This window comes from Sturnus vulgaris, chromosome 1 (assembly GCF_052056855.1).
Source record: "Sturnus vulgaris isolate bStuVul1 chromosome 1, bStuVul1.hap1, whole genome shotgun sequence".
Taxonomy (NCBI): Eukaryota; Metazoa; Chordata; class Aves; order Passeriformes; family Sturnidae; genus Sturnus; species Sturnus vulgaris.
In genome coordinates, this window is record NC_142243.1 from 36460316 (window position 1) to 36704108 (window position 243793).

Below are 243793 nucleotides of genomic sequence, written 5' to 3' on the forward strand. Positions count from 1 at the left end.
TGGAGACTTGTTCTGCTGTGATCTCAGTAAAATATGGAACCAGAGAAGTATACGCCACTGACGAATATTGAATGGTGAATCAAAGAATTGAAAACAATGTTAAAATGTCAAAGGGTGTAACAGTGTCTGCAACGGATATGCTTATGCATTTTGGAGTAAAGTGAGTGGTCCACTCCTGAAGGAAATGCTGATTTACGTTTTCAGAGGGAATCCAAGTGATATTCTTTCAACTAGTTTGTGGTTACAGAAGTAGCTTATCTAAATACTGTCTTGAAAGAAATAAAAAATGTACCAGGTATATGTTATGACTGTATCAAACAAGCATCAGAAAGTGACAGATTCTATAAATACCGGCCTGCTGGAACTACATGGAAATAAAGCAAAGGAAAACATAGACAAAACTTCAATTCATCTCTGTTGCTGTATATTAGAGAGATGACTGTGAGGTAAAGCCCATATGATCAATCCCCTTGCTTTTCACGTGTCAGATGTTCAGATGTCAGCATTGTATATGGGTTCCACTGAAGCGACGCCAGGCTATGAAGGACTTGCTTGTGGTGCGCAGCCCAGCCTCACTGCATCTTCCTCAAGGCAAGAACTTAGTGAGTGCTTGCCTCTTTTCCTGGCCATGGCCCTGGAGGAGGTCCAGGCCCAGATGATGCCACTGAAGGAGATGTGCGCTCAGCCCAGGGACGTTCAGCATGGGCTCCCCCAGGCCCTAGAGGCCTCGCTGCTGGTCACAGCAGCCCCTGCCTGGCTCCTGCCTGCCCACACCGTGGGCATCCACGGCTGCTCGGGGACATGGAGCTCAGCTGGTGCTGGTGCCGTATGGGCTTTGCTGGTGGTACCACTGAGACACAGCTGTGAGAACTCAATTTCTTTATTTGAACAAAAAACCAGGGCTAACCTCTGCCCTGGTGGACAGGGGCTGTCCAACTTCAGTGGGGGTGGGAGAGCAGGGCCAGGGGGCTTGGGGGCAGGGGTTCTCGTTTTGGAGGCATTAGTACTGGGACGTGCTGAAGGTGAGGGTACATCCACGCCAGGGCAGCTGGGGAGAGCCGTGAAGAGCTGCTATGGCTCAAGTTCTCAGTGCTTGAGCTCTTCGGCTGGTCTTCTGAATCTTCACAGGAGCACCTGTGGAGAGAGGAGTGTCTGAGGCTCCAGCTGCCGCTGGCACACAGGGCCCAGAGCTGGCGAGGCTCCCCAGCACGGCTGGAGCTGCAGGCCCAACTTGGCCCAGCTGGACAGCTGCTCCTCAAGGCCCCGGCGAGCAGGGCATGGCTCTGGGCAGGCTCCCTGGCCAGGAGCGGGCCCCAGAGCGCGTCTGCCTTTCAAGGCCAATCTGGTCCCTGCTCTTTCTCCTCCCCACCTTGCTTTGCCTCTGCCCGCTGCTCGTGGGGCTGCTCTTGGCCTCGCAGCCTCAGTGGGAGCCAGCACTGGCTGCAGCCCCAGTGGGCTCCCCAGGAGAAGGCCCAGCAATGAAGAGGCACCGGGCAGCAGCAGAAGCCTCAGCAGAGTTATTTGGACAAGCGCTGACCATCCTCAACTCCACAGCAGCCTGACTGGGAGTGTTTCCTATCAGCAGCCCTTAAAAGAAGCTGTTTGAGGCAGAGATCAGCAAAACACTCACCGTTTCCTCTTCCAGCAATACCAGATTCCGGCACAGCATATCATCAGGAACAGTGCTCCACCAGCCACGATGGCCATGAACTTCATCAAGCACGGTGTTCCCCAGCAGAAAACTCTTCTCATGCTTTCCGAGGTCTTCTCAGCACGTGTTGACGTGCTGACTGCGTCTGTGGGGGCAATGAGGAGTGTGAGGCCGTGCCGTGCTCCACTGCTCAGCTGGCAGCACGGTGGATACGGCCAGGACGTTCTCTGTTTCCCCCAGAGCTGGGGCCTGCAGGCACCTTGCCACGTCCTGGCACAGGGCTGCTCACTCCCCAAAGCCCTGAGACTGCGTGCGACAATTGCTCTGTGTTATGCCGGTCTTCTCCAGGCAATATGTGTCCCACAGACATGGATAAGGAAAATGCCCAGGGTTTTGGAGCTGCTCCAGGACCCACCCTTCTCCAAACTGCTGCCCCCCCCCCGCCCCCGATAATCTGGGAGACCAGGAAATTTCAGGGGATCTAAGGCCGTGCATGGCCCGTGGGGCACTTTGGGCTCCCTGTCAGCCGATGCCAAATGCCTTCGTGCAGAGGCTGGCAAGAAGCACCATCCAGGCCAGCCTGGGAACCAGCCCTGCACGGTGTGACAGCAGCAGTGCGGCAGCGAGGCTGCCATGGATCCCTTCCCTCTGTGGAGAGCATGGCGCCTCCTGATGTGCAGAGAAGGCCCCTGGCTGCTGATTCTCAGGAGAAGGCTGAGGGAAATGCACCCACCCTGATGTCTCTCCACTTCACTGAGGATTTGTTCCAGGTGTTTGGATTCCTCCAGGGACTTCCTGTTTCCTTTAGGTTTGTTCTTCCTTCTCAGGGGAGCTGAAGAGAACGTATTTCCATTTCAGATGAATGGGTGCCACAAAAGCAGTGCTCAGCCTGTGGGGTCAGCAGGAACGCACTACTCACGCCTGTGAGGGGAGCTGGGCCTGCGTGCAACATCCATCAAAGGACTCGGGAAAGTCCTCCTTGCAAGCACACCTGTCATGCAACAGCCAGAGAAGCTTCTGTCATCTCTGCTGATCTGCACGGGCAGCACTGAGCTGCAGGAGCTGTGAGGGGATTGCACAGGCCGAGGGCGCAGCTCTGTCCTGGCCCAGCTTTGGGCTCTGAGCTGGCAGGTCCCCCAGGGGCAAAGGCCTTCACCTACCCTCCTCATCTTCCTCATCATCAGGCTTAGAAATGGATCTGAGTTGTGATTCCCGATGACCTTCATCAACAGATTGACCTACAAGGAAAGGCAGGACAGAACAGCTCCCAGCACTGCAGGAGATCCTCAGGCTGCCTGGGGCGGGCAAAGGAGCCACGCAAGGCACAGGCCTGGGCCCTTCCCATCCCATCCCTTCCCTTCCCTTCCCTTCCCTTCCCTTCCCTTCCCTCCCCTTCCCTCTCTGCTCTTCTCCGGGGCTGCACAGAGCACATGGAAGGAGACACTGGCATTGCACATGGGAAGAGGATTGACAGCTAAATGCTCCTTCCTCCCACTGAGAGCCATCCTGGACACAAGAGTAGAAATTTCCAGGCCAAGATTTCCAGAATCCATCCAACTTCAGAGGATCTTAAGGGCAACGCCACATGAATATTGCTCTGGACACTGTTTACACTTGGACAATGATGATTGTGTTAGGAAAGAGTTGCTGAAAACTGACCTTCACCAAGCTCCGAGAACCTGAAACCACGGGTTACCAGCGTTTGCAAATGCTGCAAGTCACGACCCCAGTCTAGAAGGAGCACAGATGGGAAGCGTTCCATGCTGTGCTGGGATCCCCTTCACCAGGGAGCTGAGCACTTCACTGCCAAGCAGCAGAGATGGCAGCTGAAGGCTCAGCAGGCCTCAGGCCCAGAGGCACAGCAATTACCTCTTGTGACTGTGCCTGGCTTCGCCTCCCTTCCTGCAGCAGAGGCTGCCAGTGAGCCACTGCTTTGTCCGGGAAACTCAGTGTTCAGCACAGTCTTTCTTTGCATCACTGCAGCAAGGAAAAGGGACAGGTGGATCAGATGGACTTGTTCTCCACTGGGGAGGTGCCATCTTCAGGAGGCAATGCTTGTTGAAGTCACGTATAAGGATCAGGAGGAAGGCCAGGCTATTGGGGCTGGCCAGGGCCTCCCTCCTCCAAACAGCTGCCCCTCCTGATGTGCTGGGAGACCAGGAAATTTCTGGGCATCTAAGGTTGTGCGTGGCCCATGGTGCAGATTGGGCTCCCTGTCAGCTGATGCCAAATGCCTTCCTACAGAGGGTGGGAACGGGCCCTGCAGGGTGTGACAGCAGCAGTGGGGCAGCGAGGCTGCCATGGATCCCTTCCCACTATGCCCGGCACAGTGTGTCCAGATGTGCAGAGAAAGCCCCCAGCTACTGATTCTCAAGAGAAGGCTGAGGGAAATGCACCCACCACGGCGTCTCTCCACATCACTGAGGATTTCTTTCAGGTTTTTGGATCCCTTCAGGGACTTCTTTTGTCCTTCTGGTTTGCTCCTCCATTGTGGCGGACCTTAAGAGAAAGTATTTCCATTTCAGATGAAAGGATGCCACCAAAGCAGCGCTCAGCCTGTGAGGTCAGCAGGGAGACACTACTCACCCCTGGGATGGGAGCTGGGCTTGTGTGACTCAGCCAGCAAGGGCCCATGAGGAGTCTTTTCTGCAGACACACCTGTAACTCAACAGCCACGGAAGCTTCTGACACCTGCTTCCTGCCATTATGTCAAGGATTATTTCTTGGTGGGATGCTGAGAACATACCTGCAGGAGGCTTCAGAGGCTGAAAATCTTCATGAAGCCAAGGTGCTGGAGAAATCTTCCTAGCCCGCTCATCTAGAAGGGAGGACAGGTGAGAACCATTTCCATGGTGTGCTGGCATGCCCTTCTACAGGGAGCTGAGCACTTCAGGGGGGTGAGCGAATGCTTTGTGTCTGCACTGCCAAGCAGCAGAGATGGCAGCTGAAGGCTCAGCAGGCCTCAGGCCCAGTGGCACAGCAATTACCTGCTGTGACTGGTCCTGGCATCACCTCCCTTCCTGCAGCAGAGGCTCCCAATGAGCCACTGCTTCCTCCGGGAAATGCTTCCTTCAGGACAGTCTCTCCTTGCATCTCTGGACAAAGGAAAAGGGACAGCTGCATCCGATGGAGTTGTTTCCCAAGGGGAAGATGCCATCTTGAGGAGGCAATGCTTGTTGAAGTCATGTCTAAGGTTCAGGAAGTCAGTCCAGCGTTGGAGCTGGGCCAGGCCCCTCCCTCCTCCAAACAGCTGCCCCTACACCTGATGGACCCCGAGACTGGGAAATTTCTGGGGATCTCAGGGTGTGCATTGCCCGTGGTGTAGATTGGGCTCCCTGTCAGCCAATGCCAAATGCCTTCGTGCAGAGCCTGGGGAGGAGCTGCATCCAGGCCAGCCTGGGAACCAGCCCTGCACGGTGTGACAGCAGCAGTGCGGCAGCGAGGCTGCCATGGATCCCTTCCCTCTGTGCCGGGCATGGCGTGTCCAGATGTGCAGAGAAAGGCCCCAGCTGCTGATTCTCAGGGGAAGGCTGAGGGAAATGCACCCACCACGACGTCTCTCCACATCACTGAGGATTTCTTTCAGGCTTTTGGATCCCTTCAGGGACTTCTTGTGCCCTTCAGGTTTGTTCCTCCCTCTCGGCGGACCTTAAGAGAAAGTATTTCCATTTCAGATGAAAGGATGCCACCGAAGCAGTGCTCAGCCTGTGAGGTCAGCAGGGAGACACTACTCACCCCTGGGATGGGAGCTGGGCTTGTGTGACTCAACCAGCAAGGGCCCCTGAGGAGTCTTTTCTGCAGACACACCTGTAACTCAACGGCCACGGAAGCTGCTGTCACCCGGTTCCTGCCAGGTTGTCACTGATGAGTCTTTTAGGAACATTTCCAACATACCTGCAGGAGGCTCCAGCTGCATGAAATGTTCAGAAAGCCAAGGTATTGGTGAAACCTTTGCAACCCGCTCATCTGGAAGGGAGGAGAGACGAGAATCACCTTCTGCCTTAGGGAAGTGGGCACTGCAAGGGGGTCGGCTAAGGCGGTGGCAGGCAGATGTGAATGGACGTGGCCAAAGCTGCGGAGGGGCCTGGGGAGCTGTGGGCTGCCTCTGGTCCCTGTCCACACTGTTTGCTGGCCCTGGACGACATGCGTGGAGAGGAAAGCGGGGCAGCCCAAGGCCCCTGTGGGCTCTCTCCCTCTCCCAGAGGAAAGCCTCCCTAAAGCCCTATGGAAAACCATCCCCAACGCTTCCTGGGGAGAAGGGAGCGCTGTGCCAGGAAAGGGGATCTGTCGGCTCACCTGCTCCCTTCGCTCGCCGTGCAGCTGCCTGGGCAGCCCTGGCAGTCAGGGCCAGTGCCAGGAGGAGCAGGAGGAAGAGGCGCAGAGCAAGGGCCATGGTGCCTTGCCCTGTGCCAGTCGTGCAGCTCTTGCTGCCACCGCTGTCCTCACGCCGCTGTCGCAATGTCAGCACCGCTGCCGCCGCTGCTGCCGCCGCAACAGTCGTGGGCAAGGACTGACTGCTTGGTGGTTGTGGTGCTGTGCAAGCACAGGGCTCTGGGTCCTCTGTGACCTCAGAGCCTGCTGTGACGTCAAGGCTGGGGCAGGATTTTGTGGGAATGGATCTCAAGAGCTGCCCTTCCAGTGAGGAGAGTAGGTGTCTGCAGGCAGCTGCATGCAATCTGTATTTTGTTTCCCAAGACCAGAGTTATCTGACATTGGCCAAGTGAGAGATTTCATGGTTCTACCTGCAATAGCAATGTCAAGTCCAAAATTCAACTCGCATTGCTGATTCCCACTGTTGCAGGCAGCACCAGCCCCATGCCAAGAGTGACTCCGTGCCGTGCACTCTGCTGGCCTTTGGCCCATATTTAAAAAGTGAAGGGCTTGATGTCCTAAGTTTTAAAAGGAATGCAACACTGGCCATCAGCATAGCTGCATGCTTTAGAGGAGACCCAAACCCACTGCACACCTTATGGGTGTCCTCAGCCACCCCAAAATCCCCCTGTGTGCCTCACGAGAGACCCCAGAGCCCTGCTTAACTTCGAGGTGTCCCTCGGCCCCTGCACACCTTTGGAGTTAGCCTAAATGAGGGGAAAAAACTGATCGTTGGGCTAAGATTTTACATTGTGGAAAGTATCATGTGGCACAGCAGCTCCACTGGGATTGTGTCTTGTTGGTTGACTTGGGGATTGAAGAAGAATGGCTTCTGTCTTCATACGACATAAAAGGAAGAGGTGTGGATGAAAGGACTTGAAGAGCGTTGGTGTTTAAAAGAAGGAAGCCAAGAGGATACAAGATTTGAACTGGGAGACAAAAGTAACTCATGTTGCCTTAAGTGCTTCTTTTAAAAAGCTTCAGTAGAAAAGAGTTCGGCAATGGTGGAATTTTCAACCTCTCTTCATTTGAAGGAATAATTCTCATCATTTGAAGCATTTGTTCCCTTTCTTTACCTCCCACTCTCTTAGGTGTGGCCTTGGAGCATAAACTGACTTAGCAGTGTTGGCACCTTGCATTTGTTTATGCAGGTCATAGGAAGAGTGAGCTGCATTAGTACCAGCATTTAGATGGAAGGTGCACAGTATTCCTAAGTCATAGAATGCCTGCTCTCTCATAGTTACCTTGGCCTCTAAATTGTTTTGTATATTCTTTGTGGGGGTTTTTTCTCTGGGTTTTTTTTTTTTTTTTTTTTTTTTGGTGTTGTTTTATGACTAGCTATAAATAAAAATTGTAGCAAGAAGTCTACTTTGTTCCATGTAAGAGAAAGGGGGATTCTGAATCGTTCCTTCAGTCTTGAGATGTGTTAAGGAATTAAATTTAGTCACTGTACAGCTTGGTTTCAAAGCATACCTAAATGGAATTTCCTTAGTAAAACAAGAATGGAGACTTGTTCTGCTGTGATCTCAGTAAAATATGGAACCAGAGAAGTATACGCCACTGACGAATATTGAATGGTGAATCAAAGAATTGAAAACAATGTTAAAATGTCAAAGGGTGTAACAGTGTCTGCAACGGATATGCTTATGCATTTTGGAGTAAAGTGAGTGGTCCACTCCTGAAGGAAATGCTGATTTACGTTTTCAGAGGGAATCCAAGTGATATTCTTTCAACTAGTTTGTGGTTACAGAAGTAGCTTATCTAAATACTGTCTTGAAAGAAATAAAAAATGTACCAGGTATATGTTATGACTGTATCAAACAAGCATCAGAAAGTGACAGATTCTATAAATACCGGCCTGCTGGAACTACATGGAAATAAAGCAAAGGAAAACATAGACAAAACTTCAATTCATCTCTGTTGCTGTATATTAGAGAGATGACTGTGAGGTAAAGCCCATATGATCAATCCCCTTGCTTTTCACGTGTCAGATGTTCAGATGTCAGCATTGTATATGGGTTCCACTGAAGCGACGCCAGGCTATGAAGGACTTGCTTGTGGTGCGCAGCCCAGCCTCACTGCATCTTCCTCAAGGCAAGAACTTAGTGAGTGCTTGCCTCTTTTCCTGGCCATGGCCCTGGAGGAGGTCCAGGCCCAGATGATGCCACTGAAGGAGATGTGCGCTCAGCCCAGGGACGTTCAGCATGGGCTCCCCCAGGCCCTAGAGGCCTCGCTGCTGGTCACAGCAGCCCCTGCCTGGCTCCTGCCTGCCCACACCGTGGGCATCCACGGCTGCTCGGGGACATGGAGCTCAGCTGGTGCTGGTGCCGTATGGGCTTTGCTGGTGGTACCACTGAGACACAGCTGTGAGAACTCAATTTCTTTATTTGAACAAAAAAACAGGGCTAACCTCTGCCCTGGTGGACAGGGGCTGTCCAACTTCAGTGGGGGTGGGAGAGCAGGGCCAGGGGGCTTGGGGGCAGGGGTTCTCGTTTTGGAGGCATTAGTACTGGGACGTGCTGAAGGTGAGGGTACATCCACGCCAGGGCAGCTGGGGAGAGCCGTGAAGAGCTGCTATGGCTCAAGTTCTCAGTGCTTGAGCTCTTCGGCTGGTCTTCTGAATCTTCACAGGAGCACCTGTGGAGAGAGGAGTGTCTGAGGCTCCAGCTGCCGCTGGCACACAGGGCCCAGAGCTGGCGAGGCTCCCCAGCACGGCTGGAGCTGCAGGCCCAACTTGGCCCAGCTGGACAGCTGCTCCTCAAGGCCCCGGCGAGCAGGGCATGGCTCTGGGCAGGCTCCCTGGCCAGGAGCGGGCCCCAGAGCGCGTCTGCCTTTCAAGGCCAATCTGGTCCCTGCTCTTTCTCCTCCCCACCTTGCTTTGCCTCTGCCCGCTGCTCGTGGGGCTGCTCTTGGCCTCGCAGCCTCAGTGGGAGCCAGCACTGGCTGCAGCCCCAGTGGGCTCCCCAGGAGAAGGCCCAGCAATGAAGAGGCACCGGGCAGCAGCAGAAGCCTCAGCAGAGTTATTTGGACAAGCGCTGACCATCCTCAACTCCACAGCAGCCTGACTGGGAGTGTTTCCTATCAGCAGCCCTTAAAAGAAGCTGTTTGAGGCAGAGATCAGCAAAACACTCACCGTTTCCTCTTCCAGCAATACCAGATTCTGGCACAGCATATCATCAGGAACAGTGCTCCACCAGCCACGATGGCCATGAACTTCATCAAGCACGGTGTTCCCCAGCAGAAAACTCTTCTCATGCTTTCCGAGGTCTTCTCAGCACGTGTTGACGTGCTGACTGCGTCTGTGGGGGCAATGAGGAGTGTGAGGCCGTGCCGTGCTCCACTGCTCAGCTGGCAGCACGGTGGATACGGCCAGGACGTTCTCTGTTTCCCCCAGAGCTGGGGCCTGCAGGCACCTTGCCACGTCCTGGCACAGGGCTGCTCACTCCCCAAAGCCCTGAGACTGCGTGCGACAATTGCTCTGTGTTATGCCGGTCTTCTCCAGGCAATATGTGTCCCACAGACATGGATAAGGAAAATGCCCAGGGTTTTGGAGCTGCTCCAGGACCCACCCTTCTCCAAACTGCTGCCCCCCCCCCGCCCCCGATAATCTGGGAGACCAGGAAATTTCAGGGGATCTAAGGCCGTGCATGGCCCGTGGGGCACTTTGGGCTCCCTGTCAGCCGATGCCAAATGCCTTCGTGCAGAGGCTGGCAAGAAGCACCATCCAGGCCAGCCTGGGAACCAGCCCTGCACGGTGTGACAGCAGCAGTGCGGCAGCGAGGCTGCCATGGATCCCTTCCCTCTGTGGAGAGCATGGCGCCTCCTGATGTGCAGAGAAGGCCCCTGGCTGCTGATTCTCAGGAGAAGGCTGAGGGAAATGCACCCACCCTGATGTCTCTCCACTTCACTGAGGATTTGTTCCAGGTGTTTGGATTCCTCCAGGGACTTCCTGTTTCCTTTAGGTTTGTTCTTCCTTCTCAGGGGAGCTGAAGAGAACGTATTTCCATTTCAGATGAATGGGTGCCACAAAAGCAGTGCTCAGCCTGTGGGGTCAGCAGGAACGCACTACTCACGCCTGTGAGGGGAGCTGGGCCTGCGTGCAACATCCATCAAAGGACTCGGGAAAGTCCTCCTTGCAAGCACACCTGTCATGCAACAGCCAGAGAAGCTTCTGTCATCTCTGCTGATCTGCACGGGCAGCACTGAGCTGCAGGAGCTGTGAGGGGATTGCACAGGCCGAGGGCGCAGCTCTGTCCTGGCCCAGCTTTGGGCTCTGAGCTGGCAGGTCCCCCAGGGGCAAAGGCCTTCACCTACCCTCCTCATCTTCCTCATCATCAGGCTTAGAAATGGATCTGAGTTGTGATTCCCGATGACCTTCATCAACAGATTGACCTACAAGGAAAGGCAGGACAGAACAGCTCCCAGCACTGCAGGAGATCCTCAGGCTGCCTGGGGCGGGCAAAGGAGCCACGCAAGGCACAGGCCTGGGCCCTTCCCATCCCATCCCTTCCCTTCCCTTCCCTTCCCTTCCCTTCCCTTCCCTTCCCTTCCCTTCCCTCCCCTTCCCTCTCTGCTCTTCTCCGGGGCTGCACAGAGCACATGGAAGGAGACACTGGCATTGCACATGGGAAGAGGATTGACAGCTAAATGCTCCTTCCTCCCACTGAGAGCCATCCTGGACACAAGAGTAGAAATTTCCAGGCCAAGATTTCCAGAATCCATCCAACTTCAGAGGATCTTAAGGGCAACGCCACATGAATATTGCTCTGGACACTGTTTACACTTGGACAATGATGATTGTGTTAGGAAAGAGTTGCTGAAAACTGACCTTCACCAAGCTCCGAGAACCTGAAACCACGGGTTACCAGCGTTTGCAAATGCTGCAAGTCACGACCCCAGTCTAGAAGGAGCACAGATGGGAAGCGTTCCATGCTGTGCTGGGATCCCCTTCACCAGGGAGCTGAGCACTTCACTGCCAAGCAGCAGAGATGGCAGCTGAAGGCTCAGCAGGCCTCAGGCCCAGAGGCACAGCAATTACCTCTTGTGACTGTGCCTGGCTTCGCCTCCCTTCCTGCAGCAGAGGCTGCCAGTGAGCCACTGCTTTGTCCGGGAAACTCAGTGTTCAGCACAGTCTTTCTTTGCATCACTGCAGCAAGGAAAAGGGACAGGTGGATCAGATGGACTTGTTCTCCACTGGGGAGGTGCCATCTTCAGGAGGCAATGCTTGTTGAAGTCACGTATAAGGATCAGGAGGAAGGCCAGGCTATTGGGGCTGGCCAGGGCCTCCCTCCTCCAAACAGCTGCCCCTCCTGATGTGCTGGGAGACCAGGAAATTTCTGGGCATCTAAGGTTGTGCGTGGCCCATGGTGCAGATTGGGCTCCCTGTCAGCTGATGCCAAATGCCTTCCTACAGAGGGTGGGAACGGGCCCTGCAGGGTGTGACAGCAGCAGTGGGGCAGCGAGGCTGCCATGGATCCCTTCCCACTATGCCCGGCACAGTGTGTCCAGATGTGCAGAGAAAGCCCCCAGCTACTGATTCTCAAGAGAAGGCTGAGGGAAATGCACCCACCACGGCGTCTCTCCACATCACTGAGGATTTCTTTCAGGTTTTTGGATCCCTTCAGGGACTTCTTTTGTCCTTCTGGTTTGCTCCTCCATTGTGGCGGACCTTAAGAGAAAGTATTTCCATTTCAGATGAAAGGATGCCACCAAAGCAGCGCTCAGCCTGTGAGGTCAGCAGGGAGACACTACTCACCCCTGGGATGGGAGCTGGGCTTGTGTGACTCAGCCAGCAAGGGCCCATGAGGAGTCTTTTCTGCAGACACACCTGTAACTCAACAGCCACGGAAGCTTCTGACACCTGCTTCCTGCCATTATGTCAAGGATTATTTCTTGGTGGGATGCTGAGAACATACCTGCAGGAGGCTTCAGAGGCTGAAAATCTTCATGAAGCCAAGGTGCTGGAGAAATCTTCCTAGCCCGCTCATCTAGAAGGGAGGACAGGTGAGAACCATTTCCATGGTGTGCTGGCATGCCCTTCTACAGGGAGCTGAGCACTTCAGGGGGGTGAGCGAATGCTTTGTGTCTGCACTGCCAAGCAGCAGAGATGGCAGCTGAAGGCTCAGCAGGCCTCAGGCCCAGTGGCACAGCAATTACCTGCTGTGACTGGTCCTGGCATCACCTCCCTTCCTGCAGCAGAGGCTCCCAATGAGCCACTGCTTCCTCCGGGAAATGCTTCCTTCAGGACAGTCTCTCCTTGCATCTCTGGACAAAGGAAAAGGGACAGCTGCATCCGATGCAGTTGTTTCCCAAGGGGAAGATGCCATCTTGAGGAGGCAATGCTTGTTGAAGTCATGTCTAAGGTTCAGGAAGTCAGTCCAGCGTTGGAGCTGGGCCAGGCCCCTCCCTCCTCCAAACAGCTGCCCCTACACCTGATGGACCCCGAGACTGGGAAATTTCTGGGGATCTCAGGGTGTGCATTGCCCGTGGTGTAGATTGGGCTCCCTGTCAGCCAATGCCAAATGCCTTCGTGCAGAGCCTGGGGAGGAGCTGCATCCAGGCCAGCCTGGGAACCAGCCCTGCACGGTGTGACAGCAGCAGTGCGGCAGCGAGGCTGCCATGGATCCCTTCCCTCTGTGCCGGGCATGGCGTGTCCAGATGTGCAGAGAAAGGCCCCAGCTGCTGATTCTCAGGGGAAGGCTGAGGGAAATGCACCCACCACGACGTCTCTCCACATCACTGAGGATTTCTTTCAGGCTTTTGGATCCCTTCAGGGACTTCTTGTGCCCTTCAGGTTTGTTCCTCCCTCTCGGCGGACCTTAAGAGAAAGTATTTCCATTTCAGATGAAAGGATGCCACCGAAGCAGTGCTCAGCCTGTGAGGTCAGCAGGGAGACACTACTCACCCCTGGGATGGGAGCTGGGCTTGTGTGACTCAACCAGCAAGGGCCCCTAAGGAGTCTTTTCTGCAGACACACCTGTAACTCAACGGCCACGGAAGCTGCTGTCACCCGGTTCCTGCCAGGTTGTCACTGATGAGTCTTTTAGGAACATTTCCAACATACCTGCAGGAGGCTCCAGCTGCATGAAATGTTCAGAAAGCCAAGGTATTGGTGAAACCTTTGCAACCCGCTCATCTGGAAGGGAGGAGAGACGAGAATCACCTTCTGCCTTAGGGAAGTGGGCACTGCAAGGGGGTCGGCTAAGGCGGTGGCAGGCAGATGTGAATGGACGTGGCCAAAGCTGCGGAGGGGCCTGGGGAGCTGTGGGCTGCCTCTGGTCCCTGTCCACACTGTTTGCTGGCCCTGGACGACATGCGTGGAGAGGAAAGCGGGGCAGCCCAAGGCCCCTGTGGGCTCTCTCCCTCTCCCAGAGGAAAGCCTCCCTAAAGCCCTATGGAAAACCATCCCCAACGCTTCCTGGGGAGAAGGGAGCGCTGTGCCAGGAAAGGGGATCTGTCGGCTCACCTGCTCCCTTCGCTCGCCGTGCAGCTGCCTGGGCAGCCCTGGCAGTCAGGGCCAGTGCCAGGAGGAGCAGGAGGAAGAGGCGCAGAGCAAGGGCCATGGTGCCTTGCCCTGTGCCAGTCGTGCAGCTCTTGCTGCCACCGCTGTCCTCACGCCGCTGTCGCAATGTCAGCACCGCTGCCGCCGCTGCTGCCGCCGCAACAGTCGTGGGCAAGGACTGACTGCTTGGTGGTTGTGGTGCTGTGCAAGCACAGGGCTCTGGGTCCTCTGTGACCTCAGAGCCTGCTGTGACGTCAAGGCTGGGGCAGGATTTTGTGGGAATGGATCTCAAGAGCTGCCCTTCCAGTGAGGAGAGTAGGTGTCTGCAGGCAGCTGCATGCAATCTGTATTTTGTTTCCCAAGACCAGAGTTATCTGACATTGGCCAAGTGAGAGATTTCATGGTTCTACCTGCAATAGCAATGTCAAGTCCAAAATTCAACTCGCATTGCTGATTCCCACTGTTGCAGGCAGCACCAGCCCCATGCCAAGAGTCACTCCGTGCTGTGCACTCTGCTGGCCTTTGGCCCATATTTAAAAAGTGAAGGGCTTGATGTCCTAAGTTTTAAAAGGAATGCAACACTGGCCATCAGCATAGCTGCATGCTTTAGAGGAGACCCAAACCCACTGCACACCTTATGGGTGTCCTCAGCCACCCCAAAATCCCCCTGTGTGCCTCACGAGAGACCCCAGAGCCCTGCTTAACTTCGAGGTGTCCCTCGGCCCCTGCACACCTTTGGAGTTAGCCTAAATGAGGGGAAAAAACTGATCGTTGGGCTAAGATTTTACATTGTGGAAAGTATCATGTGGCACAGCAGCTCCACTGGGATTGTGTCTTGTTGGTTGACTTGGGGATTGAAGAAGAATGGCTTCTGTCTTCATACGACATAAAAGGAAGAGGTGTGGATGAAAGGACTTGAAGAGCGTTGGTGTTTAAAAGAAGGAAGCCAAGAGGATACAAGATTTGAACTGGGAGACAAAAGTAACTCATGTTGCCTTAAGTGCTTCTTTTAAAAAGCTTCAGTAGAAAAGAGTTCGGCAATGGTGGAATTTTCAACCTCTCTTCATTTGAAGGAATAATTCTCATCATTTGAAGCATTTGTTCCCTTTCTTTACCTCCCACTCTCTTAGGTGTGGACTTGGAGCATAAACTGACTTAGCAGTGTTGGCACCTTGCATTTGTTTATGCAGGTCATAGGAAGAGTGAGCTGCATTAGTACCAGCATTTAGATGGAAGGTGCACAGTATTCCTAAGTCATAGAATGCCTGCTCTCTCATAGTTACCTTGGCCTCTAAATTGTTTTGTATATTCTTTGTGGGGGTTTTTTCTCTGGGTTTTTTTTTTTTTTTTTTTTTTTTTGGTGTTGTTTTATGACTAGCTATAAATAAAAATTGTAGCAAGAAGTCTACTTTGTTCCATGTAAGAGAAAGGGGGATTCTGAATCGTTCCTTCAGTCTTGAGATGTGTTAAGGAATTAAATTTAGTCACTGTACAGCTTGGTTTCAAAGCATACCTAAATGGAATTTCCTTAGTAAAACAAGAATGGAGACTTGTTCTGCTGTGATCTCAGTAAAATATGGAACCAGAGAAGTATACGCCACTGACGAATATTGAATGGTGAATCAAAGAATTGAAAACAATGTTAAAATGTCAAAGGGTGTAACAGTGTCTGCAACGGATATGCTTATGCATTTTGGAGTAAAGTGAGTGGTCCACTCCTGAAGGAAATGCTGATTTACGTTTTCAGAGGGAATCCAAGTGATATTCTTTCAACTAGTTTGTGGTTACAGAAGTAGCTTATCTAAATACTGTCTTGAAAGAAATAAAAAATGTACCAGGTATATGTTATGACTGTATCAAACAAGCATCAGAAAGTGACAGATTCTATAAATACCGGCCTGCTGGAACTACATGGAAATAAAGCAAAGGAAAACATAGACAAAACTTCAATTCATCTCTGTTGCTGTATATTAGAGAGATGACTGTGAGGTAAAGCCCATATGATCAATCCCCTTGCTTTTCACGTGTCAGATGTTCAGATGTCAGCATTGTATATGGGTTCCACTGAAGCGACGCCAGGCTATGAAGGACTTGCTTGTGGTGCGCAGCCCAGCCTCACTGCATCTTCCTCAAGGCAAGAACTTAGTGAGTGCTTGCCTCTTTTCCTGGCCATGGCCCTGGAGGAGGTCCAGGCCCAGATGATGCCACTGAAGGAGATGTGCGCTCAGCCCAGGGACGTTCAGCATGGGCTCCCCCAGGCCCTAGAGGCCTCGCTGCTGGTCACAGCAGCCCCTGCCTGGCTCCTGCCTGCCCACACCGTGGGCATCCACGGCTGCTCGGGGACATGGAGCTCAGCTGGTGCTGGTGCCGTATGGGCTTTGCTGGTGGTACCACTGAGACACAGCTGTGAGAACTCAATTTCTTTATTTGAACAAAAAAACAGGGCTAACCTCTGCCCTGGTGGACAGGGGCTGTCCAACTTCAGTGGGGGTGGGAGAGCAGGGCCAGGGGGCTTGGGGGCAGGGGTTCTCGTTTTGGAGGCATTAGTACTGGGACGTGCTGAAGGTGAGGGTACATCCACGCCAGGGCAGCTGGGGAGAGCCGTGAAGAGCTGCTATGGCTCAAGTTCTCAGTGCTTGAGCTCTTCGGCTGGTCTTCTGAATCTTCACAGGAGCACCTGTGGAGAGAGGAGTGTCTGAGGCTCCAGCTGCCGCTGGCACACAGGGCCCAGAGCTGGCGAGGCTCCCCAGCACGGCTGGAGCTGCAGGCCCAACTTGGCCCAGCTGGACAGCTGCTCCTCAAGGCCCCGGCGAGCAGGGCATGGCTCTGGGCAGGCTCCCTGGCCAGGAGCGGGCCCCAGAGCGCGTCTGCCTTTCAAGGCCAATCTGGTCCCTGCTCTTTCTCCTCCCCACCTTGCTTTGCCTCTGCCCGCTGCTCGTGGGGCTGCTCTTGGCCTCGCAGCCTCAGTGGGAGCCAGCACTGGCTGCAGCCCCAGTGGGCTCCCCAGGAGAAGGCCCAGCAATGAAGAGGCACCGGGCAGCAGCAGAAGCCTCAGCAGAGTTATTTGGACAAGCGCTGACCATCCTCAACTCCACAGCAGCCTGACTGGGAGTGTTTCCTATCAGCAGCCCTTAAAAGAAGCTGTTTGAGGCAGAGATCAGCAAAACACTCACCGTTTCCTCTTCCAGCAATACCAGATTCCGGCACAGCATATCATCAGGAACAGTGCTCCACCAGCCACGATGGCCATGAACTTCATCAAGCACGGTGTTCCCCAGCAGAAAACTCTTCTCATGCTTTCCGAGGTCTTCTCAGCACGTGTTGACGTGCTGACTGCGTCTGTGGGGGCAATGAGGAGTGTGAGGCCGTGCCGTGCTCCACTGCTCAGCTGGCAGCACGGTGGATACGGCCAGGACGTTCTCTGTTTCCCCCAGAGCTGGGGCCTGCAGGCACCTTGCCACGTCCTGGCACAGGGCTGCTCACTCCCCAAAGCCCTGAGACTGCGTGCGACAATTGCTCTGTGTTATGCCGGTCTTCTCCAGGCAATATGTGTCCCACAGACATGGATAAGGAAAATGCCCAGGGTTTTGGAGCTGCTCCAGGACCCACCCTTCTCCAAACTGCTGCCCCCCCCCCGCCCCCGATAATCTGGGAGACCAGGAAATTTCAGGGGATCTAAGGCCGTGCATGGCCCGTGGGGCACTTTGGGCTCCCTGTCAGCCGATGCCAAATGCCTTCGTGCAGAGGCTGGCAAGAAGCACCATCCAGGCCAGCCTGGGAACCAGCCCTGCACGGTGTGACAGCAGCAGTGCGGCAGCGAGGCTGCCATGGATCCCTTCCCTCTGTGGAGAGCATGGCGCCTCCTGATGTGCAGAGAAGGCCCCTGGCTGCTGATTCTCAGGAGAAGGCTGAGGGAAATGCACCCACCCTGATGTCTCTCCACTTCACTGAGGATTTGTTCCAGGTGTTTGGATTCCTCCAGGGACTTCCTGTTTCCTTTAGGTTTGTTCTTCCTTCTCAGGGGAGCTGAAGAGAACGTATTTCCATTTCAGATGAATGGGTGCCACAAAAGCAGTGCTCAGCCTGTGGGGTCAGCAGGAACGCACTACTCACGCCTGTGAGGGGAGCTGGGCCTGCGTGCAACATCCATCAAAGGACTCGGGAAAGTCCTCCTTGCAAGCACACCTGTCATGCAACAGCCAGAGAAGCTTCTGTCATCTCTGCTGATCTGCACGGGCAGCACTGAGCTGCAGGAGCTGTGAGGGGATTGCACAGGCCGAGGGCGCAGCTCTGTCCTGGCCCAGCTTTGGGCTCTGAGCTGGCAGGTCCCCCAGGGGCAAAGGCCTTCACCTACCCTCCTCATCTTCCTCATCATCAGGCTTAGAAATGGATCTGAGTTGTGATTCCCGATGACCTTCATCAACAGATTGACCTACAAGGAAAGGCAGGACAGAACAGCTCCCAGCACTGCAGGAGATCCTCAGGCTGCCTGGGGCGGGCAAAGGAGCCACGCAAGGCACAGGCCTGGGCCCTTCCCATCCCATCCCTTCCCTTCCCTTCCCTTCCCTTCCCTTCCCTTCCCTTCCCTCCCCTTCCCTCTCTGCTCTTCTCCGGGGCTGCACAGAGCACATGGAAGGAGACACTGGCATTGCACATGGGAAGAGGATTGACAGCTAAATGCTCCTTCCTCCCACTGAGAGCCATCCTGGACACAAGAGTAGAAATTTCCAGGCCAAGATTTCCAGAATCCATCCAACTTCAGAGGATCTTAAGGGCAACGCCACATGAATATTGCTCTGGACACTGTTTACACTTGGACAATGATGATTGTGTTAGGAAAGAGTTGCTGAAAACTGACCTTCACCAAGCTCCGAGAACCTGAAACCACGGGTTACCAGCGTTTGCAAATGCTGCAAGTCACGACCCCAGTCTAGAAGGAGCACAGATGGGAAGCGTTCCATGCTGTGCTGGGATCCCCTTCACCAGGGAGCTGAGCACTTCACTGCCAAGCAGCAGAGATGGCAGCTGAAGGCTCAGCAGGCCTCAGGCCCAGAGGCACAGCAATTACCTCTTGTGACTGTGCCTGGCTTCGCCTCCCTTCCTGCAGCAGAGGCTGCCAGTGAGCCACTGCTTTGTCCGGGAAACTCAGTGTTCAGCACAGTCTTTCTTTGCATCACTGCAGCAAGGAAAAGGGACAGGTGGATCAGATGGACTTGTTCTCCACTGGGGAGGTGCCATCTTCAGGAGGCAATGCTTGTTGAAGTCACGTATAAGGATCAGGAGAAAGGCCAGGCTATTGGGGCTGGCCAGGGCCTCCCTCCTCCAAACAGCTGCCCCTCCTGATGTGCTGGGAGACCAGGAAATTTCTGGGCATCTAAGGTTGTGCGTGGCCCATGGTGCAGATTGGGCTCCCTGTCAGCTGATGCCAAATGCCTTCCTACAGAGGGTGGGAACGGGCCCTGCAGGGTGTGACAGCAGCAGTGGGGCAGCGAGGCTGCCATGGATCCCTTCCCACTATGCCCGGCACAGTGTGTCCAGATGTGCAGAGAAAGCCCCCAGCTACTGATTCTCAAGAGAAGGCTGAGGGAAATGCACCCACCACGGCGTCTCTCCACATCACTGAGGATTTCTTTCAGGTTTTTGGATCCCTTCAGGGACTTCTTTTGTCCTTCTGGTTTGCTCCTCCATTGTGGCGGACCTTAAGAGAAAGTATTTCCATTTCAGATGAAAGGATGCCACCAAAGCAGCGCTCAGCCTGTGAGGTCAGCAGGGAGACACTACTCACCCCTGGGATGGGAGCTGGGCTTGTGTGACTCAGCCAGCAAGGGCCCATGAGGAGTCTTTTCTGCAGACACACCTGTAACTCAACAGCCACGGAAGCTTCTGACACCTGCTTCCTGCCATTATGTCAAGGATTATTTCTTGGTGGGATGCTGAGAACATACCTGCAGGAGGCTTCAGAGGCTGAAAATCTTCATGAAGCCAAGGTGCTGGAGAAATCTTCCTAGCCCGCTCATCTAGAAGGGAGGACAGGTGAGAACCATTTCCATGGTGTGCTGGCATGCCCTTCTACAGGGAGCTGAGCACTTCAGGGGGGTGAGCGAATGCTTTGTGTCTGCACTGCCAAGCAGCAGAGATGGCAGCTGAAGGCTCAGCAGGCCTCAGGCCCAGTGGCACAGCAATTACCTGCTGTGACTGGTCCTGGCATCACCTCCCTTCCTGCAGCAGAGGCTCCCAATGAGCCACTGCTTCCTCCGGGAAATGCTTCCTTCAGGACAGTCTCTCCTTGCATCTCTGGACAAAGGAAAAGGGACAGCTGCATCCGATGCAGTTGTTTCCCAAGGGGAAGATGCCATCTTGAGGAGGCAATGCTTGTTGAAGTCATGTCTAAGGTTCAGGAAGTCAGTCCAGCGTTGGAGCTGGGCCAGGCCCCTCCCTCCTCCAAACAGCTGCCCCTACACCTGATGGACCCCGAGACTGGGAAATTTCTGGGGATCTCAGGGTGTGCATTGCCCGTGGTGTAGATTGGGCTCCCTGTCAGCCAATGCCAAATGCCTTCGTGCAGAGCCTGGGGAGGAGCTGCATCCAGGCCAGCCTGGGAACCAGCCCTGCACGGTGTGACAGCAGCAGTGCGGCAGCGAGGCTGCCATGGATCCCTTCCCTCTGTGCCGGGCATGGCGTGTCCAGATGTGCAGAGAAAGGCCCCAGCTGCTGATTCTCAGGGGAAGGCTGAGGGAAATGCACCCACCACGACGTCTCTCCACATCACTGAGGATTTCTTTCAGGCTTTTGGATCCCTTCAGGGACTTCTTGTGCCCTTCAGGTTTGTTCCTCCCTCTCGGCGGACCTTAAGAGAAAGTATTTCCATTTCAGATGAAAGGATGCCACCGAAGCAGTGCTCAGCCTGTGAGGTCAGCAGGGAGACACTACTCACCCCTGGGATGGGAGCTGGGCTTGTGTGACTCAACCAGCAAGGGCCCCTGAGGAGTCTTTTCTGCAGACACACCTGTAACTCAACGGCCACGGAAGCTGCTGTCACCCGGTTCCTGCCAGGTTGTCACTGATGAGTCTTTTAGGAACATTTCCAACATACCTGCAGGAGGCCCCAGCTGCATGAAATGTTCAAAAAGCCAAGGTATTGGTGAAACCTTTGCAACCCGCTCATCTGGAAGGGAGGAGAGACGAGAATCACCTTCTGCCTTAGGGAAGTGGGCACTGCAAGGGGGTCGGCTAAGGCGGTGGCAGGCAGATGTGAATGGACGTGGCCAAAGCTGCGGAGGGGCCTGGGGAGCTGTGGGCTGCCTCTGGTCCCTGTCCACACTGTTTGCTGGCCCTGGACGACATGCGTGGAGAGGAAAGCGGGGCAGCCCAAGGCCCCTGTGGGCTCTCTCCCTCTCCCAGAGGAAAGCCTCCCTAAAGCCCTATGGAAAACCATCCCCAACGCTTCCTGGGGAGAAGGGAGCGCTGTGCCAGGAAAGGGGATCTGTCGGCTCACCTGCTCCCTTCGCTCGCCGTGCAGCTGCCTGGGCAGCCCTGTCAGTCAGGGCCAGTGCCAGGAGGAGCAGGAGGAAGAGGCGCAGAGCAAGGGCCATGGTGCCTTGCCCTGTGCCAGTCGTGCAGCTCTTGCTGCCACCGCTGTCCTCACGCCGCTGTCGCAATGTCAGCACCGCTGCCGCCGCTGCTGCCGCCGCAACAGTCGTGGGCAAGGACTGACTGCTTGGTGGTTGTGGTGCTGTGCAAGCACAGGGCTCTGGGTCCTCTGTGACCTCAGAGCCTGCTGTGACGTCAAGGCTGGGGCAGGATTTTGTGGGAATGGATCTCAAGAGCTGCCCTTCCAGTGAGGAGAGTAGGTGTCTGCAGGCAGCTGCATGCAATCTGTATTTTGTTTCCCAAGACCAGAGTTATCTGACATTGGCCAAGTGAGAGATTTCATGGTTCTACCTGCAATAGCAATGTCAAGTCCAAAATTCAACTCGCATTGCTGATTCCCACTGTTGCAGGCAGCACCAGCCCCATGCCAAGAGTCACTCCGTGCTGTGCACTCTGCTGGCCTTTGGCCCATATTTAAAAAGTGAAGGGCTTGATGTCCTAAGTTTTAAAAGGAATGCAACACTGGCCATCAGCATAGCTGCATGCTTTAGAGGAGACCCAAACCCACTGCACACCTTATGGGTGTCCTCAGCCACCCCAAAATCCCCCTGTGTGCCTCACGAGAGACCCCAGAGCCCTGCTTAACTTCGAGGTGTCCCTCGGCCCCTGCACACCTTTGGAGTTAGCCTAAATGAGGGGAAAAAACTGATCGTTGGGCTAAGATTTTACATTGTGGAAAGTATCATGTGGCACAGCAGCTCCACTGGGATTGTGTCTTGTTGGTTGACTTGGGGATTGAAGAAGAATGGCTTCTGTCTTCATACGACATAAAAGGAAGAGGTGTGGATGAAAGGACTTGAAGAGCGTTGGTGTTTAAAAGAAGGAAGCCAAGAGGATACAAGATTTGAACTGGGAGACAAAAGTAACTCATGTTGCCTTAAGTGCTTCTTTTAAAAAGCTTCAGTAGAAAAGAGTTCGGCAATGGTGGAATTTTCAACCTCTCTTCATTTGAAGGAATAATTCTCATCATTTGAAGCATTTGTTCCCTTTCTTTACCTCCCACTCTCTTAGGTGTGGACTTGGAGCATAAACTGACTTAGCAGTGTTGGCACCTTGCATTTGTTTATGCAGGTCATAGGAAGAGTGAGCTGCATTAGTACCAGCATTTAGATGGAAGGTGCACAGTATTCCTAAGTCATAGAATGCCTGCTCTCTCATAGTTACCTTGGCCTCTAAATTGTTTTGTATATTCTTTGTGGGGTTTTTTTCTCTGGGTTTTTTTTTTTTTTTTTTTTTTTTTTGGTGTTGTTTTATGACTAGCTATAAATAAAAATTGTAGCAAGAAGTCTACTTTGTTCCATGTAAGAGAAAGGGGGATTCTGAATCGTTCCTTCAGTCTTGAGATGTGTTAAGGAATTAAATTTAGTCACTGTACAGCTTGGTTTCAAAGCATACCTAAATGGAATTTCCTTAGTAAAACAAGAATGGAGACTTGTTCTGCTGTGATCTCAGTAAAATATGGAACCAGAGAAGTATACGCCACTGACGAATATTGAATGGTGAATCAAAGAATTGAAAACAATGTTAAAATGTCAAAGGGTGTAACAGTGTCTGCAACGGATATGCTTATGCATTTTGGAGTAAAGTGAGTGGTCCACTCCTGAAGGAAATGCTGATTTACGTTTTCAGAGGGAATCCAAGTGATATTCTTTCAACTAGTTTGTGGTTACAGAAGTAGCTTATCTAAATACTGTCTTGAAAGAAATAAAAAATGTACCAGGTATATGTTATGACTGTATCAAACAAGCATCAGAAAGTGACAGATTCTATAAATACCGGCCTGCTGGAACTACATGGAAATAAAGCAAAGGAAAACATAGACAAAACTTCAATTCATCTCTGTTGCTGTATATTAGAGAGATGACTGTGAGGTAAAGCCCATATGATCAATCCCCTTGCTTTTCACGTGTCAGATGTTCAGATGTCAGCATTGTATATGGGTTCCACTGAAGCGACGCCAGGCTATGAAGGACTTGCTTGTGGTGCGCAGCCCAGCCTCACTGCATCTTCCTCAAGGCAAGAACTTAGTGAGTGCTTGCCTCTTTTCCTGGCCATGGCCCTGGAGGAGGTCCAGGCCCAGATGATGCCACTGAAGGAGATGTGCGCTCAGCCCAGGGACGTTCAGCATGGGCTCCCCCAGGCCCTAGAGGCCTCGCTGCTGGTCACAGCAGCCCCTGCCTGGCTCCTGCCTGCCCACACCGTGGGCATCCACGGCTGCTCGGGGACATGGAGCTCAGCTGGTGCTGGTGCCGTATGGGCTTTGCTGGTGGTACCACTGAGACACAGCTGTGAGAACTCAATTTCTTTATTTGAACAAAAAAACAGGGCTAACCTCTGCCCTGGTGGACAGGGGCTGTCCAACTTCAGTGGGGGTGGGAGAGCAGGGCCAGGGGGCTTGGGGGCAGGGGTTCTCGTTTTGGAGGCATTAGTACTGGGACGTGCTGAAGGTGAGGGTACATCCACGCCAGGGCAGCTGGGGAGAGCCGTGAAGAGCTGCTATGGCTCAAGTTCTCAGTGCTTGAGCTCTTCGGCTGGTCTTCTGAATCTTCACAGGAGCACCTGTGGAGAGAGGAGTGTCTGAGGCTCCAGCTGCCGCTGGCACACAGGGCCCAGAGCTGGCGAGGCTCCCCAGCACGGCTGGAGCTGCAGGCCCAACTTGGCCCAGCTGGACAGCTGCTCCTCAAGGCCCCGGCGAGCAGGGCATGGCTCTGGGCAGGCTCCCTGGCCAGGAGCGGGCCCCAGAGCGCGTCTGCCTTTCAAGGCCAATCTGGTCCCTGCTCTTTCTCCTCCCCACCTTGCTTTGCCTCTGCCCGCTGCTCGTGGGGCTGCTCTTGGCCTCGCAGCCTCAGTGGGAGCCAGCACTGGCTGCAGCCCCAGTGGGCTCCCCAGGAGAAGGCCCAGCAATGAAGAGGCACCGGGCAGCAGCAGAAGCCTCAGCAGAGTTATTTGGACAAGCGCTGACCATCCTCAACTCCACAGCAGCCTGACTGGGAGTGTTTCCTATCAGCAGCCCTTAAAAGAAGCTGTTTGAGGCAGAGATCAGCAAAACACTCACCGTTTCCTCTTCCAGCAATACCAGATTCCGGCACAGCATATCATCAGGAACAGTGCTCCACCAGCCACGATGGCCATGAACTTCATCAAGCACGGTGTTCCCCAGCAGAAAACTCTTCTCATGCTTTCCGAGGTCTTCTCAGCACGTGTTGACGTGCTGACTGCGTCTGTGGGGGCAATGAGGAGTGTGAGGCCGTGCCGTGCTCCACTGCTCAGCTGGCAGCACGGTGGATACGGCCAGGACGTTCTCTGTTTCCCCCAGAGCTGGGGCCTGCAGGCACCTTGCCACGTCCTGGCACAGGGCTGCTCACTCCCCAAAGCCCTGAGACTGCGTGCGACAATTGCTCTGTGTTATGTCGGTCTTCTCCAGGCAATATGTGTCCCACAGACATGGATAAGGAAAATGCCCAGGGTTTTGGAGCTGCTCCAGGACCCACCCTTCTCCAAACTGCTGCCCCCCCCCCGCCCCCGATAATCTGGGAGACCAGGAAATTTCAGGGGATCTAAGGCCGTGCATGGCCCGTGGGGCACTTTGGGCTCCCTGTCAGCCGATGCCAAATGCCTTCGTGCAGAGGCTGGCAAGAAGCACCATCCAGGCCAGCCTGGGAACCAGCCCTGCACGGTGTGACAGCAGCAGTGCGGCAGCGAGGCTGCCATGGATCCCTTCCCTCTGTGGAGAGCATGGCGCCTCCTGATGTGCAGAGAAGGCCCCTGGCTGCTGATTCTCAGGAGAAGGCTGAGGGAAATGCACCCACCCTGATGTCTCTCCACTTCACTGAGGATTTGTTCCAGGTGTTTGGATTCCTCCAGGGACTTCCTGTTTCCTTTAGGTTTGTTCTTCCTTCTCAGGGGAGCTGAAGAGAACGTATTTCCATTTCAGATGAATGGGTGCCACAAAAGCAGTGCTCAGCCTGTGGGGTCAGCAGGAACGCACTACTCACGCCTGTGAGGGGAGCTGGGCCTGCGTGCAACATCCATCAAAGGACTCGGGAAAGTCCTCCTTGCAAGCACACCTGTCATGCAACAGCCAGAGAAGCTTCTGTCATCTCTGCTGATCTGCACGGGCAGCACTGAGCTGCAGGAGCTGTGAGGGGATTGCACAGGCCGAGGGCGCAGCTCTGTCCTGGCCCAGCTTTGGGCTCTGAGCTGGCAGGTCCCCCAGGGGCAAAGGCCTTCACCTACCCTCCTCATCTTCCTCATCATCAGGCTTAGAAATGGATCTGAGTTGTGATTCCCGATGACCTTCATCAACAGATTGACCTACAAGGAAAGGCAGGACAGAACAGCTCCCAGCACTGCAGGAGATCCTCAGGCTGCCTGGGGCGGGCAAAGGAGCCACGCAAGGCACAGGCCTGGGCCCTTCCCATCCCATCCCTTCCCTTCCCTTCCCTTCCCTTCCCTTCCCTTCCCTTCCCTCCCCTTCCCTCTCTGCTCTTCTCCGGGGCTGCACAGAGCACATGGAAGGAGACACTGGCATTGCACATGGGAAGAGGATTGACAGCTAAATGCTCCTTCCTCCCACTGAGAGCCATCCTGGACACAAGAGTAGAAATTTCCAGGCCAAGATTTCCAGAATCCATCCAACTTCAGAGGATCTTAAGGGCAACGCCACATGAATATTGCTCTGGACACTGTTTACACTTGGACAATGATGATTGTGTTAGGAAAGAGTTGCTGAAAACTGACCTTCACCAAGCTCCGAGAACCTGAAACCACGGGTTACCAGCGTTTGCAAATGCTGCAAGTCACGACCCCAGTCTAGAAGGAGCACAGATGGGAAGCGTTCCATGCTGTGCTGGGATCCCCTTCACCAGGGAGCTGAGCACTTCACTGCCAAGCAGCAGAGATGGCAGCTGAAGGCTCAGCAGGCCTCAGGCCCAGAGGCACAGCAATTACCTCTTGTGACTGTGCCTGGCTTCGCCTCCCTTCCTGCAGCAGAGGCTGCCAGTGAGCCACTGCTTTGTCCGGGAAACTCAGTGTTCAGCACAGTCTTTCTTTGCATCACTGCAGCAAGGAAAAGGGACAGGTGGATCAGATGGACTTGTTCTCCACTGGGGAGGTGCCATCTTCAGGAGGCAATGCTTGTTGAAGTCACGTATAAGGATCAGGAGGAAGGCCAGGCTATTGGGGCTGGCCAGGGCCTCCCTCCTCCAAACAGCTGCCCCTCCTGATGTGCTGGGAGACCAGGAAATTTCTGGGCATCTAAGGTTGTGCGTGGCCCATGGTGCAGATTGGGCTCCCTGTCAGCTGATGCCAAATGCCTTCCTACAGAGGGTGGGAACGGGCCCTGCAGGGTGTGACAGCAGCAGTGGGGCAGCGAGGCTGCCATGGATCCCTTCCCACTATGCCCGGCACAGTGTGTCCAGATGTGCAGAGAAAGCCCCCAGCTACTGATTCTCAAGAGAAGGCTGAGGGAAATGCACCCACCACGGCGTCTCTCCACATCACTGAGGATTTCTTTCAGGTTTTTGGATCCCTTCAGGGACTTCTTTTGTCCTTCTGGTTTGCTCCTCCATTGTGGCGGACCTTAAGAGAAAGTATTTCCATTTCAGATGAAAGGATGCCACCAAAGCAGCGCTCAGCCTGTGAGGTCAGCAGGGAGACACTACTCACCCCTGGGATGGGAGCTGGGCTTGTGTGACTCAGCCAGCAAGGGCCCATGAGGAGTCTTTTCTGCAGACACACCTGTAACTCAACAGCCACGGAAGCTTCTGACACCTGCTTCCTGCCATTATGTCAAGGATTATTTCTTGGTGGGATGCTGAGAACATACCTGCAGGAGGCTTCAGAGGCTGAAAATCTTCATGAAGCCAAGGTGCTGGAGAAATCTTCCTAGCCCGCTCATCTAGAAGGGAGGACAGCTGAGAACCATTTCCATGGTGTGCTGGCATGCCCTTCTACAGGGAGCTGAGCACTTCAGGGGGGTGAGCGAATGCTTTGTGTCTGCACTGCCAAGCAGCAGAGATGGCAGCTGAAGGCTCAGCAGGCCTCAGGCCCAGTGGCACAGCAATTACCTGCTGTGACTGGTCCTGGCATCACCTCCCTTCCTGCAGCAGAGGCTCCCAATGAGCCACTGCTTCCTCCGGGAAATGCTTCCTTCAGGACAGTCTCTCCTTGCATCTCTGGACAAAGGAAAAGGGACAGCTGCATCCGATGGAGTTGTTTCCCAAGGGGAAGATGCCATCTTGAGGAGGCAATGCTTGTTGAAGTCATGTCTAAGGTTCAGGAAGTCAGTCCAGCGTTGGAGCTGGGCCAGGCCCCTCCCTCCTCCAAACAGCTGCCCCTACACCTGATGGACCCCGAGACTGGGAAATTTCTGGGGATCTCAGGGTGTGCATTGCCCGTGGTGTAGATTGGGCTCCCTGTCAGCCAATGCCAAATGCCTTCGTGCAGAGCCTGGGGAGGAGCTGCATCCAGGCCAGCCTGGGAACCAGCCCTGCACGGTGTGACAGCAGCAGTGCGGCAGCGAGGCTGCCATGGATCCCTTCCCTCTGTGCCGGGCATGGCGTGTCCAGATGTGCAGAGAAAGGCCCCAGCTGCTGATTCTCAGGGGAAGGCTGAGGGAAATGCACCCACCACGACGTCTCTCCACATCACTGAGGATTTCTTTCAGGCTTTTGGATCCCTTCAGGGACTTCTTGTGCCCTTCAGGTTTGTTCCTCCCTCTCGGCGGACCTTAAGAGAAAGTATTTCCATTTCAGATGAAAGGATGCCACCGAAGCAGTGCTCAGCCTGTGAGGTCAGCAGGGAGACACTACTCACCCCTGGGATGGGAGCTGGGCTTGTGTGACTCAACCAGCAAGGGCCCCTGAGGAGTCTTTTCTGCAGACACACCTGTAACTCAACGGCCACGGAAGCTGCTGTCACCCGGTTCCTGCCAGGTTGTCACTGATGAGTCTTTTAGGAACATTTCCAACATACCTGCAGGAGGCCCCAGCTGCATGAAATGTTCAAAAAGCCAAGGTATTGGTGAAACCTTTGCAACCCGCTCATCTGGAAGGGAGGAGAGACGAGAATCACCTTCTGCCTTAGGGAAGTGGGCACTGCAAGGGGGTCGGCTAAGGCGGTGGCAGGCAGATGTGAATGGACGTGGCCAAAGCTGCGGAGGGGCCTGGGGAGCTGTGGGCTGCCTCTGGTCCCTGTCCACACTGTTTGCTGGCCCTGGACGACATGCGTGGAGAGGAAAGCGGGGCAGCCCAAGGCCCCTGTGGGCTCTCTCCCTCTCCCAGAGGAAAGCCTCCCTAAAGCCCTATGGAAAACCATCCCCAACGCTTCCTGGGGAGAAGGGAGCGCTGTGCCAGGAAAGGGGATCTGTCGGCTCACCTGCTCCCTTCGCTCGCCGTGCAGCTGCCTGGGCAGCCCTGTCAGTCAGGGCCAGTGCCAGGAGGAGCAGGAGGAAGAGGCGCAGAGCAAGGGCCATGGTGCCTTGCCCTGTGCCAGTCGTGCAGCTCTTGCTGCCACCGCTGTCCTCACGCCGCTGTCGCAATGTCAGCACCGCTGCCGCCGCTGCTGCCGCCGCAACAGTCGTGGGCAAGGACTGACTGCTTGGTGGTTGTGGTGCTGTGCAAGCACAGGGCTCTGGGTCCTCTGTGACCTCAGAGCCTGCTGTGACGTCAAGGCTGGGGCAGGATTTTGTGGGAATGGATCTCAAGAGCTGCCCTTCCAGTGAGGAGAGTAGGTGTCTGCAGGCAGCTGCATGCAATCTGTATTTTGTTTCCCAAGACCAGAGTTATCTGACATTGGCCAAGTGAGAGATTTCATGGTTCTACCTGCAATAGCAATGTCAAGTCCAAAATTCAACTCGCATTGCTGATTCCCACTGTTGCAGGCAGCACCAGCCCCATGCCAAGAGTCACTCCGTGCTGTGCACTCTGCTGGCCTTTGGCCCATATTTAAAAAGTGAAGGGCTTGATGTCCTAAGTTTTAAAAGGAATGCAACACTGGCCATCAGCATAGCTGCATGCTTTAGAGGAGACCCAAACCCACTGCACACCTTATGGGTGTCCTCAGCCACCCCAAAATCCCCCTGTGTGCCTCACGAGAGACCCCAGAGCCCTGCTTAACTTCGAGGTGTCCCTCGGCCCCTGCACACCTTTGGAGTTAGCCTAAATGAGGGGAAAAAACTGATCGTTGGGCTAAGATTTTACATTGTGGAAAGTATCATGTGGCACAGCAGCTCCACTGGGATTGTGTCTTGTTGGTTGACTTGGGGATTGAAGAAGAATGGCTTCTGTCTTCATACGACATAAAAGGAAGAGGTGTGGATGAAAGGACTTGAAGAGCGTTGGTGTTTAAAAGAAGGAAGCCAAGAGGATACAAGATTTGAACTGGGAGACAAAAGTAACTCATGTTGCCTTAAGTGCTTCTTTTAAAAAGCTTCAGTAGAAAAGAGTTCGGCAATGGTGGAATTTTCAACCTCTCTTCATTTGAAGGAATAATTCTCATCATTTGAAGCATTTGTTCCCTTTCTTTACCTCCCACTCTCTTAGGTGTGGACTTGGAGCATAAACTGACTTAGCAGTGTTGGCACCTTGCATTTGTTTATGCAGGTCATAGGAAGAGTGAGCTGCATTAGTACCAGCATTTAGATGGAAGGTGCACAGTATTCCTAAGTCATAGAATGCCTGCTCTCTCATAGTTACCTTGGCCTCTAAATTGTTTTGTATATTCTTTGTGGGGGTTTTTTCTCTGGGTTTTTTTTTTTTTTTTTTTTTTTGGTGTTGTTTTATGACTAGCTATAAATAAAAATTGTAGCAAGAAGTCTACTTTGTTCCATGTAAGAGAAAGGGGGATTCTGAATCGTTCCTTCAGTCTTGAGATGTGTTAAGGAATTAAATTTAGTCACTGTACAGCTTGGTTTCAAAGCATACCTAAATGGAATTTCCTTAGTAAAACAAGAATGGAGACTTGTTCTGCTGTGATCTCAGTAAAATATGGAACCAGAGAAGTATACGCCACTGACGAATATTGAATGGTGAATCAAAGAATTGAAAACAATGTTAAAATGTCAAAGGGTGTAACAGTGTCTGCAACGGATAGGCTTATGCATTTTGGAGTAAAGTGAGTGGTCCACTCCTGAAGGAAATGCTGATTTACGTTTTCAGAGGGAATCCAAGTGATATTCTTTCAACTAGTTTGTGGTTACAGAAGTAGCTTATCTAAATACTGTCTTGAAAGAAATAAAAAATGTACCAGGTATATGTTATGACTGTATCAAACAAGCATCAGAAAGTGACAGATTCTATAAATACCGGCCTGCTGGAACTACATGGAAATAAAGCAAAGGAAAACATAGACAAAACTTCAATTCATCTCTGTTGCTGTATATTAGAGAGATGACTGTGAGGTAAAGCCCATATGATCAATCCCCTTGCTTTTCACGTGTCAGATGTTCAGATGTCAGCATTGTATATGGGTTCCACTGAAGCGACGCCAGGCTATGAAGGACTTGCTTGTGGTGCGCAGCCCAGCCTCACTGCATCTTCCTCAAGGCAAGAACTTAGTGAGTGCTTGCCTCTTTTCCTGGCCATGGCCCTGGAGGAGGTCCAGGCCCAGATGATGCCACTGAAGGAGATGTGCGCTCAGCCCAGGGACGTTCAGCATGGGCTCCCCCAGGCCCTAGAGGCCTCGCTGCTGGTCACAGCAGCCCCTGCCTGGCTCCTGCCTGCCCACACCGTGGGCATCCACGGCTGCTCGGGGACATGGAGCTCAGCTGGTGCTGGTGCCGTATGGGCTTTGCTGGTGGTACCACTGAGACACAGCTGTGAGAACTCAATTTCTTTATTTGAACAAAAAAACAGGGCTAACCTCTGCCCTGGTGGACAGGGGCTGTCCAACTTCAGTGGGGGTGGGAGAGCAGGGCCAGGGGGCTTGGGGGCAGGGGTTCTCGTTTTGGAGGCATTAGTACTGGGACGTGCTGAAGGTGAGGGTACATCCACGCCAGGGCAGCTGGGGAGAGCCGTGAAGAGCTGCTATGGCTCAAGTTCTCAGTGCTTGAGCTCTTCGGCTGGTCTTCTGAATCTTCACAGGAGCACCTGTGGAGAGAGGAGTGTCTGAGGCTCCAGCTGCCGCTGGCACACAGGGCCCAGAGCTGGCGAGGCTCCCCAGCACGGCTGGAGCTGCAGGCCCAACTTGGCCCAGCTGGACAGCTGCTCCTCAAGGCCCCGGCGAGCAGGGCATGGCTCTGGGCAGGCTCCCTGGCCAGGAGCGGGCCCCAGAGCGCGTCTGCCTTTCAAGGCCAATCTGGTCCCTGCTCTTTCTCCTCCCCACCTTGCTTTGCCTCTGCCCGCTGCTCGTGGGGCTGCTCTTGGCCTCGCAGCCTCAGTGGGAGCCAGCACTGGCTGCAGCCCCAGTGGGCTCCCCAGGAGAAGGCCCAGCAATGAAGAGGCACCGGGCAGCAGCAGAAGCCTCAGCAGAGTTATTTGGACAAGCGCTGACCATCCTCAACTCCACAGCAGCCTGACTGGGAGTGTTTCCTATCAGCAGCCCTTAAAAGAAGCTGTTTGAGGCAGAGATCAGCAAAACACTCACCGTTTCCTCTTCCAGCAATACCAGATTCCGGCACAGCATATCATCAGGAACAGTGCTCCACCAGCCACGATGGCCATGAACTTCATCAAGCACGGTGTTCCCCAGCAGAAAACTCTTCTCATGCTTTCCGAGGTCTTCTCAGCACGTGTTGACGTGCTGACTGCGTCTGTGGGGGCAATGAGGAGTGTGAGGCCGTGCCGTGCTCCACTGCTCAGCTGGCAGCACGGTGGATACGGCCAGGACGTTCTCTGTTTCCCCCAGAGCTGGGGCCTGCAGGCACCTTGCCACGTCCTGGCACAGGGCTGCTCACTCCCCAAAGCCCTGAGACTGCGTGCGACAATTGCTCTGTGTTATGCCGGTCTTCTCCAGGCAATATGTGTCCCACAGACATGGATAAGGAAAATGCCCAGGGTTTTGGAGCTGCTCCAGGACCCACCCTTCTCCAAACTGCTGCCCCCCCCCCGCCCCCGATAATCTGGGAGACCAGGAAATTTCAGGGGATCTAAGGCCGTGCATGGCCCGTGGGGCACTTTGGGCTCCCTGTCAGCCGATGCCAAATGCCTTCGTGCAGAGGCTGGCAAGAAGCACCATCCAGGCCAGCCTGGGAACCAGCCCTGCACGGTGTGACAGCAGCAGTGCGGCAGCGAGGCTGCCATGGATCCCTTCCCTCTGTGGAGAGCATGGCGCCTCCTGATGTGCAGAGAAGGCCCCTGGCTGCTGATTCTCAGGAGAAGGCTGAGGGAAATGCACCCACCCTGATGTCTCTCCACTTCACTGAGGATTTGTTCCAGGTGTTTGGATTCCTCCAGGGACTTCCTGTTTCCTTTAGGTTTGTTCTTCCTTCTCAGGGGAGCTGAAGAGAACGTATTTCCATTTCAGATGAATGGGTGCCACAAAAGCAGTGCTCAGCCTGTGGGGTCAGCAGGAACGCACTACTCACGCCTGTGAGGGGAGCTGGGCCTGCGTGCAACATCCATCAAAGGACTCGGGAAAGTCCTCCTTGCAAGCACACCTGTCATGCAACAGCCAGAGAAGCTTCTGTCATCTCTGCTGATCTGCACGGGCAGCACTGAGCTGCAGGAGCTGTGAGGGGATTGCACAGGCCGAGGGCGCAGCTCTGTCCTGGCCCAGCTTTGGGCTCTGAGCTGGCAGGTCCCCCAGGGGCAAAGGCCTTCACCTACCCTCCTCATCTTCCTCATCATCAGGCTTAGAAATGGATCTGAGTTGTGATTCCCGATGACCTTCATCAACAGATTGACCTACAAGGAAAGGCAGGACAGAACAGCTCCCAGCACTGCAGGAGATCCTCAGGCTGCCTGGGGCGGGCAAAGGAGCCACGCAAGGCACAGGCCTGGGCCCTTCCCATCCCATCCCTTCCCTTCCCTTCCCTTCCCTTCCCTTCCCTTCCCTTCCCTCCCCTTCCCTCTCTGCTCTTCTCCGGGGCTGCACAGAGCACATGGAAGGAGACACTGGCATTGCACATGGGAAGAGGATTGACAGCTAAATGCTCCTTCCTCCCACTGAGAGCCATCCTGGACACAAGAGTAGAAATTTCCAGGCCAAGATTTCCAGAATCCATCCAACTTCAGAGGATCTTAAGGGCAACGCCACATGAATATTGCTCTGGACACTGTTTACACTTGGACAATGATGATTGTGTTAGGAAAGAGTTGCTGAAAACTGACCTTCACCAAGCTCCGAGAACCTGAAACCACGGGTTACCAGCGTTTGCAAATGCTGCAAGTCACGACCCCAGTCTAGAAGGAGCACAGATGGGAAGCGTTCCATGCTGTGCTGGGATCCCCTTCACCAGGGAGCTGAGCACTTCACTGCCAAGCAGCAGAGATGGCAGCTGAAGGCTCAGCAGGCCTCAGGCCCAGAGGCACAGCAATTACCTCTTGTGACTGTGCCTGGCTTCGCCTCCCTTCCTGCAGCAGAGGCTGCCAGTGAGCCACTGCTTTGTCCGGGAAACTCAGTGTTCAGCACAGTCTTTCTTTGCATCACTGCAGCAAGGAAAAGGGACAGGTGGATCAGATGGACTTGTTCTCCACTGGGGAGGTGCCATCTTCAGGAGGCAATGCTTGTTGAAGTCACGTATAAGGATCAGGAGGAAGGCCAGGCTATTGGGGCTGGCCAGGGCCTCCCTCCTCCAAACAGCTGCCCCTCCTGATGTGCTGGGAGACCAGGAAATTTCTGGGCATCTAAGGTTGTGCGTGGCCCATGGTGCAGATTGGGCTCCCTGTCAGCTGATGCCAAATGCCTTCCTACAGAGGGTGGGAACGGGCCCTGCAGGGTGTGACAGCAGCAGTGGGGCAGCGAGGCTGCCATGGATCCCTTCCCACTATGCCCGGCACAGTGTGTCCAGATGTGCAGAGAAAGCCCCCAGCTACTGATTCTCAAGAGAAGGCTGAGGGAAATGCACCCACCACGGCGTCTCTCCACATCACTGAGGATTTCTTTCAGGTTTTTGGATCCCTTCAGGGACTTCTTTTGTCCTTCTGGTTTGCTCCTCCATTGTGGCGGACCTTAAGAGAAAGTATTTCCATTTCAGATGAAAGGATGCCACCAAAGCAGCGCTCAGCCTGTGAGGTCAGCAGGGAGACACTACTCACCCCTGGGATGGGAGCTGGGCTTGTGTGACTCAGCCAGCAAGGGCCCATGAGGAGTCTTTTCTGCAGACACACCTGTAACTCAACAGCCACGGAAGCTTCTGACACCTGCTTCCTGCCATTATGTCAAGGATTATTTCTTGGTGGGATGCTGAGAACATACCTGCAGGAGGCTTCAGAGGCTGAAAATCTTCATGAAGCCAAGGTGCTGGAGAAATCTTCCTAGCCCGCTCATCTAGAAGGGAGGACAGGTGAGAACCATTTCCATGGTGTGCTGGCATGCCCTTCTACAGGGAGCTGAGCACTTCAGGGGGGTGAGCGAATGCTTTGTGTCTGCACTGCCAAGCAGCAGAGATGGCAGCTGAAGGCTCAGCAGGCCTCAGGCCCAGTGGCACAGCAATTACCTGCTGTGACTGGTCCTGGCATCACCTCCCTTCCTGCAGCAGAGGCTCCCAATGAGCCACTGCTTCCTCCGGGAAATGCTTCCTTCAGGACAGTCTCTCCTTGCATCTCTGGACAAAGGAAAAGGGACAGCTGCATCCGATGGAGTTGTTTCCCAAGGGGAAGATGCCATCTTGAGGAGGCAATGCTTGTTGAAGTCATGTCTAAGGTTCAGGAAGTCAGTCCAGCGTTGGAGCTGGGCCAGGCCCCTCCCTCCTCCAAACAGCTGCCCCTACACCTGATGGACCCCGAGACTGGGAAATTTCTGGGGATCTCAGGGTGTGCATTGCCCGTGGTGTAGATTGGGCTCCCTGTCAGCCAATGCCAAATGCCTTCGTGCAGAGCCTGGGGAGGAGCTGCATCCAGGCCAGCCTGGGAACCAGCCCTGCACGGTGTGACAGCAGCAGTGCGGCAGCGAGGCTGCCATGGATCCCTTCCCTCTGTGCCGGGCATGGCGTGTCCAGATGTGCAGAGAAAGGCCCCAGCTGCTGATTCTCAGGGGAAGGCTGAGGGAAATGCACCCACCACGACGTCTCTCCACATCACTGAGGATTTCTTTCAGGCTTTTGGATCCCTTCAGGGACTTCTTGTGCCCTTCAGGTTTGTTCCTCCCTCTCGGCGGACCTTAAGAGAAAGTATTTCCATTTCAGATGAAAGGATGCCACCGAAGCAGTGCTCAGCCTGTGAGGTCAGCAGGGAGACACTACTCACCCCTGGGATGGGAGCTGGGCTTGTGTGACTCAACCAGCAAGGGCCCCTGAGGAGTCTTTTCTGCAGACACACCTGTAACTCAACGGCCACGGAAGCTGCTGTCACCCGGTTCCTGCCAGGTTGTCACTGATGAGTCTTTTAGGAACATTTCCAACATACCTGCAGGAGGCCCCAGCTGCATGAAATGTTCAAAAAGCCAAGGTATTGGTGAAACCTTTGCAACCCGCTCATCTGGAAGGGAGGAGAGACGAGAATCACCTTCTGCCTTAGGGAAGTGGGCACTGCAAGGGGGTCGGCTAAGGCGGTGGCAGGCAGATGTGAATGGACGTGGCCAAAGCTGCGGAGGGGCCTGGGGAGCTGTGGGCTGCCTCTGGTCCCTGTCCACACTGTTTGCTGGCCCTGGACGACATGCGTGGAGAGGAAAGCGGGGCAGCCCAAGGCCCCTGTGGGCTCTCTCCCTCTCCCAGAGGAAAGCCTCCCTAAAGCCCTATGGAAAACCATCCCCAACGCTTCCTGGGGAGAAGGGAGCGCTGTGCCAGGAAAGGGGATCTGTCGGCTCACCTGCTCCCTTCGCTCGCCGTGCAGCTGCCTGGGCAGCCCTGGCAGTCAGGGCCAGTGCCAGGAGGAGCAGGAGGAAGAGGCGCAGAGCAAGGGCCATGGTGCCTTGCCCTGTGCCAGTCGTGCAGCTCTTGCTGCCACCGCTGTCCTCACGCCGCTGTCGCAATGTCAGCACCGCTGCCGCCGCTGCTGCCGCCGCAACAGTCGTGGGCAAGGACTGACTGCTTGGTGGTTGTGGTGCTGTGCAAGCACAGGGCTCTGGGTCCTCTGTGACCTCAGAGCCTGCTGTGACGTCAAGGCTGGGGCAGGATTTTGTGGGAATGGATCTCAAGAGCTGCCCTTCCAGTGAGGAGAGTAGGTGTCTGCAGGCAGCTGCATGCAATCTGTATTTTGTTTCCCAAGACCAGAGTTATCTGACATTGGCCAAGTGAGAGATTTCATGGTTCTACCTGCAATAGCAATGTCAAGTCCAAAATTCAACTCGCATTGCTGATTCCCACTGTTGCAGGCAGCACCAGCCCCATGCCAAGAGTCACTCCGTGCTGTGCACTCTGCTGGCCTTTGGCCCATATTTAAAAAGTGAAGGGCTTGATGTCCTAAGTTTTAAAAGGAATGCAACACTGGCCATCAGCATAGCTGCATGCTTTAGAGGAGACCCAAACCCACTGCACACCTTATGGGTGTCCTCAGCCACCCCAAAATCCCCCTGTGTGCCTCACGAGAGACCCCAGAGCCCTGCTTAACTTCGAGGTGTCCCTCGGCCCCTGCACACCTTTGGAGTTAGCCTAAATGAGGGGAAAAAACTGATCGTTGGGCTAAGATTTTACATTGTGGAAAGTATCATGTGGCACAGCAGCTCCACTGGGATTGTGTCTTGTTGGTTGACTTGGGGATTGAAGAAGAATGGCTTCTGTCTTCATACGACATAAAAGGAAGAGGTGTGGATGAAAGGACTTGAAGAGCGTTGGTGTTTAAAAGAAGGAAGCCAAGAGGATACAAGATTTGAACTGGGAGACAAAAGTAACTCATGTTGCCTTAAGTGCTTCTTTTAAAAAGCTTCAGTAGAAAAGAGTTCGGCAATGGTGGAATTTTCAACCTCTCTTCATTTGAAGGAATAATTCTCATCATTTGAAGCATTTGTTCCCTTTCTTTACCTCCCACTCTCTTAGGTGTGGACTTGGAGCATAAACTGACTTAGCAGTGTTGGCACCTTGCATTTGTTTATGCAGGTCATAGGAAGAGTGAGCTGCATTAGTACCAGCATTTAGATGGAAGGTGCACAGTATTCCTAAGTCATAGAATGCCTGCTCTCTCATAGTTACCTTGGCCTCTAAATTGTTTTGTATATTCTTTGTGGGGGTTTTTTCTCTGGGTTTTTTTTTTTTTTTTTTTTTTTTTGGTGTTGTTTTATGACTAGCTATAAATAAAAATTGTAGCAAGAAGTCTACTTTGTTCCATGTAAGAGAAAGGGGGATTCTGAATCGTTCCTTCAGTCTTGAGATGTGTTAAGGAATTAAATTTAGTCACTGTACAGCTTGGTTTCAAAGCATACCTAAATGGAATTTCCTTAGTAAAACAAGAATGGAGACTTGTTCTGCTGTGATCTCAGTAAAATATGGAACCAGAGAAGTATACGCCACTGACGAATATTGAATGGTGAATCAAAGAATTGAAAACAATGTTAAAATGTCAAAGGGTGTAACAGTGTCTGCAACGGATATGCTTATGCATTTTGGAGTAAAGTGAGTGGTCCACTCCTGAAGGAAATGCTGATTTACGTTTTCAGAGGGAATCCAAGTGATATTCTTTCAACTAGTTTGTGGTTACAGAAGTAGCTTATCTAAATACTGTCTTGAAAGAAATAAAAAATGTACCAGGTATATGTTATGACTGTATCAAACAAGCATCAGAAAGTGACAGATTCTATAAATACCGGCCTGCTGGAACTACATGGAAATAAAGCAAAGGAAAACATAGACAAAACTTCAATTCATCTCTGTTGCTGTATATTAGAGAGATGACTGTGAGGTAAAGCCCATATGATCAATCCCCTTGCTTTTCACGTGTCAGATGTTCAGATGTCAGCATTGTATATGGGTTCCACTGAAGCGACGCCAGGCTATGAAGGACTTGCTTGTGGTGCGCAGCCCAGCCTCACTGCATCTTCCTCAAGGCAAGAACTTAGTGAGTGCTTGCCTCTTTTCCTGGCCATGGCCCTGGAGGAGGTCCAGGCCCAGATGATGCCACTGAAGGAGATGTGCGCTCAGCCCAGGGACGTTCAGCATGGGCTCCCCCAGCCCCTAGAGGCCTCGCTGCTGGTCACAGCAGCCCCTGCCTGGCTCCTGCCTGCCCACACCGTGGGCATCCACGGCTGCTCGGGGACATGGAGCTCAGCTGGTGCTGGTGCCGTATGGGCTTTGCTGGTGGTACCACTGAGACACAGCTGTGAGAACTCAATTTCTTTATTTGAACAAAAAAACAGGGCTAACCTCTGCCCTGGTGGACAGGGGCTGTCCAACTTCAGTGGGGGTGGGAGAGCAGGGCCAGGGGGCTTGGGGGCAGGGGTTCTCGTTTTGGAGGCATTAGTACTGGGACGTGCTGAAGGTGAGGGTACATCCACGCCAGGGCAGCTGGGGAGAGCCGTGAAGAGCTGCTATGGCTCAAGTTCTCAGTGCTTGAGCTCTTCGGCTGGTCTTCTGAATCTTCACAGGAGCACCTGTGGAGAGAGGAGTGTCTGAGGCTCCAGCTGCCGCTGGCACACAGGGCCCAGAGCTGGCGAGGCTCCCCAGCACGGCTGGAGCTGCAGGCCCAACTTGGCCCAGCTGGACAGCTGCTCCTCAAGGCCCCGGCGAGCAGGGCATGGCTCTGGGCAGGCTCCCTGGCCAGGAGCGGGCCCCAGAGCGCGTCTGCCTTTCAAGGCCAATCTGGTCCCTGCTCTTTCTCCTCCCCACCTTGCTTTGCCTCTGCCCGCTGCTCGTGGGGCTGCTCTTGGCCTCGCAGCCTCAGTGGGAGCCAGCACTGGCTGCAGCCCCAGTGGGCTCCCCAGGAGAAGGCCCAGCAATGAAGAGGCACCGGGCAGCAGCAGAAGCCTCAGCAGAGTTATTTGGACAAGCGCTGACCATCCTCAACTCCACAGCAGCCTGACTGGGAGTGTTTCCTATCAGCAGCCCTTAAAAGAAGCTGTTTGAGGCAGAGATCAGCAAAACACTCACCGTTTCCTCTTCCAGCAATACCAGATTCCGGCACAGCATATCATCAGGAACAGTGCTCCACCAGCCACGATGGCCATGAACTTCATCAAGCACGGTGTTCCCCAGCAGAAAACTCTTCTCATGCTTTCCGAGGTCTTCTCAGCACGTGTTGACGTGCTGACTGCGTCTGTGGGGGCAATGAGGAGTGTGAGGCCGTGCCGTGCTCCACTGCTCAGCTGGCAGCACGGTGGATACGGCCAGGACGTTCTCTGTTTCCCCCAGAGCTGGGGCCTGCAGGCACCTTGCCACGTCCTGGCACAGGGCTGCTCACTCCCCAAAGCCCTGAGACTGCGTGCGACAATTGCTCTGTGTTATGCCGGTCTTCTCCAGGCAATATGTGTCCCACAGACATGGATAAGGAAAATGCCCAGGGTTTTGGAGCTGCTCCAGGACCCACCCTTCTCCAAACTGCTGCCCCCCCCCCGCCCCCGATAATCTGGGAGACCAGGAAATTTCAGGGGATCTAAGGCCGTGCATGGCCCGTGGGGCACTTTGGGCTCCCTGTCAGCCGATGCCAAATGCCTTCGTGCAGAGGCTGGCAAGAAGCACCATCCAGGCCAGCCTGGGAACCAGCCCTGCACGGTGTGACAGCAGCAGTGCGGCAGCGAGGCTGCCATGGATCCCTTCCCTCTGTGGAGAGCATGGCGCCTCCTGATGTGCAGAGAAGGCCCCTGGCTGCTGATTCTCAGGAGAAGGCTGAGGGAAATGCACCCACCCTGATGTCTCTCCACTTCACTGAGGATTTGTTCCAGGTGTTTGGATTCCTCCAGGGACTTCCTGTTTCCTTTAGGTTTGTTCTTCCTTCTCAGGGGAGCTGAAGAGAACGTATTTCCATTTCAGATGAATGGGTGCCACAAAAGCAGTGCTCAGCCTGTGGGGTCAGCAGGAACGCACTACTCACGCCTGTGAGGGGAGCTGGGCCTGCGTGCAACATCCATCAAAGGACTCGGGAAAGTCCTCCTTGCAAGCACACCTGTCATGCAACAGCCAGAGAAGCTTCTGTCATCTCTGCTGATCTGCACGGGCAGCACTGAGCTGCAGGAGCTGTGAGGGGATTGCACAGGCCGAGGGCGCAGCTCTGTCCTGGCCCAGCTTTGGGCTCTGAGCTGGCAGGTCCCCCAGGGGCAAAGGCCTTCACCTACCCTCCTCATCTTCCTCATCATCAGGCTTAGAAATGGATCTGAGTTGTGATTCCCGATGACCTTCATCAACAGATTGACCTACAAGGAAAGGCAGGACAGAACAGCTCCCAGCACTGCAGGAGATCCTCAGGCTGCCTGGGGCGGGCAAAGGAGCCACGCAAGGCACAGGCCTGGGCCCTTCCCATCCCATCCCTTCCCTTCCCTTCCCTTCCCTTCCCTTCCCTCCCCTTCCCTCTCTGCTCTTCTCCGGGGCTGCACAGAGCACATGGAAGGAGACACTGGCATTGCACATGGGAAGAGGATTGACAGCTAAATGCTCCTTCCTCCCACTGAGAGCCATCCTGGACACAAGAGTAGAAATTTCCAGGCCAAGATTTCCAGAATCCATCCAACTTCAGAGGATCTTAAGGGCAACGCCACATGAATATTGCTCTGGACACTGTTTACACTTGGACAATGATGATTGTGTTAGGAAAGAGTTGCTGAAAACTGACCTTCACCAAGCTCCGAGAACCTGAAACCACGGGTTACCAGCGTTTGCAAATGCTGCAAGTCACGACCCCAGTCTAGAAGGAGCACAGATGGGAAGCGTTCCATGCTGTGCTGGGATCCCCTTCACCAGGGAGCTGAGCACTTCACTGCCAAGCAGCAGAGATGGCAGCTGAAGGCTCAGCAGGCCTCAGGCCCAGAGGCACAGCAATTACCTCTTGTGACTGTGCCTGGCTTCGCCTCCCTTCCTGCAGCAGAGGCTGCCAGTGAGCCACTGCTTTGTCCGGGAAACTCAGTGTTCAGCACAGTCTTTCTTTGCATCACTGCAGCAAGGAAAAGGGACAGGTGGATCAGATGGACTTGTTCTCCACTGGGGAGGTGCCATCTTCAGGAGGCAATGCTTGTTGAAGTCACGTATAAGGATCAGGAGGAAGGCCAGGCTATTGGGGCTGGCCAGGGCCTCCCTCCTCCAAACAGCTGCCCCTCCTGATGTGCTGGGAGACCAGGAAATTTCTGGGCATCTAAGGTTGTGCGTGGCCCATGGTGCAGATTGGGCTCCCTGTCAGCTGATGCCAAATGCCTTCCTACAGAGGGTGGGAACGGGCCCTGCAGGGTGTGACAGCAGCAGTGGGGCAGCGAGGCTGCCATGGATCCCTTCCCACTATGCCCGGCACAGTGTGTCCAGATGTGCAGAGAAAGCCCCCAGCTACTGATTCTCAAGAGAAGGCTGAGGGAAATGCACCCACCACGGCGTCTCTCCACATCACTGAGGATTTCTTTCAGGTTTTTGGATCCCTTCAGGGACTTCTTTTGTCCTTCTGGTTTGCTCCTCCATTGTGGCGGACCTTAAGAGAAAGTATTTCCATTTCAGATGAAAGGATGCCACCAAAGCAGCGCTCAGCCTGTGAGGTCAGCAGGGAGACACTACTCACCCCTGGGATGGGAGCTGGGCTTGTGTGACTCAGCCAGCAAGGGCCCATGAGGAGTCTTTTCTGCAGACACACCTGTAACTCAACAGCCACGGAAGCTTCTGACACCTGCTTCCTGCCATTATGTCAAGGATTATTTCTTGGTGGGATGCTGAGAACATACCTGCAGGAGGCTTCAGAGGCTGAAAATCTTCATGAAGCCAAGGTGCTGGAGAAATCTTCCTAGCCCGCTCATCTAGAAGGGAGGACAGGTGAGAACCATTTCCATGGTGTGCTGGCATGCCCTTCTACAGGGAGCTGAGCACTTCAGGGGGGTGAGCGAATGCTTTGTGTCTGCACTGCCAAGCAGCAGAGATGGCAGCTGAAGGCTCAGCAGGCCTCAGGCCCAGTGGCACAGCAATTACCTGCTGTGACTGGTCCTGGCATCACCTCCCTTCCTGCAGCAGAGGCTCCCAATGAGCCACTGCTTCCTCCGGGAAATGCTTCCTTCAGGACAGTCTCTCCTTGCATCTCTGGACAAAGGAAAAGGGACAGCTGCATCCGATGGAGTTGTTTCCCAAGGGGAAGATGCCATCTTGAGGAGGCAATGCTTGTTGAAGTCATGTCTAAGGTTCAGGAAGTCAGTCCAGCGTTGGAGCTGGGCCAGGCCCCTCCCTCCTCCAAACAGCTGCCCCTACACCTGATGGACCCCGAGACTGGGAAATTTCTGGGGATCTCAGGGTGTGCATTGCCCGTGGTGTAGATTGGGCTCCCTGTCAGCCAATGCCAAATGCCTTCGTGCAGAGCCTGGGGAGGAGCTGCATCCAGGCCAGCCTGGGAACCAGCCCTGCACGGTGTGACAGCAGCAGTGCGGCAGCGAGGCTGCCATGGATCCCTTCCCTCTGTGCCGGGCACGGCGTGTCCAGATGTGCAGAGAAAGGCCCCAGCTGCTGATTCTCAGGGGAAGGCTGAGGGAAATGCACCCACCACGACGTCTCTCCACATCACTGAGGATTTCTTTCAGGCTTTTGGATCCCTTCAGGGACTTCTTGTGCCCTTCAGGTTTGTTCCTCCCTCTCGGCGGACCTTAAGAGAAAGTATTTCCATTTCAGATGAAAGGATGCCACCGAAGCAGTGCTCAGCCTGTGAGGTCAGCAGGGAGACACTACTCACCCCTGGGATGGGAGCTGGGCTTGTGTGACTCAACCAGCAAGGGCCCCTGAGGAGTCTTTTCTGCAGACACACCTGTAACTCAACGGCCACGGAAGCTGCTGTCACCCGGTTCCTGCCAGGTTGTCACTGATGAGTCTTTTAGGAACATTTCCAACATACCTGCAGGAGGCCCCAGCTGCATGAAATGTTCAAAAAGCCAAGGTATTGGTGAAACCTTTGCAACCCGCTCATCTGGAAGGGAGGAGAGACGAGAATCACCTTCTGCCTTAGGGAAGTGGGCACTGCAAGGGGGTCGGCTAAGGCGGTGGCAGGCAGATGTGAATGGACGTGGCCAAAGCTGCGGAGGGGCCTGGGGAGCTGTGGGCTGCCTCTGGTCCCTGTCCACACTGTTTGCTGGCCCTGGACGACATGCGTGGAGAGGAAAGCGGGGCAGCCCAAGGCCCCTGTGGGCTCTCTCCCTCTCCCAGAGGAAAGCCTCCCTAAAGCCCTATGGAAAACCATCCCCAACGCTTCCTGGGGAGAAGGGAGCGCTGTGCCAGGAAAGGGGATCTGTCGGCTCACCTGCTCCCTTCGCTCGCCGTGCAGCTGCCTGGGCAGCCCTGGCAGTCAGGGCCAGTGCCAGGAGGAGCAGGAGGAAGAGGCGCAGAGCAAGGGCCATGGTGCCTTGCCCTGTGCCAGTCGTGCAGCTCTTGCTGCCACCGCTGTCCTCACGCCGCTGTCGCAATGTCAGCACCGCTGCCGCCGCTGCTGCCGCCGCAACAGTCGTGGGCAAGGACTGACTGCTTGGTGGTTGTGGTGCTGTGCAAGCACAGGGCTCTGGGTCCTCTGTGACCTCAGAGCCTGCTGTGACGTCAAGGCTGGGGCAGGATTTTGTGGGAATGGATCTCAAGAGCTGCCCTTCCAGTGAGGAGAGTAGGTGTCTGCAGGCAGCTGCATGCAATCTGTATTTTGTTTCCCAAGACCAGAGTTATCTGACATTGGCCAAGTGAGAGATTTCATGGTTCTACCTGCAATAGCAATGTCAAGTCCAAAATTCAACTCGCATTGCTGATTCCCACTGTTGCAGGCAGCACCAGCCCCATGCCAAGAGTCACTCCGTGCTGTGCACTCTGCTGGCCTTTGGCCCATATTTAAAAAGTGAAGGGCTTGATGTCCTAAGTTTTAAAAGGAATGCAACACTGGCCATCAGCATAGCTGCATGCTTTAGAGGAGACCCAAACCCACTGCACACCTTATGGGTGTCCTCAGCCACCCCAAAATCCCCCTGTGTGCCTCACGAGAGACCCCAGAGCCCTGCTTAACTTCGAGGTGTCCCTCGGCCCCTGCACACCTTTGGAGTTAGCCTAAATGAGGGGAAAAAACTGATCGTTGGGCTAAGATTTTACATTGTGGAAAGTATCATGTGGCACAGCAGCTCCACTGGGATTGTGTCTTGTTGGTTGACTTGGGGATTGAAGAAGAATGGCTTCTGTCTTCATACGACATAAAAGGAAGAGGTGTGGATGAAAGGACTTGAAGAGCGTTGGTGTTTAAAAGAAGGAAGCCAAGAGGATACAAGATTTGAACTGGGAGACAAAAGTAACTCATGTTGCCTTAAGTGCTTCTTTTAAAAAGCTTCAGTAGAAAAGAGTTCGGCAATGGTGGAATTTTCAACCTCTCTTCATTTGAAGGAATAATTCTCATCATTTGAAGCATTTGTTCCCTTTCTTTACCTCCCACTCTCTTAGGTGTGGACTTGGAGCATAAACTGACTTAGCAGTGTTGGCACCTTGCATTTGTTTATGCAGGTCATAGGAAGAGTGAGCTGCATTAGTACCAGCATTTAGATGGAAGGTGCACAGTATTCCTAAGTCATAGAATGCCTGCTCTCTCATAGTTACCTTGGCCTCTAAATTGTTTTGTATATTCTTTGTGGGGGTTTTTTCTCTGGGTTTTTTTTTTTTTTTTTTTTTTTTTGGTGTTGTTTTATGACTAGCTATAAATAAAAATTGTAGCAAGAAGTCTACTTTGTTCCATGTAAGAGAAAGGGGGATTCTGAATCGTTCCTTCAGTCTTGAGATGTGTTAAGGAATTAAATTTAGTCACTGTACAGCTTGGTTTCAAAGCATACCTAAATGGAATTTCCTTAGTAAAACAAGAATGGAGACTTGTTCTGCTGTGATCTCAGTAAAATATGGAACCAGAGAAGTATACGCCACTGACGAATATTGAATGGTGAATCAAAGAATTGAAAACAATGTTAAAATGTCAAAGGGTGTAACAGTGTCTGCAACGGATATGCTTATGCATTTTGGAGTAAAGTGAGTGGTCCACTCCTGAAGGAAATGCTGATTTACGTTTTCAGAGGGAATCCAAGTGATATTCTTTCAACTAGTTTGTGGTTACAGAAGTAGCTTATCTAAATACTGTCTTGAAAGAAATAAAAAATGTACCAGGTATATGTTATGACTGTATCAAACAAGCATCAGAAAGTGACAGATTCTATAAATACCGGCCTGCTGGAACTACATGGAAATAAAGCAAAGGAAAACATAGACAAAACTTCAATTCATCTCTGTTGCTGTATATTAGAGAGATGACTGTGAGGTAAAGCCCATATGATCAATCCCCTTGCTTTTCACGTGTCAGATGTTCAGATGTCAGCATTGTATATGGGTTCCACTGAAGCGACGCCAGGCTATGAAGGACTTGCTTGTGGTGCGCAGCCCAGCCTCACTGCATCTTCCTCAAGGCAAGAACTTAGTGAGTGCTTGCCTCTTTTCCTGGCCATGGCCCTGGAGGAGGTCCAGGCCCAGATGATGCCACTGAAGGAGATGTGCGCTCAGCCCAGGGACGTTCAGCATGGGCTCCCCCAGCCCCTAGAGGCCTCGCTGCTGGTCACAGCAGCCCCTGCCTGGCTCCTGCCTGCCCACACCGTGGGCATCCACGGCTGCTCGGGGACATGGAGCTCAGCTGGTGCTGGTGCCGTATGGGCTTTGCTGGTGGTACCACTGAGACACAGCTGTGAGAACTCAATTTCTTTATTTGAACAAAAAAACAGGGCTAACCTCTGCCCTGGTGGACAGGGGCTGTCCAACTTCAGTGGGGGTGGGAGAGCAGGGCCAGGGGGCTTGGGGGCAGGGGTTCTCGTTTTGGAGGCATTAGTACTGGGACGTGCTGAAGGTGAGGGTACATCCACGCCAGGGCAGCTGGGGAGAGCCGTGAAGAGCTGCTATGGCTCAAGTTCTCAGTGCTTGAGCTCTTCGGCTGGTCTTCTGAATCTTCACAGGAGCACCTGTGGAGAGAGGAGTGTCTGAGGCTCCAGCTGCCGCTGGCACACAGGGCCCAGAGCTGGCGAGGCTCCCCAGCACGGCTGGAGCTGCAGGCCCAACTTGGCCCAGCTGGACAGCTGCTCCTCAAGGCCCCGGCGAGCAGGGCATGGCTCTGGGCAGGCTCCCTGGCCAGGAGCGGGCCCCAGAGCGCGTCTGCCTTTCAAGGCCAATCTGGTCCCTGCTCTTTCTCCTCCCCACCTTGCTTTGCCTCTGCCCGCTGCTCGTGGGGCTGCTCTTGGCCTCGCAGCCTCAGTGGGAGCCAGCACTGGCTGCAGCCCCAGTGGGCTCCCCAGGAGAAGGCCCAGCAATGAAGAGGCACCGGGCAGCAGCAGAAGCCTCAGCAGAGTTATTTGGACAAGCGCTGACCATCCTCAACTCCACAGCAGCCTGACTGGGAGTGTTTCCTATCAGCAGCCCTTAAAAGAAGCTGTTTGAGGCAGAGATCAGCAAAACACTCACCGTTTCCTCTTCCAGCAATACCAGATTCCGGCACAGCATATCATCAGGAACAGTGCTCCACCAGCCACGATGGCCATGAACTTCATCAAGCACGGTGTTCCCCAGCAGAAAACTCTTCTCATGCTTTCCGAGGTCTTCTCAGCACGTGTTGACGTGCTGACTGCGTCTGTGGGGGCAATGAGGAGTGTGAGGCCGTGCCGTGCTCCACTGCTCAGCTGGCAGCACGGTGGATACGGCCAGGACGTTCTCTGTTTCCCCCAGAGCTGGGGCCTGCAGGCACCTTGCCACGTCCTGGCACAGGGCTGCTCACTCCCCAAAGCCCTGAGACTGCGTGCGACAATTGCTCTGTGTTATGCCGGTCTTCTCCAGGCAATATGTGTCCCACAGACATGGATAAGGAAAATGCCCAGGGTTTTGGAGCTGCTCCAGGACCCACCCTTCTCCAAACTGCTGCCCCCCCCCCGCCCCCGATAATCTGGGAGACCAGGAAATTTCAGGGGATCTAAGGCCGTGCATGGCCCGTGGGGCACTTTGGGCTCCCTGTCAGCCGATGCCAAATGCCTTCGTGCAGAGGCTGGCAAGAAGCACCATCCAGGCCAGTCTGGGAACCAGCCCTGCACGGTGTGACAGCAGCAGTGCGGCAGCGAGGCTGCCATGGATCCCTTCCCTCTGTGGAGAGCATGGCGCCTCCTGATGTGCAGAGAAGGCCCCTGGCTGCTGATTCTCAGGAGAAGGCTGAGGGAAATGCACCCACCCTGATGTCTCTCCACTTCACTGAGGATTTGTTCCAGGTGTTTGGATTCCTCCAGGGACTTCCTGTTTCCTTTAGGTTTGTTCTTCCTTCTCAGGGGAGCTGAAGAGAACGTATTTCCATTTCAGATGAATGGGTGCCACAAAAGCAGTGCTCAGCCTGTGGGGTCAGCAGGAACGCACTACTCACGCCTGTGAGGGGAGCTGGGCCTGCGTGCAACATCCATCAAAGGACTCGGGAAAGTCCTCCTTGCAAGCACACCTGTCATGCAACAGCCAGAGAAGCTTCTGTCATCTCTGCTGATCTGCACGGGCAGCACTGAGCTGCAGGAGCTGTGAGGGGATTGCACAGGCCGAGGGCGCAGCTCTGTCCTGGCACCTGCAGCGATGCTCCCCTGGCCCAGCGTTGGGCTCTGAGCTCGCAGGTCCCCCAGGGGCAAAGGCCTTCACCTACCCTCCTCATCTTCCTCATCATCAGGCTTAGAAATGGGTCTGAGTTGTGATTCCCGATGACCTTCATCAACAGATTGACCTACAAAGAAAGGCAGGACAGAACAGCTCCCAGCACTGCAGGAGATCCTCAGGCTGCCTGGGGCTGGCAAAGGAGCTTCTTTTATGATGCTGCATTCTCTGCTGTAGAATGAGTTGGCATTTGTGCATAGGTAAACTATACATAATATGATTTATTTTTCCGTGTGTCTGCAAAAACAAATTCTGTTCATTATTGCTGTTTCAGGTGCTAAAAATACTTACAGAGATAAAGATGATGTAATATTGACATTGCTTTTGGAGCTCATTTGCTTATCTACACTCGCATTTCTATCTCTAAAACCACAGGTGGAACTTGGGAAAAGAACAAGTTACTGATATTATAATATTTTTAACAAAATGCATTCAAAGTTAATATTTTAAAGTACTAACTTAAAGAGGTGTTTGTTTTCCTTTGAGCATGCTTAACTATGTAGAGACATAAGTATGAAGAGCTTCCTTAAGTATGAAGAAAATCTAGAGATTTCAAGTTTTTTGTTTTGAATAAAAATGCTTAAGAACCTTAATTAAATAAACAAAGCATCAGTTGTACTTTTTTAACCTACCACTTTCTGAAATAGACTTATTATACATCATGTCTTTAAGCTAGGTGATTTTGCAATTACTACTGGATTGCATTTGATGAAAACAGGCAGGTATTGTACTCAGATTGGCTACATGAGTGTACATCTACTATAAAAACCAAGTCATCAATGAATTGTGTAGTGTCAGAAGGGCAGTTCACTCTGTGTTCATTATGTAGATCATCAGGCTGCCTGTTCTCATCATAAAGTATTGAATTTTACTGAAACCATTGGCTACAGATGTACATTAAATTACATCTAAAATAGCTTTCACGCTATATTACATTAAATAATAGTGTAATTTGATAAAAATTACAATTACCCAACTTAGGTCTGGCCTTTCTTCTCACCTACTCAGTAATAGCTCAGAGTATTGGCACACCACTGGCCTTCAGGTTCCCAAGCATGCCACTTAATTCAGAGCTTATATGGAAAAAAAATTATATTTGAAAGCTCTTGAGACACTGTACATGATTGCAGTCTTATTACTACACCTCTGTACAGACCTTGTTAGGCTGAATGGCTCACATTGATCTTGTTTCTAAGCCTGTTTGGGATGAACTAAGCAGGCATTCTAGGGACTGTGGCTCCTGTGGCTCCTGCAAACTGTGTACCACCATTGCCTCAAGGTGCGTAAGTTTTCTCAGAGGTTGTCAAAGCTCAGTCCTTGGCAATCAGAAAGCCTGCAGTGAGGTGCTGCACTTCAGAGGTTGTGTTTTGTGTTCTTGTTTCTTATGTAATTGCTTGGCTGGCAGAGCACTCACCTGCTGCTGGGGTGGTCGGGCTTTGGTCCCTCTGCCTGGGCATCTTGGAATGCTCAGCCACATGTCCTCGAGACATGCATGGAGCTGCATTCCACGCTTTGGGGAACCGCTGGTATATAAAAATGAATGGATATTCTTTATGGTTAGAGCATAAACAAGTTGCAGCAGGACCTGTCACCTGGGGAGGTGTGTATTGAGAGGATGAAATTCAATGTTTAGGTCCTTGGACTAAATTTTACACTCAGGGTCACAAAGTGAAATGTTTATGTTTTGTGATGTCAGGGACTTTCACTTCCCAGATGGATGCTCTAAAAATCTGTCATTGTGCCACTTCCTCTTGTTCCCATTGTCTTTTCTGTTTGAAATCCTCTGTTCTAAAAAGAGCACCTTAGTGGCCTAAATGCATGTAGAGGCGTGGATTTTCCAGTCTAGGAACTATCACCTCAAAGCTGCAGGTGTCTTTAGTCATGGAGACAGGCAGGATCACAGGCGCCCATCTCCAAAATTTGCATGGGCCAGTGTGAGGACGGTTCATCTATTGGCAGGTGGAAGGAATGTCCTTCACTGTGCTGCAGCCCCACACTTGCCACTTGGAGAGCGTTGGCAAGTCCCTGCCTTGGGCTCTAAGTGTTCTTAATTCCGCTGGACCAAGTGGTATCTAAACATCTTGGAAGCTTGGTGTTTAAATATTTTTCAAGTACTGCCTCTGGGTCATGATTCACTCTTTAGGTCATAAAGTTCACTCTCTGCTTCCTTTCCTTGAGGAGCTGTTTCCAAACTTTGCACTATTCATCCTTTCCTCTGTCATCCTGATCTATTACATTATCAAATTCCTGAATCCTGTTGCTGTCCCTATCAGTGCTAGTGGTTATTGGAACTGCCGTTTAAGTAATTTTATGATAAATTTGCATGCATTAAAAGCACTGCAGTTCAGGAGTGATGTGCATCTCTCTCCATGTCTGATTCAAGATTCTCTGTTCTTCTCCAGAATTCTGTTTTGTTGACAGTGCTGTCTTAGTCACACAGCTATTTCTTTGTTGGTACCTTGAGAGGAATAAAAAAGTTATCATGGATGTATTCTTCCCTCCTTTTGCTTTTAATCCATTTTCTCCAGCTGTCTCTGTCTCTTAAGTGCCACAGATGACAGCTGGGATTATTTCTGTTTTTTAAACTGCTAGATACTTTGTTTTCTGTTGCTAGGAACTCCTGGATAAACTAAACTTTGTGTAGTTGCTTGTAGTGGTTATGAGCAATGTTTCAAAACAGTTTTATCTGTGGTCTCGTCAATCCCTCAAAATATCTGGCAGGTGACCTTGGCTGCGACATGAATAGTATTAGGAAATGTATTGATGAGGTGGTTGTTTTGGTTTCAGTAATTAAGTCTTATGAGGCACAGACAGTCTTTAGGGAAAACCCTGTAATGATGACAGGACAAGTTATAAACTGAAGATTGGCATGGTCTTCATTGTGTGAGAGATCCTAGAATGACTGAAAGTTGCTTCAGCACAAAAACTGTAGCTGCTGCCTTGGACTGAATTACACATCTGCCCTATAGAGTCAGTGTCACTTTGAGCATGCTGAACAGCAAGAACCCTGTAAGTCTCATGAATGCCAAGAGGTCATTCCTGTGTTTATTCAGATACATGCAGCTTTTAGTTTGAGAAATGTATTTCTCTCCCAGGTCTGTGACTGAGAAATCTGGAGCATTAAGGAGTTTCAAAGTGCTTAATTCTAACCCTGAAGTACCAGGCAGGAATGTCATTGCTCATTTATGTGGGACTGTCCTTTGCCACTTTTTCCAGGCAGGAGATATAAATAATAGAGAAACAAGCTAGGCTTAAAATAGAACATAAACCTCTGTAAAGAAAAAAAATTATTATTTTTTTTTAAGTTAAGGAAATTTGCTGTTGTTTGAAAACAACCCTTATGCCTAAACTACACGTAATGAGATTCTGAGAGCCAACCCTGTGCAGTATCCATTGCAGGTGTTTGATCTGCAGTTGGAAATAAAACAGTCCTCTGCAGGGTTATTCGCTTTTACTGCTCTCTTGAGAACTTGAACAAAGCAAATTCTGCTGTCATTAAAGGTGCAAGAATAGTATGGTTGGTTAATTTTCTCAAACATGGAACAGCAAATATTAAGGCCGCTCACCTTACTAATCATTGTTTTCAATGAAACGCTTTTCAGATGCTTATAAATTAGATTACAAAACCAGGACTCTGCATTTTTCATTTAATGAAATTAAACATACAGCACATGTGCACTGAGCTGGAAATGCATTTTGTAATGGATGGTTTTTCTTTGAACATCTGTTCAGCATAGCAATCGTTAAAAGTTTTCTTTCACTTTCTCCATTTAAGCAATTCTGATTGGCACTGGAACATACTTCTAATGGAAAACGGTTTCAGGGAGTATCAACATGCTTCTTAAAAAATTTTGATAAAGCTGGAAAAGTAATTTTTTGCGCTGTGCTGGTTTATAAGAACACTTCTAATTAAGGTATCTTAATATAAAATTATTTTTAATTCAAGTGTTATTTCAGACTAAAAGTTAGCTCCTCAAGACATGTTGCTTTCAGAAAAAAAATCCTAGCATTTTTCAGTCTCAGAAAATGCAGATAATGAAAGCACAAATTTCTTAAATTCCTTTCTTATGAAATTGATTGCAGTTAAGTCATATGTTGCTGATATATTTGTACTTGTTTTAATAAGCACAAATAGGTATAATAGAGATAGCTAAACAATATTCTTTTCCCATTTTTTATGCTTATATATCCTTATAGACCCAAGCTTTCTCTAGTAAAGTGAGACCTCTGGGTTATCTCATTGCTTTAAGAGCAATGGTGAATCACTTTTCCTTCCCTTCCTGACCAGATCTTGTATTCAAGTTCTTTCTAATGACATGAAGGTTCTTTGGAAACAGTTAAATGATGCGGTCAGCCTTGACACTCGAGTCCAGGCAAGCCCAGCTAGCTCCACTGGCTGCCAACGTCACGAGTGGGCCACCTCCCAGGTTCCCAGAACCAGGAGTGTGGCTAGGGCTCCAAGCCCCCTTTGGCGGCTCACTAAGTCGGAAGGAAAGTAAAGGATGAGAGGGAGACCTTTCTAGGTTCCAGGATAGGGTTTATTGGAAGGGCGGGGAGCACAACCGGAAGCAAGGGAAGAGAACCCAAACAGGCGAGGAGAATGGGTTTGCAGTAACTTAAATGAGGGCCCTCCCCCGAGGGAGGGTCCAACACATCAACCGATTAGGGGCAACAGTGGTGTAATACAAGGCGGGGTTACATATTTACACAACCAATAAGGGGTGACATAGGCAGGGACTTCAATATAGTAACAAATCATAATCCGAGAAGGGGATGAATGATACAGATTTCTCTAGAACAAAGGGAGGGGCCAGGAGGAATTGACAACTGTAGGGGCAGGGATTAAGGTGAAAGACAGGGAAGGTTCTGGATAAAGGGGCGGGGTTTGGGGTGACAGACAAGGGTAGGCGCAGTAAGGGGAGAAACCATCTTGCAACAACATAGGGGTACAACTGGGGGAAACCATTGTAACAGGAAAATATCACAACCAAACAACCTTCAAACAAAACATAAACCACAACAGTTAAACCCTCTCAGAAGTTCCCTTCTGAGTCACTGCTGTATTTTCTGAAACTCACGACTTGAAGAGTCCTGTCTGCTCCAGTCCAGTTCCATGTGTTTCAGTGCAGCTTCTTTAGACTATCGTGGGTATTTTCCTGCTAAGGGGAGGGATGTGTGAGTGCTGTGGGCAGTCTGTGTGAAGAGCATGGATGGGTGCTCTGGTGAAGGAAGCTTTGCATAAAGGAGTGCTGTTAATGTCTTGTACACTTTGATTAGGGCCATGTCGTATGGAATTTATGTAGTTAATTGTGCATTGTGTTTCTTTGGTGTTCACAAGGACCCTGTCAGCATGGTATAAAAGCATTATATTCTGTATTGATAAATTTGGCAAGTATCTATAGGACTGTATAAGGATTCAGACAAAAGCTTGCTTTCGACTGCCTTGCTTTAGAACCTGTTCTCTCTCTAAGTAGGGTAAAACTCAAAAAATAAAATGCACATACATGTATGCAATAATACAGGATTATTATTTTGTTAGCATTCAAAACTTTTTTTTTTTAGTTTTATATCCATCAAAAGGACTAAAAATAAACTCTGGAAGATTACTTAGAGTAGCAAGAGCAAATATTAAGGCATTATTAGTATTTTCACCGTGATGATGCCAGTAAGAACTTCCATTTTATTGGTCATCACACAGACTTTATTGAACTACTTGATGAACTTTCAGCTCTAAGTTGAAACCTGTTTCAATGTTGAGCAAAATCATACTGATAGATTATTTTTTTCTCCCCCCATCCCTTTGTTTACCAGGATGGTACAAAAGAAAAGAGACAAAGGAAGAAGACTGTGTCATTCAGCAGCATGCCCACGGAGAAGAAGATCAGCAGTGCAAGTGACTGTATCAACGCCATGGTGGAAGGCTCTGAGCTCAAAAAGGTCCGATCCAACTCCAGGGTGTATCACCGATACTTCCTTTTGGATGCTGATATGCAGTCTCTCCGTTGGGAGCCTTCAAAAAAGGATTCTGAAAAAGCAAAGATTGATATTAAGTCAATCAAAGAAGTAAGAACAGGAAAAAATACAGATATCTTTCGCAGCAACGGAATATACGACCAGATATCGGAAGATTGTGCATTTTCAATTATATATGGAGAAAATTATGAGTCTCTAGATCTGGTTGCTAACTCAGCAGACGTTGCAAATATTTGGGTTACTGGCTTAAGATACCTGATTTCTTATGGAAAACATACTCTAGATATGCTAGGAACTACTCAAGATAATATGCGGACTTCGTGGCTTTCACAAATGTTCAGTGAATCAGATGTAGATAATCTGGGCCATATACCCCATGTAATGCTGTACAATTTATAAAAGACTTAAACCCTGGTTTGAAAACAAATAAAATTGAATTAAAATTCAAGGAGTTACATAGATCCAGGGAAAAAACAGGTACTGAAGTAACAAAAGAAGAATTTATCGAAGTTTTTCATGAGCTTTGTACCAGACCTGAAATCTATTTCCTGTTAGTTCAGTTTTCAAGCAATAAAGAATTTCTAGATACCAAGAACCTCATGATGTTTTTGGAAGCAGAGCAGGGTATGGCACAGGTCACAGAAGAAATAAGTCTTGAAATTATTCAGAAATACGAGCCAGCCAAAGAGGGCCAGGAAAAGGGTTGTCTTTCTATAGATGGGTTTACAAATTACCTTACTTCACCAGACTGCCACATATTTGATCCGGAGCATAAAAAAGTTTGTCAAGATATGAAACAGCCTTTATCTCATTATTTTATAAATTCATCTCATAATACATACTCGATAGAGGATCAGTTTTGAGGGCCTTCTGACATCACGGGCTACATTCGTGCTCTAAAAATGGGTTGTAGAAGTGTTGAACTGGATGTATGGGATGGTCCAGATAATGAGCCCGTGATTTATACAGGGCACACAATGACATCACAAATTGTCTTCCGTAGTGTGATTGACATTATTAACAAGTACGCCTTTTTTGCTTCAGAATACCCTCTTATTTTGTGTTTAGAAAATCATTGTTCTATTAAGCAGCAGAAAGTGATGGTACAGCACATGAAGAAAATTTTGGGGGACAAGCTGCATACACAGTCTCCAAACATTGAAGAGTCTTATCTTCCATCACCGGAATCACTTAAAGGGAATATACTAATTAAAGCAAAGAAGCTTTCTGCTAATTGTTCTGGACTAGAGGGAGATGTTACAGATGAAGACGAAGGAGCAGAAATGTCACAGAGAGTGGTGAAGGAGGGGGTAGAACAGCAAAACTCAATGACAGGGAAACGATTCCAGCTCTGCAAAGATCTTTCTGAGTTGGTAAGCATATGTAAATCAGTTCAGTTCAAAGAGTTTCAAGTTTCATTTCAGCTCCAGAAGTACTGGGAAGTGTGCTCTTTTAACGAAGTGCTTGCTAGCAAATATGCCAACGAAAACCCAGGAGACTTTGTAAATTATAACAAACGTTTTCTTGCGAGGGTTTTCCCCAGTCCTATGAGAATTGACTCTAGCAATATGAATCCCCAGGACTTTTGGAAGTGTGGTTGTCAGATAGTAGCAATGAACTTTCAAACGCCTGGCTTAATGATGGACCTTAACATTGGTTGGTTTCGACAAAATGGAAACTGTGGCTATGTCCTTCGTCCTGCTATCATGAGAGAAGAGGTTTCCTTCTTTAGCGCGAATACTAAAGACACCGTGCCTGGAGTTTCACCTCAGCTGCTTCATATTAAAATCATTAGTGGGCAAAACTTCCCGAAACCCAAAGGATCAGGTGCCAAAGGTGATGTTGTGGATCCTTATGTCTATGTTGAAATACATGGAATCCCTGCTGACTGTGCTGAGCAAAGGACGAAAACAATGCATCAGAACGGGGATAATCCAATTTTTGATGAAAGCTTTGAATTTCAAGTAAATTTGCCAGAGCTAGCTATGGTGCGTTTCGTAGTACTGGATGATGATTACATTGGGGACGAGTTTATTGGGCAATACACTATTCCCTTTGAGTGTCTCCAGACTGGTTATCGGCACGTTCCTCTGCAGTCATTGACTGGTGAAAGCTTAGCTCATGCTTCCTTGTTTGTGCATGTGGCCATTACAAATCGAAGGGGTGGTGGGAAACCTCACAAGAGGGGCCTCTCTGTGAGGAAGGGCAAGAAATCAAGGGAATATGCTTCTATGAGAACATTATGGATTAAAGCAATAGATGAAGTATTCAAGAATGCCCTCCAACCTATTCGGGATGCTACGGATTTGAGAGAAAATATGCAGGTACAGTTTCATAATCAATTTATTGGTTCATATGTGTACCTTTGTACTATGATAAATATGGAATACATGTTTTTTTAAGTATCTTGTATATTGAACGATTTGAGTCTAATTCTGAACAGCTCTAAGAATGGATCATTCCAGAGGAGTTGTTTAGATGAGCTGTCCACTGATGTAACCTTGAATGCACGCGTATATTTTGTTGAATGTCGAAATGGAAATATGACTCCAGTGTTTGAACTCAACCCTATTGACTCATTCTATGTCTTTGAATGAATATTAGAAATACACTGAAAGAAAGTATGGCAATATTTTAGTTTTAAAGAATTAAGCAGAAATGTGGGAAGAGTACACAGCAGATAGAAAAGGGAGACTTTAATGCTTATCAGAGACCTTACTTGTAAGTCTAAGAATAATTTCACCAAAGTTAGGTTTTTTCTTTAGTCCTAAATAGAAGGCAGTACTTTCAAGAAAGATCCATTTGTTTTCCATGATTCTTCCTAGTTATGTTAGAAATCCATGGCATTAGCACTAAAGTATTAGAAGGCATCTTCTAGAAGAAGTTGTCCTACTTTAAATGTCATGTTAGTAAAACACATTGAATTTAAGGAAAAAGTGCAGTCTGAGGTGATTTGTTTTGTGGAAGCCAAGAGATCTCACTTCAAAAATGTGTTCCTTGGAGATTCTAGGTGAATAACCCCTTTTAGAAATGTATTAAAATTGAGTTGTAAAGTTACATTCTATTTAATACAAGTTTTAACTTTATTTATGAACTTCTGATGGAATACTAGCAGTGATCAACAAAATTAAGAGTTGTCATTTCAAATGGACTGACCTATCAAATCCTCTTGGTGTTATACAGCGTTAAGGGAAAAGAGATTAAAAGAAATGTCTAAGATCTGATTCTGGATTTTAAAGTCACAGCAGTGTATATAAATTTTCTTAATGAATAATTATATTATATTAAAGAGATTCTAATAGAAATACAATTTTAAAGCTAATTTTATATGAAATAAGAAATTAGTACATCATTATGCAGCTCTCCCATTCCACTTGGTATATAAATTTACTCTTTTAAAAGATAATTTAAAAAATACAGGAATGATACTTTGACTCATAAATGTTTCAAATTACAGGCTACATGTAAAATGAACATTACCTGTAGTTAACCTACTGAAGGCAAGAATTCTGTCATATGAAGAATACTGTATTTTAAGATACTTTTCAAGGAAGAACTGAGTTGAGGAAGCAGTGAAAACATGAAATTTTGTGTAGCTACATTGAACTCGTGAATGTGCATGCTGCAAAATGCACAGCATAATGATATAATTGAAAACAGACTCTACAGTGGGGTTTCTTTGAACATGAGATATTAAAAGGTGTTTTATGTATTTTATTCTGTCAGTTTGAAAGATGTGCTATCAACTAAATTTATCATTATCTCAAAATGCTGTCAAGAAGTTATTTTAGGCACATGAGGGAAGATTAGTTTTTCTTAACTTTGCTAACAGATTATATAATGTGAACCATTTAAGCTCTGTGTAAATAAGTTTTTATAGCTAATACAAGCAACAAACCACTCAATTAAAATAAGTATCAGTTTATGTCAGGGAATGCGAAATTGTTTAATTTCTATGCCACTGAAATTTTGTGTTATAAATTGTAATTATTTTTGTGACCGTTATATTCTCATAATATGCTCAGAAGCCAGATTATAAAGGGCAAAGTTGGTTAGTTTGATTTTTTTAAATATAAGGTGGAATAAGAAGAATAAAGAAAATATGCAACAGTGAGTTAATAGCTTCTCTAAATCCATATAAGAATAGCCTTTTTTGTTTCTTTTGTTCCTGTATTACCATGACAAAAACTGATGTAATAACTTGTATTAATCACTGATAGAAGTATAATATGAGTGATTGAACTGGGTATGATGTTGCATGTTTAAGTTACTGAACAGTATGAGGAATGGTCTCTGAATATAGAGTTGGAAGTCCAAAGGCAAGAGTTAGAGTAGTAATACGTATTAGTCCTGTCCTGCCTTATATATTAATGTATATGTACGATCCCTGGGTCCTTGTTAACCTCTCTGTAAAGCAGTTGTTCATAATGGCTTATCCATGGTACTTCTCTCAAGCAAAATCTGTTTGAATGGAGCTCCCAATGTCTGTCTCTTGAGCTGTGTAATTATTGTGTCATGGAAGTGTACATCAGCTGATAAAAGAAGCTTCTGTTTCCTGGTCATTTACTAAAAGTACACTCTAAGTGACTGGGTAGGTGCAATTTAGTGTTCACATAATTTTGCATGAATATGCTGTACATGCATATTTTCAAGTCTGCTTTGGTATTTTGTCTGATAAAAGGACAGCAAAATATTTCACATTTGATTGCTGTTTGAGTTCAAGTTGGCATTATATCATTCTAGGAGACAATGTCCACAAATGAGTCTTATCATGCCAGCAAGATGGAAAGTGATTTGGATTAAAATGAAAATTTGTACTGGATACTCTGCCTGGGTGCGACATGAGAGAAAGGAGCACTGAGCACATTTGTAACTTAAATATACCATATTTTTGTTTTTAATTCCTACAGGAAGACAAACTCCAAACCTGCCATAGGTCACCAGTTCCCAGTTGGTACAAAAATCCTAAATTCTGTACAGTGCTGACAATATTCCCATCATGGAATGTCAGTGGCTACTTGGAGTCACACTGTATTTCCAGTGCTGTAAACTTTCTTCCAGTTTAAACTTAGGGCTTTATATTCTACTGTACTGGATATAAAACATGACTGTAAGAAATCTTAGGGAAAGGTACAGTAGTCAGTATTTAAGCTGAAGAACCTTTAAAAATTCACTGAAGTGTGACTCTGATAGGAATACACCAATAGTGGAGTGCTGGGTTTGTGAATCACACCAAATGGGAGCCTGCAGATCCACAGCACGTCTGGACTGCAGTTCAGGTATGTTTAAAGTTACAAATGTGCTGAATTCCTCCTTCTACTTCACTTTGCTTAATTGGCACATTCAGCATCTAATATTTTTTTCTCTTGATGGCATTTAAAAGTGTCTTAAAATTTTTCAAAATATACAACCACTATGCTTTAGAATCTCATTATTTCCATAGGGAATTTTAGCCATGATAGAGAGGAGATATACTTGTTCTAAATAGATGTTTTTTTCTGTGGCATGTACTACATTCCTCGAATTTTTAGCATTTTTGTAAAATATGTGTGATATTGATTGGTTTGAAAAATGCCAGTTCTTCAGGGAAAAGCTGGTAATTGTAGCTCAACATTGTAGCTCAAGTATAATAGGAAAGTATTTTATCCTGAAACAACAAGACTTAAATTTTCATATTTAACTGTAAGGGAAACTCTTTCTTTCCTTTTTGCAGAATGCAGTAGTTTCATTCAAAGAATTATGTGGCCTCTCTCCTGTAGCAAATCTTATGCAGTGCATTTTGGCAGTGTCTATGCACTTGGTTGGGCCTGATAACACACCCTTGGTAGTAGTGAATCTCAGTGATCAGTATCCAACTATGGAGCTCCAAGGGATTGTTCCAGAGGTCTTGAAAAAGATTGTAACAGCATATGAAATGGTGAGTAGTTTTTTGTGCTTGTCTTATATTGTCTGTTTGGAAGAGTTTTTAAATATATCTGTATTATACTGTAGCATGCCTGTTTTAAAAGTAATTTTAACCTGTGACTTCCTATTCCCTGCTTCATTACTTGTGCTTGGAAGTTATTCCCATGAACAACTACAGCAATTGGTAGTGTTTTAATACAGAGTAAAACATAGAGATTATTAATATGCTGCACACAAACACGTTTGTACACTTCAGAGGGTAAAATGGTTGTAACCAAGAGGATTTAACGTGAAGAAGAGGATGTATTGATTTACCAGTTTTTCAGTATTTTGAAAATTACTGTATATCTATAAACCTCTTACTACTTTACATTTTCCACTTTGTGGACCTTGGTTTATTTTGGTTTTGACTCAACACAGAATACAGAAATATCAGGCACTGATTTCAGGTATTGTAGTTTTATGAGCACCTTGACATGTAAAATTCTACACATGCTCTTTTATTTTCCTTGTCTCTCTCTTTCTTACAGATGTCATTCGATTAGCCATTTTTACACATGTAAGCAGCTGTAATGTTAACTTCATTATGTTTCAGTAAATACATAAATTGTGTCTTTAGAGACTGGAAAGTAAACATGTTGCAAGAAAAAAGGAAGGAAGAACTAATATACCAATAAATACTGATTTACATCTGCTTTGCATTAATCTGAAATGTGGAAAAAAGGTCCAGAAGAGTGTGATTTGAAATGTCTTCCTTACTTCCAGTGAAGTAATCTGGCAGAGTGTAATTGATTCTTTATTAATTTATTTAATGCTTTCTTTCACGTGTGCAATAATTTTGTGTGCTATAATGAGAAACCTCACCCGGCAGCACCAAGTCACTTGCCAGAAAAGAAATGGAGAACAACCAACCAGTAGCCCAGTTTGATAAGTATCTTGTAAACTGCTTTCTAAAGAAAAAGTAGCTTTAGAATTATGCTATACCAAAGTCAAAAAAACACTCATTGGTAATTAGCAATTTAGTCAGAGTTTATGTAGTTCAGTGGTGCCGTAAATATGACAAAATCTGGTTGGAATGATAGCACAGCTACAAGAAGATAGTGTGTATCCTCTTAGTGGTGGCTTACAGGATATCACTCTAATTAAGATGTAAACGAGCTTGACTGTTGGGATTGCAGCTGCAACACATAAAGACATTCTGTTTTCTTGATGGAGATGTCTCTACCTGCAGTTTGTTCTGATGTGGTGATGCTGCTTGTTAGTTATTAAGCTATTCTAGGTAGGTAAAATCCTAGTTCTGAATCTGGAATGAATTTTTTGTTTGAATATCACTTAGCCAAAGGTGACTTGTGACTCCAGAAATCTTTACAATCTAAGTTGGGTTTGCTCTTTGTCTCTCACGTATGTTTTTCCCCACACACATCTTATACTCTATACATGATTTGAATATTTCTGTACTTGAGAAATCTATACTTTACTTGTACCTGTAAAAAATAAAAGATGATTTTACTGGCAAAAGAAGGGATCTTCTTGTCCCTAAAATGTAAATATTCAATTTCAAACAAAGAGTATTATAGTGCTTCTAGCTCTAAATGATATTGAAGATAAGTAAATTTAAGGTTATTTTAATCAAATAAAAGTTATAAGTTAAAATAATGAGATTCGTTTCAATTTGTGACATTTGGGTTTTGCCAACACTCCGTTCAGTTTGACAGAAGATTTTAGGCAATTAAAATCTGAAGGGTATGCTGGAAAATGAAGTCAGCCATGGGAGACATATTCCCATGCACTTATTTCTGAAAGCATATTGTGAAACAGTGGGAGACATCTGTATCTGTAGAAATGTGACACTGTTTAGTTCATATATTGGTATTTGCTATAGTGGCAGAAGTTTAGAGTCTGACAGCTTTATACTTTGTGGGGGGGATTGTATGATTTTGGTATATATCAATATAATGAGCCCTCCAAAGGAGAAATCTTACCTCATTAGTTTTCACTTGGGGGATACTTTTGTCACGATTAATTAATACGTGGGTGTAAAATTCTACTTAATAGTAAGAGTTCTTTATCCCGAATTGAGAAAGGGTAAATGTATTGTCCAAGTTATGATTACCTACTTGTCTTCCTTTCTGCTGGCTTAGACCTCAGTACAGGTCAGAATTATGTAGCTGTGTGATTCCAGTGTGTCAAGTGCTGTAGGAAATCGTATGGATAACAAAGAGTCCAATGTTTATGAAACAAACCTTGATAGGTATCATAAATTCATGCATAGGCTGTCACTACCTGGTGTGTCCTCTCAATGTGGCACACGTAATGGCGTTCTCAAAGCGTGATTGTTTCAGGTTTATGATATTTTTAGCTAATGAAGGAATTCTTATGTGCCAGAAATACTCTCTTTTGTATAAAATTATAATGAACATAGAAAGTAACACTCAAGATTTTAATTATTCAGAATCTGTTGTCATTGGGAGTGCCTGAAGGACTCATTGTTGCTCTGTCAAGTGAGAAAGGATGCAAGACCTTAACAGCAGGACAGTCAGTCCACCTTGAAATAATTGCAAATAAGTGCAATACTGCAGGGGCACATGGAAAAAAAGAACATCTTCAGTGTAACATGGGTTTTTTAAAAGAAACAATGAGGTAAATGATAATAAAATAGTGTATTAGTAGATACTTGGGGTTTTCATCTTTGAACGAATAGCACATAGTACTTTCTTAAATTGTCTGCATTCACTGCAATATTAATGGAGAAGCTGTTAAGTGATCAACACTACTAGTCATGGGTTAACCCTCCTATCCATATTACAGGAACTGGGGTATCTTTTCAGAATAATAAAAATCAAATATAGCTAGGAATTTTTGAGAAAGGCAAAAGTTTAAGGTGTATATTTTTCTTTAGCTTCTCCATGCTCCTGACTATTTTTCACCCTACCGTCTTTTCACTGCTTAACAATGTTTTATTTTTCCCTCTTGTTCATGAACTCCAGCTTCCTTTATGTGATACTTCAGCATGCACTCTGTTGGTGTCATCACACCCATCACTGATCAGTGCTGCAGACTGAAGCTTGGAGTTAAGGCAAGTGCCTCTTTCACACCATTGCATGTTATTTTTAATGTCTTATAACCTTTAAGATAAACAGTAAGTAAACTTTAAAAGTTATACTATGGCAAGAGAAAAAAATAAATCATCTTGCCCTAAGTCTGCAGCATTATTCAGTGATGAGTATAATAGCACTGCAAAGAGATGCTAGAGGACCATACAAATAAAGCCAGATACTGTTGAGAACTCTCTGTTGGCTCTTAGTGGAGGATGAAGTGTCCCATCCACTGAGGATAAGGTTTTCTGAACTTTGGAAGCAGGCATTTACTTCTAAGAGAAAAACTAACACAGAACATGCAGATAACTGTACCTGTGTGAAAAAGAAGTAGTGCTGCTACAGTAATTAAGATGTTATTAAATCCTAATTAGATAATGCTGCTAGTTCCGCTTTTGGTTTTTTTTTCTCAGTTTTTGGGGGTATTTTAAATTTCTTTTTTTAATTTTGAGGTGATTTTGTAACTCAGAATGTCTACAGAAAGTGTATTTGATTTAAATGAAATCAAACAAGATGAATAGATTTTGTATATACACCCTAGGGATGGACTTGAAAGCAGGTCTGTGTTTATTGGTGGTGGGGGTTGTGAGATAATGAAAATGAGAGGTATTAAAATAGAGTGACACTATTAAATTGAAAAACAAGATATCATTGGGGATGAGCAGTGCTGTAGAAAGCTTAAATCCGGTTACCTTATTTTTGGCTCTTTCCAGCTACTGACTGAGTACAGCAGATTGCAGGTGCAATCATGCAGAAGTTAACTTCATGTTACAGAGTTGGAAATTTCAGCAATCACGTAAACCAAATAAGATAGCTTATATTTTGAACTTGAACATGTCCCTCCCATTGGAAAGCAGATAGTTTGGCACTGTACCTAGTAGAGTTACAGACTGGACTGATACTGATAGGGCTTTATTAAAAGCCTATCTGAAAAGGACTGACTGTCAAGGTTTGGATAAAATGTTAGTAGTCCTCTCATACTTCAGCTACTACTCAAAATCTTAAATATTCTCCACTTTTAAAACTCATCTTGATATTAATATAGATTGAGTGGAGCACTTCTGTCACTGTCAGGTCGGACGTGACATATACCTGCACACTTGAACAGAATAACAATGGTGAATGGCGAAATCTTTATTATGTGTGTTCTCCAGTTTATATACTCTTAACAAGTGTGATCTTAAGTCTTCTTTATTGGGCATGTTGGATTTAATCTCGTAATTCTGTAGGAAGCAAAGGGTATATCCACTGCCTCCTAGACAGGGCCTAAGAAAGAGTGATTAGCAGATCCATTTTGAGTTATACTTGTAAAATCTGTATTAGTTACCTGTTGTTGATGTAGGTCCTTGGTTATGGTTAGTATACAAATACGGTAAGGAGGATTACAGTCATCATGCTGTGATTATAGATTTGTGTCTTGAGAAAACAAGTAGAGCACGACTTTTAGCGCTGGTAGTTTGCTCCTTAAACTGAGTGAATATGCTGCTTCAACTCGTGCACAGGCCTGAATATTCAGTTTCTGATTGTGTCAGAGGAGCCTGAGTTCAATGTCATCAGTCTCCCGTAGTAGAACTCAATCTTTGGGTATCACATGATTTTAAATCGCACTATAACCTCTGCTCACCACTTCAATTGTACACTTGAAGAAAATTCAGATTTGTCCATGTAGTACCTTTCCTGAAGAATATGTGAGTGGTAGAGACCATGAAAGCTGTGTTCTGAGCCCAACTGCTTCAGAATGTTGTTCTTGAGCCCATTTCTTTGAAGTTGAGCTCCATGGGTGCTCCATGCTACAGTTCACCTCTTAGCATTATCTTGCTTATGAAGAAGAGAACTTAATGCTTCACACAGAAGATTGAAAAGCTATTATTCCTTGCTTTTGTACTTGAGAGCATAACTACATAAACAAAAGAAGAAGATAAAAGTAGTCAAAAGAACAGACATCACAGACACTAAAGATACCGCCTGGGGAGTTTGAAGTAAATATGTGCCACTTATCAAAAAACACTTGGGAAGAACAAAACAGGGAAGGTTCTCATGAAAAGAAGACATATTCCAAATAGATGAAGTCATGTGCAGATGGGGAAGACAGGATCCATATTTAATCCTGCTATAGTTAAATAAGAAATTGAAGAAAACTGACACTGAAGAATTTAAAAAATTGTCTGCACAGTCTTAAAAATAACAGAAACCTCTTTTCTGAAAAAGCAGAAACAGAAGTCAGTCAAAGATTATGTAAGACCACTAGCTGATTAATGCTTAAGAGAAAGCCTCAGCTAAAGAGGCAAAGCCACAATACTTAATTAGTTTTTGCATCCATACACCTGTAGAGATTGAGGTTTCACATGAAAAGCTTCTTTATGAAAGACTGATTGGAGAATTCATCTGTAAGTGAAATGCTGACAGAAGATGTTTCATAGGAGAGGCAAAAGACTGGGAAAATAATACACCAGAAAGAGGAGATGCCCATTTAAGACTTCTGAAAGATCTCAAGAGTTGATGTATCAAAACTGCAAATTGTTGTGTGTATTCTCTCACTTGAAACTGACTATCAAAGTTGTTAGTGTGGTACCAGTGTTTTAAGAGATTTCCAGAGAAGATGATGAAATTACAGATCAGACAGGCTGACATCTGTACTGTGAAAATGGGTAGAAACTGTTTTTAAGGAGAAAATTAGAGGAAACATGGCGAAATGTGTCATGTTGAAGAAGAGTCAATACAGCTTTTGTAAAATTAAGGACTCATTAATCCCTTGGAGTTCTTTGATGTCAAAAAGCATGTAGACACAGCAGATCAGTTTGGTTAGATTTTCCAAAGCATCTGACAGTTTCCTTTCAAATGCTCCTATTAAAATAAAGTTACCATTAAATTTTTAGACTTTTAAAGTTATTAGATCTTTTCCGGATAGCTCAAGTGAATGTCGGACTTAACCTGGTGCTCCAGCAGGAAAAGAGCTGTTAAAGACAGTTACTTGTGTTGACTTTTGCATTAAGGGTGTGTTTTTCCAGTAAGTGGATTAGAGATAGTAGGTATAGCTCCTGCAAGGTTGATCTAGCTGAAGTAGCTAAGCACTCTGGAAGCTGTATGAATTAATGCTGCCCCCACATTTGCAAAGATCATTGAGGTGTGAGGTATGTAGCTGCTTAGACTTTCAACAGCTTTCTCAATCTTCATGGTAGATTGTTATAACACGTGTTAAAACAGTAAATTTCAAAGTTGGCAACACAAATGCAGTATTTAAATTGTGATAACACACAGTGTCTCACGGTTTCTATGATTGCCTCTGGCTTTCTACAGTATTGCTTACTTTCATTATTAGTGTCTGCAGAATAGAAATGTCTTCATTTAAGAAATAAATGGATATAGTTTGGTGGTTGGAGATCTAAACATAATTCATTGCAATTTAATATTGCAAATAGCCCAGGTAGTGTTTTTTGCCATGTTTAATAAATTATAGTAATTGCAGATCCTGGTTTTTGAGATGAATTGAAATAGTTACTGATTGTGTAGCTGTTAGTGTGTGGCAAAAACTGAAAACAAAGCATTCATGGAAAATATAGTGAATAGCTTGGCCAGTTGCTTCAGACAGAGTTGTGCTGCTTATTATCAGTTTTTATTTTCCTGTTTTATAACAGCATGAAGGTTGTAATTACGCTTCCAAAAGCAGAGCTGCAGATGATAACCTTAGCTTATGCTGGGCTTTTTCAGTCCACAAAGCAAATGTCTAATTTTGGATACTCAAGACTCCAGTGCCAAATGTTGTAAAGTATGAGCTTTTTTGCATTGATTGAAAAGCTCTGATAATGACAATTTAATGCTTCTGTGAAGTCAAGATTTCTGCATTTCTTGTTGAAAGCATGGACAGCAAAGCTTTTTGTCTCCTCTCACTAATCCCATTATGCCTAATGGCTGACTCACGGTATTCATAAGAGCATAAAATAATACGGCTACTTAGGAAGAGGAGTTTGTGTAGCTTTCTGTCCTGTTTTAATGTAGTCCAATGAAATGTTTATGGAAGAGCATAAAAATAGGTCAGATGCATAGCAACTTCTCATATGTATTCCATATTTCCAATAGCAGTTCTCTTTCTCAATAAACTTTAAATTGAGTTTTGTCTTTTTGATTTCATCTGTGTGAAAAAAATTGTGGCTATTAGAACTGCTACTGATAGTTCTCATTTCAGAAATAACCTATTAACTACCTGTTAATTTTTTCACAAAGACGATAGATTTTTGCGTCTTAAATGTGTGGTGTGCTTTTCTTGCTAAAATTAATGTTCATCCTTGATGTTGCAGTTCTGTCAGTGAAGGTGTTTTCTCTCACTGAGTTTCATCAGCCAGACACAGTTTATTTTGATTTTTTGGTTGATTTTTCCATTTTAAAATGCAGCCTGTATGCTACCAACCAGTTCCACATGCAGATGAACTGAGGATAAATCTTGGGGTTTTTGAAAGATTTCTTTCCCAAGGCCTATGTTAAATGTGATATTTAAAATATTTACAGTTAAGTTCAGTTACATGTTTTCCACAAGTGAGGGCATAAACACAATGTTTTATCTTCTATTAGAAGACCTGTCTGTGTGAGCCTAGTAGAAACAGATCTTGTTCAAATTCATCTGAAATTTAAAAAGTGGTTTCAAATACATGCATGTGTACATACATGTGAGCACTTGCATTGGTCTACATGTTGTGAGTTCATAGCGCGCAACTCTTTCGTAAAACAACAAATCAGACAACAAACTTTGAAACATTAAAAAAAGTCTTAAAGGATAGTCTAGACATTGACATATTTAGTTTTAAGTAACCATCTTAATGAGAGAGTTCTGCTTTGCTGAGAAGGAGGATAGATTTTTGTCAGTACATGAGTTTCGAATTTGGTTTGTGAGGACAGCATCACTTAAGTGATGAACTCTTTACAATGCAGTTCTATCAGTTTGAACAACAATTGTGATTTCTGATCATCATCACTGGCTTTTTAATGTAGGAACAATATATATAATAATGCAGGTCTCCAATCCTCATTGAGAATTCTGGACTAATCATTTAGTGTTTATTTCTGACCCTCCATAATAATAATTTAATTTTTAAAATGTATTTCTTGACATTTGTCAAATCGTTAGAATAACTAGGTAAAATGCTTACATGATTTAAGCAACAGAGTTTGAAAAATATAACAAATAGATCAAACTGTCAGTCTGGCCTCTTGTCCTGGTTTAGGGCAAATGTAGGGGAAAACCTCCACAAGGAGCCCCCAGAAAGCAAACCCCCACGATTCCTCCCCCCACCACTGGGTTCAGGAAGAATTTCCTCAGAGAGGAGTGGAAAAAAACCTGTTTATTTAACAAGCAAAACACTCCCCAGCACAAAAAAACCCCAAAACCCAACACCAGATGACAAAAAACTCTTTCACTGCTCTGAAGGGATGACAAACTCAGAAAGTCTCCGGCCAGTGGTCGCCCAGTTATGGGTCTCCGGCACTGGGGGTGACTGCTGCAGGTCACAGAATGCAGACTCCCGGTGTTTCTTAGTGTTTCCCAGGTCCCCTTCTGGAACAGGTTCTGATGGTATCCAGGAAAGGGAGAGGAAAAAAAACAGTCCAGGGAAAAAATTGGACTGCCTAGCTAAACTAACTAATAAGCAAAAGCAAAAAGTAGGAGCGAAAGTAAGCGAGCAAGCGAGCAAGCATCTCCTAAACACAGACCATGGGGGAGGTGAACGAGACAAAACAAACCTCCACTTTCAGAGTCAGTCCTGAAAGCACAGGACATAATACCAAGCACAAACAGAACACACGATTGGGGATACAAGCACCATAACATCACCCTAGGACACCTGGGGTCCTAGTAAGAGACAAGCAACAGAAACATGGAGTTCTTATTTCTCACTGTGCTGCCAAGATATTTTTCACCTACATCTTCTCGCATTCTACTTATTGGTGAAAAGGGAGTGGTTAAAAGGGGAACTAACTAATTTGGGACTGTCCACTTCATATAATTGTCTTAAAGCAAGACAGTATATTTACAAATGCTGCTACTGTCCACAAAATTAATGACTTTATGTTTTAGTGACTTTGTGAAACACAAGCTCTGTAATCATCCTGTTGCAACACCCCTTGCAAAAGATGAAAATGCAGTTGTCCCTTATATCTCTGAAAGCTCTAACAAATTACTACCATGCTGCACTGTAGTTGATTGAACTACTTGTGGGCTTCCAAAGTGAGACAAGTATGTAAGAAATGGAGCAAGCAGTAGGCATAGAACTAAACGTAGTAAACCATCGATCTGTTTTGACTGTTGAAAGGTCTTGTAGAAATTAATTTCTTATCTCTTTGACTGTGCCAGTAATGTCATGGCTGTTAATGCCAAAATTTAGTGTTGTTTCCCCATAACAAAATACTCAAAGGCAATCCACCCACTCAAACTCCACTGATACAGAACGTTTCTTAGCATCTCTATGGTTTAAGTGCTGGCAGTGAAAGATCTAAAAAGCACAATCTTTAGCAAATCTGGAGTGACATGAATGAAAACTGTCAGTCTGTGTGGATGACTGTGCCTGAAGTAGCAAATAATATTTGATTATGTTATGGTGGGGATTGGGAAAAAGTAAAAAGTTTTTCTAAAGTCTGCTCTCTGATTCAGTTTTCTGGTGGGGCAGAGAGTTTGTCACTGAGGTAGCAACTGTATGGTTGTCAAGAACACATGGAATGTGTCAAAAATAGTAATAAAAATATAAGCAGTGCTTTGTGATTTCATAATGGTGTCACAAGCTATAGCCAATATTGAAATTTTCAAGTTGGGTTGAGGATTAGGAATAAGCAATATTAGGGAGTAGCATAGAAAGAAAATGTGGTACAAATAAGAGGTATTTAGAGAAAGAATTGAAGATTAAACATGAAACATTTGCCATGCCAGTGAGATGCTGTAATAAGTAATTTTATTTCCTGCTTGGCATCCCCCCCCCCCCCCCCCCCCGCCGCCCCCAGCTATTATAGTTGGTATTTGTATATATCGCTTAATTGCATTCGTTAACGCAATGAATAGGAAAGATCAAATGATGAAAACAAACAGGAAGCCCACAGAGGTCTTGGGAACCAAGAAATTGTGCTCAGGAGGTGAATACTAGTCCACGTCTGTAATTGCATCTTTCAGATTCGAAAAGCTAAATTATGTTATAATGGTTCATGTATGTGCAAATACTTTCAACAGGAACGGTCACAGAATTAGGGACGTGTTACCAGAAAGCAAAAAGGTAATGTAGAGCAGTGGAGCAAACAGGAGAGAGATCTTCCTGTCCATTTTAACACTCAACACGCTATGTCTGCTTTGAGAGAAATGAAAATAGTTTTATTTTCTAAAAAGTGTCATAAAATTGATCATTTTCAAAAGCAATGGTATCTGGCATTGTCCTGGATCCTGTCCTCTGTTGTTAAAATTTGTGTCAACGTTCATCCTGAACAGAAACTGTTCTCACTCTGTAGCAACTGCTACTGCAATTGTCAGAGTTTGGGGATAACATGAGCCATTATCTGAACACAGAAGGGCATTTCTTGACCTCCTAATTACTAAATCCAGCAGAATGATCCTTTCCTGGGCCTAACGACAAGGGTGGAGGGTGAGAATAGTAACACAAGATGGGACAACTTCTGTCCCGGACCTGTAAATTTACATCACTTTAGACAGAAGATGAGATCAGACCTTCACTGCCACTACAGCACTGCTCATTTGAATTTGAATGAAGTTAAAGGCTTCATTAAAGTAAAAGGCTTCAGTTAAAGGCTGATGTCTGCCAAAAGAAAGAGAAAATATTATGACCATATATTGGAACAACTTCAGTGTTTTTACCCAGCACTATAAAGGGAAACAAAGTGAACATCTGTTTTATTTAAACATTTGTTTTAAAAAAGAAAATGTCACACAAACTCATACCATATACATGCATATAAGTATAAACTTCAAGTCTTTTAACTGAAAGGAATTCACAAGGGATTTTAACCCATATAGCAAATTTATACCAACAGCTTTGGTGGATTTCGGGTTTTGAATATTTCCTTCTCTATATCAAAAGAAAAATATGGGTGAAACACATGTTCTTTGTCTCCTATCTTTGAGAAGTCCTTTGGAGCCTACGAATTACACAACATCCTTTTTTCATAGGGCCCAGGAGTATGCAGAACGCTTTCTACTTGGCCTTGAGTAAAATAATGTCTAAGAAATCCCTGAAGGAAAAGGTTCAAGACTTCTTTCTCTTCTTTTGTATTATTCTTAAGAGGGTAAGTGTTGTTTTAAAAGTAAACATTCCATTCACCCAAAAGATGTGTTTTCTAATTTTGTAGCATGTGGCTTTAGGGATTTTTTTAAAAAGAAATTCTATTGTGTTGGTTACAGATCACCTTTAATGCAGTGATTCAGACACCAAAATCTTTGTTTAAAAGGTGGTGTTTGCATCAATGGGCCCAAATTATTTTCAGCACTCATAGGTCTGAGAGTGCTAGCTGATGTCAGCATTGATATAAGCAGTTGTTATGCAGATCTCACCCCTTTTAGCTCTGGTATTTCGTGAAACCTCACAGCTTCTGACCAGCTCCAATCCTGAAAAAAACACCTTTTTTTTCCCCTCGAATGCCTTTAAATACCAAACTTTTGTAAATGCCCCAAATCAGCATATAATTTAGCAGCAAGGAAGAAAAGTAGAAAGAAAGTAAAACCAGGGCTTTCAATATCTTGACAAACAAGTAACTGTTCAAACCTGGATGCTGTAGGCTATTACTTTTTCTCATCTCTGCCACTTGTTCCTTGTTTTGTGTTCAACTGAAAGGGAGAAAAATAGGTAATAGGCATAATTGACTCATTTGATTTTTCGTGGTATTGAGATTGAAGTTAAACTCTTGCCATTTCCTGCAATACATTCTCGATGTATTTGTTAACAATTTATATTGCATTTTAGGGACTAAACAATGCCATTTTGATATGAATATATGGACTTTTAGAACAAATTTTTTAAAACTGACCTAGCTGTTTTCTTTTTCTCCTTCATTTTAAAATTTAGCTCTAAGGGAGGCAGAACCAATTAAAGGAAATTTAGAGTGGAAGATGTTAAAAATTTGAGAATATAATCCAATATTTTCCTAGACTGGTTCCTAACTGTTATAGGCAGGGGTTTTTTTTGGTTTTTTTTTTGCAATGTCCCCATCTGCAATGCCTTCTCTCTTCTCTAGATATCTTCCACGCTGCAGATCTGGGTAATGGAACAGGGAAGAGGCAGAAGAGTAGGGTTGTAGAGCGGGATTTCTCCTCTGAGCTCTCTAGGCACACTTTACTACTACAGTCTGGAGGAGAAGAGCAGTGTGCTGAAGGCCTCAGTGATGGGTAAGAAGAGTCTGAGACACAGCATTTCCTTCCTGCTCTCAGCCTGTGAACCTCCAGGGTACTTTCATTAGGACAAGAGACTAAAAGAGGCATCAAGAGCTACACTGTAAGGGAATAATTGGTTTCATGGCCAAAGGTCTTGTTGGTGATCTTGCTCTTAGAAATGGGTTTGACATTGTTCTATACTGCAAGCAAACAGTGGAGTAGAGTGTAGAGACAGAGTAAAAATGACTCTTAAAGTTGAGTTACCAGTGTTTTATTTCAAACTGAGAGGGAATTTTAAGTTAGGTTCCAGCAGAGTTTGTCCTAAGGTCATTTCTATTTCATATTATAATTAAACACTTGGATAGTAGAGAGAAGAACGTGCTTACAAAATTTATGTGTCAGACCAAGCTGAGAGAGAGGGCAAGTACTGTGAAGGGCAGAACTATCTTAACAAATTGGAATCATGGTCCACAATCAGCAGGATAAATTCACATAATAGATCTGGAAAATCAAGGCTAAAGAAATCAGAACTCAGATACACAGAAACAAAACAAGGAATGACCATCTGTCAGTTATACAGCAGAGGGAACCCAGAGCTTATGCTGGATAGCAAGATAAGACAGTGATACAGCAGTGGCACAAAAGAGTGAAATAACGTCATTTTGGGAAATACTTGCAGGGAGGTCATGAATGAAATAATGAAACAAATTATTCTGGTATGCTCAACACTGGTGAGACCTCAGCTGGAATGCTGTGTTGGCATTTTGCATGACTCTAAAAAGATGGAGACAAATGTAGGAGTATGGAACAAATGGTCAGGTTCAGACTGTGTGGCTACCCAAGGCCTCATCTACCCCAACATTTCTGTGAAATAATAGCTGAAAGTTTTATCTTCTGTGTGCCAAATGTACTTTGCATATTGTACTTTTATAACTTTATGTCTCGGTTTGAAAGACAGGTATGGTCTAAGGAAAGGCAGGAGCCCCTTTTCTGCGATGCAGCGTGCAACTCCCCTCCCTTTTAATTATTTTAGGTCCAATTCAGACACCTTCAGGCAGGAGATATGGGGATGAGAATAACAGTTCTTTACTGGTATTTAACAAAGCAGAAAAAAAACAACAACAGCTATAAAAATTGGCAACAGAAACAGTCTAGCTCCGCTCCAGTCCCTTCTGGCCGCAGGCCGTCTCCCTGTGCTGTTACCGGTGCTGTGGGGGCAGGGCAGGTCCCGCGCAGTTGAAGAGGGCTGGGTGATGGCGGCCGCGGCCCAGGGGAGAGAGGGGATGGGGAAAGTTACTCCCCCCTCACGGTGTCGGTCGTGGTGCTCAGCAGAGTGTCCGGAGGTAGTAGGGTGAGCTGGGAGAGCAGCAGAGCGATGTCCAAAGGCAGGGAGCGTGGATCTCAGCGCTGGGATGGCAGGGGAAGATGCCAGAGCAGAGCCCAGGTTGTCTTCCCACTCCAGGAGCCAAGCGAGAGCGCGAGCCCAGCTCCAGACCCCCCTATCCCACCTTTCCTTTTCCGGTTCCCCCCCCCTCCCCCTCCAGCCACCCCCCTACGAGAGAACATTATCTGTCGTTTTAAGGTGTAGCCACAATTACTTAGCATAACAATGGGAGAAATTCCACAGAAAGAAAAGCGAAGCATTCAACCCCCAACATTATCCACCCCTGAATTTCTCCCATACTAATATGCTATATCAAATTAAACTGTTACATTATATATACATACATGCAGTTAGAGACATAGGCACAGTACTATAGGTATTTCACCCTAAAACAAGGTCTCCTTGGGGTATGCATCTGGTCTCTCCATTCTTTTGCATCACCCACCAGGTGCAACCTGGTCCTTGAGCGAATACAACTCCATGGATGGGATTGTCTTTGCTGGAGGCAGGATTCACCCAAACATATTTTCCTAGCATACCTCTCATGTGTACCACTGGAACCTTATCTCCATTCGATATTCCCAAGGGCTCAGATTGGGCAGGGCCTGCTCGGTTAGTGGAACCTCGGGTGTTCACTAACCAGGTGGCCTTTGGTAGATTAATCTCCCAGTTCTTGAAAGTTCCCCCACCCAGTGCCTTCAAGGTGGTTTTAAGCAGGCTATTGCACCGTTCAACTTTCCCTGCAGCTGGTGCATGGTAGGGGATATGGTACACCCACTCAATGCCGTGTTCTCTAGCCCAGGTGTTTATAAGGCTGTTCTTGAAATGAGTCCCATTGTCTGACTCAATTCTCTCAGGGGTACCATGCCTCCAAAGAACTTGTTTTTCCAGGCCCAGGATGGTGTTCCGAGCAGTGGCATGAGGCACAGGGTAGGTCTCCAACCATCCAGTGGTGGCTTCCACCATGGTCAGTACATAGTGCTTGCCCTGGCGGGTTTGAGGCAGTGTGATGTAGTCAATCTGCCAGGCCTCTCCATACTTATATTTGGACCATCGCCCCCCATACCAGAGGGGCTTCACCCGCTTGGCTTGCTTGATGGCAGCGCACGTCTCACAGTCATGGATAACTTGAGAAATACTGTCCATGGTTAGATCCACCCCTCGGTCTCGTGCCCACTTATATGTGGCATCTCTGCCCTGATGACCTGAGGCATCATGGGCCCATCGAGCCAGGAACAACTCTCCCTTGTGCTGCCAGTCTAAATCTATCTGCGACACCTCTATCTGTGCAGCCTGATCTACCTGCTCATTGTGTCGGTGTTCCTCATTAGCCCGACTCTTGGGGACATGGGCATCTACGTGACGGACTTTCACAGGCAACTTCTCTACCCGGGTGGCAATGTCTTTCCATTCATTGGCAGCCCAGATTGGTTTTCCCCTACGTTGCCAGTTAGCCTTTTTCCACCTTTCCAGCCATCCCCACAGAGCATTGGCTACCATCCATGAATCAGTGTAAAGGTAGAGTTTTGGCCACTTCTCTCTTTCAGCAATGTCCAGGGCCAGCTGAACAGCTTTGAGTTCAGCAAGTTGACTCGATCCACCTTCTCCTTCGGTAGCTTGTGCAACCTGTCGTGTGGGGCTCCATACGGCTGCTTTCCACTTCCGGTTCATCCCCACGATGCGGCAGGAACCATCAGTGAAAAGAGCATAGCATGTTTCATCTGCTGGCAGTTGGTTATATGGTGGGGCTTCTTCGGCCCGGGTCACCTGTTCCTGTTCCTCTTCGTCGGCAAGGCCAAAGTCTTCCCCTTCCGGCCAGTTGGTAATTATCTCCAAAATCCCAGGGCGATTCGGGTTTCCAATACGGGCACGTTGTGTGATGAGGGCAATCCATTTACTCCATGTGGCGTCAGTGGCATGGTGGGTTGAGGGAACCTTTCCTTTAAACATCCACCCCAGCACTGGCAGTCGGGGTGCCAGGAGGAGTTGTGTTTCTGTGCCAACCACCTCTGAGGCTGCTTGGACCCCTTCATAGGCGGCCAAGATCTCCCTCTCCGTCGGAGTGTAGTTGGCCTCGGACCCTCTGTAGCTTCGGCTCCAGAACCCCAGTGGTCGGCCTCGCGTCTCACCAGGCACCTTCTGCCAAAGGCTCCAGGACAGACCATGGTTCCCGGCTGAAGAGTAGAGCACGTTCTTCACATCTGGTCCCTTCCTGACTGGGCCAAGGGCTACTGCATGAGCAATCTCCTGCTTGATCTGGGCAAAGGCTTGCTGCTGCTCAGGGCCCCAGTGGAAATCGTTCTTCTTGCGGGTGACCAGGTAAAGAGGGCTCACAATCTGGCTGTACTCAGGAATGTGCATTCTCCAAAAGCCTATGGCACCTAGGAAGGCTTGTGTTTCCTTCTTGCTGGTTGGTGGAGACATTGCAGTGATCTTATTGATGACCTCACTGGGGATCTGGCGCCGTCCATCTTGCCACTTTACTCCCAGGAACTGGATCTCTTGGGCAGGGCCTTTGACTTTGCTCTTTTTAATGGCGAAGCCGGCTCCCAGCAGAATCTCAATGATCTTTTCTCCTTTCTGAAATACTTCCATTGCCGTATCCCCCCACACAATGATGTCATCAATGTACTGCAGATGTTCTGGAGCTCCACCCTTCTCCAGTGTAGCCTGGATCAGCCCATGACAGATGGTGGGGCTGTGTTTCCACCCCTGGGGCAGTCGGTTCCACATGTATTGCACACCCCTCCAGGTGAAAGCGAACTGAGGCCTGCACTCTGCTGCCAGAGGAATGGAGAAGAATGCATTGGCGATGTCAATGGTGGCATACCACTTTGCTGCCTTGGACTCCAGCTCGTACTGCAGTTCCAGCATGTCCGGCACGGCAGCGCTCAGCGGTGGAGTCACCTCATTCAGTGCACGATAGTCCACTGTCAATCTCCATTCTCCTTCCGATTTACGCACAGGCCAGATGGGGCTGTTGAAGGGTGAGTGGGTTTTGCTGACCACCCCTTGGCTCTCCAGCTCACGGATCATCTTGTGGATGGGGATCACGGCATCTCGATTCGTCCGGTACTGCCGGCGGTGCACTGTTGAGGTAGCAATTGGCACCTGTTGCTCTTTCACCCTGAGGAGTCCCACTGCAAATGGGTTTTCTGATAGCCCAGGCAGGGTGTTCAACTGCTTAATGCCCTCTGCTGCCACAGCAGCTATTCCAAAAGCCCACCTGAGTCCCTTTGGGTCTTTGTAATAGCCATTCCTGAGGAAGTCTATGCCTAGGATACATGGTGCCTCTGGGCCAGTCACAATTGGATGTTTCTGCCACTCTTTCCCAGTCAGGCTCACCTCAGCCTCCAGCAGAGTCAATTCCTGAGATCCCCCTGTAACCCCAGCAATTGAAACAGGTTCCTTTCCGACATGTCCTGATGGTATTAATGTACATTGTGAACCAGTGTCAACCAATGCTCTGTGTTCCTGTGGCTCTGATGTGCCAGGCCATCGGATCCACACCGTCCAAAAGATCCGGTTTTCCCGTGCCTCTCCCTGGCTAGAGGCAGGGCCCCTCTAGCCCTGGTTATTATTTCTCTCCTGGGCATACATACTGGAGGTTCCTTCAAGGGGATCTGACAGATCATCCTCCCTTCTGTAATACCCTGCACCTCCATGGGAGGCTGAGGCTACCCTCACTTTAGTGGAGTTCCCTCTGTTGGTGTTCCCCTCCCTGATTTGGCGCACCCGTGCTGCCAGGACAGAAGTGGGTTTCCCATCCCACCTTCTCATGTCTTCCCCGTGGTCACGTAGAAAAAACCACAGGTCAGCACGTGGGGTGTACCCTCTCTCCCTAGCTGGGGGGCGTTGGGCTCTACTTTTGGGGTCCATGACTCTCACTGGTGCTGCACTGATCTTCCTCACCTCTTCCCTTATCTCCTTCATCTCCTCCTTAAACTCCTCTCTGAGGTCCTTAGCCACAGCAGAGACATGAGCCTGCACTGGGCCAGCCATCATACTCTGATAATTCCTGAGCCTGTTGGCAACAGAACCCACTGTCACTTGGTTGGTATCAGCATCAATCATTGCAATAAAGGGGGTATATTGAGATGGGCCCAGGTTTGCCAGATTCCACAACATCTGCCCTGTGCACCTGACCTTGTCAGGGTCATTGTCATGCTGTCCATCCCTCCCAAAGAGCACCTCCAGTACTGCCACTTCTCTCAGCTTTTGGATCCCTTCCTCAAGGGTATTCCAACGTGTTCTCTGGTGGTACTCCTGCATTCTTTCCCTGTGGACAAATCTCTCTCTCACACTCATTAAAAGTCGCTCCCAGAGGGAAAGGAGACCTGTCTCCCTTACAAATACCTGGTCCACACCTGAGTCCTGGGTCAAGGCTCCCAAATTCCTTGCCTCAGTACCATCCAGTTGCACACCTGTACCCATAAGGTCCCAGACCCGCAGTAACCAGGTTGTAAAAGCCTCACGGCCCCGTCGTACAATGTCTTTTCGCAGGTTACGGAGACTCTCGTATGACAGGGACTCGGTGATGATCTCAACTTCTGGCTCCCCTGCTGGTTGTGAGGGGCCCCCTTCCTGACCCTTATTATCTAGGTGCCTTGTTTTCATCTTAGACTTCCTAGTTTCCACAGGGGCAACTGCTGCTGGCTGTGAGTGCCCTTGCAGTTCAGCTGGAACCTGGACAGATGTAACATCTGTGGGTCCCACTGCTGCACCACCAGAGTCTCCCTCTTTAAGGCAGGGGGAGGGTTTCTCACCAGCTGGGGAGAGGTACTCCTTCAGCATCTGGCCCATCTCACATATCTCCTTTGCTAGCACCCCCACCCATTCTGGGTGGTTCCTTTCCGAGGTGGGCTGTGGAGCAGGGTCAAACTCTGGGGTAATATCCCTAGTCTCTGGGACAGGATCAGGCTCTGGGGTAACCTCCCTAGTCTCTGGGACAAGATCAGGCTCTGGGGTAACCTCCCTAGTCTCTGGGACAGGATCAGGCTCTGGGGTAACATCACTAATCCCTGGGGTAGGTATCAGGGTTGTTATCCAAGTCAATCTCCCCTTATCTCTGAATGTTAGATAGAACAGGTTTAACAGGGATATAAGCAACACTAGCCACAATATAATGTCATTAGCATTTAAAGTGGATTGGAACCCCTTGAAGACTGGTGGGGTGAACTTCAAAAACCCTGTGATGGGTTGAGAAAAAATTTCACCTGCTGCCACTTCCTCACAGTAAGTACCATTATTGAAGTAGCCCCAGAAACACACACTTAGAGTGTGATAGCTCTGAATCCATGTGGCCATCTTCCAGAGAAAATTAAAAATCCATGAATTCCTCAACTGATCAACCCACATAATAAACTGGATAATAGCCACAGTAACCTTGGTTATGAAACTCATGTTTAAAAAAGGGCTTGCAAATGGGAGAGATATAGCAGTGACCACATGGAGGCCAATCCAGGGTAAGCTGGACAGCATGGTGTCACCTACCACAAGCTTGGGTAATTTAAGAACTGTTATCCCCTTTTCTACCCCTCTCTCAATGCCCTCAGGCAATGCCCCACGTTCCGGGCGCCAAAATCTGTCTCGGTTTGAAAGACAGGTATGGTCTAAGGAAAGGCAGGAGCCCCTTTTCTGCGATGCAGCGTGCAACTCCCCTCCCTTTTAATTATTTTAGGTCCAATTCAGACACCTTCAGGCAGGAGATATGGGGATGAGAATAACAGTTCTTTACTGGTATTTAACAAAGCAGAAAAAAAACAACAACAGCTATAAAAATTGGCAACAGAAACAGTCTAGCTCCGCTCCAGTCCCTTCTGGCCGCAGGCCGTCTCCCTGTGCTGTTACCGGTGCTGTGGGGGCAGGGCAGGTCCCGCGCAGTTGAAGAGGGCTGGGTGATGGCGGCCGCGGCCCAGGGGTGAGCGGGGATGGGGAAAGTTACTCCCCCCTCACGGTGTCGGTCGTGGTGCTCAGCAGAGTGTCCGGAGGTAGTAGGGTGAGCTGGGAGAGCAGCAGAGCGATGTCCAAAGGCAGGGAGCGTGGATCTCAGCGCTGGGAGGGCAGGGGAAGATGCCAGAGCAGAGCCCAGGTTGTCTTCCCACTCCAGGAGCCAAGCGAGAGCGCGAGCCCAGCTCCAGACCCCCTATCCCACCTTTCCTTTTCCGGTTCCCCCCCCCTCCCCCTCCAGCCACCCCCCTACGAGAGAACATTATCTGTCGTTTTAAGGTGTAGCCACAATTACTTAGCATAACAATGGGAGAAATTCCACAGAAAGAAAAGCGAAGCATTCAACCCCCAACACTTTACCATTTTCACCAAGATTGCATGATTTCAGAGCCCATTTGCCCATTGCAGGGGCATGAAACCAGATGTCCTAATTTAGTAGAAGTCTGTGTTAAGTTTTAATACTGACTTCACTAGACCAGGATTTAGCTTGAAATATTTGTCAAAATGTAACACCTACTTTTCAGTTTTGTTTTATCTTGTATTTTTATTCTTTCATTTGTGGAAAATATAAGCTGTACATAAATGTAATTATTATTATCAGCATGAAGGAGTAATTGGGTTTTGGTAAATAAAGGTAGGGCTGAAATTTAGCAGATTCTTTTATAGTTTCAGTATGGTTGCCTTTTTGCCCTAGCCATGTTCTCTGAGCCCTAAATTTAATCTCTTTAAGAAACAATGATTTATTGTTACTTCTTGAGGATTAATTCTGGTTTATATGGATTTGAAAAAGGATTATGCTAAGCATTTTTTATGATCATGTCATTTGTAACATTTTTATAACCATTACTTTCTTTATTTTTTCAAATGCATTAGATGGTGAAATAAACTTGTGAGATTACCTCTGCACTCAGCTGTTCAACAGTATCGGGTAGATTACAGCTGTCAAGGAATTCCAATATGGTGATTTATATGAGGAAGAAATGGTAGAAGCCTCATGAAGTTCAATGAGGATAACTGCAAAGTTCTGCACCTGGGGAGAAACAACTCCAGGCATCCCCATGGTGGATTGATGCTGGCTGGATGTCAGGCACCCACCAAAGCCTCTCTATCACTGCCCTCTGCAAGAGGACATGGAACAGAAAATATAGTGAAGGTTCATGAGTTATGGATGGGGAGAGATCACTCACTAAGTACCATCATGGGCAAACCAGATTCAACTTAGGCATGTTAATTGAATTTATTATTAACAAAATCAGGGCAAGATAACAAGGAGTAAAATAAATCTTAGAAGCACCTTGCCTCCCTTTCCCTCCTTCCCAGCTCTACCTCCTCCCCCTCAGCAGTGCAGGGAGTGGGGTTTATGGTCAGTTCATCACATGTTATTCCTGCTGCTGCCTGGGGAGAAAAGTGTTTTCTTTCTGAATATCAGGAAACACGTTTTTACTGTGTGGGTGACTGAGCACTGGCACAGGTTGCCCAGAGACATTGTGGAGTCTTCCTTCTTGGAGACACATATTCAAAAGCCGTCTGGACATGGCCCAGGGTGACTTCTGCTAGGTGGCTCTGTTTGAGCATGGAGGATGGACCAGATGACCTCAAGCCATCCTTTCCAACCTCCACCATTCTGTGAGTCTGTGTTTATGTGAATACATCGGAAATAGAAGGAAACTTCATCTAAACAGTGGTTGAAAGAATAGGACACTACAGAGCCAAACAGTGTAAAATAGCAAGACCCATATAATTAAAAGAAAAACAAGTTAGTTGTTGTACTTCTGTGAACAAATAATCCTGAGTGAAATTATTAACAAGTAAGAACATTCATCTTATCAGCAGATTGCTGGGACATGTCTAGGAATGTTTTTGTCTCCTAGATGACCTTACTGTCCTTGCTTCTTTTACATAACATCAGTTGAATCACTTGCCTTTATTTTTCTGAGCTTTACTCTGAAATTTATATAGTTCCTTTCCAAATATAATACCTTCCTTTTATATTTAAATTTAAAGAAAGGAACTAATTGTGCCCTTTTCATAATGAGTCTTCATGCTGTACTATATTTGGAAAGATTAAATACTTAGTTATTTCTCTCTATTTACTTTGCCAAACTCCTTTAAAGAAGGCTTTTATTTAATTTGATAATAAGCCTCCTAAAAATAAGTGTATGTCCACCTTTGTACCTGGTGTAATGTGAAATAAGGTTGGTTTTAGATTTGTTTGTCATATGTAGTGTTGACTGTAAGGCAGACCATTACATTAGACTAACTGCCCTCTTGTAATGGTTCATTTAACATGTACCATAAGATTTTTTAAAATTATTATTAATTTTGAACAATTTAACCAATATCAATTTTTCATTAGGGAACTACTTCATCCTCCTACTCTTGGAGGCATTTCTATATCTTTGTAAGGTTTTCTACTTAGAAATTCAAAGGTAGACAATTCTTCAAGGCTTAAAATTTTTTTACTGTGTGTTCTTCTGAACACAAGTCCCAGTCCATAAATATAGTTGTCCTGGAGATTTTATTTTCCCTCTTCCACCACTTGAAGTTAACACTGTACACCAGGCTACATAGTGAGTTTGTATTTTCAGCTCAGAGTAAATTTATCCTTTCTGTTTCTTTACAGACTCTTCTTTTCAAAGTTATCCTTAAGGGATCACTTAGTAGAGCTTTAATGTTACAAGCTTTGTTCCAAGCAGAATTTACACCTAAAAAGCAAACTGTAAATGTAAAAGTTCTGTTAAGTCTGATGGGTAACTTCAGAGGCTAGAATAAGTGGAGCATTTAGAACATGAACTACAAATCAGCCTTTTATCATTTCACTCACATTGCTCACAAGTTCTTCTTTGTCTTCTCAAGTACCTCCCTTAGAGTCCCTTGGGTTTTTCTGAAGGCATATCTAGAGATCATAGAAACTTGTGAGTGCAGAAGATGTCAGCATTCCTAGATTAATTGCCCATTGCTCTCAGGTACAGAGCTGTATTTTGGATTTAGGATGAGAATAATGCTGATAAGACGCTGATGTTGTTAACTTGTTGTTAAGTAGTGCTTAGTCTAAGTCAAAGGACTTTTCAGTGTCTCTGCTCTGCCAGTGTGGAGGTGCACAAGAAGCTGGAAGGGAGCACAGCCAGAACGGCTGATCCAAACTGGCCAAGGGGATATTCCATTCCACACAACATCGTGGTCAGTGTATAAACCGGGGGGAGTTGGCTGTGAGAGGCTGATGGCTGCTCAGGGACAGGCTGGGCATCAGTCAACAGGTGGTGACCAATTGAATTGTGCATCACTTGTCTGTCTTGGGTTTTATTCCTCTCTTTTTTTTTCATTTCCCTTTTAATCATTATCATCATCCTCATCACTGTCATCATCCTCATCATCCTCCTCATTCTATTTAATTTCAGTTATTAAACTGTTCTTATCTCAACCCACAATTTTTTTCTTCTGATTCTCCACTTTGTCTCACCAGGGGAGGGAAGCAGGAAGTGAGCAACCAACTGCAAGGTACTTAGGTGGTGGATGGATTTAAACCAGGGCAGTAGATGTCTTCTGCTCCATGAGGGAGAAGTCTGTGCTGTTGCAACTGCACTGCTATGGGCAATTCAGTCCCCGGGCTACTGGTAAACATGACAATCATACTCCTTAGTGCTGGGCAGACCTGTCTTTTGTGCATATGTAGTTAACCATACTGTAAATCAAATCTCTCCATCTAAAAAAATAGCTGTTTAAAATAATTATGTATTTGGAATATGTGGCTATTTGGTATTTTCCATTTACTAAATTACTGCCCACAGATGAGTGTGTCCATGATCTGAAGGAGTTGTCTGTTAACTGGGAGATCATAAAATTAGGAAGCAGTAGAATGAAGTTCGTTTATATATGATATAAAAATAGCATTAAAATATGTATTTTAATGTGTAGCATGACATTTTTTTTCCTGATGGAGATAATAGTGAAAATAGTGATATTTATTAGTGAAAATGGTGATATTAGTGAAATACACAGAATTTTAATGTTGAATTTGCAGTTCACTTCTTCAGATAAATGTAAAATCTTCATACAGTGATGCTTCTTTCTTATCCTTTATGTGTACAATTTGCTGCATTTTGAAACTTGTATTTATCATAAAACTGAATGCATACTAAAATAGACCAGAATGTATCTGCATTCATTCATCACTGCAATATTTTCTTGTGCAGCTCCACACATCCCTTTCTACCTCTAATGCCATAAGACCTTGCTTTACCATTTATTCACCCTTAGTATCTGATCTTTGTCTCATAAATCATTTTGACAATGAGCTAAATCCAAAATATACTCTATATTAACATGGAATTATGTTTTGCCTCTTGGGGGCTGTTGAAAAGTACATAAAAATAGACAGATTTTAATTTTGTCATTTCAGTTGCTTTCTTTCCTGTGACCTTTCTCACCACGACTCTTATTTTCCTAAATGGCTTATTGTTGTATCACTTGATTCCAAGGTTTATTTTTCTACATCTGTGCTAATTTTCATTTGCTTCTTGGTTCTTTCAGCCCTTCCAAGGCTTTTCCTGGCTATTCGTACTGACATGCATGTTTTGACTTCCTTAAATTTGTGCATGTTGGCAAGTCACTTCATTTGAAAGAATTATATGTATTTCTTCATTTGCTCATGTATTCAAAAGCAAAATGCTTCTCTTCACTCTTGACACCAACTCACATGTGGTTTGCTTAAAAATTTGTTTCAAAGCAAAATAAAAAAAAAAGCTTCACCAACCAAAGTTTTAAGCATAGCATGTGTATAATTATAATCGGAACAACTGTTAATACAATGTTTTTCAACCCGTAGGAGTGAGTCCTCTTTCAAGCAATTTCTTTGACATAAATTAAAACAGAAATTTAATTCTTATTGCAGTAATGATTTACTGCAAGGATTCAAACTGAGATTAAAAATGCTTCTGATGTTCTGAATTAATATAGATAATATACTCCTACACAGAGTAGAATGTTCATATATATATGTCTCCATGCTTGCATTTTGCATATTCTTTGCAGCAGCTGAGCTTCTGTACTTCTGATGTAGAATTTGTTTGATTGCTGGGGCAAATTGCTTGCTCCTTCTCTCTTCACTTCTGAAATACAGATATCATTTCTATTTGCAGTACTGTAAGAATTTATGTTAGTAAACCAAGGGTAAATGTTTATCTATTGGCCTGATAATCATCTAATTTATACCAATTGAATTCCATTGAAAATTACTAGTCTGCATACTTGAATATTTTTTAATTCCTTGAAAAAAAACCCTATTTCTGTAGTTCTTAGAAAATCCAACAGATTAAATTAAGATTTAGTAAGTGATTAAGAGTAATAGTGATTTACTGTATTTTGCTTTTTCTGGTGGTATCTATTAGTTTACTTCTATTGCTGTTGTATCAGGCGATGCCTTGAGGAGCTGGAACAGAGGCTACACACAGAGTTAAGGAGAATAAAATGGGTATTTATTGTGAGGCCTACAAAGGCCTACAAAAGCCACACCCCAGCAATATAAGTGCCACAGTCGTGGCCCCTGCCTGGATGGCTCCAAGATGGAAGCAAAGGAGAGGGTTGGTCACAAAATCTTCCACTTTATAGGTTCTGGTTAATTTGCATGAACCCACCCTCTACCTTTCCATGTAGTTTTTCCTTAGGGCCTGAAGTTTGGAGAAACTGTCCTTGAGTTCTTAACTAGAGTAAGACTGTTTTGTCTTCATCACCCTAGCACATCAGAAAAGCACATCCAAGGAGAATAGGAAAACTTAAAACTAAAGGCATCATTTCCCCCCTTTAGAGGCTTGACAAAGCCTTTACCTTGTCGAGTCTCTATTCTAAATATTACCAACAAGTATTTAATTACAGATAAGTGACCAATAATAATAAATACCTAATATTAGATAAATACATACTAGTAAATACATACTTAATAATAAATGTAAACATAAACCTAATAATAATAAACATCTAACAAGAGTAATATCTTATACCACCAAATGTTATATAAAAGAAAAAGTAATTAGACCCAGAAGAAAAATTATCATTTCCACCAGTCTTTGTTGTTACAATTGTTCAGAAGCAGAAGCTTTCTTAATTCTGGAGTAGTGAATCCAGGGTCCTCTGCCAGCAACTTTGACTAGAGTGAAGGTAGTCAACAGGACTTTAAATTGTCCTTTCCACTTGGCTTGCAGAGGATCACTGTCCCACCACTTCACATAGACCCACTCTCCAGACTGGAACGGATGTGCAGGGGTGTCCAGTCCTATGGGTCTGGATAGCACGATGTAACTCTGAAGCTTTTGGAACTTCTGCAAAGTGAAACTTAGAGCCATTAAATAACACTATAAATCACGTTTTCTCTTCATGTGAATTAATTTCACCTGGAATATATGGGGTTTTACATGGTCTACCATATATTAACTTTTGCTTCAATCAAACAATGAAACATATTTGCCCGGAGAGGTTGTGGAGTTTCCATCTGTGGAGATGGTCAAAGTCCAGCTGAATGCAGTTCTGGACAATCTGTTCTAGGTGACCTTACTTGAGCAAGTTGGTTCAGACCAACTGCAGGCTGTTTGGCCTGTCCTCCCCTCCTGGATGGCCCTCTGGTAACAGAGAAGTCATCCCTTTCATCAAGGTCTGGCATGACGTGTGTCTCCACCGCTCAACACCTACTGGGTTGCAGCCAACAGTGGAGCCATAAGATCTTCCTGGTGGCAAACACAGAGGCCAACCCAGTCTTGTCCCTGATTATTTCATGAGGGTCTTGGCCAGCCCTGCTCCTTTCACCTAGTTATCAAAGCAGAGCTTCACCTGCCTCATCCGGCAACAAGTGCCTACCAAAGCACACAAATTTGCATTAACAGTGTAACTACAATGGGGTGCAGCAGCTCATTGAAAATGCCAGTGGCCATGGGGAACCAGCCAAAAGCAACTTCCCACCAGTGGTGTTCTCCTGCCCTCCTAATTTGTTCTATTCCCTGTTTATAACTTTACCATCGTGGTGTACTGTTATTAGGATCTTTTTAGCTTTGGCCTTGGCATTTTCCAGCAGCTGCTGCAGATTTGCATGCTCTGACATTTCTTCTACAAGTGTTTGTGTTTATACACAAAAACCATGGTCTCTAATTGTAGTTACATTACAAATACACATATTTAAGTTACCAAACACAGTCTGGTTACAAGCTTCAAGCCTCCAATTCTTCTTCTCCCCGACAATGGTTTTGGTGAGTTAGGCATGTAAAGGAATTGATGTTTCTCCAATTTGAATACCAAAGTTCAGAAGAAAATCAGTTTTCCTTACCCCAGTTACCCCAATAACATGTACAGTGTCGTGACTCAGTTTCCCTTCTAAGGTATTTAACATAGAATATGCTGCTTCACAATCTACACGAATTACTTGATGGCAACTTTTCCCAGCTTAGTTATAATCAAGGGCTCTGCTGGGGAAATAGCCCTTGGTTGCCATCACTCAGAGCCTGAGCCACTTGAGGTTTGTACTACTGAGAGTTGGGGAACTGAGGATTTTTCTTTTAACACTGGACAATCCTTTTTCCAATGTCCCCACTTTCTACAGTATGCACACTGGTCCTTCTCCGTAGGGGAGGTTTTTCTGGGTGACTTTTCCTGAGTTGCCTTCTTACTGGGTTGGGATTTAACTCTTTCAGTTGAACCTCTATCTCGAAATACTTTCCAGGCAACCTCTAGCAGTCTCTCCATATCTCAGACCCCCTCTATCTTCTGCAGCTTCCTTCTTATATCATTTGAAGCCTGACCCATAAACAACAAAACCAAATGTGCTTTACCATCAGCTGATTCAGGGTCTAGGTCAGTATATTTGATGGCAGTTTCTCTTAACCTGTTCAAAAAATCAGATGGTGATTCGTCATAATTTTGTCTTACCTCATAAAGCTTTGACCAATTTATAGCTTTAGGTACTCCATGTTTTAACCCATATACTACAAGACTTTGATATCATTTCAGCCTCACCATATGTTTGGGTATATTTGGATCCCACCCAGGATTCTCAAGGGGAAATATCTGAGTGACAGTATCTTAAAGCAATCCACTGGCTATGTTCCCCTCCACGGAGGTTGTGATGGCTTTATTAATCATCTGTCTCTCAGTGGGGTTGAGTAATGTATCTAACATGGAGTTTAAGTCTGCCTAGTCAGGGTTTTGTGAGTTAATAGCCTGTTCCACCAATTTTGCCACTTTATTTGGGTTCTCTTTATATTTTCCCACAGTAGTTTTCCACTGTTCTAGCTCTATAAGGGAGTATGGTACTTTCACGTATACTGGCCCCTGATTACCAACTGCCTGTCGTAAAGGGGCTTGCAAAACTGGTTCTCTGTCTCTCTCCCTTTTTGATCTATTGCGGTGAGCAATTGGGCTACGCTCTCTCAGGACCTTTTTTGCTATCTTTCCCCTTCTCCGTCTGTTTAAGGCAGCAATAATCTCGTCCATTTCCTCATCCTCCTCAGACTCATTTGAGTAAGAGCTGTCTGTCTCCATAGTAGCCAAGAGTCGATCTCGGCTGGTCCCAGTCCTAGAAAGCATCATACAACACCTGTTGCGATTCCACTGCCGGGCTGTGTGTCTGCGATCTTTGGTGATGTCACCTTCCGAGGCAGCTTCTTGACCTCCGGCGTTGCCGTGGCACCTCACAGGCCTGAGAACGGAGGGGGCACCGCTCCCCCCATGGGAGGTTCCCTCTCCGCCTTCCCTGTAAAAGGCCCTGCCCCCCAGCCTCTCCCCTCGGGAGGGTGCCGGAGGCTGCACACACCGGCTATCTCCTCCCCCCTTCCTCTCCCCTCGGGCTGCTGCCGGAGGTGGCGGCGGGGGCAGTGTCCATTGCTGCCCCGGCCCGCCTTCCTCCTCCTCCTTCACTGACCGGGGCCCCGCCTGAGCTGTGGCTCCCCTGGCCCCCCTTTGCGGCAGTGCCGGAGGAGGGGCCGTGCCCTGGCCTGAACCTGCGGCCCGGCCCGAGCCCCCGCCCAGCGCGGCCCGGAGCGAGCCTGTCCTCATGGCAGGAGCAACCAGATCTGTCTCCGCCTCCTCTGGGTTTTTATATATACTACTGAAAGGTAGCTCTTTCTTTTTATCTTTTAAGACTAATATATGTTCTTTCTTTTTATCTTGGTCCTGCTCACATGCTAATACCATAAAAAGTCGGGCATACTCTAATTCTTCAAAGAACCTATCTCCGCGTATTCGGGATATTAAACTTGATATTAATTTTCGATCTAAACTCCCAACTTTAGGCCACGTTTCTCCATTATCTAGTTCATATGTTGGCCAGATTTTCTCTGAGAGTCTGGTAAGTTTAGGTTTTGAAAGTATAGACTCTTCCCCGATTAGATTCGCCCACTTTTTCAATATTAACGCCAAGGGGCTATCTCTCGGAATACTACCATTATCATGTTCACCAGAAAATACACAACCCATTCTGATGCCCAAAATAAAGAGTAAGAGACACAAACAGAGACTCGGGGTAGAACTCACAACTCTCAGAGTCACAGCGCAAATGCTACGCCACCTTCTGGCTCCAGATGCTGCAGTTTAAACCTGCTCTTTAAGAAGAGGGATAAAGAGCAAAACAATTCCACTTGGAACTCAAAGGTTCCCCAAACAAATTTACAATTTACAAAACTATAATCCACAAACCCTCCTAGTACCTAACCCAGATGCTAAACAGAATACCCTTTTATTCGGTCACTCACATGCCTCTGTCTTGGCTCTGATACCTCTGGATCTCTGCTGGGCCTTTCCGGGGCTGCTGGCAGAACTTCACTCCAGGGGGTTTTCCAGGTGCCTTCCCTGTCCCATCTGGGGTGCCAGCTGTGATGCCTTGAGGAGCTGGAAGAGAGGCTACACACAGAGTTAAGGAGAATAAAATGGGTATTTATTGTGAGGCCTACAAAGGCCTACAAAAGCCACACCCCAGCAATATAAGTGCCACAGTCGTGGCCCCTGCCTGGATGGCTCCAAGATGGAAGCAAAGGAGGGAGTTGGTCACAAAATCTTCCACTTTTTAAGTTCTGGTTAATTTGCATGGACCCACCCTCCACCTTTCCATGTAGTTTTTGCTTAGGGCCTGAAGTTTGGAGAAACTGTCCTTGAGTTCATAACTAGAGTAGGATTGTTTTGTCTTCATCACCCTAGCACATCAGAAAAGCACATCCAAGGAGAATAGGAAAACTTAAAACTAAAGGCATCACAGGAAAGCACCACTGTTTCGTAGTGCAAATACATAGTAAAAGTATTGTCTTTTGCAAAAAAGATTGAAATTTCAGCATTGGTTCAGAGTTCCAGCAGTCAAAGCAGGAAGATTTTAAAATATAGTATGAGAATAAATCTGTAACATCTATCTTAAAGTGTAGAGTAATATCAGACAATATAGCCAAACTGCAGCACACCTGAAAATGTAAATAATTCTTATTAACCTCTTATAGTACTGAAAATTCCTGAAGCTAGTCATACTACAAAAAGATAATTGTTTACTATATCCCAACTGACCTGCTACTCTCTTTTGCTTGGGCAATCAAAGATGGATCTCTGCTTTGTTCAAGGAAATATAATTTGTATAATTATAACTCTTGGCATAACTGGATAACCTAAAACTCTATAATCCATTTCTCATCCTAATGGATGTGTCCTAAAAGATGTTTGTGTTGCTGTAACTCAGCCTAATGTTATAACAATATTTTGTAATTCTTTAGTACCTTTAGTTGTCTTAAGCTTGCAAATATTGTTGAAAGAACATTACAAGTATTGCAAAGTTGCACAAAAATTACACAAAGCTTTGCTCATGTTGTAACAGCAATTGCCTTAAGCCATCTAAGGTGTGTGCACTGTGATATAATTTTTAATATTTTGGTTGTTAATTCAGCCCTCTGTTTTCACTGAGTGTACATCAGTCTGTCAGTCAGCTTGCTTTTGAGGATCAGTTTGTACCCTAACTATGGAAACAATCTTACACCTTTCAGAAATCTCAACGGTGTCACCTCAGGTTCGCAATTTCAAACCTTCCACATCCCAAGTGTCCCAGAACAACCAGCCCTGATGTTGACTGATACACAAATTAACAGTGAAAAGGATACACACAACAAGTTGAAATAAGGCATCACAGACAATCCTGGCATTTTAAACATTGTAAAATACCTTTTTCTTTTGTATTGAAGATATTTTACTTTTTTAAAATGTTCCATTGTCTGGCTTTATCCATGCATATTGAATAAAAACAAATGCCATTGCTGATATCTACAGAGGCCATCAGCAAAGCAGTAACTTCTTTGCTAATTGTAGAAACTTCTGCTCACTCAAGCTGACAATCTTGAACCCATTTTCTTTGTTAGCAGAATGGTAATCATCCATTAGATTGGCCATTTCTATCCTTGTTTCAAAGAGAGTTGATAACCGTCGGGCAACAGAGACCTCAGCAGTTTTGTCTCACCTTAAAATCCCGATTTTCCTTACTTTTTCTTCCTCAGTCCCAGAGCTCACTGCCTGTCCTCCTGCAGGGATGGTGCAGGATGGATAACCTCCATTCTGTTCTTCAACTCTTGTGCTAAGTCAGCATCCCAGCTGCTTGCCTGAAACCCAGTGAGTCATTTTCAGCATCACCATCTACTCCCTTTTCTTCTCCCAAATCTGCAGATATATTTATGCTGCACACCGCAGTGCAGTGGTTTCATCAATCACCTACTTAGCCGTGTATATGCACAGGTATTGCAAATATCCCAGCGGCAGCAGCACGGAGCTCAGACAGCTTAATTTTTCTTGCCAAGCTGGTCCTCTTCTGCTGCCCGGTTATGCATTTGGCTGCACCTGTTTAAAGTATCCTGAAAGAATATGTGTGTGCAGTGCTGTGATGACAATCACCGTCAATGATTTTGTGCCTCACAGAGATTTTTTGATCTAGAAAACAGTATATTTGTAGTTGGCAGCCAATACATGCTTTAAAACCAAATGTTTGTTTAATGAAGGGAAACGCCGTGTGTGTCTTTTGATATTCTGTAACTGAAGTCATCACTGCTTACAGTACATGGCAGGTTTTGAAAAACAAAGCTGCTGAGGCTTTTCCTTCCGTGCTATTGCCTACTGGAATTGCAGATATTATTGTCTACTGGAATTGCAGATATTATGAAGTTGTCCTTGGAGCAATTAGAGAAGTGGCACTAAAGGAAAAACCTTTGAATCTCTGCTTTACAATTCTGCACAAATCTAGCCCATAATTTTACATAGAAGAGTCTAAATGGTTCCACTAAGCCATACTGATAGTGACAAATATGCAAAGTTATGAGGAATTATTCCAAAAATTTCTGAAGTAAAAAAAATCTGGAGGTAAAATAAGATCACAGAGAAACACCAGCCTTTCACAAGAAAACTTAAAACTGAAGATAGCATGTCCAGAAACTAAGTAAATTAAAATTTAAGAAGTGCAAGACAGGAGGAGTGCCAAGAAAAGAGGAACTTTGATAGCTCGGAGGTAACTCAGTCCTTCAGTTCGGAAGTGAATATATCTGACATAAGACTGAGTTGCCCAGAGATTTCGACTAGAATAAGCAGCAGTATCATAATTAAAACATTGTGGTGATACCTGGATTTCCAAAATATGTTTCAGAGCTTTTTACAGCACTCTTCTACTAGTCACAGCTTCTGTTTTTCTTTGCATGCTGATACTGATAGGAAAGATGGGTGCTAATGCCTTTACAAACAATTCCATGAGTAAGAGTCTTTAGGAGAAATGGGTGATAATGTCTTTGAAATGGGTGATAATGTCTTTACCAACCTCAACACACACAAACTTGTTACGGAGCCCAGCCAGTGTGACTCCCGAACTTTAGGGTAATAGTCAAACGGGTCAGCACAAAGTCTATTGCAGGACCCACATAGGCTGGATTTCCAAATTTTGGAGAAATATGACATCTTCAAGAGGGCAGTATGTGACAGGTGATTCGGGTAAGCTGTACCTTTCTACTACCTAAGCCAGTAGGGAAAGGAAAGGACAACATGTGGGCGGGAGTTCAGGATAAAAGGAGACTGCTGGGTCCTCCAAAACCTCGAGAAAGAAGCCCCATGGGGGACTCCCAGTGGACACTCCTTTTATTCGAATAAAGTTGCAGGATTCCTCTGTCTCCTTTGCCGACATTGGCTTTTCATGGAATGATTTTCCACATATTACATGGTACATAGACCAGACATTAGTCTATACCTAATGCAGATCACACCACATATATTATCCCGTGATTTGCAGATTTATTATTCTTTATCTTGAAATTCTTTTTTGTTGCCTTTACTCCCAATGAAAAGCTGTTCAGAGCCCCCAGAGATTAAAAGTATTTTTCTGATTGCTAGGTTAAATGTACTCGTAATCCATTTATACCATTTTACATTTCATATAAAAACCATTGTCCTTTAGACTGGGTCTCTTTCTCCAAAATGTCATTTACTAGCTGATTTCTGTATAGTCATTTTCCCTTTATTTTTGCAGACAAAGGTCACCTGCACTCTTTCAGTCACATGTCAGAGAGGGTGTCTGCACTTCTTTTTGTCAACCAAGTAGCTGTGGTCCAGTGTGAATTCATCTCTGCTGAAGAGTGCACAGAGGGTACACAGCATTTGAAATGAGAATTCATCATTTTAAAAATAGCAGTATTCGGGTATTTACCAGAAACACCTCTCTTTTACATTCTTTATGATATTTGCGTTTTCCACAGCTATGCACATTTTGCCTCATAGTTGGAGTGGCTGACGGTTTTCTGTGATTGTCTTTTTTTTCCCTTGTATTTCCAGCGCAGCTCATCGTGAAGATTGTTCTCGTTGGTTCCCAGCAGCATGACAGAGCATTTGCACTACAACGTTTCATTCCATTTTCTTATTCCGTTCATTAAGGTCAGCCAAACTTTCCCAGTCTGCCTCCTGGAGTTCAGTACCCTGTGTGTGCAGAAGCGCATTAGCCAAGGGAGGAACATTCACCTTGGCCCCCTCCAGCGCCCCTCAGGTGCTAAACACACAGTTTAGTGCATCATTTAACTTCATCCAAGGCTGGTTGGTGCCTATAAACTCTGGCAGCAAGGAGACTTATCTTTGCTATTCTTTAGCTACAATAGACATTTTTACCAATTTCTGTCTTTAACATTTAGAAAGAACATTTTCACATTGCGGAAATGTTCTTTATAAGCATAAGGATAGAATTTCCGATTCTGGAATTATTTAAAATTATTTCTTTTTAACTACTACTATGAAGAAAAATTGTGCAAAGGAAAATATTTAATGGAAATGTTTAAATTCCTGTAACTGTGGAAAACATAGGGAACTTTTCTTTATCCTCCCAAGAAATCTGACTTTAACCGTATGATTAGGTGTCTGTAATAAAATGAAAAATTGCAGGATCAAAAGAGACATGTCCTGTTTCATATCCTATCCAAGGAGTATAGTATTTTCGACCTGATCTAAAATAACATAGGATGTAGCAATGAAATATTATAAAAATTCAGTAAGGTCAGTGCTTGATTATGCATTTGCATGTCGGTGCATCTCTTTTTAATATAGGCAGCTTGTCTCTTATTATCTAGAGTTATGTTATGAAATCTTGAAATGACAGTAAAGTCTGTAAAATGACCTTGGCTGCCTTGGTGCATTATATGTGACATGAAGGTAAAGGTCACCTTGTTTTCCAAGAAAAGATTTGAAACTGGCGTGACGTGATCAGTGAAAAATATTCAACTGATGCTCTCTAGGTTTATTCCCTCCTAAAATCTGAAAAATACCGAAGTTGATAAAAACGAAATATTTTTTTCCTCCTAGCAACTGTTATTATACAGCACTCAAGCAATTCATAAAACCCCTGTGCTTAGAAAAGCTATCTCTTAATTCATTGAACATTACCAAACACATCCTTTTAGCTTTTATTTTCCCCCTTTACATCGTCACAGATCTGTATGCCCTGGTAGTTATTGCCATGTTTATTGATAAAAAAAATCTCTAAATGACATCTAAACATGATATAAACAACACATAGGGGAAGAAATTACAGTAATTGACAGAACAGATGGACAGACAGCATTTTGATCTTCTAGTTACCTGCTGCCAAAGTCAATCCAAATAACATTATGAGGCATAAGGGAGTGAGAAAAGAAGTTCATCTGTTGGCTGACCTAATGGAATCTCCTTTCCTGGTGATTTGCATTTCCCATCCATGTGGTCATGGACCTTCGTCCTCCTCCATATCTCCTCTCACCTCCCCTTCATTCTCTCTCCTCTCCCTTTGCAGTCACTGGGGACACGGATCACACATGGCTTGGCTGATTGGGAACTAGCCAGACTCTGGACTCGTGCTGAGTGGGGGCACTAATTAAGGTGCTCCTTGTTATTTGACTCTTCTATCCAGCTGCTGATTATCAGAAAATTTGCCAGAACTTACTGTATTTGAGATCTCTGTCCATCTGCCCGGTTGGGCTGAAATGGGCCAGTGGTTTCCATCATTACCAGGAGTCAGTGGAGATATAAAGTAGCCACAGAAGCCTTGTTCCCTTAGGATAGCCACTTAAAAATCACCTGGAAATGAAGTAACTTAAATTAAACATTTTGATTGTTTTAATTAAATAAATACATCACTGTGGGGATGGCTATGAAAGACAATTCCTCTCCAAAATTTTGACAAAACCAAGCAAAATAACCTGTTTTGGAAGTAGATGTGGCAATTCCTAGTCCTGGACTTCTCGAATAAAAGTTTGGAGTTTGAAACCCAACCCCCCCGCTCCCCAACCCCCAGGAAATTTCTTGCATTTAGTCGGCAAGGACATCTCATCAGAGAATTATGCAGTCAAAAACATTCATTGTAGTTCTTATAGTTCAGCTGTCTATATTTCCACTGGAAAAATAGTTGTATCAATCCTACCCTTTTTAAACTTTCCTACTTTTCCTGTCATTTTCATTTATTTTCCTGTTGTCTTCAATTAACATATGCAGAACAATCTTCCATCCACCATGGGGCAGGCTGGGTCGTGGTATTTACTAATCTTACAGAAAAAAGCTCAGTACTGCAGTTTTCCTTCGTAGGCTCGAGACACATCGGGGGAATCGCTGCGGTGCTGCAGTTTGGGTGCTGGACAGAAGAGGGCGCCCTTCAGATGGCCTGAGACAAAAAAGGACCTCGGCTGTGGGCGCTGGAAGCAGCCGGAGGACGGCAGAGTCCCGGGGCATGACGAGAACTTTCCCAGTACGGCTGGAAAGTCGTGGCTGTGGAAGCCCAGGCTGGAGCAGCGCTCACTCGCACCCTCCCGGCTGGGTTAGAGTCGGTAAGTCAGGAGTGTCTCTGTATTCTTCAGAGAGAAATCAGAGCGCAAAGATTAAATTAAAGCCTTGGAATAGATGAAAGTGTGTTAAACCATTCACACATAAAGTAGAGGTGTAAGTTTAAGTTTTAGTATAAGCAAGCAAGTAAATAAGTGAGTAGAATAGGTTTTAAGTGCTTTTAGTAAGTAAAAGGTCTTAGATACCAGTATAAAAGTTCGAGTTCTAGTAAAGGTTGAAAAACATAGTGTTAAACACTAGGGGTTCCATGGAGGCTTCAAGAAGTTAGTCTTAAACCTAATAAAGCTATAGTAAAAATATTGCTTACATTTTTCAAATAGAACAAGGTAAACATATATGTAGTTTATATGTAGCCTGGCATGCTAAGAAACTAGAATTCTAATAAGTTAAGAAGTAGTAGTCCAAGTTTGTGTCTTAGCTTGATAGGAAGTTTCTATATAAAAATGTACATTGGGGAGAGCTGGTGCTTTTTGCCATTGCTTTTACCATTTGCTTTTTGCCATTTGCTTTTGCTTTGTTTCTGCTTCTGTTTAAAACTTGATACCAAAATTTAACATAGACTTTAGCGCCTGTGACTTTTGCTTTGAGACTAATGTGCTTCTGCAATAAACAACTTTATAACAACTATTAGCTACTTAGCTCATTAAAAAACCAACGCAATAAGTTGGGTGCCTAAAAGCACCCAAAAGTTTAACCTCACACAGCTGTATGGACACTTTAATTTCGGCTGCATGGACAGCACAATTTGGAAGTTAGTTGTCCCTGGACTGAGTACAGTGTGCTGTGAGTGAGCAGTGCTGGTTTTATTTGTGCTGCATTCAGAAAAGTGGCTGGGAACTTACAAATTTCATGTTGGGGATGGGTGTCCGAGTCTCCCTTCTGATCAAATCAATGATTTTGAAGGTTGTCACTTTATCAAGACTGAAACTCATAAACCACCAAGGAAACAAATCCTGTGCTTGACTGCCTGTATGCAAACGTGATTTTTGACTCATGCTGCTGGCATCCCTGACCTGTATATTCCTACAAGGGATGAGTTTGTTGGCTACACTGAACAAGCAGAAAAGCTTCCACATTGTAAAAGACTCCCATAACAGTGATTCAGGTTTAATCAATTACATGAGGTAGTTCAGAGAGCAGTTACAGCCATGTGGAGCATTATTCAGCCTTAGAATTTGACTTCATGTGATAACCAGGCAATAAACTCTCAGTCGCTGTCAATTTCTGTTGGAATGAGGCATTGTCAGAGCTTAAAGATCTGTTCTGAACATTTCTATCAAATAAATCATGTCTCCTCAGTGGGTATTTTCACAATTTCTCACAAGGAGTAAAGAAAATGTCCTTGGTTAGATCTCGAGAGAGTAAATAAAGTAAAGTAAATAAAGTTAAGAAATAAAGTGATGATTGCAAGACAACCATGTCTACATAGGCTTAATGCAAGTGTTTAAGGTGCAAAGATGTTTTAAAATCTTGATTTGCATTGTGTTTTTCAAGTTAACAGAGCCCTCGAAGCCCTCAAATGGTGCTCATTGGATCATTTTGGTGTTCAAAATATATGCCATATATTTGAAACGGAATCTAATGGTTTTAAATGAAGTAATGATTAGTGTTTTTAATAAGCAGCCTGAAATCCAGTGTTAGCTGATGAGTTGTGAAATAAGGAGAACATTTACAGGACATGTTGCAATATATCAGCTTAGTAGAATTGAAATTTCACTTTTTCAAATGCCACTTCAGATAAAATTGTTTTTTCAGGGGAACATACTTTCTCCACTAGAACTGGACCAAGTTCAGTATAGACTGCTATAATTATGCAAGCCCCACCACTAAGCCCATTACAAGTATTTCAATCTTCCTTTCTTTCTTATATAATAATATGAAAACCTCATTCCAAACTATGTTCCGTCTGTAAAACTGTTTAAAGCATGAAATCTAAAATGTCCTGAACTAGTGTAGTGCAGCTCCATTTTGCATTGGTGAAAATTGTAGTTACAAGTGACCGGGGCTTAAAATGATGTGCTACTTTACCTTTGCTGAATGAGTTAGAAATATCTGGAGATAATATGTGTTTTGTAGCCACATTTACCCAGATATGAAGTCACCCATTACAGGTTCTTCAAGAACAGTTATAGAAGCCAAGGAAAAAGTGTTTCATCCATGGAGAGGAAATACTGACTTGCAGGGGAGTAATAGGGAGAGTGGCACCCCCTCTTTTGGCCATAAATTCAGATTCCATTGGATCATGTTCCTTTGCCCATTATTGTACAGTTAACACTGAAAAGACTTAGAGAGTGTGAAGTAGTATTATTTTCTTTATATGTGTCATAGAAGACAAACCAGGAGATTAAAAATGTGATGTTTGACTTCTTGTTTTGCTAATTTTTATCTTCCCTGAATACTCTGAACACACAGAAATACTGTCTTCTGCTATGGAAGCATTTGAACAAGTTGGTTAAGTCTTCACTGCCATTTCAGAAGAGTTATATAAAAGTGCTTGTTTAGTCTGTGTTGTTGAGCAGAAATTACATGGCATCCTGTCAGCAAAATAGACTAATAATCATAATAAATTTAGTTTATCTCTGCTATGTTTTGAGCTGGACTGAAGTTTCTCTGCAAGTCAAGAAAATAACTCATAAATGTATCATTCTGGAGGAATTAGAGACAAAATCAGTACCTTTGTTCATGATGCACATCAGTGATTTGTCCTAACACTGATTATAAATTCTCCATCAGTATGGAGGACTGGATGCTCCAGTTGCTCCAACAGTTTTTCTTGCTTGACAAAACAAGCATGAGTTGGTACCGGCTGATGCCAGCTGGGTTCTTAGTTGAGAAGCTGACTACAGATTTTATTGCTCATTTACCATTAGCAAAAGTTATGGTGTTATATTAACGGATTTCTTCAGTAAATGTCCAGAGTTTAAATGGCCTCTATCACAGGTCCATCTGCTTTGGTCACGACTTTCCATTTATTCATTTCAGCAGAGAAAGAAGCTCAAAAAACTGCATACCATCAGAGATTTAGAGGCATGGTGGAGATGGGGAGCTAATGTGTGTCGGGAGCTCAGGCTTTTGCTATAAGTGAGCTCTTGTAGACACAGCCAGGGCAGCTCTGCTGCTTTCTGAGTGAAGAATGGGCTGGGTGGAGGAGAGTAATTGTAGCATGTGAGGACCCATAATAGACCAGAATTCACTGATTCCACTGCTTGTTGAATGACAAAGTACCAAATTACACAGACGCAGTCATAATGGAGAGACAGGTCTGAGGCCAAGCCTCGAATTCAAATCAGAAAGCAATCTCAGGATCAGCAAAGAAAACAGGCAGGCACAGCCATATCTATAATGCAGCACAGGCAAGGAATGATAGCAGGGGCCTGAGCAATGCAGCCCCTGAGCAAAGGGCAGAGGCTCCAGATAACATCTCACAGCTCGTTCTCACACTGTACTTTCAGAAGCAGTCTGATTCAAAGTTACACAACTCCACTGTATCGAAGCTGACATCCAAGAGTGCTAGCCAGACTCCTGGGTGGGCAATGAATGGGAAAGAAATTGTAGTAGATTGTAGTGTGTGTGTGCACCTGACATTCCACAGTGGAGTAGCTTTAAAGACACAGGGTTGTTTTTTCTTACATATTGGACTTGCACTCCTAAATCTGATGTTTCTGAAGAAAAGATTTACAAAAGGCTGAATTCTCTTATTCAAGCAATGAGTGATCCAGCTGTGGTTTCTCACATGCAGATAAAGCTGGCTCATATCCTAGTAAGACTTCCAGGATGTTTAGCAATCACCTGCCATACCCAGCTTTGCCTCAGTTGTTGGCCCGCTGTTTGCAAGACAAAGACCATCTGTTTATCAGACAATCTAGCTAAAGCCACGCCAGAAAAGCAGAATGAGTTGCCATCACCAAAATCAAGCTATAGTGGGGCAGCCTGAAGGAGCTTTTTGAAGTAGGTGTGGTACTTGATGCAGATGCTTGGACAGAAGCAGGGGTGTATGAGCAGACAAGCTTCGAGTTATGTATTCATAGAAGTGTTCATCGTTGAATGCTCCTGGAGACAAAGGTCATTACTTAGAAAATTGAGTTTTAACACATGTAGGCTTCAAGCATTTTAATTAGAAAGAGAACTAGTTTACTACCCGAATATTTTTTCCCTGGGCTTTATGCTTTGATCCTGCACTGCTGTAGAGAAGGAATGTCTTGGCAATAGGGGACAGCTTGTTGCATTCCATCCTTTATAAAAGGCTATTACTGCTCAAGTAGGGGCTAGGAGACATAAGGAGGTGTCACACGATTTGAATTGTTCTGGAAAAGGATTAGATATTGCAAAGATATTACAAATTTTTTGTCTTTTCTGACCTTTACTAACCCAATAGAATTGAAAAAATTGTTTGAAGGTTGGAAAAAAACGTTATTTTTACAAAAAAACCCCATTATCTGCAACTTTACATCTGCTCTAACACACATTTTTATTTATTACTCTGAATATATTCAAGCTGCTGGAAGAAATTAGGAAAGTGCTGGATAGTTATATTAAAGTCAGTAGGAATCTTCAGTTTCATTGTGTGAAAAACAAAGTTCACGCTTCCGAATTTTCGGAAGTCTTAATATGAGACAAATATCCAGCTCTGGGGTATTTTTGACTATTAGCCAAAGAACACACCTCAACTTAAAACATCGTTCTCTGTTAACAATGGTTGCTGTTACCTTGCTGAGGGTACATGCATATTCGTGAGTTTATGCCTTATTCAAACACTCCTTTGAGTTTTTGGTGTTCCAGGAACTCTCTTGTTTGGTTTTAACCTCTGACTTGTCTGCAGGACGTTCTGTAGATTAGGTCAATATATCTTATTTCTTCCTGTGTTTCCATGCTGTTGTCCACACTCCCTGATAGTGAGGAGTCAATAAAATCCTTCCCAGATGCTTATACTCTGTTTTCTGTCACTGTTATCACTTGGACAAGCCAGTCCACACGTATACGAAAAATAATTGCTTTATACCATTCTCTGAGTTGGTTACATAGAGGGAATTTAGTCTCTATTTTAACATTTTGCTAAAGTTAATCTATGATATAATATATTTATCACACTACTATTCATATAAACTATACAGTGCAGACATAGACTGACAGATTATACTATACAGGAGCAGTTAAAAGTAAGTGTAAATTGCACCATATCAAAATACTTGTGAGGCAAAAAGCTGATCTATGAATGTGAAAGCCGGTATTATATTGTCATCTGTAACAATTGTCATTGTGACTTAAAGTGTCAGTAAAATGGAGTCGTTATATTGAATGTGAAGTGAGGTTAATGAGAATGCATGTCTGTGCTTTGTCTTATACTCCTGGTTAGTGTTTCTCTCACTGTATTTGGCTACTCCACCCTCTAATCTCTCATGTATCAGATAATAATATGATTCGCACATCAGCAGAGGGACTTTTCAGAGAAAAACAGCATGTCCTTCTTTTGAATAGTGGTAGAAGTTTTCTCAGACTGTGGAGGCATTCTTAGTTTATTTAGTGTCATATATAGCTAATAATATTTTATAGAAGACAGATGCAAACCTACATAGCTAGGTAATTGGTTTCCAGAGCTGCTTTAGTGGTGGGTGTTTATCTTCATTCTGTCACAAACTGTTATCCTGTGCCCATCACTCTATGTTAGTCTTAGAAGGAGCTCAGTAATGTCAAACCAGATACAGCTACAATTAATATCTAATTTTGCATGAGTAATTAATTCTGCCTTTACCATGCTTATCTTGCTTTGGTTTGAATTTTTCCAGCTACATTTTCCATTAGTTTACTGTCTTCTGCTAGATGGGATAGGATGATACCAAGCTCGTCCCTGCACTGTGGATTTGTGGGGAGCTACAACAGGGTGTGTCTGCTGTAGTTTTCTGCTTAATTCCTGGGTCTGTTGTGCACACTGCTCACACGTTGCTTCATAGCCAGCTTCTCTTTTGGATCAAAGCAGTTGGTTCCTTGTGGGAGAGAACTTGGCTGTGCCTGGAGGCTCCACCTCAGTTACTGATCTAGATGGCAGTAGTGACGGCACTAAATTTGGCTCCTTGCTCTCTCCTCAGCCCTCCATTGCTGTCCCATCTCAACCCCTACATGTCCTCATGGCACATGCCCTCAGATCATGTTACAATAACACTGTCCTCACTTTTTTTTTTGGTCACTTGGAATGGAAAAAGACAGGGGTTAAAAAATGTTTTAGGACGGCAAGGAGAACAGGGGAAATGGGATCTGTGTGCATGAGCACAGCCACCTCTGTGTTTTGGAGCCTGTATGTGAGCCTGGGCAGCACACACTTAGAGGAGTGCATGTTTGAGACAAATTCCCTTCTGTGACAACCAGACATTTCTACTGATGTGAATGGTCTGCTTTAAATGGATTTGGAGATTGATGTGGCCACAATGTAGTGACTGGAGGAAAGGGATTTTTGCAGTTATGCTGTCACAGTGAGCTGGGGCACGCACAGGGCAATGAGGGCTGTGCAGGTCCTTGATCTTGCCCTCACCTTCTCTCTGGCTGCCTTTCCATAATGCTGTTTGGATCAGCAAAAATGAAGTTTTACACTCTATCTTTCATTTAGTTGTGATTAGCAGTGAACAAAGGGTTCTTTTGAAAAAGGTAATTGCATTTTCCTGTCTATCATTCCTTCTCCCAGCTAAGTGAACAGAATTGTAACAGGGTCATACCTTGAGTGACAAACATTGATCTCTGGAGGCAGGATGGGCAGTTCTCTGTTTCTAACTAATGACATTCTTCTTCTTGCAAGTTTTGAAAAGTAAGTCTTTGGCAAACCGCTTTTTTACAATTGTGTTTGAATTTGTGAATAATGTCTCCACTATTGAAAAATTATGGCTGTGTTCATCATCTGTAAGGCTGTTTAACCAGAAAAGCATGCTACATCAGGTGGAGATGAATGCCATTACTACTTTTATAATACAATAGAGCCCCGAGTTTTTCTAGCTCTGTGCATTAGCCTGAAATGAGCTTTCTTGCTCAGTGGTTTCATTTGTATCATAATTTTCAGTCACTAAACCATAAAAAACACACACTCCAATTCCCCAATCGGTTTTGGGCACTTCCTGAATTAGAAAATCACTTAATCTTTCGTTTCTCACCTATTATCTGCCTTTATTTAAAGTATTGGTTTATTTTATATATTAGCTTTAAGCCTTAAGTCAATTTAGATGCTTTTTAATATATTTTTGGTCTTTCTTCCCGTGACTGTTTTTCCTTTCTCTGAGATCCCCAGGGACGCTCTTAGCCCTGGCAAATTGCTGCCCCTGTTACAGCTTGATCAACATGCAGCTATATCAACATGAGAAGAGGTGGTTGGGTTGCAGTTTCTTTTCCAGAAAAGCTACGTTGTGCAGTTCCTCACATGCATCCGTTATGGACAGACTGAGGGAATAAACTCATAGAAATATTCTGTGAGGGAATAAACTCTTAGAAGGTGAGCCCCAGAGATGGCTCGAGCTACTCATGCTTTCCTGACTTCTGTAGAGTAAAATTGTGTAGTTTAGGTGTGTAAACACGTTGTCCTGAGGCAGAAGCTAAAAACCTGATCCTGTGTCATTGTGTTTCTCCCCTGCTTTCCTTCACCCCTCTTTCAGGGCACTCGTACCAAGTGCGTAGATCACAGCATGCCGCGTATCGGGTGTCTCCGACAGCTGCTGACACACTTGCAATGCATGCATAGCACCAATAGCTTCAAATGCAAGAGGGAGCCCAAAGACTTCAAAGCTTTCATAAGGTTTGCTCATAAATTCTGTTTTACTCCAGGTAGTGTTTCCATGTGTTTAAAAGTCTGCAAAATTTCAAAGTGAATAGATGATCAACCCTGAAAAGCAGACATTGCACTGACCACATTCCAGTGCTTTTTGAAGTCCTGAAGAGCATTCTAGGGGCTACTGTCTCTTTTTTTTCCCCCCCAACATGTATAATATAGTTTCTCTTTTAATTTTATATACAATTTGTTGTACTATTTATGAAGACGTTTTTTAAAATAGGAAAATCTCTGTGAGAAGAGTTAACTGGAATGATGGAAAGTAAACCTGACATGATAAATTCTTGAAACCATATACTTGCCATTCATCATTTTATTGAAAACAGTGCCTGTCCTTTCTTGTAGTTCACTATTGTATGGTAATGTGTTTCTTCATATTGGAAGTTATGTTTCAGTATTTTCAACTATTGTGTCATGTATCTTTAAAAAATAACATTGTTTCAGCTATTTATATAATGATTTCTCTGATGGCAGTAAATGGAAATCCCAGCTGAATTTCTGACAAAGTAAAATCAGATGGTTTTCTCTTGCAGTGTACTGTCTACTTTAACAATTTCATATGCTTCCTCTGAAAGTGTTTACAACTTACTGAACAAATTGTACTTTGATCTTGGGGCAGTTGTTGCAACTAACAAATAACATCTATTCTTTTTCCTAAGTATTCAGTATTTAATATTTCCTATAATTTCAAAGTCTCTTGCTTTAACTGTAGCTATCTGAAGTTCAAACTGTTGAAAAGTAAAATTTAAATTAAGTGAGATAGAAGGTTTTGGATAATAATCAGTTGTTTAGTTTTGTTATTCAATCAGGGCATGGCAGCCATACACATTTATTGATGTAATACTGCTGACTAGAAGAGTCAATGCATACAGAAAGACCACTAGAAGCACCAGTTGCACTGACAATAGATTAAAATCAAGGAACAATTTTCAGTATTGGTTTCTATTAATTGACTAAGTAATCATTTTGCTTAGAAGGATTTTAATTATGGACTTAGTGTCCTTATTATGCACTTACACAGACTAAATGTTCATGATCCGGCAGTAAAATATGGTTAGAGTAAAAAGAAAGTGGGAGAATAGCAGAAAAGGCATTCAAAAAGACTGGTAAATAACCTAGAGTAAAGACATGATGCTTGTGTAATTCTCACAGTAAAATTTTGAATGTGATGTACGACTAACTAGATTTTCACTTCCCAGAATTTCTCGGAGGTTTGTTGAGGTTTTTTGTATAAAATAATATCAGCCAATATATACACAGAAGTTATCTTGATTTTAATCAAGTATGCTCACCCAGAAGAATCAAGCTAAGGTTGCATGTCCAAAATCAGCTCTATTGCTCTATAGAACATCTTCTGCTCTGAGCAAGAAAGTATTTAACTATGTCTAGGTTACACAGTCAATTGTCAGGCTGTCAAGCCTTGCATCCTGGTGCCTGTCTTTTACTGAAAGTGAAAGTATTTCTATTTTCCTACAGTATTTCTGTAGATCACGCTCCTTGAAAGAGTTGTTTTAATAATTTGTTCCAGAAAAAAAAGGCAAAAATCAATTTAAAAACCCCCACACTGAGTGAAATATATTTCTATTTATTCCATGGTTTTAACTGAACTCTGAGACAGAAGAAAAACACATCTTAAGAAAAGATACTAATGAATGAATATAAATCAGTATGAGAGAGAGAGCAATTCTTGTGTCTGATCCAAGGCAGAAGACCCATTTTGCAACTAGGGATGGGGGACAGAGATCCTATTTCAAAAACCCGGATTGTGACTGGGACACCATAGGGAGAGACATTTCCATCAGATACAAAAATGAATCTTGTAGGCAGTTCCAAACCATGCACAGTCTGGATGATACAGCAGAGAGTAATCCTTCCCAGAACTCTTGGAGAGCAGGGCAGCATAACCCGAGCAGACTGTCACTCTCCAAGCAAATAGAAAGTGCTTTGTTAATAATAAGTAGGAGTCGAGTGCACCAGTTGCTGCTGCAGCCTCCTTATCTTGGGAAGAAAATCAGGATCGGCAGAAGGTAAATGAGAGAAACTTGAGTCTAATTTTTGAAGGTGAGACTAGGTGAAGGTGAAGAGGGCATGTGTTTGCCTTATCTCACAGCTGCCCTGGAAGGAACTGTCTTGCTGCAGAAGGTGTGAAATCTGGAGTGTAGCACTTGCGAACCACAGTCAATACTAAAAAGTGAAAGCCTGTAGGCACCGCAGGGTCGCAGGCTGTGGCAGACATCTGTAGGCAGAAAAGCCCTTTTGTTTTTCTGTATGAGACATTAGCATTAGGCAGAGCTGGTCATAAGCTGCTCGTGTCAAAAAGGTATTGCCAAAAACCTCCCTAAGGATGCAGGGATATTTTATCCACAAGTAAACATTTTCAAGCACACTGCACCTCCAGAATGAACTTCAGTGGTGGCAAACATGCTGTCTTCAGCATTGGATAGTAGATCAGTGTGATAAAATGCTTTATACATATACTGACCTACAAAGAAAAACCAATCAAGTAAAGCTGGCTGACGCAGATGAAATGTGGAGTTTGATTAAATTATTTGAGAAGTCATAAATGCATTATCATAGAATGACAGGAAGACTGTTATCCAGCTCCAAGTTGACAATGAAATTTGAAAGTAAAAGGACAGAGATTCATAAGGTGGTACACTAAAATACAGGAAAATGAAGCAGAGACAAGCAAATGAGTCCAAGCTCGTAGCAGGGAAATTGCTGGGCTCCTAAAGCAAAGCAGATATGGATTTGTTAAGACAGGCTGCAAAAATAATCCAACTCCGTTTGTTGCATACCAGCAGCAGACTGCTGCTGTTCAGCAGTCTGTCCATAACATAAAAGGAAGATTTTCAGTCCACTCACCAGCTGGTTTTTTAAAGGAATACAGCAAAGGAATCTCTTGTGAGGCTTGATATAGATATCCTCCATAAGGATGAATTGCGCTTCCACCTTGGTGCACCACTTCAAAGCTAAAATAGGGATGGAGTGACCTACTGTGTCACCTGAGTTGTGAACTGAGTGTCGGCAGCTCAAGGCTACATCAAATTAATCTCTGCCTACTCCAAATTAGAAAAACTGTGGGTAAGTGAGATTTGATCAGACTCTATTCTTCTTATGTATCTGGACTCTTCTGTTCTTTGCATCCTGCAGCACTGTATGGATTATATTAGGACCAGGACCTTCTTTTACATTTTCTCTTCTCCATTTCACACCCATCAGTCACTCTTCACACTTGTAGGTCAAGGCTGTTCCTTGGGGATTGAAGCGCCAGGAGTGGGGCTCTGGTCTCTTTGTGGAGCCAGCAGTACAAGCAGGGGGGCAGCTACAGTCAGCCTGGAGTCCACATCACCAAGACATATCTTTGCTGGGACACAGGGACAACCTCAATCCACAGGATCAGGATTGTGGTCCAGATAAATGGTCCATGGCCAGGCACAGATCAAGGCAAAACCCACTTTTTTTAGCTGCAAGATCAGCTTCTCCCTAGTTCTCTGCTTGCCAACTTATGTGGGCAGGTGGTTCTTTGAGTTTTCTGTACTACATGAGTAACAATTCTTTCTCCTGAAATTATAATGTGTATTTACTGCTTAGATTGCTGATAACTCCTTGAGGAAATTCTGGCTATAGATTAAGCACATTCTGGTTTGACACAGGCTACAATTTATTGGACATGAATTTAAGTAGTTTGCAGAGGAGTACTGACTGTCAATCTTACAGATGACTGGGATTGTCAAAATAAGAAAGAAACTATTAACGATTTGTAAACTTAAATTCTGAATCATATTTAGGGTTGCTAAGCTAAAGAAAGGAACACGTGAAACCAGCATTTTCTGTACTTAAAATTCATTCTACCTTTGGATTCATAAGTCAGATAAGATCATATTATTTGAAACTGATGTCAGAAATGCAGGTGAATCACAGAAAGATGAAGATGGAGCAAACCACTAGAGTAATTTGGCTCTTGGAGCATCCCATTTCCCTGTGAAAATGATACTGTCCATAACTACTGTAGAAAATTATATCTGAAAAAGCTGTTCTACCACAAGAATTAGTCAATTAGTCATGATTATTTTTTCTTTTTACATCAGAAGGATGCAGATTGTGGAGGAATAGTGCTTTATTTAAATACCAGGAAGGAGTGAGATAAGGGCTTTGATTCAAGTATTTTGTATGAGAAAGTCTCAGGCAGTGAGCACAGGATGGAGCAGCCTTAACAGCGAGATAACTACTCTTGAATGCAGCAGCAGTGGAATTATTGCCACCTGACAAAACTGGTGTTGATGCTTCAAGGCAGCATCTGTAGGCTCAGGCAGCATTTCAAAGCAACTCAAATACCATCAGCTAATACATCCACCAGGATGTGAAATTCTGAATTATGTTAATGTTGTCAGCTAGCATGGCTGTGTTTGGGAAAGGAAGTTATAAGTAATTGCCTCTCAAAAGGGTTTTTCTATAAACCCCAGGGGTTTGCTATAGACCCCTTTTCTGTAAACCCCTTGGGAGCACATTTTATTCTGAATTTTACGTGGAAGACTGCAACTTCAACAGTGAAAGAATAGATCTCTTTCATTTGCTCTTTCTTTAAAGCATCATAACTGATCCTGTACGAAGAAAAGTCTAGGCAAAATGGGATTTAGGGTCTTATACTCCCTATGTAACCTAAATGCTTTTGAAAATCCTACTTATTTTAACGTTTATTTATTAATGAGTATCAGAAAGCTTAATAAAAGGAACAGACCTTAAAATAACAGCTTTGGAGAGTATCTCAGTAACTTGTGTTTTGCACACTAGGAGGTACCTGTTGAGTCAGAGAGAATGACATTACTGAGGTTACAGCCTCCACAAGAGTGGAAGGTCACATTCTTGTGTGCACTCTCTTCCACTATAGATATACATTAATCTTTCTAGAAAATTGACATCTGTCTGCAGGCTGAGAATAGGTACCAATTTCCAACTTCTTTCAGTAGTTTTTAAAACAGGCTTTCCTCCAAATAACTAGGCTACTACACTTACTATGCCATGAAAAAGTTTTTACCAGTACAGTTTATGAATGCAGCTGGAAATACTGGATTACTTGGAATTTCAGTGCTGTGCATGATGAGAGATTAGAGGTATAGGTGGTAGATGATGCAGTTCTTTATGTGTGTTAAAGATGACTTCCATGTAATGTATTTTGCACTATAAAAATACTAATGTGTGCAGGTAAAAACATGATTAGCAATTACAAATAACATTTAAAAAAGCAAATAAACCCCTCATCTATTAAATCAATAAGCAGTGACTTGAATTATCTGATTCTGAGGATTAATTCTGTAAGCCAGCTTACTGTTCTGATCTGTAGAGAAAAAGGAAACTCAAATGCTGTATTAAGATACGTTCCTCTCTGGGCAATAAACTTGAGTGCATCAGAAAATCAAGTTTGACCTCAGGTTTTTGAAGCTTTTGATCTGTTAGGTTATACTGATGGCAAAAAACCCCGCTATTTAATTTAGGAAGCAAATTCTACATGTTCCAATAATTCTTTAATTGAAATATAAGTAAGTACAAAATGTGAATTTATTTGAGTAGCAGGAAAATTAACCAGAAGTCTCCTTAGTATATGAATAGGAGCAATCTTTTTCAGTAAAGATATTTCCTTTCAATTACAGAATAACTTTTGCTATTACTATAAGAGTTTGGCCAGATGCTTGTTTTGAAAAGGGCTATTTGTTCTTAAACTGACACATAAGACCAGCTTTGTTGTTAGAAAATATCCTGAGTGAATGAGGTGAGTTGTTTCAGCAGACAGAGAGTAGATGCACTGCAGATGAAATCATTGCATTGCAGAAAAACTAAGGAATGTTATGTGATTTGTAACACATTTATTGGGACTTGTACAGTGTGAGGGGGCTCTTGCATAGCAACTTCTCAGGGTTTGTCCACGCTGGATGCAGACACTCGTGGAGGCCCATGGGCCTGCACAGCTCCACCCTCAGCCTTGCCCTGGAGGGATGTCCCTTGAATAGGGTGCCCCTTGAATGGGCTGTGATTAGCTTATTTCAAACCTCCTGGAAGGGTGCTCCTTAGGTTGGCACACTTTTTTTATCATGGTGAGCTATCCCAGAAAAACTTATGTTATTCCACCATGCCCTAGTACCCATGTTAATCCTTTGTAAGCCATTGGTCTTTCCCTCTTGGTGCCACCCTTGCTTTTCCCCATAAAACCCCCAGTTTTTCCCCCAATTCTTTAGGGAGCTGTTGTCCCTGGCTCCCTTCACAGAGTTGCTGGATAATAAAGGAATCTCTGTGGAATCTCCAAACAACGCTCCTGTCTCTCTGTCCCTGAGTCGGCCTGGGATGGCTTCTCAAGCAGAGCTGAAATCACTGATCAGAGCTGATCACTTGTGGCCACGGCCACAGCTTGCTGAGGTTTATCCAGCAGCCAGGAGACCTGCCAGAGAGCCCCTAGAAGGCTGTCCCTTGCTGGAACATCTCTCTGGGAAGGTTGGCAGCTTCCCGGGTCTGGAGCATCAGATCTCCACAGACCCCCTAGCAGTCAACAGACACTGAGGAATAGTTTCCTACCAGAAAGACTTCGATGCAAAAAAATTCACGTGACTGAACATCAAACTTTGGTCAAGTATTTATATTATTGAAATCAAACATGTAAATATGCATTTAGGTATTGCAAAGTACATTTGCATGTTGTTCTGGTTGTATTTAAAGGGAGAATATAATGCATGTATAATGCAAATTCTGTATTTCTTTCAAATGCCTAGAGAGTCCTTAGCAGTGAAGTATTGTATTCTAGCAGTGATCTCTGCTCAGTGAAATCTGTTTCCTGTTGTCTTTCTGCAACTGTGAGGGCTCTTCTACATGCTGCCAAGGCTTTGTGTTCAGTCAAGATATCTGAGTCTTGAAAATTGTCTTGATATTTTCTGTTCAAAAAATAACTGTAGATAAAGTCAATAATAGGTTGGTCAGCTTTCTTTGGGGATGTACCTTTTTAGTGTTTATTGATTTCTTCTTCTAGCTACAGCACAATAAAATAAAATGACAGAAACAATATGCCTAATTTGGTGATTTTCATTTAGGCAGCATACAAAAACAGGAATTAATTTTTCCTCTCGTTCAAGAAGGATGTTTAAATTTGAGAACTACCCCTTTTACCTGTCCTGAAGCCTTTCACTTTCATTTTACTGTGTATTCATTTTATCTCGGGGGGGGGGGGGAGGGGATCAATCCACTTAAAAACTTTTTTCATATAGTCTCATTATTTCAGCTTTGTCTTGCTGATCAGGTCTGCACTTAGTCGGCTGTTGTGTAGAGACTCTCTATGTTTCTCCCATTATATTGTAATCACATTAAAAGTGAAGAAATCCAACGCCCAAAAGGGAAACTCAGACAAAAAGAGGTGCCTTGCATCTCTTCGAGGTCTTTACTTAGTCCACCAAGTAACTTCTTTTCCTGTAGCAGCTGAAAGATATGTTTGTGGCTTGTGGTTCTCTGTACCAGCCTAAGAAATAGCAACCTAGTCCAGAGAAGAGCTTTTCCTGCAGTCACTCACACTGACAATCCCAGTTCCTGGCTGTAGGGGACACCTATGAGAAATAATTGTGCTTTTCCTGTCCCCTCCTGGGAAGGTCCTTGTGGACAAGAGCTGCTGACTGAGCACTGGCTGCCAGAGAGGAGGGGATGTGAAGCCCTGCTTGGTTTACCCACCCTGTGTGTCCTTCCAGCATCTCTCAGGTCTCTCCAGCAGCAGTCAGACCTGTGGGAAGGCTTGCTGGGGAACACCATGCAGGAAGTGTGGGGAGGAAAATGGGAAGACTCTAACCCTGCTGAGCTGTGTCTTTAGTGGCCCACCATCATAATTTCCGTTGTATACTGTTGTATTAATATATTTGTTTTCCCCTTTTCTTCCCAGCCTGAAGCACTGTCAACACGATGCTTTTCCACCAAATACATTGTTTTCCAATGTTTTTGCTTATATGAAGTCCCTTCTGGGCTCATCTAGGTTCACTTCAGAGAAAGGGTATTGGTGTCCTATAAATGCTCTCTAATGCTTCCTGAACAAGTGGCAACATCTTATTTCTCAACCCTTTGTTATTTTTAAACTTCTCTTTTTCTCTCTTTATGATGAAAAATACATTTGTGGCTTTTCCTTGGTTCCCAGGAATCCCAGACTTTCCTTTCCTTTTCTCCTTATTGATGCAGCTTTTAAACTGGTTTAGGATTTCTGGCTGAAATCAACCCTCTCTAGGTTTATTCCAGCTTAAGCAACATCAAACTCAGACCTTGCTGCTCGCTTGCCTCATGATTGTTGTACTTCTGTTTGTGATTTTCTCTTCCTCACCTTTTTTCCTAAATTATAACAGTAGATTCAAGTTCTTTGAAGCAAAAAACATTTCTTGGTATGCATTTGTACAATCTCTAGCAGAAATTTAGGCTGTCTTACAGTCTCTGTTAATGCCCACAGTACTATGTAATATGGTGTAAAAAAAATAAAAATACAATAAAAAGAATACAACTGGTAGTGAATACTATTGGCTGCCCTAGAGAGGAAAAGTTTTCATTTATTTTCTGAACAAGGTTTTGGGGAGTCCTGTTTTGACCTCTGTTCTCTGGCCTAGGTAAAGATATATATTCATCTTTAAAGCATGGTCAGTAGACCTTGTACCTAGGCAGCCAGGGGGCTTCAGTTTTACCTGTCACACCTACCTCATCTCATCCCTTTAGGCACTATTTCAGTGTCATCCACCCTCTATCTCTGCTCAGTATATGTATGTGTATATATGTATATATATATTTTTTTTTTTTTTAATATGCATATATATGCTCAGAAAATATTCCTCACCTATTGTTTGCCCTCTCCTCTTGGAGCATTTAATGTAAAAGCTTGCCCAAATTACCTAAGAAAAAACAAACAGTAGAGAGGTGGAGAAACATAAATCATAGACTCAGTAATGTTGCTTATTTACACTGGCTGAACTGAGTTGAGGGAAATTCTGCAGTAGATCAAGCTGGGATTCAATAGTAGGGGTTGTAACTTCTCTTACACTGCTCAGAGGTTTACTTGGAGCTGTGGGTTTTGATTTGTCTCATGAAGAGATTCAAAACTTTTCAAAAATTATTCTCTTCTGAGTTTAGCTTAGTACTTCTGCAGCACTATTCCTCCTTACAGTTTTGTTGTTGTTTGGGTTATTTTGTTCTTCTTTTTTAAAGCAAACAGAAAGCTGGGTATAGTAAGTGAAGTAAGTAAGTGAAACAGATGTAGTTTTTTTCCTCACAGACAATTTCTATGTATGCTAAATCAGATTTTCACCAAAACCAGAATATTACCCTGGTTACGGTTTTTCAAAGACTTTTCATTTCTAGGGATAAAGGATCCTGTCACACCTGGCATACCAGACAAGCCATGTCCTTCTATTTCAAAAGGATTAATTTTCTTATTTGTCTGAGCCTGTGGCTTATAGTGAGCATGGCAGTCTGTGCATAGATCCACTCTGTAAACAGTGGCCTTCAAGATACATCGTCCATAAGCACTTTCATCATTTACTCTCCTTCCTCTCTTCCAGGGTCTCTTTAATCTCTTGGGGTTGTGCAAGCAAGCTCGCATAATGCTGTATACCTGTGCTCAGTGTGGGAGGAGGGAGGATATGTGTACATCCATCCTAAAGCTGCTGCTATCTGAGAAGTGTTTGGTCTTGAATATCTATGGCAATGTGCTCAAGGATGGCACGTCTGGAAGAATTCCAGCTACCTTTTTTCTCTTGAATCACACCACACAAATTTTACTCCTCGAAGTTTGCACCAGCTGTAGATTTTGAAATGTCAAATTTCAGCTGTGTTTTATCTTTTTTAGCAGACGTTCAGATGCAACACAATAGAACGAGAAGGATTTCAGAAACTCCAAACAACCACAAAGCCATAATCTTCCCACTTATGCAGACATTTCTCAGGCATTGAGAATAATTATAGATGAAATTAGTTCAAGTATTAACCAAGAGCCATGTAACCCTGGAATGTGCTTCATCTTCAGCTGCTGGAAGAACCAGTGGTATTCCATCCCTTGTAGTTTCAGATTACCATATTCCTAAAATTAGAACTATAGAAACCAAACTGTAACCAGAGAACCATGCAAGCTAGTAAAAACAGTTTTTAATTGAAAGGGCACTTTGAAATCCCTGTGCTGAAAAGAACTGAAATCATTTATGGGTGTCTTGGAGGAGCGGGAAGGGGGAAATGTTTCCAAGAAGAGCGGAGATTGTTCTTCCAATAATAAAATATAATAATCAAAATATAATAATCAAAACTACTGTTTAACATCTAGAATTTACAAGCTGGCAGCAGCCTGCTACAAGCCATACAGACAGTAATGAAAATAATTGGTCACTCTCTTTAATGTTGTACAGCCATTTTGTGCTATAAAATAGCAGCAGTAGCTGCCCCCCTGACCGAGTAAGTGGTGAATAAACGGGGAGAGGATTGCTTCATTTTCTGTGCTGTAGAGACCATCTAGTGGCATTCTTACTTCCCTCTCCTCGTGGTTATTGTATCAGAGCAAAAGAAAAGGGCTGAAGGACAGGAATACTCTGACAGGGTTTATTTAAAGAATTTTCCAGTTTCTGTAACATACAAGAAGCTTCTTGTCAAAGGGGGCAATCCTGAGCTACGAGCAGCTATGGCAGTCACGAGCACAGGTGATGGGCAGATTTAATCTTCAGGGTCTCCTAACTGTAGAATTAGAAGCACTGAAAAATAGCAGAGGGTTCATCCCTTGTTACTCTTATGGAGTTCTTACATATTCCTAAGAAGCGGAGCTAAGTATCTCTCCATAATGAATAAGACCCCTTTGGTAATTGCTAGGAAAAAATGCAGAATTTACCTTCACTGAGAATTAACAACTTGAACCTTAATATGATATGATTGGACTCTATTTGTTTTTCTTTTTTATTTTTTTAAGATTTGGTTTTAGCCTGCTTGCTGATAATGAATCATAACTTTGTTCCAAGAGGGAGGGAAGATCCCACACTTTTGGCTTTTCAGAGACTTTTTCAGTGACTTTCAGACTAAGAGCCCTGAGGACTTACTGAATCTCATAAATACAGTCTCACTTTGAAGTCTAGACTAGAGGAGTTAACTGTAAGCCTAAGTGAAATACTCACTTTTTTTCCTTGAATATGAAACTTTATACTATATCTAGGAATACTGCTACTTTATTGAAGAATTGAAGCAACCACTGCTATAATTAATTCTTTCAAAGAAGCAGCAGAGAGCTAGGCCACATATGACTTCTGTCATCTCAGAAAAATCTAGCAGAGAATTAAGGCTCTGAGTCAAAGGTTAAATGTGTCAACTGTAAAGTGGGCATTCTTATGAGGAAAAAGGAGAAGCTTGACCTTGGGTTTAGAGACCTGGGACACTGGAAATAAATGATGATCAAAATTATGTACAAATTTCTAAGCAGAACTGACCAAAAGACTAACCATCACTAACCATATAAAAGATCTTTGATATTTGCAAGAAACAAGAATTGACAGATGAATGAGGAAACAAGGGAAAACCAAGATATTCAGAGGAAATAACTACTAGCTCTCTGAGGATTTTAACCTGGCCTACACATTAATTAAAATCTCTATTGTAATTTAAATTCTAAACAGTGCAGAACATGAAACTGTATTGAATAGGATTTTTGGGTGTACCTTTGAGAGGCAGTGATTTCTTATGCGGGGGGTAATGTCATTCCTTATTTTACAATGAAAGTGGACCTGTAAATATTTTGTCTAGGAAGAACTGTCTCTTGATAACTGTGTACTCTGTACTCCCAGAGGAGTTTGGGGTGGGTTGGTTATCTATATTTGACATGGATTAGTTACAAATAAATGAGGCAGAGACACATTGAGGATAAATGATGCTGTGATACTTGAACTTCTAAATGGCAGAAAGCAAGATAGAAATTTAAGATGGGCTAGGACTGAGGAGAAAGAGGGATTGAAGATAAAGGACAGAGACATTTGATGGTGAAACAGTATCTGGGAAGTGAGATAGGAAATGGAGATTGTTTCCTTGCCCAGAAATATGAGAACGAAACCATTTTCTGGCAGCAAAGAGAGCCAGAGTACAGAGCAGAAGCTGGATGGGCTTCAAGAGCTTGAATGAATAGCGGGAGGGATAATAGAAGAAGATTGCAGGGTATGCAGCATGTGCAGAAAGCGTTCCGAGGCACAGGGGACAGGGAGAGGCTCTGAGAAGGGAGAGAGAGATGCAGGCAAACATTGGTGGTATTTTGGATACTGTATGGAGGCGGGGAAGAATGAACTGTACAGAAGGAAATATTTCATGGATCCTGGGTGGGGTGTCCAAAGGAAGAATGAAGAAAACAAAAATACTGCAAAAAGGTGGAAAAGATGGAGGTGGGAGGGAGGGGGAATATGAAGGCCAGGAAATGTGGGAGGTATTTAAAAATAAGTGAAGGAGTGGGAAAGGCAAATAAGGACATTAAGAAGAGGGGGAAGGAGAAATTTTTACAATAATCTGTAAGTATGAATCCACTGAAAAAAGTGATTTATCTAAAAATCCCCCCAAATTAATACCGTATCAATTAACAATATTATATACAGTTCATTATATCTTTTTTTGGATAGTCCCTAAGCTCCTTGCAAAGCTAGAATAAATAAGATTTGAATTTTCTGTATAATTTGTCTTAGAATGGCAGTCAATAAATTCACTATTTAAACAATATTCCCAATCTATTAAATCAAATCCCAGTTTATGGATTTTGTGAGGTATGGTATTTTGTTGCAATATCTGTAGAGATAGACTCCACTCTGACAAAATGAACCACATCTCTTTGTGGCCTGTGGTAAATTTCAAAGTTATGCTACCATTCATTACTATATTTTAAAATTACATAATAAAGAAAAAGAAATCAAACACGATCTCTCAGCTGATGGACCTCGCAGGCGAGGAAATGTGTCACACGGCTCCTGTGTCTCGGGTGGTATGAATTATTTCAGCCTGCTGGAGAAGAAGAAAAGAGTAGGGAAAGAGCACTAAAACGAAAGACTGAAAACCAGGCATCTTTGTTGGCCACAGCCCAGGCTCTATGGGCTTGGTGCATAGATGGCTGTGTTGTGTTCTCTGGCCTCTCATGCGTGTGGTCACACCAGACAGTCTCTACCAATATATTCAGTAGAAGATAACATGGAAGATAAGAAGCTATCAATGAGAACTGGCATACAAAAACCAGAGGAACAAAGATGAAAACTGATGTTAGTACTTATCTGTTAAAAAAGTGCTTTTCATTAATAGATATAAAGTAACTTTTCCAGTAAACTAGTGAAAACGTTCATTATTTTCTTTACAAATGGGAAAGCTATGCTTAATTATTCCAATATGTAATAAATTACTGCCCAATACCATATCTAACAATATCAGGGACACTCTTCAGCAAGTTACAGAAGCACAAAGTATCACTTGATGACCACCAGGGTAGCTTTTGATAGCTTGATCCTTTCCCGTCTTCAATGGTAACATCTCCAGCCATAGGTTTGTTGGCCTGTTTATGTGTGGATACATCCATTGAGGATTAAAGAATTATTATCATATTTTCTTGAACAGATTATATTTGTTCTTGGCATCTGTTTGAATACTGGCTGGGATGGTTTCCTGGTTGGCTTTGGAGCACCAACTGCTTGGGCAGATAGGGGGTAGATTTCTCATGACTGTTTTGTCCTCAGAATGCCTCACAAAGCAAGAATTTCCAAACCATCAGACATAAATCTCTCTCTCTTTCTTTACCAGCAATGTTAATACATTTTGAAATAATGAAGGTTCAAAAGTTCACTAGGAAAATATTGGTTTCATTACTCATTGAAAAAGCTTTTATTCGTATATAGCTGTAATTTAGCATCGTATTAATGTCAGCAGAGTACATAACACAGTAAATGTTCACAAGTTTTTACTAAAACTCCAGCTAATTCTAATCTAATTAGTAAAACACATTGATGGTTTCTACAGCCTTCTGCATCATGTTCTTGCTAGTTTGCTCAGGCTTCTCCAAGCCATTTTTGTTTCAATGGGGATGCTCGTAGTTTTCCTTGAAATACAGATGTTCCTGAGTGACTGCACTAGCTGACTGTGACAGCAAAGATTCTCAGGTTCTTGGCAGAATAATTTCAGAAAATACACCTGGAAATTTTCATGGTCCTATAATCAAATAAAGAAGAGTTTAAATAGATTATTTTAAAAAAGGTTTGGGACTTGCTACTGGAGTTTAGGCTTCTGATTGTAAAGCTGAGAGGGAGAATAATAACCTGCTAGAGTAAGAGAAAGATCTGGCACATATGCTTGTAAAAATCATATTAGATTTCCTGACTAAAATGCAAATTCTGAGCAGGCTTCCTTCCCAAAGGGACACTGTCCCTTGCAAGAGCCTTCTGCTAAGATGTGATTTTGTTCTCTGACTGGAAATAATCCTTCCCTTGTTTTTATACCCCAGCCAGGATTCTTTCTCTGTCTGCTGTGCTGTTCCACTCTGCTTCTTTTCTTGTCACAAGGAGGCCAGCAGTTGTGACATTTAGGGGATAACAGCCCTTGTATAGAGTATATTTCTCCATTTCTCTACCTCCAGTCCTGCTTCTCACTACAGTGCATGGTGCCAGGCTCCCTAACTGATGTAACACATCCAGTTTAAACCTCTTGCTGCAGCTGCAGGGAGCAGAAACATCTCCTGAGATAGCAGGATAGGCTTTGCTATCCTTGGGGTGGTCTGGCTGTGGCTGGGACAGCCTTCCCCTGCCCGTGCCTGAAATGCACATCTAGAGCTCCAGCAGTGCTGTGGACTCCTGGGAGTGTGCTCACCATGAAGAGGGAGGTTTTGAGAGAGTGGCAGGGGTCTTCTTCATCCTAAAAATCCTAAAAATGGGATGGGGTGAAGAGAGGAGGAACGCTGTACTTAGCTAGAAAGAGGTTGTGTATTTTCCTTGCCTTCACCTCATCATTTTCTGTCTCTCAGTGCAATGCTCGGCAGCCCTGCAGCTGCTGCAGCCTTCCCGAGACCTCTCTGTGTCTTCCCTGCTGTTTTGCCTCCGGAGCTGTGGTTCCCTGCCCGCCACCAGCTTCCCGTGGCTGGGAAGAAGCCTCTGGGGAAGGCAGCGAGGCCTCCAGGGCGTTTGCTGGCAGAAATCATTCCCGCAGGCTGTGCCAGCCTCCAGCTGGCAGCTGTGTGCTCCCGGGAGTGTTTGGTGGAAGTGCCAAAATACAGATGCTGCAGAGCCATCGGACTGGAAATTTCCCACAGGAGTTGACCACACTGTTGCTCTTTTACCCAGCTAGGCAAGCCTGCTCGGGATGCCTAAATTAATCCCTTTTGGAAGCTTTGCATTTTCCCCAATATAGCAGAAATCTAGATTATAACCAGCAGCCGAAAAATTGCCAAGCTTTGTACGAGTACAGTGCTCAAACCAACTTCTGTATTAATCCACTAGGAAAAGACATTAATCTATAACAAGAGCTCTCCATGTTTTTAAGCTTTCTCTATGCCTCAGTTTCTGCTAAAATACCCTGTTTGTCCTCCTGCCTTGTGTTCAGGGCTGTACACAGGGGTGAATGACATCTGAAGTTTTCTCACAGAGTCTGAAAAAGCCGTGGAGAACCTAGATAAGTGCAGAAGGAGCAGTGATGGGCAGGGGACAAGATAGGATGATGAAACCAACTGATAGATAGATTACAGGCTAGAGGTACTGAAGCTGGGAGAGACCTGCAGTAAGAACTGCAGGACTGGTATGTATGGTTGGAGCTATCACCCTAAGAGACAGTTTGAGTCTAAGATAAAGTGTGTCAGTGTGAACTGTGAGGCACTGTAATTAATGTCAGGCTGAAAGGGCCAGAATAATTTATGAGACTGAGAAGATACAGGGTTGAGAATCATACTATTAATTAATGTTGAGATGGTAGGCATGCAGGATTGAGGATAAGGCATCCAGATTTAGCCACTAGGAATTGAGGGAAAAAATGAGCCTTTTGTGTGACCAAACAGGTCTGTGCAAGTATATGTAATTTATGTGAGTTATAGGCTATTTGTCACGTTGCAAAACAGTGCCTATTTTGAAATGCTAATGACATCTTACATCACTGGGCCAAATTCTGCTTCAGATACACTGGTGTACTGACAAATTCACCAGGACTGCTCAGACAAGACAGTAAAATGTAAGCAATTGACTTTTTAATTTTCAGAGCCTTATTGCATAGCAATCAGCAATTGACAGCATGTTAAAAACATCTACAGTGCTGTTATTAAATCAGATTCTTTTTCTGAGTGAGAGAAAACTTGTGAAAAATCCTAATGTCAAACTGAAATCACTCACATCCATTTCTCACTGACGAAGAACAGGCGCTCATAAAATTACTGCAGAATTATATCGATAAAGGACAACTATTTTCTCTAACACCATATAGCGCAAAATCAAATGCAAAGGAGACTTAGGTTCTATTTAGCAACCACAGGTAAATCAGAAAGATGTTTGAATTCCCTCTACAGGAATGTAAATGGAAAGAGGCGCTGTACAAGGCTGAAAAGAGATGCCTGCACACTTTCCCCAGCAGTGCCTGCTGTCTCCAGGACCCGTGTAGCAAAGGCTGTTGCAGAAAGAGGAAACAGTGGTGCTGCCTGGATTGGGCAATGGCTACTTGCTGCTGCTCCCCAAGCGACCAGCAAAGATCTGTCGAGGACCTGTCTTCTAGGGCAGCATATGGTTTGCTAAACGGTTTTGCAACTGGGGGATGGCACACATCCAGGTGGCTTTCATTCCCTGCCAGAATTTTAAAGAGATGTTAACAATGTTTACACTTTTCAGTTTTGACAGCCTCTAAAAATTACCTATTTAAACCTTCTCTCCCTCTTTGACAACACAAAACGCAGCTCCTCTTTCAGATGCAAAGTGCCCCAGTGCTTTCCGAGTTCTCATCGCGGGACTCAGAGGAGAGAAATCCGGTTGGCAGTGCCACCGCTGTCCCTCTGCCCCACCCCTGGAGCCTTCGTCGGTGCTGCAGCTCTGAGTGCCCTGTGCCCATGTCGCCCAAACCCAAGAGGTGGGAAGGAACATTTCCGTGCTGAACAAATTCAGTGCCTCAAAGCTGTTTGGGGGAGTAGCAGTGGGATTGTAACAGTTGCTTTTTTCTATTGTTCAGTCTTTCATTGGGAAAAAAAAAAAAAAGGGTGATTGTTTGTAGGAGATCCATTAATAAAACAGGTGCAAATGAGAATCTCGCTTGCTTGGCCAATGTGTTAGTTTTGATAGCTATGTTCAAAGATAAGGAATTCCCCTTCATTACTAAATCAGGCATCTTCCTCTCACCTTTTCCAAATACACATAACTAACTCTACTGTTATGTTGATGATCATTATGATTAAGACTGATTTGTACAATGTTACCAAGAGAGTAATAAAAGCCATGGAATGTAACTCTCTCGCTAAGTTCAGAAAAGGAAGATAACCAGGCTTGTGGGCGAGGTTGTTAGTGGAATACTGCAGAACATCAGGAGATGTTTCAATTAAATGTAAGGACCAGCACTTTTTGCAAGGTTAAGGACAGACACCATAGCCAGAATGTTTCATTTCCAAATGGACATCTGGCAAATATTGATCTACAATAGTATTTAGTGTGTAATGGAAAGTACAGGTTGTTACATGAGCAATCAATAGTTTTTTAGATTATTGATCCTTACAGTGGCCATTGATTTCTTTTTTTTTTTTAGGAGATAGCACAGTCTAGTTTTTCATTTAGCTTAGCTTAAAATAATTGGATTGCAAGCTGTGTGCCTGCATATGTGGAAAGCAACTCAATATGCAAATATTGTTTCTCATCATTGACGACATATAAAAAATAAATACTCACTTTTAAGTGTTTTTTCTTCCCTGTTATGAGTAGGACTACTTGAATATAATTTTAATAAGATGGAAAATGAAGTTGGCTTCAGAAGAGTGCAGAGGCCACCATCTCCCCTTTGCTGTGCGACTAGAACATTTAATCAAAAAAATTCTCTTAATAAAGTCATCTGTTAGAATGAACACATAAGGGATCTAACTGATTTCTCTAGACGTGTCATCTTATCATTCACTCTCATCCCAACTGATGTAATTGTTTGCTTTCTTCTGCAGAGAAAACATTCTGTTGCCTACTGCTTGGGGACTTTATAGAAATCTCATCAAGTACTCTTGAGTGTACTGCATTTTATGAACTGTAAAATAATCTGATAATATTTTTTGTTCAGTTAAAACAAGCTCCATATGGGGAAGGACTGGCATACCAGAAATGTCAGTAAACTACGAGCCAGGTCATGCCTTGAGGTGTTAGTTCTTGTGATTGCTATTTATATTTCAGTGCAAACTGAGTCTTTCTTTTGACCAAGGCGTAATATTCCCACTACAGGCAATCACCAGCTAAAGCTCCAGCCATCCTGTAAATAAGTTAATCCAATGTTTGCATTTGGTTCCTCCTGCAGGAGCTAGAAACAGAACTGAGGTGTTTATAGTACAAGCTCTATGCTCATCTCTGCTGACTTTTAGAGTAAATAAAGAGTCAAATGTATGCACAGAGCAATGCTATTTATGCTATCTAGACAAGCTGAGAATGCATCATTTTGCTGTACTGCATTTTCCCAGATCCAAGAAAGCAAACCACAAATCTTCCTGCTCTTATCTAGCAAGTAACTCTATACCACTACTAAATCAACAACAGCAGGGAATGGAACTATTTTTTCAGGTGTCATATATATCCCAATGCTCTGTCTGTCCTGAAGGTCATATGTCAGATCATTCTGGGAACAGATTTTTATCCAGTCTGAAAACATTAATCACTTACAATTTAACATCTAAGCCAAACAAACAAAACCCAGTCTACCAGAAGTGTAACAAAAACGAAAGTTTTCCGTGTAAATTTAAATAAAAACTGTCTTAGAAAATGATGCAATTTGACCACTGCAGAACAAAAAACTGGGCCGATGAGTATTCTGAGATTTCACCCCTGACATTGTTTTAAAATGTATTTGTGCAATACACCTGTGGGGGCTATTCTCTGGAACCAGTGCATACTTATGTATTTAAGAATTAGAGATTTAAGAATTCAGTACAGTTCATGTTCTGGTAAGATTACATGGGGTATTTGTTTATAATTAAAGATTTCCCCCTTGTTTCAGGAGTAAAAAAACCGCAAAAGCCTTCAGTTTCTTATCTTAGTGTTATATAAAGGTGAATTTGACCTACAATGTGAAATCTGAAACTGAATCAAAACTACCTAAAACAACCTAGAGTTACTTTGGTCAGGATCTAGAGTCAGACCTTTCTTAAATTCGTTTTGATTGCAGATGAAGGGCTGCAAACCATCCCTCCCTCTCAGTGATTATTTAGGTTAAGAGAAGGTGTGAAGTTTGATTTGATCTTGGCCCATCTTTAATAACTGCTATCAAAACCAAAGATTTTTTGGCAGATTGCTAAACTTTCTTGGGTTTTATTGACATCAAACCAGCAAACAAAACAGGAAAAAAGAGCTTTGTCATACAGGCAGCATTTTAGTCTTTAGGACACCAAAAGTACTTTAACTTGATGCCTCTTGCTGCTTCATTAGTCTTGCCTTGATTGTAAGATAAAGGCTTATGCAAGTGGCTGTAGAACCTAAAAGGCTGTTAATTGTTTGAAATATCAACTGAAGCAGCTTTCTTTTAGAGTGTGGTCTATTTTAGCATTATAAATTCATTTTGGATGGGAGCTCCTCTATTAGAGCCGTTTTGATTTTTTCAATCTCTGCCTTTCTATGAAGAAAAACCCCAGCATTTTAAGCATTTAAATGACTTCTGGGCAGTAGCTATTTATCTCACAAGACAGTATTTCAGGACATCTTTATTTTCTTTGAGAAACTGCAAAAATACAGTATAATGTCATTTATTGCTGGATGTGCATGCAGAGCAATATTGTTCTGTTGCCTGGTAACCAGTGAGAGGGAGGCACTTTGGAAACACTGATGGAAAAAGAGAAAGAGAAAGCTCAACTGCACACACTTGAGTAGAAGATTTGTAAAGGTAGATTTGAAGAAGAGTTTGGGTCAAGGCTCTCATAGGGTTTTGTAAATTTTTTTCACATCAAAAAGCCCAGCAGGATATTTTCTTGTGTTGGAATTTAATGACCGGGCTTATTTTCTCAAGCCATGTTTACAATTTGCATACTTCAGGAAGAGAAATGTTCTTTTTTCCTTCACATGCATTCTTGAATATTTTTGAAGGTGTGTTCTCCTTAGAACAGAGCACCGATAGTGTTGTAACAAAACTAATATGCTGAAGTGTTTCGAACTGATATTCTTATGAACTGTGAATGATCATGGACATATTTTAAAGCCAAAATGATCTGACAGGTTCTGAATTAGTGAGCTCCCAGGTATCATAATACAAACAACTATCAAAGAGTAGATTTGCTGAGTCAAACAAATAATCGCAAAACAAACCCAGAAAATATCTTCACTGGAGTTCAGCCTGGCCACTGCTTCCTGTTTTACAAGCAATGGAAAGTCAGCGCAAAATCAAGGCAGAAGAGATGAGCTCGCAGGAGCCAGTTTAACCTTTGGCCAAGCTCAGACAAAGTGCTGGTGAGGGTTTCAAGAGTCTGGGTTGTTGTGTTGTTCTCTGATGCCTCCCTGGCTTCCTGCTTCTGACCAGTGTCGGGGCACCAGTGCCGGGCTTTGCGTGGCCCTTCCTCGCCGCAGAGCAAGCAGGAAGTGCCTGCAGGAACATTTATTGCTGCAAGATTTACTGCAGAGCTTTGAGAAGTGAAAAGGCTGGTGTAGCCCAAGTGTCATTGGAAATAGTTTTCAAATTTCAAGGTGTTCACTTGAATAGAACTGAATGTAACTTTTATTGTTTTCTGGCAGCTAGTTAAACTCGGAAGCTGTGTAAACCTTGTTGGCTTTACCTGTAATGTTTTACTTCATGTGAATATCAGAATTCTAAGAAGGAGGAGTTGCACACCTCTGGATGTTGATCACTTCGCTGATTCCTAGCTACTGGAAAAATTAAGGTTAGAGATTAACTCTTCCATTGTAACCTTCTGTGCCATTCAACTGGTGGCAGAGAGCTCATAAGACAACATGAAGAAAGCATCAAGAAGAAGATAGCCCTTCATATTGGTGTGTTAGTTTTTCACATTTCCTCTTCTAGAACAATTTGAAGATCATCAGAAATACAAGTAAACAAGCACTAGAAAAATCTTAATTAGGATCTCACTAATTAATATTTCCTATTTACTTATATAGGTATTGTATACATATCAGGACCAAGAAGAAATACAGCTCTAATAGAAAGCCTTGGATTTTTTTTCTAAAATCATGAATCTAAGTTATTTGACAGAAGTCTGGAGGAAGCTATAAGATAAACTCTGTTGTTCAGAATCTGTGATTACACCCTTTTTAAGAAAATTATTTCTTCCTAGTAGAGTGGTTCACTGAGATCTCGAAGCCTTGCTCTCAGTATGTCCCAGCAGAAACCACCTACAGATCCCTCCCTATTTTGGAGAGGTCTGTGAGTGCCACACAGAGCTGGACTTTCCTGTGAAACCTCATAAAAGGTACATTCTCTTTCTTTTCCATGCTTGGTACCTCCAAGAAAGAACCTGTAATTGATGACACAATCTCATATTTTGTGAATTTATGTTAATGATACTATATAGGAAATATACATCAGTAATGAGGTGAGATTGCCATTCAGTCTCTACAGAGGAAGAATAAAAAACAAAGTCTGAGTTATGTCTCATGTCATTAAAAAATGGACTTGCAGGATTATAAGGCAAAAAGCAACATTCAGCTTCCATGCTGCAATACTAGTTTATGACTAGAGAGACAACATAATGCCAAGGTATTTTGATGTTATTTTTCCTTCAAAAATGCTGGTAAGTTTGGGGTCTGGTCATTTGCCCTAATTTTTACAAAACCCACTCCCTCACAGAGATGCAGGAACTACCCTTCCTGCAAGTGTTGGCCAGAGAGCAAATGAGGGGTGACAGAGACTTAGCCATGCTCTGTAGGGCAAGTTTGGGGTCACACTCAGACCCTATTATGACCTATCCTTGCAATCTCAACATATGGAAAACACTGCAGAAAAGCACACCATCAATTAGAAACACCTTATATTTCCTGGAAGTAATTGTGTACCTTTTACATGGGGTTGGATTGAAATTTGATACATTAATTTTTCACTGAATATAAACTTGCATACTTCAAATAATCTGGAAGGCAATTACTACTACATAAAATATTTGTGTAATAATAGTAATTGCATATGATCTCGCAAAGGGTTCAATCATTCAAAGTGTTGAATAGTCTGTGTCCATAGAACAAAATATTTCAGGACAGGTTTAGCTTTACACAAGTAAGTAGTCCCATTGACCTCACTAAGGCCACTCATCTACTTAAATGTCAATATGTATCTAAGTGCTTTCCTGGACTAGGGCCAGAACGTTTTGTCTTTTGTAAGACAAGGTCCTGAGAAGACCTGTTGCAAATGGCTGTAAGTCTGCAGAGTCCCAGAAAAGCGAAGCAAAATGAAAAAGGACAGTATCACATTATAACTTAGCTGCTCATTTATTTAAAGAATGTAGTTTATCATTAATGATTGGCATTATTGCAGACAGAATTATTGCTATTTAAAGGCGGTAATAGTAGGAAATATGATCAGATATTTGAAACTCAGAATAGGCCTAAAAAGCAGAGGGACTGTGACTGTGCCAGAGATAGTGATTATCTTATCAGTGACTCAGAGTTATGGGGTTCTCTGGAAATCATTCTGCAGTAGGGGACTATTTTGTGCATTACTCATTCCGGAGTCCCAGCGAAGTCCCAGCTTCAAAACCAGCTTGCCTGAGGATGGAGTACACTCCCTCTGGATCCTCGTCTCTCTGGAGAGTCTGAAGTCCATGAACTCCTGTCCACAAAGGTCCATTGTAGAGGATTGATCTTAGCCCCATGAAAAAATGGAAAAAACCTAAATACCAGTGATTGTCTCTTCCTTGATGAAAGTGAATATAAGGTAAGCAAAAGCATGTCACTATGAATGAAAAAGAATTCCCTTCAGGGTAGCTAATGTAGCTGTGGTTTTGCAGGTCATAGTCTCAGTTGGTGTGGCCAACCTAACCTCATGCTCACATTAATAATTGAGAGTATGGCAAATTTCTCAACTGCTGCCTTTGTACAAGAAAAAAAATGTCGTGTATGTAATGCTTCTTACTTTCAAAACAAAATACAGATATTCAGATAGTCTTGGTAGTTTTAATTAAATCACCGCTCACAAGATGTAAAATATGTAATGTCAAGCTACTCCCCAGCACTTTTTGCCTTTTTGGGAATAACTGTTTGTATTATAACAGCTTTTTTGCTAAAGTGAGAACCAAGAAATGAGTGTATCAGGTATACCTAACTATGCATACTTCCACACACAGCTGGCACAACCCTATGCTCAGGTAGAGCAGAGACGAGGCCTTGGCTAATTGTAGTCTGCATCTGAAAGGAAAGCAGCTCTGTGTAGAATGGTATGTTTTAATACTTGGTGGATTTGTAATCAAAAACTGTCCACAGGTCAAACAACAGGTCAAACTGTCGTTTTGAAGTGTACAACCACGACGGAAGCTTTGCTTTGCCTGCCAGGTGTTTCAAGGAAATTTGTGCTAGTGAACTGAAATCCTTGGCTACAAGGAAAAGGAAGAATTACTTTGGAGTATATCTGTATATCTTACACTAGCCCTATCTAAATTTAAAAATATACTAGACAATTTCAGGAAAACTAGTTCACATATAATGAAACAATTGTAATGCCTTAGGGTAAAGATTTTTCTTCTGCTAAATTAATTTTGGCCTCCCACTGGGTTTATAAGTCATTCACATATCAAAATCTTAAGTTGATTTCAAAACACAGAAATTCAAATAAAGTACGTATTTAAAGTACCTACTGTTTCTCTGGCCAATTTTTCTCTTTTCATTGGGCAACTCATGTTTACATTTACAACCAGTATTTGTGAGGTGTTTTCCACATTTGGTGCTGGGGAACAGGGCAGTACATTGTTCTTTAGCTTCATCCCCTCCTTTCACATAGTTTGTCTTGCTGGAAACATCTATTTCATCTGCTTCATGTAACTTCACCTATTTTTTTTCCCCAGAGCACAGCTTTGTATTTTATTGGGAAAACCAAGAATATTCAGAATGCGAAAACAAAGAAAATAATTGTGAACGTGTGTGTGTCTGTGTGCCCATAGCCATAATCCAAAAATCGTGCTGATAAACAATGTGAAACAAAGCATTATTAATAATTCAAGAAGCTAGGCAGCCAGAAAAAAAGTCAAAGGAATTGTTTTTTTCTCCCAGATGAACAATATTTAAAGAATTTAAGTGGTGCCTCTTCAGTCAGAAGAAATTAGTGAAATCAGCAGAATTGAGAGTTCTGAGATAATTGGTCAGAAAAAGAGTTGAACTTAGTTTTGAGGAGCTGGATTAAACACACCTGCACTTCTAAACTCCCAGGGAACCTTTGTGAGGCTTTAAAAGATAGGAAATTAAGTAAATCAGTCCCTGAATTTCATTGCCTATCTTATGTTAAAATGCTGTACTTGACGGAGATTAATCAAGATAATTTTCCTTTCATTGACACCATCACCCTTTGCACCTGTAAAGAATAATTTATGCAAAATGGCTGGTTTTATTATAGTGCCTTTTACTTGAGACTTCAAATAAGATTTAAGTGTATGTGGCGCCTTAAAATAATTAAAACAAATGAAAAAAAAAGATGCAGACTGGTAGAAATCAGTGGACCCAGCGGGTATATACTGGTGAGTCCTTTTGGCATACAGTGCCTCAGATCTTCACTGCTGTTGATCCTAAATTCCTTCTAGCTATCCATACATATATGACCCAGAAAACATTTTTCTAGAAAAAGATGAGCAAGTGCTCAGGAAGGCAGTCAGAAATTTTGGAGGTCCTGATTTCTAAATTACCCAGAGAATGTCTGTGTGGCCTTTTGGGAGCAGATGCAAGCTCACACTGTTTGTGCTCCAAACTGGACAGCGAGGTGACAGCTCTGAACGGGATCCATGCTTTTATATGGTGTCAACAGCAGCAAGCAACAAGGTGATGTCGACTGGGGCTTTTAGGCTTCTTTGTAACACAGATACGAGTATAATGAATTTTAAAAAGATTAAAAGCAGTCATCTGATCTTATTCTTCACCAACAGGTGAATTCACATCTTGTTTCTTACTTAGGAAGAACTTCAGAACCTAAGAGGAAAAAAGAAAGAATTTTAAACAGAGGAAAACCACAGCATCTCTTTCCACAGAAAGTGACTTTATTAAGTACTGAAATGAGCAATGTCAAATAGTTAAGCATGCATTTAGGCCTCAGCTGCTTCTGCTGGACAAAACACATATGTAACAGATCAATGTTGGCAAAGTAATCTGTAAGAGAAAATCCCTTCTTCAGTTTGTCTGTTACTTACTCATTGCATCTGAATGTGAGGAGCTGTTGCATTCATACTCATTCCATGAGATCAGTTTAGTTTCCTTCTTCCCCTGTACAGCCATAACCCTTGGCAGCTAAGTTATTTGAATTTTATATTGATAATGTATTTTAAGGCTTTCTTTGTAATAATGTGTTTTCCTTCCATCTTATCAATCTTATTTAATTTTCTTTTGTCTTCTTCTGTCTTCAAATTTGTTTTTCAATTCTAATGACTAACAGTTTTTATTCTCTTTCTGCTACCATGGTTCCTTGGCTTTATCTTCCTCTCTAATTTTGACTTGCTCTTTCACTCAGTGTTCACTCTTTTCATTTTTCCTGTCTCTGTATTAGTGCTATGGAATATAATAACAGTAATCTTGAAACTTACTATAAGTAAAGGTTAATGTTTTTACTATTATGTCCTATTGTCCTTCTCTGCTGGCCCTTTTCATAAATTTTCTTCATTCATGCTCTTCCCCTACTATTTTCCTAACTTTTCTGGCGTTTCTTCTGTCCTTGAGCAGTGACTTAGGAATGCTCAGAGAATTGAACTTCATTGCAGCTTCTTATCTTAGATGGAGAAGGGAAAAGCAATTTGTACAAGGAATTCAAGAAAAATGTATAGATCCCTACAGAAAGGGGAAGTCAGATGAGAAAAGAAAGGATGGAAGGGCTTTTTCTGTACAAAAAAGTTAGAGGAGTGCCAGCTGCAACAACTTTGTTTTCACAGCCTGAAGTCAAAATGTGAGAGAATTAGATATGTGAAGTCAGAATGTGAGAGAACTAGAAAATCTTCAAATACTGCTTAGTTTTACTGTTATCCCAACAGAGATTTTCCCTCCTGGTGACTCTTCTTCCAGGGGTAGGTTGCTATAGCAAAGAACAGAACAGAAGCTGGGAATTTCCTTCTGGTTTTTGGCAGAAGAAAAGTGGTACTTTCCCTTTACTTCAGCTGCTGTTTACTCAGAAAATGAGTATATTCTGTATTATGGCTGTATATTAACAGAGAGATTTTCTGCATATATTTTTCTGAAAATCCCGAGAATATAGGAAAAATTACATTAGTGGTCAGGACCCTGAATTTCATGTCTGGTTTATGCAAAATATAAATGTTTCAGAGAAATTAAAAAGACAGTTACCTATCTACTGACTCCTGTCATTTTGTGGTAGTTGTACAATAGATGTTTTGTTAAGGTCTTCTGACTTGAAATTTCAACCATAAATCTATTTATAGTAAAGGAGTTTTGAGTATGCATGTGAAACCATCTATAAATACTGTCAATTTTTCACATTTTTAGAACAAAAAATAAAAACAACTATGACTGTTGACTTATGCCTCAGAAGTTGGAATACTGGATAAAAAAATTAAATGGTGGAATTGACTTCTGTTAAGAACTGTGCTGGTTAGTGCAACATACCCAAATCTACCATCCCTAAGGGACAGGAACTGATCTTAATTGCTAATGTGAGCAACACAAAAATTAATGGGATTAAGGAACTCCATTATAAGCTTTAGGACAGGATACAATCTCACTGGCTGTTGTCTTGCAGTCTACCAGTATCCATGTCAAACAGCATGAAAAACTATTTTCCCCATGTGTTACCAAACATTTTAAACCTGCTTCAAATAATTTGTGCTGTATGATTCTTCTCACATGACTGAAAAGTAATGCATTTATGTCTTGGAGTATAACAAGTTTAATCAACTCCTCTCTCAACCCCTGTAGTGGGCATATACTAAGAATAAAATGTGATTTCATGTAATTCAGAAAAGTTGCTAGGCTAAGGTAAAATTATGTGGATTTTGACTGCCATTCAATGAAGGCACTTCTTTCCTGTTTTATACATGTATATTCCTCATTTTGTGGTATTGTGTTGCAAGGTTTCTAACAGGACAAGCTGACACCAGCATACAGTTAATTGTTTATCAGCAGAAGTGTGTGTGTGTTAACTCTCCCATTAAACCTTCAGAAGTGAAGACATAACACACTGCAACTCCTACTTAGCACATGTAGGCCCAGTGTTTACCCCCATGGACATGATCAAATGAAGACAATTATAGAAGGAACTCGGGCTGCCAAAAAAATTCAGCTGATGTTATTTACTTACTCACCTATAATGGGAAAGATGCAGTTTTTCTCAAAGGAGTGAAAGTGTTTAATATTCTACTATAATGAGAATTCACAAAGCATATAATGCTGAAATTACAAAGCAAAAGTTTTATGTCTTTTTCTTTGTGCAAATTTAATGAAAGCTTTTGATCACTATTAACACTTTTGTTAGTTAAAAAAAGCTTGGGTTTGAAGAAGTTATAAAAGCTCATTGTGGGCTATTTTATTGGCATGCTCCTGTAATAACAGAGTCAGATGCCTCAAATGACAAAAGTAGATGACTTATGAAATGTCTTATGTCTCACAAGTCAAACGCTTCTATATATACGCGGTGCTTACTAACAAATATAAGGAGGGAAAAAATGAAATCCAATCCTTTGCAGAATCCCGGCTCTCATCTGGTTTTTGTAACTCTGTAACTTCTCCTTAGAGAGCAGAGTGCAAGGCCAAGAGATGGGAAACACTGTATGTTCTTTTTAATGACTCCTCAGAAACACTTCAAGAGCAGGTTTGTTGTCCTGGTCCCTCTGATAAAACGTGTGTGCCTCTGCTGAAATGGGCATGATGCAAGTCTTTTCCAGGGTGCCTGCCTTTCCTCCTAGAAGAAAATGCACATTTTGCTCCACTGAAACTTTATCCAAGAATACCTCAAATAGTCTTGCTACAAAATAAATTTTCCAAATGGTGATATTAAAGACAAAGATTTGATTTTCAGCCTTTTCAAGAATGGCAAACTAACAGCATGCTATTAGAATAGGATAAACTGTAATTTTCTGTTAAAATAACTCCAGGATTCCCAAAAAAGTTACTCAGATTTAGTGCCTAGGTCAAGACTTTTTAAAAAGACTTAATTTCTAGTTTGCAAACTGAGGCCTTAAGGAAGGCCTCTGATATCCAGAAAGTTCTTCCTGTCTGCTCTTTAACTTTCCCTTAAAGTCTTCTCTTTTAATGGGCAGGAAGGGAATACTCTCTTTCAAATTTTAAAAACCTTGACCTTTTGAAAACATATATACAAAGAGTCTCATTCTCATAGCAATATGATTTAAAGCTGTGCTGCAACCAACTAACCACTGCAGCATGATAGTCTTAAAAACAGGCAGTTTAGAGAAGAACTGTTGAATTATCTTGATTTAGAAAAGCACTCCTTTTGGATTCAAGAGCCTGTAGGGAAAGAGTAGATTTACTTTTAAGCTCTTTTTAATTCTCAACCATCACACTGAGTAGGCTGGTAGCCAAACTAAAAGGCATTATAGATAGGATAGAGAGCAAACATTCCTTAAGCTGTATTTAATAGGCTAAAATGGTTGAGCTGCTTGATTAAAAAAAAAAAAAAGCCCTCAGAGTTATAGAATCATAGAATATCCTTAGTTGGAAAGGGCCAATAAGGATCATCAAAGTCCAACTCCCAGGGAACTCCTATAGTCACTGCTAGTATAAAGAACTTTCCAAAACTGCAAAAAAAAAAGAATTATTTTAATGTTCACAATGTTAATAAATGCTCTGCAGTAGACGCATCTGTCAATTTATGTTTTCCTACCTCTTTCTGACACCTTTAGGGCACATTGTACTGCCTGCACATTTTATGGGCATATAACACACCTGCACCTTACAGATGTTGTATACAATAATGCATTATTTAGAGATAAATTTGGCTTTGGATTAATTATTAATCAGATTCCAACTGTAATGAGACAGCTTAAACCTGCATACTTTATTATAAACAAGTATAACAAACAAGTATGTGCTAGACTGTCACCTGAACAATCAAGTCAAGCAATTTAAATTATCACCAGAATTGTAGAGATACTTACAATAATGAAAAAACATATTTCAAGCAGAGGTGTCAGAAAAGCAACATTTAAATAAGATAATTGCTAATTAAAGTTTTTCATGTTTGAATAAAAAGTATTTGGTGTATTAGCAATAATCTGTATTTGGCTTCTTTAAACACTGGCCATGTAGCCACTGGTTAAGGGTTTAAACATATCCTGTTTCTTGGCATGTTTCTACTGCCACACTATTTGAGTTAGAAAAGTTCAATGGGTAATGTTAGCTTAGCTGTGGAACTTTGATATTTAATAGGATTTTATGAAAAAGGCTAATATGTGCACGTGACAGCAAGTTCTCACAGTTAAATATTGTCATAGAAGGGTCTTTTGATTCCAGTATAATCCTTATTTCATTTAACAATTAAACGAATAGAGACTGGTGAGCCCACTACTGAATAATGATAATGAAAACGTTTCTTCACCTCTTGATCTTCAAAAAGTTCTGGCAAAGAAAGTATACAGTTCACATTAGTATCACATGAACTACTTTGGAATCCTGATCTCACAGGGATAAACAAGGTCTCTATGGAGTAGCTCAGTCTTGGTGACCATTTCTGGGATTTGGTTTATCAGAAATGCCTCCTTTTCTACATGGAAATATTTTTCAGCTTTAAACATTCAAAATGCATTTGAATAAACACCATGCTAATTTAAAGAAGTCCTGTAAAACAGAATGGGACAATAAGAAAAATCAGTGAATGGTCATCAGAAGAAATCTTAGATTTGGAGAATTAATTATTTGCTACTTCCGTCTTGCTAGCATAACCCTTCTAGTTTAGTGTCTGATACAATGTTTCTATCAGTAATTGAATTTCACTACTTAGAAGAAGCATAATACAGATAGTATTACATTGATTCATGTTAAGACTAGATTCAGAAGTTTTCCTATTTGCATTGGATCATCATCTTCACAGTCAAAAGTCTGGCAATGTCTGCAGGTCTTGATATCATTCATTACGGAAGTGCCAGGGCTAAAGTTCAATGATTTCTTTTTTAGTGTTGTTATCTTGTTTCTATACAGGTTGGACAGATAGGCAGAGTTGAAAAGGGTTTTTTCAATCCTTTTTTTTTTCTCTGAGACAGGACTGATCAAATTTTGCTAAAGGCCTTAAAACTGGTATTCTGCTATGTGCATCTTAAGCAGCAAGATGACAGAAAGCACACATCTTCCTCACCAATTTACTGGCAACACTCTGTGACAAATGATTCTAATAACATTTTGTGCCTGTTGCGTATAAATTTCATCTTTCAGAAGAAACAGTGACGCTCCTAATGACAAAGTGTCTCCTGTAGGGATGGTTTGTGATGTCCACATCTGTAGATACAATATTGGATAATATTTAATATTCAAGGATGACTTTTCCTAATTAAAAGGCAAGGCAAGTTGTTCAGGCAAGAGATGATCACATAAGGGCAAATGGTAAAATCACTGTTTCAATGTTCATGAAAACCACAAACTTTGGCTATTTCAGATCTTAAGTTTAATATTAATATCCCTTGTGTTTACAGCCTAAATCCTGCAAATGTGCAGGTTTTCATTTAACCTTAAGCTTTGTTAATAGTTTGATTAAATTGGGACCATATATGAGTCACGTAGCAGGGTCAGATTCTGAACTTCCTCGACCCACTAGAAATGATACTGGATAAGTAATATTGTCCAAAGAGTGTCATACTTTCCTCCAATCTGCATCACACCTTATGGTTCCTTTTCTGCTGCAGTGACAAGCACCATTGTTCAGATTGCAGACAGAATATTGAAGAAAACGCTCTCACCAGCACCAGTCTGTAAGCTGGTGGCTGTTCAATGACCATGGGGACACAAATGTGAATCTCTTCAGGAAGAGGAGATTGAAATGAGGGCTCTCATCCGCCAAGTGATCTAAACAGTAAAAACAGACAGAAGACATCATCCCTGTGGCTCTGTGTTTTGGAGTAGTAAGCTGTCCCTTGGTGTTCTGAAGGAGAAGCTGGAGACAGCTCAGGGCAGTAGGCCCTCATACAAAGGTGTGATGGCACTGCTCTGCAGTCCATGGTAAAGCCCTGGAGCTGGGGGACAGGGCTGAAAATGTACCCTTCAATCCAGAGTTTTCACCACCAGTATGCTGAAGGGGGATATTTCTGCTGCCTTATTCAAGCTATCTAGGGTAGGTATCTGATGTCTGTGCCAGCGGTTCCAGGCACAGTCAGTGATCTCCTGAGGGCAACTGGGGGAACCTAAATTAAAAGTGTAGCGCTTTCATTCGACTATAATCTGAGTCAAGCTCCTGCATTAAGCACTTCAGCCAAATGCTGAAGGTCAGATGGTGTGGGTCGTCTTAGGTGTCTCTTTGCTCAGTGTGACTCTTTGCACTTTTATTTCTACAATTTCAAATTTTACTCGTGTTCTCAATGTATTGTCTCCCCAACTGACTCAACTTCTGAATTTCAAGCAAAGGGCCAAGTGCCTCAACTCTGGCATTTCATTTCCCTTTATTCAACTTAATCGTGAAATATCAAGCTCTTGCAACATGCAGCCGTGTTAAGAGGTAAAAATAAATACGTGGCTCTCTAAGAGACTGCTCTTCCACCGAGTCCCTCCTGTTCGTCTCATAGCAAACCTAAACCAATTTTTGGGGTACGTGAGGGCACTCCGGCCGGGCACGCTGTGTTGTGGGCACGCTGTGTTGTGGACACGCTTGAGGGTAACCATCAAGCTGCAGTTTCCGTTAAGCTTTTAATATTCCAGCACTCCATCACATTCGTTCCTTTTTAAATTAAAGGCTCTAATTGGACTAATTGGGCTCTCATTGGCCTGTCGGCTCCCGGTAGGGCGCGGGAACAGCGGCTCCACCGCCGCCCCCCGCCCTTGCTGCGCCCCTCGGGTGGGCAGGGCGGGTGAAGGGCCCGGGGCCCCGACGGGAGGAGCGGAGGATGCGGCGGGGCGCGGGGGGCCGGCGAGCGGGTTGCCTTGTGCCAGCCAGCCCGGAGCGCGGGCGAGAGCGCGGGGCGGGAGCGTGCGGAGGAACGCCGCGGTGAGCCGGGGCGCGGGAGGGGCGGGCGCGGGTCCTGCCCTCCGGCGGAGCGCCCCCGAGCTGCCGGAGGGGGGTGCTGGCGGCGGGGCCGCCCATCCGCGCGGGGCCGGCCCTGTGACTGCCGGCGGCGGCGGGGGGGCGAGCCCGGATCGCTCGCTCTGCCTTCCCCGGAGAGTTTGCTCGCGGGGGCGGCCGGGGCTGCCTCTCCTCTCAGCGTTGCCGGCGTTTCCCCCCCAGGACTGCTGCCGAGCGTTGGGCCGGGGAAGGCGGCGGCAGCAGCAGAGAGCGAGGGAAGCAGCCACATGAATCAGTTTCTCTCTGTATCCGGCTCCGGGCAGAGGCGGCGACCATAGCGGGGAGGAGGGGAGAGGGGGAAAAGCGGCTCCTGCAGCAGCGGCAGCCGAGGCTCCCCTCGCCGCCGAGGTGGGTAGCGGGGCCGCAGCGTGTGGGCGGGGGGCGGCTGCGGCCGGGGCTGCCGGGGCTGCCGCTGCCCGGCCGGGCTGTCTGCGCTCCGGGGCGGCTGCATGTCGGCAGGCAGCGGGAACGGAGAAAAGTTGCCGAGGGCGCCCGGGGGCTGCCCGGCGGGGCGGCGACCCTGCTCGTGTTCCGCCGCTTCTGGCCGCCGCTCGTGGCCCGAGAGCGGCTTCGGCGGATCGTCCCCGCCGTGCGTGGGACGGGCTTTCCCCCGGGCCGGGGCCGGAGGCTTTGGGGCGTGTTCTGCAAGTTCTCTTTTCGCTCCCGCTTCGTTGCTTCAGCGATTGTGGGTGTCGCTGTGTCAGGGTGAGAAAATACCGCCATCAACGCGTCTCGTTTTTCCCGGCTGAGCAGCCCCACAAGCGCAGTTCCTCCGGTCCCCTCCAGCCTCCCCCGCCCCGTGGCGGGCCGGTCCCTGTCCCCGTCCCCGTCCCCGCGGCGGGGCTGCGCTCTGCCCGCTCGGTGCCCCCGGCGGGTCGCGCGTGTGCGGGCGGGGATCCCGGGCAGCCCCTCTCCTCCCACGCTTGTCCGTGTGTGCGCGCAGGGCAGCGCGCCGCGATGCGACGCTCCCCCGCCTCGTGTGGGGACCGGTTGTCACGTTTCGTCTCCTTTTCCCTCCCCAGGTGCTGCGGGACTGGTGCTCGCCGAGCCGCCACCGACACGTTCCGTCCGTCCCCGCTTCCCCTCTTGGAGCTGCGCGGCCTCGGCTGCCAAATGCGCGGGGGAGAGAGACTTTGGCTCAAAATCCCCCGATCGTAAATAAGAGAGAAAGCGGAAGGAGAGCCACCGCCGAGCGGCCGCGGGAGGAGGGGAGGGGGGCAGCGGTGGTGCTTCTGCCGTAGCCAGGGAGGCTGATGGCGGAGTTTGGCAGCGGTGGCGGCACCGGCGGCGGGGGGCTGCCCTCCTCCCCGGGGCCGGTCCAAGGCAAGGTGGCGTTCAAGGCAGGAGATGGAGAAGGAGGAGGAGGCGGCGGCGGGAGATCCCGCTTTGATAGTGCGGGCAGCCGGGTCTCCAACGGGGACTGTGCCCAGCCGGGAGCCGGTGAGGAGCCGGGATCAGCTCCTCCTGCAAGCCCGGAGAGCAGCAGCAAAGAGAAAGGATTTTCCAGCAGTCAACAACGAGAAGGCAAACCCGGCATCCCCCGGAGGAGCAGCATAATTAAGGTAAGAGCTCTTGCTCCTCCCCATCGGGGTCTTTTTTCTCTGTGACAGAGGCGGGGAGATGCGGGCGATACGTTGAGCCTTGGCCCTAGATGAAAGGACAGGCAGCTTTTTCTTTCTCTTTTTTCCTCCCCCCTGTGGCGAGGGGACTTGATTTTTCCTTTGTCAGAAGTGGACAGCAGTGAGAGGGTGGCTTTGTATACAGCCACGCTTGAGGGTAGCAGGGCGTCATGTTTTGAGGTTTATTAAAGTAGAAGGCTCTAACTCCTGTTGGGGAAGGCGAGATAAACTAGCTGGCTTGTGACAAGACAACATGGGCACCAGCCTGGCAGGGAAAGACATGAATTGCACAGTATGCTTGTTATTTGGGATGCACCTGTGCAGAGCAATTTAGTGGCTCCATTGGCTTGTGTGTGTGACAGGCACACAGCAGGTGATGAGAGATTCAGGATCTCATTGGGCTGGGGGTGGGAGACGGTACAATAGGGAACATTCTTCTTGTTAAAAATGACAGCTCGTTTAGCAGTAGGCTGAGTTGTACTTCACCTATAGAAACATGTTTATACTTAGCTCTGCATATTCTGAACGCTTGGGTTTCGGCTTGAAAAGTAGGGGGAGCATCAGTGGCAGAATGTAGGTTGGGCAAAAAAGAATGCATTTTTTAAAAAATACAATTATTTCTACAAATAAGCTTACTTTGGTCTCTTAAATCCATGGTTCCTCTGATATGTGTTGGGTTAGCTTTCCCAACCCCAGTGAAAAGGTTGAGAGAACATAGATACTGCTCCAATGGTATAACAGCTGTGAAATGAGGCACAACTTCAAGTACTTAAGATCTGAATTTAATCAAGATCAGCTAGATCTAAATTAAGCTAGATGTGTTGTCTTCTTAGATATTTATAAGCTTCCAAAATCAGTTGTGGTGGGCTGACCTTGGCTGGATTCCAGATACCTACCAAAGCCACTCTATCACTCCCCTCCTCAGGTAGACACGGAAGAGAAATAAAAGACTCATGGGTCGAGAAAAGGATATAGGGAGAGATCTCTCAGAAATTAATGTCATGGACAAAACATGTCAGTAATTTGTTAATTACGGTTAGTTTGGGGAAATTAATTTATTTCTAATCAAATCAGTATAGGATAACAAGAAATAAAGCCAAATGTTGAAAACACCTTCCCTCCATTTTGCCCCTCTCCTGTGGTGCAGGGGATGTGGAATGGGGGCTGTGGTCAGTTCATCACATGTTTCTGCTGTTCCTTCCTCCTCAGGGGGAGGATTGCTCACACTTCTGCCCTCCTCCAGCACTGGGTCTCCTCCATGGGAGGGAGAACTTCCACGAACTTCTCCAGCCTGAGTCTTACCCACAGGGTGCGTTCTTCATGAGCTGCTCCAGTGTGGTTCCCACATGGGATCACCAATCCTTCCAGGAGCCCTCTGCAGTGTGGGTTTCCCACAGGGTTGCAGCCTTCTTCAGGCATCCACCTCCTCTGCCATGGAGTCCTCCTGCCCTAGGGAGCAGCCTGTCTCACCATGTCTCTCTGTGGGCTGCAGGGAAATCTCAGCTCCGGCACCTGGAGCACCTCCTCCCAGCCCTTCACTGACCTTGGTGTCTGCAGTGTTGTTTCACTTGTCAATTGTGCCCCCCTTTCTCTGGCTGCAAGTGCTTCCAATCATTTTTTTCCCTACCCTGTTAAGTCTGTTATCCCAGGGGCTCTACCACAGTCACTGGTGGCACTGGCTTGGCCATCTCGGAGCCGGCTGGCATTGGCTCTGTCGGTCACAGGCGAAGCGTCTGGCAGCTTCTCACAGGAGCCACCCTGCTGCCAAAATCTTGTCATGCAAACTCAAGAGACATTACACTCCTTATCATTAAAATCCACATCCATCATACGATCTTCACAAATTTCAGTCACATCAACAAAAAAGAATTCCCCATGCCAAAATAAAAACCACCAACATCACAACACCAAACAAAACACATGCAGTTCACCACAGTTAGAATGTAAGTTTCACACCATCAGTCGTTGTTTTGTCCATATCCTCTGTTGTTGTGTTGATTGGATGATAGAAAAACATGTAGAATATCAAGACTAGTAGTGTATTGGAAGTTGTGTTACTGTCTCCCGGGCCTTGCTGTAAAAACCAAGGGGAGAGCAAGGGCAGTGAGCATTTGAACACATTTGACAGGCTGTACCCACCCTTCCTGTTTGAGCAGTGATGCTGGGCGTGTACCTGTGTGTGTGTGCTAAAGAAATCATAACAATGGACAGGGGCAGCTGAGCTTGGTATTGGAATAACTATATTTGCTGGATTTGCCAGAGATTTTTTTTTTAATAGGTCTGATACTTCTTAACAGTTTCTTGTTTCTTCTGTGGTAGCCCAAGAAAGACAGTGGTGTTGTTTGCAGGGTGTGCCATGCTGTTGTACTACTTTGTAGTGTATGATTTAATTATACAGCAACCTTCTGCCTCTCTGGGGACCAAGCAAGGTCACAGTACCTAGGGATTTGTGATATATTAAGATCAAGAAGCATGAGATAAGGAAATAGGTTTTGAATTACAATTCATAGGTACTCAAGTCAAGATTCTTAGTTTCTACAGCAATGATAACACTTTGGAATACAAAATTATTCAACTTTCTACTATTATTGCTGCTGAATACCGTTTTGCAGATGTGAACAGTAATCTGTGCAGCAGACAAGAACTGATTACTAAAACTTTGTGTTATTATTTGAATAATTATCTCAAGTGGAAAAATGTGACAACACTGCATTTAAAGTTATGTGTTCCATATTTATTTTAGATATGACTGTTTTAATACTTTTGGGAAAAATCACTTGTCTAAATATATTCTGAATATGATTCTGCTTGCTTAGTTCAGCAGTTCAGGTGGTTAGAGTCTAGATGTGTAGGTGCCTGGTTTTCACTATGAAACATTCTGGAACATCTGGCACGGGTAGTAAACCTTAAGATGCTTCTTGCCTGCTCTTGCAGAACAGAAGTCTGTAAAGAGTGGAAAAAGTAAGATGTAATATGCTTTTGGGAAGTGTTTCTGGGCTTTTAATAGCTTATATCACTAAAACTGCTCTTAAAGAAGATGGCAACCTCAAGGAGCAGGTCTGTTCCTTGCAGTTGTAGATTTCATACATTCATGCAAAACATGACTTTGTAGTTGATCTATAAAATGCACCTTTATGGAATATTTAATACTGAAATGCTGTGTCTGCCAATTACTGGTGTAGGTATTTAGGTCACAAATGGACAATTGACATTTGAATAATAGTTCTAGTTCAGATTAAATGCTTTAGATCCACATGTTTGTGCATGAAAATCGGGAGCACAGATCTGTGTTTTATTTTGGTTTCAGTCTGTGCTTCCATTGGCTGTCTATTTTCATAACTCTGAGAAGAGCAGTTGCTGCCTTTTTCCCTTTCCTTTCTTACTTGCAGTCTCTGTTCCCTTTTTCCAGTAGCTCCATATTATTTCTGTCATATTTATTTTGTGCACCTGCTTTTGACTTTTTCTTTCTTGTTTCGTGTAAGATGATGTACTCTTCGAGGCTAAGGTGTCACCTAGGACGATGACAGGTGGTACAGCCGCTATTACTGGAAAAAGTAACACAGTCATTATATATAGTATTTTACTTGGCCCTTCAGTCTCATGTATCAGCTGTGTTTAGGCTGAAAGGATTAAAGCTTGTAGTCTTCATTTGTAGCAATTTTAATGGAATAGCCTATTTTATTGCTTGCCTTTGTTGAACCAAATTTGAGGGCCAGGGACTACGTATATGTGTTTATAGAGACTTTTTCACTTTCTATTTATTATTCTCTGTATTTACCAGATTCTGATTTTTCAAGAGGCAATAGTGATGATACAATGTGCATCCATGGGATTAGGGTTACTGGATACTTGATTTGTGAACTAATTTATATGACGTTTGTTTGTATCTAGTGGATTTTGGGGTAACATTTGTTTTTCCATAATATTTTCCTTGGTGCAGCTAGCCGTGGTTTCCTATTATGTAATATCCTACAACATTTCCTATAATATTCTGTGAAATGAACTTTTACATCTTGCAGTTCAAAGTGGGTTTAAGCATCCTGTGAACTTTTCTTAGCTGCTCTGACACTTGGCATGGAGCTTGCTTTATTTTTGTGTGAGGTTCCTCCATACATTTCTTAAAGAGACTTGGAGGTGTTAGGCATTTGAGAATCTTTAAGGCAGCAAGTGACTTCTGGTGTATGGGTGTGATTCCTCAGAGCTGCTTGTTTCCAGGGGTGCCCAATAAATGCTTACAGAGCCTCATAGTTTCCCAAAGCTATAGACTTAGACAGAAAGAGATCCATGGGGATGAATACGTCTTTATTAGGAGACAGGTTGCAGTAATAAAACGAGAAGAGATGCATTTAGGAGAGACTGCAGTTATTTAGGAAGGCAGCAGTGAGAAACACGGGGAGAAAGGTGGCCTTAGTATTCTATGAGCAGGCGTGTTTTTATCAACGTGTGTAGAAGCAAAGTCCAGGGTGGTTTTTTTTGCATATATCAATACTGACCTCAGTGTCAATAAATTTCTTGGCTGATAATTTAAACAAATTTGTATCTTTCTTTTTTTCTTATGGGTCTAAATTCAAGCTTTCATCCTGTAAAGTCATGTACTTGCTGAGCATTGTAAACTCCTAACTTTCAAAGCCTGTAAGAAGAGAAGAACCAAATTTAGCAGGTAGATACTCTAGGGTATAATTTTCAGCAGAGCTTTGCTTTTGAAACTAAACATATCTGTGTCTATGACAGGGGATTTAGACGGCATATACATCAAGATCTTCTTTCTTGTTAGAATGCCAGTATATGATGCTAACTTGTTCTCAGTCTTCTGTGATCTCTAGTTCATACTGTAAACCCATTTGTAAACCCATTTGTAAACCCATTTGTGGAAAAAATATGAAGTATAGAGAATGTTGGATAGTGTTTTCTACAACTATGCTTGTTTTAAAGGCTTTAATAGAAACCCTTTTGCGTTCATGGTAAATTCTAATGTAGCATTTTCAGTGGACTTAGGTTCTCTGCAGTCCTAAATTATCTTAGCCACAGTTTTTGCAAGTCTTCATGGAGGCCCAGAAATAGGTCATACATATTTGGCTTCCATCTGAAAGTATATCAAGGAATTAGATTGCTGGACTCAGTTTAAAGTATACGCAATGACCTGATTTTCAATAATTTTTCATATTGCAAAGAAACCTGTGTAACGATGCAAGTAAACTTGATTAAGCAGTCTTTGGCCTGAAGATGCTAAGGTTCCTTAAGTTCAAAGGAAACAGCCACGGAGAGGAAAGAAGGAGAAAACTAACTTGTTTGGTTTACTCGTGCCCTTCCCCTTGGAAACAAAATGTGATAGTATCAAACTGAATTCCTTCTGGTTACAGAAGATCTTTGGAAGAAGGACGTGGATGTCCCAGCAGTAAAAGATACTTCGCCTAGAGCACATGTGCTAATTGACACCAAAACTGACAGCATGAAAAAAGCATATATTTAGGAAAGAAGGCTGTGATAGCTGAGCTCCCCCTACATCTTACCCTGGACAGCCATTGAAGTACACAGCCAAAGTGTAGGTTTTTCTGAGAGGCTGTTTCTGGATTTGTTTTCGTTTGTTTAGTTTTTTATTTTTGTTATGCAAATCTGTGTTATCTCTGGTTTGTCAGTATGACAGACCTGAATAGCTAATTGCAGCTCCATGAATCCTGAAGCTTTCTTTTAGAGGATGCTCTCTCTGTGAATTGTTGGACTCTCAGCTAGATTATAGAAGGTTACCAGCATCTATCCATATTTGTATTCCTTCTCCATCTTCTACTACTGATTGTGTACTGGCTTCCTAATTTTTAAAAAATACAACATTTTCAAAAGAATATTTCACACCATAAAGATGATATCCTCTGTGATACAAAAGCTGTGTACTTTAAGTATTTGCATAGAGTATTATATACATATACATTAGACCAATGTACCAGGCAGTTTACTACTCGTGAACTGTGACCCTGTATGTCACAGCCACTGAGTGAGTGTTTGGTATGTATTTGATTTGCATTAGTAGTTTCTGTAGATCACAGTAATCAAAAGTTTATTTGAAGATATGCAGCACACAAAAAAAAGTTGTAAAATGTATATGTTAAGATACTGCCTTTATGTGATTTAGTTAGCTTATGTGTTATAGCCCAGGAAGAGAAGTACTTTGTCCAAAAGCTGACTTGGAGCGGGAGCCTAATTTGAATGAATTTAGCTTCTCTGACTTCTCTTCTGGAAGAGCTTATCTGTCTATTTCTCTTGACTGGGTAAAGAGCTTGGCTAGTGTGAATAATAGCAACTCATTCAACCTCTCTGCCCATAAAACCTTAGACTATCCACAAAATACGTTCAGTCTGTTCTGTGGTGAAAAATTAATGGAATTAAGAATCATTATGAATACCTGTTGAGTTTTTTTACTTATGCCTATCATCAGGCTTGATCAGTGACATGACTAGTTTAGCCTATTTTTAAATGTGGAACTTGAGCACTGGTGTCCTGCCCATGGCTCACAAATAATATACTGTGCTCCCATGATTTGATTGCATTTGTGGAAGATTAGAAAAATTTAAACAGAGACTGACAGGACAAGTTAACTGTGTAGTTTCCCAGCCTTTGCTAGTCCATGGGTGATATTACCATCAATCCTTGTATTACTTGCACTGATTCTGTTAGGAAAAACCCTTATATAAAATTCACCAACTGTCAATTTCTATGGGCTAAATTAAGTTGGAACACATAATATTAGTACAGGGATTCTAAATTATTTAACTTTTCACACAAATATGGAACTGTGTTCCAAATTTAGAAGCATAAATATAAACAGATTAGCAGGTAGATTTTGGGTGAGGAAAGGTATATAATAATATATGTGTAATATACACGGAGAGGATGAAATTGTAAAAATGTGATAAAGATCAGCATGTATATGTATTGAAGAATGTTTAAAAACAGGGCTGAAAGAGACCTCAAGAGGTCAGTCTACTCTGCTCCACTATTCTGCTACAGGATCAAATGTTAATAAATTTCAGTATGATGCTTTTGTCTTTTAATCACCTTTATTTGTGATCCTTCTATGCAGGCTGCTGCCTGATTGTTCCTCTTTGTAATGGGCAAAAGCAATCATCTGCAAAAAGCTTGTACTTGTCCTACTAACTGCATTCTAATTATTTCAGATTACACCTTCAATTTGTCAGGTCCTTTCTGATTTTAACTTACCTTCTAACATACATGCAGCTCTTCCACCTTCAGGTAAACATTCTGTTTTAACTATGCTCTCATTTTATCATACGTGGTATGTGATTCCTTTTTGGTAAAGTGATTTTAGATTTTGGTCCATGATCAAATTATATATTCCATGGTTAAAATAATGATTGTTTATTTGTATTCTTCACCACCTGTAAATAGAGAAATATGACGTTGCAGAATCTAGTTCAAAAATACAATTTATAAGAAAATATTTTTTCCTTCTAAACATATAAAAATAATAGTTGGTAAATACAAATTGATATTGATGCGGGATTGCAGCATTGGCACAGAAAGGGCCCTTTGGAAGGGGCTGGTTTGTTTGTCTTTAAGGAGAGTAAGTAGCAAGTGGCCTCTTTCCCTGTTTGGCAGCTGTGTTTATGAAGATATTGTTAGTGTTTTACAGTCGATCTGCACATCTGGCGTGCCTTTTAAATGCAGGGCAGTGCCACCACTGCACTTACTTTTCCCTGTTGCAGAAGACTGTGCATGAAGCAGTCCTTTGAAAGGATTGTTGCCCATCCTCTTGACTGCAGTACATCTCTCAATATCTCCTGAAATCACTTATGTTCCAGAGCTGTCTGTATAGACTCATCTGTCCCTTGTTTCTGAAGAGGAACATCCCTGAGTTCACTCACCTGTTCCCTCCTAGACTCATGAATGTTCAAAACAGTGAAGAGTGCACTACAGTGAGTGACTGGAAATCAGCAGCACAGAGGCTCACAGTGTTAACTGGTGCAGCCTTGGGAAAGTAAAATAGCTGTGATTCATTTCTGCTTCTCTTGGGATTCCTTTTAATGTCATTTGGCTTTTGGAATAAGTAATAAAATATCCCTAAGTACTTCAGATTGTATACCATGCTCAGGGATCTTTTCAGATACCGAATATTCACATTCTGGAAATAAGTGCAGGCAGACAGGAAGTATCTTTAAACAAACAAGCCAACTCCTTTCCAGAATAGCAGCTGACAATTTTCTAAAATGAGCAATAAAAAATAGCAAGATATTAAGCTGGATTTCAAAAGTAACTGTAAAAATCTTTAACAAAAGAAACTTTTTTAGGTGTTTTATTTTAGTATAAGAAATGGGCACCTTACAAGCATACAGCAGGTAATTGATATTATGCCTGTTAGTGTTATGAGTGTCTTAATTCCTTTGCTAGAATTGATTAAAATAGGTCGATATTTCCTTTAAATTATGAGATAATCAGTATTGCAGGAGAAAAAGAACTGCTGGTTTTTTGGTAAAAAACACATCCACGGAATTTTCAGAAATCTATTGATGGTTGAATTTCAGTGATTATAACTTTTCCCCCATTTTCTTATTTTTTTTTTCTTCTTACCAGCATTATTATTTTGCTTATATTAAAAAAAGGCAGAGCATTATACAGTTCTGTGTGTGCTTTGATGTTTTAGCATCTATGAATATATCCCCATCCTTTACTGCCCTTTTTAGTGTAGGATCGGAGAGGAGGAATGGCTGTGGAATTCTGCAGCAGCAGAATGGTCTGCATGGGTTCTGTTTTGTGAAGTACCTCTTACGATGGAAAATCCAGGATGCTTCATATATTTCATTACCTAGTTCCCTATGTGTTTGACATTGTCAACTGTTTGCTCTAGCTGCATTCCTTAAAATAAAATGTAAATGACTGCTTATTTAAGAAAATATCATTTCATTGCTTTGTATTACCAAAGTGTACTTTGGACTAAAATGACAGGAATTCAGCTTGTCTTAAAGCTTTTGTTAAGAATGTTTTCTTTCCTATTGTTGGAGGTTTTAGGATAGGCAGTTATTTATTGATTTTAAGTAACTCCTGTGAACAGTACAGAGAGACAAAAAAAAGGCAAGTCGGTGACTTTGTATACTCTACCATGCTTTTTTTGTTTAGTAAATTTAAAGCAGAATGAATCTCTTTCATGTACACATTGCAGCAAATGTTAGTTTCTGAGTTGCTGAAATAATACTTGCATCATTGCAATATTCACATGTTTGCAATGTAAATACATACATTTTTGCTGCATAAGGCAGGAAAAACTTGGTAATAGTTGGAAGTAAATCACTTCAGGAAATGACTTGAATCAACTGAAATGTGTTTTGTTGTTTACAGAGAATGGTCCCTAAATATTTTTTTTTGAGATATGTTGATAGCAGTTTGTTTCAAAAAAACCTGTAAATTCTAGAGTTCAAGACTAAATATTTATGTGAAATGGGAATTTATGTAGTCATGCACATTACTACCACATAGTGGAGAAAGCTTGATCAGACATGAGTAGTTTGAGTCCCTGTAGTATTAGGTTTCCTTGCTTTTGGAGAAGCCCCCAAGAACTTTAGGCAGCTTATTGGATGTACTTCATTTGTTAAACCCGAGTGTCCTCTAATTTCTCGTTGTACTTCCCAGCTGTAGTAGCTGCAGAGGTGTGTTTCACAAGCATTGTTTGAGGTTAACATTTTCCAGCTTAAATGACATGTGCCTCTTGCCTGGTCCTTCTCCAGTGAGTGGCCTGCCTGGTGTGGAATCTGCTCTGAGAGTGCTGGTGTAGTGTGAAGGCACTGAGTGCTTTCAGTTGTGAGAATTATTTTGTGGTATTTTGTAGATTTAGAGAGGTGCTGTGGAATTGATAGTGCTGGTGTTTCATTAGCCTGCTCTGGATCCGGTTTGTGTCTGTCACCTCATCTGTTGTGTCACCCTGCCTGCTTGTTCCTCTCTTTCTTGGGTCTCTCTGCATCCTTCGTACGGCTTGGCCTTCCTGCTTCAGCAGTGCCAGCCTGGCCACACTCTGCTTTTTGTCTGGAACAGCTGGTGGAGAGCCTTTTATTCCCAGCAAAGGGCTGGAGGAGAGCAGAACTCTGTGTGCTCTGTGCAGTACTTGGTGTCTGCTTGTGAATCCCCAGAAAAGGAAGGATGAAAAGCGAGTGCAGACTCCAGTGCAAGGCACTCAGCCTTCCCAGTGGGTTGAAGTCCCACAGGCTTTGGGGCTTGAACCTGTCTGTGATGAAGGCTGACTGCACAGCTTGGGGTAGATGCATCTCTTTGCCCCAGCCTTCAAAAGCTCCCAGCCCTTGTGAATTTTAAGGATGGCTGCTGGGGTCAGGCTGAAAAGTCCATTTGGCTCATGATGTTGCCTCCAACAGGAAGACCAGAAAAAGCCTCTTTTCCTGACATCTGCTTCCAGCCTTAAGTGATCTGGAGCTAAGATGCATTTAATCCTTATGGGTGGTTTTTCCCTCCCATTAATTGTCAAAGGCCAGTTTGACATTTGGAAGCTTTTCACCACTGTAACATCCTATGGCAGTTTCTTAACCATGTGTTGTGTGAAGAAGTCCTTTTTTTCCCTCTTTGTTTTTTAATTTGCATGGTTTTCCCAGGCAGCTATTTACTTTTTTTACCTGGTATCCCCCTGTTCTTGTGTTAGAACAACACTTTCTCTTTTCCACAAGTGAGCTGAGAGGTGTTCCTCACATTTGCTTTATGTAATTTTTTTCTGGGCTAAAAAATCTTGATGTTTTAGCTGCTCCACCTATTGAAGCTTTTCTATTGTTTTTGTATTGTGGTGCTCTTTTATATATTTTTTTCCTTCCATTTTTTTAGCTGTTTGTAGTGCAGGACCAAAATGGTATTCCAAATGTGTGCCAGTCAAATGTGCAAATCCACTATAACATAATGAAGGTTTAGCAATTTTGTGATACTAAATTGGATTGTAATTTATTTATTTTTAGTGTTGTCATCATCAAATATTTAAATGGTATCACTGCTGCTAATTGACAGTGGGAGAGTGCTGTTAAAACCGTTTGCTAAATATTTAAAACCTTCTTTTTAAAGAACTGTGTAAGAAGGGCAATGCTGCTGATGGTTCTTGTGTTGGAAGTGGCTGCCATTAATATCTTTGCAGAAGACAGTTTTGTTGGAAGTCTTTTCATGGTGCTGGTGACAGCATTGCTGATTAGCACATTGAGCTTCTAGCTGTGGTTGACTTTCAAGGTTCTTGTCCAGCACTCATGTTAATGGATTATTTTATTCAGTCTTTTATTTCTTTTGCTTTGTAATGTCTGAGGCTCTTCAGAATGCCTGTGTCAGAGTCCAGAAGAGTCAAGAAGGCATTTTTATTCTTTAGAAAACTCATACAAAGTATAACAATGAGATCAGATAGCTTCCTGAAAATAGAACATATGAAGTTTCACTTCAGAGAATTATTCAACTGAGGATTAAAAAGATTATTAAATACAGTAAGCAATGAAGGACAAAGGTAACTAGAAGTTTCTGTATCCCACAAGATTGATACAACAACATTATCTTGGAAGGGAATCCCAGCCCTGTTTCTTGTCTGTCTCCTTTGAGGATGGAAACTGGTTTGTTTTCCTTCCCTTCTTCAGTACTTTCCCACTACTGAGAAGGAAGTAATCCCTATTAGCCTCTTCCTGCTCAATTTGGCTTGCTGTGTTGAGACCTACCTTGGTTATTCCTGAATTCCTGAAGATTTTTGAATCCTTGTGCTTTTGTTTGCCCATTTTGTGACGAGAGTCCAGCGTCTGACTCATAATTTCTGAGCATCGCTGTCAGCATCATTATCTTTATGCAATTAAGTCTCAAAGCTTTTTCAAAGCTTCAGGTATTTCTCCTGCTTGTTCTAAAATGTCTAATTATGTGCTATTTTTCGTCGTGTATGTGACATACACTCGGTTGGAATAGCAAGAATAGAACATGGCATGGATTTTCGTTGTTTGACATGTGAAATTAATATTTCTGTCCATAAGTATTGAACTTAACCTCCAAAAACAGTAATTTAGGAGTTCCTGCCTTGCTGGGAGAAAATTCACCATTTTTTGTCCTGATAATTGCTGATGAATTTTTATATTAGTTGGAAATCATAGCTCAAGCATATATTTTCAGCGGGTTCAGCTGCAGAAAATGCATTATTTTCTTCTACATCTAATCCCAAATTCAACTCAGTCCTTAGTGGATATATAAAATTTACTATAATTATTTGAGTGCCTTGTGATTAAAGCTTTAGCCGCTAATGATTTACGAAATTAACCTCTTGCCATATAACTAAGAATCTTGAATTAATTTTATTTAAAAAAAATGAGATTCTAATAATAATTTAGATTTATAATACAGTCTGCAAACTATTTCTTCACGTATTGGAAGTATTCTGAAGTGAATTTATTGAATTATTGAATTAATTTCAGGTCTTTCTCACTTTTTCTGGTGAATTTAGTAAAACTGCTTGATGGGATGCCATCAACTAAATGCATCATTTGCTGGGAAAAACCTGTCACCTGGTGATTTAACCTAGTGCCTGATTATCCACCATCACAGAGGATTTATGTAAATCTGCTCAGTGTACTTTATTAAATGGTACCTTTGGCTGAGGTGATGGAGAAAGAAGATTTTTTTGATGCGTTCTGTTAAAATACAGCATAGCTGATAAATGTTCAAAAAAGTTTTTGTGTGAAATAAATGCAAATAAAATTTTAAATAATTTTATATAGTATATAATATACATGCAGAGCACTATTACGGTTTTTTTCTATTTGGTTCAGAGCCTTACTCCTAGCAGCCATGTCACTGAATCTTGCAAGAGTCAGAATGAATCGTGGTGAAAGCTACTTCCTACTTTTTTTTCCTTACTATTTAAAATATTTAGAATACAGTTCTGTATTCTAGAAGTGTACACCTTATAACCCTTTCTTATTTTAAATGTCTCATGTGCACTGCTTACAATGGTTGATGGGAATAAGTCATGGGCTTCTGCTGCAAATTTCTGTTGACTGCTTTTATCATAAGCCAGGCGGCCTTTTATGTTTATTCCAGGATTTTTCAAAAATGTAATACAGAATGAACTCTTGATCCAAGAAATCTTATGTAATTGTTAACAATGTAGTTGTATAGATCTTCCTCTTTTTACTTGCTTAGGAGACTTCGGTGACAAACTTCTGGGAGTCCTTGCAGGACAACGTGAACTGTCTTGGTCTTGCACTTGTAAGGTGATTATGCAGTTAAAAATTCTTAAAATGCTGTTGTTGACAGACAAATCTTCAGAAAAAAAGAGCAAGGCCTCAGTTTAAAGCTCTCGATTTGTTATACTAGAAAGGATGAAAAAAAGTTCTGTATTATTTCAGGCCAATAACTTGGAAGGAATTTAAATCTGAATCCAAGGTTCCTGTAACCAGAGGCATGAGAATGCAAGCAGGTTGCAGGGGAAATACAATGATTTCACAGGCAGCTGAGATATAAATCATAGTCACGGTGTTTAAAAGAGTTACTTGGAAAATGTGGTATTCCATATGATAACAAATAGGAAAGAAGTATGTTAGGTGTGGAATATGTTCCTTGTTGCTAAGTATTAGGGCAATTTTTGAAAGCTGGTGAAAAAAATAATGGATTTTTGGTCGTAGGTCAGGATGAGTATTATGCAAAGAATGACTGAAGGAGGCAAAATATTTTTGAGTCCTTTTCCTACAACTTTGGTAGCTCATAGTTTTCACAGATTTCAGCATCATACAGCATTGTGGAAAGCTTACATTTGCTAGTATTTTGCGGTGATTTTTTTTCTTTTTTCTTTGTGCAATATCAGTTAATTTCTTGCTGGAAAGTGTCTTGGGATATCTTATTGTGAAAGGTATTGTTGAAGAGCAGCAAAATCCCTCTGTGGCTTGTCAAATCATCTTGCAACACTACAGTGTATGAAATGAATGTGACATTTCTTAACCCTCTTTCTGGAAATAGAGTTCTTTTAATGATGGTTCTTAGTTTATAAGATTTCTTTTTTAATATAGACAGAATAAAATGTGTGTCGATATTTTTGTTTTGTTAATACCCTGTTTTTAATAGAAGTGACGGTCATCTCAGGGAGCAGGCTTCTTCCAGTGAGAAAACAAAACAGGACTGGCATTTTTGCACCTGCTATGTTGAGGAAAGGGAGAGAGGCAACACTTTAGAGAAAATAAGAAATGTTTGAGCTTGTGTCTTGGATTATACTACTGCTAAGAAATGTTCTCATCCAGCTGTGTTCAGATGATACAGAACTATCTTCACTATGTCTGTGGTTATTCTGTGCCTTACATCAGGTGCAGTTCTGTGAGGCAGAAATTGTGCTGCTTGAACTTCATTTCCATCTCTGTTGTCTTTGTAGCTTGCCAAACTCATTATTTGTTTTAAATAAGCAGTGAAAAGCCATTTCTTCTTGCCTCCAGGAAGTCTTTGTTTTAATGTAATTTGTTACTGTAAAACACAATAAGAAATGTACTAAAACTCTAGGAGACTTTGAACCAAACTGTTACTGAAAAATGTACTTATTTCACATTATACTTTTTCTTTCAGTATTCACAAGGGATGAGTGGGAGAAAATGATGCCTGCTAAAATTTTATAACATTGTTTGCTTACATGTAAAAATTTAAAAGCACCCCCTCCCTCCCCCCGAAGAAACAAACCCCATATTTTAAGCTGTAACTTGAAAAATTTCGGAGTTTATGGGCACTTTTTCTCCAGTTCCTCGCCTAAATTATTTTGGGATTCTTTACTGAAGACACTTGTTATACTTAGCTGTCATAACCTGTTTTCTTTCCATTATTGCAAAGCTCATTAGGTCTGAGACATTTGATTTTCACTTGTTTATCATAGAGAAATAAGATCTCAGAAATCTATGTAAGGGGCAGAAGTGTCATAAAGAAAATCTTTCCTAACAAATGCTTTGGAAAGAAATGTGGCAGTTTTCCAAATAGAGCAAATAAGCAAATGGTGCAGAAAGCTGACTTTTAAGGTGGCATTATGTAAATCCTTCACTTTTAAATTTGTCCATGTTACCCTTTTGTTTGTTTGTGATTTTAGGGTTTTATTTATTGAGATTTTTTTGTGTATGGGAGACTGGGAGGTCTCTTGTCTGGCCTGAGTGTTACGTGAGTTCAAGTAGTTGACCTGTGTTGGTAGCTAAGAACAACAAAAAGAATAATTTTATTTTTCTCTACTGTAGCATTATTGTATTATATGTGGGTCTTGATTTTGTAACGTGTATTCACTATATATCACTCCATGTTTTTGAAACGTTTTATTTTTTCTTTAAAGGTAGTTGTATAAGGTGGTGTTTTTTTATTGGGTTAAATTTCTAAGCTTATTCTATTTAGTTCAATATGCAGGATTAATTGAATAGACTAGTTTTAGTTTGGTGTGTATATATATAGGGAAGATGAATTTACCAGGAAGACAAAATACTCAGTTTAATATGAGTGAATCAGAATTGTAGTTTTCATAGTTCCTGATTCATAGGAATGTTCCTGATTCATAGGGTTCATTGGAAGAGCCAGATGTGGGAATAAAACAAAATTCTGCTTGCATTTAAAATTGTCAGTATAAGCTTAAAAGCAGAGATATTAAACTATTCCTTATTTAATTTGAGACTAATTAAAAATAGTTACTTTTGGGGTTTATTTCATGGGTTGGAGGTTATTAAGTACACGGGAAGAGAATATTGCGTTGCTGTGGTGTTCCTAATGGGCCAAGCAGCATCTGGTCCATTGTGATACCAGTTTGCTGTTCCAATAAGTTTTTACTGTTAAAAAAAAACATGCAACAAAGCATGTCACACCCTTAAAGGAGCTTATTTAAAGGAAAGAGAAAGTTACAAAATACTGAAATTTCACGTCTTTTGTGCTCAGGTTCTTTAACATTTCATTTTCTTCTACACTTTCAAAGAGCCAAGGATAAAGAAAATGGAAAATATCTCAAAAGTACCCTTGAGCTACAAGGGGGAATTCTTTTAAGCTAAAAGAGATGTAGATTAAATGTTAGGAAGAAATTCTTTATTCTGAGGGTTGTGAGGCACTGGAACAGGTTACCCAGAGAAGTTGTGGATGCCCCATCTCCAGAAGTGTTCAAGGCCAATCTGAATGGGTCTTTGAGCAAGCTGGTCTAGTGGGTGGCATCCCTGCCCATAAAGGGGGAAGGGAGGATTGGAGCTAGATGGTCTCTAAGGTTCCTACCATTGTAAGCCATTCTCTTGATTCTGATTGTGCATTCCTCTTGGACCATCCACAAAGGTCGTAGTAGCATTGTTGCCATGATTTGCTGCCAAGGATCTCTATGCAAGTTCCTCAGTAAAATGCTTCCATCCAGCTTGTGTGACTCCTGGGAAACAAAAGTGGGTTTTGGAAGCTCCTGAACTGGTGGTCATGAGCTGCTGTGTTCATTGGTGTGCTGTAAAGCAGGCATGGTGGTGCAACGATCTCCACAGTCTGAAATGGATCAGAGATTTAAAAACTGGAGCATAAATTAAAGTCAAACACACAAATAAACAAATTCCTAGATACACATCTAAGCTGTGTGAAGTCTTCTGTTAAGAATGGCCATTTTACATCTAGCCCATCATCCTATCCCCAGTGGCCCTGGAGAACACTGCTTGAATGCAGGCTCTGAGAAGCATGCAAGGGCAAAGCTGAAGGTTGTCTAGGCAAAGGATAAGCAACAGGACAGAATAAACTCATGTGTGTGCCCACTAAATAGATACTAGATGGGAAAACTCTGCTCAGAAGAGTACAGGGAATGCAGTTGCATGGTTTGGTAAAGGCCAAACTCCCAATAGCTGAGAAAAGAAGGATAGCTCAGTGCTGAATGTCCTGGCTTCTCTGTCCCCAGTCCACAAGCACTGGCTGGATTCTAGTACTGGGAAGGACAAGGTAACAAAGTCTTACACTGGAGCCCCTCTGGCAACCCGGGTGCTTCCCAGTGGGGTGACCTGGAGTTTGTGGTCACGTTGGGCCAGTGCAGACCTCCATCACTGCTGCCTTTGCCTCCTGGGCTGCTTGGTCCTGGACCTGTTGACTGCAGCCAAGGCTGCCAGCATACAGATGCTGGGTGAGAGCTGCAGCAGGCAGCTGTGTGGAGCCAAGCATCCAGCTGTTACAGCCTCATCACCTGTGGAGGATGAGAGCCTCAGGGAGGTGCCCAGGTGCTGTTACAGCCTCTCAAGCTTGGCCGTGCGTGGAAGCAAGGACAGCAGCCCCTGTTGTCTCAGAAGCCTCAGTGTGCACAAAGGAGGAGACAGGCAGTGAAGTGCTTTGACTTTTCATTACTAAAGTTCATTGCTTCCCCCTGCCCTGCTTTTTGCAGGGGGAAGTGCAGTGATGAACTAACCTGTATCATTATCCCTCAATATTGGCCTGGTTGTTTTCAGTGACCTGAGTTCTCAGAGTCAGCAGTGGTATTCTCATATTTAATATCTATATTTAAAGGATGAGTTTTGCTCCCATTATTTTTCCCAGTTTTTTTTTTGAACCCTGTACACTTTGGCATCTGTAGCACAACCTGTGGTTCAGAGTTTTCTAACTTGGATGTGCTGGTGAGGAAAAGGTACCCACTCTTTTTTATTTTGAATCTGCCACCTGCTAATTTCATTTGATGTGTCTTTTTTCTCTTTATAGGGTGAGATGGTAAGAGACCATTCCTTATTGTTCTTTGTTTTACTTTGTATTCTGATGTTATGTTTGCTCTCCTATAAAGTAGTCAGGTGTGATGTAGAGATTAAAAGATTTGTTAAGACTTTGGAATCTTATTTTAAACATAACAGCTGTCCTGATCCCATCTACTTGGAAAGAATTGAAGTCTTTTATTAATAATGTGCTGTGTCCCCCAGCCTATTTTTTCTCAATATGTGAAAATAGATTGGTCACACTTGAAATCTCAATGGGTAGGAATCTTGTGATAGGTTTTGACAGAGTTAGTTTATCTGATTTAACTAAGGTAAGGCACCTTTCATGGATAGCAGAACCCTCTACACTCAAAACTTATTTTGACTTGATGAACTTTTGTGCAATAATTCCCAGTGATAGTTTTCATTACCTGGAGTTTCTGAAACATCTGTCACATCAACATCCTCATTTAAGGTTTGGCATTCCTGTTTCTCTGTCTTCTTTGTCTGCATTATTTAAATGTCTCTGTTCTGTTTTATCCTCTGTCTCTATTGAAGTGTAGTCACTTTCTCTCCTCTCTCTTATCTGAGTATATAGTGTTAGTGTGGTTATTCCACAAAGGATTCATAAACTGTGAGCTATTGAATCCTTCACAGCTTTTCTGAAGTATTAAAATCTAAAAGGTCACAGGAAAAGATCAAATTAAATTACTGACACTGTTCTCTTTTGGTTTAGGGGAAGCCTTCTTCTAGCATGTGCTCAGTCTGTTTTTTCCAATTTTGGCAAATCTTCTTGGAATTATTCTTCCCAGAATTAGCCTCTCTTGGGAGATAGTATATTACTTATTCTCCTCCCCTTCTATTCACCCCTTTCACCCATATAAGAAAAAAGCCTTTCTTAGCTCTGAAGATGATTGGAACGATTTGATGGCTTATGTGTGTGGGAGAGAGGAAAGTTATTTTCTTCATTCCTGATGCCTTTTTCTCTTTTTGAGGAGTTCAAGCTGGCCCTTTGTTAACAGAAATTGCTTGCTGCTTGAATCCATTAACAAAGTTCTTGCATTGAACTTAAGATACCTGTGGCAATCTCATGGTGGGTACTCAAATTATTCCTTCACACTCAGCAGAAGCAGAAAATGTGTTGTGTACGAGAGAGGAAAATGAGCAGAAAATTCTTTGGTGATTGTCCATAGTGTTTAGTAATATACTGATGGAAATTGATAAAATCCAGTTGATCTGAAGGGTTCTCAGCAGGTCAATCTGAATTGTTTGGAACTGAAGAATATTCTGCAGAGTGACAGTTCTCAGTGTTCATTCCTAAAAACTTGAGGCTGTAAGAAAAGTTTTCTTCCACAGTTCCTGATGAGGATTCAGGCTTTATTGCTGCTGTGTATTTATTATTGATTGAACAAAAGAAGATATAAAAACTATTTGTAGTATTTTCATGTTTTTTTTTTTAATCAGGTTTGTTTGGTTTTTTTTGTTTTTTTAAATTGTAAATCTAAGATAAAACATGGAATTAAGCACAAACCCCAGAATTCTAAGGAAGATGACCTTGTAAATCTGGTTGCTTGTAATGATGGTTTGTGCCTGGAGGATTCTTAGGAGTTATAGTTTGGTTTTCAAGTGAGAATTTTTTTGTTACTTTTGATGCTAGTTGGATGCTTTGAACTCCAGTCTATGTCAAGAACTTTGGGAGAACCCTCCTTTTCTCCCAAGGGAAATACAGTGAATGGATAGTTCCTCAGAAGGTTGTTGGATGCATTTTCTGTCTAGAGTACTAGAAACCAGGAATAATTTGGAAGTAGGATCTAGAAAAAGCAGTCTGGACTGTGACTGATTAGGTTAAACAAATCGTAGTTTCTGTGGTACTGAGAAAAAAAATGGAAATGCTTTGGTAAGACAGCTGTTGAACGATGTGGTAACTAACTTAAGAATCTAAAATTATTTCCCTGACTTAGAGAATGTGTAAAGGTTTAGTATCAAAGTAATGAGAAGATATTGAGTTGGTAAGTTTTCTTAGCTGGATATGCATGTTGTTATTTCTCTGCAGCTTTTTTTTTTGGCTGTTTTTTTTCTCCACCTTTTTTTTTTTCCTCTATATATTGGTATTTTAAATACGAGAGGAGAGTGTTCCCAAGAAGATGCCAGTGACCATTCTTTTAGCAGAAGACAGGGTTGGAAAGGATCTTAAACTTACCACCTGTAGTGGGTTGGTTGATCTTGGAGGGCAGCCAAGCAGCCACATGGTTGCTCACTTGCCTGCCCATCCCACTGCTACAGGAGAGAGTAAGAACAACAAAACCAAAAAAACCTGCTGGTTTAAGATACAGACAGTGTAATAGGTGAATAAAAGAGGAAAGAAAAACAAGTGATGCAAACAAGTGATTGCTTTCTACCTTCCACAAGCATCTTGGTGGCTCCCAGCAGTCACTCTTCCCTTCTGCTACCTGAGTTTTGTGACTGAGCATGAGGTTATGCAGTGTGTAATATCAGGGATCTTTGACCAGCCTAGGTAGTTTCTTGGCTCTTTTCCCTCCCGATTTCTTATCCATCCTTAGCCTATTTGCTGGACTGGGGCCAGAGTGAGGGGGTGAAAAGGGAGCCTTAGCACTGTGTAAGCACAATCCAGCAGCAGCTAAACCTTTGGTCTTATCCACATCCTTTCAAACACAAGCTCAAAAGACAGCTCCATACAGGCTGTGAATAAAATTAACTGTGAGCCAGACCATGGGTTTCCCATGTGCCAGGGTGGAATCATCAGAATAAAACAAGTGTCTAAAATAAATACATGATTGTATGGTCTGGAGTTTCTCTGTATATTTCAATTTGGTACACTGACGTCTTCTAAATAAATCTCTTCTGGTGGTTTGATGTTGATAAATGTAAGGAGTGCGATAGATTTGTGATCAGAAACCTTTGTACGGCTACTATGGCTTTGAAAAGTGATTGCATTTAAATGCTCAACAGGTCATCTGAGTACTTAATTTTTTAGAGATTACATACATGAATTAAAAATTTTGACTCAATCTGTCATAGAGATTGAATCATTGCAAAGCTGGCACAGTGTGCAGGCCATCAAGTCTGGCTTTATAACTGCTCTGTCTTCAAAGTTCCCTGGCTGCTGCTAATACGATTTTCTGTCTCTTCTACGGTCGTTAAAGCATCTTCCTGTCATTTTGCCAGTTGAGGAGAGTAGCATTCATAAAAAAAATCTTGAAGGCAGATGTTGGTCATTTGGAAAGGGGTACAGTTTCACTCCTTTCAGTGCCAGAGAGCTAAAATCTTAATAGATTTTCAAAGTATTAATTTTAATAATAGTAACAAGGGAAGACTTTGATCAGTTTTGCGTTTCATTTCATAATCTATCCAGTGCATCAAACTTCCTTATAACTTCAGAAATTATATGTCAGTTTTTAGGTATGTAGGTCAAAAAGTCTGATAAGGTAATATTTTAATAACATTGTAAAACAATTTCTTCTGAACTATAAAAATTTTAATTGGATTCAAAGAGGAAGTGCTATGGCTTGTAATCTAAAGTACTTTTATTTGTGAAAAGTAAGCTTATCTTTTACGTAGATACAAAACTATTGCACAGAAACTGTAGAGAAATGATCATAGTGATTGTTCCATTGTTCAGGCTGATTTATGTCCTCTATTATTATTGTACAGCCTAGCAGAGTTAGAGAAATAGGTCCTGGATTTTCCTTTTTCTGTGTGTAGATATTTACAACAGAACCTTAAGTTGACTGGTACTGAATGCCTTTGTGTATTTTAGTTTGCATAAAAGTTTGGTTTAGATGGTTGACTTAATATAACCTATAGTTAAAACTGAAAGTTACTATCTTTGTGTAAAAACAACTGATTTCTGATTCTATTAGTTATTCTTCAGCCTATATGGATTTCTATAAAAGTATTATGTGCTTAGAGAAAATACAAAGCTTGACTTGAAGTCTTCCTGTATCTTAACTACATTGGCACAAATAGGTGCAATTTTATACATGAATGGCTTTGAATTAAATGAGAGATACACCAAGTGCTAAATTAACATTAATTGAATTGGCATATGTCTATTACGACTTTCTGTGGCCATCAGAATATTGCCAGCTAAAGTGCTCTTTGTTTGACACGTGAATGGATTTCGTACACTCTCTGCTTAATGCTTATTTGAATATTTTGCAAAACAAGGCAGTGCTAATTTTACCTCTGTGCTGTTACAGAGCTCATTATGTGAGTGCCCTTAACATCTCAGGCTCCTCTTGTGGTTTGATGCAATACAAATGGAGGAATGGGAAAGCCCTTTTGCCTGAACTTGCACTTTGGTTTGCTGTGCAGTGCTCTGGCTTTGCTGAATGGGCAAGCAGACAGGTCATCAGAAGGCTTGAGAAGCAGATGGCCGGGAAGGCAGCCGTAGACTGAACTGTTACTGATGGAAAAGTGCATTCCCGAGCCTGGTGTCTGAGCCTGTCACAGCCAAAAATATCTGTGAATAGTCTATCTGAAACGTTAGGGAGGAGAGGTTAAAAAGAAGCACAGTAATAATACTAGAAACAGGAGAAAGCAGTGCCAAGACAGTTTTCTTTCTCTCTGCAGTAATGGTAGAAGGACAGAGTGTGAGAGGCAGACTGTATTTCATTCACAGCATACAGAAGCTGCAGAGAGAGGAGTGCTGAGCTATCAAACAAGTTTTGATCAGTTGTCGCTAAAATGACAGATAGTTGTTTTTTGTTTATGCTTTGTTAGGAAAAGCTCATTAGTTCTACTAAGGCATGATGCTTCTATTAAACTTGGTATCTTCAAACTGGAGTGAGAAACTGCTCTTGTTTTAAGATTTGGGAACAGAACAGTATTGTTAATGCTGGAACCAAGGACATTATGCTGTTAAAAATAATAGTTTGAAGTTGGTATTTTTATCATACATTTCCTTATTTTTGCACTCACTCCTTAGTTGCTGTAATTTAGCATACAAAACTTGCTAAAGTTAAAAAGAATGTGGGAAGAGCATGATTCTTAATTAGCATCCATGTAGAAGGTTAGCAACAGCGGTGGGGGGGAAAATTCACTTTGCAGAATCTAATTTTTCTTCTGGAATAGAATACATGTGTTACTATGTTCTTAGTCTTTGAAATACAAAATAGTGTTGAGGGTTTTTTTAAATGCTTGGAAGCTTAAAGATACAAAAAGATAACATTTAATAGATGAAAGTGTAGAAAGGATTTGTGAGATGTTGTTGCAGGTCACACACCCCGCTGCATTTTTTTTGGTGGAGTGCTGAAACGAAGACAAACCTTACTTGTGTTGCACTTTGCACTCACTAAAGCAAAAGTAAGCAGCTGTTATATAGCTCAGTGCTAAACACATTGGTGCAAGGGTCATACCAGGAAAAGCAAAAAATGAACTTCCAGTGTTGTGTACGAGAATTTTTGCTCGTGTTGTTCTCAAAGTAAGAGCTGACCTGAAAGGTAGTGTTTGCTAATTTTAAACAATGAGATAATCATCACACATTGCTGCATTGCCTCCAAAGGTGTGACTGAGTAGTTGTCTCCCCCCTTCATTGAGCTTAACTGTGGAAGGAAACTTTTCTCTAGATTCTGAGGTCAGCTAAATAGCACTGCTTTTTCGACTTCTAGTCAGAAACAAGAAATAATAAGAAAATTGCAGATAAGCTTCAGTACTTTGTTTAAAAAGATTGCATGAGCAAAACCATTTCTCTGAATTGCGTGAGTGTATAGTTTGAAGTTACCTGAAATTAAAAATATAGCTTACCCATTTCTTTTCAATTTTTATCAGAGTGCTTGTAGTATTTAGACAAGGAGCAGTATGTTAAAACACAATAGAATAATAGCAATATCATGCAAGCTTGAGAATAGATAGGTGATTCTTAGGTTGCTTGGATGTAATTAATAAAAACAAGACTGTAGAAATACACAAATGGAATGACCACTTTCAGAACTTTTTTGTATAAAGACTTGTACTCCTGCAGAGACAGTAGCAGGCCACAGCAGCCTAATTTGGTCTGCCTAATATTATCTGTTCTTGGTCACAATATAAATATATCTTTTGAAAGGAGTAAGAAAGGAATCTTTTGTTGGAGACTTAGTTGGTTAAGATGCAGATGTTTAAAGCTACAGATTATTATTGATGACGTTTTTTAATGCTATTAATAATAATTAATATCCTTATTCCAAGGAGAAATAATGAAAATAGTTCTGTCTAAATGTGCCTGCACAACACTATTCTGAGTCTAGTGCATTTTCCTTGCAGGGGACATGTGTGCTGGGGAGGCAATATTATCTCTGTCCTGCGGACATAGATTCTTGGGATTGAGTTTCATACCACTGCTCCAATGCTTTTCAGTGAAAAGTGCTCAAAGGTGATAGGTTAGTTACCATGTGAAATGTTGCTCTCAAGTCACCGCTTCCATTTTTTCCTTACCCCTCTTTTCCTTGTGAAGCTTCTTCAGGCTGCCTTTGCCTTTCCCTTGAGTTCCACGACCTTGCGGGTCAAGCAGAACTTTCCAGTCTTCATCAACTAGCACAAAATCTAGTCTTAATTTCTTAAAATCAATCAAACAAAAACCATACAGAAGTTAATGTGGCTTTTGCCTTCTTAACCAGATTGTTTTCCTCTGGTTGCCCTCATTATGCTACTTTCTTGCAATATCTTGTTGGTTTCCTCGCTTCTCTATGCACAATTTCCCTTTTATCTGTGCTTTCCTTAGGTTCTACCCAGTTTTATCCTAATTTCCTAGGTTTTATCTTGGTGGGATACCCTCAAGGACTCTTTACCTTGCTAATTGTAAATGCTGTCTTATTCTCTCCGTGCTGTTCGTTCTGCGTGCCCTGTCAGCAGTGAAAGGCAGTATACCTGTACATGATTTAACAGTCTGGTAGTTCAGTTCCTCGTCTTTTAATGACATATTCAGCCTTGTTGTTTAGCAGTTTATAGACGGCAGAGCAAAACCTATGGACTCTTGATTTATTTCTGTAAACTCTGGAACTAGCAGTGTCTAATAACTGTATTCAGGTGCCTTTCCTAACTGTGCCTCTGGGCACTATCACAACATACCATAGTAATTGTTTAACTGACATGGTTTTACATCCACTTCTGTTCAAACTTTAGAGGTCGCTATAGAGGTTTATGTATCTTCCTATTGCTGGCCTTCAGGAATTATCGAAATGTGTGCAAACATTTGTAATCTCTCACCCAAGAGCAGAATAAATTTCCTGGGATAATTCTGTAGTTAGTATGCTTGCAGTAGCTGTTAGTCTTTGCTTAGATTTTATGGCATGGCAGCTAGAAATGTGAGTATGTAGCTAACAGAAATTAGTTAATTACAAAGCAACAGCTTCTACCAGTCGTAAATGATAGGCATAGGGTGCAGCGCTGACATTAGCAGCCTGCTTTTGTGACATGTATGCATAAATACACTATCCAGATTTTATAATTTAGTAAAGCTTAAAAATATTTATATTTGCCCTACTGACATCACAGTTTCCTGGTATTTATTTCAGTTAATATGTGGTTTAAACAGAAGTTCAAGTGAGGTAATGGATAAGGCATTGCTTTGAAAGCTGCTGCTGCTATTCATATAAAATGTCCTCTTTTTTCTGAGGACTTTGTGGGTAGAAAACGCTAGCATTATAGATCACAAGGTAAGAGTAATAAGAGCTTGAATTTGGCAAGGTTGTATACAGTGTGATGATGGAAGAATGGGTAAGATACTGACTTTCAAGTTTCTAGGTATAATGAATGAATGTAAATCAATGTTTCCCATTGTTATTAAGGCCTGTGATAGTAAACTTTCAAATCGATACAGGTGTTTAAGTAGCTTCATTAGAAATCAGAACTTGAAAATTATTTTGTGACTGATATTGACATTTTAAAGTATACTAGGGTACATCTAACCATTTATATAATGTTGTGACATATACTTAGTAAATGGAGAGTTCAGGCACATTCCTTGCTGCTTTATTGAGAAGCAGAAGGATCTCTTTTTTTTGGTGTGTTTGATTGTCAGTGGTCAAAGGAACTAATTTCTTCCCGTCCCAGCCAAAGCTATTCCACATTTGGCATTGAAATTTGCCTTAATTGACCCAATATTTGAAACCTGTATAACCTTTGATACAGAATAATTTTTTGTTTATAAGATCATTATGATCAATATAATTACAAAAACTATGTAATTGTTTTCATGCATTGATTGTGTTTGCAACTCTTGTGTCAATATAAATAGAAGATGCGAAAGGGAAAGTGAAGTGTGTGAAGTATTGATTGCTCAATAAACATTATTACTTCAACTACTTATATTTATCTGGGTCCTTGAGTCTGCTGCTGGTACAATCAGGAATTTCATAATAGCTAAATCTCCTGACATTCTGTATAGACAAATACGTGTTGGGAGAAAAGATCTCTAAGAAACATGACACAAATTAATTGCTAATATGCAGATGTTAGTAAAATTGCTGTAAAAATATGTGGAAGTAAAGGTGTCGTGTTGGGGTTCACTTGGTTCTAAAGTAAAAAATTGAATTCAAGTAGTACTTAAGTCATGAGAAGAATGACTTCTGTCTTGATTTGACATAAAAGGAAGAGGTGTGGATTGAAGGACTTGAAGAGCGTTGGTGTTTAAAAGAAGGAAGCCAAGAGGATACAAGATTTGAACTGGGAGACAAAAGTAACTTATGTTGCCTTAAGTGCTTCTTTTAAAAAGCTTCAGTAGAAAACAGTTCGGCAATGGTGGAATTTTCAACCTCTCTTCATTTGAAGGAATAATTCTCATCATTTGAAGCATTTGTTCCCTTTCTTTACCTCCCACTCTCTTAGTTGTGGACTTGGAGCATAAACTGACTTAGCAGTGTTGGCACCTTGCATTTGTTTATGCAGGTCATAGGAAGAGTGAGCTGCATTAGTACCAGCATTTAGATGGAAGGTGCACAGTATTCCTAAGTCATAGAATGCCTGCTCTCTCATAGTTACCTTGGCCTCTAAATTGTTTTGTGTATTCTTTGTGGGGGTTTTTTATCTGTTTTTTTTTTTTTTTTTTGGTGTTGTTTTATGACTAGCTATAAATAAAAATTGTAGCAAGAAGTCCACTTTGTTCCATGTAAGAAAAAGTGGGATTCTGAATCGTTCCTTCAATCTTGAGATGTGTTGAGGAATTAAATTTAGTCACTGTACAGCTTGGTTTCAAAGCATACCTAAATGGAATTTCCTTAGTAAAACAAGAATTGAGACTTGTTCTGCTGTAATCCCAGTAAAATATGAAACCAGAGAAGTATACACCACTGACGAATATTGAATGGTGAATAAGAGAATTGAACAGCAATCTTAAAATATCCAAGGGTGTAAGAGTGTCTGCAACCGATAGGCTTTTGCATTTTGTAGTAAAGTGAGTGGTCCACTCCTGAAGGAAATGCTGATTTATGTTTTCAGAGGGGAATCCAAGTGATATTCTTTCAACTAGTTTGTGGTTACAGAAGGAATTTATCTAAATACTGTCTTGAAAGAAATAAAAAAGATTATCAGGTGAATGTTATGACTGTATCAAACAAGCATCAGAACGTTACAGATTCTATAAATACTGGCCTGCTGGGACAACATGGAAATAAAGCAAAGGAAAACATAGACAAAACTTCAATTCATCTCTGTTGCTGTGTATTAGAGAGATGACTGTGAGGTAAAGCCCATATGATCAATCCCCTTGCTTTTCACGTGTGAGATGTTCAGATGTCAGCATTGTATATGGGTTCCATTGAAGCGACGCCAGGCTATGAAGGACTTGCTTGTGGTGCGCAGCCCAGCCTCATTGCATCTTCCTCAAGGCAAGCACTTAGTGAGTGCTTGCCTCTTTTCCTGGCCATGGCCCTGGAGGAGGTCCAGGCCCAGATGATGCCACTGAAGGAGATGTGCGCTCAGCCCAGGGACGTTCAGCACGGGCTCCCCCAGCCCCTAGAGGCCTCGATGCTGGTCAGAGCAGCCCCTGCCTGGCTCCTGCCTGCACACACCGTGGGCATCCACGGCTGCTCGGGGACATGGAGCTCAGCTGGTGCTGGTGCCGTGTGGGCTTTGCTGGTGGTACCACTGAGACACAGCTGTGAGAACTCAATTTCTTTATTTGAACAAAAAACCAGGGCTAACCTCTGCCCTGGTGGACAGGGGCTGTCCAACTTCAGTTGGGGTGGGAGAGCAGGGCCAGGGGGCTTGGGGGCAGGGGTTCTCGTTTTGGAGGCATTAGTACTGGGACGTGCTGAAGGTGAGGGTACATCCACGCCAGGGCAGCTGGGGAGAGCCGTGAAGAGCTGCAGTGGCTCAGGCTCTCAGTGCTTGAGCTGTTGGATTGGTCTTCTGAATGTTCACAGGAGCACCTGTGGAGAGAGGAGTGTCTGAGGCTCCAGCTGCCGCTGGCACACAGGGCCCAGAGCTGGCGAGGCTCCCCAGCACGGCTGGAGCCGCAGGCCCAGCTTGGCCCAGCTGGACAGCTGCTCCTCAAGGCCCCGGCGAGCAGGGCATGGCTCTGGGCAGGCTCCCTGGCCAGGAGCGGGCCCCAGAGCGCGTCTGCCTTTCAAGGCCAATCTGGTCCCTGCTCTTTCTCCTCCCCACCTTGCTTTGCCTCTGCCCGCTGCTCGTGGGGCTGCTCTTGGCCTCGCAGCCTCAGTGGGAGCCAGCACTGGCTGCAGCCCCAGTGGGCTCCCCAGGAGAAGGCCCAGCAATGAAGAGGCACTGGGCAGCAGCAGAAGCCTCAGCAGAGTTATTTGGACAAGCGCTGACCATCCTCAACTCCACAGCAGCCTGACTGGGAGTGTTTCCTATCAGCAGCCCTTAAAAGAAGCTGTTTGAGGCAGAGATCAGCAAAACACTCACCGTTTCCTCTTCCAGCAATACCAGATTCCGGCACAGCATATCATCAGGACCAGTGCTCCACCAGCCACGATGGCCATTAACTTGATCAAGCACGGTGTTCCCCAGCAGAAAACTCTTCTCATGCTTTCTGGGCTCTTTTCAGCACGTGTTGACGTGCTGACTGCATCTGTGGGGGCAATGAGGAGTGTGAGGCCGTGCCGTGCTCCACTGCTCAGCTGGCAGCACGGTGGATACGGCCAGGACGTTCTCTGTTTCCCCCAGAGCTGGGGCCTGCAGGCACCTTGCCACGTCCTGGCACAGGGCTGCTCACTCCCCAAAGCCCTGAGACTGCGTGAGACAATTCCTCTGTGTTATGCCGGTCTTCTCCAGGCAATATGTGTCCCACAGACATGGATAAGGAAAATGCCCAGGGTTTTGGAGCTGCTCCAGGACCCACCCTTCTCCAAACTGCTGCCCCTCCTGTCCCCGATAATCTGGGAGACCAGGAAATTTCAGGGGATCTAAGGCCGTGCATGGCCCGTGGGGCACTTTGGGCTCCCTGTCAGCCGATGCCAAATGCCTTCGTGCAGAGGCTGGGAAGAAGCACCATGCAGGCCAGCCTGGGAACCAGCCCTGCACGGTGTGACAGCAGCAGTGCGGCAGCGAGGCTGCCATGGATCCCTTCCCTCTGTGGCGAGCATGGCGCCTCCTGATGTGCAGAGAATGCCCCTTGCTGCTGATTCTCAGGAGAAGGCTGAGGGAAATGCACCCACCCTGATGTCTCTCCACTTCACTGAGGATTTGTTCCAGGTGTTTGAATTCCTCCAGGGACTTCCTGTTTCCTTTAGGTTTGTTCTTCCTTCTCAGGGGAGCTGAAGAGAAAGTATTTCCATTTCAGATGAATGGATGCCACAAAAGCAGTGCTCAGCCTGTGGGGGTCAGCAGGGACGCCCTACTCACGCCTGTGAGGGGAGCTGGGCCTGCGTGCAACATCCATCAAAGGACTCGGGAAAGTCCTCCTTGCAAGCACACCTGTCATGCAACAGCCAGAGAAGCTTCTGTCATCTCTGCTGATCTGCACGGGCAGCACTGAGCTGCAGGAGCTGTGAGGGGATTGCACAGGCCGAGGGCGCAGCTCTGTCCTGGCACCTGCAGCGATGCTCCCCTGGCCCAGCGTTGGGCTCTGAGCTGGCAGGTCCCCCAGGGCCAAAGGCCTTCACCTACCCTCCTCATCTTCCTCGTCATCAGGCTTAAAAATGGGTGTGAGTTTTGATTCCCGATGACCTTCATCAACAGATGGACCTACAAAGAAAGGCAGGACAGAACAGCTCCCAGCACTGCAGGAGATCCTCAGGTTGCCTGGGGTTGGCAAAGGAGCCACACAAGGCACAGGCCTGGGCCCTTCCCATCCCATCCCTTCCCTTCCCTTCCCTTCCCTTCCCTTCCCTTCCCTTCCCTTCCCTTCCCTTCCCTTCCCTTCCCTTCCCTTCCCTTCCCTTCCCTTCCCTTCCCTTCCCTTCCCTTCCCTTCCCTTCCCTCTCTGCTCTTCTCCGGGGCTGCACAGAGCACATGGAAGGAGACACTGGCATTGCACATGGGAAGAGGATTGACAGCTAAATACTCCTTCCTCCCACTGAGAGCCATCCTGTGGGATCACTGTTGGACACAAGAGTAGAAATTTCCAGGCCAAGATTTCCAGAATCCATCCAACTTCAGAGGATCTTAAGGGCAACGCCACATGAATATTGCTCTGGACACTGTTTACACTTGGACAATGATGGTTGTGTTAGGAAAGAGTTGCTGAAAACTGACCTTCACCAAGCTCCGAGAACCTGAAACCACGGGTTAGCAGCGTTTGCAAATGCTGCAAGTCACGACCCCAGTCTAGAAGGAGCACAGATGGGAAGCGTTCCATGGTGTGCTGGGATCCCCTTCACCAGGGAGCTGAGCACTTCACTGCCAAGCAGCAGAGATGGCAGCTGAAGGCTCAGCAGGCTTCAGGCCCAGAGGCACAGCAATTACCTCTTGTGACTGTGCCTGGCTTCGCCTCCCTTCCTGCAGCAGAGGCTGCCAGTGAGCCACTGCTTTGTCCGGGAAACTCAGTGTTCAGCACAGTCTTTCTTTGCATCACTGCAGCAAGGAAAAGGGACAGGTGGATCAGATGGACTTGTTCTCCACTGGGGAGGTGCCGTCTTCAGGAGGCAATGCTTGTTGAAGTCACATATAAGGATCAGGAGAAAGGCCAGGTTATTGGGGCTGGCCAGGGCCTCCCTCCTCCAAACAGCTGCCCCTCCTGATGTGCTGGGAGACCAGGAAGTATCTGGGGATCTAAGGTTGTGCGTGGCCCATGGTGCAGATTGGGCTCCCTGTCAGCTGATGCCAAATGCCTTCCTACAGAGGGTGGGAACGGGCCCTGCAGGGTGTGACAGCAGCAGTGGGGCAGCGAGGCTGCCATGGATCCCTTCCCACTGTGTCGGGCACAGCGTGTTCAGATGTGCAGAGAAAGGCCCCAGCTGCTGATTCTCAGGGGAAGGCTGAGGGAAATGCACCCACCACGACGTCTCTCCACATCACTGAGGATTTCTTTCAGGCTTTTGGATCCCTTCAGGGACTTCTTGTGCCCTTCAGGTTTGTTCTTCCGTCTCGGCGGACCTTAAGAGAAAGTATTTCCATTTCAGATGAATGGATGCCACCAAAGCAGTGCTCAGCCTGTGAGGTCAGCAGGGAGACACTACTCACCCCTGTGATGGGAGCTGGGCTTGTGTGACTCAACCAGCAAGGGCCCATGAGGAGTCTTTTCTGCAGACACACCTGTAACTCAACAGCCACGGAAGCTCCTGTCACCTGGTTCTTGCCAGGTTGTCACTGATGAGTCTTTTAGGAACATTTCCAACATACCTGCAGGAGGCTCCAGCTGCATGAAGTGTTCAAAACGCCACGGTATTGGTGAAACCTTTGCAACACGCTCATCTAGAACGGAGGAGGGATGAGAACCATTTCCATGGTGTGCTGGCATCCCCTTTCTGCCTTAGGGAAGTGGGCACTGCAGGGGGGTCGGCTAAGGCTGTGGGAGGCAGATGTGAATGGACATGGCCAAAGCTGCAGAGGGGCCTGGGGAGCCGTGGGCTGCCTCTGGTCCCTGTCCACACTGTTTGCTGGCCCTGGACGACATGCGTGGAGAGGAAAGCGGGGCAGCCCAAGGCCCCTGTGGGCTCTCTCCCTCTCACAGAGGAAAGCCTCCCTAAAGCCCTATGGAAAACCGTCCCCAACGCTTCCTGGGGAGAAGGGAGCGCTGTGCCAGGAAAGGGGATCCGTCGGCTCACCTGCTCCCTTCGCTCGCCGTGCAGCTGCCTGGGCAGCCCTGTCAGTCAGGGCCAGTGCCAGGAGGAGCAGGAGGAAGAGGCGCAGAGCAAGGGCCATGGTGCCTTGCCCTGTGCCAGTCGTGCAGCTCTTGCTGCCACCGCTGTCCTCACGCCGCTGTCGCAATGTCAGCACCGCTGCCGCCGCTGCTGCCGCCGCAAGAGTCGTGGGCAAGGACTGACTGCTTGGTGGTTGTGGTGCTGTGCAAGCACAGGGCTCTGGGTCCTCTGTGACCTCAGAGCCTGCTGTGACGTCAAGGCTGGGGCAGGATTTTGTGGGAATGGATCTCAAGAGCTGCCCTTCCAGTGAGGAGAGTAGGTCTCTGCAGGCAGCTGCATGCAATCTCTATTTTGTTTCCCAAGACCCCAGTTATCTGACATTGGCCAAGTGAGATATTTCATGGTTCTACCTGCAATAGCAATGTCAAGTCCAAAATTCACCTCGCATTGCTGATTCCCACTGTTGCAGGCAGCACCAGCCCCATGCCAAGAGTGACTCCGTGCTGTGCACTCTGCTGGCCTTTGGCCCATATTTAAAAAGTGAAGGACTTGATGTCCTAAGTTTTAAAAGGAATGCAACACTGGCCATCAGCATAGCTGCATGCTTTAGAGGAGACCCAAACCCACTGCACACCTTATGGGTGTCCTCAGCCACCCCAAAATCCCCCTGTGTGCCTCACGAGAGACCCCAGAGCCCTGCTTAACTTCGAGGTGTCCCTCAGCCCCTGCACACATGATAGAAATTAATTGCCAATATGCAGATGGTAATAAAATTGCTGTAAAAATATGCTGAATTTAAGGGTGTCGTGTTGGGGTTCACTTGGTTCTAAAGTGTTGCATAACACTAAAGTGTTTTATTAGGACAAGCAAGTGAAATACTTAAGAACATATTTCACTTGCTTGTCCTAATAGGGATTATATTCTTCTGCAACATTCAAATCTTGTTGGACTGTGTTGTCTGAGGAAATTTTTTGCCAATATAAATATATACCAAAAGACGAGTCTGCATTTTCTTTTACATTTCAAGTAATAATGTTCCTGGCCAGCAGGAAACTTTGATTCTGATGTGTTACTTAATTGGTAAACTTGTATAACGTGATGTAAGAGTAGATGAAAATACGGTTTCATCTTGACCATACAGCCCAGGAAAACCCAAAACTTGAAACTTGTTGCCGGAAGAGGTAACAACAACTTTTGACTTTGCCACATTCAGGAAGTAATGGAAAATATCTGTTTTGCTACATTTTCAGAACATGATGTTCTCATTGGCAAAAAATTTTTAAACTTAAGAAATAAATGCTGCTTTTTGATTTTTGCAAAGTTGAATGAGCAATTCCAAGTGGTGTGATGTAAGTTTTGCTTCAGGTTCTATTTTTTAGAAGCACTGGATGTGTACAAGATTTCTATACATTTATATGTGCATGGGAAGAGATAGAATTCCATAGAAAACATGTAAAAACTGTAGTCAATGTAATGACTGTTGTAACGTTTGGAGTCAGTTTATACCCACCCCCTACTCTCTATTCCCGTGACTGAGATTAAATTCAGGATTCTTTAAAGGACTTGTGCTGAATTGCTCTTGAAGATGTCTTGTTTTTAATATATCTCATTACCTATGAACAGTGAGCAAACCTCAGATGTACCATTTTCTGCTTTGAATAAGTAGCACTAGCTTTTAAAAGCATACAGCTAATTCATTCTGCAAATCAAATCAGGTCATCAGTTTTCATTATTTTTATTCTTAGCTGACTGCAATTCTCTAAAACTCAAAATATACCCACAATAGCAGTAGCAAGACAAAAGATGCTTTAAAACCTGCATTTGTAAATTGAGAAATTCTAGTGTAGAGTTGAAACTGCATAAGCTGCAAATAAATCAGACGTTTTTCCAAACTGCCTTAACTTTGTCATGAAAATTCTTCACTCCAAAAATAGGAGATGTTATCCTTGGCAGTATCGTGTCTTTCTGAGCATTCTATAATTCAAAGAAACCTCTGATGTTCCATAATCAATTCTACAGCCCGGGGAAAAGGGGTATGCTTTATTTATAGGACAATATACCATCAGGGTATTCTGGGGCTGATGAGAGATTTCTGATTGCCATCTGCTGCAACTACTCAAGTTTCAGAGTGGATTAACTGTGTATACCAAGACCTTAAGATGTTAAATCCAGCTGTAGGCTGTTTCTCAGTGGTGGTAGAGTATGTAAAATCTCCTTGAGTAGAATGTCTGAGGCCCTTGTCTACAGCAAAAGAAGCTTGGCTGTTGGAAGTCAGTGTTAATGAAGCAGTTTTTCAGTCAAAACACAGATTTTTATTTCCCGAGTGCCACTTTTCTGTTTTGCAGAGGATGAAACTGGAAATGTAATCACTTGGGTCTAAAGGTGAGACACTGGCCAAAATGCCATTGTAGGAGTTTGCCAACTCAGCAACCACAGTTGTGCTGTGTAAAGAAGCCGGAGATGAGTGCAGGCTGTGCTTTTGTTTGAAATTCGGTGTCTAAGACATCTGATTCAGTGCAGATCTTGAGATCCTTGAACACTTTCCAGTCTTTCTGTTTAGGAACACAAGGTGTTTTACACCTAGTAGAAGAAATGAGGCTTTACAAAAAGAATTGTAAAGTTTGCCAGGTGTCTTCATGATATCTGTCAAATGAAGAACTTTTACAAACACCATGGCAAAGTTCTCATGTTAAACTTCATTCTTGAAGAGGCAGCTGTACGGGTAGCTGTAGATTGGACAGTTGGGTGATGGCTTTTCATGAGCATCCTAATTTTGCCCACTTTTTCTCCCTCTTTCTCACACCAACTTTTGGGAAAACCACTGCAATAAAATAGTGTGAAGATATCTTTTTCAGATTTTTTTAAGATAGGCTAATACATTGAAAAGCTCTAAGCAGGGGACTGCAAGTGGAGAAGACAGACAGCTGGGTGAACATTTGAAGTATTTACTGATGATCTGTGTCTTCTTAGAGATAGTGAGTTTAAAATACAGACTTACCTGTGTCTTAAGGAAGAAACCTAATTGCATCAATAAGGATATAAACCCCTTTCTTTGGAAGAATTCTAAGACCTTATGTGACTTTTGTGCTTCAGTTGTCAGTCTGTCATAAATTTGCTGCCTGACATTGTTCTGTAGGAGTTTGCTTTCTTTTTAGGGGAGTGTTTTGCTATTGATATGTGATTGTAATGTAACTCTGGTACTACTCATGCTATATAATTTTTTTCATGCACTGTAGTTTGTAACTGTAGCCTGACTGAAGAAGCTTGCTAGTTGAATACATTTTGCATTCCTTCAATGTGCTGTATCCTCCTTAACTCCTGATGCCAGGTTACTCTGTCATTTGAAGCCTACAGCCTAAAAGTGTGGCAGGGAAACTTTTTAATTATTCTTCAAACATCTGTAACAGGAAAGAGAATAAACTATCTTTGCTGCAGTGCTCTACCAAGCTAATTTTAGTAAATATGTTTTGTAGAGCCTATAAAATTGAAATACATTTTCCTGGGAGCTTTTTTTTTTTTCTTCTTTAATATTTATTTTTTTGGTGTGTATGTGAGTGGGTTGTGTTGGTTTTTTTTGTTTGTTTCTTTTACTTTTTTATTGCAGTGTTTGATGAATTAATTTTTGTGGTACAGTCAGTGGCCTTTTGAGCAGTAGTTAGAGGATCTTGTGGATGAGGACTTGGCAAATAATTCTTAATGAAAAACACTTGCTAGTTTTTGCAAAATGGGTGGTAATCTTTCTGGCAATCTAAAGTAGCGTTATCAGATAAAAAACCTCATTTTTGCTGTTAACTAAGGAATTTGTTTTCTAACTTTTTTGTTAACACTGGATTAATACAAAATTGGTCTCACCCTTTCTTGTCTTTTTAGCTGCCTAGGAGCAATTGGTTTGCAATACTGAAAAGTACAGTATTGTAGAATTTCACAAAACATTTCCTAATGTTTAGGACATGATGAGTAATTTTGACTTTGTCATGATAATTGTTATAGGAATGCATGCTATGAACGTTTTCGTAGTCTGTGCAAGGGAAAAACCTACACATAAACTGAAACTTGTACAATTAGAGTAAATATCCTATAAAGTTCTATCAGGAAGTCCATGGAGACTATGAACAATAGGATCACCAGTTATGTTCTAAAAATGTCCAGGAGAAGCTAATTGTAGTGTAATTTTAAGGCTGTTGAGGCAAATTTTGCTTAGCTGCACTGCACTGCAAAGCAAGAATACTTGATTTAAATACTTGGTTTAGAAGCAGGTCAATAAGTGGAAATCTGGTTGTTATTCTGCAAGTAGTAGTTAGTGAGTACCTGAGCTGAGAAAGTTTCTCTTGGGGAAATTAGAGACAAGATCATCGATTTTGGAACAGAAAATTCTTACCAAAATAGCATTACAATTTTTTTCTTTTGTTTTCTAATTTCTATTTAATATTTTCTCAGTTTTTGCCTGGATTTTTTGTCACATTGATTCCTGTGCTTTTCAGTAAGTCCTAGAAGACCTGAGGCGTGGTTTCATATTGCAAATCTCTAGCACTTACTTAAGAAATTCAGCTGAAGGCAAATAATGCATGTACTAAGAAGAGGGGAAGAGAACATTGATTGATTCATATTAAAAATGTGGTAATATATTTGAAGTGCAACCTTTATATTTTGCCTGATAAGAGGTATTTTTTTCACATATAGTCATTCTTATAAAAGAAAATATTTCTGACTCTGCTGTAGTTTCTGCTTCTTTGTGGATGTTGTCTTTACAGGTTTCGAATAAGTTGCAAGGATGGGTTGCAGAGCAGACATGATCTTCATTCACTGGCATTGTCTGCTTTGTCTGAACTGGATAAACCTATTTTTAGTCATCTCTAAGTTGTCAGTTTTTCCTGTTTTTACACACAAAGTGCTTTCAGGTTAATCCTGCAGAGTCGTGTATTACCCAAGCAGACATAAAGAATTCAAAAATTACCTGTATCACACAAGTTCCAGATCAGTCCCTTATGTATGTGTTTGTGTATATGCAATGGCTTTCTAAATGCAGGTGTTTCTAGAGGAGATCAGAAAGCAGCTGTGATTCAGAAGTACGTGGATCAAAATCTTCTTCCCTCTTTCCAGTCAGAATATGTCACTGATACCCTTCAACATGCTTGTTCTGGGAGTACAGGACATTGCTTTGGGAGTAATTTGCTGCTCGATAGTAATTCAATAGGTCTTAAAATATTTGCAATGAAATGTGAAGGGCTACCACACTTGGGGGGGAATTTCAAGACTTAGAGAATGTGGAGAATGTCACTTTATGCAATGACAAAGGAGCTTCTGCTTCCAATCTATAGGTATGATCTCTTGACTGCGTATTTAGAAGTATGGAAATGCCTGGAAACGTTTTCTGACTCCTATTCCTGAGAAAAATATTACATATTTTCATTATTATGAAATATAGAGAATGCACTGTACAGATGTAAAGATGCAGAGAGTATGTTTGGGTAATAGCTGGAGTGCAATGTAAATAAATATTTCAAATTCTGTTTTCATTTTCATTTCTTTTTGGTACGTTTCACGGAGCTTTCAGCATAAATACCTGCTATGGTTTTCTGTTTCCCACTTAGATAGCCCATGCAATATTTTATGCATCATTTGGGCCTCAGATGTTGTGGGTGAACCTTGTAATTCAAATGAGATTTTTCATTGGAAGGAAAACACATTGTTTCTAGAAACTCTTGTAAACAGTTTTTCCAGTGCTTATCTCTATAATTTATTGAATGCCCTCCCCCATAATTTGTGGATCTGGATAATTCTTGCTAATTGTAAAACAGTGAAAAATCAGGTTGAAGTGTGTTGTTAGATTAAGTTTTGAAAGCTTGTTGCTCGGAAATTGGGCACTTCTGCATATGACAAATGATATAGAAATATTCAATCAAAGCACAGGGGACAGAAGAGCTGTAATACAGGTAGCAAAATCTGGTGGAATGCAGGCCTTGTGCTTCTGTTCAAAATAGTAACTAGATGAGATTGGAAGATGCCCATTTCTCCATCCTGTTTGTCTTTTTGTGTTTACATGTATTTATGTGTACACACCCGATATCCCTTCAATTTTCTCCCCTCCCAGGCAGAATAATTGCTGTTTCATTACACTTGTGCAATCATTTCTTAGAGCATGTGATATTCAATGTTTGGGAGTCATGTCTTGCTTCCACTGAAAAAACAGATCATTTTTCAGAAATGTGAACTTTTACTGTGAAGTGTTTTTAACTCTATAAAATAAGATACATATAAGATATTATTTTAATATTAAAAATTAAATGTATAAGGAACTCCAAGTTGTAAGAAAGTAGTTTCTCCTAGTTTTTTTTTGTTGTTGTTTGTTTGTTTGTTTTTTACTACTACTAAGCATATTACTTATTCTTTTTTGGGATGAATGAAAAAATTTTGAGACTTTTCAAAATTTTATATGATTTTTGAAATGTTAATATATTGTAGAGTTTGGTTGTTATATTTTATTTCTTTAATATGAGGTTTGGAGAGGTGATGATCAGTTTTTCCTCTGTTACCACTGTCCTGAAGAGGAATAGGGTCAGCTATTTTGCAAGTGGTTCAGAGCTGTGCTTTACTTGGTCTGGAGACCTGAGCTTGGAGGATGATGCCAAGACTCTTACTGGTCATCTCAATGTGTTTTGTTGAAAGAATCTATAGATAATAGAAGTCCACTGGCTTTTATTGACTGATGGCATCTTCTAACATGAGTTTTTTGGGGTTTTTTTAATACTACAGGCTGGCTAGTCTAGCTCCAAACCGGGACATTATAAAGAGCAGATACTCTTTTATATTGCAGATTAAAAATTGTAGCAAATGGTTTATAAACTAAACTTAATAGAAAGCTGTGATTCTTTCAGAGAATGGTGTAAATTAGTTTCAAATGTAAGAGTGGCTAAAGTGAACAAATCAGAACGTTCTGTGTGGCAGTATGACTTACTGTATGCAAATGGAAGTGTTGATGACAAATCAGAAAACACCCATGTTTTATGGTGTTTTGTCCAAGTCTGTAGTCTTTTCGGTTCCATAAAAGATATCTGGTGTTTATAAAGTCAGAAGGAGACAGATCTTCTGTATGGGCTTCCTGTCTGAAGTGCTCAGACAAAATGTTTGCCATATAATGTGTTTTCCCTTTAATGATCCAGAGATCCAGACAGATCTCCTTACTTAGCAGGGAAAAAAAAAAAAAAAAGCCAAAAGAGGCAGTGTTTATTTTTGATGGCAATAACTTGGGGAAAGAGCAGTCACTATCTGTTCTTTGACTGGCTGAGCAGGTGCCAGGTCTGCACTGCCAGTCCTTCCAGCACAGGTGGAGTTCCAAATGAGCTGCAACACGTGCAGCCATCTCTCGACTGTCCTGCAAGCCATGCAGACAAAGGGAAGCATCAGGATTTGCATGAGCTGTGTTAGGAGCATTGCTGGACTTGGGAAGGGAACCTAAAGATGGGAAGAGGTTAGTGGAGAGGAGTGAGCATGTTTGGGAAAATCAGGAATGTGATCAGACATGAGGCTTACTGTGACATGGGACCACTGTGGAATGTGGTGATGTGAGAAGCCGTGGCAGCTTCAGACAGTGATCAGGTGTGTTGAGGGTGAGAATTACTGTTCCCCATGTTCCCCTCTGTCACTTTGGTTGACAGAAATTCTCCCTGAAGCACCCTTTTGGACTTGGCCTCTTGTAGGGCTGCAGCAGCTGCATGTGTTCAATGCGGTGCAGTGGGTTGCAGTCATGCATGGTACATGCAATTTTCACATAAATTCGAGTCTCTTGAAACTTCTGTAATTTACAGTAGTTTGTGTAACCTCAGAGGTTGGCCTGGTAACTGGTGTCCCAGGAGCCTCTGGAAATACACTTGGAAAGTGTCTCAAAGTCTACGTGCCACTGTAATGTCTAAAAATACCGAGTCATTATGTTTATATTTAAAACTAGTTATCAAGGTGTCTTGGGTAGCAGACTTCCCCAAACACAAAAATGAGAAAGAGTGCAAGTACTTGGAAATAATGTGGCTTAAAAATTCCTAAAAAGGCATCATGAGCACTCTCCCAAATTCTGAACGATTATGTGATGATGCCTTGTACTTTTACTTTAATAACATAAGTAAAAAATTGAATTCAAGTAGTATTTAAGTCATGAGAAGAATGACTTCTGTCTTCATATGACATAAAAGGAAGAGGTGTGGATTAAAGGACTTGAAGAGTGTTGGTGTTTAAAAGAAGGAAGCCAAGAGGATACAAGATTTGAACTGGGAGACAAAAGTAACTCATGTTGCCTTAAGTGCTTCTTTTAAAAAGCTTCAGTAGAAAACAGTTCGGCAATGGTGGAATTTTCAACCTCTCTTCATTTGAAGGAATAATTCTCATCATTTGAAGCATTTGTTCCCTTTCTTTACCTCCCACTCTCTTAGTTGTGGACTTGGAGCATAAACTGACTTAGCAGTGTTGGCCCCTTGCATTTGTTTATGCAGGTCATAGGAAGAGTGAGCTGCATTAGTACCAGCATTTAGATGGAAGGTGCACAGTATTCCTAAGTCATAGAATGCCTGCTCTCTCATAGTTACCTTGGCCTCTAAATTGTTTTGTATATTCTTTGTGGGGTTTTTTTATCTGTTTTTTTTTTGGTATTGTTTTATGACTAGCTATAAATAAAAATTGTAGCAAGAAGTCTACTTTGTTCCATGTAAGAAAAAGTGGGATTCTGAATCGTTCCTTCAATCTTGAGATGTGTTGAGAAATTAAATTTAGTCACTGTACAGCTTGGTTTCAAAGCATACCTAAATGGAATTTCCTCAGTAAAACAAGAAGTGAGACTTGTTCTGCTGTAATCCCAGTAAAATATGAAACCAGAGAAGTATACACCACTGACGAATATTGAATGGTGAATAAGAGAATTGAACAGCAATCTTAAAATATCCAAGGGTGTAAGAGTGTCTGCAACCGATAGGCTTTTGCATTTTGTAGTAAAGTGAGTGGTCCACTCCTGAAGGAAATGCTGATTTATGTTTTCAGAGGGAATCCAAGTGATATTCTTTCAACTAGTTTGTGGTTACAGAAGGAATTTATCTAAATACTGTCTTGAAAGAAATAAAAAAGATTATCAGGTGAATGTTATGACTGTATCAAACAAGCATCAGAACGTTAGAGATTCTATAAATACTGGCCTGCTGGGACAACATGGAAATAAAGCAAAGGAAAATATAGACAAAACTTCAATTCATCTCTGTTGCTGTATATTAGAGAGATGACTGTGAGGTAAAGCCCGTATGATCAATCCCCTTGCTTTTCACGTGTGAGATGTTCAGATGTCAGCATTGTATATGGGTTCCATTGAAGCGACGCCAGGCTATGAAGGACTTGCTTGTGGTGCGCAGCCCAGCCTCATTGCATCTTCCTCAAGGCAAGCACTTAGTGAGTGCTTGCCTCTTTTCCTGGGCATGGCCCTGGAGGAGGTCCAGGCCCAGATGATGCCACTGAAGGAGATGTGCCCTCAGCCCAGGGACGTTCAGCACGGGCTCCCCCAGCCCCTAGAGGCCTCGCTGCTGGTAACAGCAGCCCCTGCCTGGCTCCTGCCTGCCCACACCGTGGGCATCCACGGCTGCTCGGGGACATGGAGCTCAACTGGTGCTGGTGCCGTGTGGGCTTTGCTGGTGGTACCACTGAGACACAGCTGTGAGAACTCAATTTCTTTATTTGAACAAAAAACCAGGGCTAACCTCTGCCCTGGTGGACAGGGGCTGTCCAACTTCAGTGGGGGTGGGAGAGCAGGGCCAGGGGGCTTGGGGGCAGGGGTTCTCGTTTTGGAGGCATTAGTACTGGGACGTGCTGAAGGTGAGGGTACATCCACGCCAGGGCAGCTGGGGAGAGCCGTGAAGAGCTGCAGTGGCTCAGGCTCTCAGTGCTTGAGCTGTTGGATTGGTCTTCTGAATGTTCACAGGAGCACCTGTGGAGAGAGGAGTGTCTGAGGCTTCAGCTGCCGCTGGCACACAGGGCCCAGAGCTGGCGAGGCTCCCCAGCACGGCTGGAGCTGCAGGCCCAGCTTGGCCCAGCTGGACAGCTGCTCCTCAAGGCCCCGGCGAGCAGGGCATGGCTCTGGGCAGGCTCCCTGGCCAGGAGCGGGCCCCAGAGCGCGTCTGCCTTTCAAGGCCAATCTGGTCCCTGCTCTTTCTCCTCCCCACCTTGCTTTGCCTCTGCCCGCTGCTCGTGGGGCTGCTCTTGGCCTCGCAGCCTCAGTGGGAGCCAGCACTGGCTGCAGCCCCAGTGGGCTCCCCAGGAGAAGGCCCAGCAATGAAGAGGCACCGGGCAGCAGCAGAAGCCTCAGCAGAGTTATTTGGACAAGCGCTGACCATCCTCAACTCCACAGCAGCCTGACTGGGAGTGTTTCCTATCAGCAGCCCTTAAAAGAAGCTGTTTGAGGCAGAGATCAGCAAAGCACTCACCGTTTCCTCTTCCAGCAATACCAGATTCCGGCACAGCATATCATCAGGAACAGTGCTCCACCAGCCACGATGGCCATGAACTTCATCAAGCACGGTGTTCCCCAGCAGAAAACTCTTCTCATGCTTTCCGAGGTCTTCTCAGCACGTGTTGACGTGCTGACTGCGTCTGTGGGGGCAATGAGGAGTGTGAGGCCGTGCCGTGCTCCACTGCTCAGCTGGCAGCACGGTGGATACGGCCAGGACGTTCTCTGTTTCCCCCAGAGCTGGGGCCTGCAGGCACCTTGCCACGTCCTGGCACAGGGCTGCTCACTCCCCAAAGCCCTGAGACTGCGTGCGACAATTGCTCTGTGTTATGCCGGTCTTCTCCAGGCAATATGTGTCCCACAGACATGGATAAGGAAAATGCCCAGGGTTTTGGAGCTGCTCCAGGACCCACCCCTCTCCCAACAGCTGCCCCTCCTGATATTCTGGGAGAGCAGGAATTTTCAGGGGATCTAAGGCCGTGCATGGCCCGTGGGGCACTTTGGGCTCCCTGTCAGCCGATGCCAAATGCCTTCGTGCAGAGGCTGGGAAGAAGCACCATCCAGGCCAGCCTGGGAACCAGCCCTGCACGGTGTGACAGCAGCAGTGCGGCAGCGAGGCTGCCATGGATCCCTTCCCTCTGTGGCGAGCATGGCGCCTCCTGATGTGCAGAGAAGGCCCCTGGCTGCTGATTCTCAGGAGAAGGCTGAGGGAAATGCACCCACCCTGATGTCTCTCCACATCACTGAGGATTTGTTCCAGGTGTTTGAATTCCTCCAGGGACTTCCTGTTTCCTTTAGGTTTGTTCTTCCTTCTCAGGGGAGCTGAAGAGAAAGTATTTCCATTTCAGATGAATGGGTGCCACAAAAGCAGTGCTCAGCCTGTGGGGTCAGCAGGGACGCACTACTCACGCCTGTGAGGGGAGCTGGGCCTGCGTGCAACATCCATCAAAGGACTCGGGAAAGTCCTCCTTGCAAGCACACCTGTCATGCAACAGCCAGAGAAGCTTCTGTCATCTCTGCTGATCTGCACGGGCAGCACTGAGCTGCAGGAGCTGTGAGGGGATTGCACAGGCCGAGGGCGCAGCTCTGTCCTGGCACCTGCAGCGATGCTCCCCTGGACCAGTGTTGGGCTCTGAGCTGGCAGGTCCCCCAGGGGCAAAGGTCTTCACCTACCCTCCTCATCTTCCTCATCATCAGGCTTAAAAATGGGTGTGAGTTTTGATTCCCGATGACCTTCATCAACAGATTGACCTACAAAGAAAGGCAGGACAGAACAGCTCCCAGCACTGCAGGAGATCCTCAGGCTGCCTGGGGTTGGCAAAGGAGCCACGCAAGGCACAGGCCTGGGCCCTTCCCTTCCCTTCCCTTCCCTTCCCTTCCCTTCCCTTCCCTTCCCTTCCCTTCCCTTCCCTTCCCTTCCCTTCCCTTCCCTTCCCTTCCCTTCCTTTCCCTTCCCTTCCCTCTCTGCTCTTCATGCACATGGAAGAAAACACTGGCATTGCACATGGGAAGAGGATTGACAGCTAAATGCTCCTTCCTCCCACTGGGAGCCATCCTGTGGGATCACTGTTGGGCACAAGAGTAGAAATTTCCAGGCCAAGATTTCCAGAATCCATCCAACTTCAGAGGATCTTAAGGGCAATGCCACATGAATATTGCTCTGGACAGTGTTTACACTTGGACAATGATGATTGTGTTAGGAAAGAGTTGCTGAAAACTGACCTTCACCAAGCTCCGAGAACCTGAAACCACGGGTTAGCAGCGTTTGCAAATGCTGCAAGTCACGACCCCAGTCTAGAAGGAGCACAGATGGGAAGCGTTCCATGGTGTGCTGGGATCCCCTTCACCAGGGAGCTGAGCACTTCACTGCCAAGCAGCAGAGATGGCAGCTGAAGGCTCAGCAGGCCTCAGGCCCAGAGGCACAGCAATTACCTCTTGTGACTGTGCCTGGCTTCGCCTCCCTTCCTGCAGCAGAGGCTGCCAGTGAGCCACTGCTTTGTCCGGGAAACTCAGTGTTCAGCACAGTCTTTCTTTGCATCACTGCAGCAAGGAAAAGGGACAGGTGGATCAGATGGACTTGTTCTCCACTGGGGAGGTGCCATCTTCAGGAGGCAATGCTTGTTGAAGTCACGTCTAAGGATCAGGAGAAAGGCCAGGTTATTGGGGCTGGCCAGGGCCTCCCTCCTCCAAACAGCTGCCCCTCCTGATGTGCTGGGAGACCAGGAAATTTCTGGGCATCTAAGGTTGTGTATGGCCCATGGTGCAGATTGGGTTCCCTGTCAGCTGATGCCAAATGCCTTCCTACAGAGGGTGGAAACGGGCCCTGCAGGGTGTGACAGCAGCAGTGGGGCAGCGAGGCTGCCATGGATCCCTTCCTACTGTGTCGGGCACAGCGTGTCCAGATGTGCAGAGAAAGGCCCCAGCTGCTGATTCCCAGGAGAAGGCTAAGGGAAATGCACCCACCACGACGTCTCTCCACATCACTGAGGATTTCTTTCAGGCTTTTGGATCCCTTCAGGGACTTCTTGTGCCCTTCAGGTTTGTTCTTCCGTCTCGGCGGACCTTAAGAGAAAGTATTTCCATTTCAGATGAAAGGATGCCACCAAAGCAGTGCTCAGCCTGTGAGGTCAGCAGGGAGACACTACTCACCCCTGTGATGGGAGCTGGGCTTGTGTGACTCAACCAGCAAGGGCCCATGAGGAGTCTTTTCTGCAGACACACCTGTAACTCAACAGCCACGGAAGCTCCTGTCACCTGGTTCCTGCCAGGTTGTCACTGATGAGTCTTTTAGGAACATTTCTAACATACCTGCAGGAGGCTCCAGTTGCATGAAGTGTTCAAAACGCCAAGGTATTGGTGAAACCTTCGCAACACGCTCATCTAGAACGGAGGCGGGATGAGAACCATTTCCATGGTGTGCTGGCATCCCCTTTCTGCCTTAGGGAAGTGGGCACTGCAAGGGGGTCGGCTAAGGCTGTGGCAGGCAGATGTGAATGGACATGGCCAAAGCTGCAGAGGGGCCTGGGGAGCTGTGGGCTGCCTCTGGTCCCTGTCCACACTGTTTGCTGGCCCTGGACGACATGCGTGGAGAGGAAAGCGGGGCAGCCCAAGGCCCCTGTGGGCTCTCTCCCTCTCACAGAGGAAAGCCTCCCTAAAGCCCTATGGAAAACCATCCCCAACGCTTCCTGGGGAGAAGGGAGCGCTGTGCCAGGAAAGGGGATCCGTCGGCTCACCTGCTCCCTTCGCTCGCCGTGCAGCTGCCTGGGCAGCCCTGTCAGTCAGGGCCAGTGCCAGGAGGAGCAGGAGGAAGAGGCGCAGAGCAAGGGCCATGGTGCCTTGCCCTGTGCCAGTCGTGCAGCTCTTGCTGCCACCGCTGTCCTCACGCCGCTGTCGCAATGTCAGCACCGCTGCCGCCGCTGCTGCCGCCGCAACAGTCGTGGGCAAGGACTGACTGCTTGGTGGTTGTGGTGCTGTGCAAGCACAGGGCTCTGGGTCCTCTGTGACCTCAGAGCCTGCTGTGACGTCAAGGCTGGGGCAGGATTTTGTGGGAATGGATCTCAAGAGCTGCCCTTCCAGTGAGGAGAGTAGGTCTCTGCAGGCAGCTGCGTGCAATTTCTATTTTGTTTCCCAAGACCAGAGTTATCTGACATTGGCCAAGTGAGATATTTCATGGTTCTACCTGCAATAGCAATGTCAAGTCCAAAATTCACCTCGCATTGCTGATTCCCACTGTTGCAGGCAGCACCAGCCCCATGCCAAGAGTGACTCTGTGCTGTGCACTCTGCTGGCCTTTGGCCCATATTTAAAAAGTGAAGGACTTGATGTCCTAAGTTTTAAAAGGAATGCAACACTGGCCATCAGCATAGCTGCATGCTTTAGAGGAGACCCAAACCCACTGCACACCTTATGGGTGTCCTCAGCCACCCCAAAATCCCCCTGTGTGCCTCACGAGAGACCCCAGAGCCCTGCTTAACTTCGAGGTGTCCCTCGGCCCCTGCACACCTTTGGAGTTAGCCTAAATGAGGGGAAAAAACTGATCGTTGGGCTAAGATTTTACATTGTGGAAAGTATCATGTGGCACAGCAGCTCCACTGGGATTGTGTCTTGTTGGTTGACTTTGAGATTGGAGGCGGTGTGAACTCTTGTTCTATGCTTTTTTTGTGATCTCAGTTTTACTGATTTATTTTTTCTTCCCAACTGGCTGGTTTTGGAAAGCCTATGGAACCATGTCATCTTTAGGTGTCCTCTTTTATCAGATTTATTTGAAATAATGAAATAAATTTTTAAGTTAAGAGAATGCGTGTCTTTTTTCATTGTTAGATTATGTGATACCTCGGATTATTTTCCTAGGAAACCATCTAAAACATAATATATGGTTCATTGGTAGTCCTGGAAACAGCGTGCTTCTGCCTCAATCAGTTTTATCATCATGAAACTTAGTCTGCCACCATTTCCTTCCTTCCTTCTCATAAATCTTTTTAGGAATCGTTTTTATTGTAACTAAATGTCATTATGAAGAGTGTGTGAAGTCCTGTGTTAGGGAAAAGATTATTTATAAAATGGGACATATCTGCTTTATTTGAGAGTAGATCATTTGAAAGAGAAAACTGAAAGCTCGCTTCCTTTTTGTTCTGGAAATAATATTGTGCTGGATGAGACTGGCTGAAGCTTTTGAGTATTTAAAATAAATGTATTTATAAGAGATTACTGAGCCTAAAATTTATTGTTTATTATGCAATGCGTGCAACCAGAACTGTTCTTAGAAAATGTTAAAGCAAATAATGCATTGGGATTAGGGGTTTGGATAAGCTGGGACCAAATTGTTGTTGATTTTTAAATTTTTTTAAATTTGTGTCCTATTTTTACAAGTTTAAATAGCTAGTTTAGACTTGGTTGGAAGATTGAGATAGAGATGCAGCATAAAACAAGTTGCTGACATAAGCATTCAACATATATCAAAAGGGAAATTATCAAATGTCAGTGTGAAACAGTTATACCACTTATTTCTTCTTTTCTATTGAACTATACTGACAGTTAAAATCCAGTGATAAGGAAAAATTGGCCAGAAATAAATTGCTGCAAATATGAATGGAGAATAATGCTAATATTGCTAAAATATTTTTGCTGTGTTCAGTTAACTTTGTGTCTTAGAGAATTGGTTGATTTATAGGATTTTCAATTATTATTTTTATTTTTGACTATTTTTAGTTCAGGATTCCAAGTGGGTAGTAGATACTGAATTCTCTATTCACATGTGTATATGTATACAAAATGCAGCATTCAAATTATTTAATATTTTTTTAACTTTTCGATTAGCCATTGCATCAAGTTAGTTGAGCAAATTATTTTCCTTTGGATGTATTCTTTCTGTTCTGTCTTAGTATAGAAATCTAAATCTTCAAATGCAGCAATCCTTTGATGGCACATCTACTTCCTCTCAGTTCTTATTCTTCCCTTTAGCCCCTCCATTGTTTCAAACTTAAGTTCTTTTGAGTCCAACTGGCTAAGTCATGTTGCAGTATGAATGAACAGAAATGTGTGGAAATCTGGGTAGAGCTGGTTAAGATGTGCTTTTAAAATGTTTTACAGACAATCTATTTCTAATGAAAAAGAATTAAACCCCAAAAGTTTTGAATTTTAATGCCAGTGCTTTTCATTGCTTTTGGGTGTGGGGTTTTTTGGTTTGGTTTTGGTTTTGGTTTTGTTTTAATCAAATAAGCGCTCTGGTTTTGTAAGAAGTTAAGGATTTACTATTTTGGTCTTTGTATAATTTAAACTATTCTGGGACTTCTTAAATATATATAATGTTGTTCCTCCAGATTTCATTATGGCATTTGAGTGTTTGTCTTTATTTTCAGGGTTCAAGTGTAACTATTAATGTGGAAGACTTGTCTGCTTTTGCCGAGATTTATTGGTGTAGGTGACCTGAGGGCCAGCTCCATTTTTAGGGACCACACAAATTCTAACAGCAGGCTTTTTCTCCTGGCATAATTCAGCTACTGGGAGGAGTTAGCTGGGTAACCAAAAGACACATTTGCAAATATAACTGTGTCCATTCTAGTACTTTTCCTGGTACACCGGTGTCTTTTACAGCTGGGATTTTCTTTACATTACTGTCCTCTGTACAGGCAAACTTTCAAGTACAATCTAAATATACTCTCCACCACATCTTGATTAAACTATCTGCATGTTTTAGGTACAAAAATGGCTACTGTGGTACATTTTCAGTTCTGACTAACAGTTTTAGGAGAAGAAGACTTTTTTTCACAAAGGTTTCCATGTTGAAGATGAATCTTCAAATCATTTTAAAACAAAAAAATATGAAAATAATTTGTTTGGAAAGGTTTGTTAAACCAGTAGTTATAAAAAAAGAGAAAATAAAGTTGGAAGTAGGAAGCTGGGAGCATGAGTTGACTATAAAGGAACAGTTCTAGTTTCTGTTTCTCTGTTGCATTGAACAAAAATAAAACTTCTCCCCATTAAATCATTTAATCACTATGAGTTTTCATGGTGGGTGGCTATAATATTGAGGTAAAGAAAATTAGTATAGTTTCTAAGGATTATGTAAACTTTTCTTCTTCAGCTTTTTCTTGCCATTTTTTCCTCTTGGTTTAGGCAGGAGGACCTTCATGGTGGGACCCTGAGCTAATTTCAAAGGAAGGGGAGAGCTGTGAGGAGAATCAGTGGAGGCTTTGGTTTCACCATGAGCACAAAGTAATTCAATTTGAAGAAAAGAGAGGAGAAAATTGTTTTGCTTCTCTGATTGGTTTTAGTTTTGGATATCATGTGAGTTAATTTTTGTGCTCTATACTGTGACTTTATGAGTATTTGTGATGTGTAAGAAATTTAGAAAGCTGCCTACAGGATATTGAGATATGGTACATGAACACGGTAATGAAAGATTAATGATATTTCCCTTGTATGACTTAGTGGTTTAGAAAAGGAGTCTTGTTTTCCTAGTAATTGTTTTTTTCCTCCACAGAACACAATTATGGTATTAACATATTTTCATTATTGCCTGTACCAAGTATTAAATACAGTGAGATCTGAAAATTGAAAGTTGGAATTTTTTTGCCTGCCATATTATGCTGAAGTTCGAGAGCACACTATATCCTTAGCCTTCCTCCACAATTAGAAGGGTTATAAACTGTATTTGACAATATTATAAGTTCTTTCATACTTTCTTACCACCTCAAGTGCTATAATTCTAATTTATATTGAGAATTTCTTAGCAGCTACTTGCTAAGATGCTGCTGTTGTAGATGAGAATTTAAAAATTGTCTTCAGTGTATTTGCTCTTGACTCTTGCATCCTTTAACATCTTGAAACTATAATGTCCTGTAGTGATACTTCTTCAGCATTCCTCACGAGGCAAACTTGCAGCAAGCGATCAAAATAGATCCCTTTAAAATACTGGAAGTCTGAAGAAAACTACCTGCCAATTTTTATTTGTTTAGTTGTAATTATTTAGTAAAACATACTGATGACTTATTAGGTTTGGCTTGTCAAACGTTTATATGAAGATGAACGTGAACGTTTATACAAAGATCACCTGCCTTGCTTTTTATTTTGCTTAGGATAAACAAATACTTTATTTGATTTTTGTGTCTCTCTCATATCTTTCTGTTACAGGCATCTTGTATTAAATATTTATAGTTCCCTGTTCTTTCCTAAGTGCCTGTAACTGTTATGAATAATTAAAGAACTGAGTTAAGGGGGAGAGAAGGGCACTGATGTAGCATTCAGCATGAGAATTCCCTGTAATTTTTTGCAAGTCTAAATTACATACACCTGAAAATCAACAAGGAAAACAAGAAATAGCCTTATGTCGTTAGCAAAGGTACGTGGGTACCCATGTCTTGTCTGCCCGTGTGATAACCTAGTAAGTATTTTTTATCTGTATCATAAGAATTGTCATTAAAAATCAACAGCTGGTTATCACTGTTTAATTATTGTTGTCAGGTAAGTAATAAGGCTGAAGTAGCAACTCAAGAATTTTGAAGATAATATTTGTTTAGCAAGCTGCAAGTTTCTAAAAGTTCCAACTTTTGTATTTAATAGGAAATTATTTGCATAAACTCTTTGTAGCATTAAGAGTTAATATTGTTCATAGTCCATCTCCTAATTGACAGAAATGAACTTATCTCAAACCACCCACGGAGAGCAATTCAATCTGTGATGTTCCATTTCTTTTTTTAAAGTTAACTTGTGAAATTTACTAGTCCAATTGCAATTAGTCCAGAAGCAAATCTGAAGATACCATTCATCAATCACTAGAGTGAAGAAAATCAGTTGATGAATTGAAAGCTGCAGGGCAGTGGTAATGATAGTTTTTAGAAGGAAAAATATTTTACATTTTTTTACTCTGCAGCCTGTCGGACTTAGAAAAAATAACCTATATGTGATAATTTTATTTCTGTGTTGTTCCCTGGGAAACACTCAGTGACAGGAAAGGACACAAAATCACCAGGAGCTTTCCAGGAGAACAGATGACATTTGGATTGAAATTTGGACAAAATACACAAATTGGCAGTGCAAGTGGAAGTGAACATTTTGCCACATTAGGGAAAGTAAAAAAAATTGCATGATTTAGTCATAACATTGTGCTGAGAGAGTGGGTGAGATGACCTGCAAGGATGTGTGAAAAAGCCATTCCTATAAATCAGATAACACATTTGTGGTCAATCTGCTCTTTATTTTTTGTGAGCAAGAGATATTGACAATTAAGGGAATATCATGTAGACTTCCTCTTACAGTAAAGAAGAGAGACAAGGTACTTTTCTGCTTTCCAACTAAATTAGTCAATCATAACAAACACAATTATTTTCATTTGTTGGCTTGATATGCAGCATTGAAAATAAGAATCTTGTCTGTATGGAGCAAGGTGTCATCTTCCACATTACTGATTTTTTTAGTATTTAAATATATATAATTTCATGGAGTATGAACCTGTAGTGGCATCCTAAGGTGCACACTCGACAAGTTTTTGTCAGGTGGTTTGTCTTGGTTCGTTTTGAATCAGATAGGATAGTGTCTGGGCCTGTTACCAGGAAAGTTGGTAAAAAAACAAACAAATAAATAAAACTCAACACTTAGGTCTGTGGGAAAATCTGGAAAAGCTTCTGGGAAGGCTTTCCCAAGAGTGGAAAAGGGTTGGGAGTCTTGAACCAGTTCTCAGTCTCACCTCTTGCTGGTGATGCTGTTGGCTTCTCTTCCTCTATGATGCTGAAGGGCAGCAGCAGAGGGAGAGGTAAAGCACCTTTCTGCAGAGCCTGCATCTGAAATGACAGAGATCTTAAACGTAGTTACTCTGATATTTCAAAGTCATCCACATACTGTACTTTTGCTTTAAAGGCTGACAGCTGTGCTACGTGTTTTGCCAGTTCAGTCAAATTGCTGTTTATGACTGAAACAAGAAATGGAAAAATGCCATGCTTTCTATCGGTGGAACTAACATGCAGCTATGAATACTTGAAGGGAATCTGACTCCTGCATATTAAATCTTGCCGATAAGTCTTGATTAGAATGCTCCTTGAAGTGTATCTTAGCTGTAATGTTTGCGTATTTAAAACATTATTGAACACCTGAAAATGAAAATGCTCAGAGTTCAAACAGGTGTGCATGTATTCAGAAAGAGCATCTTGCTGGTTTTACAGATAGCAGTGAGACTCAGAGCCTGCTTCCTCCCTGATCCGTGCTGAAACCTGTTGAACCTTTTTGTTGAGCCAATCTCAAATCCTTTAGAACCTTTACATGCAGCATCAGCTTTGTCATCTTCAGTTATTCAAGCTAAAAGCATCTGTAGCTTCTATTACTTTTTCTGATAATTGATGGCAGAATAAAGAAATGGTTATAATGAACATCAGTTTCTCTGTAGTAGTTAAAATGACCTGTTTGTCATAGTTTAGATACAATTTCTTAGTATGTGAGAAACTAGGAATCTAAAAAAGCTTTCTACTTACTTACCTAGGGTTAAAACTCTTCATGCCATCAAGCAATTTTTAACAGCTTTCTGTCAGTGCAGTTTCCTCAGTTCAAGACTCAGTACTTAGTAACTGCTGTTTTTCATAAATAATTACTGCAGTTTATATGGATCTGGTTAAGATATTGTTTGTTTGGATCTGAAATATGCACTTTTATCGATTTTGTGAAATTGGGATACCTCTTTTGCTCCATTGGAAATGCTCCCCAGAAGGCTGAACTGTAACTGACTCAGTAGCACTAAGAACTGAGACATTCATGCCAAGCATAACTCAGGCTTTGACTCTCTCAGTGCTCACAGCAGTCTGAGCAATTTCCTTAAATGCTTCTTATTTATTTTCTTTTCAGATCAGACTTTTTCCCCCTTTCCCCTGCTAATCTGTATTGTAAATTAACCCCTGAAACCAAATGACCTTTTTAATTTCATGAATATGCAGATGAACTCATACAAGAAAGAATGCCTCAGTAGTGCTTGAATTTTGGTTTTGCTACTGTGTTTTAGTGTTCAAATATAATATCATGTAACTTGTATATAAAAATATTAATGTATTATATAATTATAATGCAATACATAGTATAATGTAATTAAATTACAAAATTATGTTATAAAATGACAGAATCCTAGAAATTGCTGCTAGAATGCAAACATACATGGCAGCATGAAACTGCAGAATGTGGAAGTCTTAGTAGTAAAAACAGACTTTTTAAAATTTAGGTCAAAATCAAACATAGTAAAAGTAGCTTCAAGTCCTTTATTTTCAGCAGAGTGGACAATATCAGAATGTTTACTTTCTATTCAAAAGAATATGGAGTAGATTTATGTAAGAGCTGAGTGAGAAGGGAGCAGGCACCCGTGGATGTCTTTGGCATCTTCGTGGAAGAAGTGTCTGCCTCGGACTTGATGATCTGTGGGTTCTTTCCAACTTAGAATATTCTGTGAATCTGTATCTGTGCCATGAAGCACAGGGAAAGCTCCCCTGTGACATCCTGTGAGAGCACTTGAATAATGAAAAAACCTGAGGATACTTGAGACAGCAACATGAAAAACATATTAGAAGATGGTTTCTTTACTCTTGGTAAGCTGATCAAATGACTAAAGCTCTTCTGTAGGAAGTTTTGCAAAGAAAGCTTTTAGTCTAGAATCTCTTTGCAAAACCATATCCTGTTATTTCCTGGCTTGTTGCAGTCTTTTGAGTTAAATTGCTGCTATAACAGCAAAAAGGCCAGCACAGGCCACTGTTTTTCTCTGCTCTTTCTAATAGGTAATGTGAAAGTGATCCATATCATATCGTGTCTTATCGTATCGTATTGTATCGTATCGTATCGTATCATATTATCATAAATTTTCTGGTGTCCTGTTTTCTTGAAATGAGGCAGAAGAAAATGAGCCCAAGAGCCTGAGAACCTCAATTCTGTTATTTTATGATGTTGACAGTTCTCTCTTATAGCTTGCCTTTATGTTTTATATGTTTGTGAAATTGTTGCTGTACTCTGTGAGATGGACCAAGATGAGGGATTTTTTTTTCCCTAAAAGAATTGTTTATGTTGGAAAAGACCTTGAAGATTGAGTCCACCACAGAAGCTAATGACATAAAACTCTACTGTTAGTTCAAGTAGGATCAGATTTCAACAGAACCGTTTCAGCTACATTCATTTTAATTGAATTAATATCTTGATAAAAGTGTGTGATTCTTTCTATCCTCCAATTTTTAAGCGGTTCCTTGCTTCTAGTGGTTATTTTGAACCAGCTCTGATACTTAGTTGGTCACATGGAAAATTGTTTCAGCTCACTAAAACTGCAGAAAACTAATTTGGAAGAAAATAGATTTTTTGTTTCCTGAGGTAGTGAGGTAAATTAACTTACTGTGTGTCAAACAGCTGCTAATGAGGGCCTGAGGAGCTGAAGTGAGGAGAAGGGAGATGCAACTGGGGCAAGAGGAGGAAGAGAAAGGACAGAAAATTAATGTTTTGAAGAGGGGTTGAAGAGAGAATTGGTTTAACTGTATCATGAACCATGCAGTTTGCTCATCTGAAATAGTATAGGTAATTTTTGTTTGAATATTGGACACCTGTGTCCATATTCCTTTAATCACAGAATTCCTTTAGTAAAAAAAACCAAACAAACTGAAAATTACAACAACAACAAAAAAATCAACCCGGAATTGTTACTTGTTCAACTAATCATATTTTCATTCCTCCTCATAGTTATTTATAACATTGTGTAACTGGGTCTGGCTGGGGTCAAGCCGCCAGACATTAGATAGAAAAATATGTTCCTCTTAAAAGACTTCTGCAAACAACAGATATTTCACGAGTACAGGTTTTTGAGGAAATATTTAAATGCTGAGCACAAATACAGTGATTCACAGCAAGTGGGAGGACTTGTGTTTTACAAATAGCTGATGTTTTGTCTCTCCTCAAATAGTTGTTATTTCAGTGAGAACTCTGCTTTGTTTTACATACAACTGCTGGTAGCTGTGTGTAGTTCAACACTTGAACGGAGTCTGATTTAACACCTGCCATTTCTGAAGTGTTTGGGATCCTGTCAGCTGAACTGCTGATTACTTGGAGAGCTTTTTCTTGTTTTGGTTTCTGCAGGCTCTGGGATCTTTGGGCAGCTGCGTTACGGCATTAACAAGTACATGCCTTTTAGTGAATCCGGGTCACTGTGTTAGTAAGAACCTCTCGGTAATGGCAAATTGCAAGGTGCTGACTAGGGAGAGAGGATGCTTGGCTGGAAGAGAGGGGCTGAGTGGTGGCTGTCAGCAGATTCTTCTGCTGAGTTGTTAATTCCAGGAGAATTAGGCTTAGAGAGGGTACACAAGGACAAGGATGTAGAGCTCTGAGCTCCTGCCTTTGGGGACACGGCTCCTGATGGTGAAGTGCCTTTTCTGTACCACCACTTCTCTCGTTCCTCCTCTCAGCTCTTTTCTCCCTTTTCCCCCACACTCTTCCAAAGAAGACTCTCACTCTACCTTTAACTGCATGAAACTTTTGAAATAAGTGCTAAATGTTGTGTATCAAAGATGAAACATTGCTGATTTAAGTTAGCTGATATTTTCCTTCCTTTTTTCCTACTGCCTCTTTTGCACAAAAACTTGCTTAGCTTCTTTTATGGTGCTGCATTCTGTGCTGTAGAATGAGTTGGCATTTGTGCATAGGTAAACTATACATAGTATGATTTATTTTTCCGTGTGTGTTTGCAAAAACAAGTTCTGTTCATTATTGCTGTTTCAGGCACTAAAAATACTTACAGAGATAAAGATGATGTAATATTGACATTGCTTTTGGAGCTCATTTGCTTATCTACACTCACATTTATATCTCTAAAACCACAGGTGCAACTTGGGAAAAGAACAAGTTACTGATATTACAATATTTTTAACAAAATGCATTCAAAGTTAATATTTTAAAGTACTAACTTAAAGAGGTGGGTTTTTTCCTTTGAGTAGACTTAACTATGTAGAGACATAAGTATGAAGAGCTTCCTTAAGTATGAAGAAAATCTAGAGATTTCACGTTTTTTGTTTTGAATAAAAATGCTTAAGAACCTTAATTAAATAAGCAAAGCATCAGTTGTACTTTTTTAACCTACCACTTTCTGAAATAGACTTACTATACATCATGTCTTTAAGCTAGGTGATTTTGCAATTACTACTGGATTGCATTTGATGAAAACAGGCAGGTATTGTACTCAGATTGGCTACATGAGTGTACATCTACTATAAAAACCAAGTCATCAATGAATTGTGTAGTGTCAGAAGGGCAGTTCACTCTGTGTTCATTATGTAGATCATCAGGCTGCCTGTTCTCATCATAAAGTATTGAATTTTACTGAAACCATTGGCTACAGATGTACATTAAATTACATCTAAAATAGCTTTCACGCTATATTACATTAAATAATAGTGTAATTTGATAAATTACAATTACCCAACTTAGGTCTGGCCTTTCTTCTCACCTACTCAGTAATAGCTCAGAGTATTGGCACACCACTGGCCTTCAGGTTCCCAAGCATGCCACTTAATTCAGAGCTTATATGAAAAAAAATTATATTTGAAAGCTCTTGAGACACTGTACATGATTGCAGTCTTATTACTACACCTCTGTACAGACCTTGTTAGGCTGAATGGCTCACATTGATCTTGTTTCTAAGCCTGTTTGGGATGAACTAAGCAGGCATTCTAGGGACTGTGGCTCCTGTGGCTCCTGCAAACTGTGTACCACCATTGCCTCAAGGTGCGTAAGTTTTCTCAGAGGTTGTCAAAGCTCAGTCCTTGGCAATCAGAAAGCCTGCAGTGAGGTGCTGCACTTCAGAGGTTGTGTTTTGTGTTCTTGTTTCTTATGTAATTGCTTGGCTGGCAGAGCACTCACCTGCTGCTGGGGTGGTTGGGCTTTGGTCCCTCTGCCTGGGCATCTTGGAATGCTCAGCCACATGTCCTCGAGACATGCATGGAGCTGCATTCCACGCTTTGGGGAACCGCTGGTATATAAAAATGAATGGATATTCTTTATGGTTAGAGCATAAACAAGTTGCAGCAGGACCTGTCACCTGGGGAGGTGTGTATTGAGAGGATGAAATTCAATGTTCAGGTCCTTGCTACGTGGACTAAATTTTTCATTCAGGGTCACAAAGTGAAATGTTTATGTTTTGTGATGTCAGGGACTTTCACTTCCCAGACGGGTGGTCTAAAAATCTGTCATTGTGCCACTTCCTCTTGTTCCCATTGTCTTTTCTGTTTGAAATCCTCTGTTCTAAAAAGAGCACCTTAGTGGCCTAAATGCACATAGAGGCATGGATTTTCCAGTCTAGGAACTATCACCTCAAAGCTGCAGGTGTCTTTAGTCATGGAGACAGGCAGGATCACAGGCACCCATCTCCAAAATTTGCATGGGCCAGTGTGAGGACCGTTCATCTATTGGCAGGTGGAAGGAATGTCCTTCACTGTGCTGCAGCCCCACACTTGCCACTTGGAGAGGGTTGGCAAGTCCCTGCCTTGGGCTCTAAGTGTTCTTAATTCCGCTGGACCAAGTGGTACCTAAACATCTTGGCAGCTTGGTGTTTAAATATTTTTCAAGTACTGCCTCTGGGTCATGATTCACTCTTTAGGTCATAAAGTTCACTCTCTGCTTCCTTTCCTTGAGGAGCTGTTTCCAAACTTTGCACTATTCATCCTTTCCTCTGTCATCCTGATCTATTACATTATCAAATTCCTGAATCCTGTTGCTGTCCCTATCAGTACCAGTGGTTATTGGAACTGCCGTTTAAGTAATTTTATGATAAATTTGCATGCATTAAAAGCACTGCAATTCAGGAGTGATGTGCATCTCTCTCCATGTCTGATTCAAGATTCTCTGTTCTTCTCCAGAATTCTGTTTTGTTGACAGTGCTGTCTTAGTCACACAGCTATTTCTTTGTTGGTACCTTGAGAGGAATAAAAAAGTTATCATGGATATATTCTTCCCTCCTTTTGCTTTTAATCCATTTTCTCCAGCTGTCTCTGTCTCTTAAGTGCCACAGATGACAGCTGGGATTATTTCTGTTTTTTAAACTGCTAGATACTTTGTTTTCTGTTGCTAGGAACTCCTGGATAAACTAAACTTTGTGTAGTTGCTTGTAGTGGTTATGAGCAATGTTTCAAAACAGTTTTATCTGTGGTCTCGTCAGTCCCTCAAAATATCTGGCAGGTGACCTTGGCTGGGACATGAACAGTATTAGGAAATGTATTGATGAGGTGGTTGTTTTGGTTTCAGTAATTAAGTCTTATGAGGCACAGACAGTCTTTAGGGAAAACCCTGTAATGATGACAGGACAAGTTATAAACTGAAGATTGGCATGGTCTTCATTGTGTGAGAGATCCTAGAATGACTGAAAGTTGCTTCAGCACAAAAACTGTAGCTGCTGCCTTGGACTGAATTACACATCTGCCCTATAGAGTCAGTGTCACTTTGAGCATGCTGAACAGCAAGAACCCTGTAAGTCTCATGAATGCCAAGAGGTCATTCCTGTGTTTATTCAGATACATGCAGCTTTTAGTTTGAGAAATGTATTTCTCTCCCAGGTCTGTGACTGAGAAATCTGGAGCATTAAGGAGTTTCAAAGTGCTTAATTCTAACCCTGAAGTACCAGGCAGGAATGTCATTGCTCATTTATGTGGGACTGTCCTTTGCCACTTTTTCCAGGCAGGAGATATAAATAGGTAGACAAACAAGCTAGGCTTAAAATAGAACAAAAACCTCTGTAAATAAAAAATCACATTTCTTTGTTGCTTTTTTTTAAGTTAAGGAAATTTGCTGTTGTTTGAAAACAACCCTTATGCCTAAACTACATGTAATGAGATTCTGAGAGCCAACCCTGTGCAGTATCCATTGCAGGTGTTTGATCTGCAGTTGGAAATAAAACAGTCCTCTGCAGGGTTATTCGCTTTTACTGCTCTCTTGAGAACTTGAACAAAGCAAATTCTGCTGTCATTAAAGGTGCAAGAATAGTATGGTTGATTAATTTTCTCAAACATGGAACAGCAAATATTAAGGCTGCTCACCTTACTAATCATTGTTTTCAATGAAAGACTTTTCAGATGCTTATAAATTAGATTACAAAACCAGGACTCTGCATTTTTCATTTAATGAAATTAAACATACAGCACATGTGCACTGAGCTGGAAATGCATTTTGTAATGGATGGTCTTTCTTTGAACATCTGTTCAGCATAGCAATCGTTAAAAGTTTTCTTTCACTTTCTCCATTTAAGCAATTCTGATTGGCACTGGAACATACTTCTAATGGAAAACGGTTTCAGGGAATATCAACATGCTTCTTAAAAAATTTTGATAAAGCTGGAAAAGTAATTTTTTGCGCTGTGCTGGTTTATAAGAACACTTCTAATTAAGGTATCTTAATATAAAAATATTTTTAATTCAAGTGTTATTTCAGACTAAAAGTTAGCTCCTCAAGACATGTTGCTTTCAGAAAAAAAATCCTAGCATTTTTCAGTCTCAGAAAATGCAGATAATGAAAGCACAAATTTCTTAAATTCCTTTCTTATGAAATTGATTGCAGTTAAGTCATGTGTTGCTGATTTATTTGCACTTGTTTTAATAAGCACAAATAGGTATAATAGAGGTAGCTAAACAATATTCTTTTCCCATTTTTTTTCTTATATATCCTTATATACCCAAGCTTTCTCTAGTAAAGTGAGACCTCTGGGTTATCTCATTGCTTTAAGAGCAATGATGAATCAATTTTCCTTCCCTTCCTGACCAGGTCTTGTATTCAAGTTCTTTCTAATGACATGAAGGTTCTTTGGAAACAGTTAAATCCTCTCAGAAATTCCCTTCTGAGTCACTCCTGTATTTTCTGAAACTCAGGACTTGAAGAGTTCTATCTGCTCCAGTCCAGTTCCTTGTGTTTCAGTGCAGCTTCTTTAGACTATCGTGGGTATTTTCCTGCTAAGGGGAGGGATGTGTGAGTGCTGTGGGCAGTCTGTGTGAAGAGCATGGATGGGTGCTCTGGTGAAGGAAGCTTTGCATAAAGGAGTGCTGTTAATGTCTTGTACACTTTGATTAGGGCCATGTCGTATGGAATTTATGTAGTTAATTGTGCATTGTGTTTCTTTGGTGTTCACAAGGACCCTGTCAGCATGGTATAAAAGCATTATATTCTGTATTGACAAATTTGGCAGGTATCTATAGGACTGTATAAGGACTCAGACAAAAGCTTGCTTCAGACTGCTTTGACTTTAGAACCTGTTCTCTCTCTAAGTAGGGTAAAACTCAAAAAATAAAATGCACATACATATATGCAATAATACAGGATTATTATTTTGTAGCATTCAAAACTTATTTTTTTAAGTTTCATATCCATCAAAAGGACTAAAAATAAACTCTGGAAGATTACTTAGAGTAGCAAGAGCAAATATTAAGGCATTATTAGTATTTTCACCGTGATGATGCCAGTAAGAACTTCCATCTTATTGGTCATCACAAGACTTTATTGAACTACTTGATGAACTTTCAGCTCTAAGTTGAAACCTGTTTCAATGTTGAGCAAAATCATACTTACAGATTATTCTTTTCTCCCCCCCATCCCTTTGTTTACCAGGATGGTACGAAACAGAAGAGAGAAAGGAAGAAGACTGTGTCATTCAGCAGCATGCCCACGGAGAAGAAGATCAGCAGTGCAAGCGACTGTATCAACGCCATGGTGGAAGGCTCTGAGCTCAAAAAGGTCCGATCCAACTCCAGGGTGTATCACCGATACTTCCTTTTGGATGCTGATATGCAGTCTCTCCGTTGGGAGCCTTCAAAAAAGGATTCTGAAAAAGCAAAGATTGATATTAAGTCAATCAAAGAAGTAAGAACAGGAAAAAATACAGATATCTTCCGCAGCAACGGAATATACGACCAGATATCGGAAGATTGTGCATTTTCAATTATATATGGAGAAAATTATGAGTCTCTAGATCTGGTTGCTAACTCAGCAGACGTTGCAAATATTTGGGTTACTGGCTTAAGATACCTGATTTCTTATGGAAAACATACTCTAGATATGCTAGGAACTACTCAAGATAATATGCGGACTTCGTGGCTTTCACAAATGTTCAGTGAATCAGATGTAGATAATCTGGGCCATATACCCCTATGTAATGCTGTACAATTTATAAAAGACTTAAACCCTGGTTTAAAAACAAATAAAATTGAATTAAAATTCAAGGAGTTACATAGATCCAGGGAAAAAACAGGTACTGAAGTAACAAAAGAAGAATTTATCGAAGTTTTTCATGAGCTTTGTACCAGACCTGAAATTTATTTCCTGTTAGTTCAGTTTTCAAGCAATAAAGAATTTCTAGATACCAAGGACCTCATGATGTTTTTGGAAGCAGAGCAGGGTATGGCACAGGTCACAGAAGAAATAAGCCTTGAAATTATTCAGAAATACGAGCCAGCCAAAGAGGGCCAGGAAAAAGGTTGTCTTTCTATAGATGGGTTTACAAATTACCTTACTTCACCAGACTGCCACATATTTGATCCGGAGCATAAAAAAGTTTGTCAAGATATGAAACAGCCTTTATCTCATTATTTTATAAATTCATCTCATAATACATACTTGATAGAAGATCAGTTTCGAGGGCCTTCTGACATCACGGGCTACATTCGTGCTCTAAAAATGGGTTGTAGAAGTGTTGAACTGGATGTATGGGATGGTCCAGATAATGAGCCCGTGATTTACACAGGGCACACAATGACATCACAAATTGTCTTCCGTAGTGTGATTGACATTATTAACAAGTACGCCTTTTTTGCTTCAGAATACCCTCTTATTTTGTGTTTAGAAAATCATTGTTCTATTAAGCAGCAGAAAGTGATGGTACAGCACATGAAGAAAATTTTGGGGGACAAGCTGCATACACAGTCTCCAAACATTGAAGAGTCTTATCTTCCATCACCGGAATCACTTAAAGGGAAAATACTAATTAAAGCAAAGAAGCTTTCTGCTAATTGTTCTGGACTAGAGGGAGATGTTACAGATGAAGACGAAGGAGCAGAAATGTCACAGAGAGTGGCGAAGGAGGGGGTAGAACAGCAAAACTCAATGACAGGGAAACGATTCCAGCTCTGCAAAGATCTTTCTGAGTTGGTAAGCATATGTAAATCAGTTCAGTTCAAAGAGTTTCAAGTTTCATTTCAGCTCCAGAAGTACTGGGAAGTGTGCTCTTTTAACGAAGTGCTTGCTAGCAAATATGCCAACGAAAACCCAGGAGACTTTGTAAATTATAACAAACGTTTTCTTGCGAGGGTTTTCCCCAGTCCTATGAGAATTGACTCTAGCAATATGAATCCCCAGGACTTTTGGAAGTGTGGTTGTCAGATAGTAGCAATGAACTTTCAAACGCCTGGCTTAATGATGGACCTTAACATTGGTTGGTTTCGACAAAATGGAAACTGTGGCTATGTCCTTCGTCCTGCTATCATGAGAGAAGAGGTTTCCTTCTTTAGCGCGAATACTAAAGACACCGTGCCTGGAGTTTCACCTCAGCTGCTTCATATTAAAATCATTAGTGGGCAAAACTTCCCAAAACCCAAAGGATCAGGTGCCAAAGGTGATGTTGTGGATCCTTATGTCTATGTTGAAATACATGGAATCCCTGCTGACTGTGCTGAGCAAAGGACGAAAACAATGCATCAGAACGGGGATAATCCAATTTTTGATGAAAGCTTTGAATTTCAAATAAATTTGCCCGAGCTAGCTATGGTGCGTTTCGTAGTACTGGATGATGATTACATTGGGGACGAGTTTATTGGGCAATACACTATTCCCTTTGAGTGTCTCCAGACTGGTTATCGGCACGTTCCTCTGCAGTCATTGACTGGTGAAAGCTTAGCTCATGCTTCCTTGTTTGTGCATGTGGCCATTACAAATCGAAGGGGTGGTGGGAAACCTCACAAGAGGGGCCTCTCTGTGAGGAAGGGCAAGAAATCAAGGGAATATGCTTCTATGAGAACATTATGGATTAAAGCAATAGATGAAGTATTCAAGAATGCCCTCCAACCTATTCGGGATGCTACGGATTTGAGAGAAAATATGCAGGTACAGTTTCATAATCAATTTATTGGTTCATATGTGTACCTTTGTACTATGATAAATATAGAATACATGTTTTTTTAAGTATCTTGTATATTGAACGATTTGAGTCTAATTCTGAACAGCTCTAAGAATGGATCATTCCAGAGGAGTTGTTTAGATGAGCTGTCCACTGATGTAACCTTGAATGCACGCGTATATTTTGTTGAATGTCGAAATGGAAATATGACTCCAGTGTTTGAACTCAACCCTATTGACTCATTCTATGTCTTTGAATGAATATTAGAAATACACTGAAAGAAAGTATGGCAATATTTTAGTTTTAAAGAATTAAGCAGAAATGTGGAAGAGTATACAGCAGATAGAAAAGGGAGACTTTAATGCTTATCAGAGATCTTACTTGTAAGTCTAAGAATAATTTCACCAAAGTTAGGCTTTTTCTTTAGTCCTAAATAGAAGGCAGTACTTTCAAGAAAGATCCATTTGCTTTCCATGATTCTTCCTAGTTATGTTAGAAATACATGGCATTAGCATTAAGATATTAGAAGGCATCTTCTAGAAGAAGTTGTCCTACTTTAAATGTCATGTTAGTAAAACACATTGAATTTAAGGAAAAAGTGCAGTCTGAGGTGATTTGTTTTGTGGAAGCCAAGAGATCTCACTTCAAAAATGTGTTCCTTGGAGATTCTAGGTGAATAACCCCTTTTAGAAATGTATTAAAATTGAGTTGTAAAGTTACATTCTATTTAATACAAGTTTTAACTTTATTTATGAACTTCTGATGGAATACTAGCAGTGATCAACAAAATTAAGAGTTGTCATTTCAAATGGACTGACCTATCAAATCCTCTTGGTGTTATACAGTGTTAAGGGAAAAGAGATTAAAAGAAATGTCTAAGATCTGATTCTGGATTTTAAAGTCACAGCAGTGTATATAAATTTTCTTAATGAATAATTATATTATATTAAAGAGATTCTAATAGAAATACAATTTTAAAGCTAATTTTATATGAAATAAGAAATTAGTACATCATTATGCAGCTCTCCCATTCCACTTGGTATATAAATTTACTCTTTTAAAAGATAATTTAAAAAATACAGGAATGATACTTTGACTCATAAATGTTTCAAATTACAGACTACACGTAAAATGAACATTACCTGTAGTTAACCTACTGAAGGCAAGAATTCTGTCATATGAAGAATACTGTATTTTAAGATACTTTTCAAGGAAGAACTGAGTTGAGGAAGCAGTGAAAACATGGAATTTTGTGTAGCTACATTAAACTCGTGAATGTGCATGCTGCAAAATGCACAGCATAATGATATAATTGAAAACAGACTCTACAGTGGGGTTTCTTTGAACATGAGATATTAAAAGGTGTTTTATGTATTTTATTCTGTCAGTTTGAAAGATGTGCTATCAACTAAATTTATCATTATCTCAAAAATGCTGTCAAGAAGTTATTTTAGGCACATGAGGGAAGATTAGTTTTTCTTAACTTTGCTAACAGATTATATAATGTGAACCATTTAAGCTCTGTGTAAATAACTTTTTATAGCTAATACAAGCAACAAACCACTCAATTAAAATAAGTATCAGTTTATGTCAGGGAATGCGAAATTGTTTAATTTCTATACCACTGAAATTTTGTGTTATAAATTATAATGATTTTTGTGACCATTATATTCTCATAATATGCTCAGAAGCCAGATTATAAAGGGCAAAGTTGGTTAGTTTGATTTTTTTAAATATAAGGTGGAATAAGAAGAATAAAGAAAATATGCAACAGTGAGTTAATAGCTTCTCCAAATCCATGTAAGAATAGCCTTTTTTGTTTCTTTTGTTCCTGTATTACCATGACAAAAACTGATGTAATAACTTGTATTAATCACTGATAAAAGTGTAATATGAGTGACTGAACTGGGTGTGATGTTGCATGTTTAAATTACTGAACAGTATGAGGAATGGTCTCTGAATATAGAGTTGGAAGTCCAAAGGCAAGAGTTAGAGTAGTAATACGTATTAGTCCTGTCCTGCCTTATATATTAATGTATATATACGATCCCTGGGTCCTTGTTAACCTCTCTGTAAAGCAGTTGTTCATAATGGCTTATCCATGGTACTTATCTCAAGCAAAATCTGTTTGAATGGAGTTCCCAATGTCTGTCTCTTGAGCTGTGTAATTATTGTGTCATGGAAGTGTACATCAGCTGATAAAAGAAGCTTCTGTTTCCTGGTCATTTACTAAAAGTACACTCTAAGTGACTGGGTAGGTGCAATTTAGTGTTCACATAATTTTGCATGAATATGCTGTACATGCATATTTTCAAGTCTGCTTTGGTATTTTGTCTGATAAAGGGACAGCAAAATATTTCACATTTGATTGCTGTTTGAATTCAAGTTGGCATTATATCATTCTAGGAGACAATGTCCACAAATGAGTCTTATCATGCCAGCAAGATGGAAAGTGATTTGGATTAAAATGAAAATTTGTACCGGATACTCTGCCTGGGTGCGGCATGAGAGAAAGGAGCACTGAGCACATTTGTAACTTAAATATACCATGTTTTTGTTTTTAATTCCTACAGGAAGACAAACTCCAGACCTGCCATAGGTCACCAGTTCCCAGTTGGTACAAAAATCCTAAATTCTGTACAATGCTGACAATATTCCCATCATGGAATGTCAGTGGCTACTTGGAGTCACACTGTATTTCCAGTGCTGTAAACTTTCTTCCAGTTTAAACTTAGGGCTTTATATTCTACTGTACTGGATATAAAACATGACTGTAAGAAATCTTAGGGAAAGGTACAGTAGTCAGTATTTAAGCTGAAGAACCTTTAAAAATTCACTGAAGTGTGACTCTGATAGGAATACACCAATAGTGGAGTGCTGGGTTTGTGAATCACACCAAATGGGAGCCTGCAGATCCACAGCACGTCTGGACTGCAGTTCAGGTATGTTTAAAGTTACAAATGTGCTGAATTCCTCCTTCTACTTCACTTTGCTTAATTGGCACATTCAGCATCTAATATTTTTTTCTCTTGATGGCATTTAAAAAATGCTTTAAAATTTTTCAAAATATATAACCACTATGCTTTAGAATCTCATTATTTCCATAGGGAATTTTAGCCATGATAGAGAGGAGATATACTTGTTCTAAATTGATGTTTTTTTCTGTGGCATGTACTACATTCCTCGAATTTTTAGCATTTTTGTAAAATATGTGTGATATTGATTGGTTTGAAAAATGCCAGTTCTTCAGGGAAAAGCTGGTAATTGTAGCTCAACATTGTAGCTCAAGTATAATAGGAAAGTATTTTATCCTGAAACAACAAGACTTAAATTTTCATATTTAACTGTAAGGGAAACTCTTTCTTTCCTTTTTGCAGAATGCAGTAGTTTCATTCAAAGAATTATGTGGCCTCTCTCCTGTAGCAAATCTTATGCAGTGCATTTTGGCAGTGTCTATGCACTTGGTTGGGCCTGATAACACACCCTTGGTAGTAGTGAATCTCAGTGATCAGTATCCAACTATGGAGCTCCAAGGGATTGTTCCAGAGGTCTTGAAAAAGATTGTAACAGCATATGAAATGGTGAGTAGTTTTTTGTGCTTGTCTTATATTGTCTGTTTGGAAGAGTTTTTAAATATATCTGTATTATACTGTAGCATGCCTGTTTTAAAAGTAATTTTAACCTGTGACTTCCTATTCCGTGCTTCATTACTTGTGCTTGGAAGTTATTCCCATGAACAACTACAGCAATTGATAGTGTTTTAATACAGAGTAAAACATCGAGATTATTAATATGCTGCACACAAACACGTTTGTACACTTCAGAGGGTAAAATGGTTGTAACCAAGAGGATTTAACGTGAAGAAGAGGATGTATTGATTTACCAGTTTTTCAGTATTTTGAAAATTACTGTATATCTATAAACCTCTTACTGCTTTACATTTTCCACTTTGTGGACCTTGGTTTATTTTGGTTTTGACTCAACACAGAATACAGAAATATCAGGCACTGATTTCAGGTATTGTAGTTTTATGAGCACCTTGACATGTAAAATTCTACACATGCTCTTTTATTTTCCTTGTCTCTCTCTTTCTTACAGATGTCATTCGATTAGCCATTTTTACACATGTAAGCAGCTGTAATGTTAACTTCATTATGTTTCAGTAAATACATAAACTGTGTCTTTAGAGACTGGAAAGTAAACATGTTGCAAGAAAAAAGGAAGGAAGAACTAATATACCAATAAATACTGATTTACATCTGCTTTGCATTAATCTGAAATGTGGAAAAAAGATCCAGAAGAGTGTGATTTGAAATGTCTTCCTTACTTCCAGTGAAGTAATCTGGCAGAGTGTAATTGATTCTTTATTAATTTATTTAATGCTTTCTTTCACGTGTGCAATAATTTTGTGTGCTATAATGAGAAACCTCACCTGGCAGCACCAAGTCACTTGCCAGAAAAGAAATGGAGAACAACCAACCAGTAGCCCAGTTTGATAAGTATCTTGTAAACTGCTTTCTAAAGAAAAAGTAGCTTTAGAATTATGCTATACCAAAGTCAAAAAACCACTCATTGGTAATTAGCAATTTAGTCAGAGTTTATGTAGTTCAGTGGTGCCGTAAATATGACAAAATCTGTTTGGAATGATAGCACAGCTACAAGAAGATAGTGTGTATCCTCTTAGTGGTGGCTTACAGGATATCACTCTAATTAAGATGTAAACGAGCTTGACTGTTGGGATTGCAGCTGCAACACATAAAGACGTTCTGTTTTCTTGATGGAGATGTCTCTACCTGCAGTTTGTTCTGATGTGGTGATGCTGCTTGTTAGTTATTAAGCTATTCTAGGTAGGTAAAATCCTAGTTCTGAATCTGGAATGAATTTTTTGTTTGAATATCACTTAGCCAAAGGTGACTTGTGACTCCAGAAATCTTTACAATCTAAGTTGGGTTTGCTCTTTGTCTCTCACGTATGTTTTTCCCCACACAAAACTTATACTCTATACATGATTTGAATTATTTCTGTGCTTGAAATCTATACCTTACTTGTACCTGTAAAAAATAAAAGATGATTTTACTGGCAAAAGAAGGGATCTTCTTGTCCCTAAAATAGAAATATTCAATTTCAAACAAAGAGTATTATAGTGCTTCTAGCTCTAAATGATATTGAAGATAAGTAAATTTAAGGTTATTTTAATCAAATAAAAGTTATAAGTTAAAATAATGAGATTCGTTTCAATTTGTGACATTTGGGTTTTGCCAACACTCTGTTCAGTTTGACAGAAGATTTTAGGCAATTAAAATCTGAAGGGTATGCTGGAAAATGAAGTCAGCCATGGGAGACATATTCCCATGCACTTATTTCTGAAAGCATATTGTGAAACAGTGGGAGACATCTGTATCTGTAGAAATGTGACACTGTTTAGTTCATATATTGGTATTTGCTATAGTGGCAGAAGTTTAGAGTCTGACAGCTTTATACTTTGTGTGGGGGGATTGTATGATTTTGGTATATATCAATATAATGAGCCCTCCAAAGGAGAAATCTTACCTCATTAGTTTTGACTTGGGGGATACTTTTGTCAGGATTAATTAATATGTGGGTGTAAAATTCTACTTAATAGTAAGAGTTCTTTATCCCGAATTGAGAAAGGGTAAATGTATTGTCCAAGTTATGATTACCTACTTGTCTTCCTTTCTGCTGGCTTAGACCTCAGTACAGGTCAGAATTATGTAGCTGTGTGATTTCAGTGTGTCAAGTGCTGTAGGAATTCGTATGGATAACAAAGAGTCCAATGTTTATGAAACAAACCTTGATAGGTATCATAAATTCATGCATAGGCTGTCACTACCTGGTGTGTCCTCTCAATGTGGCACACGTAATGGCGTTCTCAAAGCGTGATTGTTTCAGGTTTATGATATTTTTAGCTAATGAAGGAATTCTTATGTGCCAGAAATACTCTCTTTTGTATAAAATGATAATGAACATAGAAAGTAATACTCAAGATTTTAATTATTCAGAATCTGTTGACATTGGGAGTGCCTGAAGGACTCATTGTTGCTCTGTCAAGTGAGAAAGGATGCAAGACCTTAACAGCAGGACAGTCAGTCCACCTTGAAATAATTGCAAATAAGTGCAATACTGCAGGGGCACATGGAAAAAAAGAACATCTTCAGTGTAACATGGGTTTTTTAAAAGAAACAATGAGGTAAATGATAATAAAATAGTGTATTAGTAGATACTTGGGGTTTTCATCTTTGAACAAATAGCACATAGTACTTTCTTAAATTGTCTGCATTCACTGCAATATTAATGGAGAAGCTGTTAAGTGATCAACACTACTAGTCATGGGTTAACCCTCCTATCCATATTACAGGAACTGGGGTATCTTTTCAGAATAATAAAAATCAAATATAGCTAGGAATTTTTGAGAAAGGCAAAAGTTTAAGGTGTATATTTTTCTTTAGCTTCTCCATGCTCCTGACTATTTTTCACCCTACCGTCTTTTCACTGCTTAACAATGTTTTATTTTTCCCTCTTGTTCATGAACTCCAGCTTCCTTTATGTGATACTTCAGCATGCACTCTGTTGGTGTCATCACACCCATCACTGATCAGTGCTGCAGACTGAAGCTTGGAGTTAAGGCAAGTGCCTCTTCCACACCATTGCATGTTATTTTTAATGTCTTATAACCTTTAAGATAAACAGTAAGTAAACTTTAAAAGTTATACTATGGCAAGAGAAAAAAATAAATCATCTTGCCCTAAGTCTGCAGCATTATTCAGTGATGAGTATAATAGCACTGCAAAGAGATGCTAGAGGACCATACAAATAAAGCCAGATACTGTTGAGAACTCTCTGTTGGCTCTTAGTGGAGGATGAAGTGTCCCATCCACTGAGGATAAGGTTTTCTGAACTTTGGAAGCAGGCATTTACTTCTAAGAGAAAAACTAACACAGAACATGCAGATAACTGTACCTGTGTGAAAAAGAAGTAGTGCTGCTACAGTAATTAAGATGTTATTAAATCCTAATTAGATAATGCTGCTAGTTCCGCTTTTGTTTTTTTTTTCTCAGTTTTTGGGGGTATTTTAAATTTCTTTTTTTAATTTTGAGGTGATTTTGTAACTCAGAATGTCTACAGAAAGTGTATTTGATTTAAATGAAATCAAACAAGATGAATAAATTTTGTATATACACCCTAGGGATGGACTTGAAAGCAGGTCTGTGTTTATTGGTGGTGGGGCTTGTGAGATAATGAAAATGAGAGGTATTAAAATAGAGTGACACTATTAAATTGAAAAACAAGATATCATTGGGGATGAGCAGTGCTGTAGAAAGCTTAAATCCGGTTACCTTATTTTTGGCTCTTTCCAGCTACTGACTGAGTACAGCAGATTGCAGGTGCAATCATGCAGAAGTTAACTTCATGTTACAGAGTTGGAAATTTCAGCAATCACATAAACCAAGTAAGATAGCTTATATTTTGAACTTGAACATGTCCCTCCCATTGGAAAGCAGATAGTTTGGCACTGTACCTGGTAGAGTTACAGACTGGACTGATACTGATAGGGCTTTATTAAAAGCCTATCTGAAAAGGACTGACTGTCAAGGTTTGGATAAAATGTTAGTAGTCCTCTCATACTTCAGCTACTACTCAAAATCTTAAATATTCTCCACTTTTAAAACTCATCTTGATATTAATATAGATTGAGTGGAGCACTTCTGTCACTGTCAGGTTGGACGTGACATATACCTGCACACTTGAACAGAATAACAATGGTGAATGGCGAAATCTTTATTATGTGTGTTCTCCAGTTTATATACTCTTAACAAGTGTGATCTTAAGTCTTCTTTATTGGGCATGTTGGATTGAATCTCGTAATTCTGTAGGAAGCAAAGGGTATATCCACTGCCTCCTAGACAGGGCCTAAGAAAGAGTGATTAGCAGATCCATTTTGAGTTACACTTAGCTTGTAAAATCTGTATTAGTTACCTGTTGTTGATGTAGGTCCTTGGTTATGGTTAGTGTGCAAATATGGTAAGGAGGATTACAGTCATCATGCTGTGATTATAGATTTGTGTCTTGAGAAAACAAGTAGAGCACGACTTTTCTATTTCAATTCGGCATAATGTGACTAATGTGTCAGATTTATTCAGCTGAGAAGCCTTCATTCCTCAAATTATCCTTTGAGGTTGCAGACTTCTGGGGCAACCAAAAAATACTGGATCCAGCGCTGGTAATTTGCTCCTTAAACTGAGTGAATATGCTGCTTCAACTTGTGCACAGGCCTGAATATTCAGTTTCTGATTGTGTCAGAGGAGGCTGAGTTCAATGTCACCAGTCTCCATGAAAGCTGTGTTCTGAGCCCAACTGCTTCAGAATGTTGTTCTTGAGCCCATTTCTTTGAAGTTGAGCTCCATGGGTGCTCCATGCTACAGTTCACCTCTTAGCATTATCTTGCTTATGAAGAAGAGAACTTAATGCTTCACACAGAAGATTGAAAAGCTATTATTCCTTGCTTTTGTACTTGAGAGCATAACTACATAAACAAAAGAAGAAGATAAAAGTAGTCAAAAGAACAGACATCACAGACACTAAAGATACCGCCTGGGGAGTTTGAAGTAAATATGTGCCACTTATCAAAAAACACTTGGGAAGAACAAAACAGGGAAGGTTCTCATGAAAAGAAGACATATTCCAAATAGCTGAAGTCATGTGCAGATGGGGAAGACAGGATCCATATTTAACCCTGCTGTAGTTAAATAAGAAATTGAAGAAAACTGACACTGAAGAATTTAAAAAATTGTCTGCACAGACTTAAAAATAACAGAAACCTCTTTTCTGAAAAAGCAGAAACAGAAGTCAGTCAAAGATTATGTAAGACCACTAGCTGATTAATGCTTAAGAGAAAGCCTCAGCTAAAGAGGCAAAGCCACAATACTTAATTAGGTTTTGCATCCATACACCTGTAGAGATTGAGGTTTCACATGAAAAGCTTCTTTATGAAAGACTGATTGGAGAATTCATCTGTAAGTGAAATGCTGACAGAAGATGTTTCATAGGAGAGGCAAAAGACTGGGAAAATAATACACCAGAAAGAGGAGATGTCCATTTAAGACTTCTGAAAGATCTCAAGAGTTGATGTATCAAAACTGCAAATTGTTGTGTGTATTCTCTCACTTGAAACTGACTATCAAAGTTGTTAGTGTGGTACCAGTGTTTTAAGAGATTTCCAGAGAAGATGATGAAATTACAGATCAGACAGGCTGACATCTGTACTGTGAAAATGGGTAGAAACTGTTTTTAAGGAGAAAATTAGAGGAAACATGGCGAAATGTGTCATGTTGAGGAAGAGTCAATACAGCTTTTGTAAAATTAAGGACTCATTAATCCCTTGGAGTTCTTTGATGTCAAAAAGCATGTAGACACAGCAGATCAGTTTGGTTAGATTTTCCAAAGCATCTGACAGTTTCCTTTCAAATGCTCCTATTAAAATAAAGTTACCATTAAATTTTTAGACTTTTAAAGTTATTAGATCTTTTCTGGATAGCTCAAGTGAATGTTGAACTTAACCTGGTGCTCCAGCAGGAAAAGAGCTGTTAAAGACAGTTACTTGTGTTGACTTTTGCATTAAGGGTGTGTTTTTCCAGTAAGTGGATTAGAGATAGTAGGTATAGCTCCTGCAAGGTTGATCTAGCTGAAGTAGCTAAGCACTCTGGAAGCTGTATGAATTAATGCTGCCCCCACATTTGCAAAGATCATTGAGGTGTGAGGTATGTAGCTGCTTAGACTTTCAACAGCTTTCTCAATCTTCATGGTAGATTGTTATAACACGTGTTAAAACAGTAAATTTCAAAGTTGGCAACACAAATGCAGTATTTAAATTGTGATAACACACAGTGTCTCACGGTTTCTATGATTGCCTCTGGCTTTCTACAGTATTGCTTACTTTCATTATTAGTGTCTGCAGAATAGAAATGTCTTCATTTAAGAAATAAATGGATATAGTTTGGTGGTTGGAGATCTAAGGGGAAACATACATAATTCATTGTAATTTAATATTGCAAATAGCCCAGGTAGTGTTTTTTGCCATGTTTAATAAATTATAGTAATTGCAGATCCTGGTTTTTGAGATGAATTGAAATAGTTACTGATTGTGTAGCTGTTAGTGTGTGGCAAAAACTGAAAACAAAGCATTCATGGAAAATATAGTGAATAGCTTGGCCAGTTGCTTCAGACAGAGTTGTGCTGCTTATTATCAGTTTTTATTTTCCTGTTTTATAACAGCATGAAGGTTGTAATTACGCTTCCAAAAGCAGAGCTGCAGATGATAACCTTAGCTTATGCTGGGCTTTTTCAGTCCACAAAGCAAATGTCTAATTTTGGATACTCAAGACTCCAGTGCCAAATGTTGTAAAGTATGAGCTTTTTTGCATTGATTGAAAAGTTCTGATAATGACAATTTAATGCTTCTGTGAAGTCAAGATTTCTACATTTCTTCTTGAGAGCATGGACAGCAAAGCTTTTTGTCTCCTCTCACTAATCCCATTATGCCTAATGGCTGACTCATGGTATTCATAAGAGCATAAAATAATACGGCTACTTAGGAAGAGGAGTTTGTGTAGCTTTCTGTCCTGTTTTAATGTAGTCCAATGAAATGTTTATGGAAGAGCATAAAAATAGGTCAGATGCATAGCAACTTCTCATACGTATTCCATATTTCCAATAGCAGTTCTCTTTCTCAATAAATTTTAAATTGAGTTTTGTCTTTTTGATTTCATCTGTGTGAAAAAAATTGTGGCTATTAGAACTGCTACTGATAGTTCTCATTTCAGAAATAACCTATTAACTACCTATTAGTTTTTTCACACAGATGATAGATTTTTGCTTCTTATACAGATAGAAGCTATTTTCATTTTATATACATGCCCTTACTTATTGTCCACTTTTCACATGGTTTTTCATTCTATCAGCTTTAGTTTTAAAATTATGAAAATCATTTTGCTACAAAAACCAGATTATCTGGAAAGTGAAAAGAAGTGACTGTTGGATTTTAAGTGTTTCTTGTCCTTGGTGCATAGTTTGGAAGAGCGCTGCTGATTATATTTACTCCGTCTTCAACCTAGTCTTTCTGATACATTTGACTTATGAGGAATTGAGAACAATTAGAAGTCTCTTTAATGGAGAATTTGTGGACTGTTTGTTCCTTTGGTAAATTTTCTTACACTGGGGGAAATTAATTCATTTTGGGATACTGCAGAATTAAGAACAGATTATGTCTTATTTTTTCTCAGGCCTACGAGAATTAGTTTTGGTAAGTGGATTTCCTATCTTTTGATCCTGCAATGACATGATCTTGTCTTGCTTCTTTCGGAAGACAAAAAAATGTTTTCCATGTATGTGTTCTCTAGAAACATAATACTTGATTATATCATAAGTTGTGCTTGAAGGACATGATCCTTGCCCTCTCTTCAGTGCTGCTGAGGTCGCACCTTCAGTGCTGTGTCCAGTCCTGGGTTGTCCAGCACAAGGGAGGCATGGATGTGCTGTACAGTCAGACAAAGGGCCACTAAGTTGATGGAGCATCTCTCCTACACAGAAAGGCTGGGAGAGCTGGGACTGTTTAGTCTGGAGAAAAGAAAGTTGAGGGGGATCTCATCAACATATATAAATGCCTGAGGAGAGGTGCAAAGAGGCCAGAGGTGGGCTATTTCCATCGGTGCCCAGTGACCGGAGAAAAGGCATGAAATGAAAAACAGGAGGCTCTGTCAGAACATCAGGTAGCACTTATTGACTGTAAGGGTGACTGAACATGGGAACAGGTTGCCCAGAGAAACTGTGGAGTCTCCAGCTGTGGAGGTACTCAAAAGCCATCTGGACATGGCCCTGGGCAGCCAGCCATGGTAAGTGGCCTTGCATGAGCAAGGGCATTTGGACCAGATGACCTCCTGAGGTCCCTTCTAACTTCAGTGACTCTGTGCTTCTGTGCTAAACTTATTTTTTGTGTAGTTAAAGAAATATTTTCTAATTTAGACAATAAATTTGCTAAAAAACTTACTGCTTTGAAGGAAATTTGGTTTGACGTGATGAGTCCTCTGAGTGTAGAGAAGTAGCAGTTAGCAGCTTAATTTTCTTACCTTGGTACCTTGGATTGTATTTGGATAGGAGAAAGATCATCTTTTGTTTATAGAGCTTTGAATTTTCTGTATAAAACCACACCCGATTTTTATCTATAATGAAGTTATTGTTGGTTGTTGTCTTAAGCCAGAAAGCTTCATTTGACTGGAGATGTGAACTTTACCAAAATTCTTTTTCACATAGACTCTTTTAGGTTGGAAGGCACCTCTGGAGATCATCTGACCTCAACCCCTTGCTCAAAGCAGGATCAGATAGTGCAGGTTGCCCAGGGCTGTGTCTAGTTGGCTGTTTAATATCACCAAGGGTGGAGACTCCACAGTCAATCAGGGAAACCTCTTCCAGTGTTTGACCACCCAAGATTCTCCCTGAGCCTTCTCTGCTCCAGGCTGACCATTCCCAGCCCTCTCAGCCTCTCTTCAGATAAAAGATGCTCCATTACTTAAATTTCTGTGGCTTTGTGCTGGACAGTAGTCCATATATTTATTGTACTGAAAAACCCCAAACTGGGATGAGTGCTCCAGATGTGGGCTCACAAGAAAGAGATTGGAAAAACTCAGCATGAGTTTACAAAAGGGAAACGTAGTCTTCTACAACAAGGTGGCATTTGGCAGAGCAGAGGAAAGTTGTGAATTTTTTTCTTGGTAGAAGTTGACTTGTGTTGTTTCTGGGGGCCCTGTTAGAAGTTGGATGTTTCAGAACTCTTTCAGTGTGGTGACCACACTGTTAGAACAATTCATTTGAGTTGTGAGGTTTGCAATCTGATTTTACAGTAGTTTCCTTTCTTATTTGTTGTAACACCATTCTTCTCCAGTGGAAAAGAAAAGGCAGCACGTGTAGTTTAAAACAGCTCCTTATGCAGCTGCAGAGCAAGCTGACCATGGTAGTTGTCACTGAAAGGACTAAGAATAATTCTGCTTGTTCCAGTGCCACAACAAAGATGCCTTCTGGTGTATTGACACTGAATACTGCTTGGATACAATTGATACTGACATTCACTTAGAGCTGACCATATTTTGTTTGAGTTCCCAGTACCTATAATGGTTCTTGAGGGCAAAGAGTTTATAGGGAGTGCCTACCAGAGTTCCTTTCCTTGCTGTTACTGCTTGGGGCAATGGTAGCAGCTTCTGATCCTCACTGTGTAACACATCTTTTGAAATGGTGCAGATGCTACTAGCAGTTTGGGATGCCCTGTGTTAGGTTTCCTACTTTTGTGAAGTGTTGTTTGCTATTGGTGCTATTAATACCATCCTGGGCTTAATAAAATGTCTGGAAAATGCAAATTACATGTTTAGTACTGTTGATAAGAGCTCCAGTTTAGCTTCTGAATACTACGGATACATACATTTATTAGAAATGTAGTTTCTGTAGTTTGTGATTTCAGAAATATATCTAATATGCAGAAGTTTGGATGAAAGTAGAATGTGAGCACCATTTTAATGATGATTTGATTTATACCTGCTGTAAGTATGGTTTCAGTTTTGCTGTTGGAATATAGGTCTAAGAGTATTGGCAACACATTTACAGATTTTGAAATCTAAATGTGTGGTGTGCTTTTCTTGCTAAAAATAATGTTCATCCTTGATGTTGCAGTTCTGTCAGTGAAGGTGTTTTCTCTCACTGAGTTTCATCAGCCAGACACAGTTTATTTTGATTTTTTGGTTGATTTTTCCATTTGAAAATGCAGCTGATGTCTCCCTGTGTGCTACCAACCAGTTCTACATGCAGAAGAACTGAGAATAAATCTTGAGGTTTTTGAAAGATTTCTTTCCCAAGGCCTATGTTAAATGTGATATTTAAAATATTTACAGTTAAGTTCAGTTACATGTTTTCCACAAGTGAGGGCATAAACAGAATGTTTTATCTTCTATTAGAAGACCTGTCTGTGTGAGCCTAGTAGAAACAGATCTTGTTCAAATTCATCTGAAATTAAATAAATGGTTTCAAATACATGCATGTGTACATACATGTGAGCACTTGCATTGGTCTACATGTTGTGAGTTCATAGCGCGCAACTCTTTCGTAAAACAACAAATCAGACAACAAACTTTGAAACATTAAAAAAAGTCTTAAAGGATAGTCTAGACATTGACATATTTAGTTTTAAGTAACCATCTTAATGAGAGAGTTCTGCTTTGCTGAGAAGGAGGATAGATTTTTGTCAGTACATGAGTTTCGAATTTGGTTTGTGAGGACAGCATCACTTAAGTGATGAACTCTTTACAATGCAGTTCTATCAGTTTGAACAACAATTGTGATTTCTGATCATCATCACTGGCTTTTTAATGTAGGAACAATATATATAATAATGCAGGTCTCCAATCCTCATTGAGAATTCTGGACTAATCATTTAGTGTTTATTTCTGACCCTCCATAATAATAATTTAATTTTTAAAATGTATTTCTTGACATTTGTCAATTCATTAGAATAACTAGGTAAAATACTTGCATGATTTAAGCAACAGAGTTTGAAAAATATAACAAATAGATCAAACTGTCATTCTGGCCTCTGTAAAAATGTGATGACTTCAAGGCACATTTAGCATACCATTCTGCATTTCCCATTTTCCACTGACCAACAAAAGAAGTAGGATAGTCCAATCTGTAATGAGTACCTGAGAAGTTCTCTGGTCCTGCTAAGATTAGAGTGTGGTGGTGGGGTGGGAATTGAAAGGAGAGTTGAAGCAATTTCAGCGTTATATCTTATAAGTTCTATATTTAAAATGCATTTTTGGATATTTTGAATCTTTGCTTCCAGAAAAAAAGCAGCGTCGGTTAGAAATGTGAATCAGTATTGTAAAAGGCTTGCTAGAAGATTCTAAACTTCATGTAACATGTTCTTTTCTTGAATATGGATGGGTAATTTGCAATATATTTTTAATGATCAGGTGGTGATGACCTGGTTTTTCCCTATTACATTTGTTTCTGTTTTTCTTTGCAAATTTGTCACTGATAATATTCTAGAAGTTGGACATGGTTAGAAAATACCTGCTTATTGATCGGCTTGTTCAGTATAGACTAGCTTAGTGTAGAGCAGATTCTACTTGGTCTTTCTCCTCAATTTCCACCACTAATTTGCCTTGAGATTTCCTTGTCTTACTCTGCTACAGATATAGTGTTTTTCACACTGAAGCTCCTGCTTACTCATCATTTTCTATTTCACTTTTATGTCAATCACATATATACATACCAGTATCACTTGGATTAGGCTAATTTTCTGTTTAAATATAGCCATTTATACATAGTTCTTCCATATGCTGTGTCTACTAAAAGTCTTTCAGTCTCTGTGGATGTCTACATGAGTGTTTTCATGAGGTTATAATTTTGGCTTGAACACTAGAAAGATTCATATGTTCAAACACTCAGTAAGAGTAATTTAACAAATAGCTGAATACATACTAAAAGTGACTGTGTGGTGAAGAGCAAAGAATGAGAATAAAATTATGATGAACTAATACTATTACTTCATTAATCAAGCACAACTAGAAGGTGACACCTACTCATACACTCAGCATACTACTCCATTATTTTCTTAGGGAAGGACATTCGAAAATTGGGTTTTTCTACAATATTGATTGAATGGTAGTGGCAGTCAACCCCTGAATTATTGCTAGCTCAGCCAGTTCTGCTCTGCAGGGCTGTTAATCTTAAATACAGCTTTGTATGTACTTTAGAGACCAAAGATAATGAGAGTAACTGGTCTTGATAATATAAAAGTGGATGTAAGAATAATTTCTGCCACATCAAATGCATTGCCAGTTTTCTTCAGAAGTTGCAAAGAGGGCATTCCTTTTGATCTGAGGGTATTTAGCAGCTTTCCATACTGGAACTGTGACATATGAAATTTGTGTGTTATTTTGAATTCTTCAATGTTAGCCTGACCATGATGAAAGGACACTTTAGTTTATTTTCCTTTCATCTGCAGAACTAGTAAAACTTTCTTGTTTTGTCAATACAGAACGTAAGCAAAAAAGCAGTAATGTAAGCATTTTTATTCATATTAGAATTCTCTTATTTCTGAAAATCAGTGCAGTGTCTCAGATTAAGTTTTCTAATCAGCTGAGACTTGTTATCCACTGCTTCTAAATTATCTGATATAGGGCATATGAAGGAAGCAGAGCAGATGGATATGTTCTGTGTCTGGAATAGGACCTAACTGAGATGACTTCGAAATTGTTATTGTATATATGGGATCAGGAAAACAGAGTAGGGCAGTTGTAATATTTCCTACAATTCCTTCAAAACAAATATCTTGATCAGGCATCACAGTTCTCTTTTTTTTTTATGAACTCCAGTCAAAACAGTGCTCAGGTGAAAGGACTCATATTGATAGAGAATTCCTCTCTAGTCCTTATTACTGTGTATTAGCATTCCAGAAATGCTCAACATTTCATTTCTCAAGGTAATTTTTTATTCAGAGAAACCTGCTTTACAGTTCCTTTTCAGTTAGTTAGCAAAATGGCATCAGCTACTGGAAGCATACAGATGACATCAGCTGTGTTTTGGTTCTCTCCATTTAAGTTCATTGCAGAAACAAATGTGTTACGTGACATCCATATTGAAACAGGTATATCCTTGCCTGTCAAGCAAATTTATAGTGATCTTATTTCAATTTGTGAATTCTGTTTTGGAGACTGAGTAGTAAGGAAACACAGTGAAATGGGGCTTTCTCCTTGACCAAGCAGGAATAGTCAGTTTGCAGTGCTCCCTATGTGGGTGAAATATAATATTCTCTTACTTAAATTGTCTTCAATTTGTCACACTTAAATAGTAATCAGCATAATTCTATTTATAGGTAGTTTTTGCTTGAGTGAAAATTGATATTTAAATTCAAAGAACAATCCAGTTAAAAATGGGGTAAGCTGATTTTTCACTTGAACCTTAGCAACGTGATCAAGTTACTTTTCCTTCATATATTATAATTTATATTTATTTAGAACAACCCCGATGACTGACGTAATATAATTTAGGTTAAGCAGTTACTTTAAATGGAGATTAATTGGGATGTGAGGATTAAGTTAAATTATCCAGTATTATGGCCTCCACATATACTCTAAAGTTGCTTATTCACATGCTGTTTTGTGTAGCATGAACTAAAAATTTCAAGGTTTGCATCATTTTCTGTGTTGATTCAAACTGAAATAATAGAAATAGAATTATTTTTAAATGCTTTGTCATTTGTTTAAACCAGATTTTTGTGCAGCTGACAGTTATAGAAGCTTGTAGAGCAGCTTGTCTGTGCAGGTGATTTTCCTCCTCACTTGCTTGCACACTTGTCATGATCAAAAATCTGAGACTTGCTTACCTGCTTCTCAAAATTGATTTATGCCTTATTTGGAGCAATGTTCAGAAAAATAGCCTCAATGTCATTCAGCTGGGGAAGGCTCCTTCTAATATGTGTGAAGAAGTCATGCCTCTTACAGTAATTTTTCTCTGAGGAGGAGTGTTAGAGAGGTTTGGGCTTGTTTTTTCCCTCTAACATGGAATGTTCCTGCTCATAAAAGCAAATTGTGGTCTCCTAAGGAAAAGCAAGTTCCACATGAACACCCACATAAGTAACATGTCAAAAGTTTAGTCATTGTTTTAGTAGAGAGAAAATTGTCTGCTTGAGTGGATACCAGAGACTTCAGTGGGTAAAGTGTGAAGCAAAGTTGTTACTTCTTAGTACATATCCTAGGCTGAAAATTCTGCACAGTTTCATCTTAGTAACTGTGCATTCAGCCGGGCTTCCCTGAAAGGCTTTTTGTTTAGAAAGACCAGCTAAAGGAATAATTTATTTTCTTATCCTCCTATACCAGCCTCAAGTGGTTAGTTTTCCTCCATAAAGCATTGTCTCATGCATATGTGCAGGACAAGCCACAAAAGGGAAAATGTAGAGAAAAAAATCTGGAAAAGCAATGGAATGATGCCTAGGAAAAAATTATGCACTGGGTCATGAGTGTCATCATCCTGAGTGTTGGAGGGAATGAGGAGGAGGAAAATTGCATCCAGGTTACCTCACCCACGCCACCAAAAGTGATTGCCTGGTTGTATCATTTCCAGTTGCTTTGGTAGGCAGTGAACTATGGAGTAGACATTTTGCTTCAGTATTCACAGATGTCAGCCCAAAATCGTATTTTTTATGCCTTTATGCAACGTTTTTATGCCTTTATGCTACGTTTAGGGCACTTCTCTGCCTCGTTGGGACGAGGAAAATGAGTGTATTCATTATGTTAATAATAAATATTAATTTATCGATATGAGTTCAATTTTAAGCATCGTTTGCAGGTGAAAATTTTAGAGTAAAAATTTAATTTTACTGATATTCTGTATATTTTAATTTATTTTCTCTACAGATGATTCACACCATTAGGATTCTGGTTGAAAATACAGATAGCTTATATGAGAAGATAGTACAGTGTCAGAAAGCAGGTAAGTACAAGCTGCTTTTAAAAAATATTATACAGAGCTTACTGCATTTTTTTTATTTTCCAAAACTTATAATCAGTATCCAATCGTAGCAAAAAAACCCAAACCCAGACAACCAAAACCTAACAACCAAAGAACAAAAAAACCTCATACACAAAAAAAGAAGGGATTACTGTAATTTAGGTACATCCAGTAGGAGTGAAAAGACATTTCAAATAATAGAAATCAAAGATTCATAGAATTACATCTTGAATTTGGAAATTGCAAGTATTTTATACATGGACAGGAGCTTGTCTGTATAGTCATTTCCACAAATGAAAACACAACATCACAGGAAACAAAGACAATGATCTTTCTTCACACTGAAATTTTTTAACCATTTGCTCCTCTTTCTCTATGTGAGAACTTTTCTTCTTTTGTTGTGGTAGCCCAATGTCTTCAAGAGCCTTTGTGAAGCTTGAATTGTCAGAAGAACATTGCCTTCTGGTAATTATGTGACAGAAGGTCAGATGTTTGGTTCCTGAATTTCTCTACATCTGTCGGGTGGATGCCCTCTGGTTCTGTGTTGTTCCCGCAAGTTTTCTGAAAGGTTTCCTGGATCTGATAAATATTTGAAGTAGATGGTATAACTACTTCTTGACCCCTTCACAAGCTGACCCTTTTTTAACATGATATTTTGTAACAGTTTTCTCATTTGGACACAACTGAGTTTTGAAGGTTTCCTGCTTGTTTTGATAGCAGTCTGACCTAGCTGTTTAAATGTGATTGTTTTCTTTCGACCTTCTGTTTTATAAATAATGTTACAAATTTGCTCAAAGTGATGCATCACATTTTGCATCAGAAACAGGAATGCTGCCAAAGGCTCAGCCAATGAATTTACAGCCCTGTTTTGCATGACTCAATTGGAACAAAAGCTTTTTATATACAAATACATTTTTATCTACCTGATATTTAGCATCCTGCAGATCCCATTATCTTCCATGATTTTCTTCCATTCTTTGATTTGCTTCTCCACTCTCCTACAAATTCCAGTCTCTTTGCTTTGTTCCTTTTCCCCAAAAAGAAAAAAAATAATACACTTACACCCTCAACCTTCCTTTACAAACTCTCTCCTACTAACAGTGACTTCCATCTCAGACCAGCAGCAAGGAACGTTTACCCACTCAGAATTTCTAAATCTCCCGTTGATTCACAGCATGTACTCCTCAGACACTGTGAACTTCAGTCACACCACAGAACTGTCAAATCCCTGAAAATTTCAAGTTGCCATATTTATTTCAAGTTGTCAAATATAAATACCGAACATAAATTACCAAACATAAATACCATGAGTGACAAAGTATTATTTCACATATCTTATTGATAGACGCAGAGATTTATCTAAAATACTGTGGTGGTTTTGGCTGAGATAGTTATTTTTTCTTCCTAGTTGCAGGTATGAGACTGTGCTACAGAGCCGTGCTTTAAAATGGGGCTGATAATCCAGAGATGTTTCTGTTACTGCTGAGCACTGCTTACACAGGATGATGTTTTGCTTTGCTTGTGTGCATGTCTTTTGCTTTACCCATTGAACTGTCTTTATCTCAACCCACGAGTTTTCTCACTTTTTCTCTTCCGATTCTCTCCCCCATCCCATCCAGGAGGAGTGAGCAAATGTGCAGTACTTGGCTGCTGGCTGGGGTTAAACCACAGCAGTACCAAACACAAAATGTATTGTGTTGTTGTAAGGATGTTGCCTGGTAGATGTTTATGCTTGCTTCTTAAATTACCTCCCATTTCTGTGGTGATAATGTGCTATTAGTTTTTTAGTGTCACCAGTGTCTTAAGCAGTTTAGATCCTTGGTTAGAGGTAAGGCAAAAGCTAGTTGCCTGAATGTCAGTATTTAGAATTGTTGCTCTTCAGAAAAGATTGCTTGCTACTAGCTTATATGCATTCCTGTAAACTTCCATATGTCTGACTTTCTTGAGTCTTACCACCTTATTTTACAATGGGGACAGTTGGGTCCAGGTTTCCTTTGTTTAAGAATGCTAAAAACTTAAAGCCTATGCTAAATAGTGGAGATTTTGATCTCCTTCAAATGAGAACCCTCCAGCATGGTGACATAAGCCTAAGTATGGATTATGTAATAGATCCTGCTATTTAGGGCAGCTTTAGCCCTGCAGGGTCAAGGCATTTTTTAAGATGAATGGGCTGAACTGAATTTCCTATTAGTATCAATGGGTTTTGAAGATTGTCTTATTACTGATTGATCTCATGATTTCAGTAGATGCTACTCTAATTACAAGTAAAAGATTATACATTTTCCTATGTAGTTTCTTGATAAGAAGAAAGCAAAATCATGCCTTTCTCTGGGCCTTTTTGTTTTCTTTGTGGCTCAAAGAGTGAAAAAGCTGCTGAAATAAGAAGTACACAAGCTGCCAATAAGAAGTAAATTTTTGTTGTCATAACCCGACTTGTAAGAGAATTTTGTTAAATAGGCAAAGTGGATTCACTCTATTGAACTATTTTCTATCTTAAGTTTAATAATAAAACGTTTGGCCTCCTATAGAATTCAGACCTAGTTTGAAAATAAATGCAGACTATGCTGACTATTTCCTTGATTGATAGCCTTTTGGATAAGCAAAGATACAATTAATAAGATGGCTATTTTCAGAATTCAGGTTTTTTGCTATTAATGTTTTCTGAGACCATTTAACTATAAACATCTCTCCTAATTTTGGTTCTTTAAAATTAAACCATATTAAAAACCTCTCTGTTTTCTTCATATCAGCATATTAATTTCAGCTCAACATATTCAGTTCTTTGTTAAATAGTTATTGAAAGTAATTTAGATACATAAATAATGAAAAGATCTGGGAATGTGATATTGCTTTGCTTCCCAGTGTACTTTTCTTCTTTTCAGAATTAAGAAAAAAATCCACATAACTTCAAGATGACTGCAGTTCCATTTATTTTGTTGCTATTAAGCCAGTTAAAGATGCTGAAAGAAAATAGAATCTAAGTGCTAAAGGGAATTTGAAGATAATCTGGTCCATTGCCTGAATCTCTTAGAGACGTAAATGCTCCTGTATCTTTGCTAGAGTAAAGAATTTGAATGTCCAGGTCACTTTACCCCATTTATAGCCTCCTTTGTACCCAAATCACATAATTCCTGAACTCCTCTTTTGAATTTTCTCTTGCATTTTTTGCTTTATAATTCAAATACTGCCTGAGCTCATCCATGGTTAAAAGAGAGAACCATGACTTAGGAATTCATTTTGGTGTTCAGCAGTGGAAGCTCAGAAGATATTCATTAATTATGGGGACAATAATTACCAGACACAACTTGCTGGTGTCGAAGAACTACTGAACTTAATCAAATGTAGATTTGATTGGAGGATTTTTGAGCAACCTGGTGTGGTGGAAGGTGTTTCTGTGCATGGCAGAGGGTTTGGATCTGGATGTTCTTTAAAATCCCTTCAAACCCAAACCATTCTATGCTTCTATAATCTTGGGAAATATAGAATCAATAAGGGTAAATTTATGAGTGTAGGGGAAAAGATGGCCTAGACAATACCTGCAAGGAATGGTCTCTGAGGTTTCTGTTTTAATTCAGAAAATGAAGTTATTGTATAGAGCTCTAGCAGTGTCAGTTTAGTGTTAATATGATTCATAAATGTGTATTTCAGCCCTGTTTGCTCAAACTAAGGATGAATTCCTTTTTAAGAGTTCAGATTCATAAAAAAAATACATATTTCTTTCCATATGGTTTTATAGACATAACCTTCCCTAGGCATCTGTGCAGCCAGAATTCTTGTTCAGATTCTTATTTTCTGGGATCTCAGCTCCACTATCCTTTCTCTGCATTTGACCATCATAGTTTTGCCTTATGCATGTCATTTTCCTGGCTGTTGTTTTGATGATGTCTATCCGTGGATGGATTTTTATACTTTTTTCCTCATTGTGCATCAGGACTGAGCTGCTTTCACTTTTCTTGTGTTTGCTCATTTGTTAGCAAGAGTTTCCAGTGCCTGATGGGTTTTCACCCCTCGTCATGCTTTTTGTCATGGTGTCCCAAAGGCTCTCTGTAAACATCCAACAGGCTACTTCCTTTGAATTTGTTTTTAAAATTATCCTACAAATATAGCTAGATTGACACATATCCTCCTACCACCTTAACCAAAATAGTTTTCACTGCTTCCTTGTGCTCCCCACTCTTCCTTTATCCATCTGTTCTCTTTCGTCCTCATACTTTGAGTTGTTGGAGCAGAGTCTGTCTTATTTATCCCATCTGACTGACTTTATTTAATAATGCAAGTAATGAATGACATAAAAGGAGTATATTTTCTAACATGTAGTTCAAAGCAGCCCTGGTTTCAAGAAAGGAAATATCTAGCCATTCTGGATGTCATTAAAGATAAACACAGTATGCAGTATCTGTTGGAAAAAGGTTAATCTGATCTGCATGCAGAAAAATACTAGGATGATGGCCATACAAACACTTGAAATACTTCTGATAGTTGAAAATTAAAGGAATAAAATCAAATTTGTTTGAGTAATTAGAACTCTTACTTCCCCACTGTTACTACTTAAGCTTTCCAGCAAAATTATATTTCTACTGAGCTGCTTAGATTTTCTTTTTACTATTTGTTCTGATTATTTGTATTCTAAGTTGGTTTTTGACTCACGTTCACCAAAATAAAACATAAAATGTTTTTCTTACATAAAATGTAAGAAAAAATAATATTCTGACAGATTAGATAATCCACTGACAGTGTAAAGGAGATTTATATACTTAACTATTGAGGAGCACTTTTGACTTGGTATATAGGTAAGCAATTGAGTTTTTTATTTAAACTGTGAAAGGCAATGACTAGGTTCCCAATATTTCTGCAGTTATCCCTGACTTGAATTGTGGTTTTTGTGGTTTGGGTACTGTGGAGTTCATCAGAACTTGTTAATCCATATCTTCTGAAATACTGTCTCTCATCAACAGGCCTTGACTCTTGGTTAGAAGCCATTGCATTTAAACTACTGTTTTGTAAATAGGGAGTGAAGGAATGCTGCTCAAGCTGTTATCATTGGACTTTGCACCTGAGAATATTTAATTTTTTTACTGCCATCAGTAGGACATGCTGATCTTCAAGTTATGTCTTAGAATTGGAACCATGAGGTTCACTTCAAAAGAAAGCAATCTATAATATTTATCACCATCACATAAACTCCAATTTCACCTGCTATGGCTAAAGCAGTACTTGGAGACCCCTCTCAGCGAGTCTCCATGCTTTTGAGATTCCTGTTCTTCCTTGTTTTCTTTATGTTCACATTTTTAATAAGCCAGTTATCAAATTGTTTTAACAACTTTCTCCACATTTGTCTCCACATTCGATAATTTTCAGTATTTATTAGCAGGCTTTTGCCTGATAGTTAAGGAATTAAAGGGTGTAATCAAGTTATTCCCTTTATTTGTTTCTAAACTTTCTGTATTCTGTTCCATAATTATTACCAGTTTTTTTTTTTCTTGTTTGCTCTTTGTCCTATCTACTCCTTTTTTCTGTATTTTTTCTTCTTATTTGTCCTTCCTCCTCAAGTGACTCCACTAAGCCTCTCCAGGTGCAGCTCCACAGCAGTTCAGATTATACTGACATTACATGTACGCCCTGGCTCTGTAAACCTGTTCCTCTCCTGTGCCTTGAATAGTCTTGAAACCACATTCTACTGGGGAGAAGGGGAAGTGAAGAATTGCACTTAGATCAACTTAAATAGTATTAGGGAATAGGTGATGAGTAATTTTTCTTTATGCTCAAATCTTTTTCACCATAGTTATTCACACCAGTCATACACCATTTTTTCCCCCATTGCTTTTCATACATAGCTCCCTGTAATACCTTGGATGGTATTGGGTTTTTTGTGAATCTGATGTATTTTGCAAATGGGCGGATGATTCCTAGGAGACATCTCACATACTTCTTAATGACCTCACTCACTGGTACTAGGGCAAATACTTGACCAGCACAGACTTATGCATTACTCTCTTGAGTTTTCCCCTTCACATGAAGTCTTTTTTTCTCCTTCTGTTAATGTAATGCTAGAAAAGGAAGAAGTTAGATTTCTGTGGAAGTGTAAGATATTCATTACAGTTGGCTGTGAAACAATGTGGGCTCAGCCAGTTCTGAACACTGGGAAGAATTACAATGTGCCATAAATCAATATCTTTATTAAGTCTGCATTCTAACATTCAATAAAATTAGAAACTTCTCAGTAAAATCTCACTGGTCTCTCTTGAGTATCAAGACTGATAAACAAAAGATGGAAACAGCAGTCTGTGGAAAAAAAAACAACTCTCGTTTAGACCTCTCTTGTGTTTATGCCCTTTATTGACAATCTTAATTCATTCTCATCCATGTAGTGGCTGAACTGGACCCCCATTCAGAAATATAGTCTGTCTTCACAGAGAAGTGTCTTTGTGGAATTAAGTTTTCGGTACATTTGGGATGGAATACCATGGGTCAGTTTTCCAGAACACCTGCTTTAATATATGAAGGTCTGTTTCTCTGTGAATTTTGTAGAAGCTTTGTTTTGGAGGAAAAGAAAAAGTGTTGGTGTAGGTTTTCTGAGTTTAGTCAGTTTATATTCTTTTTGTTGACTTTAGTATCTAGAAGGGTAATTTTACATAGGATTTTTCTTGCAAGTGTTTGTAAGGGTGGTTACTTAAGGGTGGTTTGTAAGGAGATGGTTACTTAACCCTTGGACGTAACAAAGTTGTAGCATAGATGTTACAGGTTTCCTCTTTTCAGCTTCATACCAGCGTAAGCTTGGTACTGCAACTACTTTGAATCTCTTCTGATGGTATTTCTTAAAGAATTTAGTGAGCATCTGAAGTCCTCAATGGCTCCCCAGCATTAAAGAAAGTCTCTTATATGGAAAACTGAACTGTTGTGATTGCATTTGGGACTGTGTGAGTCTGGATTGGAAGAATAAATACCAATTTAAAGAAAAGCATGCAGAAAGGATGGTGCTCAGCAGGCTGTGTTGCCACTGTTGTTTGGGATGTTGGAATAAGAAGGTTCCTCTTAAATATGCAATTTGTCTTTACTATTTTTCAAGGATAATAGGGCACTGGGCACCAAAATGGTTTTTAACCACCTAAGTAGGGGCAGTACATACATGTCTGTCTGTGTCTGAGGAACATTTCCACTTACTACAGAGATAGTGCACAGTGCCAAAGAAGTTGGAGTAATTAAAAAATACTACTAAAACAACTAATTTAGGTACTGTGTTCTTTTGTCAAGTAGTTATCTGAATATACTGAATGCAATAATTCATGCCTTGAGCATCTTAAATCTGCAGCAAAATATTCTTTGAATCTGCCAAGAAATTCTGATTCTCTAGTTATGGTGTAATATTTTTTCAGTGTCTTCAATGGAAACTAAGTTTTTGGAAGTACTTCAGCATTTAATCTTTGTTCTTGCTAAGACTCCATTTTTGCAGTTAGTAATGATTTTTATGAAATACAGAGCTACTCTAAGCATTAGTTTATTAAGGTTCATTTTAAATCTTTGTGAGAAGAGTGTTTTGTATGCAAAATATGTGAGAATTTACAAGTATAGTGACTTCTACTGCTTCTCTAACATGATGGATTTGATTTATTGTTGATATGGTCTGATAGCCAGACTCTTTTCCCAATCTCTTTTTTTGATAAAATTGATTTTAAGAGGAAATTGTTTGTGAGGCTGAAATAGCTGATTAAGGAATATAATCTAAAATAAAAATATTAAGAAACATATTTAGTGCTGTAAAAAATTAAAGCTGCCACTTTCAAAGGTGTGGCCAAGAGTAGCAGCTGTATAAGCAAATGTTGATATGTGGAAATGAATACCTAGAGTCTTAATTTCTTTCCTAGAATTTTTTGTTTCCTTTATTACCATTTAACCTACAGAGTGGAGGAAGAAATATTTGAATATATAAACCGATTTCTTGGATTTTTTTTCTTGTAAACAAATCTGTGTATGCCAGTTATTCACAGCATCTTTGTAAGTGTTTGAGTCTACAGTGTAGTAGACCTGCAAGGTGTGGTAACCTAATCAAAAGCTGTGAGGTATTTTCCTTACGTTTAAAATTTTTAATGTTTATTTAGTTTTACTTTGTATTTATAACCCTTTCGAAAAGTATTTAATTTGCTATTAAATCAAAGAGCTCTGCCAGAAATGAAATAGACTATATTTGTCTTGACTGAATTTAAGTGCTTCACACCTGGAGTATTAACAGTGTATATTTCATACAGACATAGTCAAATTTTGTTTGTTACTCATTTCACGTTACTCTTACTCAGTATATGCATTTATTGCCAGAGTTTCATCACTGTGCTTTTTCACTGAGAAAGCTCTTTGTTAAGAGAAAAAACATAGCAGGAGGAGCCCACCTGCTGTGTAGTCATGTGTCAGCTAGGTTGTAAATCATCTCTTGGCAAGAAAGCTTTCATCAAAGAAAACAAATGAGCATGTCAAGGAGAGATTTGGCTTTAGAAACACAGCTAAGCAAGTGTTATGCTGACTGTTTTGCTAAAGATTCCTTGAAAAATTAGTATCTTGGTTCTCAGTTAAAGAAAAGGTGTGAATTTTTTTGCTATAAACTGAGATTGTATGCCAGGGCTTTGTGATAGGAACTCTTACAAAAGCAAACAAATCTCAGAGTTCCAAATGTTCCTGAACTTGTACCATACAGCTGTGTACTTCAGTTTTCCATGTTTCAGTTTCTTTTCACATCTTGATTTTAATAAACATGTAATTATCGTCAGAGAGTTCAAACAACGATACATATATTGTATGTAAAACCATAATTACATGAAGCTCAATGACCTAATGCCACTTTCCTTTTTATAGAGGCTTCTTAACTAGTTTAAAAATAGCAGAATCACTTATGCTGCTTTATATATAACATTTTAATTAATATCTTAAGTATGGTATTTTAGAACTATAGTGAGAGCCCAGTAGTGGGAGGAATTACTAACCAACTTCCAACAAGTGCCATTTCTAATTACTAATTAAGGATAATGAATTTCATATGATGTAGCTTTATTTTAAAGAAAGGAAGAAACTGTTTTTTCAAGCTAAATACAGTTGAAGATGGGTGTCTTTTAATAGTATAAAAATGTTGCTTTTGAGATATATCACCAAATAATATTTTTTGGTGAAGATATGATGTTGGGACTACAACAATATGCAGGGCATCTTTGTTCTAGCATTTCAAGCATCGGTAGAGCAATAACAGATATTTTAAGCTGATATGAATGTTGTAAATTCTGAATGGTTTTGTATCTACTGAACTTATTTGTGAAAAATTAAACACTAAGAATCCAGGACTTAAGACAAAGCTGAAGTTCCAGTCTGGAAGCTGTTCTGACAGGGGATGACTCAAAATTATCACCCTGTCAAGACAATTATATTGCCTTGTATGTTTTATTTAGGAAAACTTTTTGTTATTAAAGTATGTCATAGCAATAAGACACCTTGCTCTCTATGCTGTCATTTAGTCCTGGTTTAGTTTATAGACATTAATGTTCCATCAGAATATGTTAAGCATAAATTAATACAGGTTTGACATTCTATGCATGTAATACTAGGTCATCCTGCAGCTGGTTGAGGAAACACAGGACTGTAGGGTCCTTAAGTCTGCTTCCCAGTACAGCCCTTGAAAATTTATTGTGTCAAGCTCTATTTTAAAATGAATGTGAGTTTTTCATCTGAGTATTTTTCTCATTTTAAAGCTGATCACAGAACCATATCTACAATAGTAATAAATTTCGCATAAGTTCCGATTTTGCTGGTGAACAGCCATCCTAATATTGTCCTTTAGCTGCAATGATCCTTGGAGGGCCCAGGTCTTACCTGAGTGGTGTAGAGTATCTAGATTGCTCCTCTTTTGGTTTTCTTTTTGCAAGACTAACCAGGCAAATTTTTGTTAGTCTCCTCAATGATACATGGTTCCTACTTCATTGAGTAGCCTTATGGTACTTCTCTTTTCCTCATGCCATTTGAAGTTACTAAAATGGGAGAATTGTGCGTAAAATTTCAGAGTAGCTTCTTGAATGGTAAGGTATTCCTGGGGGAATGAAGAAGTGTTAAAGCCATCTAATGCATTCCAGGGCTGTGGGAAAGGGTCTGAGAGAGAGGGAAAAGCTGAGAAAATGAAATTCAAACTAACCAGCATTCACTGGGGACCCAGAAAGGGATTCAGCACTGATGGGGAAAATATTATTTGGGAATGCTGAAGGATTGCTTCTGAGAATGCTTTAGAATAAACAAGTGTGCCGCAGAGGAGAAGAATACGCTGTGATATCTCTGGTTATGATTAGGAACATTTGTCTGCAGTATTTTGTTCACTGTACAAAGCTGCTGTTGAATCATGCTCTTGCTGTGTTGTTACATACATTACAGTGTGTTTACATGCCTTGCAATAGTTGGGATGAATGCTTCACTGGAAAGCTGGTCTTTTTAATGTGGAAGACTTGAATCAGTTTTCATTTTGCAAATGCTTAGGAAATTGTATGGCTTCTGTCAGCTCACCCTGACTTACGCAGTGATAACCAGACTTCTTAGGGCAGGTTATGCAACCTAACTGTCCTTAGCACCCCCAAGCAGAAACTCAGAATGGGACCAAATAATGATATTTGAGGCCTCATCACACTGTCACAAGCAGTAGAGTTACCACAGTCAAAACAAGTTAAAGAAAGCTGGAAAGTAGGACTAAAGCAGTCAGCCTCACTTCAGTCCCACGAAAGGTGGGATATCCACCCTTGGTGATATTGAACAGCCACCTCAACACAGTCCTGGGCCACCTCTTCTCTCTGATCCTGGTTTTGAGCCATGGGGTTGGTCCAGAGCTGCCTTCCAACCTCAGTGATTCTATGCAAATCAGGATTTTAGTAGAGTCTCCAGTCAAAAGAGCTTTTTAGATCTGAGCTTTCTGGCTCAAGGCAACAATCAAGAATAACTTCATTGTAGATAAATACGTTTGTGCAGTGGGCAAAAATTAAAACACAGAAAATACCATCCAAACAGAAGAGCACACATCCTATATATTCTTCGTGGTCACTCAGAAAGTTGTGAATTGTATCTTTCTTAACATCTGCCACAATAAATGGAAAATATTACTAACTTGTACTTTCTTTGATTAAGGTGGTATATGCAAAAATATAGTGAGTAATACATCAGGTTAATAGTATGCCTGTTATCATTCAAGAGCTCTCAGGCACTTCAAAATTACTAATTGACTAATAAATCTAGAAGTAATTAAGCCTCATAAAAGTGACTTGTTTACTATATCTTAATGAGAGTGAGAGCTGAATTTTTACTTGCAAGGAGACAGAAAATTGTGTATGTAACAAAGTAATTTAACACTGAGTTTTCTTTGTAAGCATATCCTGAAGGCATGTTTACATGGGTTTATATGGACATGTAATTTATTTTATTAATTTAGCTGTAAATGAGAATGTCTTTCCTCTTTTTTCCTTTTTCTGTTATCCTGTACTAATTTTTTTTTTAATTTAACACTTGTGTTATTCCTTTGTCATAGTTAATGCATGAAATATTTCCAATGCAAAGAGCAAGAAAACCAAGTGGGAACATAGAAGAAGAATGCCAAGAGAGACATAGTCAACAGTTAAATGTTGTGCTGCATTCATGCTCTAAAGTTTAATTGTCCATATATTGTGTAGCAAATACAATTCATGCCTTTCAGCAGATGGAAACACTGAGACAAAGATATGAAATAATTTATTTCAGTTAATCAGGCAAGAGCTAGTAATGGAAGTGGAAATAAAATGCAAATCTACTTGCCTCTGCTTGTATGTTTAGGCTCAGAGCAGGATAGATTTAGTGTAGTATGATGATGAGTTGGCCAATCTGTGAGAGATATTGAGGACAAGGGGGTGATCAGTGCTGTTTAAGCAGGAGGCACCTGATAGCTGAGGGTTTACATGTGTGTGCCCTGGTAGGATGATCTGACTGTTTCATTTTCTGAAGGAGAGTGATGAGATGTTCCTGCCAACTTCCAAGTGTACTTAGCTGGGGTGGAATGGCTTTGGCTGGACAGAAACGTATCATAGCATGAGTGTAGACTGGGAAGAGCATCACCACAGAAAGTTGTCCGTGAACATAAAGGAGCTTTTCTGGCAGAATACATGGTCACCATTGCGTCCACCTGTGTGATATCAGGAACTTGATATACATAAAAATAATCTGAAATGTACAAAGCACCAATTCCACATTCAACATGCAGGCACTCAGAATTATTCTTGATATCTGTCTAAGTGGCTTTAGTTCAAGTTATTATCGATTGCTGGTGTCCACCAACTTTAAAAGCAGTAATTGACAAGATGGGAATGAGGTGCACAACTTCAGAAGTTAACCAGTATGTCTCAGAATTCATTGTACAGATCAGAAAATCTGTAGTGTCATGATGGCTCTAGAAGCGTAATATTGTAAATACAGATCTGTGTATAATCTTTCCATAATCATATTGGGAGTTTATTATTTTGGTTGATATGAAGGGAAAATGGATACTTACAACAATGATGGGTTGATGAACTTTAATTTCTCTCCTGTTTAGAAATCTGTTTTGGGGAACTATAACATGAATATTATACTTGAGACAGCAGAGGCAGAGCTACAGAGAAGTGATTGAAATAAAAATGATACAGTATGTTAATTCAGGGGAAATATTTGCCATTTATTTTTCTTGTAGCAAAATTTAAAATGGTAAGAAAAGGTAGAAAGAATTTTGCCTTTCATATGAATCTATGAATACTTTTTAAAATGTGTGTATTTGTGGGAGTAAGGTAAGGGAGTGTACAATGAAAACATTCAGTCATCTCCCTTTCTTTTAATGACACATGAGTGTGGGATAGATTATGAAGAAGAGATAATGTCCTTAAAAGTCAGTCTTCTCTCAGATTGACAGCAACCCAAGTTTATATGCTTATTCATGGTAATTAAGTACATGTAAATTTTGAAATACATGCACTCACTGGGCAAATTGAAGATTGCAACCAACATAGTTAAAATTATAATTTGTGCTTTAACTATTATGTTCATAGGTGTATGTCACAAGCACTTGCCAACTTTTGACCTCAAAATACCCTGTACGTTATTATTAGAGATGGAGATCCTGAGAGGACAACTGAACTCTGACTTTCATACGGGAGTAGCTGTAATACATGTTAGGTTGCTCTGTGTACCCATGGAAGGACATTTAATGTCTCCTGTGTGAAGGAAACTGCTTAAAGTTTATTTTTATATGGCTTGTAACAGCAGCATGGAAAAAAAATTATATTTCTGCTATCTGTGAAGCGTAAAAGCAAACTTTGAAAACCTCTCAGTGCTTAGATCAAGCTAATCTGAATTTTACTAAAAATTTTTCATTTGAAGTTTGTCAGATACAGGTTTTGTGGACACAGTAGTTTACATGGTATGGTAAAACGTCCTTGGCATTCCTTGGCAAGTTCACTTGGCATTCTTCCTTCACAGTTATTCCTTTATTCTCAGGGATAAGGTAAAGTGTTTATTTTCTGGGCAGACTACACCATATAAGCTGTAAGCTGGAGAACTGTGATGTAAATGCATAAAAGAGCAAGGCACAAAATAAATTTATTGGGCTAGAGTAGTTAATGAAATTACTGTTTCCATCCTAGAGCAACCTCAAAAAGGTTTTTACATGTGGCACAACCAATTCAGCTGTGTGTAGAGCTTATATTCTATAGGAAATACTTGCTGGGCTCCATCTTTTTATAGCAATGACCTAACAGGTGCTTCAGTGGATTTTGGCTTAGAGATATTTGTATATATTGGCATGTTGTATAACATTGCATCTTATTACATCGGATAGATTTGTGCTTGAACAATAAAATGTCTGAAGCTTTTTCACTGTCTTTTTGCCATCTTAATTTCAAGCTGCTCTCTCTATGATCATAAAAAATGCACTAAAATCGATGCTATGCTTGTCTCTCTTTTATTCTCCACAGCAATGGAGTTTCATGAAAACCTGCACAATATAGGAGCAAGAGAAGGCCTCAAAGAAAGAAAACTGCAAAAATCAGTAGAAAGTTTTACGTGGAACATTACAATTTTAAAGGTAATGTGTCTTCCTTTGATTAGTTCCTGTATTTTTCTTTTCAAATCTGTCATTCCAATATTGTTACTGGTCATTACTCTGTGTCACAGTTCAACTGAATTTATTCACTTCTATAATCATAGTCAGTTTAGTTTATATAATCTGAAACCCAGCAGAGTCTCAATGTGACTTGCTATTCTTGTGTAGTCTTATGGAAGCTTATTTCATTTAGTTTTTCTGACATTTTCTTCTTGCAATCTTTTAACATTGGCAGGATCATTGGTAATCTTTACTACATGGCTGAAACAATGAGTGTTGACTTCTGCAAAGTGGCTCAGGCTGGAAGGAAGCTATGCCAGCGTTTAAACCCTGTTTTGTGATTTGAAAGGGAGTAAATGCTAAGGTTAATGCAGTTACTGAAAAACAAAAGGGAAGCTGTTACAGCTGCAGTCAGTGATGAATGGTGATTAATGGTAGAAGCAAATTATGTTCATAATCCAGGCTGAAATAAATTGAGCTATGAGCTGGAGACTCTCTTTACGTTTTGTCGAGCGTATTTGCTTACATTTTGATGAAAGAGTAAATGGTGAAGTGTAAGAAAAGCTTTCAGCCCGAGACTCTCAGGAAACTAGAACGTGCAACAGTTCAGGTTTCCTATCAGTGGTCTTTCATTTCAATAGAGTATATCAAAATTTGTAGCGATAGCAAAACTGCCTCCCTTAATTTATTCCCTCGACACTTTTCTTCTAGCTCAAATTATTCAAGTTTTGTGTTTACATCCACTAATGAGTTCTTCTCTCCCACTCAATCAAATACTTCTTCACTACAATAAACTATAAAGTCTGCTTTAATTATAAAGAAAATTATTTTCTCCCACCTAGTTTTTATTTTTAGTTCTTTTTAAATATGCAGTTCTGTACCGCCTCTTCTCACAGTGAACTATGACAGAAAAGCAGTAATGCATATGTATTTCTCCAGCTTTCCATGTTGGTTTGAACTGTTAAGCTTTTCATGATGTTGCTTGGTGCTCCAATCCCTCTTGTGTTATACTGCACAAATCCATTGCTGAGGAGAGTCAAAAAGTGGTGAAATTTGCTGCAGCATGTACAGTTAATACATTCTAAAAATATGCATGCAGGTTCTGCCTATAGGTAAAGGACCAGAATATCACATTTCCTGTATCAGAACAGAGTTTCCTGAAGACAGTGTATGGGATGTGTCATGTATCAGTCCTATGCTTCCAAGAGGATAGAGTCAGTTCAGTAGCTTTGGGCAAATGTCAAAGAAATAAATTCTTACTCCATCCTTTCTGTCAAAGGTGTCAGATATACCAGCTTGGATAGGCAAACCTATTTTAATGCTGCCTGAAACAGCAGTACCTTTGCTTCAACTCTGCTTTACATTCTGAACATAAGGGTTGGTGGTGGAGGGGAGGTTTGCAGTTGGTGAGTGACTGAAATGTGAAGTCGTGATTTCTGCGTTAGCCAGGAATTGGAGAAGCCACATGGCAGCTCTGGCTTTGAGGAGCACTGAAGGGCTTGTGTACATGTCCTTAGGATTAATGTAATTATGAAGTTAGAAAGCCTGCCTTTTGAAGAGATTATTGAGAAAATGTCTTCAGCATTGACTCGGTGGTGTTATTCTATTCAGAGATTAAGATCTTTTCTTTAGGAAGATAAAATTTGTCCCATAAGTAATATTGTAGTTAAAAACCTGATGAGATTTTAATCAGCTTGTTGTTGAAACTTTAACAGTAGGCATTAAAGAAAGTTCTGCTATGTTGTTTTTAAAGTAATTTACAATACATATATATGTAATTACATAGATGACATTTTAAAAGTAATTTGCAGATACTGCAGTTCAGATAGGCATCTGCTAAGTGCTGTTACTCACGTTTAGATGTACAGAAAGTTAAAGGCTGAGATTTGTTTGAAGTGGCATACTGAGGTTTTTCACTCCTAGCTCTTTAACTGTGGGCTATAGCCATCCTCTCGTGTTGTATAATTAAGCAGAAGTTAAACAGTTTCTAAGACACTACTCTTCCTGTCTGGAGAAAAAGATCTGCAATCATAATTTCAATCTGTCTTTCCATTGCCATGTTCCCAGTTCTCAAAAAACGATGAGAGAGCAGGGATGAAAAGTGAATGTCCGCATTTTTTTTAGTAGAAATTGAGCAGAAGAGCAACAATCTGAACCACTTTAGGAATTTTTTTTATGTGTTGAATTCCCTGCCTTTTTCAAATTAACTTCCTTCTCAAATAGTACAAAAATCCATGTGGAAATACACAATAAATACATGGACTCTTGGCTGTGATACAGGAATTATTGTGTGGCTCTGAACAGCCTTACTAAATAATCTTACATGAGTGCCGTCCTCAGCTCCTGCCCAGAGGACTCATGGAATGCTCACATGGTGTGGCTAATATATTTTCCAAACTGATCAAGTTGCATTTTACCCTCGAGATACATATTGATTGTTCTCTTTCAATTGGGACATTTTGACTGCAGTTGATGCAATGGAAAGTTCAACAAAATAACAAAATCGACAGCTTAATTCTAGGGAAACTTTGTTTAGAACATCTGATGCAGTTATTAAGTATCTCTATCTGTTTTGCATGCACATGCATTACAGATATGGTTTTAAAGGATTTAATTTTTCTTAATTTGAAGCCATGTGGCCAAATTTATTATGAGTATAATATGTATTAATTCAGCTGAAATAGTTCCATCTGATTTGTGTATGTGTATATGCACACATGCCCATTCTTATTCACCCCATATATGTATACAGAGATATTTAACTTCACAACATCACTTAGATTAAATTTGGACTGTTGGCCGATTTAGAGATTGTAAACTGCTAGGATATTAATCTCTTTCAAATAGACAGTTATTTGCTAGTAATTTATTTATTGTTTCTACTTAGGCTGATAGAATTAATATTTTCTATATACAGATAATCACATTTTCTGCCAAAACTACACTGTTGAACAAGGAAAACCACGCTTAAGTACTGTTGCAGCAGACTCCTACAACCTATTGTAAAAATTTATGGACTTGCCTGAGATGGAAAAACTTTGAGAAAAGCCCTCTGTAAGGCTCAGAATTTGAGATGCCCTAGGAAGAACATAACAGCATCTGTAAATTAGTCTTGGCAATGGAGAGCTGTTCTAAACAACAGAGGGAGAGGTCAATTGAAGTATTTGGAATGAATGTGGGACTCGTAACTTCAAATAATATATTTATAAATGGAACATTCAAGGCACTTACAGGACTGCAGCTTCTTACTTTTTAAAAAATAATCTGAACTTTTTAAATTAAATCTCCAAGTGAATTCCAGCAGCCACGGAGCATTCATAAAGCCTCTGATAGTTGCTGCCTGGTTCTGTAGGTCCTCAGAAGGCATCTCAGTTCAGTTTAAATATCTGAAGCTACTAGACTCTTGATGTTGCTGGACTGATGGGATTTTGGCTCCTAATTAACTCCTTATTTAGAAAATAGAAGGTTAAGGCCTTTATGTCCTGATTCCAAAACTGTACTCAGAGCATGTCAGCTGGGGATGGAACATTGTGGTGTGTCACAGAATAATAGAATGGCTGGGTTGGAAAGAACCTTAAAGATGATCAGTTTCAACCCCTCTGCCATTGGCAGGGCCACCTCCCACTCAACCAGTTTGCTCAGAGCAATGTTCCATTGTACTCTGAGGAGCACTTTGAGAAAGGGATAATGGCTTCTTACTTTTCCTGATAGGAGCTTCGGGTTCCAGATCCTGAGCTAAAGACCAGTCATTAATGATAGAGTTTCTTGGGATTTTTGGGGGGAAAGGGTGCTCTTGCAGTTATTTCAAATGTTATCTGTAAAAATTTATTTTCAGGTTCACACACCTAGTGAAGAACCAGTTAATCAAAAATCATGAGTGAATACGTAACAGCTTATGAAGATAGCTGTGCTGAGACATTCTAGTTGATTCTATATCCAGCTGACTCTGAAATGGTACCTCACTTTGGATGTACAAGAACTGATAGGAACCATTTTTGGTTTGTTTTCTGTTACTGTTAAGGAGCTATGATATAAAAACGCTGCCTCTTAGCCAAAAGTTTCAAAACAAACAGAATGTTTTTAACAATGATTTTTGAAAAATAGATCAGACTAGATGGCATGGGCATATTGGGCCAGAGAGGCTTAAAGGGTACTGGATTGGGCTTCCAAATTAATCCATATTCTTTATTGCTACTGTTTACTAAAAGAATTTGAATGAATATCAGTTTTGTTCTTTGATCTTCTTTAAGGTATTTTTTAATGTTTGCCTAGAAAACACCTTTTTCTGAAGCCTGTAAACATGAAATATTCAAGTTACATAGTGCTCAGTTCTGTAAGTGAATTTTAACCATGGTGAAGGAAAGGGGAGCAGTGGTTGCTGTGTGCTGCTGTGAGGAGAGTGCTCTCCCAGTGCTCTTCAAGGCCTAGATCCATCCTACTCCCATTTGGGAATTACCACAAGCTGCCTGTTAACCACTGTGCTGGAAGTAAATTCAAGTTTTTTAGTGTGCCTGCCAGACAACACTGAAGACTAAATTAATTTACATTTTGACTTAATCTGAGATGAAAGCCTGGTGAAGACAGCCCTTCCACACAGCAAGAAACACTCTGGTTTGCTTCTGCAACTGCTTCACTTCCCAGCATTGAGTTCTCTATGCAAACCAGCTTTGTTTCTTGGAATTTGGTTTTTTCGGTGCTCCCTTAAGATAAATCTTCTTGCCTAAAGTTTCAGCTCTTTGTAGGTCTCTTGTATTGACTTTACAATATGCATTTTATCAGAGCAAGTTGCTACAGTCATTTGGGTCTGCTAAGAAGGTGAAAGACCCCTGAGTAGTCCACAGATCCGATAGATTCCCATGTTCCAGCTTGCAGTCGACTGACTTTGCTATGAAGTCAACAGAAACTACTGTGAAAATCAGTATGCATAAAATATAAAGAATTGAAACTGAATCTTGAGAGCCCTTGGAGAAGAGACATTTGATACCTATCTAGAAAGAAAGTATTTGCGATTGTTTAATTGAGTGTGTGATGGCAGTTTTTTTTCCAGATCTGAATGACGTTAATTTTTCTGTCTTTCCGATGCACTGTGTTATTTTTCAATAGTGTTCATTGTGACTACAACTTAAATTTTTGATGTGCATGCTGTTTAATTTCCCCAGTACATGTCTTCATGATGGCATATCAACAGAACTAGGTACTTCACACAAATTGTGCAGAGCTCTCTCACTTGAGCTCATGGCATTCTTCGTAGCAGTGGATGGCTCTTGTTTTATCTTGAGATCAAGACATACCAGCAGATAATGACAGCACAGTTGGTTTCACAAATATTTTTCTGAGTTCCATGGCATTCAGAAATAAATCCTGAGAATTGGAGAAGAAAGTAATGAGACCTGATACATTTTTCTATTTCATCCTGGTCTGAATATGATACCGCTTGGTCAACTGTGTTTACTCTGAGCACCTTGTCTACAATAATCCAGCCCTTTATCCTAGATCCTCTTTTGTCTTCAAAGTTCATCTTCCCTGATTGGAATCATCCAGACACTCACAGTTCCCTGCTGCAAACCAACCATTCCTGCCAACCCGTGATTCCTTCTTCCCCGCTGTCCTACATCCCCTATTCTGTTCCCACTTGGTCCCTAATATTTTCTTCTTCCTCATTGCCACATCTATGAGTGTTAATTTTCATTTTCTCATCACCTTACCCAATTCATTGCATTCAGCAGCCTTCTCCTTGCTCAATGTTTTTGTTTTTCTTTCTCACCAGCTTTTGTTCTCATTACCAATCTCTCACTCTTTTGAGTTGCTAGTCCTTCTACTTGTATATAATTTTCAGTCTACTTTCAATGTGGTGAATTGTTGATCTGTTTTCTTTCTGTATTCCAATCCCAAATGATGCCTCAATCTTTCCCTTTCTCTGCTCACCTGTCAGATCCAAATTTAGTGTTGTTGCACTTTAGTGTTTGTGTTTCACAATCTCCTCTTGCAGTAAGATCTAGCATTTGCCTTGTGTAATGCAGTCCAGCTTCCCTTTCTGCAGCCCTAGGCTTCTTGCCAGGTCAGTCCCAGAGATTGCTCTTGTACCTTCCTTTTCCCCATCCACCTCTTCTCCAGAGTCTGTCTCAGGCTCTTCCTTCTTCCCCTCTGCTCTGGCTTTTGGACTGCCTGCATTGGCAACCCAGTGTTGGTGACTTGGAGAAACCATCCAGGAAAAAAAAACAACTTTTTCCTAATGCACATTCATTATTCTGTGGGAATGGAATACACATTGTCTTGCCACATTGCTGGAGCTGTCAAGAGATGAAGGATGATCAAGAGTGGAATCCTGAGTGATTGTACTAACCACATTCAAAATCTGATTTTCGTTTATTAAAATCTCATAACTTGGATTTACTGCCCTGTAGTCATTTGAATTGCAAGTCTCTACCCCAAGTGAGAGTAGGGAAGGAAGTATAGAAGATTGTTAACAAACTTCTGATGACATTTCCACATCTGTATCCTCAGAACTGAATGAGGCATATGGATGAGGTTAAAGAATAATATTAAACAGAAATAATAATAAAATCTACCAAATCTGCCAATGGCAAGAATCCTGCATAGAAAGTATCAGCTTAAGTAGTTAAAGTTTGGCAAGCATATAAGAAACTGAAAGCAGAAGTGTTTTTGTAACTGAGAAGTTTTGGGAAACCTTATTAATAGACTGTTTGCTAGCAGCTCTGCCTATAATAAACAACTTGATTAAAATTCCAGAACTATATTCAACTAATCCATGTAAAACAGAACTTGAGCTAGAAACAGATGCACTCCAGATATGACTCATGTAGTGTGCTCTGGTGTTTTAAATTAGCTTTTGGTTGTTTGTTAGTTTGGAAAAAAGTATGTGATTTTTAGAAAAAGTAGCCCTGGTTTTCTTTAGAAGAAAATATTACTGAATCTTGTGCTGTGATTAATGATATTCTAGATTTTTTCCTCTCTGGTGATCAGAAAAAAAGACTTTGGCTATTGTGGTTTTGGGTAAGGGGAGGGGGGACATTTTTTCTTTGAAGAAAGTAGTATTTGTTTTCAATTTGAGTGTCTCAAATACGTAAGTGTGCTCACTTCACTGGATAGTATTTATGTTTTGAGTTGCTAAAGAAGGATCAGAAATATCACACCATGAGTGCACACATGGTTTTTTCTGACTGCTATTCTCTCTCTACTCCTGTATTTTTAAAAATGAGAGGTAAAGATGGATTTCAACCTCATTTGGCAGGGGAGAGGCAACATACTATCTTTGGAAGAGGTATTAGCATGTCTTCAAGAGAAGTGTCTGTCAGGAGAGAGACTTTACCCAGGTTGGACAGAGATGACAGGAGAAGGGGCAATCAGTTTTTATACCTTATTGGACACTGGTCACTGGACACTGGTCCTGGCAGTCTCAAGGAACTACAGTACCTGGACATTTTGTGTGTGTGTGTGTATTCTTCCCCTTCAGGTATGAATTTCTCTCCTTCAGGTATTTTTCTGTGAGCTGTGGAGCAGTTCTCTCTCAGGAGCGCGGGCACAGCACAATCACTTTGCCCCATGCAGACTTGCTGCTCTTGTTTTTGAACTTTTCTGTGCCCACCAGCAAGACAGACGTGCTCACCATGTGGTACAGCCTTGCTCATTCACTGCAAGTGGGCAGGGATGGCAGATACCAGCTGCAGGGAAGGCTGTCCACAGTCTGCCAGTGTGAGCTGCTGCTGTTAGAGGGCTTTGATCAATACAATGAGATGGAGGAGTGTAGAACAAGAGCCAAATCACCCAAGCTTGGGACAATTTCTCTTACTGCTTTGCTTATAACTTAATTACTATGAAGAGGAAGAGTGATGTGGCTCTTAAGGATGTGGTTTAGTGGTGGACTTGGCAGTGTTAGATTAATGGTTGGACTTGATGGACTTAAAGGACTTTTTCAACCTAAACGATTCAGTAATTCTGAAGAGGGATAGCAATAGTGCTGAACTGCAGACAGCCCTGTGAAGTCTTTGTCATCACTGTCCTTTTTATGTTGCTCCCCGGTCTGTGTTTTCATATTTCATGCATTGACAAGCATTGGTCCTTTACCATCCTACTATTGAGTGAATCACAATGCTAAAAAAAAAAATTCCCTAGGAACCAAAACAACCAGGAAAGCTTTAAATGGCTCCTTGAGGTATTAAAATCAATCATCACAATTTTCATTATGCAGAAACATTTATAGTCCCCATGGATTAAAAATACAGCACAATTACTTTCTTGAAAACTGTTAGGCAGGAATTACCCATACCCCATTGCTTATGCCACCAATTGGCTTCTGAGAAAGCAAAGAGCTTGATTCTTTCTAATACCAAATAATCCATATTTGAGTTTTGATTTGGTTTTTGAGGAGTTTTTTGTTTGTTTCATTGGTTGATTTGGTTTTGGGTTTTGGTCTTTATTTTAATTTCTAATTTTTTTTTTTAAGCAGGACAACTATACTTTTAATCTGAAACAAGCAGAAGGGTAAAAGAGAAGAGAATGCTGTTATCAAGTGTGTATTCTAACTGCTTTTTTTTTTTTTCCTTACAGGGACAAGCTGATCTTCTCAAATATGCTAAAAATGAAGCACTGGAGAATCTGAAGCAAATTCATTATGCCACTCTTTCATGTGGACTTAATAAGCCAGGCACTGAAAATGCAGAAATCTCAAAGCCTCGTCGAAGTCTGGAGGTCATACCTGAAAAAGCAGGTGATGAAAACGGAGAATGAGAGAAGGCTCTTCTCGTAATTTTGGAGTTTATAACTCTGTGACCAATTGTAGCTGCATAGGACATTTGCTTTGCACTTACTGTTGGAAAATATTCGGAATTTTTAAAGCACAACTGGAGAAGCTAATTACAATCTATTGAAACTGTGAATGTATGTAGCAACTCTGCTTGTGAAGGCAATGATTTTGTGTAACATGGAAATTACATTATTGGCCTAAATATAGCATATATATGTAAAAGATACTGTAATTCAGTAATCGCGTGCTGAGAAGTTCATTGAAGGAAATGAACATTTTTTTAAATGAGATGTAACTAGCAGGAAATCAGTTGACAGAATTTGGAAAGAGGCCTTGGTGTTCAAACCAATTTGATGCAAAGGTTGTTTCTTTCTTTGCACAGTTTGTTAATTGTGCTAGTGAGATATATTATTCTTTTGGAAATCAGGTCAAAAAAAGGAGGAATCCACATGTTTCATACTATATGTAATTCAGCCGCTTGGATATTTCGGTTTGAAGTGGTATTGATTTTATTGTTGAGCCATAAATTAAAATGAGAATGTAATTAGACAGTGATCACTGACTTCAGTGCACTATAGGAGAGCCATTATGTAAAAGGAAAATGTGCAATCAATCTGATAGCCTATGTCAGAAGAAGATACATGCCTATTTTGCCTAAGATCTTCTGCAAATGTGTGTAGATAATGTGACCAAACTGCAAGCAAAATGATGTAAATAGTTTTTCATTTTGTGAAGTGAAGTGCTCATATTAAAAAGAGTTTTATGAGATTGCTCCCAAACAAGTAAAGCTTTTAACTAAATTTTAACTTTTTTATTTTTTCAGTATTTTCTTCCTTACAGAATAGGTGATATCTCAATAAGCAGGTTTGTCAAAAAAATAAATCAATTGCTGTTATGATTGTGTTTTGGTTTTCTGACAACATTAGGTAAAGGTATTGTAGCTGATACGCTCATTTTAAAATGACTATACCAACCTAGAGTGTTCTCTTACTGTTTCCGATTTTATTTAACAATAAAATGGACTATATAATTACAGACGCTAATAAATTTGAAGAAAAACAAGTGAAATCCTACAGAGATCAAAATGCACTTTTTGTTCAGTTGTGGGGGACAAGGGAACATGGTGATGGTTGTTGAAAAGCATTGTTTTATGTAGAAGTCTTCAAGACATGCATTCTACATGGATTTTTGTTTTAACCAGTTCAAGATGCTCTTCCTGCTCTGAGAGTGTAATGAAATCTACATATGTGTAACATCCTGTAGAAGTCAATAGAGCTGTGAACAAGAATGTTGTTACACTTGCACTTCATTGAATTACTAGGGACTTAATTTATTTTCTAGTTATTATAATATTAAAGTGGGGATGGGGCGGGATGAAAACAGTTTGCATAGTAAATGTCACATCTTGAGCCTGCACTTTTAAATGTCACTGTATGGGTTAGGAGCAGTTTTAGAAGGTGCTAAACTCTTTCAGTGTCTAGTTACAGACTGTGTGCCTTAGGATCTTGCC

The 243793-nt window shown here is 42.3% G+C and overlaps 2 protein-coding genes and 2 long non-coding RNA genes across 4 annotated transcripts; 3 read left to right on the forward strand and 1 right to left on the reverse strand.

The window, feature by feature from the left end:
* The first annotated feature begins 54852 nt into the window (after positions 1-54852).
* LOC148225157 (inactive phospholipase C-like protein 2) lies at positions 54853-62974 on the forward strand. The gene is made up of 3 exons (XM_088163847.1): positions 54853-56318; positions 59708-59911; positions 62886-62974. Exons 1-3 carry the CDS (start codon positions 54897-54899, stop codon positions 62958-62960), a joined length of 1701 nt encoding a protein of 566 aa, XP_088019973.1. The 5' UTR covers positions 54853-54896; the 3' UTR covers positions 62961-62974.
* Positions 62975-81394: 18420 nt separating this feature from the next.
* Positions 81395-88522, reverse strand: LOC148225158 (uncharacterized). Its single transcript, XR_015803295.1, has 2 exons — positions 88251-88522; positions 81395-87539 (listed from the first exon to the last, which is right to left on the reverse strand). It is a non-coding gene; the product is annotated as an uncharacterized LOC148225158 (long non-coding RNA).
* Positions 88523-88591: 69 nt separating this feature from the next.
* LOC148225159 (uncharacterized) lies at positions 88592-121857 on the forward strand. Its single transcript, XR_015803301.1, has 3 exons — positions 88592-88767; positions 95747-95985; positions 120328-121857. It is a non-coding gene; the product is annotated as an uncharacterized LOC148225159 (long non-coding RNA).
* Positions 121858-136361: 14504 nt separating this feature from the next.
* LOC106857355 (inactive phospholipase C-like protein 2) lies at positions 136362-243351 on the forward strand. The gene is made up of 7 exons (XM_088163876.1): positions 136362-136682; positions 137357-137896; positions 198346-200832; positions 204223-204426; positions 219319-219394; positions 233392-233501; positions 242088-243351. Exons 2-7 carry the CDS (start codon positions 137588-137590, stop codon positions 242265-242267), a joined length of 3366 nt encoding a protein of 1121 aa, XP_088020002.1. The 5' UTR covers positions 136362-136682; positions 137357-137587; the 3' UTR covers positions 242268-243351.
* The last annotated feature ends 442 nt before the right edge of the window (positions 243352-243793 follow it).

What these genes read in the sequence shown, in the direction of transcription:
- LOC148225157 (XM_088163847.1), top strand. Translation starts at nt 54,897, where the DNA reads ATGGGTTGTAGAAGTGTTGAACTGGATGTATGGGATGGTCCAGATAAT. An exon ending in ATTTGAGAGAAAATATGCAG is followed by an intron (nt 56,319 to 59,707) that starts GTACAGTTTCAT and finishes TCCTTTTTGCAG; the next exon opens with AATGCAGTAGTTTCATTCAA. An exon ending in TTGTAACAGCATATGAAATG is followed by an intron (nt 59,912 to 62,885) that starts GTGAGTAGTTTT and finishes CATGAACTCCAG; the next exon opens with CTTCCTTTATGTGATACTTC.
- LOC106857355 (XM_088163876.1), top strand. Translation starts at nt 137,588, where the DNA reads ATGGCGGAGTTTGGCAGCGGTGGCGGCACCGGCGGCGGGGGGCTGCCC. An exon ending in ATTTGAGAGAAAATATGCAG is followed by an intron (nt 200,833 to 204,222) that starts GTACAGTTTCAT and finishes TCCTTTTTGCAG; the next exon opens with AATGCAGTAGTTTCATTCAA. An exon ending in GGAACATTACAATTTTAAAG is followed by an intron (nt 233,502 to 242,087) that starts GTAATGTGTCTT and finishes TTTTCCTTACAG; the next exon opens with GGACAAGCTGATCTTCTCAA.